Source organism: Mytilus edulis, chromosome 8 (assembly GCF_963676685.1).
Source record: "Mytilus edulis chromosome 8, xbMytEdul2.2, whole genome shotgun sequence".
Lineage (NCBI taxonomy): Eukaryota > Metazoa > Mollusca > Bivalvia > Mytilida > Mytilidae > Mytilus > Mytilus edulis.
Window position 1 is genome coordinate 10214716 of NC_092351.1, and position 288358 is coordinate 10503073.

A 288358-nucleotide genomic window follows, 5' to 3' on the forward strand; every position below is an offset into this window, starting at 1 on the left:
TGCTATAATTCATGTTTCTCTACTTGGTGTTTGTGAGTATTAATTCATGATTCCCTGCTTGGTATCTGTGCTATAATTCATGTTTCTCTGCTCGTTTTCTATGAGTATTAATTCATGATTCCTTCCTTGGTATCTATAGTTTTAATTCATGATTTCCTGCATAGTATTTATGCGTTTTAACTCATGTTTACATGCTGTGTATGTGTATGAGCTGAAATCATCTGATAATATATTGTAAAATCGCTTTTCATCTTGATGATAAGATTATGTGCTTCAGTGATGATTAAAAAAGAACGCATACATTTGTTTGTTTATATAGGTTAAGATGATAACACAATGTTGACTGCTGCACCCCTAATTTTGACATTTTTACCTATTGTGTCTGTTTGTTTTGTTCACACATCGTTGTCAATGTAATGGAAATCGATTCGACTGTCATACAAGTGCGAGGTTTAGCTAGCTATACAACCAAGTTTAATCCACCATTTTCTACACAAAGAAATGCCTGTATCAAGTCAGTAATATGACAGTTGGTACCATTCGTTTGTTGTGTTTGAGCTTATGGTTTTGCCATTTAAACAGGGACTTTCCTGTTTGAATTTTCCTTGGAGTTCAGTATTTTTGTGATTTTATCTTCTATACACCACATGCACACGTGCATGCATCTGCGTTTTTTTAAATTATTTTTTTTTCATGTAAAAACCTAGAAAAAAATGACTTAGAATAATTTCCAAGACTAATTAAACAATATGTTTTCGATGTGCGTGTCTACAATGTAAGATTAATGATTCGTAAATACAACATGTATGCTTACTTGCCTGGGATAAACTTTGTGTTGCTAATTATGTTTTTCAGTCTCTACGTTAAAGGAGCACGCTAGCAACCAATCTATCTGAAGAGGTCATGTGAGGGTGAACATTTCATGTGATTCACATAATCTTCGTGTGACAGATCAGATCATGTGCTTTAAACAAAGTTGCTGAAAAAACATACGTCGACATCAATTTCAGTTGATTTAAAAAAAGAAGGAATGAACTTGTAATACCATATAACAACAGAATTACAATTCTTAACTTGTGTTTCCGTGTTAAATTATTGTTAAGGGTATATTTTGTGATTGACATGTGACACTCGCTTGTTGATGAATTAATGCGACATAAGACGACCGATGTTCAAATCTCGTGAATCAATTTGAAAGAGACAAACCGCATAAACTGCTTAAGGAACAATACCCAATGGCTCTACAGGGTAAGAGGCGATTTCTATGCATTCATCACAAGTCAGTCGGAAAATTAAACAAAAACAAGTTACAGGTCCGACGACTGTACAGGTATCTAAAGATAAAGACAGTGTGTCAATATCTTATTACTTTGATGTATTATTTGGGCGACGATCAATTTACGTATAACCCTGTATCTCTTTTTATAAATATAACGAAAAAAAAAGAGCGTTAAAAGATGTGACTTATTGGTAAAAATAGTCTTATATTTATCCGTATATACATTTTTAATTGTTCATCTGGTTGTATTCTAACATTCAAAGAGAAATAACTCTAGTTTGATACTGACAACATCCTTGTGCTAATGAAGTAATTTTAAATCAATTCAGGTAAATACAAAAATTATAACAAAATCGTTGTTTGGAATATAATACAAAAAGAAAACGGACATAACAATATTCGATCATATATCATTTATCCATGTAGGTACAAAAATGACCACACAGAAGAACGCGATAAAGGACAAGTTGGTCGTTTATAGTCTTATTGCAAAATATTAACAATAATGGTTCTGATTTTTATAAAAATAGGCAAAGCATTCCCCACACCCGTGCTGTTAGACTTTCGTATTTTGTTTATAAAGAAACGGAATATACAAAAAAAAAAAAGAATAACCTATACGCTCAACCTCTGACAGTTAAACATACGATACAAACTCATATTATTATGAAACATGTTTTTATTAAAGGAATACGAAGTCGTATTAGATAAATGAAGACAACAGTAGTAACTCGTCATATATATCAGGATTAAACATTGTGTGCGCCAGACCCGCGTCTCGTCTACAAAAAATGCTATTTTACATTTTCCTGTTTATAATGATCTTAGACAGGTTCTTTTCACTGAATCTCTTAAAATTGATGAGCATTTTAATAGTTTTACAGATTCTCAGAAAATGGTATTTTTATTTTCGGATCCTGTAATTTTATTCTGAAAATTCCCCCGAGAAGTTTTATATTGTAAATAATAATTGAATAATTATGTTGTATGGTTTTACCATTCATGCTTAGTATTTATTATGTACATACATATTGTTTTAGTTGATTATCGTCTCTCACAAATCTGTACAGATTGGCTAATGTATAAAAAATGTATTGTGTTATTTTATACATAAGGTGAATTGAATTGAATTGAAGTCTATTCCAAATATAGAAATTCAGTTGATTTATGATGTGACCATAGCAATGATAATAAATGTCAACACAGAACACAGAAGTGTTGACTACTGGGATGGCGCTAACCTCTTTAGGGTCTGTAATTATTTTATTCCTTTTAATGATTAAAGTAATAACACCAATTGAAAACAAGAAAAAATATATATGTAACACTCCCAAACGTGTCCTTCCCCCCAAACGTGTCCGATTCCCTCATACGTGTCTATTCCTCCAAAACGTGTCCGAAATATTCAATTGTGCCCAAACGTGTCCGATTTTATAACTCATAACCCCAAACGTGTCCGATTATTGTTATTCGCCGAAACGTGTCCACTGTTCAACGAAAACACGTCTCACGTCTTTTAGCGCTAATATATGAATGTCCTTAACGACATCAATAACGTTTACGGCAATTCTATAATAGTGGACACAGTTGATGAGGTGGTAATTTATTATCATTAGTTTGCTCAATATCGGTTGTTAACGATAACACAATTGCAAATTTTTTACTGAAACATGGTCATTGTCCAGTTGCAAGTATTTCATGCTCATCAAGTTCAAAATAAAAATACAAATAATTTTGGTACAGTCAATTAATCGTTTACTTAAGTGAACAATTTTGAACTAATAAACTCCAATGATGCCTTTTATATTAATCCGAATATTGGAATATTGCACAGCGGACTTTTTAGCAAAATTGACTTCCCTTTTTTTCACAGTTCTGGTATTTTAAAAGCCCTTCAAATCATAAACTGGTTATTATTTTCTTAAATGAATTTTATGTTTCGAGCATCATTAAATACACACCAGCAAGAGACATAACGTCCAGTGCCATATATGTCAGTTGCCGAAATTAAAAAAAACATTGGCTTCCAAAATAGATATGATGGCACAATGAAAGAGTGAAATGCTTTTTATGCGCAGAGAATAAGACATTAATCTACATAGGTATCTGATTTAATACCTGCAATGTAACTGAGCATGGCTGCTTACATTTACACTCAACCAAACAGGCACTTTAACCAGGGTTAAACTGCCTAAAGTTTATTTTTTAATGAAACAGCATAATTAGTAAACGTTAAGAAAAAAACAAATTACCAAATAACCTACGTATTCATAAAATGGACACAAATGATAGTTCCAGTAAAAGATCAAATAAAAACTTGATATAGACACGTTTGGGGGACTGGGCACGTTTTGGGCGTTTAAAAAAATGACACGCTGTGGCGCCCTTTTACATTTATACAAGCTTTGCAGTTCAGTGACGTTATGTGGACAAGTTTGGGAGGAAGGACACGTTTCTGAGTGTTACATATATAGATATGTATTCATAGATAAATGCAACAGTAGTTATGCGCTGTGCAATAGTTATTATTCGATTAAGCAAAACCAAATCAAGGCTACAAACTAAAACCTAAGGAAACCCATCTACTAAAAGAGTAAAAAATAGGTAATGAAAAAACAATTATAGAACTAATCATTCATCACATTTTCTCAGTATATTTGCAAGCTATTTATGGTCATTGGTCGAGCTAAAAGAAAAAATGCATGATTAATAACATGGAAATGAATTAAGTGTATCCCCTAAAACATAAAGATATGCGTTATAGTATTTAAAAAATGTTTTATATCCGATTTTTTTTGATTGTTTTTTTATAGTAATCACATATTTAAATAAGCAATGACGCTTCTTCGTAAACACTCAAATTTGACAATGATTATGATGTCATATATCTCGTTCAATATCAATTTCCATCGCAAAAACTTCCGAGGTTACGATCGAGAACAAAATGAAGTTTGGCTGTGAGGTTATATACTAAATTAAATGTAATATCTAATAAAAAACATGAAGATCGAAAACTATACAACGAATTTCATAAACTGGTCAATGAAGCAGGTAACCACCTGTCTAAGGAGAAGAGGCGTCAAGTAACCGAGGACAGAGTAACAGGCAACGTTCTGCGCTTTCTGATAAGGATCTCGAGTATGTCGGTATCGTATCCTACCGCATAATTACTGGAGAGAATCAAACTGGTAAACAACCATATTGGTGGACGTTATAAGCCAAACGTGACGAACTTGATCAATAAGTTACAAATATGATTGGCAAGTCGTAATCGAATCGTCATTTATCGTACTTATCTCAAAGAATGACGGTTCAATTCTTGTCTACGTGGATTATCGTCTTATCAATGACCTGACGATAAAAGACGTTTACTGTTTATGTTACCCCGCAAACTATTCATTGAAGCAACTAGCCTGTGTTCAACTCATTGTTAAGCGTATACACAAAATTTAGTCCTGGTATCTATGATGAGTTTATTTACAACCACTGGGTCAATGCCACTGCTGGTGGAGATTTATTTCCCCGATGGTATCACCAGCCCAGTAGTCAGCACTTTTTGTGCTGACATGAATTATCATTGATATGGTTACATTTATATATTAACTGTTTACAAAATTTAGAATTTTTGAAATACTAAGGCTTTTCTACCCCAGGCATAGAATACCTTAGCTGGATTTGGCAAAACTTTTAGGAATTTTGGTCCTCAATGCTCTTCAACTTCGTACTTTATTTGGCCTTTTTATTTTTTTTGGATTCGAGCGTCACTGATGAGTCTTTTGTAGACGAAACGCGCGTCTGGCGTATATACAAAATTTAGTCCTGGTATCTATGATGAGTTTATTTACAACCACTGGGTCGATGCCACTGCTGGTGGAGATTTATTTCCCCGAGGGTATCACCAGCCCAGTAGTCAGCACTTTTTTGTGCTGACATGAATTATCATTGATATGGTTATATTTATAAATTAACTGTTTACAAAATTTAGAATTTTTGAAATACTAAGGCTTTTCTACCTCAGGCATAGAATACCTTAGCTGGACTTGGCAAAACTTTTAGGAATTTTGGTCCTCAATGCTCTTCAACTTCGTACTTTATTTGGACTTTTTAACTTTTTTGGATTCGAGCGTCACTGATGAGTCTTTTGTAGACGAAACGCGCGTCTGGCGTATATACAAAATTTAGTCCTGGTATCTATGATGAGTTTATTTAAGGTATAAATAAGAGTATTGACCGCTAGAAAACTGCATTCTCTACATTGTTAGACCTTATAGGGGAGAGTCAAGTTCGTAAAAAACCCCTTAGTGGTAGATGTTGGTCTTATTTTGTAAATAAAGAGGCGATGATGCTATTACCATGTAAAATTTGCTTGGAATATATCAATGACACACTTGTAGTTGACAGAAGTGTCGAAGGTGGTTAGAGGTCCATGTAATCTGAAAATTAAGCACATGCTTCAACATCAACAGATAAATGCTAATACGCTTAACAGGATTGGTGATTATGTGTCTATGAACACGACTGGGAGTTAAAAAAGTAAAATAACAAATTAAAACGAACTCTGAGGAAGATTCCAAACGAAACGTCCTTAATTTATAAGCAAATGGCAAAATCAAAAGCTTAAACATATCAAACGAATTGATAACAACTGGCATATTCCTGAAATGGAGTTGGAGTAGTAACGACGAGTTAATATGGAAACACCAACACCAATATTTTAAGCGAATGAAGTATATCTTAATGATGGTATTAATGGAAATAGGTCGCTTTTGATGCTATAGCTTGAAGGTTAACAGATTTCTACAATTAAGACGTTGGTATGAAAAAGAAAGGACCCGCTTACCGAGAAATTATAGAATGTTATTATGTAATTGAATGTTGATGGTCACTATATAAAACCTTCAAAACGAATACCGGTTTTCTAGGCTAATAACAAATCACAGGACGTACATTACGCGTCGTAGCACCAATGACAGAAAGGTGTACAGAATTACAGCAATATCATGACAATAACACATCAGGACATCTTTAAATCCGAAAGATATATATGCGTATTTTTGTTTTTGTTTTGAATGCGACGTGATATGGGTGTATACATTACATGATTATGAAACCTGCGATAAAAGAAAAGGCCTAAAATTAACTTCCTTAAAATCAGTTCAGAAACAGTTAAATCGCAGATCATACAAATTACACCTCAATGATAAAATATACGAAAAACATTAGAATTAAATTTAAAAACGGATTCAAACAACGTAATGTGTTGCCAACGACAGATAGGTACACATCCACATAGTAGTTAGACAAAAAAAAACCAAGCATCACTTTGAAGAAAACTTAAAGTCTTAGACACGATTAGTAGTTTGAACTAGCTGTCAGTAACTGCAAGTACTATCAGGTCTGTTTGTGTCATGTTTTAATGGATGTACAGATACCATGCAACGTCCAGTCTGTGTTTTTGTTAGATGTTTTTCTACGTTGTATCAATCTTATAAGTTGAGCCCTTTTCAACTGATTTTTATAGTTTGTTCATATTTTTTACTGTAACACCACTGTCCAAGGTTAGAGACGGGTAGGTGCCTTCAAAAATATGTTTAACCCCAACACATTATGTATGTGCCTGTCCTCAGTGCCTGTCCCAAGTTTAGCGGTTGTCGTTGGTTTATATATGTCATGTATGTTTTGTAAAAATATTTTTTTTTATAAATTAGGCCGTTTAGTTTCTCAATTGAATTGTTGCATAATTTTTATGTCGGGGCTTTTTATTGCTGACTATAAGGAATAGTTTTTTTCATTGTTGATGGTCGACGTACGGTTGCATATAATTGCTTAAAATTGCACTCTGGTGAATATTTACCAGGCTGAAGATAGCATGAATATTTGTCTCATTGACAATAATCTGTTTATTTCTATTTTAATAAATACACACTTTTCATTGCGTTTCGTCGTGTGTCCACATGCACACTCTGGTGTAAAACTGTGTTTTTTTTTCTATATTTGTTTACTCTAATATTGTGTTTTCAATACAATTACAAAAGATAAGTCTTTAGAGTTTTTACGAAATAATAAATTATAAATGTTTCATTTAGTTCCTGGTACAAGACACGTTTTCTCTCGTAAAAATCAAAATAATTGAGAGTTATCGGTTAAAAAAAAAGTTCATACCGTAGCTAAAAATATAAAGTTCATAATCTAAGTATGTCACAGTATATGATCGAGGTTTGGTGTCAATTGCACATACTAAAAATATGTCTGTGTCTGGTTCGATTATTCAATAAGCACAGATGCAGTGTACCTTAATGAAAAACTTGTAAGAATTTCAAATGTACATGTATTTAAATGCACAAACAGTTTAAATGACTTAACTTGTTGATAAACGGGCGTTAGAAATGGAAATGAACAACTCAAGAATGGACGGAGAAATAGTGTCGGAGAAATGGAGTAAAGTTGTTGATTTTGAAGAACGGTATGCACTTCAAGATGCTGCACCGAAAGTAACACTACGACAACGGATATCTGGGTATGCAGGGAAGTGTTGTACAAGAGACAAATTAAAATCCACCTTACATTCTAATTTTCCTTTCATAAATGTCATAAGGAGATATAAAATTTTACAGGATCTTCCAAGTGATATAATTGCAGGATTGACAGTCGGAATTATGCAAATTCCACAAGGTATGTTCATTTACATATTATAATTAGATATGACGGTTTCCCTCTTTTTATGAAGAGAAATGCCAAAAAAGTATCGGAATAATCTGGATAGGGTCGTATATTAATGACTTATGTTAAAAAATTAGATGATAATACTGGGCAACAGTAAAATAAACAGCTGTGCCGTGCATGTCCTGCTCTGTTTTTGCCTGTAAAATGGACCTACTTGTATTATATTTTTACAAATCATTGTAATTACTAGTCTGGTGGACTATTTTTATTTTTGCATGTCTCTACTACATGGGATACATGTTTTCTTAATTTTTATGTTACTATTAGAGTATTCATATTTTATTTATTTATATTTTTGATTTAACACCTATGCAGATATTGCAAACATGTGAGCGCTGATAAGTATAGTTCATATCTAAAAGACATTCAATGTTATTCTATTTTTACTCTACCACTTTTGTTATTAAAATTATATGCAACCATGACACAAAAACGTTAACATGGTTAAATGGCAGTCGATGTAAGATTCGGTTTCCTGTTTACAGTACAAAAAATGTCAGTGAACTTGAAAATAGATATTTAAACAACATGAGATCTTGTTTTGACAATTTATTTTCAAATAAAAAGTTAATAATTCATGTTTGTATAGAACACAATCATCTTTAAAAAGAACTAGAATATTTGATGGCCTTCACATGTCGTGTGCTAAAATAGTTACAGTTCGACAATGATTCAGTCATGTGTGGTATTGTGATGAAACAAACAAAAGTTGCTTTACTCTTCCATTAAAACTCATGATTGAGAAAAACATTCACTGGCAAATATTCAGCATGCAATATTTAACCAATGTTTATATGTGTAAACAAACATTTTAGGATTAAATTATTTAAAGAAGCCTACATTGTCTGTTTTCGCTTTTATTTTTTCATAATCGCAGATAATTAATTGAGTACACCAAGGGTAAACAATATAATAAGTGGGAAAGATTTAATGGTTTGCGTACATTAGTCGAAATTTATTAAAGATATTGTGGAAGGGTGACTATAATATTACAAATTTTATCAATGAACGGGTGAATGGTCTCTTGCGCCTGGTATTTTGCAATTGGATACATGTACATGATGTATGTCCCTATCGGTTGTATCCTGTGAATGTCCATGTATATTTAGTAAAAATCAAAACGTTAATTGGATAATAGTGGAAAACAAACATTTTGTCAACTTGGAATCAATGCGAGATAATTAAACGCATACATGTGATTGTTGAAAAAAGACAGAAAAATGATACATTAGACGGATAAAGTCAGTTACAGTTGTAACTCGAGTTTGTTTTAAACCATTTAAGAAACACACAATAAAAAACTATGTCAACTACAAAATTCCTTTATATCTTAAATCGTATCTTTTAAGTTTGTATGTAAGTTATCGTTAGCGAATATTAGCTTTTGATAGCAAACTGGTTACCAACTTTAAACAGCTATAGAAAGTTATCTTCTAGTCAAATATGGTAAAACAATGGTATCAGCCAATTCCAGATATCTTTAATATACAGTTGATAAATTAAGATGTTAAAAAGCGTTACAACGATGTTTGATAGAATGAGTAAAAATTTGCCCATTAAATTTAAATATCGCTGATGACACCTCTGTATTAATTCAGTGGGCATTAACTACGATTTGGAAAAAAAAAAATAAATATGATACTTTTTGTTTCAGGTAATAAAAGCGGAATTATGAAATGATATTTCGTAATGTTTTAAACATATTTGTTTATAGTGAATTGGGAAACAAGATATTGCAACTTATGATAATCACTTTCCACTTTGCCATTTATCGTCCCCTTCCGACAGACTATCATATATTAATATCTCGTAATAAGCAGTCATTTCGGTCAAAACTTGTCAATGTACTATGCTAGACTAGAATTTTAGACAAATCGGTGAACACTAAATTGACAGCTAATGTCCCTTTAGTAGCCAATATAATTATGTAGTTAATTAACACAGAATTTATCTGAACAGAAAAGACGTAGAATTTCTTAATGTACTCTATGAATCCCTAGGAACTTTGTTTGATATTTGTACTATACATAGTTAGTTACTCTTAATACAAATCTACATGTACTGTGTTTGATATTTTTACATTCTTTGAATATATTTACAGGAATGGCCTATGCATTACTAGCTTCTCTTCCTCCAATATGTGGTCTGTATACGTCATTCTTTGGTCCATTGATATACTTCTTTACTGGAACATCAAGGCATGCTTCAATGGGTATGTTTTATAACATCAAGGCATACTTCAATGGGTATGTTTTCTCTTCTTTTTGGTGAATAAAGGTGATTAAGGTATGTTAAATTTTAGTAAGGATTTGGTATAATGTGCAATTATTGTTAATGAAATGGGGTGAATATTTTCTTCCAGTGAAATATGATTTAAAGTACATGTATAATGCATACAAACAAAAATACAAAACAAATGATATGATTTCCGTGTGCACGTGTTTAAAAAAAAAAAAATCCCCATGTAAGGTCTGGACTATACGATAGGAAAAGCGAATTGTATTAGACCTTGAAGAACTCAAAAAACAAAAGGACATTAGAGGAACACCTCAAACCTCCCAGGTCAACTTATTAATGGATGCATATATAATTTGTGTTCGTTTTCTTCATACTGATTGGATATATATGGCAAATTTTATATTCATTTGGTATTATATTTTACAGGAACTATTGCAATCGTTGGATTGATGATCGCATCCGTCCTTGACACAAGTCTGGGTAAAGATACCTCACCTGATGACATGGTATCTAACTATACCAATGATTCAATGTCTAGTCTGGAACACACCGGAATGACAGAACACGAAATCAAGAAGATCAAAATGGCTACTGCACTGTCTTTTGTGTCAGGTTTAGTCATGGTGTGTTTACACAGCAATATTAAATGTCATACTTATTTAAAGTTATAAATACTACAAACTTTTATTGGTTCTACATGGATTTACCCATTGAACATCAGTTGATCTAGATATTGTATATTTGAAGCAGGACAGCGTGCGATTGAAAACATGCTTTGTGACAACTTGAATATTAACATAAAAAGAATATTAACACATAAAAAAGAAGATGTGGTATGATTGCCAATGAGACAACTCTCCACAAGAGACCAAACAGAACGTTTTGGAAAGGAATTAAAAATTTTGTTAAAATAAAATAACAAAAAATAAATAAAATATATTATATATAATATGATAAATAAAAATACATTATTTTAATTGTACTCAACATATAGAACACATATTTTAAGCTTCGAATGTCTCTTTAATATGACATTAACCTCTACATGTGGCATAAATTTCTAATGTTAAATTAAAACCCGGGACCATTCACTCTTTGTTATAAACTATATAGACCACCTATGAACCCTAAAACTACTAGTCTATGCATGTTTTCATTTCCATTCTCAATTTTATGTATGTTTTAATAGGTGCTTTTAGGGAAGATGCGACTTGGATTAGTAGCGACCTACATGTCAGAATATTTGGTCAGCGGATTTACATCCGGTGTAGCTATCCATGTAGTGACAAGTCAAATGAAACATATATTGGGCATCAATGTTCCGCGACATAATGGTGTATTTAAAATAATCAGAGTAAGAGTTTTTCAGAATATTAAGTTAATGAAAAAAAGAATGACGAATCTTAAAATAATTGTATATTCTTCTTATTTATTGACGATCTGCAAATAGTTGATAATTTCTCGCTCTGTCAAAGACCGTTGTTGTATCTTCCTATGACACATTTCCCATTCTCAATTTTCATTTTCAATTTCATTATCACAGTCAAGTTTGAAAATAGCTATAACATGTGATCTTATAAATACAAAAGAAACTTTGCAGATACATGTACACATATTAGTGACAGAAGCCTGATTTTGTATTAGATGATATTGGCTTTGGTCTCAGTAAATGTTAATACACAATGCTTTCTCTGTACTTACTGTCATTTTGTTGTGGAATGTATAAATACATCTCCAAGTACACTCTGTGTTTTTGTTAGATGTATTTCTTTTTGTACCCATCTGACGAGTCAAGCCATTTCCAACTGATTTTTATACTAGTAGTTTGTTTTTATGTTGTACTGTTATGTCACTTTCACAGATTAGGGAAAGGTTGGCGCCTTTAAACAAGTTTAACCCCGCCTCATTCTGTTTGTGTCTGTCACAAGTCAGGAGCCTGCAATTCAAAGGGTGTCGTTTATTGCTGTTTAACATTAGTTTCTCGATTGATATTCTTTTTCATTTGTCATTATAAAGCTGACTATATGGTATGGACACTTTGCTCATTGTAGAATGCTTACGATGACATGAGGTTTTTAATTTATTTGTCATTTTAGTCTCTTGTGGATAGTTGCCTCACTGCCAATCATACCACTTCTTCTGAATTTTACATCATAACGATAGAAAATGTTTTCGATAAAGTTTTTTATTTGAATTTAATTCATAAATAGTAAATATGTCAAATAAATATCTCTTGCATGATGCGCATTTTATATTTCATATGATCCCCTTTCAGATTTCATTTTGTTTTAATTCATACTTTTGTAGACGTGGAAAGACATCATATTAAATATTTCGTCCACAAATGTTGCAGCGTTGTTGACGTCAGTAGTCTCCATGGTGATTTTATACCTTGTTAAAGTACAGATCAACCAACGATTCAAGAGTAAATTAAAGATTCCAATTCCGATTGAGATTATTGTAGTTAGTAAAATTAAGAAACCTTAATGATATATTTTCTGTAGGAAAGACATAAACGTTAACGTGGGTATGTTTCATCTGTTTAGAATAAAGTTATCCTAAGATAGAGATACAGTTTGGGTGAATGTTTAATTCATAATGATCTTTGTAACGCGTTCGATTAATGATGGAGTTCGTCTTGCTTAATATTTTGTTTTTTTGTATGTTTTATTTTATGGATTTGTTCATATTTTCATCGTTTTTTGCATTGTTTCATGGCCTTGTCCGTTTGTCTTCGACGTATGAGGTTTAAAGGTCCCATCGGTTTCTTTTGCCTCTTGGTGTATTCTGACAGAGAAATCGACATTTTATCCATTAAAAACTAAGAACAAAATTAGTGAGTGTTATACGTCTATGAGGAGGCAACTCAACGAAAAGGAGAACAAAAAATAATCTAGAGATCATATGAGTTATGTTCATACCTCATGCCAAGGAAAAAATTGCGAGTTTGTGAAAAAGTTATCAATGAACAAAACAGTGACTAACAAAGATGTGTTACCAAAGATAAATTCGAGAAGAAACCACTGACACAATAAAAACCCAACACACTCACAATTATTAATAAAGATATATGCAAAATTAAAATATTAAATTCTTTTCAAATGTATTATATTTTTATAACTATAAAATGTTCAACTGCAGGTTGCCATAGCTACAGTTATATCACACTTTGCAAAGTTCAGAGAAAATTTTGACGTGAACGTATTAAAAGACATTCCTGCAGGGTGAGTAATTATTGATGAACCGAGATCAACTCTCTTGAGACAGTGGAAATCAAAAACCACTTATTGTTTTAAGTAAGATAGCAAATTTCATTCATTCCTCGCGATGGTATCACCATCTTGTATATGCATTTTTCTGTTTTATCTTTTTTTTCAACATATTATTTGTCCTTTTTACAGTATACCGAAACCTGATATTCCCGACCCAACATTGTTAGATGGACACTTAAAGGATGCCATTATTATTGGAATTGTAGCATTCTCTCAGTCCGTATCCATGGCGAAGATACTAGCAAAGAAAAATAACTACAGAATTAACCCAAGTCAGGTAAATTTCTCCGAACTAAGACAATAAAAGTAACTTAACCTTTATCAAACTTTTTTTAAATCCAAAACGGTTATTTCATAGTGCACCTGCGATATCTCTAAAAGAATTCACAGTGTAGTTTACTACTGTTTGGACAAATTTTATAAGATAATATAAAACATACTAGCTTGCTCAAAATGTGTTATGAGGTCTATAATTAATTCTGACAGCTTCGGACATAGTTTTACGGTCTTTTGAACCGGATTCAACACTATTTTCCCCCCAAAAATATTTTTCTAACATGTAATGTCATCCCCCTTACTATTCTATGCATAAAATAACGAAAAACAAAAATAGATTCGCAAGTTTTACACTTTTCAAACTAGGAAATATGTTGTAAATAGACAACGAAAAGGACCGGAGCGTCTTGCAAGACATTTTCAAAGTAAAGAGTTGGTTGTTAATTTTGTTAAGCTGGGGCCACACATTCATGATTGTTTTACTACCGACCTTTTTAGGAGCATTACCGATAATAATTTGTTAAATCCTGATCAAGATCTTGAAAATCGTGGCTGAAAATTCAAACTTTTATTATAGTTTGTGAAAACATTTATTTAATGACGACAACAATCAGATATTGTTCAGAAAGCGTCCAAATTCAGCCATTTCCATCTGTACTTGTTCCGATTATTCTGTTCTAAATCCGATTCTAATCCGATTTGCATCTTTATCATGGTTAAAATGACCGAATCTATCCAGAAGCGTCCGGATTCTGTCGAAGGCGATCCGACAAACATCAGACAGTGACCAGACAGTGAACCGATGCTGACGGAAGATAGCCATTAGAAAGCTGTCGCCATATTTGGGATGATCAGGTACTTTCGGAAGGCAATCAATCAAAGTCTGCTGTACCGCTTTGCAAAAGGCTTTGTCTGGACTCAGTCGTATTGTGTTCTGTCGGGACTCAGACGAGGGTTTTATTGCCGAATTTCTTAGTAATAACGGGCCTGTTCCGGAACGATTTCTTCAGAGACGGTTTGCATTAGGGATGCAATATGGACTCAATCATGGGCGTCAAGTTGGTTACCTATTCCCTATTCCCTATTCGTTACCTATTCCCTATTCCCTATTCGTTGCCTATTCGTTACCTATTCCCTATTCCCTATTCGTTACCTATTCGTTACCTATTCCCTATTCCCTATTCGTTGCCTATTCGTTACCTAGTCCCTATTCCCTATTCGTTACCTATTCGTTACCTATTCCCTATTCGTTACCTATTCGTTACTTATTTGATTTTTAATATCCTTCCCCCTTTTTAATTATGGCATGGAATAGTTTAATATGGCTGCCGTTACCATGGAAACGGCACAATTGTGAAAAAAATGAGTTTTTGGTTTTTGGTGAACTGTTTGGATATGCTTCAACTCAGAATCATCATATTTTAAAACAATGTAGGTGCCCACTATATACAGGTGTTGGATGATTTTGGCGATCATTGGAACTACTATGTTGCCATGGAAACTACACCAAAATTTTCAAAATTCTAAAATGCTCAAAACTTCATGAAACTTCACAGTAATGATGAGCAACATTGGAGTTGGAATTTCCAAAATAGGTCTTGTTACCATGGAAACAATGCAAAAAGGTCAAAAATTTCAAAAATAAGAATTTTCCGCAAACTGGATGAAACTTTACAGGAATGGTAACTGGCATAGGCAGAGTTGGATTTTGAAGTTAGAATTTTCAAAATGGCCGCCGTAACCATGGAAACAGCAAAAATATCAAAAATTCAAAATGTTCAAACTTAATGAAACTTTGCAAAAATGTTACTAGACATCTGTAGATGCTCTCTTTGACTTTGGAATTGTCAAAATGGCTGCCGCTCACCTGGTAATAGGGGGAAGGGGTGCCTTCCGTTATTGCTAGCAATTACAAATCTAGTTGTTAATAGTCTTACATATGGTAATAGTTCTGAATTGGTTGAGGTAAAATGATCTTTTTATGACTTATTTATATGTGTTTGTGCTCAACCGATCCTTTTACTTCATGTTCGATACGCATTTGTTCCTTACTTGTTTTTTTATACGTTCTACCTTTTAACTGCTTTATGTCCGTATGTTTGAAGATGGATCTTGGTTCGACGGGATGAAATCACCGTGTTAGCGCTTGCTAAAAAACGAAGATATGGTATGATTGCCAATGAGACAACACTCCACATTAGACCAAAATGACACAGAAATTATCAACTATAGCTCACTGTACGGCCTTCAACAATGAGCATAGCCCAAACCGTGTAGTCACCTATAAAAGGCCCAGACATGACAACCTCATACAATTCAAACAACAAAACTGACGGCCGTATTTCATATACAAAAAAATAAACGGAAATATGTAACACAAAAACAAACGATAACTACTTAATTTCAGGCTCTTGTCTAGGGACAGGCACATACTTACATAATGTGGTAGAGTTAAACATGTAAGCAGGGTGTACATCGTTTCGGAGCATGCTATTACCTTGTTTAATTCGTTCCATCACTCGCTTATAATTCGCTTATAATACGTGTATCTTACGTTGCACCTTTTAAAACATGATTTTCAATTGTTTTGTTGTCTCTGGTGGAAGATTTAGGCTCTTAGAGGTGATATAATTCTAAAGTGCATTTGTATCCATTCCAGCGGTCGGATAATACCCTGTTAAATATTCGTTACTAATTCGCTTTTAAAAAGTTTGTTGTACGTTGCACCTTTTAGAAAAGGATTTCCAATTGTGTTCATATCTCTGGTGGTAATAATGTGTTCTTATAGATGAAATACCCCTATAAGCGCATATGTACTCGTTCCAGCGATCGGTTAATACCCTGTTACCTATTCGTTACCTATTCGTTACCTATTCACTTATAGTACGTTTGTTGTAAGTTGCACCTTTTAGAAAAGCATTTTCAATTAAATTCATATCTCTGGTGGTAACAATGTGTTCTTAGAGATGAAATTACCCCATTAGAGCGCATGTACCCGTTCCAGCGCTCGGTAAATAACCTGTTACCTATTCGTTACTTATTCGCTTTTAATGCGCGGGGTATACGGTGCACCTTTAAATAAATCGTGTTTTAATTGTGTTCATGTCTGGTGGTAACAATGTGTTCTTAGAGATGAAATGACCCCATTAGAGCGCATGTACCCGTTTCAGCGCTCGGTAAATAACCTGTTACCTATTCGTTACTTATTCGCTTTTAATGCGCGGGGTATACGGTGCACCTTTAAATAAATCGTTTTTTAATTGTGTTCAGGTCTCTGGTGGTAACAATGTGTTCTTAGAGATGAAATTACCCTATTAGCGCGCATGTACCCGTTCCAGCGCTCGGTTAATACCCTGTTACCTATTCGTTACCTATTCGTTACCTATTCGCTTATAATACATTTTTTATACGTTGCACCTGTTAGAAAAGGATTTTCAATTATGTCCAGGTCTCAGACGGTAACAATGTGTTCTTAGAGATGAAATGACCCCATTAGAGCGCATGTACCCGTTCCAGCGCTCGGTAAATAACCTGTTACCTATTCGTTACCTATTCGCTTTTAATGCGCGGGGTATACGGTGCACTTTGAAATAAATCGTGTTTTAATTGTGTTCAGGTCTCTGGTGGTAAGAATGTGTTCTTAGAGATGAAATTACCCTTTTAGCGCGCATGTACCCGTTCCAGCGCTCGGTTAATACCCTGTTACCTATTCGTTACCTATTCGTTACCTATTCGCTTATAATACATTTTTTTATACGTTTCACCTGTTAGAAAAGGATTGTCAATTATGTCCATGTCTCAGGTGGTAACAATGTGTTCTTAGAGATGAAATTACCCTATTAGCGCTCATGTACCCGTTCCAGTGCTCGGTAAATAATCTTGTTACCTATTCGTTACCTATTCGCTTTTAATGCGCGGGGTATACGCTGCAACTTGAAATAAATCGTGTTTTAATTGTGTTCATGTCTGGTGGTAACAATGTGTTCTTAGAGATGAAATGACCCCATTTGAGCGCATGTACCCGTTTCAGCGCTCGGTAAATAACCTGTTACCTGTTTAATGCGCGGGGTATACGCTGCAACTTGAAATAAATCGTGTTTTAATTGTGTTCATGTCTGGTGGTAACAATGTGTTCTTAGAGATGAAATGACCCCATTTGAGCGCATGTACCCGTTTCAGCGCTCGGTAAATAACCTGTTACCTATTCGTTACCTATTCGCTTTTAATGCGCGGGGTATACGGTGCACTTTGAAATAAATCGTGTTTTAATTGTGTTCAGGTCTCTGGTGGTTAGAATGTGTTCTTAGAGATGAAATTACCCTTTTAGCGCGCATGTACCCGTTCCAGCGCTCGGTTAATACCCTGTTACCTATTCGTTACCTATTCGCTTATAATACATTTTTTTATACGTTTCACCTGTTAGAAAAGGATTGTCAATTATGTCCATGTCTCAGGTGGTAACAATGTGTTCTTAGAGATGAAATTACCCTATTTCATCTCTAAGAACACATTGTTACCGTCTGAGACCTGGACATAATTGAAAATCCTTTTCTAACAGGTGCAACGTATAAAAAAATGTATTATAAGCGAATAGGTAACGAATAGGTAACGAATAGGTAACAGGGTATTAACCGAGCGCTGGAACGGGTACATGCGCGCTAATAGGGTCATTTCATCTCTAAGAACACATTCTTACCACCAGAGACCTGAACACAATTAAAAAACGATTTATTTCAAGGTGCACCGTATACCCCGCGCATTAAAAGCGAATAAGTAACGAATGGGTAACAGGTTATTTACCGAGCGCTGGAACGGGTACATGCGCTCAAATGGGGTCATTTCATCTTTAAGAACACATTGTTACCACCAGACATGAACACAATTAAAACACGATTTATTTCAAGTTGCAGCGTATACCCCGCGCATTAAAAGCGAATAGGTAACGAATAGGTAACAAGATTATTTACCGAGCACTGGAACGGGTACATGAGCGCTAATAGGGTAATTTCATCTCTAAGAACACATTGTTATCACCTGAGACATGGACATAATTGACAATCCTTTTCTAACAGGTGAAACGTATAAAAAAATGTATTATAAGCGAATAGGTAACGAATAGGTAACGAATAGGTAACGAATAGGTAACAGGGTATGAACCGAGCGCTGGAACGGGTACATGCGCGCTAATAGGGTAATTTCATCTCTAAGAACACATTCTTACCACCAGAGACATGAACACAATTAAAAAACAATCTATTTCAAGGTGCAACGTATATATACCCTGCGCATTTAAGCGAATAATTAACGAATAAGTAACCGGGTATTATCCGAGCGCTGGAACGGGTACACACGCGCTAATAGGGGTATTTTATCTATAAGAACACATAATTACCACCGGAGACATGAAAACAATTGAAAATTCTTTTCTGAAAGGTGTAACGTACTACAAACGTATTATAAGTGAATAGGTAACGAATAGGTAACAGGGTATTAACCGAGCGCTGGAACGGGTACATGCACGCTAATAGAGTCATTTCATCTCTAAAAAGACATTGTTACCACCAGAGACATGGACTTAATTGAAAATCCTTTTCTAAAAGGTGCAACGTACAACAAACGTATTATAAGTGAATAGGTAACGAATAGGTAACGAATAGGTAACAGGGTATTAACCGAGCGCTGGAGCGGGTACATGCACGCTAATAGGGTCATTTCATCTCTAATTACACATTGTTACCACCAGAGACATGAACACAAGTGAAAATCCTTTTCTAAAAGGTGCAAAGTACAACAAACGTATTTAAAGCGAATAAGTAACGAATAGGTAACGAATAGATAACAAGATATTAACCGAGCGCTGGAACGGGTATATATGCGCTTATAGGGTCATTTCATCTCTAAGAACACATTGTTACCACCAGAGACATGAACACAATTGAAAATCCTTTTCTAAAAGGTGCAACGTACAACAAACGTATTATAAGTGAATAGGTAACGAATAGGTAACGAATAGGTAACGAATAGGTAACGAATAGGTAACAGGGTAATAACCGAGCGCAGGAACGGGTAAATGCACGCTAATAGGGTCATTTCATCTCTAATTACACATTGTTACCACCAGAGACATTAACACAAGTGAAAATCCTTTTCTAAAAGTTGCAACGTACAACAAACGTATTTAAAGCGAATAAGTAACGAATAGGTAACGAATAGGTAACAGGGTATTAACCAAGCGCTGGAACGGGTACATGCACTCTAATAGGGTCATTTCGTCTCTAAGAACACATTGTTACCACCAGAGACATGAACACAATTAAAAACGATTTATTTCAAGGTGTAACGTATACTTACCCCGCGCATTAAAAGCGAATAAGGAACGAATAAGTAACAGGTATTATCCGAGCGCTGGAACGGGTACATGCACGCTAATAGGGTCATTTCATCTCTAATTACACATTGTTACCTCCAGAGACATGAACACAAGTGGAAATCCTTTTCTAAAAGGTGCAACGTACAACAAATGTATTATAAGTGAATAGGTAACGAATAGGTAACAGGGTATTAACCGAGCGCTGGAACGGGTACATGCGCGCTAATAGTGTCATTTCATCTCTAAAAACACATTGTTACCACCAGAGACATGAACACAATTGAAAACCCTTTTCCAAAAGGTGCAACGTACAACAAACGTATTATAAATGAATAGGTAACGAATAGGTAACGAATAGGTAACGAATAGGTAACGAATAGGTAACAGGGTATTAACCGAGCGGTGGAACGGGTACATGCGCGCTAATAGGGTCATTTCATCTCTAAGAACACATTGTTACCACCAGAGACATGGACACAATTGAAAATCCTTTTCTAAAAGGTGCAACGTACATCAAACGTATTATAAGTGAATAGGTAACGAATAGGTAACGAATAGGTAACAGGGTATTATCCGAGCGCTGGAGCGGGTACATGCACGCTAATAGGGTCATTTCATCTCTAATTACACATTGTTACCTCCAGAGACATGAACACAAGTGGAAATCCTTTTCTTAAAGGTGCAACGTACAACAAATGTATTAGAAGTGAATAGGTAACGAATAGGTAACAGGGTATTAACCGAGCGCTGGAACGGGTACATGCGCGCTAATAGGGTCATTTCATCTCTAAAAACACATTGTTACCACCAGAGACATGAACACAATTGAAAATCCTTTTCCAAAAGGTGCAACGTACAACAAACGTATTATAAATGAATAGGTAACGAATAGGTAACGAATAGGTAACGAATAGGTAACGAATAGGTAATAGGGTATTAACCGAGCGGTGGAACGGGTACATGCGCGCTAATAGGGTCATTTCATCTCTAAGAACACATTGTTACCACCAGAGACATGGACACAATTGAAAATCCTTTTCTAAAAGGTGCAACGTACATCAAACGTATTATAAGTGAATAGGTAACGAATAGGTAACGAATAGGTAACAGGGTATTATCCGAGCGCTGGAGCGGGTACATGCACGCTAATAGGGGCATTTCATCTTTAATTACACATTGTTACCACCAGAGACATGAACACAAGTAAAAATCCTTTTCTAAAAAGTGCAACGTACAACAAACGTATATACAGCGAATAAGTAATGAATAGGTAACGAATAGGTAACAGGGTATTAACCGAGCGCTGGAACGGGTACATGCGCGCTAATAGGGTCATTTCATCTCTAAGAACACATTGTTAACACCAGAGACATGAACACAATTAAAAAAACGATTTATTTCAAGGTGCAACGTATACTTACCCCGCGCATTAAAAGCGAATAAGGAACGAATAAGTAACAGGGTATTATCCGAGCGCTGGAACGGGTACATGCACGCTAATAGGGTCATTTCATCTTTAAGAACACATTGTTACCACCAGAGACATGAACACAAGTAAAAATCCTTTTCTAAAAAGTGCAACGTACAACAAACGTATATAAAGCGAATAAGTAATGAATAGGTAACGAATAGGTAACAGGGTATTAACCGAGCGCTGGAACGGGTACATGCGCGCTAATAGTGTCATTTCATCTCTAAGAACACATTGTTACCACCAGAGACATGGACACAATTGAGAATCCTTTTCTAAAAGGTGCAACGAACAACAAACGTATTATAAGTGAATAGGTAACGAATAGGTAACAGGGTAATAACCGAGCGCTGGAACGGGTAAATGCACGCTAATAGGGTCATTTCATCTCTAATTACACATTGTTACCACCAGAGACATGAACACAAGTGAAAATCCTTTTCTAAAAGGTGCAACGTATTAACCGAGCGCTGGAACGGGTACATGCGCTCTAATAATAGGGTCATTTCTTCTCTAAGAACACATTGTTACCACCAGAGACATGAACACAATTAAAAAACGATTTATTTCAAGGTGCAATGTATACTTACCCCGCGCATTAAAAGCGAATAAGGAACGAATAAGTAACAGGATATTATCTGAGCGCTGGAACGGGTACATGCATGCTAATAGGGTCGTTTCATCTCTAATTACACATTGTTACCACCAGAGACATGAACACAAGTGAAAATCCTTTTCTAAAAGGTGCAACGTACAACAAACGTATTATAAGTGAATAGGTAACGAATAGGTAACAGGGTACTAACCGAGCGCTGGAACGGGTACATGCGCTCTAATGGGGTCATTTCTTCTCTAAGAACACATTGTTACCACCAGAGACATGAACACAAGTGAAAATCCTTTTCTCAAAGGTGCAACGTACAACAAACGTATTATAAGTTAATAGGTAACGAATAGGTAACGAATAGGTAACGAATAGGTAACGAATAGGTAACCGAGCGCTGGAACGGGTACATGCGCTCTAATAGGGTCATTTCTTCTCTAAGAACACATTGTTACCACCAGAGACATGAACACAATTAAAAAACGATTTATTTCAAGGTGCAACGTATACTTATCCCGCGCATTAAAAGCGAATAAGGAACGAAGAAGTAACAGGGTATTATCCGAGCGCTGGAACGGGTACATGCATGCTAATAGGGTCATTTCATCTCTAATTACACATTGTTACCACCAGAGACATGAACACAAGTGAAAATCCTTTTCTAAAAGGTGCAACGTACAACAAACGTATTATAAGTGAATAGGTAACGAATAGGTAACAGGGTATTAACCGAGCGCTGGAACGGGTACATGCGCTCTAATAGGGTCATTTCTTCTCTAAGAACACATTGTTACCACCAGAGACATTAACACAATTAAAAAACGATTTATTTCAAGGTGCAACGTATACTTACCCCGCGCATTAAAAGCGAATAAGGAACGAATAAGTAACAGGGTATTATCCGAGCGCTGGAACGGGTACATATGCGTTAATAAAGTTATATCACCTCTAAGAACCCAAATCTACCACCAGAGACAACAAAACAATTGAAAATCATGTTTTACCACATGAAAGGTGCAACGTATGATACACGTATTATAAGCGAATTATAACGAGTGATGGAACGAATTAAACAAGGTAATAGCATGCTCCGAAACGATGTACACCCTGCTAACATGTTTGACCCCACCACATTATGTTAGTATGTGCCTCTACCTAGACAAGAGCCTGAAATTAAGTAGTTATCGTTTGTTTTTGTGTTACATATTTGTTTTCCGTTATTTTTTTGTATATGAAATACGGCCGTTAGTTTTGTTGTTTGAATTGTTTGAAATTGTCATATCTGGGCCTTTTATAGGTGACTGCACGGTTTGGGCTATGCTCATTGTTGAAGGCCGTACATTGACCTATAGTTGATAGTTTCTGTGTCATTTTGGTCTATTGTGGGTTGTTGTCTCATTGGCAATTATACCACATCTTTTTTTTTATGCAAGCGCTAACACGGTGATTTCATCCCTTCGAACCAAGATCCATCTTCAAACATACGGATATAAAGCAGTTAAAAGGTAGAACGTATAAAAATCAAATAAGAAACAAATGAGTATCGAACATAAAGTAAAAGAATCGGTTGAGCACAAACACATATAGATAAGTCATAAAAAGATCATTTTACCTCAACAAATTTAGAACTAGTACCAGATATAAGAGTATAAACAACAAGAAGTAATTGTAACAGGATGCTGTTACGAAGTCTCCCAAACAAAGCTCCCATAACTCGCAATTCATATGGTCCCATGTTCATTTGATTTGATTTTTTGTACCATACAAGAATATATATGGCTTACTGGTGGGGATCTCCACCATTTACAAGTATTCAAACAGGAGGGGTGGTGGTGACCCCCAGGGACTTTACCTACATTTCATTTTATTTGTTTTATTGTCCCCTACAAGAATATATATGGTTTAGGGGTGGGGATGTTGACCGTTTACAAGTTTTCAAACAAGAGGGGGTGGGATGACCCCCTCAGGACTTCCCTTTTATCTCATTTTATTTGTTTTATTGTCCCCTACAAGAACATATATGGTTTAGGGGTGGGGATCTGGACCATTTACAAGATAATAGTACATTCTCAAATTGAACGGGGTGGGGGTAACCCCAAGGAACTTCCATTTAATTTCATTTGATTAGTTTTATTGTCTCTTACAAGAATATATATAGTTTAGGGGTGGGGATGTTGACCGTTTACAAGTTTTCAAACAAGAGGGGGTGGGCTGACCCCCTAGGGACTTTTCTTTTATTTCATTTCATTTGTTTTATTGTCCCCTAAAAGAATATATATGGTTTAGGGGTGGGGATCTGGACCATTTACAAGATAATAGTACATTCTCAAATTGAACGGGGTGGGAGTGACCCCCAGGAACTTCCATTTAATTTCATTTGATTAGTTTTATTGTCCCTTACAAGAATATATATAGTTTCGAGGTGGGGATGTTGACCGTTTATAAGTTTTCAAACAAGAGGGGGTGGGGTGACCCCCTAGGGACTTTCCTTTTATTTCATTTCATTTCATTTGTTTTATTGTCCCCTACAAGAAAATATATGGTTTAGGGGTGGGGATCTGGACCATTTACAAGACAATAGTACATTCTCAAATTGAACGGGATGGGGGTGACCCCCAGGATTTTCCATTTAATTTCATTTGATTAGTTTTATTGTCCCCTCCAAGAATATATATGGTTTTGGGGTGGGGATCTGGACAGTTTACAAGATAATAGCACATTCTAAAATTGAACGGGGTGGGAATGACCCCCGGGGACTTCCATTTAATTTCATTTGATTTGTTTTATCGTCCTATTCAAGAACATATATGGTTTAGGGGTGGGAATCTGGACCGTTTACAAGATAATAGTACATTCTCAAATTGAACGGGGTGGGGTGACCCCCAGGAACTTTTATTTAATTTCATTTAATTAGTTTTTTTGTCCCATACAAGAATAATTATATATGGTTTAGGGGTGGGGATCTGGACCGTTTACAAGTTAAAAGCATATTCTCGAATTGAAGGGGGTAGGGATGACACCCCCAGGGACTCCCCTATATTTCATATGATTTGTTTTATTGTCCTTTAATCATTTCTGAAGACTGCATGTATCTATCACTTACAGTTTTCAAGTTATATTCATTTGAAAATTTTAGAAAATAAAATCCCATAGGGTTCTATAGTAAACCCCTCCCTTCTTTCTGCCCCCCCCAAAATACCCCTTAATAGACCCCAATGCACAAATGAGCGATTGATGGCTCACCTAGACATATTAGTCTAACATTTTATGAAACCCTAAGTAAATCTGACAAGTAGTTTGGGAGAAATGCTGCGGACAAGTTCATTTTTAAAGTGGCGGAAGAAGAAGAGGAAGAAGAGGAAGAAGAAGAATAATAATTAATTAAAAAGGGGGAAGGATATTAAAAATCGAATAAGTAACGAATAGGTAACGATAGGGAATAGGGAATAAGTAACGAATAGGTAACGAATAGGGAATAGGGAATAGGTAACGAATAGGTAACGAATAGGGAATAGGGAATAGGTAACGAATAGGTAACGAATAGGGAATAGGGAATAGGTAACGAATAGGTAACGAATAGGGAATAGGGAATAGGTAACGAATAGGTAACGAATAGGGAATAGGGAATAGGTAACGAATAGGTAACGAATAGGGAATAGGGAATAGGTAACGAATAGGGAATAGGGAATAGGTAACCAACTTGACGTCCATGACTCAATCGGCAAAAAACAGCAATGACAAATATCTCCAGATCATGCCCGTTCCACGGGACACTGTCCAAAACACACAGAACATTATTACTAGTTTGATCCGATACAGCAGAATCTGTCACGAAATAATGACGATTGTAATCCGACTTAACTAAATCGGATGCGTTTTCCCGAATATTACGAGAAACACCTAACTGTCGGGGTGCTTGGCAGACCTCTCCGATCCGTAGGAAATCTGTACAGCGTTCAGGCAATAATAGTACATTCCAGATCATTGAGGATAGTAATCCGACTTTTTTACCTGTATTGTCTTAGTGCTGTCTGATCTCAAACGGGTGCAAGAATCGGCACTGTGTGAACGCCGCATTATTCAAAGCCGCTTCCTGAAATTACATCGTTGAGTTACGAAAATTAGGTCATAAATTCAATATTGGAAAGAAACTTTATTTTGTCTTAAAATCCGTCGATTGGAAAGATATATACAATGTTCGAATGGTTCAATCTAGTACTCGTTTATTGATTACGTGACAGTATTTATTTATTTTTTCCATTCAATCAAACTTAATATTTGAGGTGTTTCCCTCAGTTTTAGTTTGTAAACCGGATTTTTTTTTTCTAAATCGATTTTTGAATTTCGAACAACGGTATACTACTGTTGCCTTTATTAATAAAGGCAACAGTAGTATACCGGTGTTCAAAAGTCACAAATCGACGAGAAAAAACAAATCAAATTTACAAACTAAAATCGAGGGAAACACATCAACTATACGAGAAAACATAGGAACAATAGGTACAGTGAAGTGCTACAAAAACAAACACCAACATACATAGAAACGAAATATTCAATAAAAACTGCCATATTCTTGACATGGTACGAAACATTTTAAGAAAATAAATGTTAGGTTGAACCTGGTTCAATGGCTAGCCAAACCTCCCACTTTATGACAATGTATAAAAAATATCGCTGAAATGACAAAATATAACAGTCGACCCAACATGCTATTTAAAGAACAACAACGAACACACACCACCAACGACAAACACCAGAGGATATCAAAATCAGTGGTTCGCCTACGTAACTAACATGCAATCCTTGAATTTATACAATTATTTTCACTATACACGTCTAAACAACTTTCATGAAAATGATGTCAAGGAAAGACAATTTTATAAACAATTGATTGTTGCAGGAAATGGTAGCCTATGGAGCAGGTAGTGTTTTATGCTCACTGTTTTCTGGCTACATAACTGCAGCTTCGGTAGCTCGCAGTATGGTTCAAGATGGTGCTGGTGGGCGTACCCAGGTTGCGTCTTTATTTGGTTGTCTGGTAGTTCTGGTTGTTATTGTAGCAGTTGGACCATTATTTTACTCATTACCCAAGGTAAATATATGACTTCTTTTGTTTACTTCCATTGCATAGAATAATCAAATGTTCACTCGTTGAGAAACCTATATCTATAACCAAAGAATACAATTGTTATTAAAATTTCTATACACAAATACCAATTGTTTTTATAACTTCTATACACAAGTAATATTGGACCTTACCTCAAACTGTCATCTGAATATGTATGTAATAAATTCACTCAAGTTAAAAATAGCTTTATATATTTATAGCTTGCTATGTGTATTTTGTTTGTATTTATCTTAAGTAAGCTTTTTCTTTTTAGAATTCGCAGTAAATATATTACATGAGTTTTTGTTAGATAAAGAATCAATCGTATAAATGCAAGATCATATATTATAATGATTTATTACATAACCTTAATTTTCAAGGAATATTAGAAAACTAACTAAGCAGCATAGATATCACAACATATTCAATTTATGAACAAATATCCAAATATTCTCTATATCTTAAAAAGATAAATTGTTATAATTTTCAATGGCCCTCCTCTGAAATACCAAAATAGTCCAGTACACCAACCATTTATTTTTTCAATGCTCCTCTCCCCTTTTGGTACATATGGTCCATTATATCGTATAAAAAGTATGTTCTATAATTACACTGAAATGCATATTAATGTAAATATCCTTTTCTTTTTTTAAGTGTGTGCTTTCATCTGTGATATTTGTGAATCTGAGAGGAATGTTCTTACAATTTTTGGAAGTACCAAAAACATTTAGAAGATCAAAGTATGACTTTGTGAGTAATTTTATTAAATCTACAATCGTCGTCGTCGTCGTTGTCGACCAATTCAGTGTTGAAAGGTGTACCAATTGTGAACTGTCATGTCACTTTTTGTATTTATGTTTGTCTTCAGCTTTGCATGGTTGTTATGTGGTAGAACCTTATCGGTCTATAACATGTTATATCAAGATTTAGTATCAAAGCGCATGTACAGAGATCTATATAGGACATGTTATACCACTCTATCTAGTAATGATTTGTGGAATTGTACAGTCGGAAACGAAGTGATAATGACACAATTTGTTGTTTACCAAAAGATTAACTACAGTTTACAAAACGCAATACAGAAAACTAAAAACTTAGCAAAACGTACCCCATGCAAATCTCTGACCGAAAATATAAGAAGATTATAATAGGTAATCCATAGACATCAATCATTAACTATCATGAAACAGGACATATATCTAGACGGAACCATATAGTTGAGGACAATATTAAGTGGCTAACCAGCTGCCTATGCTCCACCAAGGGGCAACAGGATTAAGCAACCAGCTGGCACAAATCTGTTAATCGTCCTATATCTTCCCACTACACATTCATATTTGGCACATTGTCAGTGTGGTACCTAAAATTTAGATTTCTAGTACTTTACCTTGAACAGATTGTTGAATGAAGCCTTTTATGTCATTTGACATCGGGTCATCCGGTGTAACCCATTCATAAAACAAAATTTGAGTTTGATGAATTAAACCGACAATTATGTCTATTTGTTTAAACTATCTCTATATAGGTCGAAGTCATAAGCAAAAACTATCCTTTTCTTTGAATACTGAAACTTGAATACATGTATATAAGGCCTAGGTTAACGTTGACCTTTCATGACAAAATTTGATCATGAATCATTTTTGTTTGTATTAATACCATTTTTGTTTCCATATATGATAATAATTATATATGCTACGTTATGATTAAAACGGTATCATGGGCTTGCATTTCATAATTTTTTTAAAAGATAAAACAAATTGTAATATCCCTAGAATTGCAAGCATGTGCTCTACTTATGGAAAGCATATTTTCTTCTACAAACAACACGCGCATATAACCATATATAATATAAGCAATATGCTATAAGTGTTAACAATGCAAAATGTATTAATATTGTCGTCATATTACATGGTTTATCCTTTAGTCTATATGGCTTGTGACATTTCTATGTACTGTAATCCTGGATGCTGACCTTGGAATAGCTATTGGTATCCTGTATTCACTCTTTACAGTTGCTCTACGAACTCAAATGTAAGTGGCAAATTTCGTAAGTACTATTCAGTTTTGTCAATGGAAGTAAATGATTTGTTCTCACCTATGTTTGAAAGCATGATTTCAATTTTGTTCTAATAAGCCAAACAATGTCTTACATAGAATATATATATCTATCAGTTAAGCATTGTCCAAGTAACAAAATCATGCTGTAGAACCTGATGTTAACAATGAATATCTCAATACGACTATTGTTACATGTGTACATGTAAGAATGCAGTAGTTGGTTGATTCCATCATTTTTCAGTATCAAGTCAAATAGTTAAATGCATACTACATCCTGCAAAAGATATAAATTATAATATAGACTATTAGATTCTTTTTACACTTTGAACGACAAATTTATTGTATATCTCTACTTGTGTGACGTTGACATTCTGACGTCAAACTCGCGATTGTATTTCAGAGTAAATGTTAATATAACCATTCGGTTCCAGTACTTGAAATCTGTCAATCATATATGGGTGGATTTAACGTACATAAATGAATTACAAAAATAAGAAAGTAATGAATGAGGTTGTTAAATTTGATCATGTTGATATATGCCTTTTTGTGCTTCTTTGTTAAAAAGTTGTTTGTTTTTATGTGATTAAGATTTAAACACAATGTTGACTGTTGTTACCCTATTTATGACTGTTTTACCCATTATAATTAAATTGAGAATGGAAATGGGGAATGTGTCAAAGAGACAACAACCCGACCATAGAATAAGCAACAGCAGAAGGTCACCAATAGGTCTTGAATGCTGCGAGAAATTCCCGCACCCGTAGGCGTCCTTCATGTGGCCCCTAAACATATAAATATATATATACTAGTTCAGTGATAATGAACGCCATACTAAACTCCAAATTATACACAAGAAACTAAAATCAAAAATAATAAAAGACTAACAAAGGCCAGAGGCTCCTAACTTGGGACAGACGCAAGAACGCGGCGGGGTTAAACATGTTTATTAGATCTCAACCCCCCACCCTATACCTCTAGCCAATGCAGTAAAAGTAAATGCAAAACAATACGCACATTAAAATTCAGTTCAAGAGAAGTCCGAGTCTGATGTCAGAAGATGTAACAAAAGAAAATAAACAAAATGACAATAATACATAAATAACAACAGACTATTAGCAGTTAACTGACATGCATTATGTCTTTTTTGTTGTTCACGCATCGTTGTCAATTTAATGGAATTTGATGCGACTGTCATACAAGTCGTACAAGTGAAAGGTTTAGTGCTATTAAACCAGGTTCAATTCACCATATTCTACATAAGAAAATGTCTGTATACAAAATGAGGGACGCAAGATATCAGTGGCACCCGTCGTGTTGTTTATGTCATTACAAATCCGGTAAATAGTCTAATTCGGTAGGTCACACTCGTGAAAATGGAAGGGTATTGTACTTACGACATAAGGAACATATTCGATATCATCTGTGAAACGGTTATTCCATAACGGTCTACCAATTCGTGATGGCGTCCGTAAAATTTACGAATGGATGATTTCAACTTCACCATTTGGAACTCTTGGTTTAATAGTTGTTATCCATTCGTTTGATGTGTTTGAGCTTTTGATTTTGCCATTTGATTAAGGACTTTTCGTGTTGTATTTTTCTCGGAGTTCAATATTTTTGTGATTTTACTTTTTACATTTTAAAAGTAAGAGCAAATCCTCCTGTACATTGTGCATGTTTTTTTGTAATCCGGAATGTTAAAAAAAAAGACAATATCATATGTTAATTCACAATATAAAAAGGTATGATCTGCCTGGCATAAACCATTAATCTTATGAAGGATTTATTGAAAGCTTTATTCATATTACTAATTTCCAATTTAAAAGGGTGTTGATTTTGTAAATGGCATAAGAGGAAGTTTTGTTTCATACTTATATTTTTTTAACAGACCATTATACAGTAGATTAGCATTTGTTGGAATGACAAATATAATGAGGCCATACAAGGATTTCTCTCCTGTAAGTATACCATAGAACCATAAACATTGCTGAGAAATGTTACATAAATTATTTGAAATAAATTCACAAACACAAGATACACATACGTTTTTAATTAAAAAAAATCAGTTGACATATATATGCCAGGTGGTTTAAAAAAACTTGTGGAGCTTAGAATATAAAAAGCTGCGAACGACCTAAGTTTTTCAGCAACAGCGAGTATAAGTTTATCAACACTTATGTTGTGAGTTCGAGTCCCAATCATAGCAGATGCGTTCGATTCCGAGCTCAATTGACAGAGATTGTTAGTTTGCTAGTCCTCAAAAGGCACACATGCTTCATACACCATACAAAAATGAACACTACGGACCGAAGTGTCGAAGGATACATTAAGCAACAACAATCAACCAATTTAATATTAAGATTGGTTAACCTGTTAATTTAAATTAAATGAATATTGCTTCAAATCGATGTCAATTGCTGTTAGTGACATCTCATCGTTGATTTTGTAGCAAACAGAACCAAGTGGTTTCCGTGTGATACAATACCAATCTCCTATTTATTTTGCGAATAGTGACATGTTTGTTAAAGCTGTAGCTAAGGCATCAGGTGTCGATCCTGAAAAACTTAGAAAAATGAAGAAGAAACTTGAAAAACAGAAAAAAGAATCTGCAGAAGTAAGTCACTGTATTAATTTTTTTTTAATTCAATATGCTTACTAGAATAGATTATTGACATCTTACCGACTTTTGACTCAAATTACACCGATTATATTTTTAATTTTACCTACTTTGGTTGCTTTTACTTGACCGATACTTGGATGTAAAACCGCGGGAAAGGTAACCTGTTGAAAAATTATATAATCCGGAGTACACAATCGGTAATATGCTAATAGGATTAAAATGCGTTGGAAAAGGGGTGTTGTTGAAGTCACAATTGTTAGAAGATTTTTTAATGAATTTCTCGATATGAATCAACTGCTTCAGTGTTGATTATTTGTATATATGACGGTGTTTAATATTTTTAATATTTTTTTCTGACTGCTTAAATATTTTTAGGCGATAACAAAGAATAAAATAAGATTTAAAATCCATGACATTATACTGGGTAGATGATAAATAAAATCTGCACCAGAGAGGCAATCAGTTATCATAGTCTAAAAGAAATACATTGCACGATTCAGTTTTATGATAAAACTCCAATAAAACAAATCGACTATCCTAGAAGTACTTTATTCGATTTCCAAATCATATAGAATAGAGACAAAAAAACCGGGAAGGTGTCAAAGAAACAACACCCACTCAAAGGTCAGAAAAAACCCATAGGTTACCAATATGTCTTCAACGCAGCTAGAAAATGTCTAAGTTGATGACGACTGCAGCTTGCTCCTTAAAATTAACAAACTAGTTTAGTGTATCTCACTCATCAAATATCATCCACTAAGTGGCGAATACTTTGCTTAAGTGATGATTCAGTTTTGGCTATTATGTGCCATACCACCATATGCAATTAAATATCTCAAATTCTGGGCGGTTTATGGCTTTTTACCAAAGCTTCTTATTTAATTCAGTTTGATCTTTCATGTTTCAGAATGAAGAACAGTTAACTAATGTTACTTCAGATGAAAAGGAAAAAGTCATACTAAATGTTGACACGAGTGCATTTACCGATGTCACAACTATTGTTCTTGACTTCTCCACTATAAATTTTGTTGACTTGGTTGGAGTAAAAGCATTACGTCGTGTAAGTTTTTTATGGTGATAGTGAAGTTCTGTGAAATTTAAATCTAATTTAACATAACGTTGGAAGATAGAAAACATAGTAACATCTGCTATACAGAATAACGACAACACTTTGGATAATTCCATGCGTCGGAAGCACTTTTTTTTTAGATTTACCTCCACCCGGAAAGCTCAAACCCGAAGATGTACAAGACCGAAACAGTTGAAAAGACAAAACATATCTATAAAATTAGCCAAATCCACATAAGGCCAACTTTACCTGCTGAATTTGAGGCTTTAGATTCCGTTTAATATCAATTTCTTTAGACGGACAATTTTAGAACGGATAAGAATCCTGGAGTTAGTTTGGTTGATAACCAGTATATGTTTGCATGTATTTTCTTATCATATATAACCAACGACAGGCTAAATCAACAAGGATATATCTGTCGTGGTCTTTGTCGAACTTTTGCCGATTTACTCTACCTAAATACATTTCTTTATCTCACCTTGTTATAAATAAAAATTAATATGTGTTAATATGTATGCCAATGAAGCAGGATAGCAACACTCGAAAAAAAAACCTCGCATGTTGCATTTCCTTTTATGTCATACACTGCAGTCGATTCCATTATTAATTCAAATGATAAATGAAAAGGTTCCTTTTTTTGAGCACACAAACAGTGTTAGAAAAAAGACCTTCAAAAATACCAAACTCGAAGGTATTTTCAAAAAGGTCCTTAAAAAACAAAAAAAATATAATCAAACTAAACGAGTGAAAAACAGATCAGCTTTTACAATAAATCGAGAAAAACTTTTTTATTTTTCATTTGCAGGTGTACAATGAATATGAAAAGGTGAACATCCGTGTGTTAGTGGCTGCACCTAACAGTAAGTATGTTTCTATCCGTGTGTTAGTGGCTGCACCTAACAGTAAGTATGTTTCTATCCGTGTGTCAGTGGCTGCACCTAACAGTAAGTATGTTTCTATCCGTGTGTTAGTGGCTGCACCTAACAGTAAGTATGTTTCTATCCGTGTGTTAGTGGCTGCACCTAACAGTAAGTATGTTTCTATCCGTGTGTTAGTGGCTGCACCTAACAGAAAGTATGTTGTTATCCGTGTGTTAGTTGCTGCACCTAACAGTAAATATTTTCTATCCGTGTGTTAGTGGCTGCACCTAACAGTAAGTATGTTTCTCTACCCGGTTATCATAGTGCTCTTGAATTTGAAATTTGTTGATAGTAAAGAAAATAAATTGTCAAAAAGTGATATTCAAAAATTTACAAAATACTAAACAATAATAGAGACCTAGAAACAGGAGTCACACATATCCGAGGGTGGTACCATCTTTTATTGAATGTTATTCAGATCGTGCTGCACTATCGGCACCCATTGTGTTGATCGTGACAAGTAAAAACAAGGTAGTAAGTGTCATTCGTTTTTTTTACATTTGAAGAAAAGAAGACAGGATTGTGGGTACGACAATTTGCACATATGCATGGTTACTTGTTACTTATATCCCATAACTGTCAACCAAGTCATTATAGCATTCGTTATTTTTTCGAAAGGAATGACGATCATTCTGAAGGGTCTGGTTCAATAACTTCTTATGTAAATTAGCATACTTAATCAATTAAAAAAGTATAGGCTTCTAAAGTTCTGGAAACCCATATCAACTGAGAGATAGATATTTCATATACAGCCACAGCTTGAATTTGATAGACACTAAATAAAAGATAATAAGACAGCTACAAAATCATATGTATAGGCGTAAAGTATAGTTATTCATCGACCCTCATTGTCAATTAACTTTCTATAAAAAGAGGCGAAATATATGAGGGACAATCAATAAGTAACCCAAGATATGAAGCACTCTCAACTGTACATGTACATTTGTACAAGGATAGATAATATTTATAAAGGTAGATGTTAATAATTTATAGTGGGAGTTTTTTTTTCTCATTTGCTTTTACCCGACACATGAGACTGTAAAAATCGGGGCCCCCCGTAGTTGCTTCCATGGACAACTGAGGGTTGATGTAACAGGTGATTATTAATAAAATATGTTTCATATTTAAAAAGAAAAAAAAGCACTCTCAACTGTATTAGCGGTTTCCGTTTTCTCAAGTATGATGGGATATAGGCGATGGAAACTTGGAATTATTTAATGAATGGAATTCGTCTGTACATCGGAGCGTGAAGTTTACGGATGGTGGCAATTCTTTTCACTCTTAGGGAGCGGTTCAGAGGGGTACAGTGTTCCTTATAATTGTCGTTTGTTTTAATAAAATGTTCAAAATAAGTCACACAATCAGAAAGACAAACTTTTTTTTTGATTTTTGTAAGCAAGTACAAAACACACATTGTAAATAAAAATTCTCATCCTATATTTATCTTATATTGGTATTTTTTTTAGAAAAAGTATTGTCCATACTAAAAGCTGCAGAATTCTTCGAAGAATATAAGGACAGTATATACATTGATGTCTCAAGTGCCTTAGGCAACCACTCAAATTCTGACGTGTAAGATTGTATGCTTCACTTATCGCATATATCTTCATTATCTAGTGTATTTCAAAATCAAAATTGTAGAAATATGTAACGCATTAAATGTAGTAGAATTGGTTTTAATTTTGTTTTGTTTTCTCTTTTAAACCCAATTGCAAGAAAACTTTTAAAATGATGCATACGCCTTTTATATTATAGCCGAGGAGCCGACTCAAAGAAAGAATATAAAATACTTCATGATTGGGCTTTAGATAATTTATTTTCATATTTTAATAGAGAGGGGGGAAAACAAAGCTGACATTTAAAAAAAAAAAGTATTTATATATTCCATGGACTAACTTGGTTCTCTGCATATCGAAGACTGTAAGTTATATATAAACAGAGAATCGAAAAATTTTAATCAGCATACAACAAAAACAAACGCCAACAATTGATGTCATACATTTTATAAAAATTAAAGACTATTCTATTTAGTATATTTATAACAATAGTTTCAAATATTTTATCAATTTGATAAATTGCCTGCAACTCTGTAGAATGCAAATGTTATAACTTGTATTTGCATAAAATGAGCGGTCTTCTTTCTGTTTATTGATACATGTAACAATCTGGTTATAAAGTTCTCTTCTTTGATGCTTGACTCTCCAACATATACTCCATCACTAATTTCCCAACATATTATCATTCTAGTCCACCCATGCACACATATTTTATTTCTAAGTAATCTTCCAACCCATATTTTCCTCCTTCGCGTCCCAATCCTGATTCCTTCCAACCACCGAAGATAGCTTCTGGCATTGCAGGTAATCCTTCATTTACACCAACAATACCAAACTCAAGTTTCTCAGCTATCCGCCACATCTGACTTATATTTTCTGTAAACACATATCCTAGAATGAAAAAAAAACAACAAATAAAAGCAACAGTAGTATACCGGTATTCAAAAGTCATAAAACGATTGAGAGAAAACAGATCCAGGAAACAAACTAAACCCGAGGGAAACAGATCAATTTTCAAAGGAAAACAAAGGACAAACAGGAAAACTGAAGTACAACAAAAACAAACGCCAACATACATAGACACGAACCAATTGATAACAACTGCATTATACCTGACTTGGTAAAGGATATTTAAAGGTTGCACCTAGTTTCATTGCTAGCCAAACCTCCCGCTTATATGAACATTTTTAAAATTAGCGCTTAAATGACAACACTACGCAACAGAAACACAACACAAACACATATATTACACTTAATAATGGGGTATTTACACAAGTTTTTAACTTATGTAATACGTAAGCTCCAAAAACTAATAAATGAACAATGGAATGTTTTACACACTTATTTTCTTATATAAAAACAAATCAAATAAACTCATCATAAATACCAGGACTAAATTTTGTATAAAAGCCGAAACGCGTTTCGTCTACAAAAGACTCATCCGTGACGCTCGAACCCCAAAAAGTTAAAAAGGCTAAAAAAAGTACGACAGGTTGTACTGATCAAGCAGATTCAATTTCAAGCTCCTAAATGTCTTAATTTTTTATTTTCGCGCTCAAAACATTTAGAGTGCACAATAAACTAGTTATGATATTGTTTTTTCATAATTATATTAGTATATTCATCAATTAAAGTATTGCACTAATAGATGTTGAAATATGAACTTCTGCTAGACTGCATGTCTGGATGTTTTAATTTAATAAGTCATTCAGTTAAAATTAGATAATAATAACAATGAACCAAATACTTTTCATCTTAAATTCCTCTATATTCATTACTAGTATTTGTCCACTTGTAAGAAGAACACTGTGAGAAACACACTATATTTCAAAATGAAGTGAACAATATATGTAACACGAGAATAGACTTCTGGTAACTTACATAAATTATTTACCAATTTCCATCATATTCTGAATCAATAATTTTTAATTATGGGTGTATAAAATAAACCCAACGTTTTGGTCATGAAAGAGGACGTCATTTGTTAACATTCGAATTTTTAATTATCCAAAAGTATGTTAGCTGAATTTACCCGCTAGGCCTGATGATGTGTTGTTTGCCAAATATATCGCCTCTTCTTCTGTTTTAAATCTGAAATAATCCATTTAACTAGCTTATCTATTTAAAATTATAGAAAAGGTCATCAATATATTAATCAACTCATGTTCAAATTGTTCATAAAAAAATTTAAAACACCACGTTATTAATTTTATACATTTATATATCTATATTATTTCTTTTGTCAAAAGTTGTATCATTGATGCTTAATGTGTTAATTCAATTCCTAATGCAAACTGCTTATTCTTGTAACATCAACATGGAACATGAATCGATGTTAGTTAGAGAATTCATACCTCTATTATTCAAATCAGATTACAAGGTGTACTTAACTATGTTAAACCAAGTTAAACTTGTCTATATCAGTATACAATGTACCTTATGACAGCAGCCAGTGGGCCGAACTGTTCCTCGTTATAACATCTCATATCAGTTGTAACATCCCGGATTAGTGTAGGTTCATAGAAGTTACCCTCTTTCCTTTGTCCGCCTAATAATATAATGGCACCATTTGATTTTGCATCTTGAACCAAATGATCAATCTGAAATTAACATATTTTTTATTGCATGTAGCAGAATGAAAATTAAACCGTATTTACTGAATACATAGGTTTTGTCAAATGTATGTAGGGAATTCATGTAAATGATGTATTATTTTCTATTGAATTGACAATAGTTTCTGTCAGCGTCACATGTAGGCTTCAAATGTTTTTGTTTTATAACAGCTATAACTATGTGTACATATAGTACGTCTCTGTTTGCTATACAAATCTGGATGTTTATCAGATTTTAATGAATTCCATCCGAATTATTTGAATTCCTTATACATTATTTGTTGACATATCTATCCTTACAAGAACTTGCTGTGCCATATGTTGCCTAGATGTATGTGGCGTCCATTATCACTGTACTAGCATACATATTTTAGGGGCCAGCTGAAGGACACCTACGGGTGCGGGAATTCTCGCTACATTGAAGACCCATTGGTGGCCTTCGGCTGTTGTCTGCTCTATGGTCGGGTTGTTGTCGCTTTGACACATTCCCCATTTCCTTTCTCAATTTTATCTGTGTGTTTATCAATAAGATTGTCAGGGAATTGTTACAGTAAAATTGTTAGATTTGTTGCTCCTTTTGAAAATCCTCGCTATGACGTAGAGATAAGGAACAATTGTATGTGTAAGGATATTATGTCGTGAATTATTATATCGCACACGTATCTCTTTTTCTCTCATTTACAAGACTCTGTCATGCTTATTGAAGGCTATATATAATTTTATCCCTACTTGAGATGTATTATCTTTTTTTGTTTTTGGCAATGAGTTCATATAATTGTCGAGATAATTAGCTTATGTTTACTACAGTAACCTACCATTATCTAAACGACTGGACGTTTATCAATTATTGGTATGCAGTTCATCCAAATTATTTGCCTAATTTACTTCTTTTTTTGTACTTTGATAAAGTTATCCAACAAATAGTTAATAGGTCCCTTGGTCGTTCATGTTTTATATTATCATTGTATATGCTCTTCAACTTCGTACTCAATTTGGCCTTTTTTCGAGCGTCACTGATGAGTCTTTTGGAGACGAAATGCGCGTCTGGCGTATATACTAAATTTAGTCCTGGTATCTATGATGAGTTTATTTACCAATGAAATTGTCAAGCAAATTAAGACAGCGTATATGTAGGGCCGTGCAATAGAATAGAATAACCAGGGGAATGAAAGATGTTTTACTGATGCATACACTGCATGTACGCATATCTCTTTTCTTGTTGAATTGGTGTCAACTATCTGACTTTGTTTTATTCAAATTTTAAACAGAATTCAGAAACCTTGAATAAGCCATATCATAATAAAAACGTTAAACAAATAAACAAAATAAAATGCAGGTTGTAGTATTTATTTAAGTGTCTTTTTACCTTTTCAACTGCTCTTGCGTTTATAAGAGGTCCTTGTGTAGATTTTGGATTAAAGCCATCCCCTATATGTAATTCTTGTTTCATCCTTTTAGCTAAAGCATCTAGGAATGTCTCGTAAATGGAATCTTGTACCATAATTCGATTTGCACATATGCACGCCTAAAATGAACTTTTCAATAAAAGTCTGAAGATATTTCACATGTTCACTAATAAAACAAACATTTTTTTTTAATTTTTTTTTTCAATTTAAATTGAAAATTAACTTTGATAAACTTATACCATGTTCATAACAAGTAATAAAACATTGAAGTACGCTATAAAATGCACTGTTCGAGGTTATCAGTACTCAAATAGAAATAACAATAAAACCATGAAAGTTAATTGCAAATTTTGTCATACATTAATACTAGGGTTGCCTCAAAAGCTCATCATAATAAACAGACTAAAGTCCATCATCATAGAATTTTGAATGTTGAATATGCTATGTCTTCTTGATATAAGGTTAGAAATGTATTGGGTGAAGTTTATCAACAGGCTGAGAATATTTTTTTTGTGAGATCTTTTTCAATGTTGTCAATTCTAAAAATTAAAATAAATATTATAAAATTTTGTCAGTGCTGATCACGAACTTAAGTAAATGCATTCAATTCTGATTTTTTTTAATAAATCGTAACTTTTTTTCCTCTAATTGAATGATGATGCAAATAATAGGACTTACCTGACCGGTATTTCTGAATTTACTCCCCATAACTCCGGTTACAGCTTTGTCAATATCTGCTGTTTCAAAAACTATAAACGGTGCATTACCGCCGTTCTCTAATGAAACCTTCTTTACAGTAGAAGCTGATTGTTCAAGTAAAATCTACAAGATTAGATAATAATCTTAAAACCTTTTTCAGCACATCCTTTGTACAATTTTGCTGTAATCTTTAAATTGTTTTTAATAAAGGATATTCATTTTTCAAAGTGTATTTAAAAGCGTTTATCAGATAAAATGCCAGTTAATAATATTATTCAAATATCAAATATATAAAAAAGGCAAGGTCAAGATTGCATATGACACCCTTTGAATTATATTATATGCCCATCATTAAACAAATACTACTAAACTACCACAAAATATAAACAAAATGGCAAAGGAATATGGTTCAAAACACGGTCATGCCTTAAAAGAAAATTATATTAAACTTGTCAATGGTTAACGTACATGATACATCGTCATAAATTGAAGCAACTATATGCAACATATACAATTGTCGTGGTCATGTAATATATGTCATTGAGAAATAGTCTGAGGTGAAAGTTCATGCCAAATAGTATTGCACATATCATCTTGGACCGATGACCGTTCAATAACATATTAAATATATATGTAAAAGATTTACTTAATATATGCGAACAAGTCATACCCACTAGTTTTTGAAACAAAGTTTTCAGTTTATGAACCAACGAGGAAATTAGCAATACGATACGGATCAATCTAAATAAAAATATTGAAGTCTGTCTGATTGTACGAACATAAATACGATTTTCCTACATTTTGTACACACCTTCGAATTCCTTCGACAGTCGAAAATGACGTCTAACCGAAAGTAGGTCTTATGTATTATATCTTATTTACCTTTCCTACTGGAGTTGATCCTGTAAACGATATCTGTTTAATGGTAGGACTTTTACACAGAGTTTTACCAACTTCCGCTGAGTTATCTCTGCTACATGTAATAACATTCAACACCCCAGGCGGCAATCCTGCTTTCTCTGCCAACTAATATTCAAATACATGTTCAAAATAGAAATATATATTTTTATTACACAAGAAATAAATAAGTACTAAGGTTATTTATAATTTAGTGAAAATATATCTTTTCTTATTTGTAACAGATCTGAATTTTTCTGAACGATTGCTCCTATTTTTTTTTATATTTTTTTTTTGTTAAGAATTATTTTAGTGATACGTAGTTAAATTAAAAAGAAAATAACACAAACACTGGCAGTTATAAAATGACGAAGATTTGTGGGCAACCATAAAAGATAGTAATAATGAAATACCACTATATAAACACAAGCAGTCTGACCACGGATGATGGATTGGCTGCTTGATACGATAAGCTAATAATTTCAATTATTGTTGAAGTTTGATTTGGTCTTTTGTGGAAGATACAAGTGTAAATGGTTTGTCTTTTTTAAAGGTGTTAGACAAGTTGTTACATGTCTAGTGTAGGTTCTTATTTTTCAACTCTTGTAACATTATGATATTACCTCACATAGAGCTAATGCAGAGTATGGTGTATCTTCAGCCGGCTTCAATACTACAGTACAACCTGCAGCAATGGCAGGTCCTGCCTTTCTTGTTATCATGGCATGAGGAAAGTTCCACTTTTAAGATAGGAAGATAATCAATGTTAAACAACAATATCAACACATAATTTTTAAAGCTTAGTTTAATTGAATAGTTAATTCCAGAAAGAAGACTATCTACACTGCTTCACTAGATAACTTACCAATAGCGTTACAACATGACGCATCATTAAAAAGACGTCTTGATTGAATCATGAATGCTCACAGTTAAGTGTCCGCATTTAACAAAATATCAGATGGAGATTATTTGGTTTGTTCTAAAAGTGTATGTTATAACAATGAAATGCTCGGATCATGACGTGTACATATATTCAATAGCATTGTTATTGTCCTTTTCCTTTGTTGTTATACTATAATGCATATAAACTATAAAGTATCCAGGTTCTGAACTTCTATAGATATATTTTTTAAAACACAAACTGTTTATTATCAAACAATCAAAAAAGCATCAAAAGCTTATACTCCTTCTTAAAATATAATTTCGGCCGATCAACTACTTGCTCATCAAATCATCAAATAATAAAATTTTAGTTGCCAATTTCAACTGTTAAATCTAACTACAACTACGCTGATTTCCGTATTTGAAATATCACTTATGTGCATGAATTCGTTTCAAAATCCAAAAGATATTTACTAACCGGTGTTATCATACCAGTTACCCCTATCGGCTGTTTCAGTACCAACATTTTCTTTGATTTGGCGGGAGATGGTATGATGTCGCCATAAACACGTCTGGCTTCTTCAGAAAACCATTCCAAGAATCCTATTCCATAGTTAAGTTCTCCGATAGATTCCTGGAGTGGTTTGCCCTTATGAATAACAAATAGTTATTTCAAAATGTTTAGGAGAATGGTGAGACTTGTGAAATAAAACAAATTCTATTACTAAAAATAAATCCAAAGATGCAATAAAAAGTATAATTACTTTGACCTGTAAAATCAGCTTGATGAATTATCAGGCGTGTATATCATGCAAGATAACGTTATATTCTTGCTTCAAAAGAACAAACCAATCATTACAAACTGCAAATGACCAGTTTAAAGAAGCCATCATAATGAACATATTTATTTTATAATATAAACGTTAAACGACCAAACAAGGTCTAAATTAAGCGGTAAAAGCGTAAACACAACATCCTAAGTTATCAGCAGATTTCATGAAACAATGACAAAATTCGTATAAGCTATACAATTATAACAGGTACAATTTTAACAAGAGTGTTAACAAAGCAATGAACACATCAAAATGTAGGATAGCGCTTTAAACATAAGAAAACTAACCATTTCTAATGTTAAAATCTTGGCTAGATCTTCTTTGTTTTCATTACACAGGTCAACCCATCGTCTCAAGATATTACTTCTTTCCTGTAATCAATAAATCATAATAATACTAGAGTGTTAACTTTGAATATATAAAGAAAAAAACCGAGATACATAAACAATCGGAGCAAAAGAAATATCGAAGGACAGACAAGATCATATTGACATTGTCTAGAAAAAAGTAAAATCACAAAAATACTGAACTCAGAGGAAAATCAATTTGAAAAGTCCATAATCACATGGCAAAATCAAAAAACAAAACGCATCAAAAACGAATGGACAAGAACTGTCATATTCCTGACTTGGTACAGGCATTTTCAAATGTAGAAAATGGTGGATTAAACCTGGTTCTATAGCGCTAACCCTCTCACTTTAATAACAGTCTCATCAAATTCCGCTACATTTACATGATGCGTTAAATAAACAGTCACAATTAATAAAATAGTCAAAATATGGGTACATCAGTCATCATCGTATAACAACTTAACAGGACACAAAATCATCTAGAAGCTCCAAAAAGCTTAATCGACAAATCGGCTTATCGCTCATAATGCTATTTTGGTATTATTCTCATCTTTTAGCGATTAATGGAAACTGTGTATATGTCAAAAGGAAACAACCCGGCCATCGAACAGTAAAAAAATAAGCCCTTTTCCAATCTGACGTTGATGCGTATGTATACACCCCACTCCCACATAGTCAAACAGATTTCCTTCTGTAGCACGTTTTTACTGTCGGATTGGAGAACTCAGAAGTCCTCATGATCCTTTTTCTTAATGCCAGTCAATCCTCGTAGTGAGATGGCTCTTGTTATTTCATGTAAAGTAGTAGTCATTATGTATGAAATTAGTGCATTTATTTGTCTTATTCATGTGCAAAAACATTGCCTTCATTGCGGCTACTAAATAACAGAATAATGATTAAAACTAAAACTCAATGTTTTATTAGCCCTTCAAATATATACTACCTTAGCAGTTGTTTCCTTCCAGACCTCCAATGTTTCAGCAGCACATTGTATGGCCCTTTCGGTATCCCCTGCATTCATGTCTGGGACACATCCTATCTTTTCTTGTGTAGACGGATTGAAGACTGTATCATGAAAAAGGGTGCATAATTAGAATTCACAATATCAGTATGGGTTTCAGAACACCTGACATGTATATATTGTGTGGTCAGAAGTTCAATTTTAAGAATTTTGACAGACCCATTAAGCGGAAGTACTGAACATGTTTACTATATTACATATGAAGCCTATTTTGTTAAAAATGAAATTCGTCTTTTGAAAAAGAAACTGATTTATATTAATTTTATTTAGACCATTACACATTTATTGAAAAAATAAATTATGTAGGGTGCAGATATTTACAGAAAACAGACACACCAGTGTCACTCTGTAGCGATTTAGCATGATCAAACATATTCCTATAGAATTTTTTTTTTGATGACTTCATTTACTTCGTTACTTTTGTTGATTGGTATACATGTAACGAGCACCTGAGATCATCCCCAGTTTTTGGTGGGATTCGTGTTGTTTTAGTCTTTAATTTCTATGTTGTGTATTGTGTAACTATTGTTTGTCTGTTTATCTTTTTCTGTTTTTGGCCATATGACGTTGTCAGTTTATTTTTGATCTAGGAGTTTCAATGCCCCTCTGGTATCTTTTGTCCCTCTTTTTCAACAATCAAGACAACCCTTCGGATCAGTGTAAATTTTAAAGTTGGTCAAAGTAACTGTGGACTTTCATCAGCACGCTATACATGTTTGTGAATTCAGTTTGCTATTGTCACTATGAAAAAAAGTGATGACACAATGATGGTAAAGAAATAATCTAAGATACACGGTGCTATTGATATTCTAATATTCTGATGCGATTAGAGTCTCTACAGATACTAATTTTACTTTTAATTGTTTGGCTAACAAAATTCAATTCAGTCTTGGTATTTGGCACAACTTTTTGGAGGTTTTGGTACTCAATGCTCTTCAACTTTGTACTTGTTGGGATTTCTAACTATTTTGATCTGAGCGTCAATGATGAGTCTTAAGACGAAACGACCGCGTCTGGCGTTTCCAATTATAAGCTTTGTAACTGTGATATCTGTATGATAACAAGTAACCGTAACTTAACATGTCTAGTTCAAATAAGTATACATGTAGGTTATCTTCTATCAGAAACCGGGTATACAGACTGTCAGTTAATATTACATTGTAAACAACCGATATTTTGTTTGTTATAATTACCATCAAATGTCTTTCCACTGCTCGCCTCAACCCATTGTCCGTTCACATAAGCTTTTTCATATAACAGCCTGTGATATGATCGTAGTGTTTGGTCCAGTCTGGTTTTTGTAAATTTTGTACTGTAGAAGGGAACTATGCTTGTCTGATAAAGATTCAAACCTTTCCCAAGCAGTAATCTAATCCTCATTTATAACCTTGAAAATACAAATGTATCCACTACGAATTTTACAATCAGTTTTGCGGAAGTATTTTACGAGGTAAACAGTTACACTGATTAGAATGCTGTATCACGACTATGCAAAATTTTACATGCGTAAATGAAATCTATTTTATCTAACAATGAAAAACAATGCATATGTTATGTAACTTTTGTATCTAAGCATTATTGTAGTAAATAGAAAAATGTGGTTGTAACAACCTGGCACGACAGCAGCGTGCGAGTCAGTCTACTGACTTAATTCGCAAACGCCTGCAATATGAATGAAGGACCTAACCTAAGGCCACATGTTTCCCGTTAAAAGTTTACAAAAAAACACGTATCGGATTAAAAATTATCTGTCCCTTGGCACCATCGTATGGTGTTTATATATCTCAACTTGTCCGTTGCTCTCTTGTATTTAAAAACGTAGTTGATTTTAATGAAAGGATATATTGTATTACTGAAAAAAATACTACACCATGATTTTCGATATCACAAACTTGTCAAAACATTTACAAAATTGTATGCGGATGTTTTATCATCGGTACAAGGACATTATTTGTAAATATGAATCAACGAACAGACATCTGATACGTTCCAGTATTTCACATCCCAACTTTTATGGTAAAATTCCTTATAAAGCATAACAATTTCGTGATTCACCTCAAAAGCTAAACAAACAGACTAAGGACATGTTCATATGACGAAGACATCTGTAATCTTTCGGTCAGTTAAATTGAAATCGGGAGCTGGTGTGTTAGTAAGTGCTACTAGTCATAATGTTTTGTTTATTAATGTTGATCACTCATTTGTTATTTTGCTTAGTTTCTTTGTTTACCTATTCTAACATCAGACTCTGACATCTTTTAATTTGAATTTTGCTATAAATATGCGCATTGCAGCGTGTTTGTTTATTCCACTCTGGCTAGAGGTATTGATGGAATGTTGAGATCTTTCGAAACATGTTGAAACCCGACGCATGTTTACGCCGTGTTCCAAGTCAGGAACCTCTATCCTTTGTTAGTCTAGTTCGTTTTTTTTCCTTCTAATTTTGGTTCAGGAGTGTGACATCCCTTTGCTAAACGAGTATACATGCCAGCATCAGGGTTGTGGAAGTGTTCTCTGGGTTGACGAACCATGGCTGTTTCTGCTTTTTGGTCAGGTTGATGTCACTTTGTCACATGCCCGTTCCGTTCATTATTCTATTATGTCTTCTTTGATAATTTTATCATTTTCAATATTGACTTGCAAAATGTTTTTTTTTTATTCATAGGAATTGAGTATTTAGTTTCAATACCTCATACATACACTAGTATCGTCAATACCAAATATCAGATATCAAGACAAATCACAATCATTGAAATGAATTAGATATTAGGAATGCAGTGTAAATGATTTTTACATTAATTTTACACAACTTTCGCCATCCATTTTTCACAATTTAAGGACGACTCTTTATCCGTCACTGTGGTTCAAATGTTTCAAAATACATGCAAGACAGAACATTAAAAATGACTTCTTTAAATAATTCTTATTTACTCTTGTTGCAGTTTCTGTTTACGACCTATACATTCTGCTAACAGACATCAAAGTTATTTTAGTAAACTCTTCCTACGGATAATAAAAAGCGAGCTTTTTCTTAATCAAACTTCACAGTTAGTCTTTTCCATGACCAAATAAATATAAGAACACAGTTTTTTGTTTGGCTTCACTTCAATGCCAGACTCAGAATAAATAAAACATGTAGAATATGAAAACAAATGAGGCTAACTTTTTTTTTTATTTGATATTTTCGTGATGAATTTCGAAATATTATAGTAGACATTCACCGGAAGCGATTGTCGCTACACAACACAAAATTATATAATTGTAACAGATCGTTATTGTGTATCAATATGTAAAAATTTCTAGATATATTTTTTAAATTTTCAATGTACTATAGGTTGAATTTCTGCTTTAAAATCATAGACTCTGATAACGAGATGTGCCATTTAAGTAGGATACAAAACTGTATACCCATTTAGGGACCCTCCGAAATTACTTCCGACTGAAACACAGTAAAATGTCCTTTGATCACACAGCAACTCCAGTCTGTATATATATCTAAATAATTTCATAATTATATAATTTATGATAATGATATATACCAGTACATATGCCATTATGATGACTCTACATGTAACATATTGGATAGTCATGCATAAGCAGACATACGAGTTTCTATACCGACACGAGCAGATACGTTCATGCAATATATACATGTAAAACTATGGAATGGTATCAATAACTGGAATCATGAATTTTTTGCATTGTTTATTCCTGTCAATTCACTTATTGATCTATTCTGAATCATTGTTAATTTGTTTCTCACTTTTGTGCTGATTTGAAACACAAACATGTATGATTAGTGTATGGTAAGGACGGACAAATGTAAAACTTACCAGCTAGGCACAGGCATTTGTCTCAGAATTTTTTGTGTTATATTAAGGTATAAAGGAAAAAAATTTCTGATACAAGTGCCTGTGCAGCTATGGTAAGGGTTTACATCTTTATTTTACAATAAGTATCTACTAGGAGACAGCTACGGGTCTCCCTGCTTTTTAGTTTGTCGTCTGAAGATTTCGATGGAACGGTAGTGACAAAAATATTTGGTGTACAGAAAGAAAAATATATTGACTGATTGATTTATGATTGACTAACGCACAGTGACCAATGTTCCATGCATGTTCAGGACGATAACAAATTAAAAAAAAATGCAATAGGTACATGTAGGTCTTGTAAATATGGCCGCCAAGGATAAAAGTCGGGGAAAAGTGGACTGCCGTTGGAAAATTAGGGTATATTGGATAGGGATACTTTAACATCCCTCACAGACAAACGGACGCCAAACTTTGACAAGGGTAACGTTTTGCTGCCGGATTGAAGAAGAACAAGAGTGATCATATAGAATGAAATTCAAAACAGTGTATCTGTGGCCATTGATTGACACATTAAATTCATCCATTGACTGGGACAATTTACGTGAACGTTTGTCTGTAATGACCGTGTCACACTGTCCCGATTTTTACGCCGATGGCAACACGATTATGGAAATTTTCAAAATCGGGACTGATGGTATCCAGATCGGACTATTCGTAGTGCCATCTTTACCCATCGTAGAACCATCGGCCACTTTTTCTAGCCTTCGGGGACAACTTCGGGAAGGGTTCTAAATTTTTTAACATGTTAAAAAATCCCCGAAGATGCGTCCGATGTTGAGGGTTCGTATTGAGTTCGTATCACCATCCTCACCATCGTAATGTCACCGGGAATGCATCTTTGAACATCGTATTGCATTCGTGTTTCCATCGTTTCCATCGGGCAGTTTTGACATTACGATGTCTACACGAATGAATCACAAAGCTACCCGAAGGTCTTACGATGGCAACACGACTTCGTGAAGACCTCGTAATCCCGTCGTGATGCCATCGAATAACAAGGTGACAAGATGGAACTACGACGGCAATTAATCCAGCTAAATATAAGTTAATTTTCGCGCTTAAATACATTTAAAGTGCCATGCGCGATATGCACTGGTCAGTCTAATACGACAGTTAAGAAAGACGTTCACAAAACATGGAGCTCATATCATATGATTCTATGAGAACAAGAAAGGCGACAGCGTTGTTTCTATTAATTCAAATGGAACAAGAAGAGCAGGTATTACAGGCTCAGGATTTACTTTTACAAATAAAATATTATTTTTTGTCAATTTTTCATATCAAATAACATAATGAAAATCATAAACGCGCCTCGTATACCAACACTGCAGGTACACGAATATAGGGAAACCAACTTTTTCTTCATTATTCTGATTTTTTATGTATCGTCTGAGTTGTTTTCACACGAATGTTTACTCCATAAACATTTTGTTTTCTATATGTCATATTTTGCCGCATTTGTTGCTTTCCCCACATCCTTCTTTTAGTCTATATTATTATGATATTCTCCTGGAAAGAGCTCTTTTTGAATAAAAGGGATCAACGAACCCATTACCGTACCTTTAAGATAGATCAGTAAACATGGGCATAATTATGGGTGATTATTCAGACTAGTGCACACATTTTACAGTTTAAACAAGGCAATGCCGAGCGTGGCATCCCCTCGTATGTAACATATTGGGACAAATATGGACACTATATTTGTATATGACACATGCAGAAAATGGTGAATACGCATATTTGATACATAAACTATTTTTTTAGAAATCAACCAAATTAGTCAGTAACTGGAAATACCCACGGTCTTCCGTCTTATGATTAAACCAAAAATTAAATGCACAATATAATGTATATTCAATATTGATCAAACAATTTAAAACGCGTGATGCCTTCGGCATATAATTTAAATGCATCGTAAGCTGTACACGACGTCTTTTAGACATCGTATGGCCATCGCGCCATCATCGTAAACCATCGTGTAGCCTTCGTGATCCATCTTGTAGTCTTCGGCTGAGATACGAAGCTTAGATACCGTCTTCGGTTAACCTTCGTATGTCCATCTTTTGCTATCGTATATACTTTCGGCACCCTCGTATAGACTTCGTTATTCATCGTACTTGCTTCGGTCACTTTTGGGTATTTTAACGAGATCGGGATCAACTTCGTACGAACTTACAATTTTCGCATTCGGGTGTCCATCGTATATAAAAATCGGGACAGTGTGACGCGGGCATAACGACCACTGTTCACGACGTACCTACGATAGACATTTAAACTGTGGGGTTACCAAAGGTTTCTTAACGCCTTTAATTATAAAATAATTCGAAAAAATAATCAGGAATAACCTTTATGTTTTGATTTATATAATTGATATAATTCTAAACATCGTGTTATTTCTCATTAATTTTTCGAATTACTTTATTAAGGTGTTGAGAACCTTTGGTGACCCCATAGTTTAAGTGTCTTTAAAAAGTACATAGTGAGTAGTGGTCGTCACATACAAACGTTCACCTAAATTGTCCTAGTCAATGGATGAATTTAATGTGTCAATCAATGGACACAGCCACACTGTTTTGAATTTCATTCTATAGTTTACCCAGTCATCCTAGCTTAATTGAAAGGTAAGGGTAAAGACTATATTGAGTGCATCCTTTGCGATAAGAAATTGAATCATAATTATGCAGGAGTTTGTCTGCAAAATAAACTAACATTCTTTTTATATAGTTTAGACTGTTGGTTTTCCCGTTTGAATGGTTTTACACTAGTAATTTTTGGGGACCTTTACAGCTGGCTGTTCGGTGTGACTGGCTGTTCGGTGTAAGCCCAGGGTCATTGTTGAAGGCCATGATGTGACCTTTATTAATTAATGGTTTACTTTTATAAATTGTTACTTCGATGGAGAGTTGTCTCATTGGCACTCATACCACATCTTCCTATATCTATATTCATTAAACATATATTTCTGAAATTAAAAAAAAAAAAGGCTCTAAAAATTAGTACATGTATTATGGTCAGCTATTTGATAGACTGATGGTCTAGATGATGAAGACTGTAACATTTAAATCAACTTTTACAGTAATAAAATCTTATGTTCCTGCAGGTGTTGTGTTGTAAAGTATGCTAAAGTATAAATACTCACGTAGAAATTTGCACAAGCTAAAGTCATAAATGAGGACGTTTGCCTGTGACCTTTCTAAAACCTTGTATATAAATTTATCTATTGCGGGGTAGATAACATCTTGATCAATTTGATATATTAACTAAATGCGCGAAAATGTATCGGATTGCAAAATGTAGATAAGTACGTGTTTTTAGCATACTGACTTGTACATGTTATTTATATATAGTTTTTTTTTCCATCTTCTCTAGGTCACAGTAAATAGGCTATTTTGACTATTTATAGATACAAATAAAAATAAACATCGATAAAAATAATCTTTTTTTTATATATATATATGTCGTGTACAGTTGCGATTTTGTACAGGTTATAACATGTACAAAAATATTGTACATGTTATAACTTGTATAATGCAAAAATACAAGTTATAACATGTACAAAAGTACCCTATACATGTTATAACCTGTACAAAATATTGCTTAAAAATGGTTTTAACTTGTACAAAATCGAAAAATAAGGATATTTTTCTATTATCGCAACAGATGATATTGACCTCAATAACATTTTCATAACTTTTGTTTTATTCCTTCATGTTAGTGTGTTTTGTCCTTTTTTGATACAGTTAATTTCTAGGGGTATAACGAAGCATTCCTAAGACCTGTCATAAGATATATCTTAGGACATGTCTTATGATCCTCTTATGACTATCTATGGACATATCTTTATTTGATGAATTATAATTGTGAGTGTCCACTTTGAAGGCAACAGTAAAATATTTTCTTTCTAATTGACACTAAAATACATAAGAGGATAGCCAGGATAGATGTGTCTACAAATAACATTGGGAATTGAAATGGGGTATGTGTCTAAAAGACAACAACCCGCCCATGGAGCAGACAACATCCAAAGGCCACAAATACATGCTTTCAAAGTAGAGGATATATATTTAAAACATCAAAATGACATTCGCCTCATGCAATGATCTTATAGTTTATAAACAAAAATTTAGTTATAAATTTACATAAGTCATGCTGAAGGCCAAAAATGTTGAAGAGTAGATCCAAAGATATTGATAATGAAACGTGGTCCAATGAAAACTATTTCAGCTCTCTCTTGTTTTTACAGAGTAAGCATACAAGACATTGTTTTAGTCTTTGCATGCTATAAAAACGAGAGGGAGGAGTATTTCCCAAAATTATTAGGAATCGTTCTTAAATTTTTTGGAAGAATTTAGTTACTAGTATCTAATGTAATCGTCATTGAGGAATGCAAGCTTTTAGTAAATAGTTTCACACTTATTTAAGCCATGATGGACTGCATAAAACATACAATTACATGAAAACATATTTTGCCAACATAAGTCATGAAACATATATTTCTGAAACTTTGTGATCATTGTCCTCTACAGAAAAAGACACGTTCTGGCCTATTTATTGTTGTTCTTTATGCATTGGTGAATTTAAATGTATATTTTACTTCATTAAGATTTATTTTAAATTTTGTACAAGTTAAAACCATTTTTAAGCAATATTTTGTACAGGTTATAACATGTATGAGGTACTTTTGTACATGTTATAACTTGTATTTTTGCAATATACAAGTTATAACATGTACAATATTTTTGTACATGTTATAACCTGTACAAAATCGCAACTTGTACACGACATATACACACGAAGTAAGAAGAACTTTATCTAAAGAAATAAATAACATACAAAATGACTCCTGTCATCCGATAGAATAAGACCCCCCCCCCCCCTCATATAATAGAAAATGGGAAATTAACAAAAAAACAACTATTTTACATAACTTACGTATACACACCTCTGAATCTTGAGACTTGATTTAACCGTCATGTACTATGATAGTTAGCTTTAATTAATTTTCTTAGTTTAGCAAACAAATAACATTCCAGAAATTTTTATTTTGTTGAACTTGTTTTTCATGTTTTTCTTTTTTGCCTTTTGTTTATCTATTTTTTTGTGTATTTATTTCCTATTTGGAAACGAACAGCAATCTCGAGTTGATATAAATGTATACTGTCCTTTAATATAAAATCTACAAAAACTGAATAACTGATTTATAACATAAGCCTCGAGCAAGCACGCTACTCACGTTTATTTGTTGGAATCCAAAATAAAATTCAAACAAAACTAATAAGTGTTTCCTTTCTATGTATTTTTCTGTAAATAGCAATACATCACGTATAAAATATTAGTAGAACGTTGTAGTATAATGTCATTTTGTGATTTTTAGACACATCTCTAAATGGTTCTGTTACGTGTTTATCCTCATTGTCAACTTTAGTGGTCGATAGAATTGGTCGCTAGCTTGATTGGTCGCTAGAATTGGTCGCTAGCTTGAGTCTGGCGCAAAAAGAAAGATTAAAAGGATGATTAATTTATCTTCAGACTTTTTATATTTTTTATACTCGGTAATCAATTAATCAAAAACACAGACTTAGATAATCAAATAATCACTAAAAAAAGTTACCAAGTATCACAAACCCAACATTAGATGCTTACCTTGTAGACTTTCATGATTTTACACTAATGCGTGAAACAAAACATATATACGTTTGGTGCATGTGGATAATCAGACCAAATTATAATAAACAAAGTCAACATCTGCCATATATCTCCGACAACAAACAACACAGAACGAACGATGTTTTACAAGCGACATTTAAATTGTATTTTTAGCAGTGTATTGATCTAGAACCTGTGTGTGTTGATGTGTGTATGGATTATTGTGTATAAAACACGTGGAAATATTAAACAACATTCACACTGCCATTATCATGATTATGGCAGAGCCTGAAACAGACATCCAGGAATTAACGGCAAATGAAGACACCGGGTTACACAGAGTTGTTGATTTTAATGCAAAATATTATAAACAGAAAACAGATGAAAAGATTTGCGATAGAATTAAAAAACATGTCAAGAAATACTCATCATTGAATTACATGAAATCCTGTGTGTTTTCAAATGTGCCTATAATACAGAACCTAAGAAAATACAACTTACGGAAATACTTAGTGAGTGATATTCTCTCTGGAATTACAGTCGGTATCATGCAGATACCCCAAGGTATGTCATTTAACTACATTGCACAAATGTACTTATAAAGAGCAATCTAATTAATATACAGATCATGTTGGATAATTCTTCTAAAATTCTCATTTGTCGTATAATTTGCTTGTTCAGCGAAATTTGACAATTTGTAGTTGCATCTTTAATTACATGTAGACTAATAATGCAATGTATATGATTTATAATGTACTAGTACTTGCTCGATAGTACAGTCAGTTAAATTGGGATCGGGAGCTGCCGTGTCAGTAATTGCTAGATGTCACAGTTTTTTGTTTATTTATTGCTGCGTGTTTGTTTATTCCACTCTGCCTAGAGCATGAAGAGGTAAAGCGGGCAGGTTGAGATTTTTGAAATTAATTTATTATGTTTAATCCCGACGCATGTTTACGGCGTGTTCCAAGTCAGGAACATCTAGCCTTTGTTAGTTTTTTTTTTTTTTTCTCTTCTAATTTTTGTTCTGGAGATAACCGTGGCGTCCATTTTGCTAAATAAGTATCCAAGGTGCGGGAATGTCTTGCTTCGTTGAAGACCTATTGCTGACATTGGGCTTTTTCTGCTTTTTGGTCCGTTTGTTTTCTCTTTGTCACATTTCCCGTTCCATTCTCAATTCTATTGTCTCTCCTTTTGTAATTTAAACCTTTTCAACATTGCTTTGCAAATTGTTTTTTTATGGGACTCGTGTAGGATTTTAGAAATTTTATTTCATTAATGCAGAACTGAAGTATCGTCTATACCAAATATCAGATATATATATCTAATCGGGAAATCACAATCTTGAAATTAATAAAAACTTCAATATTTGAATGCAATGTAATTTATTTTTTTACGTTCATACTATTTTTTCGCCACCCATTCTTAAACATTAAAGTAACATTATTCGTTACTGTGGTTCGAATATCAAAATATATGTTATTCAGAACATTAGAAATAGCTTTGCAAAAATAATTCTTATTTACTATTGTACGAGTTTCTGATTACGACCTATACATTCTGTTTACAGACCTTCATTTCATTTAAGTCAACTTCTTCTGTGGATATTAGAAAGCGAGCCACAGAACTACATTATTATCCATAATCAACGAATACCATATTTACTCTGTATGATGTCTAAAAAATTGTTGTATTATTAAATGAATGATTTGATTGTTGGTGTTTTGACGCTACTTTTAAGCACCGCATATAGGCTTTTTTCGTAGCGGCCAGTTTTTATTGGTGGAGGAAGCTGGAGTGCCCGGAGAAAACCACTGACCTTCGATAGGAAAAAGAGAAAATGTTCCATCCCTAGGACATATATCGTAAACTGTTTCCGAGTGCACTTTTCATTCACACGAGTCTTTTCCATTACAAAAGAAATATAAGAAAAAAATGTTTTGTTTACCTTCACTAAAATGCCAGACAGATAATAAACAAAACACGTAGAATGTAATACAAATGAAATTTACGTTTGTTTATTTGATATTTTCGTGATGAATTTTTGAAACATTAGACGAAGAGTTATATTATAATGACTTCAGAGCAGAAATTTCTGTAAGTAACGGACAAAACAGAACTAGAAAAAACTTAAATTACGAGTCTGGTTAAGAGGAACCGTAAGGGATCCTGTACTGTAAATCAAGTATAAGTAATTAGTAATAAACATGCACAAGAAGCGATTGCCACTACACTTTCCCCCTGTTAATTTATTGTGAATTTAATATTGCCATCCACACTAGTCTTTTCCATGACCAAATAAATATAAGAAAACAGTTTTTTGTTTAGCTTATATATGCCAGACTCAGAATACATAAAACATGTAGAATATGAAAACAAATGAGGCTAACTTTTTTTTTATTTGATATTTTCGTGATGAGTTTCGAAACATTAGTAAACGTTCACCATGTTCACCAGAAGCGATTTTCGCTACACAACACAAATTGTAACAGATCGTTGACATATATTTTATGTAAAAATTAATAGGTATATTTAAAAAAAAAAATCGATGTAGATTGAAATTCCTGCTTTAAACATCTTGATAACGAGATTGCCATTCAAGTCGGATATACACCCAATTCTATTATATTAGCTGCTACTATCAGGAATCTATTAGTGATGTTAGTGTGGTAGTACCACTAACAACGGCCGACTTTCATACTGTACAGTACAGATATAACTGCTGTTAGCGCTAACAAAAGACAGGATACCATATCCGGAGATGAAACCCTCCGTCTACCGGGTCAAAACTTACGCACACACGTGGTTCAACGCCCGTGGTTTAACGTTGGAAGCCCTGAACCGCCATTTTCAGCAGCCGTTTCAACTTTTTACACGCTATCTACTACTTTCACTACTACTTCTTCTAAGATGGTTGTGATTCGGAAAAGAAAAGCGTTCTTGTCTGCAAAATTTCATTCTGGGAAAAGTTCAAAAAAGGTCGTTTTCTCTAAACACTTTCGTGGTGTGAAAGCTGATGAGGGAGAAGTTTCTGACCTACAGCATCATGCAAAGTCATTTGGTGAAACTTCCACATCTTTATCATCTGTACTCTCTGTAGCCATGCCAGGTTCTTCAGCAATAGAAGAAATGATGAATGAAATTCAACCTGATGCTAAAACAGGTATGTAAAAAGGATTCGTAATCATGATTTAATTGCGGAGATTTGACCTCTTTTTTCTTTTTTGGTTTGATCATTAAATGCTTTAAATTATTTGTAGTGAGATATTTGGTAACGGGAAGATTTTTACTTGTTTTAATCTTTAGCACTGTCCCTAGGTGTCTCCCCTAGCAGGGAAATCAATCAATAAAACCAACATTTTGTACCCCCCCCCCTTTTTTTTTCACTTCCCCTGAGTATCGTGCTGCACAAAACCCGCTTATTTTAAAGGTGTCTGTTTAATTTTGATATATATATGCTAGTATGATTCACTGTTTTTTTCATCAAATTGTATTGTTTGTGAAATATTGTTAAATGACTTAATTATGATTGTATCATTGTCATTGTCCCCTGTGGAATAGAAGATAAGTTGTATTGTTACTGTATTGGCTTCGCTGTATTGTACTGTATGGTTAGAATTGCATCTTTTTTTATTTATTAATGAACTTGATGTGTTTGACCCCCCTCATCCTTTCTGTTCCACTGATTATGCTGAAATTATGCCATTAAAAATTAAAATGCTTTTAATCTGAAAATTTGGTGAAAATAATGTTTTTCATTTACTTTTATAAGTGCTTTTAGATATTGAGCTGAATTTTGGTATTGTGAGTTGTCTACAAGGAGTTATGTTATTTAAGAATTGAATGCTTCATTTTGTAAATTTATTGGGGTTTAAAAGCGTTATCTGAACTACATTTTGTATGAAGCGTGGAATAACGGGACTATTCAAATCCATAACATTGAGTTATGTACATAATTAACCAGTCTAACATAAACAAAACAACGACATATATCAAGAACGACGTTTTCACACTATTTACAAACATTATTCTCTAGTGTAAAAACATGGTGGAATGAAATAATGCTTGCAGTACAAATTTAAGTTTATATTCCTTTCTGCTAGCTTTGTTGATTTGATTTTTGAAAATTATGGCTTTGTAGTTTTGTAGACTATTTTTGTAGATAAAGGCCATTGAACCACCTACTTGTATGTGTAAAATGTATCGTATGCATTACCAATGGTATTAACACTTGGTTCTGGTGTTTATATGTTTATTTTTTTCTACAGGGAAGCGTACATATTTATCTCTAAAGGAACAACGCTTGCATGATTGGAGTACCATTAGGGATGATATGTATGAGGCCTTTATCAGTACAGAAGCACCATCAACTGTTTCCTGCCATGAGTGCAAAAAAGAGGCCCAACTTTTCAAGTGCATTGATTGCACACCATGGGAAATGGTCTGTGAAGACTGCTTATACAGGAGACACCAGTATCCACATTTGCATATGTTTGAAGCATGGAGGGTAAGCAATACTTACTGTTTGAATTTTTTTTTATGAAATCATGTTTGCACAATTCAAAGAAATATGGAACATATTGTTCTATTGGATGATGAAGATGTCCCCATTTTTATTTATTATTCTTAAACTTGAAATGAGTGTATTATTGTCATGGTCATGTAACATTGCCAAATGTAAAAACATTGATTAACATATTTATTCTTATTATTGGTGAATGGATCCACTAGCCTGATTTTTTGTTGGTCTGGTGAATATTTTAGTATTGTCAGTTAAGAAAAGAGCACATTTGATTATATATAAACACATAATCTAATTGACTGTTTTTCATATTTAAAATTATAGTATCAAAAAAGGTTAGTTTTTATATATATGAAGATTCTACCCTTCATGCACTTAAGCAGCATTTATAGCTTAACTTTTTGAAAAAAAAACATTTTTTTAATTTTTAATATTTTCTTGTTTTCATGTATTTTTTTGAATACATTGTTTTTTTATGATTATTACAGAATGAAGCATTTGTTGGGGCTGTCTTAAAAACACCTTCATGGATCTTGTCATCACACAGTGATTGTGATTCCAATTATTTTAAGAGTATTGTAATTATTGATGTGAAAGGTATGTTAAATTAATGTATTGCTTATCAAGTTACAGTATAGTACACATGTATGTGTAAAAAAGAAGATGTGGCATGATTGCCAATGAGACAACTCTCCACAGGAGACCAAATTACACAGAAATTAACAAATAGGTCACCATAAAGCCTTCAACAATGAGCAAAGCCCATACCACATTGTCAGCTATAAAAGGCCCCAAAATGACAAATGTAAAACAACTCAAACGAGAAAACTAACAGCCTAATAAATGTACAAAACAATGAAGGAAAAACAAATATGTAACACAGCAACAAATGACAACCACTGACTAGGGACCGGCACATATTGAATAATAATGGAAATACATATCAAAGGTGCCAGGCTTACAATTTATATTACAACAGACATGATGATGATGATGATTTGTCTATAAAAGACTTATCAGTGACATTTGAATCAAAATAATTGAAAGGCCAAATAACAAAGTTTATGAGCATTGAGGAAACTTGGAATATGTCAAAGGTACAACAAAATGTATATACAACTTAAGGCCACCAATGGGTCTTCAACATGTGGGAAATCACACACCCAGAGGAGGTCTTGAGCAGGCCCCAAGATCCTAATGTATACTAGTTGAAAAAAAAGGAAATCACTCTTCACTTTGAAACAAAGAAAAACCTAAAGTATAATGTTTCTAATAAAAACATTTTTATTGTTCTGAACACGACTTTACATTGAAAAAGATAGTGTGACTTAGTACTGTATTTAACGGTTAAATGTTCATAGTTCCTTTACATAAACAATATAAAATAGTGTTCACATGAAGAACAAATGATGAATGGGTTCCAGAATATGTACTGGGGACACATTGTCTTGGTTAATATGTATATTTATATAAAATAATTTAGCAGCAGCAAAATTTAGCATTTATACTAGTTTTATCAACTTATTTATGTTTTTGAAATAGTAAAAAATATTTGTTTACCTTTTTAGGAAGACAGCATAAACGCAACATCCAGTTTTGCAAATGTGAACCAGAAGCTGTTACATTGGTGAAATACAGACTGTGGCCTTCAACCACTAAGTTTCCTAAACTAGCATTTGACATGGAACTACTCAAGTGGTTATATGGACTACTCATAGAGTGTCATGTCTCCTGCAAAGGATTTTGTGAGGCGTTGAAATTTAGAAGTTCTAAATACCAGAGAAATTATGTCAACTTTCAGGTTTGTTTATGAACATATTCACATTGTTTGTTACTCTATGATACTGTGAATGAACTGATTCTAAACAATGTTCTATTTCCTGACAAATAGATTTTTTTCTGTACAGTTTTGAATACCATGTGATTTGGTGCCATTTATATATATTGAACAATTATGGATTAAAATTTAGATTATAAAAACCAATAATTATCAATATACATATATGCTATTGCAAGAATAAAGGGTACAACACCAAAAGAAAGCCATGAATAAATATTTAAGATCAAATTTATCCTTGGTAAGTATAATGTCAAATGATCCTTGTCTTAATATGTCAGAAGTTAAAAGTAAAAAAACACAAATCTTGTATGTTAAACAAATTAATAAAAACAGGCTTGTTTAGTTTATATGAACTTTTTTTAATATTGACGATTGCGAGAAGAAGATAAGAACTTTAATCTGGTGTAATTTTTAGGTGTTAGACATCTACAAGTCTCTTATGACCGAGACTTTTGCAGAATTCAGGAACTTCTTCCAAAGAACTGAATTTCCAGACAAGTTAGATAATGGAACTGAATGTCCAGCTTGTTTTTCAGTAAGTTTCTTTTAATTTTTATTTCACTACATTATTTAGATTTATGATTTATTATATATGATTAAATGATTTTACTTGTCTTTTGCATCCTTGTAGAAAAAAAAGAAAGGTATATGTATAAAGAAAGACTAATTTTCAGTGCTGAACAAAAACATTCTATATATTTTTTGGATTAACCAAAAAGCAACAAAAACAATATAGTTTGTGTTTGAAATATTCGAACTGGAGTTGAAAATCAATTATCACAATGGAATATAATACAATCAGAAGATCAAGCCAATTTTCCAAATCATACACAATGTGCTTTGGTGAACCAGTGGTGACCAGTTCTCTTTTAAGACTGAAATTCCCACATAATGGCTAGGGACTTGGTACATCTTATACTTTATCATTTACAAGTGTCAGCAACTAAGTAATATCCATAATATAGGAATAATAGTATGAAAACACCTGGGAAAATATCAGATTTTTATTTAAAAATAGGTTAACCTTGTTTGATTAATGAATGTTTTTTTTGTGCATATATGTATTGATGAATTCAAATTCAGCTAAACATTATGATGATGAATTGAATATATTTCAGACATTGCCAAAGATATACAGTTTTGATGCTGATTTCCAGCTAGTTAGGAAGGCATCATCTGGCAAGCAGTGGGCAGAACCAAAACACAGCAATAAATTTTTCTTGGACCAGGCTTCAGTAGATGCCTTTATGGGCAATTATTACGAAGACAGGGGAAAGCCTGATGTGGTAAATAGTTTTCTCTAATTCTTCTGCAATTTATCCCTTTCTCAACCCATTGATTATCAAAATTTAATCAACGTGTGGTTCATTTGATCTCAATACTTCATTGGTCGAATTTCCATTATGACGTCACATTTTCTTGCTTTCTCTAGAATTTTTCTATTGTGACGTCATGAAAAAAGGCGACCATGCCTGATGACGTCACATTTAAAGAACACAACTTTTTGCAGAACATTGTAAAGAAAGTATCAATTTTGACTAAATTTCGTCTAAATTTTAAATATTTTAAACACTCAGCAAGCCTCAAGTTTTAAATTTGAAAATTAAACTGTCTCGAGTGGATAAATATCGTTTCACACTTGATCATGTTGATGCATTGGTAGAATCTATATTTATAACATTTTTTTAAAACCCACAAGTAAATTGATTTATTTGTTACTGTGGATTAAGCATTAAAATCAAATAGTATGGGTAACTTTGAAAAAGATAAATCTAAATCTCATAAAACTGACTTTTGGAATCATCAATAAAGTTGGACAATATTGGAGAAATAATCTTAAATAGGATAGTAGAGGGGCATTATGTTTTCTGGTCTGTTCGTCCATCTCACAGGTTAAAGTTTTTTGTCAAGGTAGTTTTTTATAAAGTCCAATCCTAATTTCACGGTCCACTGAACATAGAAAATGATAGTGCGAGGGGGGCATTTGTGTACTATGGACACATTCTTGTTTTACAGAATTTAAGGATTATTAATTTTTATTTCATAGGAGTGTAATGACTTTCAAGCCGGAAACCATCTCCGGTCTAAGAATAAGAATAAGAAGCTAGCAGAAACAGCTGTATTTGGGTCTACATGTAGACATGAATTCCCAAAGTATTTCTTCAGTCTGAAACATGGTGAAAGGTAATTAACAATTATTTCAGTTTTATACAACTGCAAAAAAATATATTAATCACAATCCAAATTCAGACCTGTATCAAGCTTGGATATTGTGTCTATTTTTGGTAAAATAATAGCAGTTCACCAGACAAATCACCATACATATATAAACCAAAAAGACAGCAGTTTTTATTTATTTCTGTTCTATTCAATGAGAGAACATACAATAAGTGGTACATATTTTAAAAAATAGTTCATAATTGCTACACTGCTGTAGCTTTGTTAATGAATAAACTAGTTCGGTTATTTTAGAACCAAATGAAAGCATTTTTGATCACTGTAGAACCCTCGTTGAAATTTTTTTAATTGAAGCATATATGAAATTTGAATTGAATTGTGGCTTGATTATACCAATACAAAATTGATTTGTACTTTTAACCTTTTAGACTTGGATATGCAGTTTACTTATTGCGAAAGTTATTGGAAGAAGAAAATAGTGATGACAAGGATCCCTTGTATATAATGTATGACATTGCTTGCAGTCTAGAAAGTCATCTCAAGGTACAGTTTACACTCGTTGTCTTGAACTCGCTCAAGTCGAAAGTTTTCATACTACCAAACTTTGCTCCATATAAATATATGTATTTCATGAGTCGAAACATCATGTTACTCAAACTAAAATTATAGTTCCCAGTTCAAAAAACACATTTAAAATCGCGTTTTTTATCTTTATTAAATACACACGTCAATCATGATCTCAGGATTTAAATGGCTTGCCCAGTTAATCTGACAAATGTAATTTAATTTCTGATCATTGACCACTGTATTGATTTTTGACATTCTTTTCCCTTATATGTTTTATAGAAGATTCTCTTTATTCACCTTCATATAATTAATTAGCAATTCATTGTTATAGATTATATGAAATTTATTAAAATTATTTTTTTATCAATTAGCTGTGATCATGCACTTGTATATGTCAACCCTTTCAACTTTAAATCACGCTAAGATCTCAATGAAGGAGTTCAAATTAAAAAGGTCACAACATCAGGAATAAAAGTGTGGAAACACATACATTGTACAACATTTATACTTGAAACAAGTTAAAAAATTATGATGTGGACTGACAACTAAGTTTAAACCAAAAAACAATTGTATTAAACTATACTAAAAAATAACCAAGATACAAAAAGCATATAACTTAATTAATATGATAAAAGAATAGATTATGATACATCCATCTTAATCCTCAATAGCCCACTTGCCAATTAGCACAGAATTCCCGAATTTGACTTTGAATTTTACACTTCATGCAAAGGGGAGTTACTCTAGCCCCGGACAAGCTCGGCGATTTCCAACGTTAACTAACCAAATGTAAAAATCATTTTCTCTTGACCTGTACGGTTTCAAAACTTCATCTTTGGTGTAACTGGTAGAAATAATAGGGACATTTTATCTTTAAATTTGTTTTGTTTAAAATATAAATAGATTTTACATTACAAGATGCCGATTTTATAAGGGTTTGTTCAGTAAATCAGACGTCTTATCCGTTGTCACGTTATCTAATTTTTGATTGAATTACTTCACTTAGAGTGGAAATTTTAAAGCACGGAATCGAAGTCGTTAATTGGCAAATAGACTATTTCAATCTCAACCAATATCTATTGAGACTTATTTTAGCCTTACAAAGCCAAGTAAGAGTTGTGTTCCTTGATCTGCCAATCTTCTGGTAAATGAGTCGAACTACAGGTATCTCTAATTATTTCTCTGGTCAGGCTCGCATCACCCACATTCAATAGTTCAACTTCTTTTGACCTACCCTCCCACACACATTTTAATGAAATAGCCCTTACAGAATTATGCAATATGTAGTGAATTTTGGCACATTAAATTTTAAGTTTCTTAAACAAGGTTTATTTATTAAGTTTAGCCCTGACATTCTTTTATTCAAATTGACTGCATACCACTTATTAAGAAGACATTGCAGTGTCATACCACCAGAGTATTTTCCCTAACAGTCTTTGTTAAATTAAAGGTTTTCAAAAATTTGTGCAGGATTGATCTTTGTTTCAAAAAAAATCATATTTGTCCTGAATCAAGTTTATTCCTGTCCAATGCAACTGTGAAAAAATCACACAAGCTTTCATTGCATATAAGAAAAAAAAATTCACTGGATGTCACATTTCCATTTGTTTACTTTAATTTTCATGTTTACAATCATAAACCATGACGTCACCTAATATTGCACAGATATTTTACAGAATCATCAATTAAAAAAACCTGCTGCCATTATGATCCTAATATAAACATTACTGCCTCAGAAAAAAAGATCTGCAGTGAAATGCAGGGTTTAACTCCTCACAATTGTCAAACCTAGGGGATTATTTTCTAGCCTCTTGATTACATGAATTTCCCGGAAGTGGGGTCCATGGTTTTGGTGATATATTACACCTTAAAAGCCACAACCTTATCAAAATGTCATCAATCATTTTAAACTGATATGAATAAGCAAACTTCATCCTTGTCTTTAATTTGAATAAGTAAATAATTTGAGTTGATATTCTTTCTTTTTTTTTCAGAAACAAAATGATCAGTCCATACTAGATAAAGTACAGTTTGCAATTCCCATATTCCATTGTTATGGCCATAAAATGGCATGTCAGGTAAAATATCCTACACTATATTTTTTAATGTTCATCATTATTTTGCTTGACTGTTTCTTTTAACATAACTTTATATGGTCACTAATTGGATTTTATTTTGTCTCATGATATTGACATACTGTTGGTTACCTTGTCTGTCCATCACAAGAGTAAACTTTCCAGTTTTATTCTGCATCTTTTAAGCTATAAACTATATCAAATAAGTTGTATTTACATGAAGTAAGGGTTTTGGTATTATATAATGATTATGATTTTGATTTTTTTTTCTTAATTGATAAAAAAACAAAACAATTTGGATTGTTATTTACCTTTTTTTCAAATTCAGACAGTGCAACCTTATAAAATCACTCAGCAACTCTTCTCACAAAATTGTCTTGTTGGAAAATGTACGAATTGTGTAACACTAGTTATTTTGGGCCCTTTATAGCTTAGTTGAAGGCTGTACTTTGACCTATAATTTTTAACTTTTTATACATTGTGACTTGGATGGAGAGTTTTCTCATTGGCACTCATACCACATCTTCTTATAAAGATGGAGAAATTTAAAATTTACAAATACTTTCAGGTTCTGTATAACCCAAGGAAAAAAAATGGCATAGGACTGACAGATGGTGAAAGCCTTGAAAGACTTTGGTCATATTTAGGGAAGTTCTCTAAAATTACCAAAGAGATGACCCCGGAAAACCGTATTGATCTGCTTACTGATGGTTTAATTCATTATGGACAGAAAATCAGAGAAAAATTAGGTAAGTAACCATTATAGTGATTACTGCATTGAGTATCAATCACATTGAAACACAGTTGTGGTGCATTTATTGGACAAGTTGACCTTATGTTTGCTAATCTGAAAGAAGAAAAAAAATATCAATATACATAAAAAATACATAAATAAGAAATCATTCCAATTTAGTTGAATCTGAGTGCCTCATAATTGATAACATGAAAAATGTTTTTAAAATTATGTTATATCTATACAATATCAGGGCTATTCCATTTAAACATAGATCAACCCCCAGGAAGGCATTTTGAAACCACTTCTAGTGGTGGGTGCCCTTTTCAAAGTTTTGATGAGGACAATCCTTCAAAATTTGTAAAAATGCTTCTCTGGGTGGCTGCCCTATTGTCATAGTGCCTTCCTGGGGGTTGATGTATGTTTAAATGGAATAGCCCTCACATAAAATTATAAAAGGTATTTACAAAAACAGTATTACATACAATTTACATTCTTCTGATTTCCAGAGTCAAATTTTATAATATGTGTGGTATGAGTGCCAATGAAACAACTCATCATCCAAGTCACAATGTAAAGTTAACAATTATAGGTTTAAGTAGGGCCTTCAACATGGAGCATTAGCTCATACTGAACAGCAAGCTATAAAGAGCACCATCTTCACATGATCTCCTCAGTTGCCAATGGTTGTTATGCTCTGCTCAGCTAGTAGTTGTATGCGAGCATAATATTACCATAAAATTGAAAATTTATATCTTAGTAGTACAACTTTTATTACCATAAAAGGTTTATAAGTGAACATAATTAACTTTCTAATTTTACATGTTATTCAGGCCATAGTCTTGTTGCAAAGATAGAGAAAGCCATCAGATTAGAAAAATCAAGCATTGAGGAATTGGAAGAACTTCTAAAGCCATTTACAAGTAACTACTAGTACATTTATCACATTATTCATTTATGATATGTTCTAGTTTGTTAAAATAGTGGAGACATATAGATTCTTACATCGGGAGCAGTGGATTATCCTGTTTTTCCAATCGAGATTGTTAAATTATGGAATTTTAAAGTCGAGTCTTGGCGAAGATTTAAAATTCCATAATTAGTTTATCAAGATAGAAGATACACGATAATCCACTGCCAACAATGTAAGAATCTGTTTCTCTAATGTCCAAAAAACCCTAATTTAATTTCAATAGAGAGTAAATTCTCCCAACTATGCTTTTACTACGTCGTGCGATAGTTTAAAAATGCATGCTGAAATGTACATCACTTGGCCAAAAATAACAGCCCATGTCTGATCATGACCTTTTGATAACATGTTTTCCAATCCAATTTAATCCAAACGTGTTTATATTTGATTCATATTAGAAGACACACCTTTTTTTGCAGACTTTTAAGGACATTTTGTTTCTTTAAATGACATTTTCTAGACCAAACAAAATTGTTTTTGTACTACACCAAACTAAGACGTTTTTTAAGACGGGTTGTGATTTTTTTATAACCAATCATTTGCCAAGAACAAATTTTTCACTAGAGACAAGAAATATATTTCTCACACTGGTCTAGAAACATGAAAATTGCATCAAAATTAGAGAAATATGATTCTCTTTTGCTTCAAATTAAAAAAAAAAAAGAAAAAAACATCTAAATCAACATAAAAAACACTAAATTGCTAACTCCTGATTTGGAAAAGGCACATACATGACGTAATGGGTAAAATGTGTTTAAGGGCATGCCAACCCTCATCCTAAAATCAGCTAAAAAGGGCTCAACTCTTCAGATTGGTGCTAGTATTTTTGGCAATTTAACCTATAAATAAAACTTTTAGTTTGGTTTAATGATGATTTATTTCCATGAATGCTGATAAATGTCTAAATTTAATAACTGAAAGGTAGATATTCATATGCTTAATGATAGTTAATTGCTGAAATGATTGCCTTTTTAATTATAAATGTATATTGAGCATCTATTAAAATCATCAAAATTTCATGAAGAGAATTGATTTGTAGGTATTACAGAGGAGGTGGTCTTGAGTTGGATTGAAGATGAAAAAGTTATGGTTACCTCATCTCAGAACGAACCAACATGTAAGTGTATTGTATTTAATTTTTAAATAAGTGGGCTTGCTGTATTGCCATCTTAATATCATAATATTTTAACATAATAATCATATATGTCACATATGAACTGAAATAAGTAAATTAATGATATCTGAATGCAAGTTCATTAGTTATCCATAAATATCACTGTAACATTCTAGAAAAAGATTAGTAGAATCTTACAGTCATTTATTTCAGTGATGTGATGATTATAGAAATAAGGGCTGTTCCAGAAAATACTATGTCCCCCCCAGGGAAGGCATTTTTTTTAATTTTATGTGGGTGCTTGTTTTTGAAATACTAAAATGCAAAGGTAGTGTTGTTCTAATTTATTTTTATTTCTGTGGGTAGTGGGGATTAAAAAAAAGGGCCTTTCGGGGGGGGGATAGTATTTGCTGGAACAGCCCTTAAACCAGTACTGGTGAATATTTTCCAAGTAGATTTTTTATAGTTGATCACAATAAATAATTTGTTCAATCAATTACTTAATATTATAGCAATCTGTTTATTTATTCCAGTAACCTTAACAACCCAGGAACAGTACTCTTTGGAACTAGAAAAGATGGATGATTTGAGGTATATTTTGTTATTGTAATTTAGGACAAAAACTGATATTATTACAAAGGGGGTGGAATTTTAATTTTTTGGTTTATAGATCTGTCAATGAATTTAAGTTTTGTTAGGTAAATTAAAAAAGGGAAAAAATTATAAAGGCATAAACATGTATAGCATATTATTCTGTAGTTAAACAATATGTGAATAAGGTTTTTCTGTCTTTTGTTAATGAATTTGTATGTGAACAAAATGAGCTGCACCTTAAAATTTTAATGTAACTCGATCACATACCTATATAATGGGAAAAAGTGTACTTTAGACTGTTTGACATTGCATGTTTTTCGTAAGTAGAATGTTTGATATTGCCATGTTAATTTGTATGCTTGAATAATGCTTTATAGTGAAATAAAAAAAGTTGACTTTAATTTCAGAAAAAGAGTTCCCCCTGCCAAACTCGAAGAAGATCAAACATATAAGAAGTAAGTTATTATTTATTATCACTCATATATAAAGTTTGGGTCTTTAAGTTCATATTATACTTTTATCTCAAGTAGTCACATATAGTAATGTCTTGTTGAAAGTGCAAGTTTTCAGTAATTAATCCATTTTCCTGTCATTGTATAACTGAATATGTAAACTATTAAAAAAAATCTAATTTGTGAAACAAGAAAATATTCATACTGTTGAACAACTGTACCAAAAGCTTCTAAACTTTAATTGAATGTTCCTAATTGAGTCTATGGTAAACATGTCCACCATTGTTAAAGATAGAACAAAGGGGATAAATGCTGTTTTTGGCTTGAAAACATAATAAATTGTCAAACTATAACTATAAAAAAGAAGATTTGCCAATTAGACAACTCTTCACAAGAGACCAAATGACACAGAAATTAACAACTATAGGTCACTGTATGGCCTTCAACAATGAGCCAACCCCATACCGCATAGTCAGCTATAAAATGCCCAGAAATGACAATTGTAAAACAATTCAAGCGATAAAACTAATGGCCTTATTAATGTACAAATAAAGAAAAGTGTTTATAGGCAGGCAATTTATATAGAACTGTTATTATTAATTTGTGTTGAATAACAGTAAATGATGTTTTTTTTCAGGTTGACTTCAACTATACAAAAGTTGCAGCGGAAATTGAAAGAAAAATGGGACATTACTGCTGATCATGATGTATATGAAACAAATTTGGCTGCAGCCAAGGAGAAAAGCAGGAATGTTGTCTTGGTTAAATTGGGAGGCTTTGTTTCAGAGAGACATTTTCTGCTGGAGTTAGTGAAGAAATATGCCAGTTTGTATAATTTTTTTTAATTCTCTTTAGATTCAGTATATTTTAATTATTTTCAATGAGTGTGCATTTTGATTAACGTTTGCTTATCTGTATGTTCCATTGTATTCTTTATACATGGATAGGGAAATTAACACTGTATAACACAGTTAAATTAATCTTAATTTCGCACTCAGAAGACTTGGAGGTTTTGGTTTAAGTGCATTTTCATATGACTAAATGGAACATCAAATATAATTGATTGTTTCTTATAAAAAAAGAAACATAGTTCTGCTAAAATGGTTTTTAAACAGTAAATTTAAATAAGGACAATATCATTGATAATTCATGTAAACACACACTCAAGAGAGAAAATATCCACCCAGTTATTGATAATACTATTATACTAATACTAACATGCTTCTCTTTTTTCTATACAAGTGTATTTAAAATTTAAAAACTTATTGATTTTAAAAATCTTACATTCTTGTTGACGTTATTTCAGGGGGACAAAGCATTGCCATCAGACTGTGCAGACAATTAAAGAAGACTGGCAACAAAATACACCATACAATTAAGGAATACAATAACATAGGAGGTCCAACAACAACCCTGCCATTGAATATACTATTCAATGATATAAAAGATCGCAATGGGGATATTTGGAAGACAATTGATCTTCAAGATTCGGGGGAAATTCCTGCTGAAATTAAACAAAGAGCTGTCAATGCAAAATCACTGATTGAACGATCAAAAGAGGAGAAAAGTCTTTTAAGGCTGGAGATGAAGTCTACTCTTGACTGGCATTTTATGCAACATTCAATCCTATTAGATGCATTCAATCATACAAGAGATGGTAAAAGAGCATGCATTGTCAAAGAAGGTCTTTACATTGAAACAAAGTTGTCACATTTAGAAAATTGTTTCAGATTATACCTAGACAGTGAAATCAAAACTCCTAATGTTTTCTTTGAAATGATAGAAATGGGTGAAAATAGCAATGGTCAGGAATTTGAGAGTTTGCTTAGAGATCGAAATAATATGGACAATTTCAATTTTTGTGAAGATGATGATGTTGAGGATGATGACAATGATGATGATGTTGAAGATGATGACAATGATGATGATGTTGAGGATGATGACAATGATGATGATGTTGAGGATGATGACAATGATGATGATGTTGAGGATGATGACAATGATGATGAGGATGAGAATTACGATGATTACTAGGACAAAGATGATGTTGATGAATCAGAGGGAGTTGGCAGAGACACTTTAATTAATTGATTCAATGACTATTTGTACATGTGTATCATGAAACAATATTTGAAGAAATTGTATCTTTTAAAATGGCATATGTTTTAAGAAATTTTTCAAATCAACATTTATGTACCTCTGAAAAAAATATATTTTGTTGTCTTTAACTTTTGGTGAAATGAAATCCTTATGCATACAAAATGTGATTTCCAGAACAGTATGAAACCCTCTGGCGTACTGAAAAGTCATTAGGTTGCAAGTCACTGGAGTAAATAGAAAAATCTTTTGAACTTGACTTGTTACAATCAAATCTTGCCAATGGTATTTTGGTTGTTATTAAATCATATGTCATTTGATAAGGTACATCATAAATGTTTTATGTGTGAAAAAATCATATGCCTATATCAAAGTCCTGATTTTTCTACTTTTGAATTTTTTTATTGTTAAAATTTATGATAAGGCTATTGTTAAGGGATCAATTAAAGAAGACTGGCAACAAAATACACCATACAATTAAGGAATTCAATAACATAGGAGGTCCAACAACAACCCTGCCATTGAATATACTATTCAATGATATAAAAGATCGCAATGGGGATATTTGGAAGACAATTGATCTTCAAGATTCGGGGGAAATTCCTGCTGAAATTAAACAAAGAGCTGTCAATGCAAAATCACTGATTGAACGATCAAAAGAGGAGAAAAGTCTTTTAAGGCTGGAGATGAAGTCTACTCTTGACTGGCATTTTATGCAACATTCAATCCTATTAGATGCATTCAATCATACAAGAGATGGTAAAAGAGCATGCATTGTCAAAGAAGGTCTTTACATTGAAACAAAGTTGTCACATTTAGAAAATTGTTTCAGATTATACCTAGACAGTGAAATCAAAACTCCTAATGTTTTCTTTGAAATGATAGAAATGGGTGAAAATAGCAATGGTCAGGAATTTGAGAGTTTGCTTAGAGATCGAAATAATATGGACAATTTCAATTTTTGTGAAGATGATGATGTTGAGGATGATGACAATGATGATGATGTTGAAGATGATGACAATGATGATGATGTTGAGGATGATGACAATGATGATGATGTTGAGGATGATGACAATGATGATGATGTTGAGGATGATGACAATGATGATGAGGATGAGAATTACGATGATTACTAGGACAAAGATGATGTTGATGAATCAGAGGGAGTTGGCAGAGACACTTTAATTAATTGATTCAATGACTATTTGTACATGTGTATCATGAAACAATATTTGAAGAAATTGTATCTTTTAAAATGGCATATGTTTTAAGAAATTTTTCAAATCAACATTTATGTACCTCTGAAAAAAATATATTTTGTTGTCTTTAACTTTTGGTGAAATGAAATCCTTATGCATACAAAATGTGATTTCCAGAACAGTATGAAACCCTCTGGCGTACTGAAAAGTCATTAGGTTGCAAGTCACTGGAGTAAATAGAAAAATCTTTTGAACTTGACTTGTTACAATCAAATCTTGCCAATGGTATTTTGGTTGTTATTAAATCATATGTCATTTGATAAGGTACATCATAAATGTTTTATGTGTGAAAAAATCATATGCCTATATCAAAGTCCTGATTTTTCTACTTTTGAATTTTTTTATTGTTAAAATTTATGATAAGGCTATTGTTAAGGGATCAATTAAAGAAGACTGGCAACAAAATACACCATACAATTAAGGAATTCAATAACATAGGAGGTCCAACAACAACCCTGCCATTGAATATACTATTCAATGATATAAAAGATCGCAATGGGGATATTTGGAAGACAATTGATCTTCAAGATTCGGGGGAAATTCCTGCTGAAATTAAACAAAGAGCTGTCAATGCAAAATCACTGATTGAACGATCAAAAGAGGAGAAAAGTCTTTTAAGGCTGGAGATGAAGTCTACTCTTGACTGGCATTTTATGCAACATTCAATCCTATTAGATGCATTCAATCATACAAAAGATGGTAAAAGAGCATGCATTGTCAAACAAGGTCTTTACATTGAAACAAAGTAGCCAAATTTAGAAAAGTGTTGCAAATTTTACCTTGACAGGACAGGGAAATCAAAACTCATAATAGGGGTATTCAATGGAAGGCAATAAAATCCTTAATTGATAGTGCTAACAAAAATAAATTTCCTACATCAAAGTCATGATTTTTCATGGTTAAAAATTATGATAAGGTTATTGTTTGGGGATGATTAATCTTCAAAACAGTGTTGAAATTCCTACTGAAATTAAAGAACAAGATATCAATACAAAATTACTAATCAAAAGAGGATAAAAGTCTGTAAGGCTGGAGATGAAGTCTACTCTTGACTGGCATTTTATGCAACATTCAATCTTAATATGCATTTAATCATACAAGAGATGGTAAAAGAGCATGCATTGTCAAAGAAGGTATTTACATTGAAACAAAGCAGCCAAATTTAGAAAAGTGTTACCAATTATAACTTGACAGTTCAATCAAAACTTTCGTTTTCTTTTAATGGATAGAAATGGGTGAAATTAGCAATAGAAATTTGAGAGTTTGCTATTTTAGTATCTTTAACTTTTGGTTAAAGGAAATTGTAATGATTGTCAAAAAATGACTTGCCAAACAGAATGAAACCCTCTGGTGCACTGTGATGGTCTTTAAATTAAAAGTTTTCTTATTTATAAAAGAGTTACAAATTATACCTTGACTGTGAAATAAACACTTGTAATTTTTTTTTTGAAATGGGTGAACATAGCAATGGTCAGAAATTTGGGTTCTCTTCGGAATGGAAATCATATTGACTATAATTGTTAAACTATTGAACTTGAACTACCAATATTTTTTTTTTCTCTAATTTATTGGTGTGTTTTGTTCATAATAAGAAACCAATAGGTCTCCAATTAACTCATTTCACAAATTCATGATTAATGCCTAAAAAAAATTTGTAAATTTTACAAGCAATTTACAAATTTAAAAAAAAGTTGTATAGGATCCTTTTGTTAATTGTGCAGTATATAGAAATTATGTATTTCTGTTTATTGAAGCATTGTTATGTAAATAAAGTTATTTATTGTGATTTTTGAAATTTGATCTGTCAGACTGTTTATATAAATTTTGAAGCAATATTTAATAAAATAATCTGTTTTCAAATGACATATATTTTAGGAAACTTTTAAAAGAAACACTTCTGTAGCTCTTGAAATAAAATATTTAACTTTTGGTGAAATGAAATCTTTATACATACAAAATGTGATCTGCAGAACAGGATGCAACCCTCTGGCGTACTGTGAAAAGTCGTAAGGTTGTAAGTCACTGGCGTAGATGGAATAAGCTCGTAAACTTGACCTGCTGCAAATCAAACCTTGTTTATGATATTTTTACAAATTTTAAAATAAGATGTATAGGATCTTTTTATTAATTGTGCAGTATATAGAAATTATGTATTTCTGTTTATTGAAGCATTGTTATGTAAATAAAGTTATTTATTGTGATTTTTGAAATCTGATCTGTCAGACTGTTTATATAAATTTTGAAGCAATATTTAATAAAATAATCTGTTTTCAAATGACATATATTTTAGGAAACTTTTAAAAGAAACACTTCTGTAGCTCTTGAAATAAAATATTTAACTTTTGGTGAAATGAAATCTTTATACATACAAAATGTGATCTGCAGAACAGGATGCAACCCTCTGGCGTACTGTGAAATGTCGTAAGGTTGTAAGTCACTGGCGTAGATGGAATAAGCTCGTAAACTTGACCTGCTGCAAATCAAACCTTGTTATGATATTTTTATATGAATATATATGTCATTTGATAACTGATAACATATATCATAAATGTTCGTTGTGTATTTGTTTTGATTTATTTGACTTTAAAGTTTTTCAATGGTCAAAATTATGATACTAGTGTAGAAGAGATGAGTAAAGGCCCTATATAACATGCATACATCAATGAGGCAGAGATATTTGGTGGGTCAAGGCTCTATATAACATGCGTACATCAAATTGAATGAGACGCAATTATTCAATAGGTATAACTCTATATAACATGCATACATCAATGAGGCAGAGATATTCGGTGGGTATAGGCTCTATATAACATGCGTACATCAAATTGAATGAGACGGTTCTTTGATGGATATATGCCGTATATATCGTGCATGCACCAATAAGGCGCAGCTATTCGATGGGTAAAGGAACTTTATAACGTTCATACAACAATAAGACAGACATATTCGGTTGGTAAAAGCCTATATAACATTCATACTCCAATAAGACTATTATTCAATGGGTATATGGCTAAAGGCTCTATATAGCAAGCACAAACCAACGAGTTATTCAATACATATAGGGCCTATATGACGTTCATACATCAATGAGACGAAGTTATTTGGTGGATATATATGCCGAATATATCGTTCATGCACCAATGAGGCCAGATAACATATATTTGATGAAATTCACGATGTCTTGAGAGTTGTCTTATTGTTAGTGTTATTCATTGTTGAAGGCCAGATAACGTATAATTGATGAAATCTATGATCTCTGCAGAGTTGTCTTATTGTATGGATTATTCATTGTTGAAGGCCAGATAATATATAATTGATGAAATCCATCATCTTGTGGAGAGTTGTCTTATTGTAAGGATCATTCAGTGTTGAAGGCCAGATAACGTATAATTAATGAAATCCATCATCTCTGGTGGAGAGGTATCTTATTGTAATGATTATTCATTGTTGAAGGCCAGATAACATATAATTGATGTAATCTACGATCTCTGGTGGAAAGTGGTCTTCTTGTTAGTATTACTCATTGTTTAAAGGCCAGATAACGTATAGTTAATGAAATCCATCATCTCTGGTGGAGGGTTGTCTTATTGTTAGTTTTATTCATTGTTGAAGGCTAGATAACATATAATTAATGAAATCCGCGATCTCTTGTTGAAAGTTATCTTACTGTAATGATTATTCATTGTTGAAGGCTAGATAACGTATAATTGATGAAATCTACGATCTCTGGTGGAAAGTTGTCTTATTGTTAGTTTTATTCATTGTTGAAGGCTAGATAACATATAATTGATGATATCTATGATCTCTGCAGAGTTGTCTTATTGTATGGTCAATATTAATCATCCATGTAATTTGCTCTATGGGATATTTGCAGAATTTCAACGGAGGCAATTTCTTGGCATGGCAAAGTTTGCTAACTGTGAACTAACACTGAACTTCTGTATACATGTATAAAATTGAGAATGGAAATGGAGAATGTGCCAAAGCGACAACAACCCGAACATAGAGCAGACAACAGCAGAAGGTCACCAATGGGTTTTCAATGTAGCGAGAAACTCCCGCACCCGTCGGAGGCGTCCTTCAGCTGGCCCCTAAACAAATATGCATACTAGTTCAGTGATAATGGACGTCATACTAAACTCCGAATTCTACACAAGAAACTAACATTAAAAAAATCATACAAGACTAACAAAGGCCATGCAAAGACTCCTGACTTGAGAAACACGCAAAATTGCGGCGGGGTTAAACATGTTTATGAGATCTCAACCCTCCCCTATACCTCTAGCCAATGTAGAAAAAACAATCAAAAAATTGTATGTTATACTTGTATGTATTGTTAATATAAGATAATGTCTTCAACTTTTGAAGCATTGAGCATTGAGGACCCAAAATTCCAAAAAAGTTGTGCCAAATACGGCTAAGGTAATCTACTCCTGGGGTAAGAAAATCCTTAGTTTTTCGAATAATTCAAAGTTTTGTAAACAGAAAATTTATAAAAATGACCATATAATTGATATTCATGTCAACACCGAAGTGTTGACTACTGGGCTGGTGATACCCTCGGGGACGAAAGCCAGATAACATTACGATCTCTGGTGGAAAGTTGTCTTCTTGTTAGTTTTATTTATTGTTGAAGGCAAAATGATATATAATTGATGAAATAGAGTTATCTTAATGACAGTATTATTCATTGTTTAAGGCCAGATAACGTATAATTGATGAAAACCACGATCTTTTGTGGAGATTGTCTCATTGTAAGGATTGTTCATTGTTGAAGGCCAGATAACATATAATTGATGAAATTCACGATGTCTTGAGAGTTGTCTTATTGTTAATGTTATTCATTGTTGAAGGCCAGATAACATATAATTGATGAAATCTATGATCTCTGCAGAGTTGTCTTATTGTATGGATTATTAATTGTTGAAGGCCAGATAACATATAATTGATGAAATCCATCATCTTGTGGAGAGTTGTCTTATTGTAAGGATCATTCAGTGCTGAAGGCCAGATAACGTATAATTAATGAAATCCATCATCTCTGGTGGAGAGGTATCTTATTGTAATGATCATTCATTGTTGAAGATAACATATAATTAATGAAATCCGCGATCTCTTGTTGAAAGTTATCTTATTGTAATGATTATTCATTTTTGAAGGCCAGATAACGTATAATTGATGAAATCTACGATCTCTTGTGGACAGTTGTCTTCTTGTTAGTTTTCTTTATTGTGGAAGGCAAAATGATATATAATTGATGAAATAGAGTTATCTTATCATTGTAAGTATTATTCATTGTTGAAGGCCAGATAACGTATAATTGATGAAAGCCACGATCTTTTGTGGAGATTGTCTCATTGTATGGATTGTTCATTGTTGAAGGCCAGATAACATATAATTGATGAAATTCACGATCTCTTGAGAGTTGTCTTATTGTTAATGTTATTCATTGTTGAAGGCCAGATAACATATAATTGATGAAATCTATGATCTCTGCAGAGTTGTCTTATTGTATGGATTATTCATTGTTGAAGGCCAGATAACATATAATTGATGAAATCCATCATCTTGTGGAGAGTTGTCTTATTGTAAGGATCATTCAGTGCTGAAGGCCAGATAACGTATAATTAATGAAATCCATCATCTCTGGTGGAGAGGTATCTTATTGTAATGATCATTCATTGTTGAAGATAACATATAATTAATGAAATCCGCGATCTCTTGTTGAAAGTTATCTTATTGTAATGATTATTCATTTTTGAAGGCCAGATAACGTATAATTGATGAAATCTACGATCTCTTGTGGACAGTTGTCTTCTTGTTAGTTTTCTTTATTGTGGAAGGCAAAATGATATATAATTGATGAAATAGAGTTATCTTATCATTGTAAGTATTATTCATTGTTGAAGGCCAGATAACGTATAATTGATGAAAGCCACGATCTTTTGTGGAGATTGTCTCATTGTATGGATTGTTCATTGTTGAAGGCCAGATAACATATAATTGATGAAATTCACGATCTCTTGAGAGTTGTCTTATTGTTAATGTTATTCATTGTTGAAGGCCAGATAACATATAATTGATGAAATCTATGATCTCTGCAGAGTTGTCTTATTGTATGGATTATTCATTGTTGAAGGCCAGATAACATATAATTGATGAAATCCATCATCTTGTGGAGAGTTGTCTTATTGTAAGGATCATTCAGTGCTGAAGGCCAGATAACGTATAATTAATGAAATCCATCATCTCTGGTGGAGAGGTATCTTATTGTAATGATCATTCATTGTTGAAGATAACATATAATTAATGAAATCCGCGATCTCTTGTTGAAAGTTATCTTATTGTAATGATTATTCATTTTTGAAGGCCAGATAACGTATAATTGATGAAATCTACGATCTCTTGTGGACAGTTGTCTTCTTGTTAGTTTTCTTTATTGTGGAAGGCAAAATGATATATAATTGATGAAATAGAGTTATCTTATCATTGTAAGTATTATTCATTGTTGAAGGCCAGATAACGTATAATTGATGAAAGCCACGATCTTTTGTGGAGATTGTCTCATTGTATGGATTGTTCATTGTTGAAGGCCAGATAACATATAATTGATGAAATTCACGATCTCTTGAGAGTTGTCTTATTGTTAATGTTATTCATTGTTGAAGGCCAGATAACATATAATTGATGAAATCTATGATCTCTGCAGAGTTGTCTTATTGTATGGATTATTCATTGTTGAAGGCCAGATAACATATAATTGATGAAATCCATCATCTTGTGGAGAGTTGTCTTATTGTAAGGATCATTCAGTGCTGAAGGCCAGATAACGTATAATTAATGAAATCCATCATCTCTGGTGGAGAGGTATCTTATTGTAATGATCATTCATTGTTGAAGGCTAGATAACATATAATTAATGAAATCCGCGATCTCTTGTTGAAAGTTATCTTACTGTAATGATTATTCATTGTTGAAGGCCAGATAACGTATGATTGATGAAATCTACGATCTCTTGTGGACAGTTGTCTTCTTGTTAGTTTATTTATTGTTGAAGGCAAAATGATATATAATTGATGAAATAGAGTTATCTTATTGTAAGTATTATTCATTGTTGAAGGCCAGATAACGTATAATTGATGAAAACCACGATCTTTTGTGGAGATTGTCTCATTGTATGGATTGTTCATTGTTGAAGGCCAGATAACATATAATTGATGAAATTCACGATCTCTTGAGAGTTGTCTTATTGTCAGTTTTATTCATTGTTGAAGGCCAGATAACATATAATTGATGAAAACCACGATCTTTTGTGGAGGTTGTCTCATTGTAAGGATTGTTCATTGTTGAAGGCCAGATAACATATAATTGATGAAATTCACGATCTCTTGAGAGTTGTCTTATTGTTAATGTTATTCATTGTTGAAGGCCAGATAACATATAATTGATGAAATCTATGATCTCTGCAGAGTTGTCTTATTGTATGGATTATTCATTGTTGAAGGCCAGATAACATATAATTGATGAAATCCATCATCTTGTGGAGAGTTGTCTTATTGTAAGGATCATTCAGTGCTGAAGGCCATATAACGTATAATTAATGAAATCCATCATCTCTGGTGGAGAGGTATCTTATTGTAATGATCATTCATTGTTGAAGATAACATATAATTAATGAAATCCGCGATCTCTTGTTGAAAGTTATCTTATTGTAATGATTATTCATTGTTGAAGGCCAGATAACGTATAATTGATGAAATCTACGATCTCTTGTGGACAGTTGTCTTCTTGTTAGTTTTATTTATTGTTGAAGGCAAAATGATATATAATTGATGAAATAGAGTTATCTTATTGTAAGTATTATTCATTGTTGAAGGCCAGATAACGTATAATTGATGAAAACCACGATCTTTTGTGGAGATTGTCTCATTGTATGGATTGTTCATTGTTGAAGGCCAGATAACATATAATTGATGAAATTCACGATCTCTTGAGAGTTGTCTTATTGTTAATGTTATTCATTGTTGAAGGCCAGATAACATATAATTGATGAAATCTATGATCTCTGCAGAGTTGTCTTATTGTATGGATTATTCATTGTTGAAGGCCAGATAACATATAATTGATGAAATCCATCATCTTGTGGAGAGTTGTCTTATTGTAAGGATCATTCAGTGCTGAAGGCCAGATAACGTATAATTAATGAAATCCATCATCTCTGGTGGAGAGGTATCTTATTGTAATGATTATTCATTGTTGAAGGCTAGATAACATATAATTAATGAAATCCGCTATCTCTTGTTGAAAGTTATCTTACTGTAATGATTATTTATTGTTGAAGGCCAGATAACATATAATTAATGAAATCTAAGATCGCTGGTGGAAAGTTGTCTTCTTGTTAGTTTTATTTATTGTTGAAGGCAAAATGATATATAATTGACGAAATAGAGTTATCTTATTGTAAGTATTATTCATTGTTGAAGGACAGATAACGTATAATTGATAAAAACCACGATCTTTTGTGGAGATTGTCTCATTGTAAGGATGGTTCATTGTTGAAGGTCATATTACATATAATTGATCAAATCCACAATCTCTGGAAAGTTGTCTTATTATTAGTGTTATTCATTGTTGAAGGCCAGATAACATATAATTGATGAAATCTATGATCTCTGCAGAGTTGTCTTATTGTATGGATTATTCATTGTTGAAGGCCAGATAACATATAATTGATGAAATCCATCATCTTGTGGAGAGTTGTCTTATTGTAAGGATCAATCAGTGCTGAAGGCCAGATAACGTATAATTAATGAAATCCATCATCTCTGGTGGAGAGGTATCTTATTGTAATGATCATTCATTGTTGAAGATAACATATAATTAATGAAATCCGCGATCTCTTGTTGAAAGTTATCTTATTGTAATGATTATTCATTTTTGAAGGCCAGATAACGTATAATTGATGAAATCTACGATCTCTTGTGGACAGTTGTCTTCTTGTTAGTTTTCTTTATTGTGGAAGGCAAAATGATATATAATTGATGAAATAGAGTTATCTTATCATTGTAAGTATTATTCATTGTTGAAGGCCAGATAACGTATAATTGATGAAAGCCACGATCTTTTGTGGAGATTGTCTCATTGTATGGATTGTTCATTGTTGAAGGCCAGATAACATATAATTGATGAAATTCACGATCTCTTGAGAGTTGTCTTATTGTTAATGTTATTCATTGTTGAAGGCCAGATAACATATAATTGATGAAATCTATGATCTCTGCAGAGTTGTCTTATTGTATGGATTATTCATTGTTGAAGGCCAGATAACATATAATTGATGAAATCCATCATCTTGTGGAGAGTTGTCTTATTGTAAGGATCATTCAGTGCTGAAGGCCAGATAACGTATAATTAATGAAATCCATCATCTCTGGTGGAGAGGTATCTTATTGTAATGATCATTCATTGTTGAAGATAACATATAATTAATGAAATCCGCGATCTCTTGTTGAAAGTTATCTTATTGTAATGATTATTCATTTTTGAAGGCCAGATAACGTATAATTGATGAAATCTACGATCTCTTGTGGACAGTTGTCTTCTTGTTAGTTTTCTTTATTGTGGAAGGCAAAATGATATATAATTGATGAAATAGAGTTATCTTATCATTGTAAGTATTATTCATTGTTGAAGGCCAGATAACGTATAATTGATGAAAGCCACGATCTTTTGTGGAGATTGTCTCATTGTATGGATTGTTCATTGTTGAAGGCCAGATAACATATAATTGATGAAATTCACGATCTCTTGAGAGTTGTCTTATTGTTAATGTTATTCATTGTTGAAGGCCAGATAACATATAATTGATGAAATCTATGATCTCTGCAGAGTTGTCTTATTGTATGGATTATTCATTGTTGAAGGCCAGATAACATATAATTGATGAAATCCATCATCTTGTGGAGAGTTGTCTTATTGTAAGGATCATTCAGTGCTGAAGGCCAGATAACGTATAATTAATGAAATCCATCATCTCTGGTGGAGAGGTATCTTATTGTAATGATCATTCATTGTTGAAGGCTAGATAACATATAATTAATGAAATCCGCGATCTCTTGTTGAAAGTTATCTTACTGTAATGATTATTCATTGTTGAAGGCCAGATAACGTATGATTGATGAAATCTACGATCTCTTGTGGACAGTTGTCTTCTTGTTAGTTTATTTATTGTTGAAGGCAAAATGATATATAATTGATGAAATAGAGTTATCTTATTGTAAGTATTATTCATTGTTGAAGGCCAGATAACGTATAATTGATGAAAACCACGATCTTTTGTGGAGATTGTCTCATTGTATGGATTGTTCATTGTTGAAGGCCAGATAACATATAATTGATGAAATTCACGATCTCTTGAGAGTTGTCTTATTGTCAGTTTTATTCATTGTTGAAGGCCAGATAACATATAATTGATGAAAACCACGATCTTTTGTGGAGGTTGTCTCATTGTAAGGATTGTTCATTGTTGAAGGCCAGATAACATATAATTGATGAAATTCACGATCTCTTGAGAGTTGTCTTATTGTTAATGTTATTCATTGTTGAAGGCCAGATAACATATAATTGATGAAATCTATGATCTCTGCAGAGTTGTCTTATTGTATGGATTATTCATTGTTGAAGGCCAGATAACATATAATTGATGAAATCCATCATCTTGTGGAGAGTTGTCTTATTGTAAGGATCATTCAGTGCTGAAGGCCATATAACGTATAATTAATGAAATCCATCATCTCTGGTGGAGAGGTATCTTATTGTAATGATCATTCATTGTTGAAGATAACATATAATTAATGAAATCCGCGATCTCTTGTTGAAAGTTATCTTATTGTAATGATTATTCATTGTTGAAGGCCAGATAACGTATAATTGATGAAATCTACGATCTCTTGTGGACAGTTGTCTTCTTGTTAGTTTTATTTATTGTTGAAGGCAAAATGATATATAATTGATGAAATAGAGTTATCTTATTGTAAGTATTATTCATTGTTGAAGGCCAGATAACGTATAATTGATGAAAACCACGATCTTTTGTGGAGATTGTCTCATTGTATGGATTGTTCATTGTTGAAGGCCAGATAACATATAATTGATGAAATTCACGATCTCTTGAGAGTTGTCTTATTGTTAATGTTATTCATTGTTGAAGGCCAGATAACATATAATTGATGAAATCTATGATCTCTGCAGAGTTGTCTTATTGTATGGATTATTCATTGTTGAAGGCCAGATAACATATAATTGATGAAATCCATCATCTTGTGGAGAGTTGTCTTATTGTAAGGATCATTCAGTGCTGAAGGCCAGATAACGTATAATTAATGAAATCCATCATCTCTGGTGGAGAGGTATCTTATTGTAATGATCATTCATTGTTGAAGGCTAGATAACATATAATTAATGAAATCCGCGATCTCTTGTTGAAAGTTATCTTACTGTAATGATTATTCATTGTTGAAGGCCAGATAACGTATAATTGATGAAATCTACGATCTCTTGTGGACAGTTGTCTTCTTGTTAGTTTTATTTATTGTTGAAGGCAAAATGATATATAATTGATGAAATAGAGTTATCTTATTGTAAGTATTATTTATTGTTGAAGGCCAGATAACGTATAATTGATGAAAACCACGATCTTTTGTGGAGATTGTCTCATTGTATGGATTGTTCATTGTTGAAGGCCAGATAACATATAATTGATGAAATTCACGATCTCTTGAGAGTTGTCTTATTGTTAGTTTTATTCATTGTTGAAGGCCAGATAACATATAATTGATGAAATCTATGATCTCTGCAGAGTTGTCTTATTGTATGGATTATTCATTGTTGAAGGCCAGATAACATATAATTGATGAAATCCATCATCTTGTGGAGAGTTGTCTTATTGTAAGGATCATTCAGTGCTGAAGGCCAGATAACGTATAATTAATGAAATCCATCATCTCTGGTGGAGAGGTATCTTATTGTAATGATTATTCATTGTTGAAGGCTAGATAACATATAATTAATGAAATCCGCTATCTCTTGTTGAAAGTTATCTTACTGTAATGATTATTTATTGTTGAAGGCCAGATAACATATAATTAATGAAATCTAAGATCGCTGGTGGAAAGTTGTCTTCTTGTTAGTTTTATTTATTGTTGAAGGCAAAATGATATATAATTGACGAAATAGAGTTATCTTATTGTAAGTATTATTCATTGTTGAAGGACAGATAACGTATAATTGATAAAAACCACGATCTTTTGTGGAGATTGTCTCATTGTAAGGATGGTTCATTGTTGAAGGTCATATTACATATAATTGATCAAATCCACAATCTCTGGAAAGTTGTCTTATTATTAGTGTTATTCATTGTTGAAGGCCAGATAACGTATAATTGATGTAATCTACGATCTCTGGTGGAAAGTTGTCTTATTGTTAGTATTATTCATTGTTGAAGGCCAGATAATATACAATTGATGAAATCCATCATCTCGTGTAGAGTTGTCTTATTGTAAGGATCATTCAGTGCCGAAGGCCAGATAACGTATAATTAATGAAATCAATAATCTCTGGTGGAGAGGTATCTTATTGTAATGATTATTCATTGTTGAAGGCCAGATAACATATAACTGATGAAATCTACAATTTCTGGTGGAAAGTTGTCTTCTTGTTAGTATTATTCATTGTTGAAGGCCAGATAACGTATAGTTTATGAAATCCATCATCTCTGGTGGAGAGTTGTCTTATTGTTAGTTTTATTCATTGTTGAAGGCTAGATAACATATAATTAATGAAATCTACGATCTCTTGTGGAAAGTTGTCTTCTTGTTAGTTTTATTTATTGTTGAAGGCAAAATTAGATATAATTGATGAAATAGAGTTATCTTATTGTAAGTATTATTCATTGTTGAAGGCCAGATAACGTATAATTGATGAAAACCACGATCTTTTGTGGAGATTGTCTCATTGTATGGATTGTTCATTGTTGAAGGCCAGATAACATATAATTGATGAAATTCACCTTAAAAAGAAATCAACCAACATAGCTTTATAGATATTTTTGTTTAATATACACATTTAAATATAATGTAAAATTACTACAACCACAGGAGTACAATAGACCAAGAATTCAGATTTATTTATGTCTATTACATGATGTTACTTGTCAAAAGAATTCATGTTAAAATCAAAACTGTTTGATGTTCAAATATAGTATTTAAAGTAAAGTAAAATTAAACTAAATTAATCTTTATTAAATAATAAAAATTTAACTTGTATGGTAAATAATGAAGCAGTGTCATAAATTACACATTTTTTTTTATAAAAATAGCATAACTGACATGCTTTTAAAAGAATTATTGTTTTGTAAAAGTGGAACCAAAGTACAAATTAAATGAATAGTTTTCTAGGTTCCAATACATAAATTGTGTTATTTCTTAAAAAATATTGTCATGGTTTTGTGAACTACCAATTCAGTTCATCCTCTTTTTTGCTTACTTAGACCATGACAAGATTTTGTGAGGTAAATTAATCTTGCCTAAATATAATCAAATTACCCTTTAATGATAAAAAAAGTACTAGATTGGTTAAATTGTAACTTTATTAGACCTCTGCTTTCCTTTGCCTTTAATTGGAATTATAACAGCAAAATTATAGTGAAAAATAGATTTTTTTTTAATAGGACAACTGTTTTTAATAACTTGCGTAAACGTATGTTAAAGGTATTTCAGAATTTATCTGCAAAAAATTCAACTCATTGTATTGATTAAAATTAGTACAATCTGTATGATTCTTAATTGATGCTACTTTGACATGGATAAGATTTTCTGTATTATGAAAAACTAATTTATCCTTCCATACCGTGTGTTCAATTTATTCAAATAATGAACTTGCCCTTGTTCACTTTGGATGTCCAATTAACTATTGACTTTATACAGAATTTCATCTTTTCAAAGGAGTATTTTTAACAAATAGTAAACCTATTCATAGCAAAAATATACTGGAAAATCTCATTCTATTACATCAATGATACTGTCATAAAATCTCATTCTATTACATCAATGGTACTGTCATAAAATCTCATTCTATTACATCAATGATACTGTCATAAAATCTCATTCTATTACATCAATGATACTGTCATAAAATCTCATTCTATTACATCAATGGTACTGTCATAAAATCTCATTCTATTACATCAATGATACTGTCATAAAATCTCATTCTATTACATCAATGATACTGTCATAAAATCTCATTCTATTACATCAATGATACTGTCATAAAATCTCATTCTATTACATCAATGATACTGTCATAAAATCTCATTCTATTACATCAATGATACTGTCATAAAATCTCATTCTATTACATCAATGATACTGTCATAAAATCTCATTCTATTACATCAATGGTACTGTCATAAAATCTCATTCTATTACATCAATGATACTGTCATAAAATCTCATTCTATTACATCAATGATACTGTCATAAAATCTCATTCTATTACATCAATGATACTGTCATAAAATCTCATTCTATTACATCAATGGTACTGTCATAAAATCTCATTCTATTACTTCAATGGTACTGTCATAAGGTACTGTCATAAATTACCTTTGGGTGAACTATGGTATGGCAAACATTGAATTCCATCACAAAATCTTGTTTCACACTAAAGTGATTATTTTGCTTATTTGTTCACCCCAAAAATTGGAATAATGAAAATAAAATTTTGTAAACATACATCATTATTATACAGTATTACTTATTTAAAGAGGCAGAAGCTACGATTTCTTTTTAAAAAAATAGTTTCCATTTCTTTAAAAGAATATAATTAGTTAGACTACAAGTTGGTCTCTTAATTACATAAGGTTCTCACCATGAAAATTCATTTTTTAGTTGCAGAATTCAATCCATTATTTCCCATAATTTATGTCTGTCCATATTCATATAATGAAGACAGACCAAACAAGTACTCATGCCTAGATAGATGATTCAGAACTAGAATCTGGCTGTTAAATATTAGATTGAGAATAAAAATCATAAATCATTATTGTAATTGTTTCAAATTACCATCACACATGATTGTGAAACAGGCAAAAGCATTTTAACTGTTAATTAAGTTTTCCAGATACCTAAAATGATATGAATCTTATATATTTTCATTCATATTTTTAGTACTTTTATTTCAAATCTTTCACCAAAAAAAAATTTCATAGCTACTGCCTTTTTTAAATAATCATTACAAATATAAAAATTAATTCTAAATTAATTTTACAAAGACACATTATTTTTAATGTTTGTTTGAGGCTCCCATGTTGGTTTAGTAAAGCCTTCCCATTTGATCAGGGCTTCTGTTTTCCCTTTTCTCACACGGGTTTTCAACACATTTTCGATGGCAAACAGTTCATCTGAGGATAAAAGAAATTATAAATTATTATCAAGAAAAGACAAATATAAATAACAAGGCAAACAGGTTAAAAAAATAACTTAATGGTTATTTATTGTATTAAACTTTTATTCATATACTTGTTTTAGAGAAAACTCATATATATTTTTTAATATAAAATTCTAAATTATTATCTTCCATCAGGTATTTGTTCTGAGATTCACAGACCACAGTATGCATGATATCCCAAGTAAAAAAAGTGTTTTCAATGCCTGCTTTTGTTAATTGTTTGTCAATGTAAATATGCTAGATGTCAGTATCAGAAGGTTATCACAGACTTTAATTAGAAGACCTGTTTTCCAGATTGAGATTCAGATTCAAAATTTTATTATAGTATCACCACATACAAACATAACATATTGACATAGTAACATATAAAACATATAAAACATTTGCATTGTATGCACCAATCAAAAAAGATTTATGAGAGACTGTTTAAGACAAGTTTATATATACATACATTTAAATACATAACATCATATAAAATGAACACAATTCAAACTAAAACAATTTTCTTTCTTCATAGAACTATTGATATAAAATACTATTTCTTTGTATTAAAATACTGTTGCAGGTTTTGGCAACTATATGCGAAACATTTTCATTCTTAAATAAAAATATAAATTTTTCATTATCTGATAAAAGATTAAAATGTTCATCAAAATTTAAAGCTTCGTTTATCATTATTTGTCTTTTATTTTTTCAGAGGAGAAGATTTTTTAAAGTTACCAAACATGATGAACTAATTCAGTAAAATTGTCTTTAAAGGGCAATAACTCTATAAGAAGACATTTGTTAAGTAAAATTAATTTAAAACTAAAAAGATAAAAACCTTCTGTAGGGTTAACCAACTCTTGTGTTGATTCATCTAATAAGAGAGGACTTAACATCTCCACATCTTCTGATGATAACTCTGCACCTATATGAAGATGTAACAATTAATATTATATTTATACATCATAATGAATAGATATATATTTATTGTAATCAAATGGACCAACTGAGATACTTATCCAGCAGCCACTTTCATATTCATTTTAAATTTATAATTTTCAAGAGTTATTTAATTCTAAACCTGCATGGCTTAAGGAAAATTGCTACATTTCAAAATAAAAGCTTTTCATAATAATGTTATATTGATAGAGGATAAATAAGGGATTGACAAGAATGTGTCCATAGTACACAGATGCCCCACTCGCACTATTATTTCCTTGTTCAGTGGACAGTGAAATTGGGGTCAAAACGCTAATTTTGCATTAAAATTAGAAAGATCATATCATAGGGAACATGTGTGCTAAGTTTCAAGTTGATTGGACTTCAACTTCATCAAAAACTACCGTAACCAAACACTTTAACCTGATGAACGAATGGACGGACGGACGGACGAACGAACGGACGAATGAACGGACGCACAGACCAGAAAACATACTGCCCCTCTACTATTGTAGGTGGGGCATAAAAAAGAAGTAAATTATTCTTACAGAAATATTTGTAAGTCATAATAGGAAATAGACAAAAATTGAGATGGGTTAGAGGGAGGGATTGAAAAACAATTTTAAGTATAGATGTTCTATTAAAGCTTTAAAAGAAAAAAGAATGTGTCCATAGTGCACAGATGCCCCACTCACACTATCATTTTCTATGTTCAGTGGACTGTGAAATTGGGGGTCAAAACTCTAATTTAGCATTAAAATTAAAAAGATAATATCATAGGGAACATGTTTACTAAGTTTCAAGTTGATTGGACCTCAACTTCATCAAAAACTACCTTGACCAAAAAATTTAACCTGACATGGGACAGACCGACAGACCAGAAAACATAATGCCCCTCTTCTATCGTAGGTGGGACATGGAAATATTCTAAACAATACCTCTTTGACTTTCCACTGGTTTTTGCTTTTCTTTTTTTCCTTCTGAAAATATATATTATTCATTAGACCAAGAATCTCATAATTTTTTTGCAAATATGTAGAGAAGCTTTGGAATACAACATATTTGCTGTATAAGGTGGTACCCAACACCATATAAAATTGGCTTATTTGTTTTCATAAAATTTGGGCAAAATATCTACTTTGACATGTTGATAAAAATATAAAAATTTTGAGGAATTTGAACCACACAATTTACGGTAATAATTTGACTGGTTTGGTAGCAGTTTGACAAACACTAATTTTGATCATTGAGAAGCTTAATTTCTCTCAACTAATAGTAAGTGATTAAAATGTTCAGCTAATTTTTTAAAGAGTTATCTCCCTGTAGTGTTGGGTACCACACTAAACCAATGGCAAGTTTAAATTTCATCTAATTTAAAATAAAATAAAAGATGTCTCATGTCAGATATCTTAAACAATCTAGTTTTTACAAAAACCTTATAAACTTTATAAGATACCCTATATACAGTATATCTACTTTAGTGTTTTTGGGTTGTTTTTTTTGCCTATCCCCTGTCCCATGTGTGTTTTTCTTGAAAAGCCCTTATATACTTTATAGTATCAACTTTAATAAATACTATTTCTTGGCATCTCTATAAATACTAAAAACTATATATATAGCCGATAGCCCAGCAATACTGGTGGACCCCGATTTTATTAGTATAAATATAATTGATAAACACAATATACATAAAGCATTTAACTATCAATGCATAATAAATTTATATTTCATTCAAGAATTTACTACATTATTAATAAGTAAATTGTGTTCAAAAATATTTTACTCTGTCATCAACGATCTCGCTGGCCAGGAAAAACCAACAAAAACGAGTTAACTTGGTCAAACTCCATTTAACATGTAGTCAAAAAGACTACATTTTAAATAAAGTGGAAAATGTCGGAAACCTGTGTCCAAACCCCAATGTTCGGAGGAACGTCTCGAGAGTTTTACTTGGACAGTAAATAAAATAATTATTGGTACATCATAAAGTAATAAATTAACTTTCTCTTTAGTAAAATATATAAATCCTACTAAATACAAAATAGAGTAAAACATTTAATTGAAAAAGAACTTTATTTCACTGTTGTCCAGTCTGATGCTTGGCTAGAAGTGACCAATAAGGGAAATATTTCCACTTATCACGTGATATAAATATATCATACGTGTACTACAAAGTTCCCGTATCAATAGTATTCACTAGTACCGTTAGTACAGTAATTTCCCACTATACTATCGAACCGTGGGAAATTATAAAGATAGTTTTATATTACATCTTATATACATTTTTTAATCTTTAAAGAACCACATATCCTAAACAGTTTTAAAAGTGAAAATCCTCAATCTCACCTCCATTGCTTTTCTTATATTCTTTTTTTCTTTTGTTTACATCTGAAAATATTTAGTTTTGTTTATATAATTTTAAGTGCAACAATGACACAGACATATGTATATATATATATATATAATGTATAATGTATAATGACTCTAAATAACAGCCCAACAATGTGTATTGGTATTTATATTGATTTTGTTATCAATAAATTAAAAGCAAACTTAATATTAATATTATATACATATGCACATTTATGGATCTACAATCAGTCTTTACCTGTTTCTTGGCGTTGCACAAGGTCATGTTTTTCTGTGACTGTTTATGACGTCTTGACACTAAATCCATTGGATGTTGGATGTGTAATGATTGATAATTTAGTCTTAGATGCATGATTTTTTTATTAGTTGTTAGTGGCTTTGAACTAGCTGTCTGTAACTGTGAGTACTATCAGATCTGTACATAGTCTTTATGTTGTTGGAATGTATAAGTAGTCAGCCACATCCACTCTGTGTATTTGTTAGATGTATTTCTATTTGTATCCATATGATCGGAGTTAAGCCTTTTTCAACTGATTTTTATAGTTTATTCTTATGTTGTACTGTTACACCAATGACCCAGGTTAGGGGAGGGTTGGGATTAGGGCCTTTTAAAGCTGACTATATGCTGGATGGATTTTGCTCATTGTTGAAGTCCATACAGTGACCTACAGTTGGTAATTTTTGTGTAATTTAGTCTCTTGTGAAGAGTTGTCTCATTGGCAATCACACCACATCTTCTTTAATTATATAATATGAAGCTAAGCATCATTTAAAATTGAAAAAAAATATCACATCTGCTTTATAGCAGAGGATCAACTCAAAGATGTAATATTTTGTTTCAACTGTTTCAGTATTAAAAAAATATAGCTTACCAGTGCTACATCCTGGTTTTTCAAATACTTTACTTTTGCTAACTGTAAAAAATATAAACAAAACAACATATTATTTAATAAGCGTTTCCAATTTGAAAGTTAATAATTTTGATTATCTGTTCTTTGATAAATAGGACTATATAGTATAAGATAATATGTTGTATGTATTCAGATAGTTAACAGCAACTGGTTGTGGGGTAAGACTCAATGTTCAAGATCTTTTGTTTTGAATGAAGAGATGTAACATTGGCAATCATACTACATCTTATCAATCGCCAAATTGCTTTATATTGTGGCTTGCAGCTGATATTTAAATATATCAATATGCAGAAGACCTGATAATTGTTTATTGAATTTGATTTCTTAAGCACTTAAGTTTCTAGGTCAAATCACACTGTTTTTGATGATTTAAGCCGTCTGCAAAGAAGTGAAAACTCTGGCTGTAGCATTGTGACATCCATTTTAAATAACGATGGCTGAAACATTGTGACATCACTATTAAACTCTGGCTAAGATGTAACAAACACGATACAGGATTTTCCTAAGCTGAGCAGGGTGATATCAGCATAGGGAAGTCGGATAAGAAATTATATACAACATATATCCTTTTTTTCTACTTCATATATACCAGTCAAACATTAATTTGTCACTAGTTCAGATTTTATACAATACCTCCATTGCTCTCTCTTTCTAGGTTTCTTTTTTTCACATCTGAAATCATAAATTACTTCTGAGACAGAAAAATAGAAAAGTATATTTCTTCAGTTAATTCTCAGTAATGTAATCTTTTTGTCTTGAAAAACTGATAACCATTAAAAATTATAAAAAAATGTGCAAAAATACAAAGATGATCTTGAAACTAAGTATAGAAACCTATATGCATAGATATGAGTAGAGACTTTGAATTGTATGAATTGTATATCAATGATAACTCATGTGTATTTGATTTAAATGTGTCATAAGAGCTTGTGGAATTTGTCATAAAAGGGCAATAACTCCTTTTTAGGCTTTATATTGGAAATTTGGTAATGTTGATTTATTTTAATATTTTATTTAGCTTATAATTTTCTCTGTTAATAGTTCCTCTCATTATATTCAAGATACTAGTAATCAACAACTAAAAAAATTGTTAATATCAACCTTAAAGAAGCTTGGGTTAATTAATATATATATTTATCTGAAAATTTAACACTATTATAGATCTCAAGCTGCTGCTGATTTTTATGAATTACTGTTAGGCTTTCTGTTCATGTTTTTTTTTTAATTTTAGATTTTAACTGATTATACAATACCTCCTTTACTCTTTCCTTTTGATTTTCTTTTTTCTACATCTGAAATCAAAAAAATACTTTTGAGACAAAAGAAAATTAGGAAAGTTCTCAGTATTGTATTTCTTCTCAAATATAAACCTTGCTGTATAAAATTTAATCTACAAATACCCTGTCAGATTTGCTATAAATAATTTTTAGAAACATAGGTCAAAATCTGCATATTAACCCTATGTTCTATGGCTATCTTAGTTAGTTGGCTGGTTCATAAGATATATTTATAAAACTAGACAATCTAAAGGTGATTTAATTCAAATTTTGGTTCAATTTAGCCCAGTAGTTTCAAAGGAGAAGATTTTTGTAAAACTTAACATACAACAACAGATGACAACAGATGTTGTCGACCAACTGATGACAGACCTGAGATGTTACTTTAGGTCAGAGAGGGTTATCTGAAAATTAAAAGTATAAATTACCTTCCCCTGATATTGATGCTTTATTTTCAACAGTGTCTCCATTTGCTGAAAATCAATTAAATATATTAATCTTGATTGTTATTAATAATTTATGATTCAATTGAAAAATATGTAATTTGTTTTCTCTTTTTAATATTTTTTTTTGAAGAACATTGAAAACTAGTTTTTTTAAGTGTTTTTTTTTTTTTTTTTTTTGCCTTGATGTTACCTGATTTCATTCAATTTTATATAATATGTATTTCATGGTCTCAAAACATGAATGAACAGTTCTAAATAATGTGGTCTTTTGGGCAGTAAATAATGCAGTTTATTGGACTCAGCTATTTCAATAACATTGAAACCAAATTGCAAACTGACAAGCAAAAACAAATAAAATATACAAAAAATTATGTCTGACAGTCTTATGAACATTTAACATTTTTTATTTTGGTATCTAGCAATCCTTAAAAAATTTGAAGACTATTTAGAGAATATTGATGATTTCATATAAAAATGGTAGATTTGTTTTCCTAGGGGCCAATTAAATAGCCTTATTATACCTTCTTCTTTGATATATAATCATTACTTACAATTCACAACATCTTCTGTTATTTCTTTATTCCTATGAAAGCAAAACATAATAAAACAAGTGTCCAAATTTTGCAATGACTTAATTTTGATCACTGTCAATTGTATATATTATTTGTTCATTGTTTTGAAAATTAACAAAGTTGTTAGGTTTCATTTAAATAGGTTTTGCAATATGTTAAGTGACTTTTTAAGATTGGCAATCCTTTTTTTTACCATTTTAATATGTTCTAAGCCATTAATTTCTATTTCTTTTTACAAAATAAATACTAGCAATCAATACTTTAAAAAAAACTCTTAACAAAATGTACTTTTATTTTGAATATAAAAACACACGACAATATCAATAAAACTTAAGTGCTTAAGAACTGTAAAATTCATATCATCATAAAATATAACTGTACATTAACTTGTTATATAAATGTTCAAGAAATCATGTTAAAAGCTCACTCTACGCTTTGTGTTAAGTGAACTCAAAATATGAGTTTTATAGAAGTTATATTTATTTAATACCTGATCTGAAATTTCATCTCTGTTTTCAACAACTCCTTCAGAGTCTCTTTTCCATATGATGATGGGTCTTTCAAGGTAATGCCCTCTGGCAATCCTTCAACTTCTACCAATATATTCCCTGCTGTAATTTCCTTGTACGGAACTGTGGTTGCCAATTTAGTTGAAATGGCTAAAGTAGAATATAAGAATAACATTTATAATTTTGTTTATTTTATTATATATTTTCGATTTATAATATAATTTGGGTTTTTTTTTATTTCAAAAGTAACATTTCCTGATCCAATCAAGCTTTCACACATATCTGTTTGAAGATTTTGAAAATAGATTAATACATGATTTATTTTTGTTAACTGAAACCCCAACTAATTTGAATATCTTGTACAAATATCAAGCATTTATTGTTAAGTCTTTAGTGTTTTTTCTCTTTCTTATTTTCCACTAAATTTTTGGTAATTGTTCTTAGTGTCTTATTTCTATTTTCTCTAATTCTTCGGCAATTTATCCCTTTCCCAACCCATTGATTATCAAAATTTAATCAACGTGTGGTTCATTTGATCTCAGTACTTCATTGGTCGAAATATAATTATGACGTCACATTTTCTTGCTTTCCCTAGAATTCTCTATTGTGACGTCATGAAAAAAGGCGACCATGCCTGATGACGTCTTATATAAAGAACACAATTTTTTGCAGAACATTGTAAAGAAAGTATCCATTTTGACTAAATTTCGAGAAACAGATTCCACCACTATATCTCGACAGTTAAATTTTAAATATTTAAAACACTCGGCAAGCCTCGTGTTTTAAATTTGAAAATTTAACTGTCTCGAGTGGATAAATATCGTATTACACTCGATGCAGTGGTAGAATCTATATATCTCATCTTGTATTTGATTTTACGTTTTTATCTTTTTCTTAAATGTACTTATGTCGACTAGCTATCACTTGATGTATTATGTTTTTTTTTTCATGTGATATAATACATTTTGTTTGCCTCTGCTTTTACTCTTATGATGTTTCAATATATGTAACAATAAATGACAACCACTGAACAACATGCTCTTGACTTATAACAGGTGCATGTAAATTGCAGTAGGTTACAATTGGTTGGTTTCTACAAATGCTGAGTACATGTATATAAATGTTTGTTCAAATATTTTTTTCAACTAAGCTATTTGAGGAGTGATCACTATTATAGTATTTTTTTATTTATTTATTTTTGGTGTTTTAATGCCTCTTTTAAGCACCCCTTTTGGGCTATTTCCTGGCGGTCAGTTTTTAGTGGTGGATGAAGCTGTAGTACCCAGAGAAAACCATCGACCTTCGATAGAAAAACTGATTATCTTAGTCAATTGAGATTGGAGTCAAGTTCCCAGCATAAGTGAGATTCAAACTCACATTAACCTCAGTGCTGACTGGCTTCACTGTTATAGTATAAATGAACTCAAAAATACATCAACAGAGAGTCATATTCTTTTTATTAAACACCTAAAATTTGTAAAACTTTTGACTGTATCTAACTTACATACCCCAAGCTGCATTAAAATGCTTTCTTACAAGCTGTCTTAGCTCTTTCTTTTCTTCTTCATTGCAGATAGTTTGATCAGGTTTTGTAGCTTTAATTTTTTTTCCTAAAATAAATTACCTACATTGTAATAAAAAAATAAACATAAAGTGTGATCCATTAGGTCACAGGTACATATTATTGATATTTCAAACTAGGTAAGGTCAAAATATTACTTATAAATCGAAAAAAATATGATAAATGTAATAAATTTTACCTGAAACGAACAAAATAAATTTCTCTTGCAGGTCAAAATCAAAAAATGGGGCAGCATCTTGTGTACCAAAGAAATCAGGTGCTGCCTCCTTCTCCCTATCACAGCCTAATCCACAAACTGCATATCCAATGGAATCCAAAGTTTGACACTGAAAATACATGTATAAATCAGTAAAGTTTATGATCATTGGGATAGAATTAAAATGAATATCTGAGGCCTTTTCATTCATTAATGATGGATTATTGCCTTTTTGGGGGGTTGGTGGGGTGGGGGTTGAAAAAAAATACTTTGGCATTGCTGACATAACTGAAAATAAATACAACAAATTTAGTATACCAAAGAGGTTCTGTTCCCAAATCTATACAGGACAACACAGTAAAATGGCTGTGTTACAGTAAAACATTTTTAACAAAATCTTACCAAGAAGAAATCTTGTTTCACCCAATAGTTTTGTTGTGAAGGTTCTGTTCCCAAATCTATACAGGACAACACAGTAAAATGGCTGTGTTACAGTAAAACATTTTTAACAAAATCTTACCAAGAAGAAATCTTGTTTCACCCAATAGTTTTGTTGTGAAAATAAGTTTCATACAACAAAGGATTAACCTCAATGTAAAAAATAATTGTGATATTCAAGTTTGCATTTTTACTTGTACCTATATATATAGATTTGCAAAATTTAAAATCAACTTAAGTGAATTAAGCTATTATTAAAAGAGGTTTGATAATTCAAAACCTTATAATTATTTTAATTTACTGATCTACTCTGAGATAGTTGCAATCTATGTAAAACATACCTTTGACCTAAATAGAATTCCATCTCTCTCTAACTTCTATTTGCCTTAATCAAATGGAATGACACATATTACCACAACACATTGGATGGCAATTTTGAATTAGGGTGGATTGACTTTTTTGGTTCTAGAGTTATGTCCCTTTTTAACTTAATATGCCAGCATGCTATATGCATGGATACATTCTCAATTTATTAAATAACACAACTCATTCAGCTAATCCATATTTTCAATTGTGTAAGTGTTTCTGTTAAATTTTTGATAAATTTAGCAGCTTGTTATAATCAGACTATCTATTTTATTAGGATTACTAATAATAACAGTTAATATTATACAGTTGAAATCGATAGGCAACACAGAACAAAATGGTACCCTTATAATTGCTGAAGGTTAAAATAATTAACACTTACAGCCTGGCCAATAATGTTAAGCTGTGCTGATATCACAGCCTCCCTAGGCTTTCCTTTATAGGGATCAAGCCTAATCTGCTGTGCATCTTCCCTGAAGACCTCCTTTTCTCTCTCGTCTAATTTTCCCCACTCATTTGCAATATGTTTGCAATATGTGGGACCATCCATTGTTCCTGAAATAAATAAACAAGTCCTTTCAGTTCAGAATTAAGATGTCAAATTATTAGATACATAATTATGTGCAGACAAGTTTTGTTTTTAGCCATTAATAAATGCAATTTGTCTGTTATTTTTATGTTCCGTTAAATATGTTTAGTAAATTTATAAGTGTAAAAGTTGGTTCTACTGGGGAAAAAATGTGTTTCTTGCAATGCTGCTAAAATTATATATATGGTTTAACAAAAAATGTAAACGTCTAAAATAATCATCTTCAAACTGCATGGCATTATTATGTTCAAAGCCAAAAAACAATATAAAAAACAAAGAAACTAAAAACAAACCCCTTTTAACTGTTTTAGCAAACAAGGCATAGGAATTGGTCCCTGTTGTTATTGCTGCCTTTCTTTTCATAGGTTTACCCTCTCCATTTTCTCGTCTTTCTTTGGCATTTCTATTGCCAATCCATTCCTTAAATATTTTTAAACTGAATTCACATTGACCGGAAGTAATAAGGTAGATACAGTATATAATTAATAAACTAAGAAACTAATTTTGAAAGATGAATCTTATGACAATTGAATAAGAATGGAAACGGGGAATAAGCAAATACATGTAACGGATAAGATACTCATATATATGTTAATTTTTTACATGAAATATTATACAATGTGAACAAATAAAGTTTTCACTTAGTGAAATGTGAATAACTCTTAAATAGTGAAAAACATATACTTAATTATTTTACAAATTACAGGCTGTCACAAAAAACTTTTTTTTGGGTAAATTTAAAATTGATGATTAGTTATAAATACTGCCATTAATAGTTGTTATTCTTTGACCAATAAGCGCATTTAAAAATAAGCTGTATTAAAATTGATTGACTATTCATGAGAGAGAAATATGATTGTCTGTTCAGTATAATCCAAACAAATGGCTAACCATTGTTGTCATTTGTGTTTTTACTAACTAACCATTATTCTAAATATAAAGTAAATATATAAATCATGAAAAAAATGAAACAAAAAATAGTCTTAAAAAACTGAAAAGCTAAATTATCTGGAAAAAAAGGAAATTGCACTTTTGTAATTTGCTACATACTTATCTTGAAGAAACAGGTTTTAAAGTACATTAAAGCATATAATTACACACTACTTTGTGAACAAATGATATTTTAAAAATAAAATGATTGGTAGATTTCATTTTGTTTGATCAGCTGTAACTTTTTTTTTCTGAAGATTTTCTCTCTTACTATTTTCAAAATGCCTCAAAAGGCAAATTGTGTTAAAAATAATCTAAATTAGCATATCTAATTGATGCATTAATCATAAAAGACTGCCTGAAAGAATTATGTATAAAATTCTAGTATTTACCTTGACCCTCTCTGTTGAAATTGCCAAAGAATTGGCAACTTCCTCTATCTCATCCTTACATCTTTTTCCGGCATACTTCATTCCCCCTTTCCAGGCTTCCTCCAACTTCACATTCATATTATGTGAATAATCTTCTCTTGATCTCTTCTAAAATAGATGCATTTACTAAGTAAAACTTTATGATATTAAATAAAAGATGTTTGGAGTTTGCGTTTATTAAAATACTTGTCTTAGTAAGAGTAAAAAGAGCTGCATCACAAAATGTTCTGTCTAATGTAAACTTTAATTATTGCATAAAGTCACAAAAAGAATACAACACAATGGGTGCCACATGTGCCACATGTAGAGCAAGAATTATGCTTACCCTTCTGGAGCACCATCTGAGGTCCCCCAGTTTTTGGTGGGGGTTTGTGTTTCTCAGTCTTTAGTTTTTCTATGTTGTGTTTCGTGAAGTATTGTTTGTCTGTCTCTTTTTAAACCATGGCATTGTTGTACATTGTACAAAAATGTGATTCACATGGAAGGTTAATGAGCTGTAAAGCTGAGGTTTTACCCACCATTTTTCTCATGCAGATAATGCTAACCCAAGTCATTAATAATTGTTTCACAATTTATATTTTTCACAGATTTTATTTCCAGTTTCAACTTTTGATCTGTTCTTTGTATGAATATGAATCTGACAAGACACTGAACCTGAAGCAATCATCATTCCATCCTTTAGATTTTGATGTTTTTGTTTTTAACCTTGTTATAAGATTTGATGCACTTTTTGCAATATAGGATCAGATTAATAAAAATGTACTGTCACGGTGTCACCTTGCAATAGTGAACAAGAATGTTCAAAAAAAGTCTCTGCATCTTGGTCTTAAGTGCAAAGCAGGGCCAATATTCATTAGATTTTGATGTTTTTGTTAACTCCAAATATTTCATCAATATTGATCCAGTTGTTAAGGAGGAGTTGTGCTTAAGAGACTTGATGCCACATATTGCTATATTTAAATTAAGTACCAGTTCAATTATCTCCTTGAAAAAATTCTGACAAGAATTATTCTCAAACCAGTTTAATATAACTGATTCATATAATTATTCCACTGTAGGCTTGACCTTCAACCAGTTAAATATATATACAAAGTGGTGGTGTGATCTTCATTTCCTGTGAAACTGGTGCTAGGGTGCATCATATGATTGCAGTTTAATTTTTGCACTACATTGATGGCCTTAATATGAATAACTTTGAGATGAAGAACAGCAATAAAAACAGTTCTCTTTTGCTTTTTGGGGTTAAATTAACAATCTTGACTGGCTGGTAAGTCCTCGCACTGTCAGCTTTGTGAGCATTTAAATATTTACATTGATGGTGTGATCTTCTTTTCCTGTCAAACTGGTGCTTGGGTCCATAAGATTGCAGTTTAATTCTTGCTCTTCATTGATGGCCTTACAATGAATGACTTTGAGATGAAGAACAGCAATAAAAACAGTTCTCTTTTGCTTTTTGTGATTTGTCCAGTGTATTGCAGATTAATTTTTGCTCTATCTGATGGCCTCAATATGAGTGATTTTGAGATGAAGAACAGCAATAAAAACATTCTCCTTTACTTTTGTGATTTGTCCTGTGTATTTTTTATGTATGGATTGTGTATTATCAACTGATATTATACCCATGGACAATAACCTTTCTTTTCAATTATATTGACTATTTCATCAAGAACAGTGATCTGTTTTTTTTGAAAAAAAAACAAAGTTTCAAGGATTAAGTTTTTATTTCTAAAAGAAATATCATATTATTTATGTCATGTATATACAGTTGTACAAAGAGTTACATGTATACATTTTTATATCAAATTATTTCTTTGACCCTGGTAAGGGAAACAACTCCACAAATGTATTTCCATTGTTAAAATTTTAAATTAAAAATAAAGTCAGAAATAGCCAGAGTGTCAGACTGATGGATGAACAGACAAAGTGAAATTCTACAGTCCCATATAACTTCACCTGTAGGGGACTAAATCTGTGTCAATATCACACTGAGTATACCACTCACTTTCCATATTCAGTGGACCAAAAAATTAGTGTAAAAATACTATCAATTTTGTACTTGAATTACATTTTTAAAAATCATAAACATATGAGTATACTTGTTTGGTTACAAACGGGTCGGACCATATGAATATTTGGACCATATAGGTACTTTCGATTATAAATGAAAAAAGTTTTACTACATCGAGGCATGATTCTAACAAAATGAATAAAATAAAAATTGCTATTATGAATTATGAAGTATTAATTAAGACAATTAAACATATTATGAAAATTGAAAATGAAAAAGTCATCAATGGAATTTAGGCATGTACGTTTAAGGTGATATTTACTTCCACACGGAACCATTGTTTTCCTGCATTTTTTTTCTTCTTTTTTGCAGCTGCATGAAAAGGTACATGATACAAATTGAAAGCTTCTCTCCTTTATATATTGTCTGAATCTGGGCGTTTCTGTTTTATTTCCTTTGTTATTGTTGAATAAAAATGACTTTATCCTGCTGACTTTACATCTGTGAGCAAAACAGTTGATTTTAGCTAAGAATTTGGTGAAATTTTATTCCCAAGTCGCCATAGTGTACGACAAATTGATAATGACCATGTTTAATTGTGGTCAATATAATTTGTTTGTGAGTAAAATTCACTTGGTCATTCGTCTTCACTTTATTTAATTAATTAATTAATCGTGTAACAATTACGACCATTTTACTCAAAAACTAAAAGAAATCATTATCAAAATCTCATTTTTTTTAAATCGAAGGGTCATACCTAAAAAAAATATTATTATAGATTTCTATATTCATCGTTTTGGTAAACCGGACCATACGCGTACGGCCATGACCATACCCGTATGGTCGGACCATATGAGCATATGCATATGGTCATGATACTCATATGGTCCGGAACATATATACACATGTACATGTATCTTAGTCATTTGAATATTCCCAACAAATTTGAATGAAGCTTTGATTTCAAGTTGAACGTTGAAGATAAATTAAGCTATCATCACATTCATTTTTAATTATTATATATATATATATATAAATACAATTACACAAATGTACGTAGTTGTATTAATCTTTGTACTGATTAAGGTATTCAGGCCTGTGCATTCATAAAAATTTAAAGTGCGATAATATGTACAGTTCAGTGTTCATATACATGTAGCTTAAAGTACTGAACATTTATAACACATTCAAATAAAAATCAATATCTTCTCTGAAATCATCTTCATGAACATCTGAAAAGTTTGTAGATTATCAGTAAAAAGTTAAAGTGATACATGCATGTATCGTGTCTTAAGAAAGTTAAGTATGACATGTACACTATTAGAAATATTCATGTTTATATTTGGAAAACATTCAATACATGTAATTTAACCAATAAACACATTTCAACATGTAAATGTAAAGTTAAAAGCACCACTTATTATGATTTAAGCATTCAAAAGAGTGGACACAGTTGAGTGTGGGTAGTATTTATGGATTATGAGTATTGCATAAAGCTGTGAGTCAACTCACAAAGGATACCCCCATGGCAGTATGGCATATTTACTAATCTGTATTCAAGCTTGACACAGCTCTGAATTTGGATTGTGATTAAATATTTAACACAGTACAGGTTTCTGACACAGAATGAATGTTCAACTACTATTGATGAGTTTAAAGAAAAGGAATACACATACATTTACATACTGCTATATTAAACTGAAAGAACATATAAAATAAATAATGATTAGAGATATCTTATTGTATCTCCTTTGCATATTCTATGTAAGTGTGTGGAAACAAAAAAAAAATAACTACATCTAAATATAATCTATATAAAGTAAGTAAATTATCCCCCTTTACATATTTAAGACCAAGAATATCTTCCTTTATGAACATTATCTTTTTATTTACTGGAACTGTGTTAAGTTTCATAAATATTGCTACAGCCATCTAGGAGGAGTTGTACTTACAAGACCTAGTGCCACATATTGTGGTTTTTAAACTAAGTAATTTCAATTATCTCCCTTGAAAAAATCTGACCAGAAATATCCTCCTTTATGCACCAGTGGCGGATCCAGAACTTTTCATAAGGGGGGCCCGCTGAGTGACCTAAGGGGGGCCCGCTGAGTGACCTAAGGGGGGCCCGCTCCAGTCATGCTTCAGTGATTCCCTATATAATCAACCAAATTTTTCCCACGAAAGGGGGGGCCCGGCCTCCCAGCCCCCCCCCTGGATCCGCCTATGTGCACATCTACAGGTTGTGTACAACAACTGTGTAAAGTTTCATCAATATTGATAAACATTTAGGAGTAATTACACTTACAAGACTTGTTGCCATTTATTGCTATATTAAACTAAGTAAATTCAGTTATCTCCCTTGAAATAATTCCAACCAGAAATATTTTCCTTCTTGCACATCTTCAGGTTGTGTACTACAATTGTGTAAAGTTTCATCAATATTGGTTCATCCATTAAGGAATAGTAGTGCTTACAAGATCGAAATATGGACAAACAGACAGGGTGAGGTCTAATTATTCATATAAATAAAAAACAAAAAAAAATATCCACAGTAAACATCTTCATCAGTCAAGGTGCTACACATTACGACATTTAAATGTATGCACCACTAATGTGTCAAGTGTCTAAATTTAATCTTAGCATCAGGTTCTAATAAGATCTGTGAGTGGTGAGGAGCTATCCTTAGAGTGTGCTGAGTTTTCAAAAATAAGTGGGTCTAAAATGTTCCAATCTCTGATGGTGTTTGGTATGAAGATGTACTTGTAGTATCTGTTCTTGCATACATGATATATATGTAAAATTTGTCTCTACATGTTTTATGGTTGTTCCTGGTGTTTGATACAATGTGTGTCATTGGGATGTTTGCTTTACCATTTAGTGTAGCAATATATTTTTGTTTTCTCTTCTTCTATCTTTTACTGATTTCTAGTTTAGATCTTTTAGTATCTGTGTCATCAAGCCTTCTTCTGCAGTAAGTAACTAAGTTATTGTTATAGTTTATATTATTGTTGTCTTTATCACATCAAAACTTTGATATTAAGAATTACAATGATTTTTCTTTAAACTTTCCACCAGTAACATCCATAGTTTTTTTTTAAAATTCTCCATTTCCATGTACATAACTAGAATAACAGTTACATGTACTGAGTTAGATGTAACATCTATGGTTACATTACACTTAAATCATACATCTGTCTACATTTCAAATATGTGCATCACGATCCTCCACTAAATAGCAACATTTTAAACTATTTATTTCTAAAGATGATCTCCATGACCAGTCACTGAGTCTGTAACAGAACTAAACTTATTTGGTACTTCTAGAGTGATGACTATTACTTTTAATTTTATTGAATATATTTCTCCATCTGACTAGGGACGTTTATATAAGTCCTGATCTCACATCTATAAAATTGTGTCCATACTGTGAAATTATGTACAAATTGCCTTCAAAGTTTCCAACTATTCAATTCATTGAATGTGGTTTTAAAATTGGTCAACCTGTGTCTATAAAACGCATAAATGATATAGATGATTTACGTTATCCGTAATACCCAAAAACCGACAACGGACGAAAATTACGTGTATGGCATTGCACGAATAATAAGCAGATTTAACCCTTAGTTATCTAAGATATATAAATTTTATCAATATTTTTATATTAATATTGTTAAACGAATAAGAGTTTTATCATGGAGCCATCCTTATACATGTTCAACACTGGAATTGATCAATATTGCGAACACGAATCTATCATAACGTCACTGAACGGACTCCCGTTTTAGACAGCACACTAAGAAGTCTGAGATTATGAAAGATGACTATCAATAAACATCTAAGAAAGTAAAGACACTAAACTCATTTGAACTTCACTTCAGGCTGCATCATTTTAAAATCTTATTAATGATTTTATTAGGCCTTGATTATCATACTGTACAGCATATTTAACAAAAATCTGAGAAAAAGTATTTGAATATTGTCAATTAGGAGACGTTTTGATAAATCTTTACAATGAGTCAATGCGTTCTATGTAATGGGTAAATTAGAAAATAATAAAGGCACAATGCTGACTGTGCTTTTCTTTTCGAAATTGATAGAATAAATGAATATGCAGAGTGATTATGTAAATGATATTTATCAGAAGTGTAAGGTCTTTAAGTTACCATCATTTTTACTGCAGATCTGAAACTGTAACAAATGTCGAAAATTAAATATTCGTGCTTTTTATACTTCCATGGAATGGTTTTTAAATTGCAAGGAAGGCTTTCATTGGATGGCTTCTGATGCTGAATATTCTAAAACAAATCCGGATGATAAGCGGAATCAAAGTATATGTTGTTAGTGCTATCAGTGGTAACATCTGTACTGTACAGTATGAAAGTCGGCCGTTGTTAGTGGTACTACCACACTAACATCACTAATAGATTCCTGATAGTAGTAGCTAACATAACAGGATCGGGTGGGATATACTCATTTAGGGACCCTCCGAAAGTACTTCCGACTAAACACAGTAGACTATCCCTTGATCACACAGTAACTCCGGTCTGTATATAATAACATATGAAAATAATATATACTACTGCATAAGCCATTATGATGACGCTACATGTAACATATGCGACAGTCGTGCATAAGCAGACATACGATGTTCTTCGCCGATAAGAGCTTGTACATGTATGCAAGCATGTAATTCAGGAGCAAGCATGTAATTCAGGAGCAAGCATGTAATTCAGCCTGCAATTCAGGAGCCTGTAATTCAGGAGTGGTTGTCGTTTGTTTATGTGTTACATATCTTTTTTTCGTTCATTTTTTTATATAAATAAGGCGGTTAGTTTTCTCGTTTGAATTCTTTTACATTGTCATTTCGGGGCCTTTTATAGCTGACTTACGGTATGAGCTAGATTTGCTCATTGTTGAGGGCCGTACGGTGACCTTTAGTTGTGTCTGGGACATTTTGGTCTCTTGTGGAGAGTTGTATTATTGGAAATCATACCACATCTTCTTGTTTTTATAATATAAGGCATTGTGTATAATGTGGAATGGTATTGATAGCTTGAATCATGATTTTGTTTTGCATTGTTTATTCCAATCAAGTCACTAATTGATTATATTTGAATCATTGTTCATTTGTTTATCTTTTTTGTACTGATTTGAAACACAATACATGTATGTTTTGTGTATGGTAAGGACAGAAAAATGCAAAACTCACCAGCTAGGGTAAGGGAAACACTTCATATACACGTATACATGTCCGGACGGATTTTCTGAAAGCAGAAAGGACTACTGTTGCATCAAGACCTGTACGTTCGAGTGTCAATTAATGATACAACTATTCAACATCTGTAGTTTAAAGTAGCTTCAAAGTCACAAGTTATAGTTTATTCGAATCCTTAAAGTTAATCTTAAATATTGACAAAAGGAGGTTTGGAACCAAAGGCTCTATTAGTACTGTACGTAAAGTCGAAAACTTTGAAGTGCAGTCGCATTTAAATTTGTATTAACTTTTGTATTAAAAAGCTGATGTTCCAATACAGGTACTGTGTTGTAAAGTATGCTAAATATAAATACTCACGTACAATGTAGATATTTCACTGCACAAGATAATGTCATAAATAAGGACGTTCACATATGACCTCTTTAAAACCTTGTATATAAATTTAACTATTGCGGGGTAGATACATTTGTAACATCTTGATCAATTGTATATATATATTATCTGAATGCGCGAAAATGTATCGCATTGCAAAATGTACCTAAGTACATGTAGTTACGTGTTTTTTACATGTTTTTTTACATACTGACTTAAACATGTTTATGTTCATCTACTCTAGGTCACAGTTAATAGGCTATTTTGACTATTTATAGATACAAATAGATTTATGTAGATAAAAATCAATAAAAGTATTCTTTTTTTTTACACAAGGGAAGTTAGACTGTAATTTTTCTAAACTGTACTCACTTCCGCTGTCTCTATTGAATGCGTGTGAAGAATGCCTCACTACAGATAGTCGCTCTACGAAGTATAAAATAGTTGCCATGGTGATGGATATGGCTAACCATAGATTATTCAGACCCATTTTTTGAACATTCGAAGTAACTGCAAAAACGTTCATTCTTCGATTTGAAGTTCACAAACAAGGGTATTGATGCTATAAAATTAATATAAGCAATATTCTTCACCATAAAAGAGTAAAAAGCAACATTCCTTCTTTCTTTAAGGAGCAATCTTCTCCTATAGTATCGTATGCCTACACCAACCCTGTTGCATCTTTAATCACTAAAAAGTTTTGCCGAATCTAAATAGTGATGACCTCAAAGGTAAACCACCTGATTGTGCCTGTTCACATTCCCCTTTCGTGTATAATCCTGCTGGCCATGTAATTCCTGGAGACCTAAACATAGTAAATAACTACAAGTTGAGACAACTTTTGTCCAAGGGTCCGAAATTCAGAGAGCCACAGCCAATCAATTGGAAGCAGAACTTCAAACTACTAATGGATTCTGTTGAGGGTTATGCAAAAGACTTGACAAAAAGAGAAAAGGTTGAGGTTGACACTCTTTCGGATTAGGTAAAATCAGTGAGGTCATTGATTCAGATAAGAGTAAGTAAGCTTAAAGGGTCAATGAGCACCAAAACTCCTTCCATCTTTAAAGACCTTCAGTTCATAGAGGAGTTGTCCTTGCAAGAAACACTACATTGACTGCCTGATTAAGGAACTGGGGATAAATAACACACTTGGAAATCCTACATATACACTAAGTACGCTTACGATGCAGGAGATCCTGGAAAACCACAAATCGGTTCTAATCTCCTTTGGTGTTAATCCATAGGATGAAGACCAGGATCTTCTATCCTTATATTGGATTCCTAAGCTTCACAAGAATCCTTATAAGGAAAGGTATATTGCAGATTCTTCCAAATGTTCCACTAAACCCCTTTCTAAAGTTCTTACTGCCATACTCACTGCAGTCAAAGAAGGACTTCAGAAATATTCCAAAACAGCATATTCAAGAAATGGTGTTTAATCAGATGTGGATGCTAAAATATTCAAAAGAGTTATTGGTGAATTTACAATCTCAATCATTACAACATTGTACCAACATTAAAACCTTTGATTTTTCAACTCTTTATACCACTATTCCACATACAAAACTTAAAGTTCGACTGAAAGAACTCGTCAGCTTATGTTTCTTTAACAAAAAGGGCACAAGACGTTTTAAATATCTAGTTTTAGGCTGGAATTCAGCTTACTTTGTGAAAAATAATACAGAGTCAAGGAAAAAATACACCGAAGAGGATATCACTGTCATGCCGGACTTTTTAATTGACAACATATTTGTTGAATTTGGAGGTTTGGTCTTCCAACAGACTATTGGAATCCAAATGGGTACCAATTGCGTTCCTCTACTTGCAGATTTGTTTTTATATTCCTATGAAGCAGAATTTATCCAAAGGCTTGTACAGAAAGGAGAAAAGAAATTAGCCCAGTCTTTTAATTTCACCTTTCGGTATATTGATGATGTACTGTCTCTTAATAATAATAGATTCAGTGATCACTTACATTTAATATATCCCAGTGAAGTTGAAATTAAAGATACTACCGACACAGATAAATCTGCTTTATATTTAGACCTTTTTCTTGAAATGACTTCTGATGGTAGGTTGAATACCAAAATTTATGACAAACACGATGATTTTAATTTTCCTATAGTCAACTTTCCATTTCTGTGTAGCAACATCCCAGCGGCACCGGATTATGAAGTATATGTGTCTTAATTAATACGTTACTCTAGAGCTAGCTCAAAGTACGTTGATTTTGTTGAACGAGGAATACTGCTTTCTCAAAAGTTGCTAAGACAGGGCTATAAATCAATCAAATTAACGTCATCACTCAAGAAATTTTACGGTCGCCATCATGAGCTGATTGGCCATTATGACAAAAGTGTGTCAGAAATCATATCTGATATTCTTCCTCAGTTATAATAACCTTCCATCATTACCGAACTGAACAAAGAAATAACACGACGGGTGCCGTATACAGTGCAGGAAATGCTTTCCCTGAGCACCTGATTTCACTCCCGGTTTTTAGTGGAGTTCGTGTTGTTTCTTATTTATTATTTATAACTGTTGATATAAATGTCCTTTGGTTTTATGAGTCTTTGTTTACTCCTTGGTTTTGATTGTTATTGTCTTAAAAGAAACTCATATCTTAAGAAATAACTAACCTGTCATCCGATAGAAATCCGTTCAAGATTATCTAACTATTCAACTATTCCTATAATGCAATTAAAGGAATAAAAAGATGATCTCTTTTATCTTTTGATTCTAATTTTGTTTAAACTCGGTAATCAATTAATCAAAAGAACAGTCTTAGATCATGTGTAAGAATGCATCAGGATTATTAAAACCAGCCCTACTATCCACTTGCGTTTGTAAACGCAAGTGGATTGTGGGGATGGTTTTAATCAGACTGTGTTAAACCAAATATAAGTTTCAAACATAATATGCGGAATGGGTCTTGCAAACAAAAACCACGTAAAATTCGTATATGAAAAAATCCGCCTTTGGGTCCGTGCTCCTGGCAATAAGCCAAATTGTTTAAATTTTCATTTGTATTGATCATAACATAGTAAAATTGATGGGTTCAGCTGACATTACTTTAAAACTCAACTTCCCCATTTAATATGATTCTGGGTAATTCTTAAAAGGCATAAAAAGGTTGGATTTTCCCTTGGTTTCATAATGAATTTACAGAAGTATGTAAAGAGGCTGTTACTAAAAATACAAATGTAGATACAATTCTGAGAAAAATTAAGTGGGTAAAATTCTTTTACTTTATGTCAAGAATTGAGATTATGTATAAAGATTTGTCAAGTTTGGATTGTTGATTTGGACGATCTTCTGAATATTGCATGGTTTTCTGGTGGATTGGCTCTAAATGAATGTTCTGATCATACCAATTTGAAAGTATAAACAAAGTCAACAGCTGCCATATATATCTCTGACAAAAAACAACACAGAAAGAATAATTTTTACAAACATTTAAATTGTATTTCTAGCAGTTTATATTGATCTAGAACCTTTGTGTGTTAAGGTGTGTATGGATTATATTGTATAAAACACGTGGAAATATAAAACTACATACTATACACTGCAATTATGGCAGAGCCTGAAACAAAAATCCTGGAATTAACAACTTATGAAGACATCGGTTTACACAGAGTTGTTGATTTTAATGCTAAATATTATAAACAGACAAATGACGAAAAGATATGCGACAGAATTAAAAAAACATGCCAAAAAAAACCTTATCATTGAATTACATGAAGTCCTGTTTGTTTTCTAATGTGCCTATAATACAGAACCTGAAAAAAATATAACTTAAGGAAATGCTTAGTGAGTGATATTCTCTCTGGAATTACAGTCGGTATCATGCAGATACCCCAAGGTACGTCAGTTAACTACATTGCACAAATGTCTGTCTAAAGAGCAATCTAATTAATATACAGATCATGTTGGAAACTTCTTCTTCTTTAATTCTCATTTCTCGTATTTGATTGTTCAGCGAAATTTGAAGATTTCTAGTTCCACATTTAGACTAGATGCATATGCAATGCATATGATTCAAAGAACAACGTTGCAACTAATAAAAGTAACTTGAAATCTATAAAATAATCTAATAAATAAATTTCTCAAGACTTCAGGGGTATGTGAATATGATAGGAATAACAACAATACCATATATACAGAAACCCTGAGATAAATGGAATGGCATGGTTACATAAATTATGCAGTTGTATAATGTACTTGTTTTATTGAATTTGCAGTGATCAGGAAAAAAAGAAAGATCACAATATTAAATAGTTTTTGGCTTTTATATACACATTACAGGTCAAAAGCCTTTGTTCTTTCATCTAAGAAAAATAACATTGAAACAGATAGTGGAATTCATTACCAATTTCACATTAAATACACACAGATTCGATCGACAATTGGTGAAAGAAAACCATTACAGGTCAAAGCATGGCCTTCAACACGGAACCTTGGCTCATAACGAACAGTAAACTATAAAGGCCCCAAAAATGACTAGTATTAAACCATTCAAACAGGAAAACCAACGGTCTAATATATTATATGAAAAACGATAATCGATAAACACTTGTAAACCACATCAACAAACAACCACTGAACAACAGGTTTCTAAATATGCATTGTTTAAAGTGTCGCGAAATTTGTGAGACAAAGTTCGTGTGTTCATTGGTCCTCTTTATGTAACGATGGTAACTGATGATACACGTCGGATACAGTCAGTAAAGATCCAATTTAAACAATACAGAAAAAAGAAGTTTGCTCATTTTGTGGATTATGTATACATGTAATATCCTCTAACATTTTAACCTTTATTTTGAATAAGCAATATGTTATATGCCTCGCCGCCTGGTTAATGTACAATGTGGCTTTGGATTGTTGAAAGCACTGCCATCTATAGCAATATATTGGATGTACATCTAACTTTTCTTATTTCAGGTATGGCATTTGGTTTATTGACAACACTGCCACCAATATGTGGAATGTATACTGCCTTCTTTGGTCCTTTGACATACTTTTTCCTCGGATCATCAAGGCATCTCTCTGTAGGTAAGGATAACCAATTGGACGTTTTCGCTTTCTTCAAGCGCCTTACAGTCTGGCAAAAAAAGTCAAACTTGAGCAACAATATTTTTTTCCGAAACTAACCTTCGAAGATTCCCTGTCTAAAAAGTTACTTGAGATTGCATGTTGCAGTAGCTGCAGTTAATTGATATAAAAAGAAGATGTGATATGGTTGCCAATGAGACAACTGTCCACAAGTGACCAAAATTGAGATTACATGTAGCAGTAGCCGCAGTTAATTGAGATTACATGTAGCAGTAGCCGCAGTTAATTGAGATTACATGTAGCAGTAGCCGCAGTTAATTGAGATTACATGTAGCAGTAGCCGCAGTTAATTGAGATTACATGTAGCAGTAGCCGCAGTTAATTGAGATTACATGTAGCAGTAGCCGCAGTTAATTGAGATTACATGTAGCAGTAGCCGCAGTTAATTGAGATTACATGTAGCAGTAGCCGCAGTTAATTGAGATTGCATGTAGCAGTAGCCGCAGTTAATTGAGATTGCATGTAGCAGTAGCCGCAGTTAATTGAGATTGCATGTTGCAGTAGCCGCAGTTAATTGAGATTACATGTAGCAGTAGCCGCAGTTAATTGAGATTGCATGTTGCAGTAGCCGCAGTTAATTGAGATTGCATGCTGCAGTAACCGCAGTTAATTGAGATTACATGTAGCAGTAGCCGCAGTTAATTGAGATTACATGTAGCAGTAGCCGCAGTTAATTGAGATTACATGTAGCAGTAGCCGCAGTTAATTGAGATTGCATGCTGCAGTAGCCGCAGTTAATTGAGATTACATGTAGCAGTAGCCGCAGTTAATTGAGATTGCATGTTGCAGTAGCCGCAGTTAATTGAGATTGCATGTTGCAGTAGCCGCAGTTAATTGAGATTGCATGTTGCAGTAGCCGTAGTTAATTGAGATTGCATGCATGCTGCAGTAGCCGCAGTTAATTGAGATTGCATGCTGCAGTAGCCGCAGTTAATTGAGATTGCATGCTGCAGTAACCGCAGTTAATTGAGATTACATGTAGCAGTAGCCGCAGTTAATTGAGATTGCATGCTGCAGTAACCGCAGTTAATTGAGATTACATGTAGCAGTAGCCGCAGTTAATTGAGATTGCATGCTGCAGTAACCGTAGTTAATTGAGATTGCATGCTGCAGTAACCGCAGTTAATTGAGATTACATGTAGCAGTAGCCGCAGTTAATTGAGATTGCATGTTGCAGTAGCCGCAGTTAATTGAGATTGCATGTTGCAGTAGCCGCAGTTAATTGAGATTGCATGTTGCAGTAACCGCAGTTAATTGAGATTACATGTAGCAGTAGCCGCAGTTAATTGAGATTGCATGCTGCAGTAACCGCAGTTAATTGAGATTACATGTAGCAGTAGCCGCAGTTAATTGAGATTGCATGCTGCAGTAGCCGTAGTTAATTGAGATTGCATGTTGCAGTAGCTACAGTCAGAGTTATACTCATATACAGTGAAACATGTTCAAGAGACCTGTAGTAAACAATCACCTCTATTTTGAGACCATGCACCATTTATAGATTTCATTTATATTGAACCTGTATTAAAAGATCACCTGTGTTACGAGACCACTAGTTTGCTCTTCCTTATATATGTGTTCTCTTTATCAGTTCAGTTTCTTGTATATTCCTCCATTAATTGTGGAGCACTACCTATAGGGTATAATTTTAGCAACTATATACACCTTAAAACAGGTTTCACTGTATATGTAATTTATACTGTGGTAATGTGCAGTAGCTGGAGTAGTTATTTTGTTTTTGTTTTTGGGCGCATTAAAATTTAATTCAATATTTATGTTTGCAATACATTATGTTATTCTGTGCAGGATCTGGATTCAGTTTGATGCTGTTTTGTAATGACAATTGTGTAAAGAGTATGTGCAGAAGTAAAGGGTCATGGCCTCAGTGATTGATGTTGATATTTTTTATTTATTAGGTGCAGTAGCCGTAGTCAGTCTGATGGTGGCCTCAGTGATTTATGTTGATATTTTTAACCGGATTTTTGTGACAAAAATGTCGGTTATTGATTTGGGGATGTACGGCGGGCGGGCGGGCGGGAATCAAATGTTGTCCGTGCATTAACTCATGAACCGTTCAACCAAAGCTTTTAAAATTTTAATATGTTGTTACTGACAACTAAATGAAGGTCAAGTTCAATAATGGCGATTTTGACTTTTACCGTTCAGGAGTTATGGTTCTTGAAAGATTGAAAAATGGAGTTTCCAGTCGTGTCCCTGCATTTACGCATGAACTGTTCTACATAAACTTTCCAAATTTTAATATGTTGTTACTGATGACAAAATGGAGATCAAGTCCAATAATGGCGATTGTGACTTTTACCGTTCAGGAGTTATGGTTCTTGAAAGATTGAAAAATGGAGTTTCCAGTCGTGTCCGTGCATTTACGCATGAACTGTTCTACCTAAGCTTCCCAAATTTTAATATGTTGTTACTGATGACAAAATGGAGGTCAAGTTAAATAATGACGATTTTGACTTTTACCGTTCAGGAGTTATGGTTCTTGAAAGATTGAAAAATGGTGTTTCCAGTCGTGTTCGTGCATTTACGCATGAACTGTTTTACCAAAGCTTCCCAAATTTTAATATGTTGTTACTGATGACAAAATAGAGGTCAAGTTCAATAATGACGATTTTGACTTTTTCCGTTCAGGAGTTATGGTTCTTGAAAGATTGAAAAATGGTGTTTCCAGTCGTGTCCGTGCATTTTCTCATGAACCTTTCAACCAAAGCTTTTGAAATTTTTATATGTTGTTACTGATGGCAAATTAGAGGTCAAGTTCAATAATGACGATTTTGACTTTTACCGTTCAGGAGTTATGGTTCTTGAAAGATTGTGAAATGGCGTTTCCATTCACGTTGTTGCATTTACTCATGAACCATTCAATCTAAGCTTTTCAAATTTGAAGATGTTGATACTGATGACAAAATGGAGGTCAAATTTGATATTGACGATTTTCACTTTCACAATTCATCAGTAATGGTTCTTGTGAAATTGCCAGGACACAAATAAATATTAATAAATCCGGTTTGCTGTCGTTGTGACAGCCTCTTGTTTTTTTATTAGGGACAGTAGCCGTAGTCAGTCTGATGGTGGCCTCGATGATTGATGTTGATATTTTTTTAGGGGCAGAAACCGTAGTCAGTCTGATGATGGCCTCAGTGATTGGTGTTGATGTTTTTTTTTATTAGGGGTAGTAGCCGTAGTCAGTCTGATGATGGCCTCAGTGATTGATGTTGATATTTTTTTATTGGGGGCAGTAGCCGAAGTCAGTCTGATGATGGCCTCAGTGATTTCTGTTGATATTTTTCTATTAGGGGAAGTAGCCGTAGTCAGTCTGATGATGGGCTCAGTGATTGATGTTGATATTTCTTTTATTAGGGACAGTAGCCGTAGTCAGTCTGATGGTGGCCTCAATGATTGGTGTTGATATTTTTTTTATTAGGGGTAGTAGCCGTAGTCAGTCTGATGATGGCCTCAGTGATTGATGTTGATATTTTTTTTTATTGGGGGCAGTAGCCGTAGTCAGTCTGATGATGGCCTCAGTGATTTCTGTTGATATTTTTCTATTAGGGGTAGTAGCCGTAGTCAGTCTGATGATGGCCTCAGTGATTGATGTTGATATTTTTTTTATTAGGGTCAGTAGCCGAAGTCAGTCTGATGATGGCCTCAGTGATTTCTGTTGATATTTTTCTATTAGGGGAAGTAGCCGTAGTCAGTCTGATGATGGGCTCAGTGATTGATGTTGATATTTCTTTTATTAGGGACAGTAGCCGTAGTCAGTCTGATGGTGGCCTCAATGATTAGTGTTGATATTTTTTTTATTAGGGGTAGTAGCCGTAGTCAGTCTGATGATGGCCTCAGTGATTGATGTTGATATTTTTTTTTATTGGGGGCAGTAGCCGTAGTCAGTCTGATGATGGCCTCAGTGATTTCTGTTGATATTTTTCTATTAGGGGTAGTAGCCGTAGTCAGTCTGATGATGATTGATGTTGATATTTTTTTTATTAGGGTCAGTAGCCGTAGTCAGTCTGATGATGGCCTCAGTGATTGATGTTGATATTTTTTTTTTATCAGGGGCAGTAGCCGTAGTCAGTCTGATGATGGCCTCAGTGATTGATGTAGCAATGCAAGAAAACAATCTGTATGCCGTCACAGAAAGCTCAACAAATATTTCAACAGATGATATTATTAATAAACGAAAAATAGAGATAGCTACGTCAGTATCATTCGTGTCTGGGCTATTCATGGTAACACTATAGTAAATGTGTATTATCTTTTCTTAACGCTATTCACTTTAAAGACAGGCGAAATATACCAAAAGGATATCCAACTCATAAGTCGAAAACAAATTGACAATGGCATGGCAAAACTATTAAAAAAAACACGCCGAAAAGACAAGCAACATTACACACAACATAACCAACACCTTTCATTGTTTATGTGTTTTCATATTTTCCTTAATTGTGAATTATGAACTATTTCGTTAGTTTTCTAAATTAAGTTATTTCGTATATATTTCATGTCGGGGTCTTTTTGCTATACGGCACCCCCCCCCCCCTTTATTGTTGAAAACTACGCGATTCCCTACAATAGCTTACATCTACTTCATTTGAACTTTGATGGATAGTTGTCCCATTGGCAAGGATACCACATCTCTTTATTTTCATATTTGAGGATTATAAGTCATGGCACTGATTATCCATCTAGTAAATACAAGAGTGTGAAAAATTATTCCGCTACATGAATAAAAATTAAACGATCTAAATATATACAAGTTTGTAAATATTTGTTTTGTTTCAGATTCTATTGGGTAAATTAAAGTTCGGTTTGATTTCGACTTACATGTCAGAGCAGTTAGTAAGTGGATTTACGGCAGCAGTGGCAATCCACATCACAACCAGTCAGGCGAAACATATCTTTGGCATCTCAGTGCCACAGCATAATGGCATATTCAAGGTCATTAAGGTAGGGTTCCAAAACTTACAGCTCAGATAACGGATCTTCATTAAAGTGTTACCCTTCATGTCCGTCAGTCCGTTCTGAAAATCCAGCTCTTATCTGAACTTGATTTTCTTAATGACTGAAGAATTAAAATTTGCATTTTGTTTCGCTAAATTAGGTAACCTCATTTTGCGTGGGCAAACGAGAATATTCATATATTCCCAGTCTTTTTCGATTATTTTCGCCATGGGTTCGAATAATAAAAACAAGGGACAATCAAAATACATAAATTAGATAGAAACAGACAATACATACATGTATGTACCATGAACAAAAGAAAATCAACGAATCCATGAGTGTTTAAGGGGTTGGGACATAATTCCAAAAAATGCCTTTTTAAACAGTGTTATGCTAAAAAAAACAATTAAACGGCAGTTATTTCTCTAACACCGTAAATCCGCCACTGTACATATTAATCAGTGCATTATTACAATAAACGGCAGATGTTTTGAATAAATTATTTAGTGACATTATATAATTTATGTATATAATGATCAATATTATTACATGTATCTATACTTATAGATTATCGTTGATCATCTCAACGAGATTGATTTTCTCGCTAGAGCCGGTACGGCGAAAGCGAGAAATGCAATTGAGTTGAGATGACCAATGATAATCTGTTTATCGCTATTTTACCTAAGACGACGTTGTCAATTTCATGTCAATTTCATCAGCTATGCCACGTGTCTCCTTAGTTTCTAGCGATGATTTTCCATCTCAAGCGAGTAGCATGATATGAAAAATTATCACAAAAAAAAATTCAAAGGAAAAATGCACAAAATGGCGATAATTCATTATATATTCTATTTTTTTCAGACCTGGAGAGATGTTTGTTACAACATACCATCCACTAACTTCGCCACACTCATTACCACTGTGATATGTTTCATCATACTTTACCTCGTTAAAGTTCAAATTAATATGAGATTTAAGTCTAGACTGAAGATGCCCATTCCTATTGAACTCATCATTGTAAGTTTTTTATTTTTTTTATTTTTATAATTCTCATCATTGTAAGTATAACAGAACATGGAATGCATGAACCAATCATATTAAGTTTGTATTGATAAGCATTAAACACTCTTACTATTGGTTGCATGTATATGACGACAAGTCGCACAGTTTAACATGGTTGCAATATTGGTTAATGAAAGAAATTTCTACTAAATGTCAACTGTTACAAAAAAACTATATATAGTCTAACAAACTATTTCAATAAAAAATATAGATATAATGGGTACAAATGTATGTATGACGAGCAAAATAGATATAATTGGTACAGATGTGTATGACGAGCAGACTGCAATTCAAAGACCCAGACCAAATCTTCAGGGTTTTCTTAAAAAAAACTAAAACATGATTTATGTACTAAAAAGCAATTATATTTTCTCACTAGTATTATATAATGCGAAATTTGCACCTATAGATAGATATGCATTAAATGAAAGCTTATAATTTATAATTTAATCAAAATAATATAATGTATGTTCCTTCATTTCTAGATTTCTATAGCAACTGGAATAGCCCACTTCGCAGAGTTTAATCAGAGGTTCAACATCAACATTTTAAAAGACATTCCAGCAGGGTAATGTATTGCTTGTTAAACATAAAGTCTCTATCTTAATCTACTTAGCATTCTGTCCTAGAGTTTATGAACAAGATCGATTTTAAAATCAGTTATTTCTTAAAATTCTCGTCTTATTTACATTACTAGATAGTATGACGTGTGCAACACGTTAAGCAGGATCTAGTTATTATTCTAGAGCATCTGAAATTATCCCCGTTTTTTGGTAGAATCCATGTTGCTTTTGTTTATTATGTAATGTGGTGTGACCCTGTTTGTGTGTTCGTCGTTTTTATACGCCCGTCAAAATTTTGACTTTTGACGGGACGTATTATGGTATTCAAATGTCCTGTGTGGGTCCGTCTGTCTGTCCGTCTGTCTGTCCGGCGTAAACATGTCGCACCGTAACTTGAGAACGACTTATCCAAATTTCATGAAACTTAACATAGTTGTTTCTTATGATAGTCAAATGATCTGTATACTTTTTGGTGAAAATAAGTTAAAAACTTTTTGAGTTACGGCACTTTGTAACTAAAACAGGGGGTTTGTTTTTTTCACATGTCGCACCGTATCTCAAAAACGATTCTTGATTATGGCTTAAAACTTTAAACACTTCTTAGTTATATTAATCTTAATATCTGTATACTTTTTGGTGATGATTCAAAATTTCATTTTTGAGTTATTGAGTATTTTGTAAAAAAGGGGGAGGTTTTTTTTACATGTCGCACCATATCTCAAAAACGATTTATGATTATTGCTTAAAACTTTACACATGTCTTTGTTATCTTAATCTAAAGATCTGTATACTTTTTAGTTTTGATTCAAAATTTTATTTTAGTGATATTTAGTTTTTTGTAAAAAAAAAAAAAAAGGGTTGGGGGTTTCACATGTCCCACCGTGTCTCAAAAACAATATATGGTTATTGCTTAAAACTTTCTCAGAAACTATTTATGATTATTGCAAAAAACTTCCACACAAGACGTCGGGCGTATCATACGCTCATGGCGCAGCTGTTTATTCTATGGTTGCCGTGGTAATTAGATATAGGAAGATAAGGTACATGTATGAATGCCAATGAGACAACTCTCCATCCAAGTCACAATTATAAAAGTAAACCATTTATAGGTCAATGTAAGGCCTTCAACACGGAGCTTTGGCTCACACCTAACAGCAAGCTATAAAGGGCCCCAAAAATTATTGTGTAAAATAATCAAACGGGAAAACCAACGGCCTAGTCTATATAAAAACGAGAAACGAGAAACACGTATGAACTAAACAAACAACCACTGTACATCAGATTCCTGACTTAGGACAGGTGCAAACATTTGCAGCGGGATTAAATGTTTTTATGGTACCTAACCTTCTCCCTTTTCTTATACAATAGTATAACATCACAACATAAAAAGACATGTCAGTTTTTGTTCGACTTGGTTTATTCTGCTTCATTTTAAAATGTCTTTGACTTCAGTTTTAAATGTTTTTCGAAGGGTAACAACAACAAGTTAGTGCAAACTGTATCCCTGCGTATCCGTTTTAGAACAAAAGTAGTATTGTGGCTATAGACTTATTGGCGATGGTATTGATATAAATGTTTTTACTTTGAACTATGTTGTACATGACTTTTTCACTGTTTTTGGCAATACAATCTATTTGAAATTAATAAAGTTAATCAAAGGACATGAACATCTATCTACTGAGTTTAAGTATATCAAAATAATTACGAAATTACGTAAGGATATTTGCCTTAGTTCTATGCTGATTACAATTGCCTAATTTATTTAAACTATTTTATCCATGTATATTATTTCAGGTTGCCATCACCAGTATTACCGAACCCCGTGATAGCTACAGATTATATAGCTGACGCCTTCATTATAGGAATAGTGGCCTTCACCCATTCGGTATCTGGCGCTAGACTCCTGGCCAGGAAACATAATTATGAAATTGATCCAAATCAGGTAATTTAAAAGTACAAGTCGTGCCTATGAGCCTGGATCACTCTCCTGGAAAATGTACCCGTCAAGTGCTTATCAAAGTTTAGTTTTAAATGGCTCTATGTTGTCTTATAGAGAACATTGCATGCTTTGTCCCAAAAAAGATAAAGCGTTGTGTTTCAGAAACTGAATTAAAAATAGTAACGGTATGAAAATGGTATTCATTATTCCAGATAAACAATAAGTTTATTGAGAAACTAATTTTAAACTAGACAAAGTGATGCCCCCGCAGTCCACTCTTAAGTAAATATCATAACAAATTCAATGTTGGAAGTTCTTTGAGATATTTTTGTGTCTGGTAGACACAATTGATGCCCCCGCAGATCCAAGGTGTTATCCAATGAAATACAGTGCAGACCTTGATAGAGGATCTTACATATGAAATCATACCAAGATCTCCACTTATACAACATTTGATGAAGGGCTGTGTAGTGGTAAAAACCAGCATCAATCCATGTAGAAAAGTTACTCAATATTTGGTCTTTGACATGTACGAGAATTATGGTGCATATGTATCTTAATAAAATTGATATAGTCAACATTTTTTTTTCATTTTTTCCAGACAAGATGACGTTTTTAATGATGGTTCATCAAACTAATGTTTTTCCTCCTATTAACAATATAAAAACTAGTCTTCTATGGCCATTAAACATCATTATTAAATTTTGTTCGTGAATTATAGATGTACTGATTTAACAGTTTAATATTTTTGTCCTGATAGAGCTGAGGAAAGAATTAGTTTCTAATCTACAGTATACCACATACCGAGTATGGGTATATAAATAAATTCATCATAGATACCAGGATATGAGACACTCACACGCATTCTAGAAAGTGTATTTGCACAGCGTTAAAACTTGAAATAATTTACATACACATGAGCGCCATACCATGAGAGGATCTTAAAAATGTTGTTTACCTTTATAGAATTATATGATTATGTGAAATTAGAAAAAAAGTACTTGTAATGAAAACGTGCATGAATTACAGATATTGAGAAAGTAAAATGATATATAATTATTTCTGTAGGAGTTAGTTGCAAGTGGAGCTGGGAGCGTTGTTTGTTCGATTTTCTCTGGATACATCAATGCAGGTTCATTATCAAGAACTATGGTATTGGATGGTACGAACGGTAAATCCCAGGTATCGGGTGACAATGATATTTCTTTCTTTGGGTTTCAGTATAATTATATAAAATAAATTACAATGTTTTTTTACATGTACATTTTCCTACTTGTTTTTGCCACTCTAATACAGCTCTGTAATCGCAATCAGGAACCCCCACAGATTTTTGTTTTTGGTTCAAGTTCAATATTTGATTGAGATTTGGAAGAACTGCATACGTGTAAATGAACACTTAAATATGTGAAAATAACGACACGTACATTCAAAATAAAAGTCTTTAAATGAAAGTTATTGTAAAAAATAAACAAACGTATAAAATATAGGAATTTAATATTTTATAGATTGCCTGTTTAGTGGGATGTGTTATCGTCATCATCATGATATTAGCAATTGGGCCATTGTTTTACTCATTACCAAAGGTAGGATGCCAGTGCTCATTCTTCATCATATAGACGTTTCTGTATATATATATTTTTTTTAAATGAAGCTGAATGTACGTCACGTAATTTGAAAGCAGTACATAGTTTATTGCATTGAACATCTTATATGTAAATTATAATTTTATTCTTATATATAAATGGTGTTAACTTGAATTTATACGTCAGAGCAGCTATTGGTCCTGAATAATGATTTAACTTGAAATGAGTTTTTTTTCATTATTTATTATTGTTTAATATTTTCTATTTATCCGACATATAAATTAACTAAAAGTAGTGTTACTTATCTTATTATTAAGGGCATACAAAAAGAATGGACAACCTAAACTTAATTGAGTGTCTATAAAAGGATATTTGATTTTACAGTGTGTTTTGTCAGCAGTCATAATCATAAACCTCCGTACGATGTTTATTCAGATATTAGAGGTACCATCACTGTGGCGTACATCAAAGTATGATTTCGTAAGTAGAAACTATAACGTGTATACCAAGTATGTTGGTTAATTATATACTTATAGTCTAGTCCATAAACATGACTAAGATAAAAACCAGAATACATATATCAAATGTGTCGTATTTTTACATTACAATTCTATCTCGTTCGGTAAAACCCATGCTAAAGAGTAGCGTCCGTTTGGATAAGAGGGTTGTATAAATACACTGACACGTCCGGTTGCTATTCAAAATTACATCTTTTCCAAGTGGCATTCTTAATTATCTGGTCTGGATAGTTGCGTCATTGGAAATCATAAAACACTTCCTTATTTGTAAAAGAGAGCGATTTTTCCAACTGCAGTGTAACTAAACAGACTGAGAAGTTTTAATTGTAAAAGTTTTTTTCTGCAGGTAATATGGATGGTGACCTTTCTGACCTCCTCCATTCTTGATGTAGATATTGGTATAGCGTCCAGTCTGATATTTTCTTTGTTAACAGTATCATTACGAACTCAGAGGTAAACTGCAAAGCATTATAGTATACACACAGTCTATTAAGTATTACTAGTATTACTTTAATTTACAACAATTTTTTTTATAATATAATATAGCTCTGCTTATAGCCATGACAACAATAACATTCACATGGTATTCAATTTATTTTATATATAGTCTAATATCAACCCAACAATGTTAGATCTGTAAATTTGCTTTTGCAATTTTTTTGTTCTTCCCTCGCCGGGATTCGAACCCATGCTACTGAGATATCGTGACATCTAATCGCCTGCAGTCGTCCCGCTAGACCACACGACAACCTGGGCTTCACAAAAATAAAGCTTTCAGTGGCCGTGTGATACCTTTCCTCGTCAGTTTTAATCTAGCGTCGTACTACAGTACATGATATATAAGGCATGGAGATGTTATTGTTACAGATCAGCTCAATTATCTATAGTAAAGGATCCTACAAATTAATGCAAGATACAGTCACAGAAAATAATTATATTTATAAGTACGTCTGAGTCAGTGACAACTCTACAATAGATTTATCCATCGGATCGCCATCAATATATATATATATACTAGAACACGCCCGTGACTGAATTAAAGTATAGAACTATGCGTATTATCTGATAAAGTCATGCCGGTTATAAGATGCACAGTTTTCTCTGCTTTAAAAGGCTTTCTGTTTGAACCCGTCGGCCTTGAACTTATCAATTATGGGTAATATTAATTATTTGGAAAACAAAAGTGACTGGCATGGAGTATTTTTTAATCAACAGCATTGTCCTATATTAGTTATTTGATCTTTGATTCGCTGTTTTACGTCATGCCGGCTAACAAATTGAAAATTGTACCTATACGCCTTAATTTAAGTCAAAATTTTTAGTATTCGTATTGTCATCTTAGAAAGTCATACTGATTAAAATACTACGATAGGGAACAATGTGACAACCCTGTGGTTATGACCCGTGTTTATAGCAAAATCCTAAATACACAGTATGGTGGTGCGCCTGTTAGATGCGGAACGTACAGATAAGGTAATAGGTAACAGGTGAATATACTATTGGTATCGGTATCGGATTCGACCCGGAACTTGTTAATTATTGGCAATATTAATTATGTGGACTGAAAAAGGGTCTGGAGTGGTGTAATTTTTAATCAACACCAATGTCCTATATTAGCTATATATAAAGTTGAATTCTTTGATTTGCCGTTTTTACCTGATGACGGCTGACAAATTGGACCTCGTCATTTTAGTATTATAGATATGATCAAAACAAAATCTTAACCATATAAATATGGCAAAGAAAAGAAGTATAAGGTTTCAAGTACTATAACAACATATAGAATGATTTGTTTTTCGGCAGCACACTTTGTATTAAGATATGAAATTTAAAAATTTATGTTATATTTATTTCAGTCCTTCGTCATATACACTAGGATTTGTTGGGAAGACAAATCAGTTGAAATCAGTAGACAGATATGACCCCGTAAGTGAAGTATCACTTCTAATACAATAAATACACAGTGGGTTGATTCAGATTTATAAAAAAGGTGTGGTATGATTGTCAAGAAGACAACTCTCCACAAGAGACCAAATGACACAGACATTAACAGCTAAAGATCATCGTACGGCCTTCAACAATGAGCAGAGCTCACACCGAATAGTCGGCCAAAAAAGGCCCAGAATTCACAATAGTAAAACAATTCTAGCGGGAAAACTAACGGCTTGATTAATGTACAAATACATCACCGAAAACACAACAACAAACAACAATCACCGAATTACAGGCTCCTGAATTGGGACAGGAACATACATACATAATGTGGCGGGATTGTCTGCCTAACATCTAGTTTTAAATATTCAAAGGACAGGGTCCAAATATCTTCAACGTTCGTGTTATATAAAAACATAGAAGTAATGCAACTTGTCAAATGTCAAATAGTAATTGTCTATCCCTTTGCAGGTTGTTACACCAGACAATGTTAGAATAGTTCAGTTCCAAGCTCCTATTTACTTTGCTAATGCAGACATATTTGTGAAGAGTGTTGTTAAGTTGACTGGTATAGATCCAGTAAAGGCCAGGATGAAACAAAAACAGTTTAATCAAATAGAGACAAATATAAGCCCGGTAAGTGTTGTATTCATTGATAGAAATCCAGTAATTTATTTGAATGTACCATTTATACTTTGTCTACTAACAAATCAATTCAAGACGTTACATGTATGAATGTATCAATAAGATACCAAACTTCGCCGATAGGGAAGTGTCTTTAGAATACTGTGCATGTTAAACACTTAATGTCCATTGACATGAAATTCCCTGCAAGACAATGATGACAAACAAATATAAGGATTTAGAATTTTTACAATTTTTTTTCGAGTGCACATGATGAAAACTTTAATTGTCTCCCGTTTTGTCATGTCGTGCCTTTTATAACTAAATATGGGCATGGGTTTTGCTCTATCATACAGTTTGGCAACGCAATTGTAAATTACTGTATTTATTAACATGTTCCATACTTTAATTCATAGATAGATGTGACAGAAAATTGTGATCTAACAATGCAAATAGAGTCAAAGATGTCAGAAAACTTTGTAGATGGTGTAGAAATCGTTATACTGGATTTTTCTGGAGTGAATTTTGTCGATATTGTTGGAATAAAGGCTTTAAAAAGGGTATGTAAATGTGTGTTCTATGAATTATGAAACGCTAGTCACAATGTTAATATGTTCAGTTATAAAGCTACCATTAATAGATTCATTTTATAATAAAATTGAGAATGGAAATGGGGAATGTGCCAAAGAGACAACAACGAAAACACAACAGCAGAGTCTGAAGGTCACCAACAGGTCTTCAATGTAGGTATATTATAAGTAGAAATTTTTATTTTAAAATACAAAGTAGAACATTAACATGAGAGACATTATATTACAACCATAGTCAATAAACATATGTTAACAGTATGTTTCAGTTTTATTTAAGTCACACTAGACCACGATCGCACCACGCTCGATCGTGGTGGGGTCGCTGTATGAGCGGCATGAAAATGTAGATTTTCGTCGTTGTTTTCACGATGCTACTACGTCCTCATTACGCTTCTACAACAATTCCGCTACGATTATACCATGCTTCTTCTGCGACCTCGTCACGATAATCACGATATTACTACGCTCATCACATTCTCACTACGACCATACCACGGTTTATCCGATTGCAACACGATCTTACTACGCTTCATCTGCGATTATAGCACACTTTTACCATGTCATTGATCATTCTTCGATCTTACCACGTTCATTTCGCGATCTAACTACGCTCTCGGCAATAACGTCAACATCATGTTCTCAGCAATAACGTCAACGTCATGTACCGTATAAATACAGTAACTGCTTCATTTCCTCTTATTTTCATTTATACGTAGATTTCTAGAAAACAACACAGGCGTGCCACCAAAATATCCCACGACCATACCACGACCTTACTATGCACTCGATACGCTTCTACTACGATCTGATTTCACTACGACCGCACCACGATTATCTTGAACATTTTTCCTTTTTTTTCAGAGATCGTAATGCGATCGTGGCCTAGTGTGACTGCGGTATTACACTGAAAATCTGATAGATTACAGTATTAATAATGTGTATAGGTTTAGTTAATTATACATGTACAGTTCACACAACTTTTAAATGTTCCTACAAATTCTGTAAAAAACTCAAATATTATCGCGTGCATTTATAACTGCTGTTTTTGATGAAGTGACGAAAAGGCGAGACTATTTACTGCAATCGTCGTGCACCCAGTCGCATTTTTCGAATCATACGAACCTTGCAATTAGTTCCGAATTTACAGTGGTCATAACTTTGATAATTAATTATGTTTTATGATATCTGAATGTTATAGGTATATACCGATTATAACAGCATTGGAATTCAAGTTTTTATAGCTAGCTGTAATGGTGAGTAGTTTTAAAAGATTTCCTTGTACTATATAAGCTTGTTTGTTTGTAGTGGGAACATCATATCTTCAAAGTGATCAATTTATTGTACTTTACATGCAGAACAACAATAATGGCGCTGTTTTTATGCTCTAGGTTTAAAAAGTCGAGAAGCTATTTTGTGCACTGAAATGATATATCATAGCCTTTCTTTTATTCATATGTATGTAACGCTTTACGTTGAAGAACGAGTTCTCGCTCGTACTTTTATTATTTGTGCTGAAGGTTTAAATATGCAGTCAGGATTCTACTTCGTCAAAATTATCTCCCCATTACACCACTTCATTTTCACAATCGTAGAAATGGAAGCCATTGTGGGATGACACGCTGCCAATTTTGCTCTCGGAAACCGATAAATTTATCCACATTGCACCATTACGATCCTTATATGTCAGTTGTATTTTAAAAGACAAATGTATCAACTAGCTAATGAGCATCAGTTAATGATCTTGTCTGCATTTATTATTGATTCAACTTAAAACTATTGTCTGATCGGTTGTCAGGTGGAATTTTCGAAAATTCATAAACATTTAAAAAAATTCTAATTAAATATTTCCTGGAAGGGCAGACTAGATTTTTTTAGTGGTTGAAGACTATAAACCCTAGTTTTCACACACACAAAATTATAATTTTTCGAAGATATGCATTTTCATCATCCAACTTGAAAGACTGTCGTCAAGTACTTTCAGTAAAAAAATAGCTATTCGAACACACCTACTCTGTTTTTGTGATTCATTAGATAGGTATTTCAGTTGACCCATATATTTCATCTTTTAGTACTGTGATTTTTTTATGTTATAAAGTCAACCTGTAGCTTTGATATATAAAAATGATAGAATCTGAAATGAGACGATGTATGAAATATTTTTGCTTTGTACGATATCAAGATAAAATATTCAACTCAAACACGCCCTAACATAAAAAGGTGCACTCGATTTTATCTTTTCGATACAATTGTTACCCATTTTTGGGAATTTTTTCTCGAGTCACATATTAATGGAAGGGCAGACACGAAAATTACTGAACTAATAGATTGATATGTTTTCCGTCCGTGGTAAATTAAAAAAAAAATCGGAGGTTATGCATTTTCTACATCCAACTTGAAAGATACCCATGTCGTCGACTTGATATCTTATTGTTCTGCTTTACTATGTACTAAATAAATTGAAAACTTATGCAAATGGTGTTTTCAAAATAAAATTGAGAATAAAATTGTAATTTTGTTTGTTTCTATTAACTTTTATAATTTTTGTCACTATAGTAAACATTACAGTAAGCATTTATCGCCTTCTCTTACAAAGAGCTTCGATTCTTTTGTTCTATTTCAACCTGGTTTCCGACTGTATGTGAACTGTGGAATAGTCAGCTGTTGTTGATAAGTTAACTGTGTACCGTTACACTACTTTCATTTTAACATTTTTCAATTATTAAAATTAAGCCAGTTTTATGTGAATAATTGGGAATGTTCGGTAATGTAACAGCAACCAAATGTTATGAGAGCACAGGCACAACAGAATGAGGTTATGCTAGTTTTATCTGCACACATTCTGGTGAATCTATAACATCTGTAGCAAAATGGGGCTTAAATCAAATAAAATAAATGTATCATATTTTTGATAAAATTTTAATGTTTTTTTTTTATTTAACAGATAGTGTGACATCGATGATGACATCTACCGACTTTATGAAGGATTATGAAGAAACAGTTTATTTAACAGTGAATTGTATACTTACCCATAAAAAACTAAGATCAGGATTACAAGTTTGATACAATTCTTATACATTTTCAACTGTGTTGAATAATAAATAATGCATGCAATTGGAAGTTGTCATTTTCTGCCTACATTTTATACAATGTCTTTTATCTTCATTTTATTTATAAAAGAGGTCCGTCACAAAATTACCATTGATCCACTACCCTGTCGACCGTTTGATGACACGAAGGGGTTACTCACTTGGTTCAATTGATGTACAGACATACCTACGTAGTCTAGGTACACCTGCAATATCCGCTTATCATTCAAAGTAAAAATTTCAACCCCAATGGATTGTTTTGTTTCTGTATATAATTATGTTTCTTAGTACATTTTATTTAAACTGTTTGCGTGATTATCAAAATACAAATTAAGATACAATTTGACATGACAATATTCTACACAAATTGCTGCTGTTTTAGTTCTATTACCGACACTTAAAGTGTGTAACTGGTATATGTATATTGTCATTAACAATTTCTGAATAATCATTTTTAATAACCGTTTTTTGTTCTCTTGTTGGGTTTTCTCCCTTTTATGAATTATAAAGATTATTTTTGAATTTAAATATTTTAAAAATATAAACATATACCGAAGCGTATATATAGGAATCCGGTTTCTTTTGATTAACTTTTCATATTTAAAAAGGATCTACTACGCCTAATGAAAAGGAAAATGATTGGTATACATCCTTGAGAAAAAAGCAAGCCGACAAAGATACACCTGCACACTTGAATCAAAACAAAATATAAAAGTTAACTGTTACTTGAATCAAAACAAAATATAAAAGTTATCTGTACAACATGTCGAGCTCAGTTTTATCCTGATACTAACATGAAATGTTGAATATTATAGATGGTAGTAAGCACATAAGTTACGTCGAGACTATTTTTCTCTTCAAATAGATTTTTTAAAATGAAACATAAATAGTGCGGGCATGTCATTTGCTTTCTGTATGACAACACGATCGGATCTTTATGTCCACAGTTGAACACTGAACAACAGAAGCAAAAAAAAAGTAATTGTTCTTATAAGGTTATGTTCCAGTGGCGGATCCAGAAACTTTCATAAGTGGGGCCCCTGACTGTCTAAGGGGGCCCCTCTCCAGTCATGTTTCAGTGATTCCCTATATAAGCAACCAAATTTTTCCCAGAAAAAAGGGGGGCCCGGGCCCCCTGCCCCCCCCTAAATCCGCCTCTGTGTTCTGTTCCTTTTAAGACAGTTAATCCTGTATCCTATACACACGAAGAAACACGATGAACTACGTACATGTATATCTCTGAACATTCCCTAAAAATTACTACATGTACATTATAATCAATAAAACGTCAATGGGAGATTGGTGGGCTGGTTGGGAAATAGGGCGATCAATTAACTTGAAAAAAGGATATACATATATTAGAGCACAAGTCATTAGAAATCTACATCGACAGATCTCCAAGTACATGTATGTTGTTGTTCGATATATTTATTGACTACCATTTCCCTTGCATTACACATGTGATACATGTACATCCTATCAAGCCAGACGGATTCCATATCCTTTTCACCAAGGGTCTTACCTGCGGTTCATACAAACATGTTTAAATTTATATCACCCAAAACACCTTTTTGATATTAAACATATGTAGTAGCTGATTTCTCGTCTGCACTGAAATAACGGTATTTTTTCAGCTATATGAAGTTTGAATACATATTTACAAGTGGCAAATGATGTTTGAACATGTTATACAACAAAAAAGCAAAGCAACACAAAAGTTTCATGAACACCGAGGGAAACACATTGTATATAATAAACCGTGAATCTAGTTGCAAAATGAGTTGTTCTATTTGATATGACGTGTTGAAAGGAGAAAGTATCTATATTAGATTATAACGCATGCAATATATTTGTTGCAATACTAAAAACGAAAGTGGAAATTGTTATGAATTCAATTTCTGGTTGAGCTATAGTTCTTGTATGCAATGCAATTTATATTAATAAGGTAATTTGATTTTTCTCAACGATTGTACGAATATCCTTTACGCATACTAAATGTTTCAAGTTTAACGTCGATAATGAAATAATTCAAGTAATGAATCTTGAACAATTTTTGACAATTAAATACCTGATCATGGGGGTATTGTATGACAATTTCACTTCAACTGTTTCAAATCAATTGTTAATGTTAAAACAATATTTCATGGTTCATTGGTTGACAGTTGATTGTTTTAAACAAAAATGGCGACAGTTATAATTCAGTTTTGTAATCGTTGTGAAGAAAGGAAATATTTAAAGCTATGTAAGAAATGTCTACAGTATTTATGTAGTGATTGTAAGCGTGAACATTTCTGTGGAGTATCCGCAGCACCTCCTACTATCTATAGTTCTAGTGAACACTTGATAAAGAGCATCGACAATAAACCATTCCAATGTCGCACTCATCTGAAGGAAGTTGTCCGTTTTTGTTTTACTTGCACTCTCCAGCTGTGCGAGGAATGTCTAGATAACGATCTCTCTCAGCATAAAAATCACGTGATATATAATGTAGATAACGCTGCTAAAGAAATACGAAGGCAAACAGATGAAAAAATTGCATCACTCAAAGTTAAGATAGAAAAGGCTAGAAGGCAAAGGCATGACCTTGATAAACAAAGGTTCAGTTCTACAGACAGACAGAATACTAGACGACAAGTCACTAACCTCGCCTCTAATCTCGCTTCCGCCATAGTTGCCGCCATTGAAGACCAGGCACGATTAGATAAAACAGTAGCTGCCGAAAGTGTAACAAAGCTTCAGAAGACTATTGATGTTTGGACGGAAACCAACCGTACACTTCATAAAATATCTACAGCACCTCACAACCTAGAAAATATCCACCTGTTCTGTAAATATATAAAAGTTCATGAAAATTTAGATTTACCTTCTGTTAGGACAAGAGCCGATTTTCCTGATGATAGAAAATTCCAACACTCAGAACTTGTCCAAACCGAGTTAAGATCATTAGTGGAATACTTGGAAGCTCTGTAAGTATGACACAATACACTTCAACTTCATAAAAATGAAATACATTCGAATCACATGTAGTCCGTTTCCGGGATCATAAATAAAAGCGCGAGGTTTGGCTCGCCGCAAAATCAGGGTCAACCCCCCTATTTTTCTTAAAATTTCCTGAACCAAGTCAGGATAATGTCAGTTATTATCTTATTATATATAGTTCGTTTCTCTGTGTGTTGCATTGTCGTTTTGATTTTTTGTTGCACTTTAGTGTTTCTATTGTTTCGTTGTTTTCTTCTTATAGTTGATGTGTTTACCTCAGTTTCAGTTTGTAACCCGGATTTGTTTTCTCTCAATCGATTTATGACTTTCAAACAGCTATACTACTGTTGCCTTTATTTGGAGTTTAACTTAGATAGTTTCAAAATACTCCCTCCATTTTTATTCAAAAGAACAAAACACAATAAAACGAATAAAAACAAAAGGTTGAAAACAAAACTACCCCCTCCCCCCCAAAGAAAACAACCCCCAAACATTTTTACCATGAAAAATAAATTGAAATGACTGATTTGTTTATTTTTGCTGTAGAATAGAGATAAATATAGTGTATCTGTATCTGAATCTTGGCCTTAGTTAACTGGGGGTTTTGAGGTAGAAAATTGAGAATATCAGCTGGCAGTATAAATAAGTTGGTCGTAACGCAGAACAGCCGTTACTACGTGTAATACCGAGTTTGCGTTAAAGGTAGATATATTGTGATTAAACTGGTTGTCGATAATAGGTCGTCATATTACACCCTGTATAACCCCGATACAGATGAAACCGGACGTTGACGCGTTCGAATCGAACACATCGTGTAACACGGAGTTCAGACAGTAAGAAATTAATACTTTTAAAGAAAATCCAATATCTATTCTTCGGATATTTTGCTCCAATATATTCTTTGCCATAATACTCATTAGTTACTAAAAGGTTTTCAAATATGTGGAATTTTTATATACAAACATCAAATACGGGGAGTATTAGTATAGTTTATGAATTAGCTTTTTATATTGAACCTTTCTGCTAATCGATCGAATTATAAAATAAAAGCTTTATAAAAAATATCGAACCCCAAGGTAAATCAAGAAGGGGAATTTCATAAAATTAATTGACGATATTATATGCTAAACCAACGGAACGAAGGGAAATGTCATATGCCTGACATGAAACAGATCTTTTCTGAATGAAATGGTGAGATAAATCTGATATTGCACAAGGTAGTTGGAGCGTCTAATTAACGGTCATTTCTATGAACATATATCTTTTTTATATAATTTTCTTTGACAGAACTGGTATCAATGTTCCCATGCCTGTGAAAACACAAGAAGAAATAGAAAGGTAAAGATTAACCAATATATGATGATAGATGACTGCTGAACGTTCAGCGGCAAATTAATTGCATATTACGGAAGAAAAATGTTAACGTCATGAATATTAACCTACCTTATACCTCACCGACAACCCAAGCCATATTTTAACTAGGTTGGTCCCCTCCGTAAAATATCCAGTATTTAACGTGCCTGTTTCAATGAAACAGTCCACAGGAAGACCATTATTTCCTCTTACTCCTACTCTGTACATGCAACGAATACCAATTTTAGAGTTTGTGTTTGGTTTGACCCAGGCGAGGTTCAAACCCACGACTCCCGTTCACCTATGCTAAAACGCTACAACGAGACCACCGGAGAGACATATAAGTAAAATGCTATCCATAAAAAAATATTAATTACTGACTGACTAACAAAGAAAAGTGAACGTTTTCATTTCTGTATATGCATGACAAAATAAACCGTTTATCTGGCACCGACACCAATAGACACGTACCCACAAACTAGTTGAATGTGGCGTTAATAGTTATCAAAGGTACCAGGATAACGTAAACACATAACCTCAAATATTTACATAAGAATAAATACACACTGATATAGACATAAATATTTACAGCCGGCTCTCTAAAAGTAATGTTTTTCCTCAAGCTTTCGAGCATATGCACGATATCTTAAGTATTATGTTAACCTATATATATGTTAATATATGCTTGCATACAATTGTTGTAGACTTGCAACCGCCTATGACCGAGAAATTACGATGGTTGATTTGGCTACCAACCCAGCGTCCAGACCACAATCAAGAGTTAGTATTAAAACAAATATGACATCGACCACCATGCTGACTAAATACGAAGAAGATTCCATTATGTATATCAAAAGTGAAAATCAAGCTTTGAAAATGGAGCTTAGGTATGGTATTCAATATGTAACTGTTATTGTTGATGATAAAATATATTCTGCAATAAAAAATATGATCAGTTGGAATAGCTCACTCCTAAACAACAATTGCGTACTTTTGAATTTTTCCTTTTATGTAGGTCTATATTATGAAGAAGAAATAAGAAGACAATTATTTTTTGGTTTATTGTTTTCAGACATAAGAAAATAATTGTTTATTTTTGTTTATAATCTTTATACATATTTACCTTCATCAACCGAAGTAATTAAGGTTTAAATAGGTTAGAGTCATCTGTGTTATAATTTGTTGCAGTAAACTTCGAAAACAGACAAAAGAAATGATCCACGCTGCATCACTTCTATCAAACTACTGCACAAACGTGATGCAGTTTTCCTTGATGCAGGAGGATGATATATTAGAAGCCCTAAGAAAACCAATGGTTGACGATGATGAATTATCCGAGTTCTATCATAGTATATCATCTGTTGGTCATTCATTCTCCAAACTGAAGAGTAAGGTGTAAGTGAACGATGATTTCTAGATATGATCAGATATAAAGGATAAATGACAAATAAAACGACTCATGCGATATTACAAGACTGTGTGTTGTCCTCTAGATGATTTGTGATTATTTTCTTGTATGGTTACTAATGCATTAACATAATGTACGCCATAACGCTTTAGAATATATCTCAGTGATAGTCCAATAATTCACAACAAAGTTCTCGCAAAGTCAATTAGACTTACAAACGTTTTCAACATCACACAAATCAAGTTTCCAAACAACACATCAAGCTCCTACCACAATGAAGACTGAGTAGTTTAACTCTTGTCATTGTGTGACGTCTGTTTGGTTGTGTGGAAAGTAAAAATACACCACCGCACCCTGCTACAAATGGAAAGATAAATTCGATGCCACTCTGCACAGTAAGACCACTTGCAATAACTCTTTGAGCAATTCGTCCGTGGCTTGTTGCACGGTCCATAGACATGAACTATCATTTTACTGTCGACAGTGGCCTTTCAACTTCCCCGCCCTTTATACCAGTCAGGCTCAAATCGACACCCATTGTACACAATGCGTATAAACAAGTTACACAGAGTTACCAATTTTATTTTAAATAATAACATGTATTATTATCAATAAATAAAATATATAATGTGTAATAAGCAACAAGAGTATATTGTAGACTGAATGTTGAAAGTACCGATATGGGATCCTTTGAAGACCTCCAAAACAACACTGATGACACAAAAAGTATTCAAACAAGGTAAGTCAATATATACAATTATAATAATATGATCACAGGTATCCATTGTTAATCAGTAATCACTGCACAAAAGTCTGCTATTTAGACGTAGCACAGAAAGAACAATTGCGACGTTCATTTTTCAAATGCTGGTTCTTATTATGCATTTAAAATTCCTAAGAAAAGTCAAACTATATATATTTCAATGAAAAGTTTCAATAACAGCTTTTCCATTTGTATTCAACAGAATGACTATTGAAACGGTAGCCAATCACAGCATAGCAGAAACTGTTTCAACTACAATACACGACAAAGTCAGTGAGTTACCTCCCATATCACAGAAGAGCAGCAGACCAAACAGCATCATATACATGTACTCTAAATTATATGATAACGAATGGAGTGATGCCTTAGACATGCTTACACAGTCTGGCAAACGATGGGCTTTGGACCTCGTAATAAAACATCTTTACCTAGTCATAAAGGTAAACTAGCTTTTTATTGATCATTTTTTAGTTGAAGCATGTTGAAGTACATAACCTATTAAAGATGTATTACATAATCTAAACTATTTTCCCATGAATATGTTTATATCTTAGACAGGTTTTGGTACTTGTTTGTAATTATATACTTAAGGGAAGTGTTGCAGGTTTTATTATTTAAGATTGGTGAATTTTGCAATGGCTCGTCTTTTTTTTAATATTGATGAAAGGTTTGTTGTCGTGTACTGTTCGTTGCTGAACATAACACACATGATTACAAAAATCAAACAATTTGCATTTTTTTGTAAATAAATACATATTTTTAATTATGCTGCTGATACATTCTTTTCAATTGGTTAAACCGAACTAGTACTGCAATTGCAATATTATAATAATTCATTTTAAATGAAGTGTGCTTTGTCAACTTCTATATGTGTATTCCAGGGTTGTTACAAAATATGTAAACATATAGAAGAGCAACAGCTACAAGATTTGATTGATACAGTATTTCTCTCAAATAATGGCCGGAGGGTGAGTTTATGACTAGAACCTAGATAGTCTTGCAATAATTCAGATGAAATGAAAAAATAGAAAATCAGTTGATGTGATTCAAAACAAAACAATTATTCAGCCAAGAGGAAATCATATGAATGTATAGTTTCATAGTAGTGAAAGGTCAATACAAGGTTAATCTATATTATGTGGAATTTCATTGAATATATGTAATAACATAACATCTATTTGGGCTAAACTTCGTTTTTTACAATTAATCGAAGAGACAATGACCATATTACATATTACACCAGTTTTTGATAGGGTTCGGATTGCTTAGTCTTTAGTTTATAGTTATGTCGTTTTTACTTTTATTTGTTTGTATGGTTTGTTTTTTAAAAAAACTTTGACATGGCGTTGTCGGTTTATTTTCGATTTATAAGTTTGACTGTTCCGCTGGTATTTTTGGCCTCTCTTTTAAGTTAAACTTGTTGATATAAGCCCATGTATGATCGTTAAGACTAAATACATCTAGAGAAAAATCAACCAAGATGCGTTTTGATTATTTCCTTCGTTTTATTTACAAATGTGAGTGATTGTTTCTTTTAAATTACAAAAATATGTGTTTATGTTATCCCTAATATATTTTCGTCCTATTGATAAATGTGAATGATTGTTTCTTTTAAATTACAACAATATGTGTTTATGTTATACCTAATCTATTTTCGTCCTATTTATAAATGTGAGTGATTGTTTCTTTTAAATTACAAAAATATGTGTTTTTTATGGTATTCCTTTTATAATTTCGTCTTTCAGCTGCCTCTAACAGATATAAAGGCAATAATGGATTTACGTAGACGAATAGCAGTAGATACAGCCATAAACATCAGACAGGTACCACATTAAACGAATTTTTTTTTTTCATATAATTCTTTTGAATTATTTAATTTTTAAAAGCTCTTCCGCTACAAAACAGGTATTGCCTAAAACTTGTACGATTCAAGCGCTACTTACGGGTGTTTTGTAGAATAAATATAGACATACTACAATACCCTAAACAAAAGAACACTGCAAAGCTCCCTTAATGTGATTTATCGTACTGAAATCATCTAACAGTTTATAAAAATGAGCAAACATTATAAATAGTTATCAAAGGTACCAGGATTATAATTTAGTACGCTAGACGCGCGTTTCGTCTACATAAGACTCATCAGTGACGCTCATATCAAAATATTCATAAAGCCATACAAGTAGTACAAAGTTGAAGAGCATTGAGGATCCAAAATTCTAAAATGTTGTGCCAAATACAGCTAAGGTAGTTTATAATAAAATTGAGAATGGAAATGGGGAATGTGTCAAAGAGACAACAACCCGACATATTATAACATTATTCCTTAAATTCAATTGTTGAAGGTTAAATTTATACAATATTAAGCGAATCGCTACAGCAAAGTCCTCAGATCTCAATATCTCAAATATATGTATTTTGGTTTAAAAAGAACTATTATTTATTGACCTTACAATTATGGACATTGTGCAAGTCTATATTTCAAAATTGCTCTCTATCTCTCATTGATAATTCGTACAGATGAATGTTATTTATTTTTCTACCTTAGAACATACCAAAGATGGACCAGTTTCAATCAGAGCTGACCAAGTGTTCATTCAAAAAGGACAAGTTACTTAAACAAATATACAATACTCCTTTTTATGGTAAATGTGTATATTTATGCTGGTGTATGACTTTAGAGGAGCCACCATTGTGTTTAGACAAAGAACCACCGAAGAGATCAGTATTTGACAAAGATTTATATAGAGAATTCACCAAGGGAGGAAAAAGAATAGAGTATTGTGTATGGCCACCATTACTTCTCAAGGAGGATGGCGAGATTCTAGTGAAAGGAATTGTACAAGTTCGTTAAGTAATTGTACAATCAAACGAGAAATGATACAAAATTAAACAAAGACAAGAGTGCATCATTACACCTTTTACCATTTAGTGATATAGATAGCCATTTCAAATTTGAAAGATAAATATTTCAGACTACATTTAAGCTTGTTTAATATGTATGATAGATTGCAGTGTATTATCTATAAATTCGAAATCTGTTTCATTTTTCTCTCGGTGTTTCTCTTAATTGCTTCCAATGAATGTTGAAATTTTCTAAAACTCTGGTCTGGTAAATGAGAAGCAACATGCTTGAACATGTTCAACAAATGTAAATTCATTTTGAAAATATAAACCAAAATCAAAAGTCTGATTGCATTTTATGAGCAATACTTGGCTCTGGTAAATAAAGACAACAGTAGTATACCGCTGTTCGAAAGTGATGCATTGCTTACATGTCTACCAGACTTCCATGCAAATAGGTTATTTGTGTTTTAGGTGTTTTAGAAAACGATTTTTATATACTAGTATGTACAGCTGATCTTTTTTCCTATTTGTTTTAACATATCACTCAAAATTGTGTCTTTTTAATCAGAATATGAAGGTAATTTGGTGATGGCCGTGTTGCTAAGTCTTTGGTCGTTTTTCGTCTGTCGTTCTCACCACGACCATACCACGAGTTATCCGATTGCAACACGATCTTACCACGCTTCTACTGCAATAATAGCAGGTTCTTACCACGATTATACTACGTTCATACCGCGATATTACTCCGTTCTCAGCAATAACGTCAACATCGTGTTCCATACCAATACAGTTCCAATCCTTCTATTTTTGATTAATACGTAGATATCTAGGAAATAGTACAGTTATGCCACCAAAATCTACTAAACACGTGGGCGTAGTTGTAAGGGTTGATGAAGAGGCAGAGGGAGCACTGATAGTAACGAATCCTGATGAAACAGAGATGTCGGACCGACCAATTCACCTTAAATTACAACCTATTGCTAGTCCATAAAGCTCAAATGAACTATAACAGAGATGACACAGATGTGTCAATAGATATAGGAAGATGTGGTATGAGTGCCAATAAGACAACTCTACATCCAAGTAACAATTTTTAAAAGTAAATCATTATAGGCCAAGGTAAGGCCTTCAACACGGACCCTTGGCTCAAACCGAACTGCAAGCTATAAAGGCCCCAAAAAATACTAGTGTAAAACCCTTCAAACGGGAAAACCAACAGTCTTATCTATATAAAAACGAGAGGCATGGTTGAACCGTTAGAGAAAATGGACAAGAAGTCCTTATAACATACAGACAAACATCATCTGGAGAGATTTTATATATTGTATGTGAAAATGACTATGAAAATGATGGTCGTAGTATGAACGTAGTCAGGTTGTAAGAAGAACGTGTTTAGGACGGCAAGGGCGTGCTAGAATCGTACTATGGTCGTGAACAACGTGGTATAGTCGTAGCGGAAGCGTAGTTAGGTCGCGGTGAGAACGTCATGGTCGTAGTGAGGTCGTTATAACGTCGCTGTAAGATCGTAGCGCAGTCTCTCCGAATAGAATCACGCTTTCGCTAAAGCTAGGTTCACACTGCCGATCAGATCAACTCGATCAAGCCCGATCAAGACAAATAATGTGATCGGGATACTATTCTGACTCAATCGACAAGAATGTTCTACCTTGCTCGTCATCGATCTGGCTTTCTACCCGAGAGTTTTTGACATGTCAAAAACATTCGAGTAAGGATCGAGAAGCAAGTCACTCGAGAAGAAATCGAGAATTCATCGGGTAGCGGTCGAATTGATCGGGAAAGGATGATGTAGAGATCGAGTTTGGTCGAAATACAAAAAAAAAATACCGATCAGTACTCGATCATTTCGACCTTTGCTCGACTAATGTCCGATCATTTCCAGATTAACTCGACGAATGCCCGATCGCTTCCAGATCACTGCGACTTCTATATATTTATTTTATCCAAGACCAACTCGACCAATAACCGATCCCTTCGCGACCACATTCGACTACTCATCGATCTTTACTCGTCCATACACGAGAACACATAACTGCTTACACGATTCTCTAAAAGTGTGTGCAGATCTGATTAACTCTCATAACTCTGCTCCCGCAAAAATATATTGGCAACATTATTTTTAACTGTACAAAAATCCCTCCATGTACAGCACGTGACTTTACTTTTGCAAGAAGAGGTAATACATGTATTTTAAAAGAGAGACAAAATACCAAAGGAACAATCAAACTCAAAGGTCGAAAACAAACCGACACAGCCATAACAAAAAACGAAAACCGACAAGAAGACAAACAGCAGTCCACATAACTTAGAAAACTAAAAACTACCCAACAAAACCTGGGATGAACTCAGATGTTCTGGAAGGGAAGAAAATACTGCAATTTTGGCACCGCCGGGTTTTTGAAATATGAAAGTAGTTGTGCAATAACATGCATTATTAGACCGCTGATGACTAAGTTATATTTCGAAGTTGGTTTATAAGAACATCAAGATTATATTTTACCTGTTTTATGGGATGTTTTTGTTTTGTCTGTCCGTAATTTCCGTTTGTTCAGAGATGTTTGTAGTAACAAAAAGAAGATGTGGTACAATTGCCAATGAGACAGCTTTCATACACAAAAAATGACACAGAAATTATTAATAACAACTATAGGTCACCTTACAGTCATTTTTTTTCATTCGAACTTTTTAACGTTATTTCACACAAAATGGAGACGAAAGGCAAATATATTTTATTTGGAGCGAATATCTTTCTAACACTAACGATACAAACTGTCCAGCGAGCACACATTTTGATCATTTGTTTCTAACATGCTTTGCATAATCTTTGACCAACTGTACACTGGCTGCAAATGCGTCTACAGTTTGTCGTTCGTCTTTTGTTAGTTCAAACGATGCATTACTTTCTAACTTGAACATTAAATCAATTATCTAAACGTTTTCTTGCTTGTCATAACTCAAAACAATGTCTAAACGTACTCAAATTTAGGTATTTCCCTCCTTTCGTTCATTAAAATAACAGCTATAAAAGAAAGGAAGGTAATACCTAAATTGGAGTAATTTTAAACAATACTTTGAGTTATAACATGCAAGAACATACCTCTTTTTTAAAACTACTTCTTCAACGTTAAAAAACTATAAAAAATGGCATTCAATGTTAACCAAACTTTGGTTAGCGAGAAATGCACTCATGATCTCTTGATATATAGATGTAAAGTTGTAAACAATTTCAGAAAAGATATCACTCCAGTGGATTCAATATGTGACATTTTTCCCTCTTTTTGCAAAAGTATTTAGCAAAAACATGCAGGTTGTTGCCATACTGCAAAACGAAAATATATTTTACCATTCAACTATTGAATATTAAATCTATGAAAAATACTGACTACATACTTATGCACATATATGACACAAACAGTACGCTTTATTTGTAAGAAAGCAAGGACAAGGGGTGGTAAAGTTTATGTATATTGCTATATAACATAAGTACTAATCAAGTAACACATCTCATTTTGTGGTATCCTTTCCAATTAAGAGCAATAAAACTACCATTACAGATCAGTGTCCACTATGAAGAAGTTTTTATAAACATGGGGTTCTTCTTTGTTGAGTTAGTACAAGTCTCTCATACTGCCCACACAGTGGTCTTCGTGTCAGCCACTGCCTCATCTCGATTTCTCGTTGCAGTCTACACCATCTTGTTCGTCTTCTATGCACTCTTCAAGTTCCGTCACAGCTGTCTCTCTGAGCTCTTACCATCTTGCTCACATATCCAATTGCTTTTTTTTTCTATGTAGATATTTTAAATGTATGATTTTACTCGGACCTTCTACTGAATATATCCAAATAAACGGAGAATGTGTCCATGGGACACTGATAATGCCCCAGATATCATATATAACATTATAAAGGATCATTAGTCAAGAATGGCCACCCAAATTCGCATTTGAACTGTGTTTTATGGTAATAAACATTGTGTATTAGGCGTTACATAAAATTTGGTTGAGGCAAAATAAAATAAGAAAACGGAAACTAATATTGTCGGGATGTACGCATGTACCTACGAAGGGACATGGGCAACACTTAATGCCCACTCCGACGCGGCGGGGAATAAAAATTTCGGACGTTTTTATACTAAAATTGTGCATACCCGACCAATTCCCGATTATCCGCACGACTCATTAACGATCAGGTCGATCTGGTCTGGTCAAGATCAGGCTAAGATCATGAATAGTTGATTTGGTCTAGCTAGTCGAGTAAAGATTGGGTAAAGATCGTGAAATGATCGGAATTATCGAATAAGTATTTATTTTGTTGTCGTGATGGAGTCATTAAGGAATCGTGAATGGGTGAGTTAAGGTCGTGTACAGTCAGATGGCGGTCGTGTAGAAGTCGTTAATAGGCACGATCAAGAATTTGGTTGAGCTTGGTCCTGAAAATTTCGACAATCGGGATCATCGAGTTGATCTGATCGGCAGTGTGAACCTAGCTTAAGCTCCCGCTACGATGGTACAACAATCTTTGCGATCTTAATTCGATCTTAGTGCGCTCTCACTACGCTTCTACTACGACCTGATTTCGCCACGCCCGCACCACGATTGGTTTGAACATGTTCAAAGTTGGCCACGCTCATCACGATCTTGAAGACCTCACCACGACCTGATACGACCTAACTGCGATCTACACGATTGTATTACGATCATAATAAAAAACATTTCTTCACAGATCATAGTGCGATCGTGGTCTTGTGGGACTGCGGTATTAACGAAAGTCTCCTGAAATATAAGATGTGACCTATATTTGCTCCCAAAATTACGATATAGAAATATGTGTCTTAGGATAGTCCGAAAAGTAAAGATGTCCTTAGAAGTCAAATTGAAAATCTTTTCTATGGAATAAAGTCAAAAATAAAAATACTTATACAATACTAAACTATTTTACTGTTATTAGAATTAAACAGAATATTGTTCAATAGATATAAAAGTTTCAATTGTGTAATATTTTTTTAATAATTTGTACACAAATGTGATCCATAAAGTACTTCCAGAGTTTCAAAGCAAAGTTTTCTAATGTTTTCTAATATTGTAAAACTGGGCACATGTTTACTACTCCTCGGTCCTTCAAATTGATTGATTGTCCCTCCACAGAACAAACTTCTTTTCCTGCACTTCGATAGACACAAGAGTAAGATATCATTGTATTGTAATCATGGTTACAAAGATGTATATTTCGTGTACAAGTTGTAATTTTGTACAGGTTACAACATGTACAAAAATGTTGTACATGTTATAATGTTGTACATGTTATAATTTGTACAATGCAAAAATACAAGTTATAACATGTACAAAAGTACCACATACATGTTATAACATGTACAAAATATTGCATAAAATTGGTTTTAACTTGTACAAAACTTGAAAAATAAAATATGTTTCTATTTTTATAAAGTATGCCATTATCCTCAAAAATATTTCCATCATTGTTTTGTTATTGTCCATTCATGTTGGTGTGATATCTCTTTGAAACAGTTCAGATAAATAATTTTTATAATTGCTTAATACCTGAACTGTTGACATGATTAAGGTGGTATGGGAGTCTAAATTAAAAATGATAGAATTTGTTCATGCAGTGCCAAAATGTAGTATATATTGTGATATGATAAACAAATAAAAAAATGATAGATCATGGGGCATTTTCGTAAGCTACAGGTTGTGATCAAATGAAACATTTTGTATGGACCATACAGGGAAAAACATCATTATGTGATCAGAAGCTAAACTTAATGATAGAATTGTAAAATAAAATACGTGAAGAAATCTTTTAGTAAATGCTTTGACAATATCAATAAAAAAGATAGGGTCACCGTGCGTTTTTTCCGGCTAAAATATAAAATATCCAAATTTCATGTAGATTCCTTCAGAAATGCACTATTTAGGAATAGTATCCCCTTACAACCGATTTCATTGAGTTTGTAGGCAAAGGCAATATCTTTGGTAAACTGTTTGGTGAACCTTTAAGTCATTATTAGGTTAGGTATACTACACTCTTGTCATAGTAGCTTAGTCCAACACTCAGTTAGATTTGTTATCTGTCAACTCTTTTAGTAGGGTACTTTATTAAACCTAACAATGAATGCACTGTTCAGCTAACACGCAAGCTAACCAAAGATATTACTTTTGGCTACACACTCAATGAAATCGGCTGGTAATTTTGAAAACATTAAAAATCAAGCAAAAATAAAATATGCTTGTAAAATATTGATATTCATAAGTTAAATACAATAAATTTATTCATTAAAATGAAAATTCTAATTAGATTTCTACATTCCGCATCACATTTTGCTAATTTGAATTAAAACTAGACCTTAGGTTCTCTGTTATTTACAATTCAAAATGGCAAAAGACACCCATACCACTTTAAAGCCTTATAGTGCGTCAATTAACATTGAGCAGATGGCAAGGTTTTGTGCATTGTCAGTGTAAGAAAGTCAGTTGTAAATAAAGGCAACAGTAGTATACCGCTATTCGAAATTCATAAATCGATAGAGAAAAAAACAAATCCGGGTTTCAAACTTAAACTGAGGGAAACGCATCAAATATAAGAGAACTACAAAACAACAGAAACACAACAGAAAAATGTTACACACACAGAAACGAACTATAATATAACAATGGCCATTTCCCTGACTTGGAAAAGGGCATTTTAAAATAAAAAATGGTGGGTTGAATCTGGTTTTGTAGCATGCCAAACCTCCGACTTTAATGGCAATGTTAATTATAACATTAAAATGACAACATTACATGACAGGACTACAATACAAACAAATTGCAGAACATATAGGACAGAGAAACAAATGAATGAAAGCCAACAAAAGTAACCAGGTTAAAAATGTAATACGCCGGTGTGTTACGTCCACACAAGACTAACCAATGACGCTAAGTTTGGAGGCCAAAACATATGCAAAGTTGAAAAGCATTTGTAGGTGTAAATGTGGGAGAATAAAAGTTTTGTGCTACATATCATGCATAAGCATGTTAAGGTGTCACATGTCTCTGTCTTGTAGCAAAAAGTAAAAAAAAACTTTTAAAATGTATGAAAATGTAGTATTTTATGCATGCTGTAACTAATCCACCTTCTTTTGCTTTTGGTTATTGTTCTTTATTATCTAATGAATTTCAATCATGCATGTATATTCTGCTTTATTATTATTTTCAAATTTTGTACAAGTTAAAACCATTTTTAAGCAATATTTGGTACAGGTTATTACATGTACGAAGTACTTTTGTACATGCTATAACTTGTATTTTAGCATTGTACAAACTATAACATGTACAATATTTTTGCACGTGTTATAACCTGTACAAAATTGCATCTTGTACACGACATATATACCTCGCTTTTAAATAGATAAAGAGATTGATTTTCAAAAGTGCATTTAAAAATAAGGATACTATAATAAAAAAAAAAGAAACTCGGGTCTGAACATCGAACAATTAACGTTGCGCCAAGAGTGAACTTTTTTGAAACTGAATCGGATTCCCGTCAACTAATGATAGCGGTAATACATCAAGGGTGATTGGTTATAAGCATAAATGGTTGAAGATGATCTCATTGTATCATTTAAGCAGCGTTTGGTATAAGTTAATCGTCCTCGTTTTTCCGAAGGAACAGTGAGTCCGTCGTCGTCCGTCGTCGTCGTCGTCGTCGTCCATCTGGTGTAAACTATTTCACACATCTTCTCCTCTGAAACTACGAGACCAATTCCGACTAAACTTTAGCTGAGTGATCCTAGGCTTTCTAGTATACAGTCTGTGTTTTATTTTGTGTTTTGTCTAAAAAAAATGGCCGCCATGGCTAAAACAGAACATAGGGGTAAAATGCTGTTTTTGACTTATATCTCAAAAGCCAAAGCATTTAGAGCAAATATAACATGGAATAAAAGTGTTCATAAGGTAAATTTTTATCAGCCCTGAAAATTTCAGATGAATCTGATAACCCATTGTTGGATTGCTGCCATTAAATTGGTAATTTTAAGGAAATTTTGCAGTATTTGGTTTTTATCTTGAATGAAAATACTGATAAAGATAAACTGTAAACAGCAAAAATGTTCAGCAAAGTAATATCTACAAATAAGTTGATAATACCAAAATTGTCAATTCACCCCTTAAGGAGTTATTGTATTTTGAGGACAATTTTACACAATTTGTTAATCATTTTTTCTAACTTTAAAAAATCTTCTCCTGTGAAACTACTAGACAAATTTTAACCAACCTTGATGAATGATCATTAGGGTATTAAGAATAAAGTTTCAAACCACAGTTTACAGTTAACCATTCTGAGTTGAAACTGTTGACTTTGGTCGAACACCTGATTCCATTATAAAGAGACTTAAAAGACATACACATTTTTACATCAACCCCCCAGAGATGTGCATTTTCCTCCTTTACAATGTACATGTACTACTAATCGGATCATACGCCTTCTTAAAATCAATAAATGCACAAAAGGTTGATTTTCGTAGTTTTTACAAACATCTTCTAAACCCGATATCTGATCTTTGGTACTCCTTCCCTCCGGGACTTATTATCTTCAACTCATTGAAACAGCCTCATGTTTAAATGTTTTAACATAATGTATATGAAGGCGGGGGATAAGGCAATACCCCTATTTTTTAAGGGGTCTCTTTTATCTGAAATGTTATTTTTGAGTATCGGATAAATAATTATATTTTACCACATCTTTGGGACTTAACCAGTGTTAAAACACTAATTTAACAATCTATATAAAATTTAATACAATTCTGGTTACATAAAACATCAACTTGAATATTATCTACCAAAGGGGCTTTCTTTTGATTTTATATAGTGTGTACTCCTCACATAAAATTTCTTCCGTTACTAGTAAATGAAAGTCGCTTTCTGTCAAAACGACAATGCTATGATCGACTGGAATGTTCCTATCCGTGGTTTCCTGGTAACCTGTTTGATTAAATAGATCGGCATAGTCCGCTTTTCACAATAACAACACATACTCAAGATCTGAAGATACATAACCATTTGCGTCTACACATTCCATTGGAGTTTTGCATTTCATATATTACCTATCTTCCCCTAAAACGTTGTCGATCAGGTTTGGATTCCATCGATAATTCTTGCTGCAATGTGTACCAGTACTTACGTTTTGATTTTTGAACCTCACGATCGACTACTCTTCGTTTGGACACAAAACTTGACTTAAGCTCAATACAAGACACAATATACAATTTGCCCCTTTTCTATATTTTTTCTGCACAACACTTATGGTTAAAATTACAATCCACTTAAATTAGCATTTAACCTAGGTGTTTTAATTCTATTTCTCTTACTACAATAAGTACTATCAGAAAAGTGAAAAGTGAGATGTTAAGCGCTATAAAACCAGGTTCAATCTACCATTTTCTACATTTGAAAATGCCTGTACCAAGATAGGAATATGACAGTTGTTATCCATCGTTTGATGTGTCTTGTTACAATGTATTTGATTTTGCCATGTGATTAGGGACTTTTCGATTAAAGTTTCCTCGGAGTTCAGTATTTTGTGATTTTACTTTTTATTCAGACATAACACTCATTTTTGAATGCAATTTTTGATTTATTTCTTCGCTGACAATAGCACAGAAATCTTTTTAAACATGATCAAAGGAGTAGGTTCGGTAAGGACCGATTTTGGCCCCAAATTTCAGGTTCATCTGATGAACGATTTTGGACATTTTAGTAGATTCAATTAATTTATGTGAAATATTTGAACTGATTCACTCATTAACAACGCTCATATTAAAGCTCAAATATTAAAAACCAATTAAATATGCCAAAATATGTCACCCTGTTGATGTTTTTTTTTTGTCAAACATGAAAGTGGCCGCTTCCGTGTTCATCCTCAACCTCTAGTTATGTTATGTATATTCATCAAATTTTAAATATTAGGATTGAACACAAATGCGGCTATACTCATTTGAGACGAATACCGTCTAAAAATTAACTCAAATGCTAAAATTGTGAACATTTCAGTAATTTAGCATGACTTAATGATGCTAGTACCCGATACATGTGCATTATATTGTAAAAACAGCCTATATTTATGTCAAAAACTATTTTACTTTCCAATAAATAGCTTAAAGTTTCATTTTATCATTTTGTAAAACTGCTATATTTTGGGGTCAACTGAACCTACTGCTTAACATTGGGATACCTCATTTGTTTCAAGATCATTGACAGTTTTTACGAGTCGTAAATGTATCTCATCGTCGTGACAAAAATGTGAAACGATGTTTTTGACATTAACCTTAATAAATACAGGACTACGATTTCCTAAGGTATGACACGAAGGTTATGAGGCACTGGTATTCAATTTACAATACAACAAAGAGTGGTCGGGTATAGATGTGCATTCAACCCAGTCATATTAAGTTTGAACTCTGACGATATCACAAAATTAAACCAAGGGCTACTTAAAGTGATATACCTGCATGAGGATGTCACCAGTGCGTGGTATTTCAACTGTCACATAAATGGCCGGTTTTAACATTTGTTATACATTTATTCTTGAAATTCATGACATTCTGTTGTATGGTTTCAAAAGGAGTTGCGAAGACAATCTTTTGCAGAAGAAAATGGAGGCAAGAAAGTTCAAAGAGACATACCTCCAAGAAACAAAATTGAATCATAATTTCCTGTCAATATGCACATATACATAGCATGTCCTTATTATCTACAAAGTTTCATGATATTCTTTTATGTGGTTTCAGAGGATTTGCGATGACAAACTGTTGGAGAAGTATATTGAGGCAAGTAAGTTCAAAGGGGCGTAGCTCCTATGAAAACATCATAATTTTCTGTCGATATACACATCTACATAGTTAATATGTCCTTACTATCTAAAAAGGTTTCATGCAACTTATGAATGAAAAAAAAACTTTACGACAAAAGAGATGATTTCAGCTTTCCAATTGTGAACTTTCCATTGCTAAGTAACAACATTCCAGCAGCACCTGCATACGATGTATATATCTCCCAATTGATACGATATTCTTGTGCTTGCATTTCCTATCATGATTTTCTTTATAGAGGGTTGTTGCTCACAAGGAAGCTATTAAATCAAGAATTCTAAATGATGAAGTTGAAATCATCTCTTCGTAAATTTTACGGACGCCATCACGAGTTGGTTCACCGTTATGAAATAACCGTTTCACAAATGATATCGGATATGTTCCTTACGTCGTAACTACAATCCCCTTCCCTTTCATGAATGTGACCTACCGATTTAGACTATTTTCCGGATTTGTTATTTCATAAGCAACACAACGGGTGTCACATGTGGAACAGGATCTGCTTACCCTTCCGGAGCACATGAGATCACCCCTAGTTTTTGGTGGGGTTCGTGTTGTTTATTCTTTAGTTTTCTATGTTGGGTCATGTGTACAATTGTTTGTCTGTTTGTCCTTTTTAATTTTTAGTAATGACGTTGTCAGTTTTTGTTTTTGATATATGAGTTTGACTGTCCCTCTTTTAATTGTGTGGTTGCATAGAAGTTGCGATGACAAGAACAGGACTGAAGGATTGACGGACGGACGAATGGGTAGACCTTCGTTGCGTGGGGTATAGTTAAGTTCGAAGCTCTAAATTTTCAAAGTCTTGAAAAAAATGAAGATTTTCAAAGTTAGTAATACAATAATCAACAACCGATTGACCCTTTTATGAAACGTATGTAAAGTCGTTGTTTGTACCAAGTCTTCCGTTCAACATACATCAATTGCTACTTGTGAAAAAAATCAACATATGTTGTACAGTAACTTATACATATATTTTTCTCGCTAAAATCTAACACGTAGTTACATACAAGAGCGAATTGTACATGTTGAGGTATATTAATACCATAAGATGATGACAAAGGAACATGTACGTCACCATTTAAAAAATGGATAATATAATAAGAAATGACAAAGCATCTCTTATATCGAAGTATCCCGTTAATTGTATCAATATTGAGATCAGGGAAAGGGCAATGTTCATTGTCAGTATTACCTTTATTTAAAGTTACGTCAACGGGAATCTCTTTAGTGTACATACCGAAGTCATCATTACTATTGAGAGTCAATATACAATCAAAAAAAGTATTATTACATTTTTGTATCAGATACTGTTTAATGGGTCTTTACTGATTTTATTCATAAAGTGTAACTCATAACATTGCAGAAACAGGTCTCCAATTACTGGTGCACAGTTAGTCCCCGTTGGAATTCCTATAAAAGAATTTCAGAGCGAACAAAAATGTTATCTGGTAAAAGTTCAAGGGCAGTTATAGTATCAACGCAAGTTGAATTGACATAGTATTTTTGTTGGTTTTTACTAGAAATGACATAAAAAGTTTGAATATATATTCGCGTTCTGACTTTTTAAATGCCCATTTAATTAGGTGTGTGAATGTTTTCCTAATAAGAATATGAGGCAACATGGTATATACAATGTAGGGTAGTCACATTAAAATTTTGATCAGATTCAAAATCACCAATAGAAGCATGCAATTATCGAGTACTTCAAGCGATTTTTTTACACTCTAAACGTAATAAATTCCACTATTTTGAAAGGCTTTATTTGAACAATTTATTGTCTGGTTCTTGATTAAACCAAATGTACTAGTAATTAAAATGGACAGTTTAGTATTGTAACAATGGCCTCAAAACGAAATAAATCTATATGTGTATGTGTTTTGTGTAGCTTCTGAAGCAAGTAAGTACATATTTTGAACTTTCATTGTATTGCCGTTTGTAAATCAAAGAAGTAGCTGAAATTATTATTAGAAGAGTAGATACATTTTTTTTTGCAATTGCAAAATTAAGGGTGATGATATGAAATTTCTAGTGCTCGTGAAACTGTAAAGGTCACTCCTACTTTTTAGGTCACCTGGCCCAAAGGGATGGAATGGAATGAAATCAAACATAGCATAAATGTTTCTTATGAGATGCTGACCAAGTGTTGTTACTTTGTAGTCATAGGACACAATGGGAAATGCATACAAATGACTTCTTTGAGAGAACTGTTGAATGGAATGCAACCAAACATGGCATGAATGTTCCTTATGAGGTGATGACCAAGTGTTGTTGCTTTGTAGCCGATCCATCATCTAAGATGGCCGCCAGCGGGGGACTTAGTTTAACATAGGACCCTATAGGAAATGCATACAAATGACTTCTTTTAGAGAACCGTTAAATGGGATGAAACTTAACATGGCATGAATATACATTTTAAGGTGCTGACCAAGTGTTGTTACTTTGTAGTCGATCCATTATCCAAGATGGCCACCAGCGGGGGACTTAGTTTAACATAGGACCCTATGGGACATGCATACAATGGGTTTCTTCTAGAGAACCACTGAATGGAATGAAACTTAACATGGCATGAATATACCTTGTGAGGTTATGACCATGAGTTGTTACTTTGTCGCCGATCCATCATCCAAGATGGCCCCCAGCGGGGGACTTAGTTTAACGAAGGACAATATGGGAAATACATACAAATGACTTCTTTTAGTGAACCACTGAATGGAATGAAACAAAACATAGCATGAATGTTTCTAATGAGATGCTGACCAAGTGTTGTTACTTTGTAGCCGATCCATCATCCAAGATGGCCAGGTTAAGTTCAACATAGGACCCTCTTAGAAATGCATACAAACGTCATCGTTTTAGAGAACCACTGAATGGAATGGAACCCAGCATAGCATGAATGTTCCTTATGAGGTGCTAACCAAGTTTTGTAACTTTGTAGCCAAATTTTATATTTTTTTATGATTTTAAAAACCAAAGTAGAGTCAGGCGAGCGATACAGGCTCTTGAGAGCCTCTAGTTTTATATGGCTGTGACGTTTGGTATCATATGTAACATCAAGATGTCACAATATAATTCAGCATGTTGCTATATAGCCCGTATTAAAGTAAAAAACATCAACAAGATCAGATACGGGCTAGGCAATATAACCTGTGAAATCGAAAAACGTAAATAATATATCCTTGGAAAACTTTGTAAAACAAAAAAACTCTTGATTTGCAATACAAATATTTCTACAAAAATGTTTTTTTGCCTGTGAGTTGGACGAAACGATATTGGACTTATTTCGGGCATACAAGACATTCTAAGGCAATACCATCTGTATGTCTTATTACTTATATTAGGGATAGCAACTTGATAAGCTGCAATGAATACTTTTTATTGTGAATGCCGTAGAATCGAAACATGACAATGACAGGATGGTTCGCAGTAATGCGGACAATGACTTCATGAGATATATATAAACCGTATCCGAGGCTCGCGGTTGGAAATTCTCTTCGAACAGCTCAGACATTCGCACTGCACTTTTTAACGGAAACCTATTTTATTGATGAATCTTTTATTGCACATTTCTCTGCTGTTTTACAACTTACTCGACTCACAGCATTCAGTCGGTATCCCCGAAAATTAGTTACTGTTTATCGAGGGAGATCTAGATTATACAGTAAAATATAGTTAGTTGTACAGTACATTGCTTTTGACAATTTTTTTGGAAGTCATCATAATATGTTACTTAATTACGGAAGTTATACAATCTTTTCTACGATATTGTTAATAACTAATTATTTACATAAACCTAAATCAAAATATTCCCGTGAAAATTGAGATGATCATATGATTGAAGGATACCACTTGTAATGATCTGAAGAGCAAACAGATCTCAACTAAGTATATCTCATGGTGAGGTTTGTAATATTATTATTCATCTATAATAAAGTTATAGAAAAGATCTTGTTTATCGTAAAATATTACATAGTTTCCAGACAGTACAGGGTCAATAAAGCATGCTCTACAGTTAAACATTGACCATTCATCACATTTAAACACACACATTTGTCATCTTAAAATGTCGCAGTTGTTTACATTTAGTTTTTCTACATGATATATATATTAATACAGATGAAAGAACACGAACAATAATCAATGTACATATAGTTATAATCTTGTTTTTATAAACATCATTTAAAAATCTACTTATTTTCTAAGTAAAATGTTTAAATTCTAACTTTAAAATTTTATAATTATCAATATGTTTTTTTTTCTCTGATGCATATGAAGCTTTATGAATATAGAACATTAGAACAGTGAGAAACAGATTGATGAAATGGTAGTTCTTATCATATATTTTGTAGCCAAGTATTATAGTTTTGAAGGTGATTATCTGTGTCCCCATTTTCATTTTGTCAAGGAGTACTTTGACCTTTTTCCAATTTTTAAAACACATATTTGCATGTAATGAAAAGTGTTCAAAGTTTTCTTTCTAAATGGTTTCAAATATGGCACTGGTCATCCCTTTTCAGTTTCCAAACATACAATAGCTACAAGGAAGATATAATAAAGTAACTTCCACCTGAATATTTTACTTGAAAACTATAAAATATAATGTTAAGTATTTTATATGAACAGCTTGACGAATCTAATTCAAGTTGTGTTTTCTATTTTAGAAATACAATTGGTATGTCGTCCTCAATATTACATGAAGTAAGAAAAAAATGTTTTGATGAAAGGTTTACAAAACAGATCAATGTGTTTTTAAGTATAGTTTTTTTTATCTGTTTAAACTTGAGTATAGCATGATTTATCTGATTCCATTATCATTTGCCACTTTTTATGGTATTGCAGTTTTTATTCTAGATAGTTCTAATATCCAATTTGACTTAATGGTCAATTTATCTAATACTACCTTTTGTGAAACAATTCCTGCATTGTCTATTATATCACTAATTAATAGTATTCCATTTGTTATTCAATGTGAAAATATTAAGCATTTGTTTTGAAATTGTATAAAAGTTGTGTTGTAGTTTTTGTTTGAGATATTTTTTATTTTTAATTGTTAACTATTTCTTAGTAAAATAGAGGGAGTTTTTTTTTTACTAAGGATTAGGGTTCCTTTGATATTACATGGATTCATGTTGAATGACAAATTTTTTCACAAAATATATTAGAAAAGAAAAGGGGAATAACTTTCCAGTTTGCAAAGTATTGACCTATTTTTTCCGCACAAAACCACGTTTCCAAATCTTGTGAAATCTGTGAAGCTCTGACTATACGTGTCCTAAATATATAAACAACAGAGGGACGAAAGATACCAGAGGGACAGTCAAAAACAGTCACAACAGTTGGCTTAAAGCAATAAATGAAACTTTTCTCTTGCTTCCTATGTTGAATTAAGTGAATATAATGATGAATCTTTATTTATAATTTTTCTAGAAAGTTTCTTCAATTTTGCTCATTTACTCCGACTTAGATTCATTAAAGAGACTTTGCTAAGTCCATGCAATACAATCTGCATCTGATTGCAATTGCACAATAAAGTATTATGGTAGTACATGTAATATCGCCAGCTCATCATAAAAACCCTATCTCTCATGTACTTTACCTTACAATTTTCATTTTCAGTTGCTGTGTTTTTTCTGTTGTTAATATATTGATTTATTGTTCATGATAGGGTAATTCATGTCATCTTTATAAAGAGGAGATAAAGAAATGAATTATGTATAATCTTTATTGTCATATTAACAAATTAAAAACACCACAGATTTGTGACAAAAAACAACATTACATATATATAATATGTATATACCAATTGTTACAAAGTAAATAGTATTGTGACAATCAAAATACAAATTGTACCAACAATTTTCCCTGTCCTCAGTTGCATTGTCTTTTTTTAACTAGAACCTAAATTTTGTACCTAATAAAATTATTTATTGTATTTTGTGTTTGTTAGTGCATGCAACTCATACAGTAATTATTTTTAGAAACAATTTCAGAAGAGTAATTATTTCTTCATTTTTTATTTATTATCTATAATACTAAAATTACGAGGTCCAATTTGTCAGCCGTCATCACATAAAAAAGATGAATCAAATAATTCAACTTTATATATAACTAATATAGTACAATGGTGTTGATTAAAAATTACACCACTCTAGGCCCATTTGTTTTCCACTTAATTAATATTGCCAATAATTAAGAAGTTCCGGATCGAGTCCGACACCGATACCAATAGTATATTTACCTGTTACCTATTACCTTATCTGTACGTTCCGCATCTGACAGGCGCACCACCAAACAGTGTATTTAGAATTTAACTGTATACTGTTAAGTAAAAAATTCTCCATTCCAGGCCCTTTTGTTTCCCAAATTATTAATATTACCAATAATTGATAGGTTCCAGGTCGACGGGTTCAAACAGAAAGATTTTGAAAGCAGAGAAAACTGTGCACCTTATACATGTTATAATCGGCATCACTTTCAATCTAATTAAAAACCGATCTCTCATCGCTCCTGTTTCTGATATGTCGCGACATATCAGAAACAGGAGCGATGAGAGATCGGTTTTTGATTAGATTGCATCACTTTATCAGATGACAATACCAATACTAAAATAAGGCATACGCATAGGTATATATCAGTCACGGACCCGCGATATCACGGGTGTGTTCTAGTGTAATGTAATAAATCAAATTCATCCTCTATATATCTTTAATATAGCAAAAATTACATAATTAAATATTTCGTGGTACTTTTATATCTACCACATTCCATATTCTAAATTTGGTAATAAGTTTTCAGATTCAAAGTTCAAATGTGGCAATTAAAATTTTGTCTGAGTATCTGTTTTGAGATCTTTGTCAAGACTGCAGACCGAAATGAAATAATGTGTACTTCAACGAAAATAAACGTTTTGTCCCTTTTATCATTTAAATTTGGTTATATTTATCATTGTTAACCAAGTTTTTGTAGAGGGAACAGAACATTTTGCCCATACATTTACAACCACTATGGTACATGATAGAGCGGTATTTTTATGGACATTATAGCTCATTTTATCGTCGTATTATTCCGTTCACATGTTTTTGTTATCATGGCTCATTTTAACAAAAACGTACCCGTGACAAAATGAGCATACTAAAATCATGAACAGAAATTCAATATGCTAGCCTTTTGCTTAATTCATATGAATCTTTAAATAAAAAAAAAGATGCAAATGTTTTTTTTCTAAATGGCTTGTTTCTATTATAAAACATTATACAGCATAAACTTAAGATAAGAAGTATCGTAGCATCTGTACTTCAAGTGAAACAAGACAAGGAAAAATAATGTTCCTGTCAGAATTTGAGGAACAGAATTATATACCAAGAGGTTATTATGTACTATTTCTGGGGCATACATTAACACTTTTACATTTGACTTAACATTTTAGACTTTTAGTGGTTTATCTTTATGGACTGATATTGTTTATATTGTACTGTCTTGATAATATTCTACAATGCTCGGAGTAAATTGCTGTCGCTAAAATGGGCATTGATAATAACATGTATGTTAAAAGATTTTTTAAATCTTGCACTAAAATTGACTATGCTTGGCGCTAAAACGTCATTCTTTTTCTCCCTATAAAAGGTCATTTCAATGCGGTAAACTGTCCCCTGTCCGTTGGATATAGTCTTTCCTTCCTGGTTTATTATCATTAAACCATACAAGAACAAATATTAATGTAAAGATAAAATAAAAATTAACATAAATAAAAATGAACACACATAAAAATAAACATACATACATATAAACATACATAAAAATTTACACGACTCTGTATAAAAATGAGACGACTTAGCATAACAATTTGAACCCTGTGTCTCGCCTGCTTTAGCTGATAATCGCAGACTCAACAAAAATTAGGAAAACAATCAAAAAAAATATTCCTTTAATTTGATACTTTCTTTTGATTGGAAGAAGCTTCTGTCTAAGTTTTGGAAAATCCTTAATAGTTTAATTTTTTTTTAACAGTACACTGTATGCAATTTTAACTTGCAGAAAAAACTAACTCCATATATGAGTGAAATATAGATAAAAAAGCAGACAATTTTAACAAAATCCAGGATAGTTTGAGAAAGTTATTAAAATTTAAAAAAACTTTAACCACAGAGTGAATATTTGTGGACGCTGCCGCCGACAACGACGACGACAACGGAATGTAGGATCGCTATGTCTCACTTTATCGACTAAAGTCGGAGGCTCGATAAAAATGAATCAACTAAGCATATAAAACATACACTTACACACACAGATAAAGTAATTAAAAAATGTTTTAGGTTCAAGCTTTATTTATTACTCTCCGACTTATAGATGTGTTGCATGAGATCAAAGTACATGTATAATACGTCAATAATAAAATTATGAAATGAGCAAATTAAAAAAATAAAAATCAATTTTAAAATATTTTAAAATAAACAAGCACTTTTCTAAATAAAGCTTAAAAATCGTTTTATTTGGGCATTGTTTCACAATTTAATGCATTGTGGATTAATAGTATGGTAAATAATAGTTTTTAGTATTGACAATAGAATCATATTGACATACACATAAAACATGAAACGCATCACCAAAATATTTATGACAAAGAGCACAGTCGCTCTCGTTTTGATATATTTTGCCAACTCAACGTCTCAATCGGAATACACAATGCACGAAAGATCCATAAGTTTGTTATCAAGCCTATATTCCGTTCAGATAGTCGGACCAGATAAAATTTTAAATTCCAAAATTGTCCCCAAATGTGTTTTTTGAGGGAGGGAGATAAATCAGTGTGTTCAATTTATTATATTATGTCATAGTACTAGTTCATTTGTAATCACCCGACACTCTTCTTTTATATTCTTAAGGTAGATTCATGGTCTACCGCCATCTTGGATTGTACAATCACAGTACAAAATCGGTCTAGTTATTTGCCTAAATCTGCAAATTTGGAGACAGATTTGCAATTCAATGGTTAGACTGGTTTTTTTTTTATAAAGAAAACTTGTAAATTAATGGTATTATACAAAATATTTTAACAAATATCATTTTTTTTGGTTTTAGAAACATTTTTTTCAAATGAGCCATTTAAGAGGAGATAACTCTTTTGTACAAAATTTATACTGGACTAATAGGGATTTTTTTTTATTTTTACTTGTAGCAAGAAAACAAGTTCGGTGACATCATGTTTTATTTTTATTTTCTTAAAACATATTATGAAACCTATCTACTAACAATTTATTTCAAAATTTTATCTTATAGAATTTTTTTTATGCACACTAATGTGTTTTTTCATGAACAAACTAACCAAATTTCGGCAATTTTCAACGACTCATAGCTTGAAAAATAGCACGGTGACCCATACTTTTTATTAAATTTTTGAAAAGAGCATAGTAAAATCTTTCTTTTAGCAAATTATAAGATAATTCTGTCTCAAAAAATATATACTTATGATCTACCTTAAGTCAGACAAACGAAACTCTATTGATATTTGTCTCAAATATCTCCATTATAAAATACATGTAAATTCTATTTTTATTCGTTCAATACTATGAATATCGAACTACATCCCCTATTCTATTGACATTGCGTCTTTCGAAGAATGGAACTGATATGCAAAGTCTGTTGATATCTCGTTCTTTGATAATAAAGAAATATTTTTTAAATTCAAAATTGCCATTGACAACATATAGTGCCCACTTATAGAATTATGATATTGGGAATTCCTTTTTGATTTGAAACACATTTTTGTTAAAATGATCTGTACCTATTTAACGTTCAAATGTTATTTGACAAAATGCATATGAAAAATATAGACTTGTATACAATATTTTCAAAAAAGATGCGTTCGGTATTTTAGGAAAAAACGGGAGAGGGGACACATTTTTCTGTAAAATTTTAATGTTAACATATACTTGGATTAATTTGCACTTCCCATGAGTTTAAATTGGAACCAAACTTTCGATAACGGTATTATCATCAAAATTAGCAACAATGTTCATCTGGGATTAGGTATTACATCCCAGCTCCTTTGTTCTAACTGGGGTGATCTGAGCCGGATCACCCCTACCAGATCACCCCAGTTTAAGTTTCTTTGTTATACATGCTTTCCTTTGTTCTGTAACATTTTGGCGGGAATGACAAATCAAGTATAAAACTTATAATTAATTATACGGAGAAGACTATCTATCAAAATTCACGTAGAAAAAATCCAGTGTATATGCTGGGGTTCGAACTCAAGACCTTTAGCATATCAAGCCACGACACATACTACTACACCAGGACGACTGGATACGAACTATCAGAAATTTAACATACTTAAAGGAAGCAAGATATTTTTATAACTGGGGCGAGTTGGCAGACCTTTACTAAGTGGGGTTTAAACCCTTTTGTTAAATAAATGAGTTGTCAGACTGATTGTTCAATTTGATTTTACACTTTTTTAAAGTTGGGCGAGTCGGTTACAAGAGTGGGGCCATTTTTTCATAAAGTGGCGATATAGTATGGGCCGATTGGCCAGCGGGGCGAGTTTACATTATTTGATATCTACTCATTGTGTTTGGGGGTCATAAAGGGTATACATTATATAGTAATATATAAAGTATATTATAGTGGTTGTGTGGCGTTCTAAACTAGATTTTATGAATTGTAAATGGTTTTTCGTCTATTCTTAATCAGCTGGGATGTAAAATAGTTATCCCATTCGGACTTGGTGTGTCAGTGTAAGATCACCCTCTGGCCTCCGGCCATCGGGACGATCTTACACTGACACACCGCGTCCTTATGGGATAACTATTAAAGACAATACAAAAAAGTGGTGTTGCTCGCCTGGTACGGCAACTGAAGTGAACACAGTAATAAAATCCTGTAGAGTTTATTTTCTCCCAAATGATTATTTGAAATCTTACAGGATTTTTAGAAATTCTATAGGATAAAGTTATAAACCCAAAGGACATTTCAAATATCCTACAGGATATATTTTCTTCCTTAGGACTAAAAGATCCCTCAGTTTTATTACAACAAACAGGAATGCCATGATATTAGTATCAACATTAAAATATATGCAGTGCAGTATTTCAATATGTGTTGTATATTTTAGTATCCTAATGCTCTTTGTTTACATGTACTTAATGCGTAATCAATTTAGATTACCTTTTTACATTAATGACGATGACTTTCTTTTAGTTTTAGGACGAAATAAATCTTGTTTTTATAATAATGACGAATGATAATAAACAACATTCTATATTTTCTGATTATGAAATACGGAGGTCATAAAACAAGTAAACCCTATATATAACAAAAATTGATAACGATGTCGAGCAAATAAAAAATAAAAATATGATTGCAATAGGAATAAGGAGTAAGTTTATTGTAAACAAGTGAGTTAGAAAAGAAATGCACATATAAATCCATCAATATCTAGGAATAATACTCAGGTTTTGTTCAGTTTCAAATTTCCACACTAAGACATAGTTAGTTGTGATATTTAATGCGTTGTACTGCACGACCACATTAGGAAAATTCCTTTGCTTTAGATCTGTAATTAGAGAAAGATATCTAGAAATTATACAATATGCAATTATCATTACACACATTTGCATCAGTGATTACATATTAAGCAGGCGTGCGACGCTGCGTTTGCTTAATATGATTCCATAAAATATGGTAAAAAATGTCACTGTGATTCTCACTAATCTCTAGATCGAAACGGCACTGATTAGTCAGGGAAATGAAAAGTATAATAGGCTACACACCTGTTTATCTTCCTATCATATAAAACACGATTCTGCAACCTTTATATTATAAAGGTCTATAAAACATTAAAATGAGGAGTAAAGAAACTCAAAAATGATTTTTTCAACATTCGTTCTTACGAAACGGTACTGGTGAATTGATATGGAAATATTTGGTTTGATCTAAACAGAAATAAGACAATCGCAGCAGATATTATATTTTCAACTAATTATAAATAACTTCTGTGTCGACATGTCAAGATATCTTTAAAAACAAGTCAATATAATCCCCCTTCAACTTGTAGACTTATATTATCTCAATAAGTAGCTAATTGTAAGTTGTTATGAAAAGAAAGGCGAACGAATCATAAGGAGCAATTTTAACGCACGAGTCAAAAATCAACAGTCATTGACGTAACAAAAATAAATAATACAAACAATCAAACAATAGTACACAAACACAACATGGAACACTAAAGGCTAAGCAACACGAACCCCACCATAACAGTTGGCGATATTAGGTGCTTCGGAAAGTTAAGCAGATCCGTTGGCACTCGTCGTATTTCCTCATCATCATTTAGAACATAACTGGTGATAAGAACAGTTCGGTAGGTCACATTATGGTAAAAGAGGACAATTGGAACAAATCCGTTGTCATTTGTAATTTGTTAAACGAAAAGTTTATTAGTCAACCAACTCAGGATGGCGTCCATGAAATAACCAAGAGACAATTTCAAACTCACTACTTGGAACTTTTGATTTTTCAGCTTCCTAGTTAGCAGCAATCCCATATCAAGAAAATTATGATAAGAAATACAAGTTCTACTGGGAAATGTATATGGAATTTTGCTACAAAGAATTGGACAACCAATAATTGAAAAAATGAAATCATCTTTTTTTGTCGTAAAGTTTTGTTTTCAACCGACCGTCATCCAATTTTTGAATAAATAAGTGAGATTTCATCATTTTTATAGCAGTAAGTAAAGTTAAAGAATACTGCTGCCTTCTTTCTTTCTTCCTAATAAGTTCCTGTTTGAAGTCTGTCTCATATGAAAAGAGGAACAAGTCGATGAGAGAAGGTGCACAATTTGTTCCCTTTGGAATGCTAGTTGTTTGTTGATATGTTTCTAATGAACAAACTAACCATTTCTTTTGGTATTTGATTGAACTTCCAAACGAACATACAATATACCTAGGTTATCCAAAATTTCCTCTTAAAAGTATTGTTGGGGTATATGTTGAGTTTACAAGTGAATAGTCAATTCAAAAGTATTTAAATTTTTCAAGCAGTTTATGTCATGTGTGATACACACAAACACGATGCTGTATTGGGGAAACAACAAAACAATATATTTGTCATGAAGGTAGCAAAAATATATAGCAACATATGATATAAAAAAGAAAATGTGGCATGATTGCAAATGAGACAACTCTCCACAAGAGACCAAAATGACAACGAAATTAACAACTACATGTATATGTTACCGTACGGCCTTCAACAATGAGCAAACCAATACCGCATAGTCAGATATAAAAGTCCCCAAAATGACATGAGTCTGTAAAGATTGATTAAGCATAAGTATACTTAGACCAGTTATTGGTTTTCTTTCTGATTGGTATCAACGTTTGAGGGACGACTGACAGTTCATTAATCTTAAATGAACGATTTGTGACTACTATTCGCTTCTCTTTTTTGCCATTGTGTTATTTAATAAATGAAAAAATTGTCACGACAATATAAAAAATTAGGAGATGTGGTATTATGTAACCTCTTTCGACAATTTATAAACTTAATAACTTTGTATTTGATGCCTCTAAAGCGCTTATCATATATTTGGACTCTTTATCCGTGATTTACTGAAAATTCAACTTTTATAATTGCACCTTTATCCTCTTCAAATGACTATGATTTATTTGAACTTGGACATTTCACACATTAATACATTAAGTCATTTTGTATTTTCATCATTTTACCGTTTATTAAATAGGTCCGGATTAAAATAAAAAGCACCACTTAGTCTTTTCCGCTTAAGAACAATTGTCGGTTACGCTTAATGGTCGGGCCTGTTGTGTCTCTCAGATTACGTCATGACGCATCAGTTCTACGGCTACAACTTTTCTGTTGTGATGTAATACCAAACACAACCATCACTGGAAGTTAACCAATCAAATGTTCATCATGTCTTCATGTGAACAAGCTTTAGTAACCATGTAAACTCAAGTTTCCAAAAATATTCTGTAGAAACACCAAAACAGTGGTGCCTTGAACACACCTTTAATATATGTCTAGGACGCAAATTTCTTTTTAACTGCAAAGAAATGTAGAATATTCATACAACTGTCAAATTCAAGGGAATAATTTTATTCGACCCTTTTTTGTATGCAACTAGATCTGACGTCCTATGATTTGATGGCATAACACCTTGTGCCCTATAAAACAACCACCTCTCTCGGCGTTCAGTAAATTGATAACTCACATTAGGACAGGGAGCATTTAAAGAGAAACTTGACAAGGTCTGTTTGGGGCTAGATGTTGTCTGTTGATATCAAGAATTCCAGTTTTTGGAAGTGACCAGATCTCCTAACGAGCGCCAGCAACTGCTAAGAGCACAGAACAAAATTATAAATCCTGTTTGTATTATTACAGGTCTAGAGAAAATTATTGAAATTTCAGAAGAAGACCAGAATGTTGTACAATCTTAAGAACATACAAAGTTGACCTGGTCATAGAAACCTTACACGAGTGTCGTCTCGCCCTGTCAAACCATATAATGACGTGAAGACCTTTAAGAATATAAAAACGTAACACAGAGGAATCTTTAAAAGAAGGGCGAAAGATACAAGAGGAACAGTCAAACTCATAAATCGAAAATAAACTGACAACACCATGGCTACAAATGAGAACACAAACAGACAAATAAAGTAATCAGGAAACAAAATAGAAAACTAAAGACTGAAAAACACGAATCCCACCAAAAACTGGTTGGGTTCTAAAGTTTCCGATATATAAAGCTTAGCACGCATGAAACGTGTCAATGCAGATACTACTAAACCAAAAATCAATTGCTATTAAAACATGTCTTGTTTTTTTAAGTTAGAAAGGAGGCAATATTAGAGGATAAGGCTCTATTCAAACAAACTGAAAAAATACTAAACTAGAATAAAAGGCCATTCACAGGAAAGCCTAATTGGAACAAAAGACTCCATTTGGAAGCCAGGAAAAGGCCAAGCTAAAGGCAATATTGAATCTTTTCGAAGCTAAATAGAAGATGCAACCGCAGAAAACAGCTGGGACCCTAGATCACGACGACAACTAAGCGTAAGACAATTTTCCTGTGAAACTGAAGATCAAATTGTGTGCATTGTTTTCATCAATAAAGAGCTTGATCTGACTGCCGTTCAGGAAGTGACAAGAGATAAAAAAAAACCCTGTTAAAATTGTAACCTTGACAACTTACCAAAATTTGCTTAAAAGGGCAATTACTAGTAACTTCTTTACAAATTGTCAGATATTATCTCAGAATAGAATATCAACAAGTATAATCTGGCTGTGATATTTGCTTGCTTATTTCGACTTTCCTGCTGGTAAACAGACAATCGTGGTGAAATTACCATATAGACTCCAAGAAAGTTAGATAACAAGGGCCACAAGACAGAGTCCAAATAAGAATTTCAGCCTTTTTCTTAATTATCTGCATTTATCATAGAGATCAAGAAGGTACAGGTACCTGGATTCGACTTTGAATCGTTCAAGTAAGTTACACCAACACGACTAGATATAGAATAATTGTCGACAGGTTCACATCTTAGTCATTTCCGTAAAACGACAGTTGAGCAGCAATTTGAAGTTTGCCGTCAACTACCAGACACACGTGTTGCTGACCACAGACTAAGTTACATTAATTACTTTGTAGTTGATGCTTTCGAACCACTCGTCATATATTTGAGTTCTTAGGAGTTTGAATTACGATGTGACGTCATGTTTTGCCAAAATTTGAATAACTTTCCTTATACACATAAACACGGGTTTTTCTTCTAAACATTTCGTTGAGAGCTTGCTTTAAATTTAAGTCGTCAGAATTAAAATTTAGAAGGATGTTGATATACCAAATTTAAATTTCGCAGATTATATGTGCAAAGTAACAACAAAACATAGGAAAATACATGTTGTTTAATCTGAAAGTGTTACGCCGGACAAGCGATTATTAACGAAAAAGTGCAAGTTGTGTTTCAATAATATAAATGTATGGTACACATCTTTTTCAGAATTAAATGAAAAAAATCAAAAAAAATCTAGTCAAGGTCTTTTGGTAGATATCTGCATGTTGATTGATTTATTTTGAATAGGTGAATGATTGCTGTTCCAAAATCGTATTGTTACGTAATTTTTATCAGAACGCTCTAACGTGACCCGCGTCATTGCAGTTCCGCTTTTCTCTCTAATCAACGTTTAGTACGGCGGAGGAATCTTACAACTATCAAAAGCAATATCATAAAAACAGTTTATTCCCTGAATGCCAAAATCATTTGATCTACCGACAATTTACCTGTAAAACTGTGTTTTTGTTCGTAGAATATGTTTAAAAAATTATCACAAATCTAATTACATGTTTATCAAAACAATCAAACTCAATAAACAGAGATACATGTAGGTAAATTACAGGTAGTTAGATGTAGTTCATGTTTGTCAAGTTGTTGAAAATCATGTTTTTGATGGTACTGCTTGAACAAGTATGGAATCTCTTAAAATGACTCGTTGAAAAGTTTTACATCACAATGTCAATATGTGAATATTGGCGGGAAATCTATTTTGCACAAATTCTAGACTCTTTGAACTTTGATATTTCTTTTCAATGTTTCTATAGGTGTTTACTTGATGGAAATTTTCGAAAATTTGTATCTCTTGTAAGATTGCTATTTTTTGTTTTGGTCTGTTGTTCAGGATATGTTTCTTGGTTATAACAAATAGTACATCCCTTTTGCTTTGTAAGTTGATATTGACTCATAAATTAACTAAAATTTGAATTAAATAAATCTTTTATATCCCTTTTTAGTTTGAAATATTTAGCTAAAATTCCTTTAATATTTCTAATTTGTCCTAGGTAAATTAACATTTTCATTTTTTTTTTTTTTTTTGAAAAGTAATAAAAATATTTTAAAATATGTTTTCATTTCTGTAAATTTCTCAATAAATTTCATCCAAAAATATACTATTTGTTCTTTTTCATCATTTTTAACAGGTTAGATCTTACCAAATCATTTAGTTAAAAAACCTATAGCTATTATATAAACATCTATTGAAATATTTTTGTTTGCGTTTAAGGAATAGGTAACATTTAAAATGTTGGTATTCAAGAAAAATACCTTTAACACTTTTGTTCACAATCCATTCTGCAATTTGTAAATGCATGGCTTTTCTGGAATTCCTCTAATACTTTTTTAACATTGGACATTTTCGAAACATTTAAAAAATGTATATATAAGTAATTAATACACATAATAAAGATAAAAACATGTGTTACCCTTTGTATTGAGTTTTGTATTATAACAAACATCTTAACTAGTGCTGGATGGTGAGACAGATAAATCCCTTTTTATAATATCTTCGATGTCACGTAGTCGTTCAACATCCATCTCCTTTTCATCTTGAACAAAACAAAAAATTATCATGAGTAAAATGCTTCTTATACACATTTTGTTGATATATGTAACTGTATATACCAGTTGACAATTTAAAAGAAAATCAATTTGTACAGTGCATAAGTGTAATATTTATTGAAATGATATGTTTATGTTTTATTTTTGATTTGAAAATGACGTAAAAGGTATACTGTTCGATCTTTGTTCTTCTTTTCTAACCTACAACTTTAGTTTTCCATCCATATATGATTCCAATAAAATACCTTGTCTTTACATATAAAAAAAGATGTACTATGATTGCCAAATAGACAACTCATCACAAGAGACCAAATGACACATACAATAACAACTATACAACAACATCAAAGCAGCATTTGTGTTCCGAGTACTCTAACCAGTGGCGGATCCAGGGGGGGTTCCGGGGGTGCGCACCCCCCTTTATTTTTGTCGATCAATGCATTTGTATCTGGACATATGTTTTGCACCCCCCCCCCCCTTTGCCCTGGGTGCCCTGGGTTAGCACCCCCCCCTTTCGAAAATTCCTGCATCCGCCCCTGCTAACATCTATATTACTAAAATAAAGAAGTCTAATGTCTTAACCTGTATATCATTAATACGACGCAGCAAACAAATCAACTTAATATATAACAAATATTGAAAATTGTGTTGAGTAAAACCAAAAATATTGTCAACTATTAACTAGTTCCGTGTCGAATCAGAATCCGATTACCAATTAGTGTTTGTCACATGTAGTTTTTGCTTACAATACGAAAGTCAGGATGGTTCAAACGCAATGATTAAGAAAGCAGAGAAAACTTATAATCAGCATGACCTTATCAAATCACAAAACGAATATAGGAAAACCAACGGAAAACATAATGCGTAGGTACATTTACCAGTCAGTCATATCTCGACAATAAATCAAAAGACTTGAAATATCATTCGTGTGATTTTTGCACCAAGTTGCATACGCTCAATATCCAAGAAAAGAGGGGATTATTTTCACTTCCGTCCTGCAAGTTTGAGCACATAAAGGTCGCAGGACAACGATCCATATACCTCAACGACTATTTTAAGGAACTATACTACAGAGGCTATATAATACTTTTGTGCATGCACAGTAAGATCTTTTGTGTGAAATTATATGATTTGTCAACTTTTCATTTTCATTTTTTGTATTGTATATCTGCTGATAGATCATAAAGGTGAAGTGTTTGTTACTTTGACATAACATTTAATTTGTATAATTGTGATGCATTTGCAACAAAGTGTATTTATATTGATCTCAAATCATACTATTTTATAACTGGAAATTTAAGTTTGTTTTGATATTCAAGAAACCGCCAATTAAACCAGCACTTAAAAAATAGCTATTACATATCTTTATCATAGATATAGGAAGATGTGGTGTGAGTGCCAATGAGACAACTCTCCATCCAAATAACAATATATAAAAGTAAACTATTATATAGGTTAATGTACAGCCTTCAACACGGAGCCTTGGCTCACACCGAACAACAAGCTATAAAGGGGCCAAAAAGTACTAGTGTAAAACCATTCAAACGGGGAAACCAACGGTCTAATTTTTATTAAGACATGCATTTTAAGATTAAGATTAGACACCGGAAATTCATTTTATTCTAAGCTCTAATAACTGATTGTTATATGATATAAAGCCTAATTGTTATAGATTTTGATTAATAGGAACATATAAATTATTATTGAAAGGTAACATGTGGATTTAAAAACTTGTTTTGCAATATGCAGTCAATGACATTTTTTGTTGAGAAGACTAAGCATTGTTTGATAACAAAGACACAAATGGATGTTTACAAATTTGTCAATAATTATCTTTTGTCTCCCTTTTTAAAAACCTTCTCACCTAATTTCCAGTGTACAGTATTGCAAGTTCTATTTCATAGCTTTTATTTTGTTAGAAATATTTTTAGAGAATGCAAATGCATAATGTTGATCTATCTCAATTATAATCTTCTAATTATAGCACTCTTGTACAGTGCATATGTTCATCTTGTACGTTCTAAATGTGAATGTGTTGTTTAGTAGTGCAATACCTAAAGTAAAACACGCTAATACAAATAGGATATCAGAATAGAGAAAAAATCTTTTTAAAGGACGACTTTACCTTTTTTTCATTTTAACAACTGTAAATTAGGTATGCGTGCATTTATTATTGCATATTCCTGTCCTCTGGCAAACTTCGAAATCAAATTAATACGATTGCAATAAGTTATGAGGAAAACTCACTACCAAAAATAAAAGAGACGCACAAAAATTTCAAAGGCATATTCAAAGTCGTAAGTCGAACACGAATTGACAATGTTATGCGAAAGCTGGAAAAGACAAAAAACAACTTTGCATAAAACACAACATAAAAACTCAAGACTGAGCAACGCGAACCTGACCAACTGTTCAGGATTGAAGCTGATTACAGGTGTTTCGGAGGGGAAAGATCTAGCTCCACATAACCACTTCCTTAAAATACGTCGATATTTTATAAAGAACCAGTAGGCTTCACACCATAGCAGATTTTTATTTCTTATTGAATTTTAATGCATCACGAAATTAAGAAAGAATCGACCATGTAAAATGTTTATCCATATAATTTTACTGCATGTGAATCACGTTTTTCAAGACAAAAGATAAACGAGACAGTTATTGGTGTAAACAATACACACCTTATAGAAGTAAAAGTAAAACATAATAACACTTAATACTATAACAAGAGCGATACGACCCCTTTTGAATAAAACTAAATATGATTTCTGGTGCCCCGTAATGGTAAGAAACTCCTGCTTCAGATCTTATACCTGTCGTGTTGCTCAAGTATAAATCCGGTGATTGGTCTTACTCGGTTGGTCAGATTCAATCAAACAGGCCGGAATTGTGGTACCACAAATGGCAGCATACCCGTCGTCATATTCAAATATATTTTATTGTTATATATATACATATACACATTGGTGGATCTACAAACTGTCGATTATTGTATCTTGGCATTTTACAAGGTCATGTGTTTCTCGGACTGTTTTTACACTAAATTTATTAGATTTGTACTGATTGATAATTTAGTCTTAGATGCATGAGTTTTTTTCATTAGTTGTTAGTGGCTTTGAACTAGCTGTCAGTAACTGCAAGACTCTCAGATCAATACTCATATATAATAAGTTTCATTTAAATTTAGGTTTATATACAAATTGTATGTATGATTTTTTATTACATAGTTGGCTTATCGGCATTTATGCATTGGTCAATATTTCCATCAAAACTTTGCTCATATCAAATAAATCATGTAAAGTATACATACCGTTGTTTAAGTATATTCGAACTATTTCGCTAATACTAGCATTACACATACTACTGGATAGTTTATCGCAAATATATGTATTTGCATCTAATAAAAAAATCAAAAAAAAATCATTAGATGTATGTCAATTCAATCTAATAACCAGTAACTTAATTGTTGACCTTGAATGCTTTCTATCATAATTAATTGTAGTTCTTTTCATTTTTTATTAAACATCAGGTTACATTTTGTTTTGTTGATTTTTTTTAATATTTCTTCGTGTTTGAACCGTTGTAGCTAACGGTATGGATTGTCATTGAAATTGTCATATATAACAACACGTTGGCATAAAACTCTGAATTGTTCTAATTAATAAGTATCTTTCATTCCCTGGACAATGTTATCTTAGATGTATTGGCACATTCTTTGTGACTAATATTGTCTTTATATTTGTACTTTATTAAGACTTTTTGATTCAAGCGTCACTTATCTTTGCTAGCCAAGGGTTAGGATCCACTCCCCTCCTTCTCACCCGTGGCAGGTTAAATCAACATTCATTGAGAATAATATTGAGCCATATATCGGTTGATTAAAGTAAAGCGTATTCCGAATACGTAAGTCATGAACAATGGTAGCACCTGAACTCTCTTCAGTTTGAAGGTGAAAACATGGTAGCATCAAGAGTTTACAAACTTGGCGAAGTAGGAAACGAAAAATACGTTGAACTCCAACATATGTGCAAAACAGATTTACTGGACATTCTATTAGTTGATTAGGAACATTCACATTGCCACTTAATATCGTCGTATGATTTTTTTTTCTTCGGGGAATGAGGGAGGGATTTAAAACGTGTTGCACGTAGCAATTGTTTACCTACATTTTCTTCATTTACACGTGTTCATGTCAAATGACCTTTTTGATTGGATGCAGCCTGTTACGACATCTTATTTGATATTCATGTCAACACATAAGCAGGACTATAAAGGTATACAATCTCGGAAGTACAACATTAACTACATGCACCTAAAGATGTTCTACGACATTTCGAATTATTAACAATGATTTTATTTGTGAAATACTGTTGACTGATATAACACTGATACAAAAGTGTTAACAGATTCCACAAACAACATCTCTTAGTATTAACAATTCTTAGTTTATTTAAAGTGCAAATACCTCAAATACATTATTTCTCAATTTGTACTTCAAGTATAGAAACTATGTTTAAACCCTGCAATATGTAATGTTTTCATGCAATATGTGTTTGTTTGCCAATATTAACAATACTCTCATCTGTTTTATTCATCTTAGATGATCATTTATAAAGAAAACAACTAAATGACCATTGAAAGTAATATAGTATGGTTTCTTTGACTATTCATTTTAGTCTTACAACATTATTCATACGTTTATTTCTTACATTTTGTTATATTTGGGGAAGGAATTACATACCCTTTCAATTTGAATGTTTCCATACCTTGATAGCGTTCCGGAACAATCAAATGTGAAAAATAATATGTAGCATCCATTATAGTAAGTTGTAAATAAAAGTTGTCTGTATGATTTATTTAAACATATTTGGATTGCCAACATGCATGCGTTGGTCAATATTTCAATCCAAATTTGCACATATTAAATATATTATATTGTAAAGTTGACTTACCGTTGTTCCATACTTTTTTAACTATGTCGCTAACTCTAGTATCCCAAAAGGCACTAGAAAGCTTATCGTCACAACTTGTATTTGCCTCTAGTAAAAAAGAATGAATTTTTATATCAAATTTGTCAATTGAATATAGTTTACTATCTAGAGCTAGTAATTCAGTCGTTGTTTTTTAATGCTTTCTGTTACATTTGTCCTTTTTTAAATTTTTTTTATTATAAATCATGCTGTTTTTGTTTTTGTTTGTTTGAATTGTTTCATTTATCGTCACAATTGTAAAGTAATGTATTTTCATCAATGTGTGTGCACTATAAATAAACTAAGTACTGTTAACAAAGAAAGATTCTGTTTGTGAAACGCGTTTGAATTGTATAACATAGTGCAAAGGTGTTACAAGTGTTTAACAAAAACAAATTATTTCATTTTTAATAGTTCTTAGTATATATACAGTGCAAATTTTACAGTAACATTAGTTCTCCCTTTGTATTTTGAGTAAAGATTCTTTTATTTAACCCTGCATTTATAAAGTAACGTTACCAAGCAGGATTTGTTTACCAACATTAACAATACTCTTAACTGTTTTCCTTACGTGAAAAGATCTGTTATAGAATAAAAAAATAAAAACATTATCATTAAAAGGTATATCAATATGGTTTTCTTGGCGATTCTTTTAAGTTTTACGTAACTTATTTTTAGAGATGAGGGATTGGGACAAGAGAGACGGAAGATACCAGATACTCATCAATCGAAAATGAAAGAAAAGACAAACAGACAAACAATAGTACACATGATACAACACAGAAAACTAAAGAATAAGCAGCACGAACCGCACCAAAAACTAGGGGTGATGTCGTCAGGTGCTCCAGAAGGTTAAGCAGATCCTGCTCCACATGTGGCACCCGTCGTGTTGCTCATGTTGTAACAAATCCAGTAAACTGTCTAATTGGGAAGGTTACCTTCATGACATGGAAGGGATTGTAGTGACGACGTAAGAAACATATCCGATATAATTTGTGAAACGGTTATTTCATAACGATTAACCAACGAAAAAAATTGACGAAGGGATGATTTCAACTTCATCATTTGGTACGTTTGGTTTAATAGCTTCCTTGTCAACAGCAACCCTCTATCAAGAAAATCATGATGGGAAATGCAAGCACGGGAATATCGTATCGATTAGGAAATATATACCCGGCCGTTTGCAGGTGCTGCTGGAATGTTGTTACTTGGGAAAGTTTTGGAAAGCTGAAGTTATCTCTTTTGTCGTCAAGTTTTTTTTCAACCGAACCTCATTGTCAATTTCTTGATGTAAGTTAAGTTATGAGGCCAACTTTTAAACTGTATCTGTTGTATCCTTTATCTCTAGTTCGATGGCATAGATGCGTTCAACATAGTCACCAAATGTTGAATTGCTAAGTGAAAGAACATCATCTTTATAGCGGAAAGTAGAGTTAAAGGATATTGATAACTTCTGATCTTTCTTCCTAAGAAGTTCCAATATGAAGTCAACTTCATTATAATAAAAAAACAAGTCAACAAGAAGAGGGACACAATTGGTTCCCATTAGAATGCCGACAATCTGTTGCAAAACACGTCCTCCGAACGTAACAAACACTTTCTATTTGAATATTTTCATACCTGTATGTCCCAAGAACAATCAAATGGGAAAACAATTGGAATATGTCACATCCTTTTAGTTTGGGTGTTATAAAATTTTTCTGTTTGATTTTGTGTAATTTCGTTGGTGTCAATAGGTATAAGAGGATGTGGCATGAGTGCCCATCAGACGACTCTCTTTCCAATTCACAAAAGATAAAGGTAAACCATTATAGGTCAAAGTACGGTTTTCAAGACTGAGCCTTTGCTCATACCGAACAACAAGGGCATGTATTGGTAAATTTTTAATCCATTTAAAATAGATTATATTGTAATGTTATAACTTACCTTTCCTCCAGTATATTCGAACTATATCGATAATACTAATATTCCAAAAACTACTAGATAGCTGATCGTCAATATATCTATTTGTCTCTAATGAAAAAGAACATTAATTTTTATTAACTGTCGATGCAATCAATTGCATAACCTATATAGCTAGCAACCAGTAATCTAGTGGTTGTCGTAAATGCGTTTATCACAATAGTATTTCGTGTACTTTGTGTTATCATAAATCATACTGTTGGGTTTATTTGTTTGAATCTTTTGATAGTTCGTTATGTTGAAGCTTTTGTACCTGGCGGTGTGGATTTTCATTGTTACAGGCATATTCCAAAATGTAACTTTTTAAACTCTGAATTGTTTTAATAACTACAGATTTTATATTCCAAGAAATGTATTGTCTAAACTGTATTTCAAAATATCTTTTGACAATTTTCAGAATTAAATGGTCTATTGAACTGTTAACTGTTTGAATCGAGCGTAACTATGAAATCATCTACGAAACACGCATCTGGCGTACACAACTGTATGCTCCTTATCTCATTGATGATGTTTGATGATGTTTTGATGGTGTTTTGTTTTGCTCACAGCAACTTTTATATGCTTTATTATGAGTGGATAGTTGTGTCATTGGCAACCATACCATATCTCCTTATTCTATATATATAGAAGCAGAATCGTTAGTGTACTATCTCAATAAATAAAAAGTACCACTATTGACATTTTTTCATAATGAGTGCAGTAAAACGTTTGAAAGAAATTATAAAGGAATACATTTTAGCAACTAAAACATTTACTAGCTATACTCAACAATGAAACTTTAGTAAGGTCAAGTGCAATCTCGGAATCGATGTATTTGCATTATGTTAAGCGTTAATTGTATACAAAAACGTTGATCTGAATAAAGCCGTTTCTACCTTATTTTACTAGGGGGAATGAAAACACTCAGTTTTTTCAAAGCACCATTGGTATCTGTATGTCGGTTATACATCTTACTGTATACTTTTAACTCAACTGCGGATGTGATTTTAGTTGCTATAAAATATTTCCCCGTTTTTCTTCGGAGTACAGTATTTTCACGGTGGGTATGGTTGTCCTGCGAGAGAACGTACTGTGCTGGTGATTTGGTCCTGACGGGTGCTGGTGGGTCCTGATTCTGTGCTGGTGGGTTTGTTTACATTGTATCAGAACGGCAATAAAACGACTGTTTTGTTGCTTTATTTTTCTCTGATGTGTCATAAGTACCATGCAAAGTATATTACAACAATATTATATTGCAAAAGTCGTGCAAGTTCGTTAAACGGAATTGTCCTGACGCTGTGCTGGTGATAAGAAAAACGGTCCTGGTTCTGTGCTCCTATGTCCTGGTTCTGTGCTTTTATATTTTAGTTAAAAGTGGCATATGTTCAAGAGCATTGATGCTGTACTGTTGTTGACTAATTAGCTGTTGTCTGCTTTCTTGAAATTGACATTGTTGTGAATCTGTTATATACTGTTATTATGAGAGAAAAAATACCCCTATTTAAAAAAAAAATGAAATTAACTGTAATCTTATTTATTGGCCTGTTAATGGAACCCTTCTTGCCCCCTTTTAAGATAAGAAAATATGTTTACGATTTTCGGGATTACGATCATTTTGCAAGATCACCAAAATACGTTGTAATTTATACAATACTTAATATAATGTAGATGATGTGGTATGTTTGTTGTCAATGGACAAATTTCCATAAGAAACTAAAGAAAGTATGTGTTAACAACCATACGTCATCGTACGACCTTCAACAATAACCCATAAAATAAAAATGTGAAAGGTTTTGCATAAATATAGAACAAAGGACTTTCTGAGCGTTTGAATCATGTCTTTAGCAGCTTAAAACACATTTGTTTGTGAACAATTGAGTGTTGACTATAAGAATGACAATAGTATTGCGGGTTTGTTTGTTTGGTGTTTTTTTGGGGGAGGGTGGGGGAGGGAGGGGGATAAGTTAGAGCGAGGTTACAGTGAAAGCTTGGAATAGTTTCCCGTAAAATTTTAAAGGTGGATTGTAAAAGAAAAATGTATCTTATATTAGCCTTGGTCACACTTTACCGGATAGCTCGAACGGACGCCTAACGGATAACTTTTTCTCAATCCGTTCATGTCCGTTGGACGTCCGTTCTTATCCGTTAGGCGTCCGTCCATATCCGTTGCATGTCCGTTAAGCGTCCGTTTTATCCGTTGACGTCCGTTCTGTCCAGTGGAAAATTTTGAGCATGTTCAAACTTTGAACGGACGTCCAACGGATAAAATGTCCGTTGAACGTCCGTTAGGCATCCGTTTTGTACGGTACTCGTCCGTTTTGTATCCGTTACGTATCCGTTATGCATCCGTTGGAGATCCGGTAGACCAATTCACCAACGGATGTCTACCGGACGCCTAACGGATAAAACGGATGTAAAACGGATATTAACGGAAGGATAACGGATAAAACGGATGACTACCGGATGTAAAATGGACAAATGCCAATTGAAATTTCTCATGGTTTATTGCCTTTAATTTTTAGATGGTTTATTGCCTTTAATTTTCAGATTATTTTGTTTATCCGTTTTATCCGTTACGCTTCCATAGCGGTGTCTGTTTTATCCGGTACTCGTCCGTTGGATGTACGTTCGACGTCCATTCTGTCCGGTACGTATCCGTTTCACGTACGTTCAGTGTCCGTTGTGTGTCCGTTTGGCATTCGTTACATGTTCGTTAGTACACCAACGGACTCCCAACAGATACAAATTTTGTCAACGGATAACTTTTTTTTTATCCGTTAGGCGTCCGTTCGAGCTATCCGGTAAGGTGTGACCGAGGCTATAGCTATTAAGAATCACTTGCTGTAAGATTTTTCCAACATATTTTTTTTTGTCTAAGCGGTTATCAGGTATTTGTTTTTCGAAAATTCGATAAAACACTAAAAAAATCACTATTTTATGAAAGGGCAAGCTAGAATATGTCAGAGAATGAAGACGAGATAACCTAGAAAACACTAAAAAAACTTAGATTTCTTAGCTTTTTCATTTCAAAATAAATATTTTTGATAAAGAATTACGGGGGAGGAAGTGAACAATGTGTCCTACTTTTCTATATTTAAATATTTTTCATGAATAAAAATCAAATGTGCCTTGATTATAATTGAAAATGAGTAAATGGAAAAAATACCCAACTAAAATACACTTTTATTTTAATATTGGTAATATCACTAAGCTTTTAAGTTTTGTGTGTCAAACACACCATTTCTGTAGTTATGACTCCTTACTAAGATATTTCACTTCATTCATTTTTTTTCTGCATTTTTTTATATTGTGAATTCATAGAATTATTATATTAAAATGTAGCCTTAATTTATATTTAAAAAACATAAACACGCCTGGAAAGTAAAATGCGTACTCGGCTGTCTGTAATCGACCATTTTTAGACACCCCAGGCTCCTAAAAAACAAGCCGGGGTGGGGGTTCAAAGATGCAAATTAAGTACTTATATCAATATTTTATCTTTTCGTGTACGGTTTATGACAATGTCAATTACGAAATGTGCATATATCAAGGGGAAACTTCTTGCAAAGCATTATTATTTATTATAGTTCATTATTGTATTTAGTAGAAAAAAGAGAATTTAGTGAAAATAAAATCACTATTTTTGTAGAAAATTCACAGACCTTTGTACAGAGATTTTTGTTATGTTTACCATGGGATCAACACAAGGGTTCATTACCGAGTAAACAAATCAAAATGTCTATCTACCTTGCACATTTCAGAAAATTCGGATCAGATAACGAAACTAGGTCCAGCAACATTTATAAGCAATTTAAGATTTTGACCCTCACAGTTTCCATTCACCACAAATATTCTCGTTACAACGAATCATTTTAAATACAAAAATACCAGTTGCAGCCTTTCGTTTATCTATTAATATATGTATACGGATGAAGTTATGAAAGGCAGCAGGGTCATCAGGGTGAGGAGTCCATGTCATCTGAAATAAATGCTAAGCATAGATCTAGAAAGCGACAGATAATCATGACATTAACTTAAACTCTCTTCTTTTCGACTTTTTTCGAACAAATTGACACATAAAATGAATTATATAGTATTGTGGAATTTTTAACTTATTTTAGATACTATATATTGTTATCTGATATTGGACGAAAGATGTTGCCCTTTTATGTTATTATGTAATACAAGTTAAGATCATTTGAAAACACATATTAAACAGCCAAATGGATGCACAAGAGCTAAAATAGGAGTCATAGATCCTGTTGGCAACAATTATCTGCCCAATTTTATTGATTTTGTAACATTTGTTTCAAATATGACCAACTTCTTATCCAAAATCACCAGCACCGTATCAGGACCCACCAGCACAATGACAGGACCCACCAGCACAGTATCAGGACATGCATAAATTGAGAAAATGCTAAATTTTAAGAAATTGCAATGTTTTTTCACAAAATTGTTTTGTCGTGTGGATTGCGGTATAGAAAGCGGACTCTATGAGCATTTTTGTTTTATTTTTTCAGTTCGAGATTTTCTGAAAATGAGCATTTTTGTGTTACGCTTACTGAAACAGTTTAGAGGGTCAATTTTTTAATGGTTTATATATGAACCCATAAGAAACGAAATTGAAAAATCTCAACTGTTTTCTTCCATTTTTTATGAGTGAAAACGTCAAAAATCATCATTTTCGTCTTTGTTTACATTTTTTCATTGATCACCAGCACCCGTCAGGACCGAATCACCAGCACAGTACGTTCTCTCGCAGGACAACCATACCCACCGTGATTTTTGTGATTTTAGATATAGGAAGATGTGAGGTGAGTGCCAATGAGACAACCATCCATCCAAATAACAATTTAAAAAAAAGTAAACCATTATAGGTCAATGTACGGCCTTCAACACGGAGCCTTGGCTCACTCCGAACAACAAGCTATAAAGGGGCCCACAATTACTAGTGTAAAACCATTTCAATTAAGACGTGTTTATACTTTTCGTTTAGACGTGTATTATATTTTCCCTCCGGTTTATATAATCCGTTCATCCTATCTCGACTCTTTAAAATGCAAAGAGTCTATCCTAAATTGAAGTATATTAAATGTCTAAGAATATAACTTAAACACACTAATTAATACATTAAAAAGTTCTATTAGATGTTAAATAGATGTTAAATAGAAATACGCAATATTTTGCTAAACAAATTAGCTTCATCAGGCGTGTGCATCTCTCAAGGTTAAATCGAATGCTTTATGTGCCTTTTCCAAAATACCATAGAGTTCCTCTAGGAAGAAATAAATTTTGAAATTTCCCTCGTCATTCTCGCTGACTTTAGTTATCAACCTCTCAAAACCACCAATGTTAAAAATGTCATACCTTCTTAAATTGTAGTAATCTTTTGTCAATTTCTTTTCTGATGATTCCAAAAGTTTAATCTTTGCCAAAATATCATGGTACTTTACTCTGATAATTGTTAGAAGTGAACGATTTCTTTTCTGAAACTTTTTTGACGATAAAGCGTTAAAAGCATTTCATCAACAAAATCGTCCTTTGCCAACAATCCTGATTTTATAAACAGTGAACATTTGACAAACATATCGCTTCTCCATGTGTATCTTAAGTATAGAAACTTAAAATCCTGCATTAAGTAATGTTACCAAGCAATATTTGTTTGTCAATATGAAGAATACTCTCGACTGTTTTACTCACCTTAAAAGATTATTCATAAACGAAAAACAACTTAATTAGCATTGAAAGCTATGACACTATGGTTTCCCTGACAATTTGTTTTAGTCTTGTGTGGAGTAGCTCATACCACATCTTCTATTTTTATTTTTACGTCATTATTCAAACGTCTATTTCGTACTATTTACAAATTAAAGACAGGGATAACATTCATTTTCAATATAAATGTGTCTGAACCCTCAAGGCATCCAGGAACAATCAACTAGGAACAATTATCTTACATTAATTATAATTCGGTGTATATAAGATATGTGATTTTGTGTAACAGATCCGAGTTGGCTTGTCAACATGCATGTATTGGCCAGTAATTCAATCCATATATTTCCTACTAGTATATCAAATAGATTATATTTTAAAATATACCTACCGTTGTTCCAGTTTTTTCGCACCATGTCGCTAAAACAAGCATTCAAAAAGGTACTAGTTAGCCTATCGTCGATATATCCATATGCCTCTAATGAAAAAGAATATTTGTTTTCATAAGATTTCAATCTAGTCAACTAGTTAGTAGCTTGTTATTTAGTACTGTAGTTGTCTTTGACTGGTTAATATTTCAACCGTATGTCGACTGTGTTTTCATGCCGTTGGGTTTTCTTTTTGAATTAGTATAAATTTTCATTGATACGGTCTCATATGTAACTAATTAAGAAATTTAATCCCAGGAATAGAATATATTATTAAAGATGTATTTGGCTAATTTTTTTCTGCATTGTTATTAACCTAAAATTCTTTTTAAATGTTGAATACAACAGTATAATTTAGCCTTCTATCTTCAAATATTCAAAGCTTACGCGCCAGGTATGGTGTCTCAAATGAAGACCTACGGGGAGGTCAGGTTTGCAGGTGTAGTCACTACAATGACCATTCATGCGTTTGTTGAATGGCTGTTCTGTATCGCCAACATACTAATTTTAATTACTAATTTTTCTACTCATTGTCAAACTGCTATTTATTTGGAATATTAAAATACGCAGTTTTTTTGTAATTGCTCTACCGTTGTCAAATTTGAAATATTACACCAACTTAGATCGGTCAAGGCTGTTTATTTGGAATGTGTTTCCACGCAGCTATTGTAACATTTTAACTGTTGTCACCTTTGGAATATTAGAGTTGTGCCAGTTCATATCGCAAATTACTATTTTTATTTTGGTATATCTTTGCAGTCATTCCGTTTTGTATCTGATGTTCATTAACTGTTATTTTTTGTTTGAATTTCAAGATTGTGATAGTTTTATGATCAGAACAGATTGACATGATTCATTTTACATCGTGCTCATACTGATGATGGATATCTGTTATCCGAAATATTTAACATTTTGTCATTTTATCATTAATTGTTGGTGATGCTGTACCCTTTTAGACTTGGTATATTATTATATTGTGTAGTGTATTGTATCAGAAATATACGATCCATCCCCCCGTAAGATTAATAGTTGGCTATTATTCAGTCATTTAATATGCATATAACACGTGTCGTATGTCTATCTCTAGATTCGCATTCCATAACAAGGTACCACTACGACTATTGAAGTCATTATTTTTATATAGCGGATATAGTCGAGTGGTCTATAGCGCTGTGCATGAGGCTAAGCGATTAGTGATGCATGGTATCAAAGATGTGAGCTCAAATTCCGCTGAGGGACGGACACAAATTTGTCATCCGAAAATCTTACTCTAACACTGTTTGGTGTAATTTTTAGACTTAAATATATATTTATATATATTCCCTGGCCACACTTAGGCAATTCTCAATCGACTGACCATTACAATCATTGACCACAACTCTACTTGGTCTAGAAAGAATAGACTCACTCGGGATTTTGGATAAGAAAATTAAAAATTTTAGTACAAAGGGGATAAAGGAAAAGATGTAGGTCGACGATTACAGTCTCTGTTTCTATTTCTTAACTTTACTCATCTCTAAAATAAATTTGCTGATATACCAATTTAAATTGCTTAATTTTTTTAGGGATGTAAACGTACCAAGCCACGTTCAACGTCTAGTTAACATTAGTCAAAGTTTATTATTATATTTTAAAGGCTGTGGTCAAATTTGAAATATTTACAAATTTAGATCGTTCAGTGCTGTTTTTGGAATTTTATTGACGAAATCGTTCTTGAACATCATAATATCATAACTGTCGTCACCGTTAAAGTTTTAGAATTATTATTTTTATTCAAGCACTCTCTGTTGTAATAACCAATATAACCTATGTTATGTTAAACAAATGTTTAGAATGTTCCAAGCGTCTTTACTGTTGTTCGGTAAGGCTTTTTCTTGTATAAATTGTTATAGTTTAATCAAAGTAGACTGATATATGATTCGTTTAACATCACAATCATACTAATTAAGGATATATCTTATCCGAAATATTTATAAATAATAACATTGATAGTTTTTTTTTTTTTTTTGTTATTGATGTTGTTGTGTACCCTTTTTATTGATTGTGTACATCAGTACATGTATCGTTATTCGTAACGATCCAGCGCCCTCGTGGGAAAAATCATTACCTATTATTCAGACGTTATATATATATATGTGTGTGCACTTTTGCCTTTGCAAGTGAACGTGCAAGGTACATAGTCGTGTGATTGTATTGATAAATATTGATAAATATTGATAAAGATTCTGTTTGTGAAAAGCCATTGTAAAGTTCTAGAACAAAACAAAAAGTTTGAAAGCGCTTAAAAACACGATCTTGTATACGAATTTGGCAGATGCATAGCTAATCCATGTAAACTACAAGTAAGGAAACTTGGATTAAACCCTGCGTTATATTATTCTTTTATTTGTCTTTATTAATATTACTTTTACGGTTAAGTTTGTTTTTTTAGATATCCATTTGACGTAACTCTGTGCTTATGTATCCCATCATACTTTGAACGACTAAATTATTTGATGATGTGACTCTGTACTTATGTATCTTGTCATACTTGGAATGGCAACATTATTTTATTTATTAATATTACTTTTACTGTAAAGTCGGTTTTTTGTGATATACATTTGACGTGACTCTGTACTTATGTACCCCGTCATACTTTGAATCACACTATTAATTTATTTGTTATTAATACTTTTACTGTTAAGTCTATTTTTTGTTATATCTATTTTACGTGACTGTATTTATGTATCCCTTCATACTTTGAACGACAAAATTATTTTATGTCTACCTGTGCGAATTTCAAACGCGCAATTTTACACCAGTACTTAAAACCTTCCATCCTTTATGGGTGCATTTTACATAGGTAAATAAAATCGTATAATATAAGCAAAATGAGGATGTTAAATTTTATGTATGCCTTTTTGTGCTTTTTTCGTTACATTTGTTGTTTTTATGGTGATTAATATAAGATGATAACACAATGTTGACGGCTGTACCCCAATTTTTGACATTTTCACCTATTGTGTCTGTTTGTTTTGTTCACGCATCGGTGAAAATATAATGGAATTTGATCCGCCTGTCATACAAGTGAGAGGTTTAGCTAGCTATAAAACCAGGTTCAATCCACCATTTTCTACCTCAGAAAATGCCTGTACCAAGTCAGGAATACGACAGTTGTTATCCATTCGTTTGATGTGTTTGAACTTTTAATTTTGCCATTTGATTGGGGACTTTCCTTTTTAAATTTTCCTTGGAGTTCAGTATTTTTGTGATTTTACTTTTCACATCCATTAGAATCAATACTTACTTCAACTCTCCGTGCGTCCTTGCACATGAGGCCACTACAAATGATGCAGCGTTAATGCCCATTGGAGCGAGGACACGCTCCTGCATTCAACAACTATATGTGAAAATAAACCAAAAAGAAAAGTATGGAAGATTGAGCTCGTAAGCTATGGCAGGCAATCGACTATAGGATAACCCAGATAACATATCCTGCAGGAATTAAGTTTCTCGTATCGCTAATCACCATGCAGAGCAAAGGGAAGTTGTTTACGGAAACCACACATTATATTTAGGTGTATTTAAATTTAGCCTGTATGATTTTGTGTAACAGAGTTGGCTTGACGGCATTCATATTTGCCTATATCAAATAAATTATACTATAAATATACATACCGTTGTTCCAGTTTTTCCGAACCATGTCGCATATACTAGCATTCCAAAATGGACTAGAAAGCTTATAATCAATATATCTATATGCGTCTAATAAAAAAAGAATATATTCGTCGAAGATATTTGTCAATTCAATCTAGTGAATTGCCTAGTACACAGTAATTCAGTGGTTGTGTTTGAATACATTCTATCACATTCGTATTTTGTGTGCTTTTTAAATATAAATGATGCACTGGTTTTATTTGTTACAATTTTTTCAAACTTCTTCATATTTTAGCCTTTGTATCTGCCATTACGGATTGCCATTGGTTAGGTCATATTAAAATATTAACATTTATAAAACTCTAAATTATTCGAAATTCTAAGGAATTTATATCCTAGGAATATAATATCTTAGCTTTGTTTGGCAAAATAGTGAGGTATTTTAGAATTGTCGTTGACTTTGTACTTTATTTAGACTTTTAGATTTTAGAGTGTTGATTCGAGCGTCAATGTGAAACCTTTCGTAGACTATAAACCCGGAATCTTTAAGATGATTTGTTTATCGCAGTGACCTATATATGTTTTATCATGCGTTTTTGCATAGTTGTCTGATTGACAACCATACTACATCTTATTTTATATACAAAAAGTGCACGCAACACAGTATCATAAGTGTTGATTACAGTTGTACCAATTAATCCTTCGATCTTGAGATATGATATACATAAGCGAGAGATATGCTCTCTCAATAAATAATAAGGAACACTATTAACATGTTGCTGTTTTTTTACGAAAGACATGTATTTTTTACGAAAGATTTGACTTTTGAAAGCAATTATAAGGGAATACAATTTCAAAACTTGAACATTTACTAGCTGCACTCAAATTGAAACCAAAGTAAGGTATGTATGCAATTTAGAAATCGATATATATATGCATTATGATGAGTCTAAAATATATCCCGGTTTCTGATCTAATTGTTAAAATATTGGGGGAAAAATCTTGCTTTGCAACATTAATTAATTATAATGCTGGGTTTAATGCAAGTCTATATACTTGCAGTACAAATTGAAAAGTATGTAGTTGTTAATTTGCACTGTATATAAACTAAGAAATGTTAACAATGAAAAACTTTGCTGATGAAACATTATTGTATGTTAAATATGTCTGCATTATGTTTTATGTAACAGAGTTGGCTTGCCAGTATACTTGAATTGCTCAGTATTTCAATCCATATTTTGCCTTATGAAATATATTCTTTCTATATTATATAAAAGGCCGTTAGTTCTCCCATTTGAACTGTTTTACATAATTTCGATGTCTATTTTAGCAGACTATTCGGTATGGAGTTCACGCATTATTGAATGCCATACTGTGACCCACAATTGTTTATTTCTGTGTCATTTGGTCTTTTGTAAAGAATAGTCTCATTGGTGTTCATATAAACACAAAACCTCTTTGTTTTATATATTGGAAAGTATACTTACTGTTGTTCCAGTATATTCGAACTATGTCAATAATACTAGAATCCCCAAAATAAGTAGATGACTTATAGTCAATATATCTGTTTGTTCCTAGTGAAAAAGAATATTGTTATTATTAGATATATGTCTATTCAATATAGTGAACTACCTAGTAGCCAGTAATTCAGTGGTTGTCGTCGATTGGTTTCTATAACATTTGTATTTTGTGTGCTATGTTATAATAAATCAGGCCTTTGGTTTTTTCATTTAACTTCGTTCATATTTCACCTTCTCATGAACTTTGATGCTGACTGTATGTATTGTCATTGATATGGTGAAAATAAAGAGTTACCTATTAATAAAACTCTGAACTGATCGCAAAACAATGGAATTTACACCCGAATATATTACATAAGCTGTATGTGGCAAAATCTTTCGGCATTGACCTTTGAATTTGTTTTTTTGCTTTAATGCTTGATTCGAGTGTCATTGTGAACTCCTATGTAGACAAAATGTTCATCTGGCTTACAAAACTGTAATCCTCGATGTTTTAATGATGTTTGCTAACTCACATTATAAACATAGTACTAGTATCGTAAGTGTTAAATAAAAAAGTTATATTGTAGCATGGGATCGTAATGTATGAGAGCAATGGTCTAGTGTTAGCGCACCGGACTAATAACACATAGGTACCTAGTTCAACCCCATTTTCGGAGGGAATATGTCAGGGTCTGAATTTTCGGCTTTCAATGCGAGTGTGGTTTTGAGAAACAATGGTAATCCGTCGGAAAGGGGAGACAAATGTCTGACCGGTGTTAACAGAGCGCCATATATGTTGCAGGTAAAAGACACTCTTATGATTTTGAAAAAGAGCAGGGTAATGCCACTACAAGGCAGTACCCCCCCACCCCTGCAAAGTGAAAAGGGATTAATATAAGTTGCAATAACTTATTACCCAATCCACTATGAATACATATGTTTAAACTTAACTAGACCTAGCGTATGTGCAAGCCAGTTTGTATTAATGAATAATAAGTACCATTTCCATTTCGTGACCTAGTAAAACTTTGATAAGCAATTATAAGGAAACACTAACTAGCTGCACTCAAAAATAATACTGAAACTATTTGTTTTTGTAACTTAGGAATAGAAGTATATTTATTATGAAAGGCGTTATATGTATATTATTATGATTCATTATTAATATTTTTTTCAAGGAAAAAGACAACAAAAAGTTTCACTTAGCCCAATTGGTATGTCTAAGTAGGTTATTACATCTATTGTACTCTGTAGTTGAAATTTTTCCTGTGGACGTTATTGTTTGTTCGCTAGTGAATGTTTGATAACAAACGAAACACAAATTAGCCAGTATAAGAACAAACATAAAATAAAAAAAAACCAAACAATTGAAAGCCGTGTTTTTGTGTCGTACTATATGAATATTTGAACTATGTACCCCTGTTGTATTCGTGTTGGGAGAATGTTCTTGTGATTTTATAATTGTAGTCCTCTTGTGAACAATGTGTTTTGTTATCATTTTACAAGTCGCAATCTGAAAATGTGAGTTCATTTTAAAACACTGTATTTTTAAAGTGTACTACAGATCAGTGTGTAGCATAATTTAAAAACTAGAATATGAATTTGAACATACCTTTAATTGAAATTAAATAAGCATGAACACTGTTTTGTTTTTGGTCGTAATATATGTATACTTCAAATCAATCAATGAAGAAATTGAGTTTTCACCTTCACGTACAAAAGTAATACTGTACGTCCCTTAGTTTTCTTCTGGGTGCGGTATTTAACTCACAATACCGCGTTTCTGTTCTCCTTAACTTTTTGACAAGTGCATGTTATATCGTTAAATGATTGATAAAAGCGTTTCACCAAAAAAAAAAAGATATTTACAATTTTGAAAACGTATACAGTGAAAATGAGTAAGAAAAATAACTAAATACATGAATACTGGATATATAAATACCGAGACAAGTCGTATAGCAATGCAAATTTGCACTTTGTAAACAGTCATATTCTGGAATTGAACTGACAAAAGTCAGTTAACGTTTCAATTAACCACTGCTATCTTCTTCTTCAAAATTCGGTGGGGGGAAATAATGTTCCATGGAGTGTTTCATGCAAACATCCATATAAAGATTCAAATAAGAAACGAACAACATAACTTGTTAATGGGATAATATAATCAGAGAAAAGAAATTCAAAGTACTTAAGTAAGAAATATCTATAACATCAAAACGAAACCAAACAAACATATGTAGAAACGATCTATTTGATAACAAGTGCTGACTTGGTACAGGACATTTAAAAAAATGGTTGGTTAAATCTGGTTTAATGGCTAGCGAAACCTGCTATGTTATGAACCACAATCTAAGACCTGGTAAAAATGTCATTAGCTAGTTTAGACATAGGCACATAGTATAGATTAACACATTTATGAAGTGTCCATATCATGTACGGGATGTTCTACACCAGGAAAAGATTACCTTAGCTGTATTCGGCCAAACTTTTAGGAATTTTGGTCATCAATGCTCTTCAACTTCTTACTTTATTTGGCCTTTTTAACTTCTTTTGATTCGAGCGTCACTGATAAGTCTTGTAGACGACACGTGCGTATTGTGTAAATACAAAATTTAATCCTGGTATCTATGATGAGTTTATTTCATAGCAACGTTGAAGTGTCATTCATTCAGCTTAGAAATACTATACAATAATCCATCAGAAGAAGAAACTATGGCTTATCATAGTTCAAAAAGAGAAAAAAAAATAGGGAAAAATATAATTATATGGTCCAGGAATGATTACTTAAAAGAATTACATATATCCCGGTCTAAAAGTTGGAAAATACTAATTTCGGATAAAATGGCAACAATCTTATTATTCTTTAAAATGATTCATTAGGTCTTTCCCCTTTTCTGTGGAAAGACCTATTGTATTTGTTCTGATTATTATTATTGTCCATTTGACTTCTATATATTTGCCGGAAAAAATTTTTCCTCGATGTATGTTAATGTATGATATATACGAACTCTTACTATTAATTTCATAATTTTTGGTCAATAAATAAAAAGGTTTCCCAATAGGTCTCTATGTTAATTTTATTTTTTGACGTGTTGATTATCTGATGGAGTAAGAAGAAGTAGTGTAACGGCCTTCCAATCAAAACAAAAAATACATACATGTGCTTTTAATGGTTGTTTATTTGTACCATGTAATATGAACACTTTATATGAGAGTTATTTGAGGCCCCTTGATCCTAATTTAGAAAATGAGGTCAAGGTCAAAAGTTAAGGTCAAGTTCTCAATTTTGACTTTTCCTTGTTTTGGCATTTTCTTCAACACCTTTAAAGATATATATAAAAGAAGAAGAGATAAATCTTCGCTTAATTATAATGAAGATATGATACATTTAGTCTAAAACAAAGTAATGACATCTTCAAGAAGTTAGTACCCCTGAAATGTCTAATAATCAGGTTTATTGATTATTACTCAAATTTGGTTCACTATATAGCCATATGACGTTTAAACAAATTTTAAGTGACATATGAGCTTGAAAAATGACAACCGGAAGTGATCTTGAGAAAGCCAGTTTTGCACTTTTATCACGAAAAAGTACTCAGAATCCATAAATTTTGTAATTTAAATACATTTACTTATCACAAAAGAATAAAAGTGACTTTCAATAAACCGGAAGCGGACAATTATCTCCTTCTTTACAGATAAAAGTATATAAAAACTATACTAAACGACTTTAAAAACGCAACACTCATTTTGTTGATTTTTTTTAACAAAGCTTTTTTGATTCTCTTACAACTACTTTTCATGCTTACTATACTTCATTCTCTTATAAACAAATAAAATCTGACTTACCTGTGGTTATTGAACATACCGAATTTTTGAAGTCGCACGAAATTCTTAAAGCGAAGTTTTGGACCCATGAAAGATTGTTTCAGTTCTTTTGCTTTTTGAAACAGTACTTTCAATCCTTTGCCACACAGAAATCAGTTAAAACATGTTGCATCTCCATATTGTCAACACTGAGAAGTAAAAAACTGAATCAGCCCTTCAGAATACTGCAAACAGGAAAACATAAACGTGCTGCAACCATACTCTATGACTTTAGAGACTTGTTTTACTATCCTCCGACAACGATACAAGTAGACAAAATTTGTTGCTAGCCATTAATGAACAGAACAACGTGTAGTGACAATGAAACGTCAATAGAGTTTGATTACGCAACATCATTTGCCAGACATGTTTACGGCCGCAACGTCAACTGCTAATCAAATTGCCAAATGCCATTACGAGCAGATTCATGCCATAAATGTTTCCCATCAACTGAATTGCCAAAGAATCGACTGAAGGAAAACCTTTAAAGTCCTCAAGTTCCAACCGCATAATTACCAAAACCAAATAATGGGTTTAACAATTGCAAAATCAGGTGTAAAACAGAACCCAAAACATGTCAAACAGAATGTGTTGACTTTTCTGACAATCACTTTGGCGTTTGTAACAGACAGTCATCGCTTTTGATGGTGACACATTCATTCAAAAATAACAACAACAAAAATTAGTGTTACGCTTCTAAAGTCGGTCAGTATATATATATTTGGGATCTGTGTGAAAGAAGCTTTCAAATGAGACCAAAAGTGACATTTACTTGAACAGAAGAAGCATATTTTATCAATTATTTTACTCAAAAGTATATAGAAACTATTTATTTATCTCATTAGTATGAGAAACTGATAATTGGGTGCCAATTTTAACTTTGAGTAAACCGGAACTAGATTCTTTTCAATAACTTTGATATGGAAAGATTTTCCAAAAAAAGTTCTCTGATCAATTGGTTTCTGTTTAGGTCTTTTCCACTTAATACGCTTTGTAAATTTCACCCTGCTAAGGCGAACAATTTTCTTTGTAAGAGTTATCTCCCTATTGACTGTTTATCCAGTGAGTGCATCTCCTTCGTAACAAACAAAGATATCGACAAAATTATTTTTATAAATTGTTTGTTACATTCTCAGAAATGTTTGGCTAATTTGGTGCGAAGTGATTCGATGAAATTTTATAGGAGTTATCTGCCTTTATCTAATAAAGAACAACGTACGATTAGGCCCGTTTTTGTCCCTCTCTCCAAATAAGTTTAAATTGATATCATTGATGGTCTTAGTGTAGAAACTTGAAAAAAATAATGATTTTATTGTGGTCAAGTGAAAGGAAGGCTTCCTAACGGTTTATTTTTAAATTAAGAATGAAAATTATCACATATTACCTGCTTCATGAGTACAAATTTTAATATATGCAAATAATATTGTTTGTCGAAGAAGAACTTGACGTAACAAATGAAAAGTCCCTTTGATTTCGTTTTCTATATGCCTAAAAACAAACTTACCAACAGAAATAGTGCAGAGCAAGGGGTAAAAATTGGGTGATTGCCACCTCTGAAGTATGAATTAAGCAGTTGTTTGAAGATTTTTTTTCCTACGGTGTTTCATTCCAATATTCTTTCATATTCATCTTTTCGTATTCTTGAAAATCAGTCATTGTATTGTACAAATTAAATTTAATGCCATGCGATTGTCTGTTTATGAACAATTTTTAGTTAGAAATGAAAAGTAAAAGTTCAGTTGTAGTTCACTTAACGCTTCTCAACAACTTAGATACATAACAAGTGCATAGCAACCGTACAATAATTTGTTCTTTTTGTTTTTTGGAGTATGAACTTAGTTAATTTTGAAGATTATACTTCCTAATACGGTGTTACTCTATAATATAAACATCTAGACTATCATTATTTTTTTTGGAAAAATTCTATATCGAGTATAGAAATCACATCCTGCTTAGCAACAGCAAATTTTTTTTTAAAAATTGAAGACTACAAAACCTTGTTTTAATATGTTCATCTGCATGAAAACAAGAATATAAAGGATTTACTCATTTGGGATGAGTTTGAACAGTTTTTAAAGATATTTAACAGTTAATGGAATTAAAGAGACGTGACCTGTATCACATATAGACATCGTGTGGAATAAAATGCCTAATCCAGCCAATCAAAAATTTATATGATGTAGGGATGGGAATGTGAATGTGTCCTCTGCCTGGGTACAAAAGCGATGGTGAATTAGAAACGACATATCAAGGTAAATGGTGGGAATATAAACCATTTTGGGGGTAATTAACGAGGCATTATGTAACGGGGATTTGACCTAAGTAATTAACCCTATTGTGCAGTAAAAAAATGACATAGTCTGTAAGAATATATATTGTTTTAGGGTTGGACAATCAATCAACCATGAACGTTAAAGGTCAAGAACAAAACATCAATTATTTTGACCTTGAGATCAACGGTAAATGTCATAATGATATTAGACTGTATGCCAAATATCATAAGCCGATGTCTAAAAACTAAATAAGTGTCTGCCCGGACAATTGTATATGAGAATAAAATCCCCAAAAAAGAATAAGAATATTTATGTTAAACAAAATGTATCCATTCATTTCATCTTGGAAGCCAGGGAAACATGACAAAGACAAGTGAGAACTGAGTGCAGAATAAATTATGATTTGATTCTTACAATGACGAAAAGTGATTTCTTTTTCCTGTCGTTGTCAAATGACTAGTGAAATATCATGTAAAATTCGTGTATGTGCTTATTTTGCATTTTGTATTTTTTCGTTTTGTTTTTGTATATTTACAATTTGTTTATCAAACTGAACAGTTATAATTGTCATGCAAGTTTTAATAATAGTATATATTATGTTAGGTTAGGGTGAAGGTTGTCGCCTGTTAAAACTTTCAACCATACTGCAACTAGTCAGGAATCTGTTGTTTAGTGGTTGTCGTGGTTTATACGTGTTCCTCGTTTCTAGTTTTTTTTTATATAGATTAGACCGTTTGTTTTCCTGTTTGAAATGCTAGTAATGTTAGTCATTTTTCGGATCCTTGATAGCTTGTTGTTCTGTGTAAGCCAAAGCTTTGTTTTAAAGGCCGTACTTTGACCTATAATTTACTTTTTAAACGTTGTGACTTAGATGGAAAGTGGAGTCATTGTCACTCATACCACATCTTCTTATTTCTATATATAATGCAGAAGTTACCTCTTTTGGGTAGATGTGCACGGATTTACATAAGATTGATTCTTACAATATACACCCTTCAATTAATTCATTGTACAATTAAATAAATACAATAAATGAATTGAAATGTCTGATATCTTGGGTTCTGACACCGGCCTAGTCAAACCTAAGAGATATGATTGATTGCATGTTCTTTTCTGACAGTCTAGTTGCAAATACTTTATGCATGCATATTTATAACTGAAAGTTATGTAGAGCATAATGTGTATACTAGATATACGAAGTAACACGGGTTGTCGTTGAAAAACAGCAACGCGAAGGTCGGGATTTTACAGAGCTACATCTCCCTATAGTGTTATGTACCACTTTAACTGATTCAGTAAATTGTAATCATATTTTTCCTACAGATCCGTCCTCATCAATCCCAATTCATTAAATTCTATCGAAAGGTGATACAGAACGATTAGAAAGATGCATTAGTGATCGTTTACCTGCGACAAAAGTATCTTGAAACAAATAATAAGTGTCCTTACAAACAACAATTAATTGCTTGGTCTTTCATATGGTCCACGAAACCTCTTTTTAAATTATTAATATCTATTTTATCAGCAATCAAAGTCAGCCTTCAAAGTTATTGTGAAACTGCCTATTCTAGAGGTGGCGTGAATCAGATGTGGATACTAACAAATTCCAAAGATCTTTAAGAGTACATGTATGCAATCTAAAATTCTTTCATCTTGCAATAGTATAAACTCATTTGCCTTTTCTACATTTTACATTTTATTTAATGCGTTTCCCTCAGTTTTAGTTTGATACCCCGTTTTGGTTTTTTTGTCCATAGATTTACGAGTTTTGAACAGCGGTATACTACTGTTGTCTTTATTTACACAAGTATTCCCCATTCCAATTTAAAGACAAATTGAAAGAATTGGTATTGCTTTGTTCATTAAAAGATTGCTAAACGCAAATACAAGTATCTCTTCTAAGGGAGGGATAAATTCTACTTAGTAAGAAATCAATCAGATTCAAACAAAAAAATCTTTGAAACTGACATTATCAAGATGCTTAATTTCTTGATCGATACCATATTCGTTACATTTAATTAGAGGACGGTTTTTAAAAAGACTGTCGCAATTACAATTGGAATCAAATGTGACCCTCTGTTTGCCGACTGGTTTCTTTATTTTTATAAGGCTGACTTTATACAGGAACGTCTTAGTTAGAACGATAAGAAGGTTGTAATTTCCTTTTACTGTACTTTCCTCTATATAGATAATATTTTCTCACTAACTAATTAAAAATTTGATGACTATGTCGAACTAGAGATAAAAGATACTACAGATACAGTTAAGTCTGCCTGATATCTTGACTAACATCCAGAAATTGACAATGAGGATCGGTTGAAGAAAAATAAACTATACGACAAAAGAGATTGTTTCAGCTTCCCAATTGTGAACTTTCAATAGCTATGTAGCTCCATTCCAGCAGCGCCTGCATACGAAGTATATATTTCCCAATTGATACGATACTCCCGGTTTGTATACCTATCATTATTTCCTTGATAGAGGGTTGCTACTCACAAGGAAGCTATTAACCCAAGAGTTCCAAATGGTGAATCTGAAATTATCCCTTCGTAAATTTTACGGGCTCCATCAAGAGTTGGTTGACCGTTATAGAATAATCGTATAACAGATGATATCGATTATTTTCCTTATGCCGTAACTACAATTCGCTTCCCTTTTCACAATTGTGACCAACTGAATGTGACTATTTACCGGATTTGTTATGTAATGAGCAACAAGACAGGTGCTATATGTGGAGCAGGATCTGCTTACTCTTCCGGAGCACCTGAGATCACCCCCAGTTTGTGGTAGGGATTGTGTTGCTTAGTCTTTGGTTTTCTGTGTTTTGTCTTGTGTACTATTTTTGCCTATTTGTCTTTTTTTTTTAGCAATTGCGTTGTCAGTTTGTTTTCAATCTATGAGTTTGAATGTCCGTTTGGTAACTTCCGCCCCTTTTTTAAGGTATGATAAAAGAGAAAAAAAGACAAGTCGTGTACACCGTTCCCATTCCGGCGTGTTTGAAACTCTTAGTATTATAACTTAATCATGAGAAATTGATCATGTTTCAGATTCAATTTTTTTGTTTGTTCAAACTTAAGTTTGATTTATGAGCTTTAAGAATTCATCCTCTGCGAGATAAAGATATGGGTCAAGTGAAATGACGAGGTATTGGTCGTTGTATTTAATAACCGGTTAATGAAATGATATTTTTATGAACGGGTGATGTCAATGAAATCACCCTTAATGAAATAACAAAATATGTAAAGAAATAAAAAAATGTTTGTGCCAGTTTTTAAATAACATTTATTCCACCAAAGTATATTTAATCAACGAACCACAAAATCATGCAGTCTATTCTACCCCCGGGTTTTCCTACACTGCAATACTCCGAGATACGGTCAAATTGGTCGGTTATGTTTAGTAATGTAATTTTATTTGAAATCACCATTTACACAACACAGTTATACATTAAAGTTATCGTCCATATCATCCAATTTTCAAGTCATAAAAACAAAAGAAATCATGTATTTTTATCATGTAGTTCTTCAGATTCCCGCAGATTGTCACGGTCATAGCAACAATATAAACATACATACACGATTGATGAGAATTATCTTTCATAGTTTTGATTGATTTTGATTATTTTGATAAACGTTGCAAATCAATGTTCCATTAATCCATATTTTCTTGCTTATTTCAATTTCGACACCGGATGCTTCTTTTTTTAAATTTTTTTTTTTATTCTCATTGTTTTGTGTCGAGGGAGGAATGTATTAAGAAGGATATTTTATTAAAAGTAGTTGGAATGTGTCTCTTGATAAAGATCTAACATAGAAGATTGGGTTGGTTTTTGATAAAAACCGTTCAACAAATATGTTTTAAAGAATAAAACAATTTATGCTCCTCTGTCATACTTTACTGCAATAACCGAGATTCGCTCAGTTATTTAAAGTAATGTCATTTTATTGAGAATTTCTAGTAGACCACATTCAAACTATACGAAATTTAATTGTTGATTATTGATGATTAATGTGAAATCACTACGAGTGTACTAACTTATAATATAATAAGAGTAACCGTTGCACATTTGCAAGCACAATTCGTATTTGCTGTAATTGAAAGATAATCTGGTATTTCTAAACACAAACACTCGTATGTCTTTTTCTAATGTAACTAATTTCAGTTAACAGAGAACTTATTCCAAATTAATTCATTACTTTTTGCTGTATTTCTATATTTGAAGTTTCTTTGTGAGATTAATTCAAGACTTAAAGTTTATTATGTAACCTTTGTGAAATTGCTTTATTTTTTATTATCATTAGTCGAACATTAAAAGGTTAAAATAATTTTTTCCACTCATTAATTTTTGCTTTTGGACTTAACAAATGTATTTACAATTTACCATACGTAAACATATAAATAAGTGAATGATGCACGGTTAAATATTTACCTGTTATTTTTTGGAAAGATTAAATACGCTTCTGAACAGAAAAAAAAAACACAAATCAGTTGATAACAATCTAATTTGTCAATTTTTTAAAAAGCTATTCGTCTTAATATCATAATTAAAAATATACTAGTAATAGAAAAACTTAAAATAGGTCTGAGGGTTGATTACTTACCTAATGTATGAAAAGCAGCAATTCTTTTTTCAACGGGATATTTCTGAAAGAACATGACATCTGCAAGATTTTCATACAACATTGTTTATCAAAATAAAGTTCTAAGCCGACATTAATATGAAACCAAACAGAAAATGAACCAGGGTTCCTACTATGATTAATTAACAGATCAAAGCAAAACCATCTTGAATAAACAAATCCATTTTCAATAGCAACATTTGTTTATTAGATCAGACTTACACAAGTAACCTAAATTTTCATTGATTGGCCTAATAGGTATAAACTATATTTAAAAACGAAAATTTAATATCAAATATGAGAGCCACAAAATACAAAGCGTTTTCAATGTAATGTTATCTATTTCCAGGTATTTTAATACCAGTCATAGTTAATAGATTCCATTGCAGTAAATTAATTTGATTTTAGATATGATTAAGCTCCGTTAAACTTAAGTTAGAACTAGAGGTGGAACTACAAGACCCTTATATCCTGCTTCATACCATGCACCCGTGGTGTTGTTAATGTGGTGTTTAAATTAAGAATCAACCTTCAGACATTTTGTTTTGAAACATCTTATACTAAATTTTGCCACAAATGTTAAAATAAGAAGCAAAGGGATTGCATCACATCATTGACATTAAAGGTCAGTATGACAATTGTTCAAGGATGGTATTTTAAAATAATTGATGAAATTGTTTAAATCCTTAAAATTTTCAATTAAATGGCGATAACATTAAATGCCGGCGGGGCAACACAACAAAAAATATTTAAAAAGGTGAAATGTCAATCTCATCAAAATAGACATAAAAATATCTGTTGACATGTTGAACAAATATTAGATCTTAAAAAAGCTTATACCAAGTTAAAAAAAAGGGGACTCTGCAAAACGTGCCTTCTATTAGATGAAATTTGATATATTCATGTTCCAGAGGGATATCCAGTATATCAACAATGTAAGCATGTGTTACAGTTTGACATTTTCTTTTTTTTTCATTTACTTATTTGTTTTTATCGAATTCTTATAACGAAAAACAAAGCTTAATCAAAGTATTTCTATTTATTTCTTATTAATATTTAAAAAACTATATCAAGAAGTATATTGTAGTATTTGCATTTATATCTATCTTAAAAGAGGGTTGGAATCCTGCCAACATGTTGCACCCCGCCACATACTGTATGTATGTCCTGTCCTAAGTCAAGAGTCTGTAATTCAGTGGTTATCGTTTACTTTTGTTACATATTTGTTTTTCGTACAATTTCTTGTACATAAATTAGGCCGTTAGATTTCTCTAAGTAGCTGAGTATGCTGTATGGGCTTCGCTCATTGTTGAAGGCCGTACGGTGACCTATAGTTGTTAACTTCTGTGTCAATTTCTGTTGTGAAGAGTTTTCTCATTGGCAATCATGATTTCAATAAATAGTGTGAATGAACTCTAGTGTGATTTAATATTATAATTTCGATTATAAGCGTTTTCATGAGCCCTAGACGTGTCGTATAAAATTGCCTATAAAATACAATTTTAGATTATGACCACAATACATATATAAATGTAGTTTTCCACCAGTGCTACTCTATCTGCTATCTATGTTAATGAATCAAGATTTGAGACATTCAACAACACCATGTGTACAGATGCAATAAACCTTTTCTCAGATAATTTTGTTAAACTTTCAACAATATTCACAAAAATATTAAGTTTATGAAAATTATATCACATAAGTCGAACATTATATAATATTAGGATTTTTCAAAAAGTAGTAAGGAGTTCGATTTTTTTTATTTGCAGTCAGGCTTTAATATGTCTATGACAGAGATATGTTTTTACTATGCATTTTTAAGGGATGTTTAACATCACAAATACGTTCTGTATACATGTATGTTTGTTCTGGTTTATACTTACCATTTCATAATCGTTTGAGTGTAGAAATTGATAACAACTATCAAATAGTGAAAATGGCATAACTTCATCCTGATACCAGTATCCAGCGCTACATCTGACCCCTGTGATAAAAATTGCTATTGATATACAAAACAGGCATTACCTAATATATATAAAAATTTGAATATCATACTAAATTTCTGATACATATATCAAACTAGTGTGTTCGGTATTCAAAAGGATAAAACATGATAATGGAAATGCAGCTTAATCACTAGTGCGTGATATGAGAGAAATCTTTTAGAAGTTTACATATCAAGCATAGTTGAGTTATCGTATGGAAATTTGCGAATACCCCCCGCCCCCTCCTTTTTCCCTCGGAAAAATCGTCTTTCATTTGATTGTATTACGTAGAGAAATGAATTGTGTTCTACCATTATGGATTGTAAACTTTGCAAAAAACAATTGGTCTATATATGTAATACAATATGCACATCCATTCGTAAGATATTTCACTAATGTGTTATAATTATATCAATGTTTCGTTAGATTATCTTGTTTTGGGTTTAATGCAATTCAAACGATAATTTTCATTTAGATAAGCTTGCAAATGAAGAAGAGAGGGAAGACACCGAAGGAGACATTCAAAACTAAAACATGGGAGTAACTGACAAGAAGTGTGGCATATAATTACTCAATAGCAGAAATATATATTGTGATGTCACTGTGGTGTCAATAAGAATGTCGAAGTTGAAAATTATCAAAATTACCAGGATTATCATTTAATACACCAGACATAAGCATCATCAGTGACGCTCAGATTTATGAAAATTACCATACAATTGATATTCATGAACATGGATGATCTGAAATTGTGTTTTTACATCTTTTGGGTACATGTATAAAAATGATAAATGATTAAATTTTAAAATGAGACTACGTTAGCATAGATTCATTAAATGCGATACATATAAGTTTGAAGATCTAAAGCAAATTGATTTTCAAATTTTATGTTTACAGAGGAAGTACATCACACAGTGGCAATTTTATTGTATTATGGTGCTTTACATTTAAAACGCACTATACTTTGGTAATAACAAATAAATTAATTGGTTGTTTTGAGTGAGTTATTTCAATATTTTGTCAAGTTGAACATTTTGCTCCTCCGACACAAGTCATAAAAAGCAATACCATGTTTATTAGTACACACGAGAAAATGATTTTACTAAAACAATTAGCTGATTCTGTGGAGGGGATGGCATTTCCTATATGAGTTATGCAATATTCAAAATGAGAAAATCATATTTAATGATATTCTTGGTAAAAATATAAAATACTTAAATTAATGTTTCTCACAAAAAGACATAATGACGGATCTTGAGTAGGTCATGTTGCCTTTGACAATTTTATATTTCTATACTTACATTAACATTTTAATATCAAACACTTGTTTTGTACATTGCTGCTCCAGATCAGAGTACAAAGAAAAGGATATTTATTTACTAGAAACAAATTCAAAGATGGTGCATGTAATAGCAATACTTTTTATATTGAAAATTTCAATAGTTGAAATTTCAAGGTAACATGTAAGTTATCGCGTTTTAGGAATGATTTCGAAATACAACGGATATGGTTATGAAACATATGGAAAAAGCAACAATGGTTATTCCATCATACACATTTATCTCAAAGGTCTTTGTAATTTTTGTAAATATAGGACCAACAAAAAACAAATACAAATGTATTTAGCCTGTCACAATTTATTTTCACGGTACATGAACAAAAATAATCGTAAAAGAATAAGAAAAGGTGGTCCAATTTTGAGATGGGATTCTGTGAAAAATCAAGTAGAGGATCCTGAAGGAAAGCTTATACTATGAAACAGACAGTACAAAAAGGGAATTGTCATAATCTGTATAAAAGTCAAAGTTTGAGAGAACTCTTAAATTACGTAAAGAGATAAATTGTCAGAGCGGACCACCAAACCTTAGTCAGTTTTTAGAACAACTACATTCCTGTTTGGATCTTCGAAATATACAAAATAACTCTCAAATTAATACATGCTACGCGTCGCCAGGTACACTAAATTTGCGACAGTAAAACTACCGATGGACGTCCTTAAAGCTTCAAATACAATACAGTTATCTCTTAAGTGGAAGATGTAATAGATAATTATGTAGACGGGCAAGGAAGACGCGTTTACTCACGTGCACTTCATGCAAACGCCGCGTTAACTCTGCGTTTACTCCAACGCAAATAAGTAAACGAGCTTTTTCTTTCACGTTAACCTCTGCGTTAACGCGAACATGACGCATCTTCTAATTTTGTAAAGAGTAAACGGGCGTTTACTTTCGCATTCACCTTTGTGTTAACGTGAAAAATAGGCGGGCCTTCTAATTTTGTGAAAAGTAAACGCACGTTTGTTTGAAGTACATGCTCGTTAAGGCAGATTGTCGTCGCATTCTTAAAACGTCGGCATTTCATATCACATGATAAGGTAATTCAATCTAACTGTTAATTTTCAATTGATATATTGACGGTACGGTTAATGATATTTCACCTTTTTAATCAATGGAAAATTAATTAAGGAATATACAGATTGGACAGGTGCAGTCCTGACCTTTACAAAAGTTAACTTGAAGCAGACTTTTTGACTGCTTTCCGTGTTACAGGTCTATTAACAAGTCTACATAAGACTCATTAGTGACGTTCATATCAAAATAGTTATAAAGCAAAACAAGCACAAAGTTGAAGAGCATTGAGTATCCAAATTCAAAAAAGTTGTGCCAACTACAGCTAAGGTTATCTATACCTGGGATAAAAAAAAAACTTAGTTTTTCGAAAAATTTAAAGTTTTGTAACAGAAATTTATAAAATTGACCATATAATTGATATTCATGTCAACACCGAAGTGCTGACTACTCGGCTGGTGATTCCGTCGGGGACGAAACGTCCACCAGCAGTGGCATTCTATACAATAGGAGTTTTTCATCAAATGTTTGCCTTGGATTTACGATTCTGTTTTTGACAAAATGTTCGAATATCACATGTCTGGATATATATAAGGTGTTGTATAATTATGAACCATATCGTCAATGTCAACAGATTTATCTTTACCGACTATAATATAAATAATATTTTGCTCATCCGAAAACAAATCGAAAAACTATACTCGTTGTGAACATGACATATTTGCCACTTGACGTTAAGCTACAAATAAAATTAATCAACCGACAAAATATAAAATCAATATAATATTTCAAGACGAGAACATCTCATACTTTTTATTATATAAGTGCAAATGGAATTAGACATCAACATGTCAGTGTTTGATGATGCAGTCAAAAATATGTAATTAAATGAATATAATGAATACGGAGATGAAATGCTGGCACAAAAAATTGACGCAGACACAATGTTGTAGTTATTATGTTCTAATATTGCTTTTATTTGTAAACAATCCATCATGACATAAAATAAATTCTTATTTATTATGTGGCTTTAAAGATTTACATAATGAAGTGAAAATATGGTGAAAATATGGTCAGTTTTGGTTGATGCGTTCAAAACATTTTGGTTGTACCAGCCAGCATATCATAAATTTAGTTGGAGTCAATATTCTGAATAAAAAATAACGTGCTGAAATTCTGAATTGATGTTGAAAACATTTTGTAGTAAATGTGTTTCAATATTGCTCTGATTTGTATTATATGATCAATCCTGATATTAAGTATTAATGATTTGTTATTTAGCTCTATGGATTAACATAATAACGTGCAAATATAGTCAGTTTTAATTGATGCGGTCACACAATAATGTTATACGAGTCAGCATGGTCAGCCTGGTATATCAAAACTACTGAAATTCTTTTACGGTTCAATATTTTGAAATAGAAAAGAACATCATGGCACTCTAAAATGATGCTAACACAATTTTGTAGTCATTGTGTTCCAATGTTGCTATGATTCTGGCAAAAACATTAATGTTAAAGAGTAGTTGATACGATCAGACAATTTTTAAGCTTTCAGAAATAGTTTTCATGCATTTTTACGACGTTTCTGTCAGAATGGGAATTTGTTTTTAAATTTATGCTTTTTGCAATGAAAAAAAATTTATTTTGAATTAAAAGTGTTTTTAAATTGTAACGGTTTTAAGAACATTTTTTTTTTTTTTTTAATAATTATTCAGTTTATTGCACTATTGGTTGTTAACAAATACCCTAAAAGGTACAACTATCCCAGATAGGTTTATCCCTGTGTGTGAATTATCAAATGAACCAGGGGATTCACAAGATAAACTTATTATAAGTGGTTAATATATTATTACAATCTATATAGTTTACAAAAACTGCATAGCAATAAAATCCGGAAAACATACGTTCTCTCTGTTTACGTTTTTCTACTTATTTTAATTGTATATCACGTGGTATAGATGTTTATTATGTATCTTGAACACGTGCGTTTTATTCATTCTTGTATGTTGGAATATTCTTAATTAATTTGGTAAGTTTTAAATTTAATGAAATAACTGTTTTGTATTCTTTGACGATTACTTGAATGCGCTACAGAATACTGAGAAACTTGATGCATTAGCCTATTATGAGTATCAAACATTGATGACATTCTGATGGTATAAAGTTAACATGGTCAAAACATGGACATGATGGATAAAGAATGAGACTTTTTTTATACTTTGTATAAAGGATTGACAATCGTTTCGTGTAAACAGAGAAACAGTATACATAAAACATAAATGAAAAACATAATATTGCTCTGCGAGTACATGGAGTATAATGTCTTAACTTTCACATAAACAGACACACACACATGTGCCTACACACAAACTTGGTCACAAAACTAGCACACACACACACACTCTCTGTCACACAACTACTCAATCATAAGTACTTGTACGCCTCAGCTATTGAATTACATTGTTGTGAATTATATATATTTAAATGTTTCTTTCAAAAATTTACTACATTTTCTTTCTAAGAGTATACTATTTTCATACCATTCTAAGAATTCTAATTTAAAAACCCTGTATACATCTATGTACTTGTGTTTTAACTCTGATGCATAATTGCTTTTGTAAACAGCAAATAAAACAATTGTTAACAACACATTAATATCAAAATATGAACTGTCATGAATTTTGTATCCAAGTATTAAATTTTGCATTGATAAAATATGTGTACCTATTTTTATTTTATCTAGTAATGACCCAACTTTAATCCAAAATTCTTGTAAAAATTCACACTCTTTGAAAAAATGATTATAATTGTCTACTTGGTGACATATATGACATTGATTATCCTTCATTATTTTCCATTGATAAAGCAGTTGCTTACATGGCAATATATAATTGATCAATTTCCACCTAAACATTTTTAGTTTGTTATCAATTAACTGGTGAAATGTAAAGTTTAATATATCATGTAATTGATTTGAGGAATTTAGATTGAAATTTTTTTTCCATTTTATGAAACCAATAGGTGTGTCACTCTCTATACCTTTGATATAATTATATATATCTTTAGGTTTTAATTTTTTAATGCAAATTGATTTGGCTTTGTTTTTTGTTTCTAAGTAAAGATTTCTATCTATTTGAACTTTAGTTGAAATTGATTGATTTGATTTTAACATGAGTTTCCATTCCTTTTTAATTGCAGATTTCAGTTTAGAAAGTTCTGCTATCCAGTTTGATTTTTCTTTCAATTTATTTAAGATTACTTTTTGGGAGATATTTCCTTGTTTATCTATGATATCATTAATAAAAAGAATGTCACTTTCTATCCAGTTTGGAAAAACAAGACTTTTACCATTTAATTTAATTGATTGATTACCCCAAATAAATTGCTGTCTTATACATTTGAAATTTAACCCCTTGCTTATCTTTGAACTATTATGTACTTTATACCAACTTTTTAAAATTTCAAAATAAAATTCTGGCATAATTTTTTTTAAATTTGGTATGTCATATATATTTTCAGGGTTCATGTTAAATAGAGCAAAGTTTGCTCCAAATTTGTTAAAGTAATATAAGGGTATAACCTTCCAATTTGAAAATTCTTCTGTTGTTAACCTTTTAACCCAAGATATATAGATTGATGTTATATAACTATCTATATCAATCATTTTTAAACCTCCATCCTGATAATCATTACATAGAGTAGATCTCTTGATTTTCTCATTTTTGTTTTGCCATATATAGTTAAATATTAATTTTTTAAATTGTGTTAGAAAGTCTCTCGATAAATTAGTTACTGATGCTAAAAAGGTTACGTTTGGTATAATTAATGTTTTTATTACTGTTATTCGTCCAATCATTGTAAGCTTTCTTTTCTTCCAATTTGAAATTGCTTTTTCTGACTTCCTCAAAATATTTTCTGTGTTTAATTTATGGCATTCAATTTTATTAGTTCCAAAATATACACCTAAACTTTTAATGGGGCTTTTATTCCAACTAATGTTTTCATATTTGTCTTTAGAATGTTTTAATTTACCTAGCCATATTCCTTCAGTTTTTGACTTATTAAGTTTTAGACCAGAAAGAGTTCCAAATTCTTCAATTAAATTTAATGCCAGGCTTATTTCTTGTTTTGATTTAAGAAAGAGAGTAGTATCATCTGCAAGTTGTGATATTTTAAGACTATGTGTTTTAGAATCAAGTTTGATTTGAAATCCTTTAATACCTGTATCTTGTCTTATTCTACATGCCAGTATCTCTACAGCTATAACAAAAATTATCGAACTCAAGGGACACCCTTGTCTAATACCACGAAAAATGCTATAGGTTTCAGAAATCCACCCATTATTTAGCATACAACCTTTGACACCATTATATAAAGTTTTAACCCATTTAATAAACGACTGCGGGAGACCAAATTTTAAAAGAGCTTCATACATAAATGACCATTCTAACGAGTCAAAAGCTTTTGAAAAATCTATAAATAACAAAGCACCATCTATATTAAAAGTTTCAGAGTAGTCTATGATATCTTGAATCTGTCGGATATTAAAACCAATGTACCTATTTTTTACATATCCATTCTGATCACTATTTATTATTTTTGATAAAACAGGTTTTAACCGTTGGGCTAAAGTATAGGCTATTAATTTGGTGTCTACATTTAGTAAAGTTATAGGTCTATAATTGTCTAGGGATAGCGGGTCATTTTTTTTGTACAATAAAGATACTATTCCTATTTTTTGTAATGTTGTTAATTCTTCTTTCTCGTAACACCTATTGAAAACTTCTACAGCTAGTTCTTTTATATTATCCCAGAATGTGCGATAGAATTCAACACTTAGACCATCTATACCTGGTGATTTGTTTAGTTTCATATTAAAAATGGCTTCTGTGCATTCTTCTATTGAGATGCTGCCGCCTAGAGAGCTTTTCTCGTCATCACTTAATTTATGATCTATTTTTGTTTCTTCAACATATTGCTTAATATTATTAACATCTGGATTTGTACTTTTATATAAATTTTCATAGTAACATTTTTCTAAATTTAAAATTTCTGATGGTTCTGTTATAATTTTGTCTTGCTTATCTTTCAATGCCGAAATATTTTTTTTTGTTTGTCTTGATTTTTCTAAACCTAAAAAGAATTTTGTGTTTTTTTCCCCTTCTTCTAACCATTTGACTCGAGATCTTACTTGTGCACCTTTAACTTCATCTTTATAAAGATTTTCTAGATTTTTTCAATTTTTTCTATTTCATCTTTAGTTTCTTTTGAAGGATTAATTTTATTATTTAATCTTTGTAAGTTCATTTCTAATTCTTTTATTTTATTTTTCTTTTCAGATGACTTGTATTTACAATACATAACAGTTATGTCCCTTACTTCAGATTTGAAGATATCCCATATATCTCTTGAATCTCTGGTAAGTGCCTTTTCTTTATATTTTAGAATAAGATTGTTTATATGGTTTTTATAATTATCATCTATTAAAATACTATTATTTATTTTAAAGAAACCTCTTCCTCTGCCATGGTGATTTTGTCTTATTTTTAACGAAATGGCTTGGTGATCAGTGTATGATATCATAGCAGGTCTTATATCAGAATTGATTACATGTGGCCTTATATCTGGACTCATCAAAAAGAAATCTATTCTGCTTGTTATATTCATATTGTTTTTCCTTCTCCATGTAAATTGAATTTTGTTTGGATTTATTTCCCTCCATATATCTATTAATTTGTGTTTTTTAATGAGCTGTTTAAGGCTATTTACTGGTTTATAGTATTTATGAGAGCTATTTGATTTCCTATCTATTTTTAATAGGGTTTCATTCATGTCCCCTCCTAAAATTAAAATACCTAATCGATTATTTTCTATGATGTTATTTACCTTTTTGAAAAATTTATTTCTGTTAGTATGAATGTTTGGGGCATATACATTTATTAAGGTAAAAATGTTATCGTTAACTTCAATGTTGAGCAAAATAATTCTGCCATCATTATCTTTAACTTCATTTATTAGTTTATAATTTAAACTGTCTTTAATCATTATTGAAACGCCTCTTGATTGGGAACTTCCATAGCTATGAAAAAATTTACCTTTTACTTCACTATTAATAATATGTTCATTTTTCTCTATTAGATGGGATTCTTGTATAAATAATATATTACATTTTTGATGTTTATTCCATAAATATAATCTCTCTCTTTTCTCTTTCTGTCCTAAACCTTGACAGTTTAAGGATATAAGATGTATTTTGTCACTCATTGTTTTTACCTAAGGAATATTCAATTTTATACATTGAATATAGCTGTACAATTCTGGTTCTCATAATTAGTGTAATAACCCACTTAATAGTACATGTTAATGAGACTATTATTAGAACAACATGTCTTATTACATTATTTACATGTTTGTAAATACACAAGGTTAAATGCACGGTTAACTTCTTTTTTTCAAAGACACAATATAGTAATAAAAATATCATTATAAAAAAATATATTTGCAAGAAATTACTATTATAACAGTATAACATAACATAAATAACGGGTTTGATTATGTTAACCCTTTTCGAGCTAAATTTTGTTTGTTTACATATCAATACTATGTATCTCATACACGAATAACAAAGCTTAATTGTATTTAAATATACAAATGTATCATTCAAATCACTGTTCACTTTTCCAATAATCAGGAAAGATTCTATCATGATTCTCTTTGATCTCTGAATTGTTTTATCGAGTAATCTATTTTTAGATACGGTGAAAACCCAGAAATTTAGGGGTTTTTGGAATCGGGTCAGCATGCATATGAATATAACTGTAGTTATACTGTTTTTAGTTAGGTATGTCACATGTATGACGATAATGTAAATTAAAAAGAGAAAGCATTTTTGAACAATTAAAAATAGTTGCAGATACATGTTTACATTAATGATTACATTGATTGACCTACTTAAATAGTTGTTTATTGATGTGAGTGTTTGATATAAGCTATTTTGTAAAAGAACAAACACATAACTTTTATTTACATATGTATCAATTCTTTTCAGGTATTTTAGAGTGGTAGTTACCATGGATGTGGACGTAGCTTGTACAAAAAATATGTGAACTATATAGGAGGAACTAATTTTCAGTTTTTGGATACCTAAAGCAATAGTGTTGTTTTTAATATGCCAATCGTTGAAATTGATACTATCTGTATCCTGGTGAACTAAGTGAGATAATGTATATGGCAGATCTTGAGCAGTTTTAAATTTATTCCTAGTACATGTATGTGAGGAATTGACACATTTATTAACATGGATTTTATATTTCAAAGAAGTGATTTCATCAACTAAGTGATATGGAACGCAGCTAAAGTTAGTCAATTTACCAATCAAACTGACACCATTCAGATTGGGATTTACAGGTGTTTTGAATTGATTCATGGTTAATAAAAAGATGATAATAACTTTCAATGAATCAACTATTTGATCATATTCATTTGTTTTCATGATATTCATATAAATAAAATATTTCATATCAACATTTAATATATTTTTCTTTACAGAGTGTATACAATCTAATATTGTATCACACAATGAATTATTTTTTTCACATTTTTCAGATAAGATAAAAATATTACTAACATATATACACAAGCACAAAAACTGTGCATTGAAAATCACACTACTGTACATTAAAGTTAACTAGGACACTGGTTAGGGATTTATCTTCTGTTTTGTCGGCTCGACTACTCTTTTGTGTAATTCATCAGTCGGCGTTGTTGCTTGCCTTTTCCCCGTTGATTGGCTTGGAGTTTTCGGATCTTTAAAGTTCATATAGTGATCCAAGGGTCCAGAAGCTGACTTGGGAAGATTTTGTTTGTTTGATTTATTTTTGTTTGATTTTTTTCCATTTGTCTTTTTGTCTTTTTTGTTTGTCTGCTCACTGATCGCAGTAATTTGTTCAGGTTCTTTGTGGACTACCAATTGTTGGTCATCATCTTCGCTGTCATCATTTGAATCATCACTACTTTCACTTGTGGGTTGCTTATCTTTAGTTTCATCTTTAGCGTTATCAATGTTAGCAGCTTCAGGTACACTATCAGTAACAATCGAATCAGCATTCTGATCTTGATCTGCTGTTGGATCGTCCATCGGTTGTTGACATTCTTTGGCTTTATGACCTGATTTGCCACAGGAGTTACATACCCAGTCATTGTCACAGGTCTCCTGTTTGTGTCCCGTCTGTAAACACTTGTTACATTTAGCATAAGGATTTACTACAATTTGGTCTTTGTGGATGAGTAGCGCTTTGTATTTTCCTATACTAATGAATCTAGGTAGCTGTATACCAGGTACTGGACTTACCATAAATAATCGGTCTCCAGTTTGACAGTTGGTAAGAAATCCGTTGATACGTAGTCTTTCACGATTGAAGTTGTGAATTATGAGATTATGTTTGGTCTCAAGATATCTACCAATTTGGTTGTCGTCTGCAGATAAGGGTACATTTTTTATCCGGATGCGTAAGTAGTTGATGTGTTCTTTAACTACAAATTTTGGGTTTCTATCATGTACATGGATGTGTTTTTTCCTGATAGTGAGACCATTAGCTATCAAATGTTCCCTATCTGACTCACTATCAAGATAAATCCGCCACATTCCATTAACCCTTTGAAGACCTTTCAAATGGCTTTCTTCAACTACATGGCCAATATCACTGTACAACTCTGCATGATTTAAAAAGTCTACAGGTTTTGGTTTTATAGTACCGAAGAGATCAGTCTCTAATATAAATACAGGTTTGGCTGCAGAAAACCCAAAGTCACTGTTTTGAGCTTTACTTTTATCATTTTCAGTTTTTGTGGCATCCGCATATGACGCCATTTTTGTTGTTGTTTGGTCACTTGCCGAGTTTTCATTAAAGGACTCTTCGTTACTCATTTTTACCATTACTTCAAGATAAATACTTTTAGGTAGATTATTTATCAAATACTTGTCGCAATAAATACGTTGATAAGACAGTTCTTCTATGAAATCAGTTTACTTTTTCGGGAGCTCTGAAAAGTCCGTGGACATTTAACAAGGCCCCTTACGTTTCTCTTTTTAAGAACATAAACGTAAAATATAAAGATAAAAGTCGTTTTTACAGAAAAAGGAATGCACAAATGTACAAGAAGTTTTTTTGAAAATTAAGATAATCTGTTAACGCCAAAAGTAACCGCGCATTTACTATCAAGTAAACGTAAAATACACTTGTGAAATCTGTAGTAAACGCCCTTTTTCTTTTAAGAGCACGTCAAAATAAATTTGTGAAATCTGAAGTAAAAGCTTGTTCACTGCTGACTAAACGGACACAGAGTTAACGCGTGTTAACTATGGTAGACATTAGAAATTTCCATTTAACCGCGTTAACGTGATTAGTAATCGCGCGTTTACTAGTAAAGGCGAAAATTGAAGTTAAATAACGAAATGCTTGGTCTGCATCAACTATATATGTTAAAGTGAATTTGTATAAATCCCCGATTTTACCGAAACTTGGCATAATCACTTAAATCACTTAAATTATAAGTAATCCCTGAAAATGACCATTGATTTGACTTACTCACTAAAAATTGTAAGAATTATCTTACAAATTCTTTAAAATAATTTTAGGGATTATCAATAATACAAGATCATTTTCTTGATAATATTCAATCATCAATGTATTTCCCATTATAGTCTAAGTGGATATTTGTCAGTCCCTATTTATTCATCAAATCTTATTTAAAATGATCAGTTTTTCCGGTGATATTCTATTATACCAATAATGCACTGATCATGTAAGTTGCTGTATAACAGAAAATGACAGATTTTGAACATCTACTTTGTTTTTCTTTATTCCAAAGAACAAGGAAATAAAAATAGGCAAATTAATGCAACTAAAAGTACAGATACCCAACCAGAATACATGTGTCACGGATTGAACCTAAATATTGATGTAATGCCTAGCTACGAATCATGAAATTTTGGTAGATATAACAGAAGGAATCAATTAGACGTGGTTGATTAACATTTTAGCACCTTTAGATGTTTCTCTTTAACTTGCAGTACAATCAGATTTTAAAATAGTCTTTGAAGTGTTTGTGTTTAGTTTTTTGTTGTTGCATTAAAAACCATAAACAGCAATAGTAGAAGGTGTGGATTGGGTTTACAAATAGAGAATAAAGGAAATAAAGTGCAAATAAAAAGTTAAAAAAGACAAAAACAATTAAAGAAAGAAATAAAATTAACAAGAATTGAGAATAATGGGGCAAAATAAATAAACAATAGGGAGAAAGGATATAAATAAAATAAGAATACAGAAATGAAGATCACCTATCATGAGCCTCATAGTAGATAAATGATTGTTGTAAAAATATTGTGCTAAACATGTTTGAAGTTTTTCAGGTTAAAGATGTTTATTTCTAATTTTATAGAGTAGGTTCATTAACTTTTATTCAGTGTGTTTTAATTCCACTATTATTATAAATTATCCCCGACATATTTTTCTAGTGATAAATATTAGAATTCCTCAATTCTTTCTTAATCATATATAATCACTAGACTTCCAAGTGATTATACATAATTCCTGAAATGTTCAGGGATTTTACATTATTCCTTATGAAACACATTTACTGTAACATATATAACATGAAAGTTATAATTTCTGTATCAACTTTCTATCCAAAACACTTTACAGCAGAAAGCTACCTCACCTTTACCTGTTTACAATTTGATTATCCTGGTTATAACGTTGTAGGAGGTGCCGCTATAAAAACCCATGAATAACAATCGAAGCAAATCAATTTTATTGTTACTGATAAAGTTTGATTTGGAAAAGTTACCCTGTGTGTGTTATTTATAGCCTACTAATTCCTAATTAGGAAACCGTTTATATAAATTATCCTAGGTGTTTTGATAAAATACACTTATGCCAAGTGTACTAATCATGTTTTGTTAGATAGAATAGCAGACATATGATCTACATTTCATCAAGTATGTACATACCATTATTATAAATGTCGTGTTCCGTTTCGTTGTACAGTGGTGTAGATTTTCTTTTACGGGTACATGGTAATGATGATGAACGTTTCCATACGCCTTGAAAAGAAAAGAAAAATAACATGATTTCATGAATAAACGCTTTGACTTGATGATTTTTGCTTTGTTTTCGATTTTTATATCCAAGCGCCTCTTGATACTCATAAAATGTAAAGAAAAAACCAAACGGTAATGCTAAAATATATTACAAGTAACACAAGAATTTTCTATAAATGTTCTAGATAAGAATATGGAAAATTTCTGAACAATTGTACTATAATATAATATCTTAAAGAATACAGATCAAATAAAAAAAAAACAACAACAACTAAATTCGGAGAACACACATTATATGCACGTATCATGAGGTCACTTTTAATACAGTAACTTTATTTAATTGATATTTAAAAAAAACCATATAGAAATACTGTATGATATTGTTGATAGCTGATCGTCTAAATTGTTTCTTTTAAAACAATACGCTTTGAATTACTCTTAAGCCTAAATCTCACAAGATCTGTTAATTTTAAAACCAAAATTTCTTTTTCTTTCGGCTATTTCAATGTGTTAAATTATCCTTTTCTTCTACAATAATATTTTCGGAATGACTGTAATAATGTTATCTGTCTATGAAAAAATAAAAAATAAAATGTGGTGCTCACTGAATAACCCAAGTAGCCGGAGAAAATCATTAAAAACGTTGATGACGTTTCGGCGGTCACATAAAAAAATTGAGTATATGACTTGATAGACACTTTCAACCAATAAGTCGACGCGTCACATTCAAAATTAAATTATTCCAATTTAATCGCATAATCGGACATAAATGAAATATGACGATGATCATTAATCACACTAAACTCATTGAAATCAACATCGTTTGCCATTTACATCATTGCAGTACTATTGATAACGGTTGGTTTTTTTACTACCAATTGAATGCTTGATGATTGTATAATTAGGGACGTAACTAGCCTCTTTTTAAAGTGAGGCAAAATATATTCGCCGACAAAATATTCGGCGCGGGCTCTGGGGTCCGCTCAAGGCATCAGAAGCTCCGATAAAATGCATTCTGATCGTTTCCCTGAAATTTTTGATTTACTCTGAAACGGAATTAATTGTTAGGTTAATTTTAGACAATATTTTGGTATCAAAGCAAACAATATAGGTACAATGTAGTTTAGACTTTTAGGTTTTAGGGACAACATCAAAAGACCGATATGTAGGAAAAAGCAAAACTCGTAATTCTCAACATCAGTAATACCGGATCTGTCTGTTCTTGTCTTGTATTGTGTTTAGACTTTGGTGATTTTTTTATGATTGAATTTAAATATAGTGACAGTGCAGTATTATACTTTAAGTACCGCTTAAGTCGACACTAAATAGGGACCAACTTGGTGTTATGGTATTTATGATTCTTTGATGTTGAAGACCCTTGAGCGACTATCAAGAAGGAGAACAGGAAAATATTAAAACCCTGACCATTAATAATTTGTATTTTTCCTATGTATTGACTTTGTGTTCGATAATTAATTCCAGCATCCTTTATTTTCTATATCATAAAGGGTCTCAACACGGCTTAATGTAAGTTTAATCCTTCAATGTAAAAGGTCGTCTTGCAATAAATTGTTGTTTTTTTTCAAATTATTTTAAACCGGGAGATTGGTGGTCTCACCTAAATTTGATCTTCGTCAGCAATCTAGTTTTATTCACATTTGTACAAAAGAAAAGAGCCAGTTTTGTAATATAATATAATGCAAAGTTCAATATTCCATGAGGAAATGATCAATTTTTTTGTGTCCAGCAGCATGGTATCTTCTAAAAATATTTTCTCTCATAATGTCTGGACATCCGTGGACAAGCAACATTGTCAAACCACACAACTGTTCAGCCGTCATCATATCCGTACCTTACTTCCAATATTCTCACAATATAATGCAGTTTTATTAGACAAACAACAATTACAAGATTTACAAATGAAAATCAACACTTAGACTATAGTCATCAAGTAGGACAATAAATGAACAAAAGACTAACCCGGGTACAGATAAGACACATAACTACAAACAACAGACCATCAACACTGAAAACTAAAAGTAAATTAGAAAAATAGGTCACGAAAATCAACAGGGGCGACATCAGAGAGTGAAGAGAACTTCTTTTTTGCAAGACACTCTCCGTGATAATAAAATTGATAATTTTGTTTCAACTTTTTTGGGCGACAATTTCCGAAATAAGGCATTTGCTTTAAGGCCTCCATGTAGATACGGCCCTGTTATCTAGGTTTGATAAACATGTTCTCACGCACTCGCGGCAAGGACCCTACAGAGAGACCATTGACACGGTTATCTTTAATATCGATACTAACAGTGTATCACTTTATGCAATATGCATGAAAGTAATTATAATTCAAACTGTGTGATATGAAATATATAATGTGTTTATTTTAGGAATGATAAAAGATGGTAATGAAATATAAAGGAGTCACATAAAAAACTTCTAACTTACCAGATAATTTCTTGGTCGGTCGACGTCTCCTTCGAACAATTAATTCATATTTTCCGCTTGCCAGAGGGATTTCGTCGGATGTGATTATGTTCGCCTGCTTGGTATTATGCACAAACTCTATCAAAAAAAAAAAAAAAAAAGCATATAAAAAAATGAATAAAAATATATCATTAAACACATCGGGTTTTCTTAAACATGATTTTAATCACATGTCGTATTTTTGGCTGAATTATATTATCCCTTTTGATCAAAATCAAAGTTAAAGGCTTGTTATTCATTCGAAAACAAAACCCTATGATAAATGAAATGCTGAGAAGAAATTAGAATAACATTGTGAATAAAAAGAAAATACTGTCATAAAACTTAGTTCGATTTCAGTTTTGCTTTCTAAAAAAATGACGAACTTAAAAATCTGGCCCATATTTTGTTTTTTCTCAAATAAGTGCTACATAGACACCCGTTGAAAACCAATGTAGTCCTTCTGTTTTGTTTATTTGATGTGATCGATTAATTATTTGAGTAAAATGCTTTGGAAAAATAAGATATTTCTTGCAGGCAGACGAAAATAATGAAAATAATAAAAATACCTAAAGTAACTGTCATTTTGTAATAATATTGATAATTTCAGTCTTTCCAAAAAGAATGGAAAACTAAATAGAAATGTTTAACTTGGTAAATGCTTTATCAAGACATATTATTTATACCGCGAAATTTCAAAATTACTGTAAACAAATTCTCGTTTAGGAATCTATTAAACCCGAAGATTTCCAAAAATCCATCCACAAACATTCTTAAATCTTATTAAAAGTGGAAACTTGATATTATTACTTTTTTAGCATTGTCTCATCACTACTATTTTTATATTTGATAATCCATTATGTATAGTGTAATGAAAACAATTCACAGTTAACCTCTTTAGAGTAATTGTAATTTAGATTTTTTTCTGAAATATTGATTTTTTTATCCACAAAATTTTATGAAAAAAAGTCACACGGTTTTCATTATTTTTTCCTACAAACCAATATCTGAACTGTATAATACAAAACGGTTTGTCCATCAATTTTGAAGTTTGGTGATATTCCTGAAAATATTGCCATGTGGCTTTTTTGAAAATAAACAGGTATTAAAATCGCCAAAGCGATATTTAGCATTTACTGGAATTTCATTCTTCTAAGTTGTTTAATAACATTATAGCCCAAATCAGGTTAATATTTAATATATTATGTGATTTTTTCATGTGTCAAAGTGATAAAAAACAAGATTTTCATGAAAAACTGCAATTTTGTAGATTTATGGTTTGAACACCGTTACCATGGCAACGATTTATATGCAGATTTTTTTAAATATAAATCATCATTTTACACTTAAAACGATATGAAAACCCCATTTCTTACCAAATATTAAAATTTTATTTTATCACAATTTGCATGATTCTTAGGAAGACCTGTACTTAAGTTTTATGAAGTCTTATCTTGTGAAAACCTTAAATTTCTAAATTCAGATAATATAATCATTAAAATCAAAGATTTGACATTAAAATATCTTCCATAAAATATTAACATAACTGAGACCCCTTAGTGTAAAACAAAATGGGAAAATTTTAATAGCGAGTATATAAATTGTGAACAAACTTGGCTAAATATCATTAATATAGATATTATTTGAAAAGTTAAAGAATTTCAATTGAAAAGTATACACAGGATTATATATACCGAAAACAGACTGCAGCTAATGCAGTTTTGAAATGAAAAATGTCACTTATGTGATGAAAACAATAATATTGAAACACTTGAACAATGATATTATCAATGTAACAATGTTTAATCATTGATAAGAACGGTTGTTAGACATTTACATCTTTGTAACCTAATAAAAAGCGAGGCACTTGTTGAAAAATATATCTTATTATGAATTTGTACAGATAATTCGAATAATACCATTGCTAATGCAAGAATACTTTACTATTTGGAAAAAAAAACAATAAATGCAAATTCGACAAAAAAAAATTAAACTGAATATGCAGTCTATACAGTCTTTGCTGAAACTGCACATAAAAAAACGAATTAAGGGGGATCGGGACTATGCGACTGCGCATAATTTCACGCATAAATTACAATGCACAAAATGCACACGAAAAGTATTTGTCGTAAATTCGATATTTTTTTTAAAATATTTTGATAGATAAGAAATGTTTAATCATTGTAGTTATGTCACTAAAAGAATATTTTCGTTATTATGTGTACCTGTTAAAAGCTCAAAATGGCATTTCACCAATTTTCACTATTTTCCTGCCAAAATTTGGGTTTAAAGGCAAAATAATTTTTTTTTCTTATCGGTGGCCTATGTTTTTTATTTGATCATTCTTTTAAGCTATATTTCAACTTTTTATATTACAGTTTTGGACCAAGTGTCATGCAACGTTTTTTTTAATATTCCGATAAACATATGTCAACACCTCTATTTTCCCTATCATTTCATTGAAAAATGGTCCCTTTAACATACCTGTTTAAAAGTAAAATTTTGAGATTAAATGGTCAGTGACCCCCAATTTTTTTCGACCAATTTAATTCACTTTCTGTAAAGATTAAAATAACAAAAAATACGGCTCTTCTGACAGAAACTTCGAATAGGCCCGAACCACCTTAAACATACTCTTGCTACGTTCGGATATAAAGTATACATGCAGGTCGAAAATTTAACTCTTTATCGAAAAAAATGTGGGAAGACATTCTTATTTCTACTGCTCTAAACGAAAGGTGTGTACGATTCCATGTATAATAATCGTATTGTATCTTAGGAATAACGTAATAAAAAATATGTTATATTAAAAAACAGAAAACCAATATATTTTTTTAATTCAATATTTGAATATATGTCTGTGCATATATTATGCATATTAATTGGTGATATATCCTTTTTACAAAAAAAACTTTTTTCAACCATATCAATAATTTCAAATTCAAATGATTATTACTATTTTTTTTCAATCAAATATATAGTTTTTCAAAATTTAAATTTAGACGTGTTTGTACAGTGACTCCGATATACGATAGTGATTAAATGTATTACAATGTATACAGTGATGCTAATCAGGTGAAATCAATTGTATTAGTTATTCAAATATATGTGTGTAAAACTATTGTAAGTATAAACTCATTTGAATTTTCCCTGGTCAAGTGAGGCTGTTTTAATACAGGGGTCCCTAAGTATGGGACCTGGGCTAATTATGTATTTATATCTTAAGAAAAAAGTAAAATCACAAAAATACTGAACTTAGAGGAAGATCAATTGGGAAAGTCCATAATCACATGGCAAAATCAAATAACAAAACGCATCAAAAACGAATGGACACAAAAAATGTCATATTCCTGACTTGGTACAGGCATTTTCAAATGTAGAAAATGGTGGATTAAACCTGGTTCTATAGCACTAACCCTCTCACTTTAATGACAGTCTCATCAATTTCCGATATTTTTACATTGATGCGTTAAATAAACAGACACAATAAATATAATAGTCAAAATATGGGTACATCAGTCATCATCGTTTAACAATTTTAAAAGGAACAATTTAACAGAACACAAAAACATCTGCTATCTACGAACACATTTATTGAGTGTCTGACGTCAGAAAATTTTATACGTCACATAAATTTGTCGTTCAATGTGCGTACAAACAATTTTAAAATTTTCATGGGAATGTTAGCATACAGGGTTAAAAAATCAAAAGTATGTAAGAAATAAATTTAAGAAATAGACCGAGATTTAAACTAGTCCAAAAGTTATATATAGAATTTATAAGAATCCAAAAATAGTTAATTCCACTACGCGATTGAATAATTTTGACGTTTGTGGTTCAACGTATATTGTAATTCATAATAGAAATATATCATAATGACATATAATAGAACAATATCATACTGACGGGATCTTTTAAAGTACAGAGTCACGTTATAAGAACAAAAGAAATACAAAAAGTCGCAAATACAAAACAAACCACAAAAAAAATGAAAGCCAATACAAACACATTGACGAGATGTATAAGTACCGAGCCACGTGAAACGGATATCACATGAAACCATTCAACAGTAAAAGTAATATTAATAATAGAACAAAAACAAATGAAAGAACTATAAAACACGTTGTTAAGATGATACACAACATCAGTACGAAGAATCTATACATCAAGACCATCGTGTATTATTTGAGAAGTTGATACGTAATATTTATCAACAAGGTCTTGGTACCTTCCGATGAACTTTTTTAGAAAAAGAACGAGACGTTCTTTGACATACCCCTGTTTCATCAACTTTCTACTCAGACACTGATGACGTATTACAAAGTCTGAATAGGAGCTGCAAGCTCTTGAATAAATGATTGAATAACATATTTGTTATGGTTAAAAAAAAAGGTCACAAAACAATCTAAAAAAGAGGTCCTATCTGATAAGGTTTCCTAATAACAATAAGTTTCCGCAGATTTGTTTAAGCTAATTTGATCAAGACGCGAAGTAATATAATCATAGCGTATGATTAAATAGTGAGCTGGCTGAAGTAATATGCATTTGTATTCTATTTGTATGTCCTCGTAAAAAGGAATTGTTCAACTTTTGACAACAGTAATTTACCGATGCTTAAATATGAATCAAGATACAACTAACAAATAAAGGAGGGAATCACGAAATTTGGTGTGTTAATGGAAAAGCGTCTCCTGCATAATAAAATGAAACGATCTGGAATACGACACAAATGATACAATTACAGACTATACTGATAAAATCTGTATTACAACAATGTTATGTTAGCAAGCTTGATTTGGTTGGCCGTGATTAAATATGTCGTCACAGATGACTACGGATATATTCGGCTTGTCGCAGCAAATGTTATGTCCCATCAACGAATGCAATTATCACTACAATGATACTTGCAATGACCTACTGGACAGGTTTTACTACTATAGCATGAACGCTTACATTTTTATCATAGTTTACCACAGTTCGTTGTGTGTATTGTTTAAGTGCTTTTGGTGTTTTTGTCAGTTTTTAATAATGTTTTTTTTTCCACTTCACCTTATCCCAGTTTTATTTATATTTAAATAAAAAATCACAAATTTTTGGTGACTATTTTAACTACAGCTACATTCTTTAATTCTAAAGTATTCTAATCTGTTTTCACTGAATCCGCACATGTGCGAACATCTCCATAGTGAAGCGTAAACTGATGAAAAACAACAGAAATAAAAGAGAAAAATATAGATTTGATAAAATACTGTTAAAATATATTTGAAAATTAAACAGAAATAGAGAGTAATGCAAAATAGTTTAGATGTGCATGTTTTGTATGATTGTAGTAGACACCTGTTTATATATAAAACTCAATGGTAAATTAAACTAAAGATACCCCTATTTATCCTTTTCTGCACTTGACCATCAACTTGATCATCCCTCGTCATCAATTTGTCAGCAAGCTTGTCAAATTGAACAACATACAACGCGTCGACCAGAGTCAACATTGCATTAGTTCCGTTAAGTATTATTTCCGTCAAGATATGGGCCATAGCAACCTCATTTTCCTCTTGTGATTGTTCATTAGCCTGGTCAAATATTTCGTCCTTTATTATGTTTCGCTCAGTAAACACAACCCTAATGTCATCCACGAATACTTTTGTGATGATCTCATTGAAATGTTTACAGATATTGTCCTCGAGTTGACTTGGATCTGAAAAAAGATAGGTAAAAATATACCATTCGAAATTCACGGTTAACCATGTATTTTACGCAATACTTAGTTTACCATCATGTTACTTAACACTAAAGCTCTTGTGTCAATATACACAAGCATAACAAAGTCATGTACAATTTAGCTCACAATAACAGTGAATTCGAACAGCTAAATTAGGATCAAAACTGTAATTTTGTATAATTCTTTAACACATGATTAACGTTTGCAAAGTTGATGTGACGATAACTTCAGAAAAGACACTTTTCAATCACGATTGAAACGTATTAATGGAAGGTCAGCAGGAAAAGTATGACTGTGAACCTGATTGTCATGGAATTTAATAGTATAAAATGTACATCAAGTCCCTGCACAGTCAGCTCACCGGTGTGTGTCAGTCTTATAACATGTGACGAAATGGTATATTTTCGACGCTGAGGTTCACTAATTAGACTTTAAATATGGTTATCGTAACAAAACAAAACAGTTATTCAAAGGTTTAAATTACCTATGCATCAATTATCGGGTACTTGCACCATTAAGTCATGCTAAATTACTAATCTTCACAATTTCAGCATTTTAGTTAAATTTTAGACGGTTTCCGTCTTAAATGAAAGTGGCCGCATTCGTGTTCATTCTTGATATTGGAATGTAAGTTGTGTTTCATGATAATACATTACATATATAAAGGTCGAGGGTAAACACGGATGCGGCCACTTTCATTTTTGACAAAAACAATATGAAAAGTGACACTTTTTGGCATATTTGATAGATTTTTCATATTTAAGCTTGAATCGGAGCGTTTTTAACGAGTAAATCAGTTAAACTTTTCACAAAAAATAATTGAATCTATTGAAATAGACATTTAAGTGTTTAAAAAGTGTCCAAAATCTTTCGTCAGATGAACTTGAAACGTGAGGCCAAAACCGGCCCTTACCGGACCTACTCCTTTCGAAATACAATTTGATTGACACGTCAAAAACTAAAAAAAAAAAAATTCTGACTTGGAAATGTTTTTATCGTCTCCTCCTTTGATTAGTAAATTGATTGTTGGTTGTTAACATCAATTGACAAACAGTGCATGCATATTTAGGACGATCCTCCCTTTGAAGTTAAATGAGTTAAATAGTTGCTCCCTAGTATTTCTTCGTTTTCATATTTTGGAGCACAGCCATTATGTGAGGGTATAGTACAAAGTATATAGAACCGAGAAAAAAGGAGTGATGGATTGGAAGAAAATGTCCTCGACACATCTTTAAAATTAGAGAAAATTGCTATTTCTAACTTTTTCGAACTTAACAGTAACGGACATTTTAGAAGATGGGTACCCGCTTGAGTAATAAACTTCTTACCTAAGGAACACAATCGTCCTTATTAGACGTTGGAAATGAATTAATAGATAAAAATATGTTTAATACCTAGGGGTTCTATGTCATATGTGTGACATTTTAACTGGTTGCACATCGTCGTCAAATACATGGCAGTGTGGTATAAAATGCCAGAAGCGTAAGCGGTAGTTGACTGCAACTATCGTGCCATTTTCACACAAGACACGGAGCCTCGGTCATAAGTTTACCCAACATACCGACATTGCATACCTTAGCAGTATTTGTGTAACAAAATAGGAACCAAAGCAGGTTCAAAAGTTGTTATTTTCTAGAACAGCAGGATGATGCACAACAGATTAATTACTGGCTCTGATTTTATTGGTCTGGTATGGCATAAGATTTTCCCGTGCTTTTGCCCTTTTAGGTCAAATAAAAATATTGCGTTTCGTTCCCGGTTCATTATCCTCTTTTTGTGCTATTAGATTAGAGCTAGAGCTACTTGTAAGATCATACATAATATAATGTATACAAAACACGTGCAATTTTCGTTTTTGGAACACGTATTTTAAGACGCTAAAGTCAGTATAAGCCTATGGTTACATCCCAAAATAATTAATCAGACTGTAGAGCTTTGCGCGGATTTTGCAGATATTTTGTATTTCTTCCAGTGTCAAATATTTCGTGCATGTTCAGGAGGAGGATCAGCAGTAGATTGTTAGAGTAATATCGTAATTAAAAAAGTAAAAAACAAACTGGCTTATTATTTGATTTTGTTCAGAAGTGCATACTAACATAACACGCCCCCTCTTTTTGCTTACATGTTCACCTTTCCCGTCATCTAATCATAAGCACTGAGATCAGAAAATGATTATCTTAAATTTTTATTATTTCTAATGAACAAAAAGTACGTAGGATACCGGGTAAACGTCACTCAAATTCACTTTTACCAGTTTTAATGAATGTTTTGACACAGTTCCCACCTTTAAAGTCTAATTTGTCAATCTCACCGCCGAGAATTTACATCTTCGTAACATGACTAATATAAAACTACGAAGGTTCGTTTTGAATTCAAAGTTTTTTTACTATCAAATAAAATAACGACTAAATTATTCGGTTAGCACACTTCGCAAATTTAACAACTCTTTTAATGCTAAGATTGTAAAGCCATATGACTGTGTACAAGATGATTAAATCCGGCTAACTAATTCGCAACCTTACCTGCAAAAATATAATTCGATTAAAAAACAATGCCAGTCAGATTTGACTGGGTGAGCTGGACAAGTTTTAACATGTGACCTCGTGACCCTATTTGGGCCCGACCATTCATCTCTGTGTGTGGGTGTGTGTAGGTAGAAATGGGGGATTGCTATTTTATTGTCTTCGGACAAAGAACTTGTTTCCATCTTTATTAAAAAAAAAAACTTGTTTGTTTTAAACTCTACATGTATGTCGTTTTTAAAAAAACAAATTCCAACTAATTAATTTTCAATAATAGCTAAATGTCTGTTTCACTCTCCTCTGACTTCCCTTCTTATTTTTTTTCTCAAGAAATTATAGAATCGGTAAATGTATATATCTTATGGATGTTTGGTGGAAAACCATTTCATCAGACAAGTGATTTGTTTAGAAATCCTGGATGACACTCTTTATAAATTTTGCATACCATTATGAATAATTATGCATTGATTTTGACATAAGCCGCATCAGACATGTATAGACATGGTTTTATATGTTTCTGTTCACATCCATGCATTTAGATAAGAAATTCCAGTATGCATCATCAAATACTCCATGTGTATTCTTCAGTTTCATGAAATTGAAATAAGGACACTTCTGAAACACTGCCCAATCTGCGAGGTGTTTTGCGGATTTTTTTCTCTTTGGGTATGGGTTTGACTTGGTATATGTTCTTCCTTTTTTGTAAAGGACAGCAACTTATTCGAAACTTATTATGACTTAGAACATCATTTTCACATTTGTAATTTTAAATCAGGTATAACTGGTTCACAACATATTTATACACAGTATAATATTATACAAAATCATGTATGCGTCCGTTAAACATTTAAAGATATGACTTCTAAAATTAAATTCCCACACCCGAAGGTGTTCTACAGCTGAACCTTAAACAAATATATACTAGTTCAGTGATAATGAACGCCATACTAAACTCCAAATTGTACACAAGAAACTAAAATTAAAAATAATACAAGACTAACGAAGGCCAGAGGCTCCTGACTTGAGGCAGGCGCAAGAATGCGGCGGGGTTAAGCATGTTTATGAGATCTCAATCCTTCCCTATACCTCTAGCCAATGCAAAAAAATAAACGCATAACGATACGCACATTTAAATTCAGTTCAAGAGAAGTCCGAGTCTGATGTCAGAAGATGTAACCAAAGAAAATAAACAAAATGACAATAATACATAATTAACAACAGACTACTAACAGTTAACTGACATGCCAGCTCCAGACTTCAATTAAACTGATTGAAAGATTATGATTTCATCATATGAATATCAGGCACAATCGTTCCCGTTAGGGGTTTAGTATCATACCATCATAACATATAGGAGAAGAAAATAACCCGTGTCATGCCAACAACTGGGTTTTGAATACATGTGTTTAGTTCCGATGCAAAACCCTATAAGTGATCAATATTAACGCCAAAATATGCAACCTTAATGACCTTACAACAGTTTCGTAACTATATCCCTTCTTAATAAGTCTATTTAAAGGTTTTGTTAGTTTCTGAGGTGAATACTGACATTTTTGTGCTTTATAAAGAAAATTTCCATAAAAATTGGATGAGAAATACCTGAACGTATAAAAAGTCTGCATGTTGAGCTATATTTACGAATGATGTCCTTATACCGATGATAAAATTTAGTAAATTTTTTGACTAGTCTGTGATATCGAAAACCCTGGGGTAATAATTTTTCAGTAGTACATAAATTTCTCTCGTTGAAATCTAAAACATTGTTACATACACGAGCGGATCGTACACGTTGAGATATATAAACACCGTAAGATGGTGACAAGGGAACGTCACCATCCAGAAATGGATGATTAACGATAGGAAATAAAAAAAAACATCTCTTTTATCATAAATTCTGGAATTAATGTTGACTTACCCAATGTCCCTTTTAAAAATGTGTTCTGCCAAATATGAATGTTTGACATATTTTCCATATCTATAATGTATGAGAAAGTTAAATATGCAAGGCAATGTCTCAATGGAGGGAACAAAATTGAAATAGAAATTCAAACATTTCGCATACCTGACTCGTAAACTTTCTTATATCTCCTCAGCCGGTCCTGGACATTGGTTTTGTCGCCTTCTAGTAGCACCTGATGTAACATTTTTGAAAATGTCTCATCAGATAATGCTTTTTTCATTATATGCCGTGCTCTGAACTCCCGATCACCAAAATTGACATCAATACCAATATGGACGTCATGTTTTTCCAGTTCAGTTAACACATAAAGCGTATCCATTTCCTCCTCTATAAAAGACTTGTTGCCTGCTATCGGATTTACCTGGTGGGAAAATCCACAAGTTTCTGAAAAAGGACAAACAAGAATTGTACTAATATTTATTGAAGTTTAATATATGTTATCTAAATATTGGTCTACCTCGTGGTTATCGATATTTATCTTGATTTACATATATTTTATATTTAAGGAATTACTGTAATATTTTGTCTGTCTATGGAGGAATAACATCAAAATGCGGTGAACACTGAATAACCCGCGTAGTCTGTTATTTTAAAGTGTGCACCACATCATGTATGTTATTTCGAATAGACAGTTCAAATTTAACAGTTATTTCTTAAAATTTAATTCAAAATTCCATTTGAAACCGGGGTAAACCATGAAAAAAGGTTGATGACGTCACAGTCACATGATTAAATTAAGTCTTTGAGCTGATAAAAAAAACCCAGCGTCAGCCAGTCAGAGACTTGTTACATCCAAAATTAAATTATTAATAAAGGCGCTTTATCAAATTATTTGTTTAGTTTGTTGTTACATATGAGTTAGGTTAATTAAAATCAAGTTTGCATTGTTAATGACTACACCATGTTACAAAAAATATTTTATCACATCAAAAGGTCTTTTCTATTAAGGATATTCCAGGTTCAATGAATTGCAGATAATAAATTTACATATGGTACTCAGAAATTGATATCACCTATATGAGTATAGCTTCGAATCGACCAAAAATAGATATTCATGTGAACAAAATGGACAAAAACATATAGAAATTGTTAGGTTTTGTTTTGTAATTTTTAAATTTCAAGATGAAACATGGTACATTTTACAGTATTAGACGCAAAGTAAAAAAAGTTAAGTAACACTTATCAGATCGATTAAATCATAATGGTAAAATAAGATTTAAATATCACAATTTATTTTGTTCATCAAATGCTGCTTCAAACAATTGCCACTTCAGATCCATTTTTTTTGTGCAGTCTGTTTAACTATCGACAAAATCCTCAGACACCCCTTAAATTACCTTTTTTGCACTGAAAGACAAGAAGATGTCACAGTTTCTAATCCAATCTATAACTGATAACCATAAGTTTTATGTTACATTATGTGAATTGTAATCATCACTCGATTTTTTTCTATATAAAAAACAAGATGTGGTATGATTGCCAATGGGACAACTATCCACAAAAGACCAAAATGACACAAGCATTAACAACTATAGGTCACCGTACGGCTTTCAACAATGAGCAAAGCCCATACCGCATAGTCAGCTATAAAAGGCCCCGATAAGACAATGTATAGCGACTGCAGAGCACCAAAATTTTCTCATGGCGGTATGTGTATTAAGACAGAAAATGTCACACATTTGATATTATAACATATGCATCATACATCGTCAATTCTACCTATTATATTTGAAAAATCACATGTAAGTACATGTAACATTCTTATTTACATCAATATGTTCGTTAAAGAATTTAACTGCATCAACGATTTTGCAACAATGGATGCATCTTGGCATAGCAAAATAATGTATCTGAATAGGATAATATACTCTTATTGGATGTTCTATTGCGAAAGATACCGAAATGGATATTTATACTCATTATTTGAAAATAGACTGCCAACGACATGATTGGAAAAGAAAATGACAAACAGACAAACAGACAATAAACAGTTCACAAAACACAACACAGAAATCTGACGACTGAGCCCGTACTTCATTGATTGATTATCGTCCTCATGAACATGTAACATTTTCACGAGACTTTTAACATAATTCATCCCAAGAAAGATACCTATGGGACACTCAAACTCATTAATCAAAAACAAACTGACAACGCCATGGCTAAAAAAAAGAAAAAAGACAAACAGACAAATTAAAAAAAAAAATGTTCAGATAACAAATGAAGGTCTTTCCAGATAAATTGTCAAGGTTATTGTAAAGAAGCTAGTTCCAGTTTACTCAAAGTTAAAATTGGCATCCAATCATAAAAGAAGGACGAAAGATACCAGAGGGACAGTCAAACTTATAAATCAAAAATAAACTGACAATGCCATGGCTAAAAATGATAAAGACAAACAAACAATAGTACACATGATACAAGATATAAAACTAAAGAATAAGCAACACGAACCCCACCAAAAACTGGGGGTGATCTCAGGTAAGGAACATATCCGATATTATCTGTGAAACAATTCTTCCATAAGTTTCGTCATATTGATGCGATAAATAAGTGGTTTCTGTATACTTTTGAGTGAAATAAAGGAGAAATTGTGCCCCTTCGGATTAAGTAAATTTCACTTCCGGTAAGCTATCCTTAGACCTGTTATAAGATATGTCTTAGGACATGTCTTGTGATCCTCTTATGACTATCCTGGAAAATATATCAGACCTCGTCTCGACTAGTGTTAATATTTAGAAGCGCTAAATTTGTTTGATACTTTACAAAAAAAATCTAAGCGACATATTGCGAAACAAAATCACGCGAGAACAAAATTTGGCGGAAAAAATATAATAATCATCAGATAAAATACAAAAGGTCTTTCCACAGAAAAGTGATAAGACCTTATAATACTACACAAGACACAACATAGAAAACTGTAGACGAAGCAAAGCGAAACATTAAAGTTCGAAGGTCTGAATATACTTTGCAAGCCACTTGCAAAAATATTTTATAACAATTTGTCAGACTTGTCTTTTGACGTCTGAAGAATGCAATGTCACATATTTGTTTAACTTTGAGACTAGAAGATGCTTATCAAACACTTTACCTTTTGTAAAACAAAAAGGAAAATATATTGACAAATTATATATTTTAAGAGAAACCGACACTAATACAAATACCAACATAATGATTACAGGAATTAGCTAAATTCTTTGGCACTTTAACAAACCACATCAACCACTTACTGATATTACAAACATAGAAATCATATGACTAAGCAACAGCAAATACAGGTGATAAATCCAGGTGCCCGTAGGTTTTAAGCTGCTCCACCGGTATACATACCTCCAGACTTAGCTTATACTATGTAAGAAAGAAATAGTCAAGAAGCGCAGCCGAGTTGGTTTCTATAGAATATTGACTATCTGTTGAATTATGAAATGATAAATAGAAAGAACTTACTGTGATTTAAAATATTTTGTTTATCTGCAACAAAACATGTCACTTCTAATTCATTCTTCCCTACAGGTAAGTATCGTTTTATTTGTACATCATTGAAAAGCAGATTTACTACGGACGACAACTGCCCCGTTCTAATCTTGTGGATAATAGTTTGAATCATATCCCTGTCTAAGGCTACCATATGAATGACAACAGATCCGGGAGCTGTTCTGACTATGCATCCACCAATGTCGATTCGTATTTGTCCATTTTTAGTTTTAGCTTTGACCATTACTTCATCATAAGCTTTCTTTGTCTGTTCATTATCATTTACGAATTTGAAACACATTTTGCAGTCCTTATTTGATAGACCTACAATTAAAAACTGATAAGTACTATGCGTGTTGTTGTTTGATATAAACGGTTCAAGGAAAATTGTAGCTAGTAAGTCATAGGTTGTCTGGACTTCTTTTTTTTAAATTTACTTTGAAGACCGGTATTTTTGTTTAAAATGTATACACATTTTCATAAAACTTGTGATAAGTGAAAAAGCATGTGGATTTTTATTTGAACGATAGCATATTTTTCGCAGAAATAAATCAACAGAAAACTAATAAATTGATCTTTTCAAAGCACTCAGTTGTATCTTTGCCACCGGCGATAATTTGTTGGGGAAACAATCCAAAAATAAAAGAGGGGCGAAAGATACCAGATGGATAGTCAAACTCATAAATCGAAAATAAACTGACAACACCTGGCTTAAAATAAATATAGTCGATGATACCTTTGCTTGTTACGGCGTGTTTGAGTCGATTGTTCTGTATTGAAACGTAGAATTGCTGGTATTCTGATATGTTAAGGCTTAAAACTGATTTGATAACATTTAGGATTCACAGTACTAAAAGTGAACAATACTGGTTAAGTTAAATACCTTTATAATGAGTCATAACAGCAGAAGTTTTGTTCTAATCACAAATTTGTTTACTAAGAGTGCTTGATGACTTTACAACTAGATCTTATAAAAAACATAACTTAAACAAACGTTTTCTGTTTGTATTATCTAGGGTTATAAGTCTTCAATTTTGTAATTTTGTTAGTCTGTCCTTTGACGAAATATTTAAATTACAATATTTTCAACTGTTTTTTTAATTGTGAAAATTACCCGTAACAGCCGATCAACCAATGGTTTTAAGTTGACAAAATACATAAAAGTACATTAAATGATGTTCAAAAGCTAGTAGATACATTTGTCCTTTAAAATACAATTGGTATATAAGGATTGTAATTGTGCTATATGGATAAATAGATCGGGTTTCGAGAGCTACATTGGAAGCACTTCATCTTGCAAGGTCTTTAATTTTTACGATTGCAAACAATATCTGACGTTATGGGGGATAATTTTAATAAAGTAGAATCTAACTGTTAGCAAAAAGTAAAAGAAAAAAAAATACTGAACTCCGAGGAAAATTCAAAACGGAAAGCCCAAAATCAAATGTCAAAATCAAACCTCAAATATATCAAACGACTGTATACAATTCACGAAATAATTGTACAGGCCATGTAAAAACATACATGGCTTGCACGACTTATTTCGATTATAACAATAGGACAAATACGGTAATTAACACCCGGGATTTGTCAATACTTAATTTCTTATGTATTAGATTGAGGAACAAATGCTTTCAAATACCTGGGATTTGAGAATATTGGAAAAAGGCCAAATACTGTGGACATTCACAACATGTATCTATATCCGAACGGACGACTGGACGGCGAGACAGATATCGGTCAATTAATATGCCATGTATGACATTCTGTCGCAAGGGAATTATAAATTAAATATCAAATGGATAAACAAATAACAATATAAATAAATTTAATTAATAAGATTAGTTGAACTATCCGCATATGTTCTAATTTAGACGATATCAGAAGATGTGATATGAGTACCAAGCAGGAACTCTACATCCAAGTCACAATTTGTGCAAGAAAAAACAGTAAATGTCAAATAAAATTGAGAATGGAAATGGGTCATGTGTCAAAGAGACAACAACCCGACCATATAACAGACAACAGCAGAAGGTCACCAATAGGTATTCAATGCAGCGAGAAATTCCCGGTCCGCTCTTAAAGTACTGTTTTAAACATGGTAATTCTTAGAAGTTGAGTTCCATTGGTTTTTTTTTAATCTAGCTCTTAAAGAATTAAGAAAAAATAATTTTTTTCTTATTTAGAAACTTATCTTCCTCGTACAGTTTCTAACGTTTTGTATAGATTTGAATATACTGTGTTGTTCATCAACTTTTGTAATAGGTTGTGGATTTAAAAATTATTTTAATTACAAAATTACGTAACCTGCATATGCAGCTTTTTCTTTTAGTTGTGATAAGATAAACAGAGGTTATTTTAAAGACCTGTACATCTTAAATGTCATAAACATCATCGTGTGTCAATCCGTCTTCATTATTAAACATATATGTCACAAGTACAAACATATTAATTTGCTGTACCAACAATCCCGCGCTGACCACGTGTATGTCTTATAATTTGCAAATAAGCTATCAACCATCATTTTTGTGCAGAGTCCTAATGACCAATTATAGTTCCGTTGTAAGCCATGGCTTTGGCGGTTTGTTTTCGATTTTTGAGTTTGACAATTCCTCTGGTATCTTTGGCCTTACCTTTTCTTTTCCTCTTTAGTTTTATTTGGCAAAGGTGTTATTTATTCTTTTTTTTTAATTCACACATCACCATGATCACCATACCCAGTGTGAATTGTTACAAAACTTACCAACGAATCTCTCTTGTTTCATCTCTACGGGATTAGGCTTTACTACTTGCAAAGATACTACGGGTGCTGCAATGTGTATTAAACATATGTGTCAAGGTTATTATGATAATAAATAGAAAAAATATCAGATAAGACTATGTAATAAGGACTACAACTATCAACAATAATGTTTCCGCAAGAAAGATAAATAAATAAAGTTTGATACTACTATGTTCATTATAATGAATATCAGCAATAGGTATTTCCAAACTACTGTACACATCAAGATCCCCGAAACGTCGTAATTGATTAATAAATATAGTATGCTTATAAAAAAGAAACAGAAGACAAAATATATACTATTCGTATAACATTATCTAAATCGTTAATATTGTAAAAAAAAGATCGCGCAAACATGCATGAATGACGTTTTACATATGTTTGTGAAACGTTATAGCTGTCTTATGTGGTACTCTGAAGGTACGTAATATGTTTGTGGGTAAACGAAATTTAGTATCAATTGAGTGCGTGTCGTGATGACGTTACATGGCTTATTTAAGTTTTTTCCTTTGAAATTATCTTTCAATTTTCCATCTTATTTCCAAGTGTTTTGCTTTTTTTAACCAGATTGAGATTAAACTCGATGCAAAAAGGTCAATACCACGAAACCATTTTTTTTTTATTATTAGTAAAACAAAAATAACACTGTTTCCATCTATATTGTATGTTATATCATTACATAAACGTTTCATACAATTTCGTAATTTTTATTGACCGAGATATTAAACAAAAACATATTTTATTTCCGTTTAAAATGCAAAATTTATGTTGTTAGTGACAACGTTAAAAAAAAGAAAACAAACGAAAGGCTTGGCTTTATTCGAATTAAAGTGCACACACATAGTCCCGCCTGATTCATCAATCATTATTTATCTCATGTTTAAAATCTTTTAGATTGATATCATGGATATTTTCCTATAAATATCACATACCTTAACACCTGAAACCTGCCAGACAGATATATACACCGTACAATTTTCCCAAACACGAAATATAGTTAAACTATTGCATAAAGTACGGAAACTTAACATTTATTAACGAACCTATTATTTATTGATTTTTGATTTTTTGATTTATGGTTTTTTGATTTTTGATTTTTGGTTTTTTAACGCCACTTTTAAGCACCGCATTCAGGCTATTCCTTGGCAGCCAGTTTGTATTGGTGGAGGGAGCCGGAACGCCTGGAGAAAACCACCTACCTTCAATATGAAACTTCGTGCAATGTGAAAAGCACTCGAAGGGGATTTTCGGTTAACGAAAAAAAGAAACTTATTTTTTAATCAATAGAGAAACAGATTCTTACATAGCTACTCGTGGTTTATCGGATTTATCCAATCTCGATAGTTAAATTATGAATTTTAAAAGTCCTCGCCGAGGTTGCTCGGACTTTAAAATTGATAATTCAACTATCTCAATTGGATAAATCCGATAATCCACTGGTACCAAATTGAATGTAAGAATATATATATATATATATAACTCGTCTAAACATCAACCCAACAATGTTAGATCTGTAAATTTGCTTTCGCAAATTTTTTGGTTCTTCCCTCGCCGGGATTCGAACCCATGCTACTGTGATATCGTGACACCAAATCGCCTGCATTGCAGCCGTCCCACTAGACCACACGACCACCTGGGCTAAGGTGTATATCATACAGGTCTTCTACCTTTAGAACTATTAAACTTTATACAAATGAATAACGCCGCCGCCGTAAAAACTAAAAAAAATAATAACATTATTTAAATTGAATTCGAAAATTGAATTGTTGCCTATTTTACCCTAACTATATATCAGAACAGTATTAAAAAAAGAAAAAGAAAACAAGTCCTACTACATGTTTTTCCTATCAACAAATGATAAGGAAATCGATTAGAGATAGACATTATATTTCCAAAATGGACACGCAGTTTTTGATACGACAAAGAATGTGAAAACTACATCAACCTTTGGAAAACCATTATGTAATGTTACATAGATCAATATCATAAGTAAATCGAATAACGGCTATACAACATTGAAAATTGATAAGATATTTTCAATTACTGTATTATCTAGCCACATTTTGAACTGACAATCATCCCAACTAAAATGACAAAATCACATCAAATAATTGGGCGTAGCCTAATTATAGTTATCAAAGGTACAAGGGTTATAATTGGTACGGGACGTTTCGTCTACATAAGACTCATCAGTGACGCTCATATGAAAATAGTTATAAAGCCAAACAAATACAAAGTTAAAGAGCATTGAGGATTCAAAATTCCAAAACGTTGTGCCAAATACGGCTGAGGTAATCTATGCCTGGGATAAGGAAATCCTTAGTTTTTCGAAAAATTCAAAGTTTTGTAAATAGGAAATTTATAAAAATGACCATATAATTGATATTTATGTCAACACCGAAGTGCTGACTACTGGGCTGGTGATATCCTCGGTGACGAAACGTTCACCAGCAGGGGCATCGACCCAGTGGTGTAAATAGTTATCAAAAGTACCAGGATTATAATTTTATACGCCAGACGCGCGTTTCGTCTACATAAGACTCACCAGTGACGCTCAGATCAAAATAGTTAAAAAAGCCAAATAAATACAAAGTTGAAGAGCATTGAGGACCCAAAATTCCAAAAAGTTGTGCCAAATACGGCTAAGGTAATCTACTCCTGGGGTAAGAAAATCCTTAGTTTTTCGAAAAATTCAAAGTTTTGTAAACAGAAAATTTATAAAAATGACCATATAATTGATATTAATGTCAACACCGAAGTGCTGACTACTGGGCTGGTGATACCCTCGGGGACGAAACGTCCACCAACAGTGGCATCGACCCAGTGGTGTAAATAGTTATCAAAAGTACCAGGATTATAATTTTATACGCCAGACGCGCGTTTCATCTACATAAGACTCATCAGTGACGCTCAGATCAAAATAGTTAAAAAAAGCCAAATAAATACAAAGTTGAAGAGCATTGAGGACCCAAAATTCCAAAAAGTTGTGCCAAATACGGCTAAGGTAATCTACTCCTGGGGTAAGAAAATCCTTAGTTTTTCGAAAAATTCAAAGTTTTGTAAACAGAAAATTTATAAAAATGACCATATAATTGATATTCATGTCAACACCGAAGTGCTGACTACTGGGCTGGTGATACCCTCGGGGACGAAACGTCCACCAGCAATGGCATCGACCCAGTAGTGTAAATAGTTATTAAAAGTCCCAGGATTATAATTTTATACGCCAGACGCGCGTTTCGTCTACATAAGACTCATCAGTGACGCTCAGATCAAAATAGTTAAAAAAGCCAAATAAATACAAAGTTGAAGAGCATTGAGGACCCAAAATTACTAAAAATGATATTAACGTTCTGCTTAACTCTAAAACAAGACCCAAAGGCACGATACTTTCATTAGGACAGTTTATCACTAGCATCAAGGTTATCATACTATTGAAATGAATAAAAAAATATTTGTTCTTAAGAAGTACATGTACTATATATTGTTCTAACATAACTATCATACACTTAAATATGCTAAGTCCATTATAGAAATTGAATTTTTACATTTTGTGACAGTTTAGTCAGAAACTAATGTTGATTGATCAGAGTTCGAATATTGCCTTAAATTTATTATACATGTATTAAATAAACTCATCATAGATACCAGGAATAAAATTTTATATTAACGCCAGACTCATCAGTGACATTCGAATCAAAAATGTTTAAAAGGCAAAATAAAGTACGAATTTGAAGAGCATTGAAGACAAAAAATTCCTAAAAGTTTTGCCAAATACAGCTTAGGTAATCTATTCCCGAGGTAGAAAAACCGTAGTATTTCATAAATTCAACGGTTTGTTAACAGTAAATGTATTATTATGAACATATCAATGATAACTCTTGTCAACACATAAGTGCTGACTACTGGGCTGGTGATACCCTCGGGGAAATTAACTCTCCACCAGCAGTGGCATCGACCCAGTGGTTGTAAAAAAAACTCATCATAGATAGCAGGAATAAAATTTTTTATTTACGCCAGACGCACGTTTCGTCTACAAAAGACTCATCAGTGACGCTCGAATCATAATGTTTAAAAGGCCAAATAAAGTACGAAGTTGAAGAGCATTGAAGACCAACAATTCCTAATATTTTGTCAAATATAGCTAAGGTAATATATTCCTGAGGTAGAACAACCATAGTATTTCAAATATTCAAAGGTTTGTTAACAGTAAATGTATTATTATGAACATATCAATGATAACTCTTGTCAACACATAAAAGTTGCATAATACTGATTGTTGATAGTCTTACATTATACTTTTCAAACGCCATTAAAAATGATTAAAACAAATAAAAGATCCAAAATACTATATTCATTTGTCAAATTGAATTAATTCATAAACAAGTGTAGACAATACAGCAAAAGAAAAAATTTATTTTGAATTTAAAACTGATTAAAAATTACAGCTATGTATACTGAAACTGTTTCTTGTTATATTGTATTTACACGGTAATATCTTTGTTACATATGTATCTTATAGTGTGGATTTGTGTCACTATATAAAATTTGTACACTTTCACTAAACATAATAATTATCCATTTTGTTTAGGATCCTATGCACTTCATGTTATATTATATTGACCATTTAAATGGGAAATAAAGTAATACAAAAATGTATCCTACATATATTACCTGCATCTGTTTCTGTTACATCATCTTTTTTCAAGCTTTTTATGAGTGGTCGTAATCTCATGAATTTTGTACCAACTTTGTTTTCTAGGCATTCCAGCAAACATTCATATGATCCAATTAATGACTTCTTTATTATAAATTCGTTAACAAAATATCTGGTAAATTCATCATTCTGGACTTCACAGAAACCTTGATGATTTTTAATTTCATCGTTTTCCTTCATACTGATGATAAACTCTTCAACAAACCAATCTTTAATCATTTCTAAATCGTCCGACCTCAATAACTTGATCATAATATCATGACTTGAACTTAATCGAGATAAGTTTTTGCTGTGTTCCGACTCTGTGAAAAGATTATATATATTTTAAATTACCAACAAATTCATGTTCATTTATTGCTTTGAACATTAATATTAATTTATGACCTTTACAATTAGATCATGCATATTTTTGTCAGTACGTCGAAATATACATTTGTAAACTGACTACGCACGTTTGGTTATTAGGCATCCATTCTTTTTTTAATTCCTTATTTCGTCTATCAGCATTAGTATATAAGGAAGAACCAGACATCATTGAGATGAGAGCAATATATGTGGGCCTAGATGTTAATAACGTGTGGTTAAACAATTGTTTTTTTAACATATAGGACATGGGGTTGTCAAATGAAAGCAAAGTTTTTGAACTTGACCTTTGACCTAGGCTGTTGTAGATTTATTATGACACACCCTCTGATGCTTGTTTATATACATGTAAAATATAAACATGAAATCATATCGGCAAGATAAAGAGCGTACATTATCTTTACCATAGAACATGGGGATGTCAACTGAAATCAACGTGTTTGGTCTTGACCTTGGACCTAGGAAGATGTACATAAATTTGACACACCCGTTGGTGTTGGTTTAAATACATGTCAAGTACAAACTCTGAAATCATAAAGGACGCGATCTTTACCATTTGGCATGTGGTTGTCAACTGAAACCAAAGTTTGTGACCTTGACGTTTGACTTTGAAAGTTGAATATACATTATGAAAAACACATTTTTATATAGATAAGAGCGTTGGTTTTTTTTCCGTTTTAATGGTTTTACACTAGTAACTTGTGGAGCCCTTTATTGTTGGCTGTTCGATGTGAGCCTATGCTCCGTGTTGAAGGTCGTACCTTGACCTATAATTGTTTACTGATATAAATTACAACTTGGATGGATAGTTGTCTCTTTGGCACATATACCACATCTTCATATATCTATGTATATCATCACATGATGCAATTATAATGATAACGTACCTTCTGTTGCGTATGAGTTTAGTTGACGAACCCCTAATTTACCCCAGACCGCCTGACCTACAATATTTTCGAATTTTCTCAGGTCAATATTATTTTCTACTCGTTGTATAATACGCATAACCAGCATGTCTGCTTTTTTGGATCGTTTTTCAGACTTTACGAATGTTGGATTGTCTTCCATAGATGCGAGTCCACCTTTTACAAAAGCCCGGAACATACTCGGTTCAATGTTGCCCTTAAGATATTTCCAGTTCCCTTGTAAAAAGTTTTTTTGTTCGTTTGCAATGCCAAGCTCTCTTCTCTGTGCATCTAAAAAAATGAAACAGAAAAAAAAGAGAAGGCCAAATGTCAAAAATCATTAGTAAACCAATGCGTATATGAGCAAACATATATAATGGTCTTACTTATTGTTAGTTGTATTACGGATTAGGAGTTTTCACAATTAATAAATAAGATATTTTTCGCCTTTGTTAGACATGTAATAAGTTGAATAGTATAAAACATGGATGATAAATGTTTGCCGATGACATCTTATAGTCGGGAGCCAAGAGTTAAGACATTCAGGGTATCTTAGAGTCGAGAGCCAAGAATTAAGACATTTAGAGTCGATAGTCAATAGTTAAAACATTACAATTAGGGATTATTGTCTAAAAATCATGTATACAAAAAAACAGAACTAGCTCTTACCTGTTATTACTTTTTGTTTATGTTTTTATGAGAATCTAAATATTTCCTCATATTTTCTATTTCGTCTTTTTTCCTAGAGACATGACACCGTGTATTGAATCGATATATTGGTCCCCGTCTTTCTTTGTAAATAAAGGAGCATTTAACCTGCATCTCTAATTAAGTAAAATTTTGTGAGTCATTTATCCCTGACCGTCAGAAAAAAAATCAATCAACGAATTATCATTAATGAACTGTGCGTCTTTTTACGTTATGCTAGATGACAATGAATCAATCAATGAATCATCTATCAACCAATAAATCGGTCAACCAACCAACCAACCAATCAATCCATCAATCCATTAATACACCTACCGACAAACCAACTCATCCAAAGGGTGAACTTGTCAATTCATTTGAATTTAATTAACTAACAACCGACCAATCAACCGAAAAGCATTGGGAGCAAAGTAATAAAAGTTTTTAATGCAAAGATTAAATCAACAGATCTTTCATACAAATGTCTCCCCTCTAGACTCTCGACTTTTAAATCTCAACGGTAAACATTTATGTAACATGTCTAACAAGAACGATATAAACGTCACTCATTACATGTTATAAGTAAAAATACATCTAAATTCACACAAGGAACTTATCATAGAACTATTTTGTATAATTTTAAAGCTATCTATACTTTTGAAAAAATAGAAAATGCGAATATCATGACGATAATGCTGACTGTAGACAAGCGTCAAATGAACATGTGGAGTGGTAAAACTGTTTTTTCCCGAAAATCCAAATTATCCACCTTTCAATCTCTGATCATCGGAACAACAAAAAGTACATAACAGCACATTATTACATCGTTATAAATGACAGAAAAAGTACAAATACATTCAAAACAATACTTATTATTACGTTTTACCAGTATGTTATCAATTTTCTATTAAAAAAATAATGTTTTAAACATTTTTGGGACAAAATTTCGAAAATAAAAAGTTTTCGTTGCAATTTGGTAATGAAAAGTGAAGCATTTTTCAACACCGTACACATTTCTTTTTTCGTTTTCGTCAATGTTCGGCTCGTCCGTTAACAAGTTGAAGTACTATTGGTTAATACTTACAATTCCTACTTTTGATATCTTTTCTACATTCATGAACTGTATCATTGGTTTCCAAAATATTTGTTACTAAATAAAAAGAAATTACCTGATATGAAACAGCCGACTATGTCCTCTTATATTTACTTTACAGTAGTTTGAAACGAGTGAATTCTTGAACCAATGCATGCATATATCATATACATAGTGTTCTGTGTACGATGTAATAGTTTTGTACGCATCCATTTAGTATATCTTTGAAAACAATATTTCCTTCAGTGTTGTTTCGAAAATATGGCAGTTAACTAATGGTCGTGTTTTAAAGCACGTTAATCGATTGTCACCTTTATAACAAATCAACAAAGAAGCATGGAAAAACCGGTAAGCACGTGTATAACATGTACAATAAGACGTGGTTTATTTTGCTGACCAAGCGGTGTTAACGTGTGTTGACTATTTGCATTTTCGTGAATATTATAATGATAGAATTGAATTTGGCTATGAGCTTATATTCTTTATTCTTGTAAGAAAGTGTTGTCTTTTCTAAAAATGTACAATTATCCACGTGCTTCGGAAAGTTTTACCTTCATACCATAAGGGCCATATATATATATATTATGTAAAAATTTCTAATAAAAAAAATTACTTGATATTTAAATATAGACAACAGAAGTCAACCAGTGCTCCGATCTCAGAAATCTATCAGTTCGCATTGGAAAAGATGATAAAGAGAAAAGATCTTTTCTAAATCTTTCCTTTGCCAATAAAGGTCTCGATGGCGTCAACCTAGGCAATATCCTTCATCATAAATTAGTTCAATCGAAAATACCTCCTTATTTCAAAGACCAGTCTGTACCAATAATTTCTTATACCTATACCAAACCTATTGCAACTAAAATTTTCAATTACAAACGCGTTTTGCAGAATCTCGATATTGACGACTTCAAGTCTAAACCTCCTGATTGCACTTGTGCTAGTTCCCAATTCATATATAATCCTGCTGGCCACGTTATTACCGGTGACCTTAACATTGTTAATAACACTTCTCTACGAAATGTGTTATCGAAAGGTCCGAAATATCGTGAGCCTAAATCCATCAATTGGAAATACAACTTTAAAATTTTGATGGACTCAGTCGAGGATTATGCCAGGCAATGGGCTAAACGTGAAAAGGAAGACGTAGACACTCTATCCGAATGGATTAAGGCAGTGAGGTCGTTAATACAAATCAGAATCAAGAAACTGAATGGGTCCATCAATGCCCATGCTACGTCAATCTTTAAAGACCCAAATGTTGCTAAACACTTATCCGACCTCCATGATAAATATGTTGTTGTCCCCGCAGACAAAGCCCCAAATAACATCGTTTTTGTCTGTAAAAGTCACTACATTAATTGCTTGATAAACGAATTAGGTATAGACAATTCACTTGGAAACTCAACATATACCCTCACGACACTTACCAAAGAGGAAATCCTGGATAATCATAGGTCTGTTCTTTGTTCCTTTGGTATTTCAACCAAAGATGAAGAACTGGATCTTCCATCACTGTATTGGATACCTAAACTACATAAGTGTCCTTACAAACAACGGTATGTTGCTGGGTCTTCCAAGTGCTCCACGAAACCTCTTTCTAAATTATTAACATCTATTTTATCAGCAATCAAAGACGGGCTTCAAAGTTATTGTGAAACTGCCTATTCTAGAGGTGGCGTGAATCAGATGTGGATACTTAAAAATTCCAAAGATCTTTTAGAGTACATACAATCTAACTCTCTTTCATCTTGTAACAGTATTAAAACATTTGACTTTTCTACTCTTTATACAAGTATTCCACATTCCAAACTAAAAGACAAATTGAAAGAGTTGGTATTACTTTGCTTCATAAAAAAGAATGGCCAACGTAGATACAAGTATCTTGTCTTAGGGAGGGATAAATCATACTTTGTAAAGAATCACTCTGATTCAAACAAAAAATTCTCTGAAACCGATATTATCAAGATGCTTGATTTCTTGATTGACAACATATTTGTAACGTTCGGAGGACGTGTTTTTCAACAGACTGTCGGCATCCCAATGGGAACAAACTGTGCCCCTCTACTTGCCGACTTGTTTCTTTATTATTATGAAGCTGACTTCATGCAGGAACTTCTTAGGAAGAAAGATAAGAAGTTAGCAATATCCTTTAACTCCACTTTCCGCTATATAGATGACGTTCTTTCACTAAACAATTCAAAATTTGGTGACTATGTGGAACGCATCTATCCCATCGAATTGGAGATAAAGGATACTACAGATACAGTTAAGTCGGCTTCATATCTTGACTTACATCTAGAAATTGACAATGAGGGTCGATTGAAAACTAAACTTTACGACAAAAGAGATGATTTCAGCTTTCCAATTGTGAACTTTCCATTTCTAAGTAGCAACATTCCAGCAGCACCTGCATACGGGGTATATATCTCCCAATTGATACGATATTCCCGTGCTTGCATTTCCTATCATGATTTTCTTGATAGAGGGTTACTGCTCACAAGGAAGCTATTAAACCAAGAGTTCCAAATGGTGAAGTTGAAATCATCCCTTCGTAAATTTTACGGACGCCATCACGAGTTGGTTGACCGTTATGAAATAACCGTTTCACAAATGATATCGGATATGTTCCTTACGTCGTAACTACAATCCCCTTCCCTTTCATGAATGTGACCTACCGAATTAGACTATTTACCGGATTTGTAATCACATAAACAACACGACGGGTGCCACATGTGGAGCAGGATCTGCTTACCCTTCCGGAGCACCTGAGATCACCCCTGGTTTTTGGTGGGGTTCGTGTTGTTTATTCTTTAGTTTTCTATGTTGTGTCATGTATACTATTGTTTTTCTGTTTGTCTTTTTCATTTTTAGCCATGGCGTTGTCAGTTTGTTTTAGATTTATGAGTTTGACTGTCCCTTTGGTATCTTTCGTCCCTCTTTTAAGAACAAAAAATCAAAGTAACAAACCCAAATTGAATCCCAAAATGATCCTGACCTGGTGAGTCGACAGAGTAAGTGTCTATTGAAAAGCATGCTTAACCAGCCTTGGTTAACTGAACTTCTGTAGTTTCGATATTTTGTTTGATCGTGCTTCCTCATTTTTTGGATCAATTTTTTGTGTAAAGGGTAAATGAATTCCGTACATGCTGGACATGCACGTACTTTACGTATTTATTTAGATATATATACGTCATACTTTGGAACAAAGGGTATTTTACTGCTAAAATTGAAAATTTAAAATCATCGAGTTAGTTATAGATCGAAGTGAAGTCGTTTATCTGTGTCAATATTGATGAAGAACAAAATATGAAGCAGACTTTTAAGTTTCGATTATATTCAAATCAATGCAAGATACAGTTTCAGAAATAATAATATTTTTGAGTATGTCAGAACCAGTGTCAATTCTACGACATATCTATTCATTGGATCACCAGCAGTGATGGTGATACATGGCTGTATATATTCGTTTAGTTTTGGGGATCGATAACTAGTGAAGGCATTCCAATGAGTACATATTGTGATCCTTTACTATAGATAATTGCGCCGATCTGTAACAATAACCTCTCCATGCCTTATATATCATGTACTGTAGTACGACGCTAGATTAAAACTGACGAGGAAAGGTAACACACGGCCACCGAAAGCTTTATTATAGTGAAGCACATGTGGTCGTGTGGTCTAGCGGGACGGCTACAGTGCAGGCGATTTGGTGTCACAATATCTCAGTAGCATGGGTTCGAATCCCGGTGAGGGAAGAACAAAACATTTGCGAAAGCAAATTTACAGATCTAACATTGTTGGTTTGATGTTTAGACGATCGCGAGTTGTATATAACTACAACGTAACAAACTATAGCCTCGTATTTGACGAATGTTTACAACTAGTTAGTCTATGTCAATGCTTGGTAACTTTTCGTGCACAGGATATCACCAGACAAGAAGCAGCTCTTTTATGTTGACATGCAATATCATTGATGTGCTTATTAAGTATGCTTCGAATGTCATGTATAGCTTTTATGTAGACGGAATGCTCGACTGTGTTTTCATAATATAAAAATAACGAAGTGTGGTAAGATTGCCAATGAAACATCTATCCACCACAGTTCAAATGAAAGTGATTTACATTTAGTATCACTGGGTCATTTCAATGTTCGTTAAACAGTTTCTATAATTGTACTGTTCATAGAATAGATAGCATTAATCATAATATGTGTAATTTTTTGAATTTTCGTTTTGTTTAAATTTCTTTTACTTCCTTTTTTATATGGTCTTCCAATTTGTTGATTCGTTTATCACTTTTTTTAATCTTTAATTTGACAGTAAGAGCAAAAATATTTACTTTTCTACGCTTGACGGATCTGTTCAACATGGGAAGTTGTAACATAAACTCCATTGGAACATAGATGCACAAATGGAAATCATGGAAACAAATTCATTGTTAAAGTTCATGTAAATTTTACATTGTGAAGAACCAAACTGATTCTAGCAAGATATCATCATGTTACTGGACTGTTTAACTGACAAATTATATATATATAAGTACGTCTGAGTCAGTGACAACTCTACAACAGATGTATCCATCGGATCGCCATCGATGATGGTGATACATGGCTGTGTACATAATGTATATACAACTCGTCTAAACATCAACCCAACAATGTTAGATATGTAAATTTGCTTTCGCAAATGTTTGGTTCTTCCCTCGCCGGGATTCGAACCCATGCTACTGTAATATCGTGACACCAAATCGCCTGCACTGCAGTCGTCCCGCTAGACCACACGACCACCTGGGCTCGCTGGCGAAAGCTCTTTTTTGAGAGCCCAGGTGGTCGTGTGGTCTATATAGTCAATATAGAATGAACGGATCATATAAACCGGAGGGAAAATATGATACAAGCCCAAACGAAAAAATATAAACGAGTCTAAATTGAAAACTACGTTCAAACCTATGATTGCGTTGGATAAAAACCGTAATTTTTATACGTGTGCATGTAAAACAAATTTGGTTGTAGAAGGGTCTAAAAACAGCACAAACAACATTTTCCAAAACACCAAAAAAGTGAAAAATATGTTTAAACCAAACGCATTTGACTAACAGGTCGAACAACTGATGTTCTTTAACCCTGCTGACTGCCATTGGCGATTGCCAAATAAAATTGATCACAAGATGTAACAAAAAGGATCTTAATATAAATTTAATACTAAACAGAAAACTAGTAACTTGTGACCACGATGTTATGCCACAAACATAAGGTGTTAATATTTTTTTGTACACCAGATCCGGATTTCGACAATAAATGTCTCTTCAGTTATGTTAGGGATCGAAACGGTATTTGGAAGGCCATATAAAATGTACCCTCATTTTTAGATAGACTGTTGAATTTTAAGAGTCAATATAGGATGAACGGATTATATAAACCGGAGGGAAAGTATGATACAAGCCCAAACGAAAACATATAAACGAGTCTAAATTGAAAAATACGTTCAAACCTATGATTGCGTTGAATAAAAACCGCAATTTTTATACGTGTGCATGTAAAACAAAGGAGTAGGTCCGGTAAGGACCGATTTTGGCCTCAAATTTCAGGTTCACCTGACGAAAGATTTTGAACACTTTTTAAACACTTAAGTGTCTATTTCATTTGATTCAATTAGTTGATGTGAAAGGTTTTAACTAACTTAGTCATTAAAAACGATCCGATTCGAGCTAAAATATGAAAAATCTACCAAATATGCCGTAAAATGTCACTTTTTAGATGGTTTTTGTCTAAAATGAAAGTGGCCGCATACGTGTTCATCCTCAACCTTTATATATGTTATGTATTATCATCAAATACAACTTACATGTCAATATTAAGGTTGAACACGAATGCGGCCACTTTCGTTTTATACGGAAACCGTCTAAAGTTAAAATAAAATACTAGAATTGTGAAGATTTCAGTAATTTAGCATGACTTAATGGTGCTAGTATCCGATATATGTGCATTGTATTGTCAAAAACAGCACATATTTGTGTAGCAGAAACATTTTACTGTTCAATAAATAACTTAAAGTTTACATTTTAACAATTTTGTAAAACTGCTATATGTTAGGGCCAAAAAGGGCCTTATATATTATGTACTGTAGTACGCCGCTAGATTAAAACTGATGAAGAAAGGTAACACACGGCCAGCGAAAGCTCTTTTAGTGAAAGCCCAGGTGGTCGTGTGGTCTAGCGGGACGGCTGCAGTGCAGGCGATTTGGTGTCACGATATCACAGTAGCATGGGTTCGAATCCCGGCGAGGGAAGAGCCAAAAAATTTGCGAAAGCACATTTACAGATCTAACATTGTTGGGTTGATGTTTAGACGAGTTGTATATATATTATGTACACAGCCATGTATCACCATCATTGATGGCGATCCGATGGATACATCTGTTGTAGAGTTGTCACTGACTCAGACGTACTTATATATATATAATTTGTCAGTTAAACAGTCCAGTAGTGTGATGATATCTTGCTAGAATCAGTTTGGTTCTTCACAATGTAAAATTTACATGAACTTTAACAATGAATTTGTTTCCATGATTTCCATTTGTGCATCTATGTTCCATTAGACAATGGAGTTTATGTTACAACTTCCCATGTTGAACAGATCCGTCAAGCGTAGAAAAGTAAATATTTTTGCTCTTACTGTAAAATTAAAGATTAAAAAAAGTGATAAACGAATCAACAAATTGGAAGACCATATAAAAAAGGAAGTAAAAGAAATTTAAACAAAACGAAAATTCAAAAAATTACACATATTATGATTAATGCTATCTATTCTATGAACAGTACAATTATAGAAACTGTTTAACGAACATTGAAATGACCCAGTGATACTAAATGTAAATCACTTTCATTTGAACTGTGGTGGATAGATGTTTCATTGGCAATCTTACCACACTTCGTTATTTTTATATTATGAAAACACAGTCGAGCATTCCGTCTACATAAAAGCTATACATGACATTCGAAGCATACTTAATAAGCACATCAATGATATTGCATGTCAACATAAAACATTCGTCAAATACGAGGCTATAGTTTGTTACGCCGACAAACGTGTCGTCCACATTAGTGACGCTCAAATCAAAACAGCTGGAAGGCAATATCAAATACGAAGTTAGAGAGCTTTAAACGAAACTGACTTCCTAGCAGGAATTACCATCGGAGACTAATTGTCTATCAGCAATGACACAGACCTAGTGGTTGATAACACCATTGAAGATGCAAGGCTTATAATTGTGTAGGCCAGACAGTCTTTTTGTATACATAAGACACAGCAGTTACTCTTGTAACATAACAGTTGGGAGGTCAGATCAAATACAAGGAGAAACAAAAAAATGAAAATTCCTAAAGGTTATTTGAAATATGATTTGGCAATCTATCGCAGAAGTAACAAAACTGTAGAGTTGGGAATTATAGTTCATTCTTCACAGTAAAGTTACAGACAATAAACACATAAATGATATTTGTGTCAACACACTTTCAGTTAACAAATTGATATTTATGCAAATCGAATATGAAATGCTGTGATATACATGATAAATATTTATAAAACAGTATAATTACAACATTCATTTATGAGTTCCTTAAAATAAGGACAAAGATTTGAAAGACAGTTTTTTTCATATAATTGTATAAACAATGTTAAAATAAACCTGATTATAAGTCAAATATAAGTGTTTACTCCTTACACCATTTGACGCTTACCTTGATTATAATTATCCTCTTCTTCATTTAGTGTTTGACTGAGAGATACATTAGGACTGCCAGACTGTTCTGAGCATGGCTTGTCGGGACCTATATAAATCAGAAAAAAAGATATTGTGCTACTTTGACGGAATAATTGCTATTCTCTTCCCTACACCTGTTCCCGACAAAATCATGGTTGCATGGATATACTCAGTTTATTCCTTTGTTTGAAGCAAGTAGAAAAGGGACGAATGATACCAGAGGGACAGTCATACTCATAGATCATTAATAAACCGACAACGTCATGGCTAAAAATCAAAAAGACAAAGACACTGTAAACGGTCTTTTATATGGTGGTTGGCGTAAATATAAAATTTAATCCTGGTATCTATGATGAGTTTATATAAAAAGTCAGGTACAGTTGCTAAATAAATTCTATCCTTTTTTCAGACCATGCAGAGGTTCATCAGAGGGTTCAAACATATTTTAAGAATAAACTGCTGTGTGCATGTCTGTATAATATTTGTATAGATTCAAAGTCATATTAGACAGATAGTTATTGCCATATGACTTTGACTTGTAAAATGACGACTCTTATTATCTTTAACTTAATAAATTTGAACCTGAGATCGGTTTATTTCGATAGGAATCTGTTTTGTTGTTCGGAGTTACACGTTTTGATTGGTCAAGACACAATCCATAGAGTTTATCATAAAGTTAAATAGCCTTTTGCCAACCCGTCATAAAAAAAACTTATAACAAGTTGATTTATGAAATTAACAAAATTGCAATACTGGAATATTTCATGCGTGAATGAAGGTAACAAAATACTCAAAATAGAAACTGAAATTGATATACAGCATGCACAAAATGTAGGTTGTTTACTACAACACTAATTTGCTTTCATAGCCAGTATATACATAGACTATATAATATTTTTAATATTTTGCAAGGAAATCTCTTTATATATTAAAAATATTTCTGATTGTCCAGAATGACAAATCAAGGTACCGTGTTTCAATATGAAGGCCTACATATATTTAGATCTGTACAATCTGAATAAGAAACAAATTAAACAAAACACCGACACTAATGAATACAAAGAATATGTTATATAGTGGCTTGTACTTACATTCCTGATAAATAAGTTTATCTGGTTTCAGTGGTGGTGCTGTTGGAATACATGGGTGTTCATCTGAAGACGTCAACACACTTTCTGGATTACTTGATTCAACTGATGAAATGTTTTCAAAGCCACTGTCTAATGATAAATCAGGAAAAAAAACATATAGAATAATCGTTTTCATTTGGATTACTTACATATGTACATTGTTTGCATCCAGTTCGATAAAATGGTAACTGTAAAATTATGCTATTTATCACCTTTTTTGTTAATTTCTAGGCTTATCAGTTTTTATTTTGTTTTGTTTTGTTTTATTTTGTTTATGTTTTAGTTGTTTTATGTTAGGCGTATTGTTATTTCAACTTTTTTTTAAACATTTACTTTTTTCTTATATTAAATGGTGCGTTGTCTTTGATGAATGACAATAAAAGAAGAATGTGGCGATGGGACACAGATGCCGCCATATATGGATAGGCAAGATTCAATGTACTAATAGGTATATACGTATTGAATATATAAAAAAGAAGATGTGGTATGCTTGCCAATGAGACAACTGTCCACAAGAGACCAAAATGACACAGACATTAACAACCATAGGTCACCGTACGGCCTTCAACAATGAGCAAAGCTCATACCGCATAGTCAGCTATAAAAGCCCGAATAAAACAATGTAAAACAATTCAAACGAGAAAAATAACGGCCTTATTTATATAAAAAAGAAATGAACGAAAAACTAAAATGTAACACATAAACAATCGACAACCACTGAATTACAGGCTCCTAACTTGGAACAGGCACATACATAAATAATGTGGCGGGGCTAAACATGTTAGAGTTTTGTTTTCTATGCAATTTAATCACATTTTTGTCTGGATCTAATCACTTGATCTATTGGATGATTGCCTACTTCCGCTGTTCATAAGCAAAGAGTAATGGGTAACTCGAGAACGTTGTCACTGATGCCACCTTTATGCGACATTGATCTGTTTTGGTGGTAATATGCATGTGTTTGAATTTCATAATGTTTGGTTTAGGCAAAGTAAAGTTAGAGGGCGGAAACAGTAAATAATGTAATTTTTACATTGATAAAGGGACATTACACAAGAACGGTAAAAGTGATCCCACCCAAAATACGAACTTGATCTATGTTTGATGTAATAAGCATTTTTGTAAGTTTCAGAACATTCATTTTTGGCAATGTAAAGTAAAATTGAGAGAGAAAAAAAAAGAAATGGGGAATGTGTTTAAGCGACAACAACCCGACCATAGAGCAGACAACAGCCGAAGGCCACCAATGGGTCTTCAATGTAGCGAGAATTCCCGCACCCGTAGGTGTCCTTCCGCTGGCCCCTAAAAATATGTATACTAGTACAGTGATTATGGACGACATACTAAATTCCGAATTATACACAAGAAACTAAAATTAAGAATGCTGGAACAGCAAATTCAGAAACTTTTCATTTATAAAGAAACATAATTATGTAGGTACCCAACACTCTACCCCTCAAAACACCTGTCGTTTAATTTTTCCTGTTTTTTTTTATCTCATTGACATATGCCTAGCTGATCATTCATCGTTTACAATTTTTTTAGAAATTTGAACAATTGGTAAAAAATATATGGTCCCCAAAATTATAACATGGGTCACATGCTAATTTCGGTTGATTTTGAAATCTCCAGCAATATGGATATAGGGGTATGCATATTATTTATTTTTTTGAAAATGTTGTCGGTTAATAGTGATGAATCAGGCAGTTTTGACCTGACTTGACTGATAACTTTTACTTGTAAGTTTGTTTTTATTAATTTAAATTTTAGTCTGAAATGAAAAAAGGAAGGGGGAGTCTAAGAGAAAGGAGCCTAAAATCACTCTCATTGGTTTAAAAGAAGGACGGAAGATACCAAAGGGACAGTCAAGCTCATAAATCGAAAACAAACTGACAACGCCATGGCCAAAAATGAAAAGGACAAACAGACAAACAATAGTAAACATGATACAACATAGAAAACTAAATAATAAACAACACAAACCCCACCAAAAACTAGGGTTGATTTCAGGTGCTTCGGTTGGGTAAGCAACTCCTGTTCCACATGTGGCACTCGTCGTGTTGCTTATGAGATAACAAATCCGGTAAAAAGTCTAATTCGCTAGGTCACATTTATGAAAGGGAAAGGGATTGTAGTTACGACGTAAGGAACATATCCGATATCTTTTGTGAAACGGTTATTCCATAACGGTCAACCAACTCGTGATGGCGTCCGTAAAATTTACGAAGAGATGATTTCAACCTCACCATTAGGAACTCTTGATTTAATAGCTTCCTTGTGAGCAACAACCATCTATCAAGAAAAATAATGATGCGAAATGCAAGCATGGGAATATCGTATCAATTGGGAGATATATACACCGTATGCAGGTGCTGCTGGAATGTTGCTTCTTAGAAATTGAAAGTTTCAAATTGGAAAGCTGACCTCATCTCTTCTGTCGTAAAGTTTTGTTTTCAATCGACCCTCATTGTCAATTTCTAGATGTAAGTCAAGATATGAGGCCGACTTAACTGTATCCTTTATCTCTAGTTCAATGGGATGGATGCGTTCGACATAGTCACCACATTTTGAATTATTTAGTGAAAGAACATCATCTATATAGCGGAAAGTAGAGTTAAAGGATATTGCTAACTTCTTATCTTTTTTCCTAAGAAGTTCCTGTATGAAAAAAAAGTAAAATCAGAAAAATACTGAACTTAGAGGAAAATCGAATCGGAAAGTCCATAATCACATGGCAAAATCAAATAACAAAACACATTAAAAACGAATAGAAAAGAACTGTTATGAAGTTAGCCTCATAATAATAAAGAAATAACTCGGCAAGAAGAGGGACACAATTCGTTCCATTGGAGTGCCGATAGTCTGTTAAACATGTCCTCCGAACGTAACAAATATGTTGTCAATCAAGAAATCAAGCATCTGATAATGTCAGTTTCAGAGAATTTTTTGTTTGAATCAGAGTGATCCTTTACAAAGTAGGATTTATCCCTTCCTTAGACAAGATACTTGAATCTTCGTTTGCAATTCTTTTTATGAAACAATATGTGTTTGTTTCTTTGGACATCCATTGGGTGCTAGATGTGTACTAATTGATTATGTAGTATTAGATGCATGATTTTTGTATCAGTTGTTAGTGCCTTTGAACAAGCTGTCAGTAACTATGAGTACTCTCAGATGTAGTTTTGTTGTTGTTGTTGGGATGTAGAAGTACCCAGACAAGTCCACGTTATGTTTTTGTTAAATGTATATCCATTTGTATTATTCTAATGAACTAAGCATTTTCAACTGATTTTATAGTTCGTTCTTATGTTGTACTGTTACACCACTGTCCAAGATTAGGGAGATGGTTGGGATCCTACTAACATATATATTCAACCCCGCCACGTTCTGTATGTATGTGACTGTCCCAAGATAGGAGCCTGCAATTTAGTGGTTATCGTTTGTTAATTTTCGTTAACTTTTCGTACATTACCTATTCCGTTTGTTTTCTCGTTTGAATTGCTTTATATTTAAGGTTTCGGGGCCTGCTATAGCTGACTATGTGGTATGATCTTTGTTCATTGCAGAAGGCCGTACGGTGGCCTATATCTATTGAAGAAAGAGTCAATTCTTGTTTGACTTTAATCAATTTGGTACGAATAGAAGAATTGCCCTTGGTTTGCTTTATCATTTGATAATAATTTTATTGCTAGGCTTCTTACTTCTTACTTTTTACTTTTAATACTTTATTATATTATATGTATGGCCTGGATCAGAAACGAAAACAGTTTTTTCTGTTTCCCTTCATTTGCCACTCTGAAAAAATATGAGATCCTGGTTTTCTTTTGTAAATTTTGTTTTCTTTGAACTGTTCCTTTTTGTATCTTTGAATGTTCATTTATGCAAAACTATAAATTGATTAAAAGACTAAATTAATAATAGGTGTACATCTGCTCTAAGCAACAAAATCATTCTGACCAGGATATTTTATGTTCTTGCATATTTCATGTGATTTTAAAACGCTGCAATGAAACAGACCATGAGTTAGAATTATCTTGTTGTGTACCCTGTAAAGAACGATGAAAGTGATGTCAGCCAAATTCCAACTTGGTCTGTGTTTGGTTATTATAACCATTGTGTATTATTTTGTTGAGGCAAAGTGAAGTTCGAGTGCGGAATGGACAACTTCGGTTTACATTTATGAAGAGACAGGAGACAAGAACGGTGCACATGACTCCACACAAACTTGAACTACATCTGTGTTTGATGGTGAAAAGTACATTGTTAAGTTTGAAATCATCTGAAAGAGTCAAAGAAAAGTAAGAGTGCAGAAACTGCAATTTAACCATTGTTTTATTATTTATAAAAGAACATAATTCAAGAACGGTAACATGATGGTAACCATTTCCGCAATCGTATGATCTGTGCTTTGTGGTAACAAGCATTGTATATAAGTGTCATAACATTTGTGTTTGTCTTATCAAAGTTACAGCTGAAACGGCAAGTTTAACAACTTGTCCATTTATAAATGGACAACATTTGAGAACGGAGAAAGTGACCCAATCCACATTCGAACTTGGCCTGTGTTTCATGATAAAAGACATACAGTGGCACTCATACTACTTCTTTATATATCTATTCTATATATGCAGGAGTCAAATCTATGTTGGGTTCCAAATATATGGTATATTTCTAATCTATGGTATATGTGCAAACAAATCAAATCTATGCCAGATTTTGTGTTCTCCAAATCTATAGCAGATCTTCAAATTGCGTAATTTTCAGGAGAAAGGATAATCTTTAACGTTACAATCAAATAACACCATATTACTTCGTCGCCGCCGAAAACAATGGCGGAACCCATTAATTTGAAAACCATTCCGGACGGAGGTATTTAACTCGACAACAATTTGCGGATGCCTTACAGGAAGATTTGACCTATTATCTATAAGAAGGACGAAATTTACTGAACCAGCAGAAGCCCGATGAATAAAGGCATAGTGGTTTTAGTACCAGATATTTTAGAAAAGGAGTTATAGTAAATATTTTACTGTCTACGGTTGGCAGAGTTTATAAAATGAATGACCGCATCAATCGTCAAGGACATACACGCATGTGTAAATGTCAATAAATTCTCTAGCTTCTGAAAACATAAATACAAAATCCATCTAAACATAATTACCTCGGTCCACTTGACTTCCTGGCGATCTGGCATTGCTTGAATCAATGTCTTCTTCTGAACTGTTGTGTCTGAGTTTGCAAGATGTTTCATCAATGTGTAGTGTGTCTGCTATTACAAGAACAAAATATCATTTGCAATTACCAGTGGGCAAAGTTGAACATGGCTATCCTTTTTGAGGAACCGTTAAGTTACATATCGTTCATGTGTTTGATTATTATCTCTTCCCAAAGTTTGTCTTTAAGTGGCCAAATTCGATAAAATTTAATTAATAACTTCGCATAGAACGTAGCAAATAGTTGTATTTAATTGAATTTACTGAACTTATTTTATCTTCTTTATGTGTGAATGGCAGTTACAAATACTCAACAGTAAAACATTAACAAAACCAATCATATGGTATGTGGGCAATAAAGTTGTTTACTACAATAACACTAATAAACTTTCATGGTCGGTATGTATAACTTTTTTTTATATTTTTCAAGAATATGTTATGATTCCAAACTTTCAAGAAGGACAAAGAAACGTACCGCATTTTAACATGTAGGCCTACATATATATAATTATAAGTATAAATTGAAAACAACGATAAAACTTATGATTGCGTCGGACATAATACGCAAGTTTTATATGTGTGCACGTAAAAGACATTTCGGTGAAAAGGGGTCATAATACAGCACAAACAACTTTTTCCAAAAAGACCAAAAGAGTGAAAAAATATATTTCAACAAAACACATTTGACTGACAGGTCATTCAGCTGATGTTTTAACAGCCTTCTGACTGCCATTAACGATTTTTAAATTATATTGATCACAAAGATGTAACAAAATGGATCTTTATATTAATTTAGTACCAAACAGAAAACAACAAACTTGCGGCAAAGATGGTAAACCACAAACATGAGGTGGTTATACACCATATCCGGATTTCGACAATTAATGTCTCTTCAGTGATGTTAGGGGTCACTTAAGTATTTGAAAGGCCATACAATTTACTTCAATTCAGGAAAGACTCTTGAATTTTAAAGAGTCGAACTATGATGAGCGGATTATATAAATTCTAGGCACTTTATACATATTCTAACGCCTGGTATTTCTTAATCATAAGAAATCTGATGGACAAGGTATAATTTGCAGTTGTCACTACACATAGGAAGAGATATACGTATATTAATTTACAGTGAGTGTATGCTTCTAAAAATATATTATCATTCTGTAATTATACTGAAGAGATGAGTATATGATCATTTCTATACACTAAAAAAGAATACTTCGTGTATTGTTTCAGAGATCCTTGTATAATTCCTACGAGAAGGTAACACCTTCAGAAGCGAAAGCATATTTTTATAAGCTAGAGTAAGAGGAGGGGATAAGGTATCTGCGCAATGCTAGGCGGTGTTGCCGTAGAAGTTAGAAACAAAAAGTACAGGTTCCAGACCCGCGCGGGGAGAAAGTTACGAATCAGATCTACCATAACATCGTTAGGCTGATTTTCTAGGCACTTTATATATCTACAGTGCCTAGAAAATCAACCTATGTATATATATATATATATATATACAACTCGTCTAAACATCAACCCAACAATGTTAGATCTGTAAATTTGCTTTCGCAAACATCTTCATGCCTTATATATCATGTACTGTAAACATCTTCATGCCTTATATATCATGTACTGTAGTACGCCGCTAGATTAAAACTGACGTGGAAAGGTAACACATGCCCACCGAAAGCTCTTTTTTGAGAGCCCAGGTGGTCGTGTGGTCTAGCGGGACGGCTGCAGTGCAGGCGATTTGGTGTCACGATATCACAGTAGCATGGGTTCGAATCCCGGCGAGGGAAGAACCAAAAATTTGCGAAAGCAAATTTACAGATCTAACATTGTTGGGTTGATGTTTAGACGAGTTGTATATACATTATGTACACAGCCATGTATCACCATCATTGATGGCGATCCGATGGATACATCTGTTGTAGGGTTGTCACTGACTCAGACGTACTTATATATATATATATATATATATACATAGGTTGATTTTATATATGTGTCTGTATAATCTGCATTAGAAACCAAAGCCAAACAAAACTCTGACACCAGTGGATAAAAAAAATGTTATTTAACGGGGAATTGTACTTACTTTCATGATATTGACTTTCATTTTGTTTCAGTTGTGATGGAGTTGAGTTACATTGGAAATCATCTGGAGACGACAACCCATTTTCTAGATTACTTGATTCAACTGACGATATGTTTTCAAAACCACTGTCTGAAGTTCAATCAAAATAAATATTTATTTAGAAGATAAATATGCAAGATTCGATGTACTAATGTATACCTATTTGTGTTTGGTTTTATATTTTGTCAATAGATGTTTGACTGCTCTTGTTGTTTAGTAACGAACAGCTATGGGGTAACGCGACAATGATGGAAGTGATTGCGGCACCTACATTCGAACTCTATCGGGTAAAAAGCATGTTGAGTGTAAATATATCTTATTGTTGAAAATGGCCAAATTAAATGGATTAGAAACACGGTTGTTGAACTACAATGTAAGTAACGTCTCCTCCATAAAAATAAAATTGAAGGATGTTAACTATATCTCACTTAAACAAATTACTCTTTTATCATGAAGACAACTTTCTTTTGAGTGAATATGATCAGAAATGTAAATAAATGGACTTTCCGTGAAATCATAAAGGGGAAATCAGAATTTTCGATAAAAAAGTTAGTATCAACTCTGAACTATTTTGTTCTGTAATCGGTAAAAATAGCCTAAAAATGATTGCTTCCAAAATATAGATTAAAGCAATGTTTTTACACATACCGATACATATGTCAACGGTAATGTGCACATGTATGTATAATAATTTAAACAGACACTTCACAATATAGAGAGTAAATTCATTTTTTATTATCTTGTTTTATCGAGCGAAACAAAACAAAATTCTTATGGGTTAAAATATACTATGTCAGTGCATTTACTTTATAAAGGAACATAGGGGGGGGGATGATAAAAGCAACGAAATGTTTCACATAAAGCATTTTTCACAGTACGAAACAATGCATTAAATCAGTCTGATAATGCAGTAACAACACCTTTATTTCATATTGAGTTATAATATTTCATTTGCATTCAGAAAGATTTCTGTTAGTGTTCCGAATGTATTTCAAATAATGAATAATTAGTGATGTAATCAATCTTTATGTGAGCCCAGACTATTAAACTGAGACGTACGTATAAATAGTGTGTAAAGCGGGTAAATGTGTTTTACCTCTAGAAAATATATACTTTATGTTTCATTTACTATTGGTCTTGATGGTAATAGTATATATATTTATTAGCTAGTGAAACACGGAGTATATAGAATTTAGCCGACCGTACAAGGGCTATATAGCCAGTCAAGGTCGTTAAATTCTTCCAGTTGTTGTATATAGAATTTCACAGCGGTGTTGAGAGTAAAAACACCATATGGAGCAGCCGAATTTTGTATGCATTTTTAAAACCAGGGAAAATTTTTATCGAAGCTTACTGTACCGAGATAACGAATTTATTTCTTATATAGCGTAGCGTTAGTTTAATTTTTTTTAAAATGAAAAATAAATCTTTTGACCAATTTCCTTTACATATTTTACAGCACCAACGTTGGTGTGCATTTTTGAATATATTATCTCTTTAATTTTTTATATTTTTGGTAAATGTGAAAATATTGTTGATAGAAGAATATCTGATAATATTTTCTTTTTCACTCTTTTTACTTTTCTTGTTGGAAATTTTGGCATATTTTTTTATCGACCAACGCTTGTAGGTTGACCCTTCGGATGGGTGGGATGTTTAAGTACACAGTCACTTCGAGTCAGAAAAAAAGCGTGTAGAGAGATCGCTACGCTTACCTTTGCAACAGCTCTTTGCAGGTAGCCTGTTGCAATGCAAAATTTCGGGCCATATCCATTATACTCTCATTTTAGGTGGCATTTTACATTTTCCGACTTTTATCCTGAACGAACTCTGTTACAGTACTTACTTTTTAGATTTTTTTGTTGAATTGTTCTCATCCAAAACATGCATGTCATATATGCCACTGGATGTTAAGCAACAGTGAATCATTCAGAATTGTCTGTTTATAAATTTTAAAACTATTAAGAGGATAAGCTTTCACCTTCGTCAGGCAAAGTTGACCTTTTATGGATTTGACTATTTTGTGAGAATGTTATAGCATAAAATTGTTAAGTGATGCTTTTATTTTATATAAGATATTCCATTTGATTCAAAACATTTTTCATAGTTATTGATTAATTAATTCTTTTGTAGTAGGGTTTTTATTAGATTTTCTGATTTTCTGAATATTTATTCTTTTTTCGTAGCTTTCTTGCTCGGTTTTTCGTCACCGTTTTATATCTTAATCATTGAAATATCATTGACAGAAAAAAAAGAAAGTAGCGTGCAATGAAATTAAAACATTTTGAGCCTGTGTACTTCATTTTAATACTTTTTAAAAACGGGCCCATTGATTTTGTATATATATTTATACTTCTATGTTATGATAAAATTATTTCAGAACAAAAGGTTGTCATTTAATCAAAAATTGAATTAGTTTAAAAAAGGTTACGTATATAAAAAAAATTTAGTCCTAGTATCTATGATGAGTTTTTTACAACCACTGGGTCGATGCCACTGCTAGTGGAGATTTATTTCCCCGAGGGTATCACAAGCCCAGTAGTCAGCACTGTTTGTGCTGACATGAACTATCATTGATATTGTTATATTTATAAATTAACTGTTTACAAAATTTTGAATATTTTGAAATGATAAGGCTTTTCTACCTCAGGCATAGATTACCGTAGCTGTATTTGGAAACACTTTTAGGAATTTTGGATCTCAATGCTCTTCAACTTTGTACTTTATTTGGCTTTTTTTTTTTTTTTTTTTAACTTTTTTGGATTCGAGCGTCACTGATGAGTCTTTTGTAGACGTATATACAAAATTTAGCCCTGGTATCTATGATGAGTTTATTTACATTGTAATATGTGTTTTTGAAATATTTGGAATATATATTATTGTCCTTCACCTAACTACAGTTACAAACTGTTAAAGTTAAGAAAAATAAGACGGACAGTCATGAATAAAGCTATGATTATAATTGCAAAATAGAATGTAGTTGGCCTGTTCTCATGTTTTATCACTCTATAAAACCGGTCTTCAATCAAAAAAGTAGACCTATTCAATCGATAAAATTGTTCTAAATACAAATGTCACTTTTATAGTTTATGACATGATAGTAAGTCTGTATTCTTGTTAAGGAATAAGATGTAAAACGGAATAAATCTACAAATAATTATAGGAATATTGTTTCCTTATAATCAAATCAATTGATACGTTTTCTATATCAAAATTATAGCATCAATATCATTCGATTATCGTATAATCAAGAGCAAATGTTAGGTCTTGTTCAAGTAAGATCTGCTACAGAAATAAGGTTGTCAAATGTTGAGATAAACGCTTACCCAGACAACGTTTGCAAGTTTACATACCAATGGCCCAACGTATCTACATTCATATTCATGTTGTTTTTAAACGTTCAACTTGGCCCTCTGTATTAGCACAAAGATACACTATATTGGCCAAATTTGATTGCTAAACGGTGGTACATTGTTGTAATGTTGTATACAATACATAGGTCCATCGCTAGACCAATGATGAAATCACACGGCCGATTTGAATCACAGATTATAATCAAATAAGATTTTTCATTTCTTATTATTGAATATTCATTTGTAGATGGTGACGTTCTCTTGTCACCATCTTATGGTCTTTGTATATCTCAACTATTCCGATTCGCTGGTGACTGTAACAACGTATTGGATTTTTACGGAAGAAATCTATACATTACTGACAAAATATTTCAGGGTTTTAAATATCACAAACTAGTCAAAACAACTACTTAATTTTATCATCGTCACAAGGACATCATTCGTAAAATTTAATATAAACCAACATGCAGATATCTTATACATTCAGGTATTTCACATACAATTTTTGTGGTAATAATCTTCACAAAGCATGTTGACATTCACTTCTTAAAGATGCATTTGTTTTATTATGGCCCGCTGCAGCGGAGAGGACATTAAATGTCACTCTTGACCGTCCATAAATAAGTATACGTACGTCCCAATAATAAGTTTCCGTTCTCTAATCTTTTTTGGCCTAAACCACATTTACAGAAACGTATACACCATGCTTGCATTTATTACCATCAAATACATATCAAGTGCAAATCTGGGTGGCGTCACTTGGGTAATGACTCTTTATAACGTTATATATATATATATATGTAAGCTGGGCTATAATCTGCGTCTCATGGACACATTCTCCTTTTATTTGGGTAGATCCAGTAGTTCACAGAAAGTCTCAGTAAAATCAAACATTTGAAATATCAACATGGAAATGAAGCAGTTTGATTAGTTTGCAGGTTGGTTACAGCAAATAGACAGGTTAATAACTGTGACAGAGCTTGAAGTGATCGTAGAAGACGAACAAAAAGGCGTAGACAGCAACAGGCGCCGAGAAATCTAGGCAGTGGCCGATACGGCGATCACTGTGTGGGCAGTATGAAGTAAAATTACAAAAGTACGGAACTCCGAAGAATATCAAAACGGAAAGTCCCTTTTCCAATGGATCTATACCTTTTTATTACTTTTATTTATAGTTTACCTTTCATCGTTGACCAATGATTGCTTACTTTAATTGATTGTGTCTTGGATGGAGAAATATCGCATTTGGCACTCGTATCTCATCTCTTTGTTTCTATTATATACAAAGCACGTTTTAGAAACCGTAGTGGGCGATATGGCATCCCCTATGATCCAGAGAATTTATATGATTGAAAAAAATGCAAATAAGTCAATTTGACACCAGCCAATCGATAAAATTCAACTAAGATATATTTTGGGATACAATCAACAACAGACGCACTTTATCGATGGACAAAACTTTACAAAATTTGCTTTTTTTTGTAGCATACCGAATATCATGATGTCCTTAAGTCCAAGTTCTAATAAAACATTTGTACATCCAGTTCAGATAGTAGGGTTTTTTTGCCAGTTCTTACTGTTTTTCGAAGTAGAAATGTTTTTGAAATGTCATATATATAGAGAATAATACATGGCCAAATCCGTATCGCATGCTGTATCACCACGAAGAACCAATATCAGTCCCGAGGGCCGAAGGTCCCTATGTCTGATATTCGTCAAGTTTATCATATTTTAATAGAATCAGATTCATGGGATATCCGTTTATTTTAAATCGTCCAGAAATGTAAGCAAGATAATAACATTATGATATACCATGTATTTAAATGCATTCACTAACGATGTGCATGCTGTCCTATCATTTCAACTAAAATTTATATTTTTCAACAACAAAAATACCAAGTAACAACATGACTGATTTAAATCGAATAAATATCATTAGATGTAGAAATGTTTAACGTTTTATTGTTTATGTCGTGATTACATTTTTTATGATCATATTAATTTTCTGACGAGGTGAACACCAAGAATAATATTTTTTGAAAAGTATGCTTTATTCTAACCAAATTTAAATCGTAAAAATTGCAATTATGTTTAACCTATCAGATAATGAAAACAAACCTTACAAAAACTATGACCCAATAAACAATAAAACTTCAGACATTTCTTCATCTCTTTGTTTCTATTTTATAAAAATCGCTCTTTAAGTTGCAGTGTAATAATTTTTTGAAAAATATCGATTTTAGTTGCTTTTCTTTTCGTAAATCATTCAGAATGTCAAAGGTATTGTCAAAAATTTTCAAAAACGTCCGGGAAACATACTAACAGTAACTGATATGTTCATCACCTAGTCGTATCTTCATATGATAGGTAAACGTGTGAATTTTCGATTTTTAGTGTCGTCATGGTTCAAACTTGTAACCATGCCATCCTTTTATTATTATTTTTTTAAAACTATCCAATGGTTGGGACACATACCTTGATTTTCTCCCGATTTTATATAGTTGATTGTGTTGCATGATATATATTTATATCGGGCAAGAAATTGATATGCAGCAAAGATTAGCAATTTTTTTTTATTTGGATTGCTACGTGAAGGGAGTTAAATTAAAGTAAAAGAAGGCGCGCTTTTTTAAATAGTAAACAATTTAAATCAGATGCATGGTATTTTGTCAAATGATAAAGAATATCATAGAAATTTAATATAATTTCATCTAATTTATGCAGTTTTCTTTAAAGATATACAATATGACATACTGAAAGCCGAAAAGGGATAAAACCATCATACATTGAACAAATTAGGGGGGATGTTGGATGAAATTATTTTTATCTGTGTTTAGTTTAAACATATTTTATTTGCTGAATTAAACCAAATGGATTAGACACAAGTAAATCATAATTATTAAGTCTTCTCCATAATACAATATAAAGTTACAATAATAGTATAATATAATTATCTGTGGTAACAACCATTTGATTTTCAGGGAGCAGCTATATTTGGCAATCACAATAATGGAATTCCAAATACCGGTTTAAAATTGTGGTTTGAACCAAAGACCTAATCTACATTTACTTTTAATTTAAATAAAAGACACAATTAAGGAGACATGCAACTAACTAGTTTTCAATTTCATTTTCTAGCAAAATGGCGGTTTTGTGGCATTTCTCTGTTCAAACATTGGTCTTACATTTTCAGGTTCTCTTTGAATTGCCAAATGATATTAATATCACCTAATTTGAATGTTCAAATTATTTTGCAGCTATGTTTTGTATGGAAGGAAGACTGTCATGGCATCCAACAGTTACGGAGGGGCCTTTTTTTTAAACTAACTGCTTATCATCAAGATCGATGTAATATTCAAGTGCCTGGTCCAGTGCAAAGTTGTAGCCAGTTTTTCCTTGTTATTGTGGAATAAAAATCACTAGCTATCAGCTGGATAATAGACAGTTTCTAGCATTCAAGGATATCAAACGGATGTTTTATGGAATGATTCTCAAGTACATATGACAATCATAAGCATAGACATGTGGAGCTTGTCTCTTTAATTTGCAAAACACTCATTTGCAAATCCGCCGCCTCAAATAAGATTTACAGTGTCATGTTTATAACTAAAATGTGCCGAATTACATGGGATTCAATAATTTCATTGGTTGTCTACTGTTACTATTATATTTATTTTGCTATTTGACTTACAAAAACATGGGATTTTCAATATCCGATGGGATTTTTTTTGGTCCCATGGGATTTTTAATACCCCATGGGACAAAATAAAATCCTATGGGATTCAAAATTATAAATATATAGCTATAAATATTAGAAGATAATTGACAAGTTTCCTTCCCCTGCATTCTCGATCGCACATTTAAATAGCACGTATGTCTCAAATAAGACATTGATACATTACAACACTTGCCGTCAGTGTTTGAACATATTGATTTAAAGGGTATAGAAAATTAATGCACGCACACTATTATCCACCCCACGCCTAAATCGTTAGACCACAAACAACTTGGGTGATGAAAACCCACTCGTGTTAAAACCCATCACTTTGAACGGCATGTTTTGAATTTGAAAGCTTTCAAAATTAGTAACTACCCATTTCCACCCGTAGAAAACTTTTGCGCTTCTTTTATCAAAAATGAAATATGTTGATATTAATGGTAAAAAGGTTAAATCAAATTCATATATTTGACCGACTAGAATTATTTGGGAATTTTAACCGTTCTCATTGTAAGTGATAAAACTAAATTTATATCAGGTTGATTGAAATGAGGAAAGGGGGGGGCTGATCAGGAGTTCAGGGCCCCCTTTTTTGGAAAAAAATGGTTGATTAAAATGTATATAGGGAATCACTGAAGCATGACAGGAGCAGGCCCCCTCTTTGGCAGTCAGCGGGCCCCACTTATGAAAATTTCTTGATCCAACACTTTGAATGCAGTTGTGATATCTTAAAAACTTTATATCTATATTCTAAAGTGTAAGTCAAGGGAAAATAATGTAAATTATCTATGCATTTGAGTCTAGTAAGGGGTATTTTGGGGGAAGAAAGCAAGGAGGGGTTTACTATAGAACCCTATAGGATTTTATTTAAAAAAATGTTCAAACGAATATAACTTGTAAACTGTAAGATAGATACACACAGTCTTTAGAAATGATGATAGGACAATAAAACAAATCACATGAAATATAGGGTTAGTCACTGGGGGTAATCCCCGCCCCCTTCAATTTGAGAATATGCTATTATTGTGTAAACGGTCCAGATCCCCACCCCTAAACCATATATATTCTTGAATGGTACGATGAAACAAATCAATTAAAATTAAGGGAAGTCCCAGGGGGTCACCCACCCCGTTCAATTTGAGAATGTGCTATTATCATATTTACATTCTATATCCCCACCCCTATACCATATATATTCTTGTATGGGACAATAAAACTAAACAAATGAAATTAAAGGAAAGTCCCTGGGGTCAACCGACCCCGTTCAATTTGAGAATGTGCTATTATCTTGTGAACGATCCAGATCCCCACCCCAAAACCAAATATATTATTGTAGGGGACAATAAAATAAATGAAATGAAATAAAAGGGAAGCTCATAGGGGGTCACCCACCCCCTCTTGTTTGAAAACTTGTAAACGGTCACGATCTCCACCCTTAACCATATCTATTCTTGTATGGAACAATAAAACACATCAAATAAAATATAGGGAGAGTCCATGGGGGTCAGCCCCACCGCCACAATATGGTTATTTTATTTAAGTTATGGAAGCTTTGCTTGGGAGACTTTGTAACAGCATTCTGTTTCAATTACTTCTTGTTTGAACATAATTTTGGATTTTATTATGCATGTCTTTCTTCTACATTTGTGGATAAATAGACTCATTATCCGGCAATTGAAAGTTGAACCTTCTTCAGTAGGCCTATCCCCATCAGAGACTAAATGATGCACAAGTAAGGTATATGTAACGATATGAATGCAACAAGGAGCAAAAGCTATACCAGCGGCAGATCAAGGGGGAGGATTCCAGGGGTTGGAAGTTCAACTTGAAACCCCCTTTTTTTTGGACAATCAATGCATTTTAATGGGAACATATAGTTGGACCCCCCCCCCCCCCTTGTCTTGGGTTGGGAACCCTCCTTTTAAAAATGGCTGGATCCGCCCCGGCATAACATCTAGCTAGCTATAAAGGCTTAAAAAATATGAAATAAATCAAACAAGGATATTTTACAGTGTAGACAACTGTTTTGAATTTAAAAAAAAAAGCCTTTATTAACAATGTTGGATTTTGTGTGCATTTTTTTTTTGCTTTTTGTCAATAATGGACAAAATTGCATGATTGGTTATTGTAATTTCAGAAAATGAGCATACATGTTATAAAATGGGAAGTGGAAACTGGGAATTTGTCAAAGTGACAACATACCAACCAAAGAGCAGACAACGGCCGAAGGTCACCTATGGGTCTTCAATGCAGTGAGAAAAATTTCGACACTGGTCTTCAGTTCATAAATATGAATAAAACATGAGAATGAGATACAACTCTCAGTTGAATTAATAAAAACCTCACAATATGTTCTGAAGATCAGAATATACAGTATTGCAAGATTTTCTCAAAATGTACACATGGAGCTGTTCTGTTAAATTAATCATGCTAATTTAACATTAAAGTCCTTGGAATCAATCTTAATATGTATACTCTTGTATAAAGGAATAAGTATGTTATAGACATATATGGTCTTAAAAAAAAAGAGTATCGATGCTATTAATTTATCACACGATCTTAATCAAGTAATATTTTTTTGTTTATATATTTCGGAGGTTAGCATGGTTAGTATGACCTCCTTTTTTGTGATGATGGGTTTTGTTTAAGTTGGGGAAAAATTATTTGTACCAACAAAAGTAAAAAACATAAACATGACAAATTTTAGGTAATCTAGAATTATGTTTTTATCATTTTTTTTATGTTTTGGTTGTCAACAAGATGAAAAGAACAAATATGCAGTTCAAAAGTCAAAATATGGATAAGCTGAGGTTCAAGGTCCTACCTTTACAAATTTTCATATTTTGACTGAATGAATTTAAAGTTTATATCATGGAGGGCAGAGAAAGAAAAAAAAACTTTTCAATTTTCCTGCTTCTGAAGGATAAATGTAAAACATCTTGTTTTCGGTAAGTTTTATGCTCTGTTTTAATAGTGTTTGTGCATTCATCTGTTCAGTCCTTCCTCTAAATTGTATCCTCTTTAAGTTTTTGGTGAGTGTTCGCCATGAATTTTAGTAGGTAACTTGTGGATTTACATGTTTATACTCAACATTTAGTACTAATATTAATGGGATTTTAGCATGACATCCTGTCAAATACTTGTTAATCATGTTTATGTTCCAGAACATATGAATATTTGGACTTGTACGCGTACAGTCTGCCCAATTTTAAGAAGTTTGTCAAGTTTATTAGAAACAAATGTACATTACAAACCAACAAAACTGAAATCTTTAATAGATTAATACAAAAAGTTTAATTGCAGTTGAAATAAAAAAAAAACCACATGTTTGGTCGAGTTGGTACTAGACAGTACAAGTATACTCAAATGGTCTGACTATATGCATATGGTCGGACTGTAAGAGTATACTTATATGTTCCGGACCATAAAAGTGCCGTCCAAATACTGATATGGTCTGGAACATTTATACATGTCATGCATGTCTTAAAATTAATATAAAACACATTGGTGTTTGTGAACTTGATATCTTAATAAGGTTTTCAAAAGAACTTTAATGTTTTGAGATTAGCAAAATAAAAAATATCCAATTTTTACTTTTAATAAAGAAGAAGATTATTGATGTATGTATAACTATATATAAAAATGAGACAGCAAGCCAACAACACAAAAAATAAGGATAAAACAATATATTTTTTTGTATCAATGTTATCATTTCCAATACGTCCAAAGAGTTCAAGGTATTTTTCATTGAAATAAAACACGTCAAGTTAAACTATGCCAGAACTTCAAAAGCTTAAAGAAATATTTTTCTGTTGTCTGCGTTTTGTATAATATATTGCAAATTCTTGTGAATAACAGAATATTATTATAATTGCCTAAAGTTTTAACATTGATCTTTATATATGTGGTCTAGCACGCCAGTTAGAGTGAAGGCGATTTGGTGTCACGATATCTCAGTAGCATGGGTTCAAATACCAGCGTGGGAAGAACAAAACATTTGCGAAAGCAAATTTACAGATCTAACATTGTTGAGATTGATTTTTAGACGAGTATTATATATAACTTGGAAAAATACTCAAATGATATACAGAAGAATAAATTAATTGATTGTTATATAGTATTAGAATAGGAAGATGTGGTATACTGCTAATTTGACAGCTCTCCATCAGAGACCAAATGACGTAGGAGGTTAGCAACTGATGACACTGGATAATCTTTAATAATCAGTGAAATCCATACCGCATAGCTCTTTTTTAATTGAAAATCATAATATTGCTACATGTATGCAAACAATTTTGTATAATACATAACTTCAGATTTTATTGGTTCTGTTTCAGAAGGATTGAAATTCATCATCTAGAATAAATTGAGAAAACATAAAAACAAGATCAGAATAAATTCAAAGACAAAAGTAGGATCAGTTATTATTTTCATCATTCAGTCAATGATTTGAAGTTCTTTTAAATACAAAAAGATATTGAAACCAAAATAATGTCAATGTTCTGTGCTGAATGACTAAAGAGTGGACTATACGATTACACAATGCAGGATTATAAGAAACTATTAATGTTTTGTGTGAAGGGATATTTATGAAAAAAAATAGATTTACTTAAATAGCTACTAGTATGTTAAGCCTAATAATAGAGTTTTTCATTGATTTCAAATGGTAAATTATTGTGTTTCAAGAAAGTATTCTATAATCATAAATAAACATATATTGATACTAACATTATCTGCTTTGGTGTTTAAAAGTTTAGTTTTGAACAGTTATAGAACAATATGTTGAATTAACATTTCCAATGAAAAAAGATATTCAATTGAAAAGATTCATCTTATAACAAATTACTTATTTTTTACTACCAAATTGTAACATACACATTATTGTATATTTATATCTATATATTTATAATTTGAATCCCATAGGATTTTATGTTGTCTCATGGGATATCAAAAATCCCATGGGATAATCATAGTCCCATGGGACAACAAATTTCCCATGGAACTACAATTATCACATGGGACCAAACAAAATCCCATGGGATTTTGTCCTGTCCCATGGGATATTGAAAATCCCATGTTTCTATAAATCAAATAGCAAAATAAATATAATAGTAAGAGTAGAAAACCAATGAAATTATTGAATCCCATATAATACCGCACATTTTGGTTATATACATTACATTGTAGCTCGTATTTGAGGCGGCGGCGAATTTGCAAATGAGTGTTTTGCAAATTAAAAGTGTCTAGGATTTATAAGTTTTATAACATTTGATTAATGAAAGGTAAAGTAGAAAAATGGAAACGGCAAATTCGACAATTTTTACATCTATAAAAGGACACAACATAATTACGGTTATAGTGACCCCAACCCAATTCAAACTTGATATTTTGATAATGGTAATGAGCATTGAAAAAATGTTCATAGATTTCAAAACGTTTGTTTGTAGCCAAGTCAAGTAGGAGTGCAAAAGCTGCAAATTCAGCAATGTTTACATTTATAAAAGTACATACCAAAGTGACACCAACCCCCAATTCGTACTTGATCTGTGTTTAGTGGTATTAAGTATAATAAATGAGTTTCGGATCATTTGGTTGATGCAATTTATATTTATAAAATGAAAATAACGTTTTGAACGCAAGGACGTTCGGACGGACAGTATAAACTTAAATAGCCGTGCCACTCAGTAGGACGTATAAAAAATACAAAGTGTTACTAAATACACAAGCTTCTGAATGAAAATGTTGATTTTTATATCTTAAGAGCATTAGTACAAATCAGATTTTCAAATGCACTCGTGTAATAAGTTTTCCACCTACGTTTTATTCCTGATATATCTTAACAGCATAAATAACAAAATCCATCTAGACATAATTACCTCGGTCCACTTGTCTTCCTGGCGATCTGGCATTGCTTGAATCAATGTCTTCTTCTGAACTGTTTTGTTTGAGTTTGCAAGATGTTTCATCAATGTGTAGTTTGTCTGGTAATTTAAAAAATATATATTACATATGCAATAACCAATTCGCAAAGTTGAACACAGCTATCATTACTAAGGAACTTCAATCTTATCGTTCATGTGATTAATTATCATCACTTCCAAAAAATTGTCTTTAAGTGGCCGACTTCCGATAAAAGTCAATTATTAACTTTGCAAAGTACGTAGCAAAGAGTTGAATCGAAAATTTAAAGAGGCCCGCATCATATCGTAAGAACTTCTAAGTTTTTAAAAATACCAACAGATGTTAAATAACAAAGCTGGGTAATATATAATATATTTTTTTATTTTATTTATTCCAAATTCTTTACTAGACTACAAACAAAGATCTGATTCAGAAAAGTATACGTACAAACAGTTAAATATTATCATTACCTAAACACTCTGTTATCAATCTACTCATTTGATTTGCCTGAAATAGAAAAAGCATGCGGTATCAAAAGACATGAACATTTTTGTTTTATTATTACAGATCAAGTTGATATCCGTAACTGTTTCTGTACAAAATTTGTTTTATTCGTATCTTACACATTCGACAAACAAAATCTTGGTTTTAATACATACAAAATAAGTTGGAAAACTTGTTTTATCTGAACAAGAAATCGAATCATAATAGTTTTACGTTTCTTTCACACTTATTAATCACATAAAAACTATTTTGTATAGATCATAAATTTTTATAATCAGAAAACATGATCACCATCAGGTTAACTGGTAGCGATTTCGTTAAGGTATAAAACTACTAATTCATATCCCCATTGCTTTCTATGTTATATTCTGCAATTTCAAGCATTAGTGGCTACTATATCTTAAGTTCAAATAGAGTGGCATTTTATGTTAAAATTGTAGCTTATCCTGACTTGTGATGAAAAAATCAACATGCCTTTGATTTCATTTTTGAGCGTACTGATTCCCGAAAATTTGACAGTACATAAAATGAAACTTCAAATCAGAACAACAGGCCAAACGTGCCCTCCTACCATAATTTCATTATCTTCTGTATTATTCAAATAAATGTTTCACCAAGGGTTCTACAGTGATCCCAAGTCCTCATGTGTTCATTTTGATACCAAAAATACCCAAACATATCCACTATTGACAAAGATACAGCAATGCATAGGTACTGTTTTGTTTACAATATGTACTACTTTCTTGAATGTTCTTTTGGACTGGGCCTGAATTAGTGGTTCTATACCTATAACAGCACCAAAGTTGTTATATTGACTTCTGTCTGACTTAATTTCCTTCAATGATATATTTGTAGCATCTAAAAATACATTAAGCTTTAGTCAAAATTCTATTTCACTGAATTCAACCTCAAATTGGACTGGTAGTAAAATATGAGTTAAACAAAGAAAACTACATATAGATAATAATAGTGACAGATATGACACTTTTTTCATTTTTTCTAGGTTTAATTTGTTCATTTCTACTCAAATAACAGTGTTCTTACCTATATGCATTTTTTATCAGAGATTCTTACTTGAATATAGATACACTGGTCCAAACATATAATTGATAATTTTGTCCCCCCTTTTTTCTACATATTGAAAAGGAAAGGCATTTGGTAAAAACATACTTGTATATACAAACATGGATCAACAAGAGCAATTTATATATATCTAAACTAGACAACTTGCTAATCTCTAAACTAGACAACTCGCTAAAATGGTTATTAAATGCCTTTCCAGTGAGATTTTGGAATTCTTTAATTAGTATACACCAATGTTTCCTTGAAATTAATAATTCACTAAGAAACCCATTAAAATATGAACACTCACTAGATAATTTGACCAAAAGCAATATTGATGCTATAAACTAGTCATTATATACAAGTTTCCTTGGTTTAAGTGTCAGATAATGCAAACATTTAAATTTCAGGTAAAATCTTAACTGTGTGCATGCAAAATAACCCAAAAGGCTAAATTTCCTTATTATAGCAATTTGAGGGCTGTAAAAGAGGGACGAAAGATACCAAAGGGACAGTCAAACTCATCAATCTAAACTAAACTGACAACGCCATGGCTAAAAATGAAAAAGACAAACAGACGAACAATAGTACACATGACACAATATAGAAAACTAAAGAATTAACAACACGAACCCCACCAAAAACTAGGGGTGATCTCAGGTGCTCCGGAAGGGTAAGCAGATTCTGCGCCACATGTGGCACCCGTCGTGTTGCTAATGTGATAACAAATCCGGTAAATATTCGAATTCGGTAGGTCACATTTACGAAGGGATGATTTCAACTTCACCATTTGGAACTCTTGGTTTAATAGCTTCCTTGTGAGCAGCAACCCTCTATCAAGAAAATCATGATAGGAAATGCAAGCACGGGAATATCGTATCAATTGGGAGATATATACCCCGTATGTAGGTGCTGCTGGAATGTTGCTACTTAGAAATGGAAAGTTCACAATTGGAAAGCTGAAATCATCTCTTTTGTCGTAAAGTCTTGTTTTCAACCGACCCTCATTGTTAATTTCTAGATGTAAGTCAAGATATGAGGCCGACTATCTGTATCTGTAGTATCCTTTATCTCTAGTTTGATGGGATAGATGCGTTCCACATAGTCACCAAATTTTGAATTATTTAGTGAAAGAACATCATCTATATAGCGGAAAGTAGAGTAAAAGGATATTGCTAACTTCTTATCTTTCTTCCTAAGAAGTTCTGCATGAAGTAAGCCTCATAATAATAAAGAAACAATTGGGCAGGTAGAGGGGCACAGTTTGTTACCATTGGAATGCCGATAGTCTGTTGATAAACACGTACCCCGAACGTAACAAATATGTTGTCAATTAAGAAATCAAGCATCTTGATAATATCCGTTTCAGAGAATGTTTTGTTTGAATCAGAGTTATCCTTTACAAGGTAGGATGTATCCCTCCCTAAGACAAGATACTTGCAATTGTATCTACGTTGGCCATTCTTTTTTATGAAGCAAAGCAATACCAACTCTTTCAATTTGTCTTTTAGTTTGGAATGTGGAATACTTGTGTAAAGAGTATAAAAGTCAAATATTTTAATACTGTTACAAGATGAAAAAGAGTTAGATTGTATGTACCCTTAAAGATCTTTGGAATTTTTAAGTATCCACATCTGATTCACGCCACCTCTAGAATAGGCAGTTTAACGACAACTTTGAAGCCCGTCTTTGATTGCTGATAAAGTAGATATTAATAATTAAGAAAAAAGTTTCGTGGAGCACTTGGAAGACCAAGCAATATACCGTTGTTTGTAAGAACACTTATGTAGTTAAGGTATACAATACAGTGATGGAAGCTCCAGTTCTTCATCTTTGGTTGAAATTTCAAAGGAACATAGAACAGACCTAAACAGGATTTCCTCTTTGGTAAGTGTCGTGAGGGTATATGTTGAGTTTCCAAGTAAATTGTCAATACCTAATTCGTTTATCAAGCAGTTAATGTAATGAGTTTTACCAACAAAAACGATGTTGTTTGGGGCTTTATCTGCGGGGACAACAAGATATTTGTCATGGAGGTAGGATAGGTGTTTTGCAACATTTGGGTCTTTAAAAATTGGCGTAGCATGGGCATTGATAGAACCCATTCAGTTTCTTAATTCTGATTTGTATCAACGACCTCGCTACCTTAATCCATTCAGAAAGAGTGTCTATGTCTTACTTCTCGCGCTCAGCTCATTGCCTGGCATAATCCTCAACTGAATCCATCAACAATTTCAAGTTGTATTTCCAATTGATGGATTTAGATTCACGATATTTCGGACCTTTCGATAACACATTTCGTAGAGAAATGTTATTAACAATGTTGAGGTCACCGGTAATAACGTGGTCATCAGGATCATATGTGAATTGGGAACTAGCACAAGTGCAATCAGGAGGTTTAGACTTGAAGTCGTCAATATCGAGACCCTGCAAAAAGTGTTTGTAATTGAAAATTTTAGTTGCAATAGGTTTGGTATAGGTATAAGAAATGATACAGACTGGTCTTTCAAATAAGGAGGTATTTTCGATTGAACTAATTTATGATGAAGGATATTGCCTAAGTTGACGCCATGTAGACCTTTGTTGGCAAAGAAAAAATAAAGGAAAGATCTTTGCTCTTTTTCATCTTTTCCAATGCGGACTGGTTTGAAAAGTCTGTAACTTGCAATATCCGAAATTATAGCTTCAAGTGTGTATTGGTTTGAATGAGGGTTTGTAACAGTGGATTCCAAACAAAAATTGAACAGAGAATGAAGTCTTGAAAGGGATAATGAATAAAGTTTCGTGCGAATGTGATGAATACCTAACGGCTTTTGTATCAATGGCAGCAAGTCATTAATAGAGACATCATACAGAGAAGGTGATGTATAATGACGATGACCATGACTGCGTCTACGTCGAGGAGTCGAGTTGAAAATATTCATCACATTCACCGAGTTACACGAAGGACTAGATAGAATACCTATACCATCAATTTTGTCATTGCAACCATAAGGTGTCGCAGTTCTCAATTGTCTAAACTGTAATGTGACACTTACATAATTGTTACATAAAAAAAATAATGTAACATGATTTTGACTACACATATGACCAATTTTCACTGTAAAGGGTGTTAATTCTAAAAATAAAATGTCAAATGCCTGTCAGTAATAGGTATACAACCACTAATTCATAGCCGCATTGTTTTTTATGTTAAATTCTGCAATTTCAAGCATTAATTGCTACTTTATCTTAAGTTCAAATAGAGTGGCAGCTATTTTATGTTGTAACTGTATCTTATCCTGACTTCTGCTGAAAACATCCACATATATTTGATTGCATTTTTGAGCGTACTGGTTCCTGGAAATTTGACTGTACAAAAACAGGAACTTCAAATCTGAACAGGCCAAATGTGCCCTCCTTTCATAATTTCAATATCTTCTTTATTATTCAAATAAATCTTTCATCAATGGTTCTACAGTGATCCCAAGTCCTCAAGTGTTCATTTGATACGAAAACACCCAAATATATCAACTATTGATAAATCTATTGCAATGCATAGAAAATGTTTTGTGTGAAATATGTACTAAATTCTTGTATGTTCTTTCCGATCGGGCCTTTAATAGTGGTTCTTTACCTTAAAAGAGTTATCGAAACTTTCAATACCGGTCATTGGATATTTCGTTTTTCTCTTAGCGGTACCTTAATCATTCCTAAATAAATTTCAGGTCTACCTTTAAATTTACTGGGAATGCACTGTACAATACAGTCCTTGGAGTAAATAATATTCTTACGGTGAAAGCAAATACATCCTATAAAATGTAAATTGACATTCAGAAATAAGATTTAGAAATAAGCAATCGTCTTAGAAGGATATTTACAAAATCGTTAATATAATAATATTTATTCAATAAAACATCGAGAATATTTATAATTACAATACACAATATATACGATACATAAAGACAATACTACCACATATATGGAAAATATATTGGCATTATTATGAGTGCAGTATCCTTAAGTGTATGAAAAAAAATACTGAAATCTTATCAGGGATAACACATGAAAGCTCTTAAGCTTGTTTCCAATGGGGTCCCTTTATGTAAAGGGCTTATAGTTTCGACATACAAAAAAAGATAACACATAAATTAATATGACATAAAAGTTCATATAAAAATAATTTATATAAAAGTATGATTAATAATATAAAAAGGAGTCTGATTAAGCCGCACTATAACTTTTGGTCAAGTGCTCTTTTACGCTAATTTTGAATTCCTTTATTTTCTTTGTTTTTTTTTAACATTAATTGGCAACATATTCCAATCTTATATGCCATTGAAATAAAATGTGTCTTTTTGTTGTCTCACCTTTGTAAAATTTGAATACATGTAATTAGGACAATGGTGGTAACAAATATTATGTACATGGTTTAATCCCAATTGTTTAACACGATTTTTAATATTAACATAACCAATACTATTCAATACATTATGGTCAACTTTCGATCTATATCAAGTGTTTTTATAAATCTAACACATTTGTTTTGTAATACTTGTAACTTATCTATATATTTTTTGCTGATACCAGTATACATGTAAAACAGGCATAGTCAAAATGACATTGAATTAAAGCTGTAACTAAAGTCTTTCTTGATAGTTCTGATCAACATTTTGTCTGTCTGTATAGGAACTTCAGTCTTGAGTTTATCCTTTGAATAATATTATTTCAAACATTTCTACAGAAAGAGAATTATCTATATTAAGGCCTAAATATTTCACACCATTTTGCGACGAAATTGTGTGATTATTGCAAGTAGCATCAAAGTTACGGATTTTAGATAATTTACGTTTTGACCCAAACAGAATAGTTTCTGTTTTCCCCAAATGAACTGATAGTTTATTATCAATCAGCCATTTGCTGCATGATTCAAAATCCTTACCCAGTTTCTCAGATATAACTTCTAGGTCCTTATGAGATTATAGTATGGTACTATCATCTGCATATACTAGAATTGTGCAGTCTTTACTTATACTTACAGACATGTCATTAATATGACATAGGAATAAAAGTGTTTTTAAAATACTCCATTGTGGTACCCCACATGCAATAGATCTTAAATAAGTTTCAGTACCATTTATACTAACATTTTGCTGTCTATTACATAAATATGATTCAAACCATTTAGTACATTTGATACCCATTTTTTTTGTAGTTTGTAACACAATATAAGATGGTCGACAGTGTCAAAAGCTTTTTGTAAATCTAACATTATCATTCCAGTATAAAGTCCCTTAGCGGTTTCATTTTTAAAATGATCTAACAAATGAATAAGAAATGTATCTGTAGAATAAGCAGATCTGAAACCAGATTGTCAATCATAAAGTAGATCATTTTCCACCAGATATTTTTCAAGTTGTGAATATACTGATCTTTCGACAATTTTAGAAACTACAATTAAAATACTGACTGGTGGATAATTTCCGACATCCAGTCTACTATTTTTTGTAAATGTATGTCACACTCTAGCTGTTTTCATCTCATCACGTACTATGCATGAAGTTATTGACAAGTTAACTATGTAAGTAATTGGCTTTGCTAAAATACTTGAGCCATCTCTTAAAAACCTTGACGATATTCCATCCAATCCAGTACTTTTACTTGGATTGAGTTGTTGTGACTGTTTAAACATATATTCTTCAGTTACAGGTTTTCATTTAAAATTCAAATCCTTACAACAAACAGTGTTATAATTATTTTTAAATATGGCTGTTTTGATATCAAACACTTTTGTAACTGGTGTTTTATTTTATACTAAATTATCAGCTTTAGTTGTAAAACAGTTATTAAAATAGTTGAGACATGCAAGTTCTCATTACAACTTTACTTTTCTCCCTCTGTTTAGTACTGTAACCCATAGTTTAAACTGTTTCCAGATATTTTTTGGATTATTTTTATTTTCGTCTGTTTCATTTTCAAAATATACTCTCTTGTAATATTTGTGCCATTGATGTGGTACAGTTTTATGATCTTTTGTATGTTAACAATAACACAAGTTACGTACATTTGTAATCGACAATATGCCATAGTTATACACCGAGGGGAATGTGTGTATGTATAACAAATTCCGACGGCCGGAGGGGTTTCTTATCCTGGCACGTCAAATCTCGAGGTGTATAAATAACTTTCACCTGAGGCTAAACGCTATACTTGTTAACATTGAAGATGAAATTAAAAAGAATGGATAGCATTTTTATTAACAATATCGAGCCCTGAATAATTAGAAAACAGTATGATGAAACACCACTAGTTACCTTACTTTGACGATCTTTGTTCGTACTTTGATAAGATAGTAAATTTTTACAAATGTCAAAGTTGCTGTTTTGCATATTTCCGTTAGATCCAAATGTTTATAGGGATCAGCAGGTCAAGGTTGTCGTTTCGTGCATCCTTATTACAACAAAATACATCATGCTCCTTGTTTGCAGTTGTCAATATGGATGGGTATTTAAACGGGAAACATTTTTAGTCATCGTTGGATTTTGTTGAAGAGACTGAAGATAAAGGCATAACCCAAAGTATTATCAATATTATATCAACTGATCGGATGGAGCTTACGTTTCAATTGGTATAAGAACAGTCTATTCGAAGATGAGTGTTATAAGGATGATGTCCATTATAATTAATATTTCTGATATCTAATCACCTACGTGTATCAGCGTCACCAAACCGAGATACAAAAGAACTGAGTGTACGATATGGAACGAATAAAATAGTTAAAGATTCATAGCCATTATAATTAATATTTCTGATATCTAATCACCTACGTGTATCAGCGTCACCAAACCGAGATACAAAAGAACTGAGTGTACGATATGGAACGAATAAAATAGTTAAAGATTCATAGCCTTTATATGTGCTAAAGTATGGTATTTAAAAAAAATATATTTAGTTATGGCGTCAGATTCAATGTAAACAAAGAAACGCTGCCATCAGGGAACGTTTTTTGTCATATCAGACAATCATTAAAAATGAATTGGTATTGAGTTTCTTCCTTATATTTTAGTAAACTGATAAATATATGTATTATTCAAAGTCTCATACCAACAACACCGGAAAAGGAAGTAGATTTCTGCGCAGATGCAGGGATTTAAAAAAGTCTGAAAAAAAAGTTAACGATTTTTAGTTCATTAGTAAAATGAAAATTTTCACGAATTATTTCATTTTCTTTTTTTATTTTCTACCGTAATTGGGGACTCCGTACCCATATGATCAATTTGATTTGCAGCTTATTCATACCTACCAAGTTTTCAAAATGCTCAAAAAACTTCAAGGGAGCCTTCAAATACAATGTAATGTTTGGCTTCTTCTTACTTTTATTAGCCTCAATTCATTGTAAAATTAATTGTTTGTTAAAATTGTGGACATAATTGCTCTTTAAAAATTTCAATTTGGGAGCCTTCATGGTGGAAATTCCCCGCAAATAGTGTGAGTTGACAAATATGCTTATTCCCGTGCCCCCCCCCCCCCCCCCCACATAAAAAACCCGCCCCACCTCCATTACAAAAGATTTACCTGCATATCTACAAATTCCAAATTGTGTCAAATTTTACATGTTGTAAACTTTGCTTTACAATAAGATCAACGGCTGTGTCTCATTATTTATTTTGCAAATACTTATAAAGTGTAACAACAGTGTTCACAAATTTTAACCAGATCAATGACCACAAAAATTATTGATAAATTTATCATTAAACACCTGTCTATAGATGGACCGGCCTTAATGACAGAACGGGTTACACTCCGTCCAGTCAAGTGAAATAAATCAAGATATACTTACATGTATACGTTTAATGATGGTAATCATAAATGCACTTTGTATATTATGGTTTTATATTAATAAAACAAATCTTTTTTTACATTAAACACACATTCATATTCGGACATACTGAGGCGTAGGTATGTCTAGATTAGAAATTCGAAGACCACACACGTCTTACATACAAGAATACAGATTTTATTTTAGAAACCACACTTTTTGGGGCCATCCAGGGGAGGGGGTCCACAGTGAATTCCCGACGTGTAAGTCACAAGTCAGAACTTTGTTTTTCAGTGGTTGCCGTTGGTTCCTGTTTGTCACCTGTCTTTATAGTTTATTGTGTTGTTATAAACCAATCCGTTATTGTCCTCTTTCGATATTTAGCACATCTTGTCAAATGACACAAGAACGAATCAATACAAATATTATCACTATTTACAGAATTTTGATGGAAAGAACAGTTTGTCCTGCCTATATGTTGCATTCCTCTTTGACAAAACATAATGCAAATTGATTTCAATTTCGGTATTCATAGCTTCTAAACGGATATTTCTATACTCCGAACTCCGTTATATGTAGCCGGGTTGAATAAGTAATTGCTCCGACTGTTTCTTTGAAATAACTCATGAACCGATCAACCGATGCTTGTTACCCAATTGTTATTGCATTCAAAATAATGTTTAGTTAAACGTTTTAAACAACGTCATAAAACAGTATAGGAAGACACGATGCTTTAGATATGTTATGCATAAAATGCAAAGAACAAACATATACGGACTTGAAAAAAACATCATGTTTGTCTTTCTTAAAAATTAAAATAAGAGAATTGATGCTCACTTTCTTTTTTGTTAAAAGAATTATATAATATGTACAATTATTCTTTTTGCAGAAGATTCTATAATTTTCTTTTAGTTAAAAACACGTCATTACACGGCTCACAAAACATCTACAGATCATATTTTTCAGTTTAACGATTGTTGTAATTCCAGGCTAATAATAAAATTTAAAGAACTTCCATTCTTAATCATTTTCGTACGTTATTTACTTACCTGGTCGTTATCAATGTTGTGAACTTCCTGGTTGGTTTCAGTCACGTTTATTTTTAGCAATTAACCAATAGTTTTCTGAAATACTACACCCAATAATAATGATTAAGAATAATACAATTGGTTCAAATACAGAAAAATTGTATGACAGTGCTATTGGTAAACCTGTAAATTGTCACAAACATAACAAACAAGTCAAATTCAAAGTAAACTTTAGCCTGTATACCGGAAATAAGTTTTTTAATAAAAGGATGATGATTGTATTTTATTATATTTTTTTTTAATTTTCTCAGTAATATCACATTTAAGTTCAGTTCATTTTTATGATTAAGCATTTCAGTAAAACGGAATAAATGTTTACTTACAACATCAAAATGTACTTTGTTTCATTTGAAGCATATTTGATTCTTTAATCAAGACGTAATTGAATACTACATGTTCCATTTTAAAACTACAACCGGAAGTGATAAGCATATATCATAGATTGTACTGAACAAAACGAAATTTAAATTGAAACTTGGAAATCTGATAAAAAAAAACGTTAACAAAGTCTATAAGTTACCTTCTTTTTTAACCTTTTCATTTTGGATTAACAGACCCGTTAAAAAGTTCAAAGCGTTGTTGTGCAGTGGTTTTGTTTTTGTGTGTTACAATTCTATACATTGTATCTAGACTGGTTATGTACGGGGTGTGCTGACATCTATCACACGGTTTCATTTAGTTCATATGACTACCAGAAGTCAGTTGAACCGTTGTTTTTTTATGGATATTCATAAGTCAGGTCATTGTTGTGAATTTTTCCTTTCATTATTTTTATACTTGTTTTCATTTCGGGACCGTTTACAGTTTATTAAGCCTACAGGATTTTTCTCATTTGTTATGTCCATACTGTGATTTATAGTTAATAACATATACGTAGATCGGTATTTTTCACCGTTTACATTTTGTTAAAGAATTCCACCTTATTAGATATCGTCAATGTTTTTTGTATGCTTTGAAGCTTCCTGTGTGAACCAACTTACCCTTCCGGAGCACCTGAGATCACCCCTAGTTTCTGGTGGGGTTCGTGTTGTTTATTCTTTAGTTTTCTTTGTTGTGACATGTGTACTATTGTTTTTCTGTTTGTCTTTTTCATTTTTATGCCCCATTTATGGGCATTATGTTTTCTGGTCTGTGCGTCCGTTCGTCCGTCCGTTCGTCCGTTCGTCCGTCTGTCCCGCTTCAGGTTAAAGTTTTTGGTCGAGGTAGTTTTTGATGAAGTTGAAGTCTAATCAACTTGAAACTTAGTACATATGTTCTGTATGATATGATCTTTCTAATTTTAATTCCAAATTAGAGATTTAACCCCATTTTCACGGTCCACTGAACATAGAAAATGATATTGCGGATGGGGCATCCGTGTACTGGGGACACATTCTTGTTAGCCATGGCGTTGTCAGTTTGTTTTAGATTTATGAGTTTGACTGTCCCTTTGGTATCTTTCGTCCCTCTTTTACATAGATTTGGATTTTTGTATATTTAGAATCATATTTAATTTTTACACCATATTTTAAAAGTTGCAATTTCGTCATTAAGTTTATCTCATATATTTTCAACGGAATTTGAAGTGTTTTTCAGAGTTGTGTCGTGAATGGTTTTACACTAGTAATATTTTGGACCCCTTTACATCTTGCTGTTCGGTGTGAGCCAAGGCTCCGCGTTGAAGACCTTACTTTGACCTATAACGGTTAACTTTTATAAATTTTGACTTGGATGGTGAGTTTTCGCATTGGCACTCATACTACATATTCCTATGTCTATTTGTATGATCTAGTTTAAGAGAGAAATCATTAATATATAAAAGAATTAATAAAGGGTGTATAATACTATCGTGCGGTACACAAACTTTTTTTCCTGAAGATATGTTGTTATTTAAGTTATTTTTATTTTTGGAGCCTGTTAAATGAATATGATTCGAACCATTCAAAAGAAAGAGAACCATACATTTTTAGTTTTGATAATAAAATTGAGTGATTTACAATATCAAACGCATTTTTTTTAAATCTAAGAATAAAAATCCAGTGTAGTTTCCTTGATCCGTATTAATTAACAATTCTTCAACAATTTCGTTAGAGTTGAGTGACAAGAATGGCCTTGTCCAAACCCAGACTGGTATTTATAATCAAATCAAATACTGTCAAATATTTGTAAATTTGATAATCTTAAAAAAAACTTTGATAAAACTATGCAGATGTTGGTCTATAGTTGTTCAAATTTTCTTTATACTTATTGCTTTGTTTTTGAGGATCAATGATATTTTGTCATAATGATATTTCGTTATCCTATGCTGTTGTAAATGTTTGTTTGAAATTCAGAATGATAAATTTTACAAAATATATCTACAGTACAATCGGATGCTATAATATCAGATCATTCAGTTGAAGGTAATTTTCATTTATTCAGTGTTCTTGTCATATAAAAAGAAGATGTGGTATGATTGGCAATGATACAACTCTCCACAAGAGACCAAACTTGTACAACAGAAATGAACAACTATGGGTCACCGTACAATGTTACACAACTCAAACGAGAAAACGAACGGCCTAATTTATGTAAAAAATGAACGTTAAATGACATGTTAGATTTCTTATTATATCTTGATTAACTTTAAACTAGTAAATGGTTAGTTGGCAAATACAAAGAGAGACACATAATATAATACAAATGATAACAAGACAAGAATACAACTTATTTGAAAGCTCTAACTAAAACTAATAAACAGTATAATATTTATATATATATATAAGCACGTCATGTTTGTGGTTTAACATCTCTGTCGGAAGTTTATTGTGTTTGGTTAGGGAGTAAATTGATATAAAGATCTATTTGTTACATCTTGTGATCAATTTATTTGGCAATCGTCAATGGCAGTCAGCAGGGTTAAGAACATCAGTTGTTCAACATGTTAGTCAAATGCGTTTTGTTAAATTATACTTTTTCACTTTGTTGGTCTTTAGGAAAATGCTGTTAATGCTGTATTTAGACTCCTATACAACGAAATTTGTTTTACAGGCACACGTATAAAGATTATGGTTTTTATCCAACGCAATCATAGGTTTGAACGTTGTTTTCAATTTAAACCTGTTTATATATATATATACCAACAATTACACCAAACAGTGGTAGAATTATATTTTTATGTTGAAAGATTTTGTTCCTCAAAGAGATTCGAACTCACATCATTGATACATTACGGCAAATCATGTCCAGTGCTCTTTTTTTTTTCTCTTGGTAAATTGTTTTTTTGCACATATATATTCATTTTATACATCAATTAACATCTTCAATATCAAAAACATTTTAAAGTCCTTATACTTTCAGGCACCTCACTATTATCTCACATGCAGCTCACTCATACAACTTGTTTCCGAAACCTATACAGAATACAAAATAAAAAGATAAAAATGACTGAATAATGTCTTGTATTCTGTGAAAAGACGAAACTTAAAATGATTAAATTAATTGTTCGTTTTGGGTTGGATTCCATTCCACCATGCAAATTTGCGATTGAAACCGTTCATATTCATCGACACGAAACACTGTTTATGAGACTTCAGTCAATTGTATTAAGTCAGAATAATAAACTTTTATACACTCTACTTTACAGATTCGTACTCATATTCTCACCAAAAAAAAATTATTAACACATTATTTACATTTTTTTTTTATTTTTCGCATATTCAATCATCCGATCAGTTTATCATCATCAGATATACTTCGTTTCAACACAAATTTAGAGAACAAGTTTGAATTTTCATCACTAGAAACATTGTCAACATTGTTTTCATTGTGTATATCATTATTGTCTGATTTACATTCTTCTGTAACTATAGTTTTATTGTTAATATCGTCAATATTCACCACGCTACATTTATTGTTTATCTTTATTTACCATTGTCAACTTCTTTATTGTTTACGCATTCCAATAACCGAGGGGATTTACCTAAATCGGAAGTACACAAATCAATGTTTATATTCTCGGATGATTGCCTTTCGTCTGTTGTTGAGGTGCCATTCGGGATATTTTAAATGTCCAGTTCACATTGATCTTCAATACACATATTTGCACTATTTGTAGACTGAACATCATTATCCGATTGCATCGTTCCTATATCATTATTATTTATACAGATTTCATCATATTCCCGTAGTCTTTTGTTATCACGTCTAATTGTTGAGTATGATTTTCGTTTACTTTAAGGATTATTATCATTGGTGAAAACAATGGAAACTCGGGATTTATCTTTTTCGCCATGTATTGTATACGTAATGTTCCGAAACTGTTCACAAGCATTTTGAATTGTACTTGTCAAAAAGGATGGAAGTCTTTCAATAATGACATTTTATAGCAATCATAAATCAATTTATTGTCAACTATCCGTCTTGGACTTCTTCCGTCACTTTACTGCTCTCAAATAGTTATCAAATGTACCAGGATTATAATTTAGTACGCCAGACGCGCATTTCGTCTACACAAGACTCATCAGTGACGCTCATATCAAAATAGTTATAAAACCAAACAAGTATAAAGTTGGAGAGCATTGAGGATACAAAGTTCAAAAAAGTTTTGCCAAATACGGCTAAGATAATCTATTCCTGGAATAAGAAAATCCTTTGTTTTTCGAAAAAATCAAAGTTTTGTAAACAGTAAATTTATAAAAACGACCACATAATTGATATTCATGTACACACCGAAGTGCTAACTACTGGGCTGGTGATATCCTCGGGGACGAAACGTCCACCAGCAGTGACATCGATCCAGTAGTGTAAATAGTTATTCAAAACGTTACTAAACGACAATGAAAAAGACTTACTACTGTCACAAGTCAAAGTCACATAAATCCTATAATTAAGCTTAGATATCCGAGCAATAACTTCGAAAAGAGTGTAATTTCACATACGACAAAAACAATTTCCATTCACATCAAGGTCCACTCGACTACATCTTAACAAATACCCCTACAACAGGACAACTGGATACCAGATCTCGGTAATTTATCATATTTTGTCCAGCGACCACACGACCAATTCCGTTATATAAAAATAGAACCTCGATTGTCGTAGTATTACATTGTCACGAAAGGCGAATCTAAGGATACACATAAAACATATTTTATAAGCGAGTGTAGATGTCGATATCTTTTATTATCGAGCACAAAGAATATATCTTAAATTCTAACATGACGTCCTTCAAACGCCTTGAGTACACACCCGTGGTAAAATATGAATATATTTCGAAAGTGGAGAGAGTTTAAAGCTGTTGCAGGGACAACATTTGATTTGTGATATCTTGCGATGGTTGTTTAGTCGATATAAAACATTGTAGTGCATTTAGATTGTTGTTTCATTCTTATGTATACATAAAACACACACACCTTACTAGGACTAGAGCAAAAATCATTTAACAGTGTCATTGAAATATAAATTATATTAAATTTTCACGAGATGTAATTTCACAATTGTATGTTTGGTAGTGTATATATTAAATATGACATTCGCATCAATAAAAAGCAGCTGATTAAAAAGCAAAAACAATATCATGATTTTTCTTCTTCGCTTTACCTCTCTGCAAATTGTAAAAAATAATAGACAATTTGCGTTATAAATACCTGTCAAGTTACCTAGTTGAATATGAAGAAATACAAAATTCAATTTATTTGTTTTAATAATTTTCAAACATTAGCATACACATTTTAGATTGTTTGTGTGTGTGTGATATAACAAAAACTAAGTAAATAAAAAACCAATGTTCGAATTTGTTGTCTTTTTTTCTCTTTGTAATTATTTGTTAATAAGACGCAATAAAGCTGCAACACCGTAATAGTTGAGAACACTAGAGTTCTAGAGATTCTTTGCTACGAGGATTCCGAAAAATTTCCAAAATTCAAAATCAAGAGGAGCGAACATGACCATATGGGGGTAAAGAAATAAAAGGTAACCTCCCGATGATAGGCTAATTGTATGACGTCATTATTAGGTATTATGACACTCATTTATTAAAAATTAATCAAATTCTTTAAAGGATAATCTCATTATCAATTGTTTCTAATTACGTTTGTGTTAATTATGCATATGTATACGAATAATTTGTTCTTTAAGTCCTTTGACCATTTATAAATATACGTGAAAACCCTTCTAAATATGTATGAAATAAAATATACATTACCCGATAAAGATGAATAAGTTGTTTACATTGTAATATAATCGTTTTATCTTGTAACTCGTCTACGGTATGACCTTTAACATGTTTAGAGGTTAATTAAGTAAAACAGATCACCCATTGACTTAAATGCAAACTTGCTCATTGTTGAAGGCCGTACGATGACCTATAGTTGTTAATGTCTGTGTCATTTTGGTCTTTTGTGGATAGCTGTCTCATTGGCAATCATACCACATCTTCTTTTTTATATATACTAACCGCAAAATAAATTTGAGTGTTAAAATACTTAGAGAAAATGTGCTCATTAACAGCTTACTCCGCAACTTTACATGCATCTGGGGAACACTGCTATAACGAATACTTTGTCAAAGGAAGACAATTTTATTTTAAATAATTTAACACATTATTAGAAGAAATATGTGCAAAATTTAATGTAAATGGAAGAGAATGTGTATGACTTCCATTAATTGATATAACTTTTGGTGTATTTCTATTGGGTTTTATTTGAATCTAGACACAAAAGTGATTAGTTCCCATTCCTATCTCCGACAGTATACTCAGTGCATCATAGCTGGCCTCAGTTAAACATGAAATTTATGATTTGTTTTAAATACTAAGGCTTTTTTACCTCAGGAATAAATTTATCTAGCTGTATTTAGCAAAACATTTAAGATTATTTGGTCCTCAATTCTCTTCAACTTTGTACTTTATTTGGCCTTGGTAATATTTTGTTTATTCGAGCGTCACTGATGGGTCTTTTGAAGACGAATCGTGCGTCTGTCGTAAATATACAATTTCAATCCTGGTATCTATGATGAGTTAATTTACAACCACTGGGTCGATGCTACTGCTGGTGGAGATTTAATTTCCCCAAGAGTTTCACCAGTCAAATAGTCATCATGTCTATGTTGACTTGAGTTATCATTGATATGTTTAGAATTACAAATTAACTGTTAATAAACACCTCAAAATCTAACAAAACCCTCAAATAGACTTATTAAGAAGTGATATAGTTACGATACTGTTTTCAGGTCATTAAAGATTGCATATTTTGGCGTTAATATTGATTCACTTACAGGGTCTTTGCATTGGAATTAAACACATTTATTTAAAAATCGTTGTTGGCATGACACGGGTTATGTTCTTCTCATATATGTTATGATGATATGATACTAAACCCCTAACGGGAAGGATTGTGCCTAATATTCATATGATGAAGACACAGTCTTTCTATCAGTGTAATTGAAGTCTGGAGCTGGCATGTCAGTTAACTGCTAGTAGTCTGTTGTTATTTATGCATTATTGTCATTTTGTTTATTTTCTTTAGTTACATCTTCTGACATCAGATTCGGACTTCTTTTGAACTGAATTTTAATGTGCGTATTGTTGTGCGTCTACTTTTCTGCATTGGCTAGAGGTATAGGGGGAGGGTTGAGATCTCACACACATGTTTAACCCCACCGCAAGTCAGGAGCCTCTGGCCTTTGTTAGTCTTGTACTATTTTTAAATTTAGTTTCTTGTGTACTATTTGGAGTTTAGTATGGCGTTCATTATCACTGAACTGGTAAATTTGTTTAGAGGCAAGCTGAAGGACGCCTCCGGGTGCGGGAATTTCTTGCTACATTGAAGACCTGTTGGTGACCTTCTGTTGTTGTCTGTTTTTTGGTCGGGTTGTTGTCTCTTTGACACATTCCCCATTTCCATTTTCAATTTTATTTTAATTTTTGAAGTACTATGGCTTTTCTTCTTCAGGAACATATTACCTTAGCTGTATTTAGCAAAACGTTTAGGAATTTTTAGTACTCAATGCTCTTAAACTTTGTGCTTTATTTGGCATTTTTAACATTTTTGTATTCGAGCGTTCCTGATGAGTCTTTTGTTGATTAAACACGCCTCTGGCGTGAATATAAAATTTCAATCATAGTATCTATGATGAGTTTATTTACAACCAATGGGTGATGACATTTCTGGTGGAGAGTTGTTATTTCTCCGAAGGTATCACAAGCCCAGTACTCAGCACTTTTGTGTTGACTTTAGTTATCATTGATATTCATAATAACAAATTAATAGTGTTGTAAGCGATTAACCGTCTAACCGTCGGAAGGACGGAATACCGAATACAAAAACGCTAACCAGAAAAACCGCACGTTTTTTTTCAATTTTAGAAGATTTGTAATAAATGTGTATTGAATTAATTAATACCTGTGTTCTACCTAGAAGATATCGTCGTGGGAATAATTTGACAAATCCAATATCCGGTGTATTGATTGCTATCGGTAATTCAAAAAACATGAAATTAATCAGAACTTGGACGTCTTTGTCTATCAGCTCGGGGCAAGATCTTAAGTAAATATAATAAGTATACATGTTTTTCTAAAACAGTAATTTGAAATCAGTAATCTGATATCGAAAATTATAGAATAGAAAATTTTATTTTAAGTCTGGTTACGTAAACATGACAAACATAAGCTCTGTAGAGCTTTTTGCTGACATATTTCCAATTTTTTACGATTTCCTTCACTATTTCATTTAAGATCTTATAATGCGTTTATCTACATCTGAATTTGCAACCTCCACATCATGCATGGCTTCGTCATACCCTAAAACGAAATGCAAACTGACAACATTTTCATTCGACGAGATCAAGAAGTTTTTTTTTTTTCAATTTTTTAATCTGAAGTTATTACAAACGCCACGTTTACGGAGTTACGGAGTATTTGATTATTAAAAGTCAACCTTCGCCTGGAATTATCACAGACAAACCTTATAATGTCAAAGGACAAACTTTCATGTGTCGTATTATATAAACGTACATTTGAAGGGTGCAACAGATGAGGCCGTCAAACATCAACTTAAACTACCGGTTAACAGGTCAATCGATCGAACGATTGTTTGAGTAACCGGTTAGGACAACCTGTACGGTTTAATAACACTACAAATTGACTGTTTTAACAAAGTTTTGTCCTCTTAGCCATAGTGTCATAATAGTTTTTTATACCCATGTTTTGTCCTTAGATCTGTTTGTGCTTTTGATTTTGCCATTTGATTAGGGGCTTTTCGTCTAGATTTGAGTGTTTTTTATGCCTTGAAACAATAATTTATACGAAAAACCTACCGGGATGAATTATAATTTCCCTTAGTACTAACTAATAATTAACGTTCTTTCATTCAAAAAGTCATGAGCTTAGAATTAAAAAAGGTAAATAAACCAACACGTGTTTATCTTTTCTTGTTTTACGTGACATTCGGTTCGGCAGATAAGAATTTTTGCGCTTATAACAGTTATATAATATGTCAGTTTCCTTTTGATCGTCGGCTTATTTAAAAAAAAACAAAGTGTATTTGATCTTTCCTCCATCGTTGATAGTTTACGAATACATGTATAAACATGTGTGACATTGTATGATGTCTTTGATATTTTCCTTCAAATCAATCAAGCAATCATCCAAATAATGTTAATAATTTTCATTTAATATTGATGAAGAAATTTGCTAAAGTTGTGTTATGCTTTTAGTCCAGCCTTCGACTTTTTCGCAGAAAGTTCGATATATGAATAGTACGGTGGCAGTGGCAACGACGGTGGTGTCGTTAAAAAACTTCTTAAAAGCTCTATATTTAAGAAGGTTGAAGACCTGGATGTTTCATATTTTGTAAATTAATTCCATATGTTACGACGTTCCCATTTGTCATAAGTCCATTGTCCTTGATCTCATTTTTATGGTTAATAGACTATTTGAAAAAAAGTTAAGATTTTCTGTAATGTATATTTTTTTCTTAATACATATATGATGAATACGATAACAACATTTAGTATATGCGTACCTTTAAATGTCCCCATGCCCGTCAGATAGTTTGTATTTTTTTTCGACATCATTTCGTGGATCAGTGAACAAGGTAAAGTTTTCGTGGTCAAGTGCATATAGCAGATACTATGAGCAATAAGTCTTCTATATTTTGTTATGGAACGATTCAGATTTGTATATATTTAACTGGCAGGTGTTATCTGACCTTGACCCCGTTTTCATGGTTTAGTGGTCAAAGATAAGTTTTTGAGATTTTGTCTCATAAAGCAAAAGGTCAACTGTATTTGGTGTATGTAAATATGTTATGATGTACATGTCAGTCTGGTCTGTTTTATTTGACCTTGACCTCATTATACGGTTCATTGTTTATTGTTTTGGTCTGTTTCTCTTAAACTTTAAGCAATAGGTCAACTATACGAGTTGTATGGAAGGATCGTAAGGTGTGTATTTCTCAAGTGTCTGTCTGTCAAGTATAATCTGACCTTAACCTCAATTTTAGCTCTCATTGGCCAATGTTAAGTTTTCATACTTAAGTTTTTTTCTAAGATACTATTAGCAATTAGTCAACTATATTTAAAACAAAGATTGATTGTAAGGTGTACATGAATTTCTAGTTTGGTTTATCTGACCTTGACCTTATTTTTTTGGATCATGATAAGTGTATGTGATATTTGTAGTGAGACATTATGTTAAGAACTATCAATATTAAATCAATGGTTAGTAAAGAAGGCAAGAAATGTTAGCGTGGTCACTCTTGTCTTTTACATTTAGGGACTACACATATAAAGGATGTTGTGATGGTGTTTATACAATATACTACATTGTTGTTTCATTTTAAATTTATACATATCTATTTGGAAGTCTTACAAACAGCAGTATATTATACTACATTTAATTAAAAGTGTCAAGTAGTTTGTAACTTCAGTGAACATTTATATCTTATCTCACAGGAACAGTAAGTGTATAATGTCCATATAATAACACACCATTCTGTAATGAGTCTATTTTTACATTTGGATCTTTCTCTGCATCTACAAAATAAAATAATATCCATGAAAACACACATTACTCTGACTAGATTTAAAATAATTAGCAGTGTCAATACAATATTAAAATTTTAATTATATAAAATAATTCACGAGCAGTAATGTTTTTTATTCGATGATTGAAAAGTGTCAAAAAATTATGACATTATAATGAATATGGAGCAATAATAAAAAAAAAGGAAATGCAAATCTCATGTTTTCTCTTC

General features: G+C 32.4%; 6 protein-coding genes across 12 annotated transcripts; 4 read left to right on the plus strand and 2 right to left on the minus strand.

Annotated features, from left to right (window-relative positions):
- The first annotated feature begins 7448 nt into the window (after positions 1 to 7448).
- Positions 7449 to 35687, plus strand: LOC139484766 (prestin-like). Its single transcript, XM_071268691.1, has 15 exons — positions 7449 to 7951; positions 10104 to 10214; positions 10667 to 10863; positions 11430 to 11594; positions 12548 to 12703; positions 13382 to 13464; positions 13642 to 13789; positions 27134 to 27325; positions 27995 to 28090; positions 29265 to 29371; positions 31287 to 31356; positions 31848 to 32012; positions 32926 to 33078; positions 33893 to 33947; positions 35474 to 35687. Exons 1-15 carry the CDS (start codon positions 7666 to 7668, stop codon positions 35581 to 35583), a joined length of 2094 nt encoding a protein of 697 aa, XP_071124792.1. The 5' UTR covers positions 7449 to 7665; the 3' UTR covers positions 35584 to 35687.
- A 307-nt stretch (positions 35688 to 35994) lies between these two features.
- LOC139484770 (glutarate-semialdehyde dehydrogenase-like) lies at positions 35995 to 106486 on the minus strand. Of its 5 annotated transcripts, none has more exons than XM_071268699.1 (12): positions 106445 to 106486; positions 45457 to 45650; positions 44186 to 44307; positions 43180 to 43263; positions 42538 to 42708; positions 41801 to 41917; positions 41163 to 41306; positions 40260 to 40403; positions 39542 to 39700; positions 38000 to 38163; positions 37596 to 37654; positions 35995 to 36454 (listed from the first exon to the last, which is right to left on the minus strand). In XM_071268699.1, the coding sequence occupies exons 2-12, from the start codon at positions 45641 to 45643 to the stop codon at positions 36246 to 36248; spliced, it is 1560 nt and encodes a 519-aa protein (XP_071124800.1). In that variant the 5' UTR covers positions 45644 to 45650; positions 106445 to 106486; the 3' UTR covers positions 35995 to 36245. The 5 variants fall into 5 exon arrangements, with proteins under 5 accessions (XP_071124800.1, XP_071124799.1, XP_071124798.1 ...); XM_071268698.1 differs by lacking the exon at positions 106445 to 106486 and adding an exon at positions 53802 to 53964 and having other exon boundaries at positions 45457 to 45672; XM_071268697.1 differs by lacking the exon at positions 106445 to 106486 and adding an exon at positions 53779 to 53919.
- LOC139484769 (chloride anion exchanger-like) lies at positions 54054 to 128812 on the plus strand. 3 transcript variants are annotated; one of them, XM_071268694.1, is made up of 16 exons: positions 54054 to 54345; positions 111764 to 111874; positions 116006 to 116178; positions 116732 to 116896; positions 117752 to 117907; positions 118438 to 118520; positions 120310 to 120457; positions 121523 to 121636; positions 121960 to 122037; positions 122422 to 122517; positions 122902 to 123008; positions 124412 to 124481; positions 124959 to 125123; positions 125528 to 125671; positions 126900 to 126954; positions 128643 to 128812. In XM_071268694.1, exons 1-16 carry the CDS (start codon positions 54054 to 54056, stop codon positions 128759 to 128761), a joined length of 2076 nt encoding a protein of 691 aa, XP_071124795.1. In that variant the 3' UTR covers positions 128762 to 128812. The 3 variants fall into 3 exon arrangements, with proteins under 3 accessions (XP_071124795.1, XP_071124796.1, XP_071124797.1); XM_071268696.1 differs by lacking the exon at positions 54054 to 54345 and adding an exon at positions 110365 to 110684; XM_071268695.1 differs by lacking the exon at positions 121960 to 122037.
- Positions 56437 to 74732, plus strand: LOC139484767 (uncharacterized). Its single transcript, XM_071268692.1, has 16 exons — positions 56437 to 56941; positions 58047 to 58285; positions 58789 to 58897; positions 59869 to 60101; positions 60556 to 60675; positions 61259 to 61426; positions 62188 to 62324; positions 62747 to 62861; positions 64880 to 64963; positions 65529 to 65709; positions 66527 to 66616; positions 67703 to 67780; positions 68311 to 68368; positions 68779 to 68826; positions 69461 to 69648; positions 70130 to 74732. The coding sequence occupies exons 1-16, from the start codon at positions 56689 to 56691 to the stop codon at positions 70855 to 70857; spliced, it is 2829 nt and encodes a 942-aa protein (XP_071124793.1). The 5' UTR covers positions 56437 to 56688; the 3' UTR covers positions 70858 to 74732.
- LOC139484771 (general transcription factor II-I-like) lies at positions 85595 to 99734 on the minus strand. Its single transcript, XM_071268703.1, has 15 exons — positions 99189 to 99734; positions 98160 to 98286; positions 97660 to 97832; positions 96456 to 96603; positions 96204 to 96305; positions 94677 to 94845; positions 94166 to 94197; positions 93597 to 93641; positions 93145 to 93183; positions 92525 to 92563; positions 91853 to 91894; positions 90957 to 90998; positions 89549 to 89590; positions 88510 to 88596; positions 85595 to 87639 (listed from the first exon to the last, which is right to left on the minus strand). The coding sequence occupies exons 1-15, from the start codon at positions 99303 to 99305 to the stop codon at positions 87503 to 87505; spliced, it is 1341 nt and encodes a 446-aa protein (XP_071124804.1). The 5' UTR covers positions 99306 to 99734; the 3' UTR covers positions 85595 to 87502.
- Positions 128813 to 130944: 2132 nt separating the features above from the next.
- On the plus strand, positions 130945 to 138307 carry LOC139484772 (uncharacterized). The gene is made up of 9 exons (XM_071268704.1): positions 130945 to 131753; positions 133054 to 133104; positions 133824 to 134006; positions 134308 to 134514; positions 135186 to 135266; positions 135493 to 135730; positions 136172 to 136258; positions 137036 to 137113; positions 137836 to 138307. The coding sequence occupies exons 1-9, from the start codon at positions 130969 to 130971 to the stop codon at positions 138139 to 138141; spliced, it is 2016 nt and encodes a 671-aa protein (XP_071124805.1). The 5' UTR covers positions 130945 to 130968; the 3' UTR covers positions 138142 to 138307.
- Positions 138308 to 288358: the final 150051 nt, after the last annotated feature.

Excerpts from the sequence above, each read along its gene's own strand:
- LOC139484766 (XM_071268691.1), top strand. The coding sequence starts at position 7,666 with ATGGAAATGAACAACTCAAGAATGGACGGAGAAATAGTGTCGGAGAAA. Across the intron at positions 11,595-12,547 it reads GTGTATTTAAAATAATCAGA|ACGTGGAAAGACATCATATT; the intron begins GTAAGAGTTTTT and ends ATACTTTTGTAG. Across the intron at positions 12,704-13,381 it reads TTCCGATTGAGATTATTGTA|GTTGCCATAGCTACAGTTAT; the intron begins GTTAGTAAAATT and ends GTTCAACTGCAG.
- LOC139484770 (XM_071268699.1), bottom strand. The coding sequence starts at position 45,643 with ATGAGGATTAGATTACTGCTTGGGAAAGGTTTGAATCTTTATCAGACA. Across the intron at positions 43,264-44,185 it reads GGAAGGAAACAACTGCTAAG|GAAAGAAGTAATATCTTGAG; the intron begins GTAGTATATATT and ends TATTGATTACAG. Across the intron at positions 42,709-43,179 it reads AGATTTTAACATTAGAAATG|GGCAAACCACTCCAGGAATC; the intron begins GTTAGTTTTCTT and ends GTTATTCATAAG.
- LOC139484769 (XM_071268694.1), top strand. The coding sequence starts at position 54,054 with ATGATTATGGCAGAGCCTGAAACAGACATCCAGGAATTAACGGCAAAT. Across the intron at positions 120,458-121,522 it reads ATGAAATTGATCCAAATCAG|GAGTTAGTTGCAAGTGGAGC; the intron begins GTAATTTAAAAG and ends TTATTTCTGTAG. Across the intron at positions 121,637-121,959 it reads GTACGAACGGTAAATCCCAG|ATTGCCTGTTTAGTGGGATG; the intron begins GTATCGGGTGAC and ends AATATTTTATAG.
- LOC139484767 (XM_071268692.1), top strand. The coding sequence starts at position 56,689 with ATGGTTGTGATTCGGAAAAGAAAAGCGTTCTTGTCTGCAAAATTTCAT. Across the intron at positions 61,427-62,187 it reads ACAGGGGAAAGCCTGATGTG|GAGTGTAATGACTTTCAAGC; the intron begins GTAAATAGTTTT and ends TTTATTTCATAG. Across the intron at positions 66,617-67,702 it reads ACTTCTAAAGCCATTTACAA|GTATTACAGAGGAGGTGGTC; the intron begins GTAACTACTAGT and ends ATTGATTTGTAG.
- LOC139484771 (XM_071268703.1), bottom strand. The coding sequence starts at position 99,305 with ATGAATGTGAAGTTGGAGGAAGCCTGGAAAGGGGGAATGAAGTATGCC. Across the intron at positions 96,306-96,455 it reads ATTTATTTTGTTCGTTTCAG|GAAAAAAAATTAAAGCTACA; the intron begins GTAAAATTTATT and ends AATTTATTTTAG. Across the intron at positions 90,999-91,852 it reads AAAACCAGGATGTAGCACTG|ATGTAAACAAAAGAAAAAAA; the intron begins GTAAGCTATATT and ends AAATATTTTCAG.
- LOC139484772 (XM_071268704.1), top strand. The coding sequence starts at position 130,969 with ATGGCGACAGTTATAATTCAGTTTTGTAATCGTTGTGAAGAAAGGAAA. Across the intron at positions 136,259-137,035 it reads TCTCAAATAATGGCCGGAGG|CTGCCTCTAACAGATATAAA; the intron begins GTGAGTTTATGA and ends TTCGTCTTTCAG. Across the intron at positions 137,114-137,835 it reads CAGCCATAAACATCAGACAG|AACATACCAAAGATGGACCA; the intron begins GTACCACATTAA and ends TTTCTACCTTAG.